Genomic DNA, 235,463 nt, shown 5'->3' with positions numbered 1-235,463 from the left:
TGGGGTTTTAATGCGGTCCCAGGGATTCTTTTGCCCTTCAGGCCTTGCTGTGCCAGGGCTATCTTGGCCATCATTTGCTGCTTTCAGTGAGAAACTTCACATGTCGGGCTGGTTTACTGTTCCTTATAAAGCCCACAGGTGCTTAATACGCAACAGAACAAGCTTATTGATCATACTTAGTTGTGACATTTGGGTAACTCCTCTTGCTCCAGTTCTCACTGGTTTGTGCAAGAAATGGTTCTTCCTCCTTGGCAAATTCTCTTGCTATTTGCTGTGTAGAGTGGTGGAAGAGACCAAGCTCTAGAAGGGCAGGGACCCGGGTTTTATTCATAGCCTGGGTACTGATCAGCTGTACTACTCGAGAGAAAGTGATTTCAACCTTGAATATCAATGCCTCTGGGCTGAGGCATGGAAATCACAGCTTCCCTGTGAGCTCTGGCTGGCACAGTCCTGGATGGTGTTTTATCGAACATGCTGCATAGGTGCAGTTCCGTGTTTCTTTCCCCCTATTTAAATTGGGGTTGAATCTACCCTGTTTCTTTTTCCCACCCATATTATAGTTGTAAATGTTCTCAGCCTCGCTTGTTGTTTACAATACACCTGCCTGGGACTCAGCCCAGTGGGACTTGATGCTGCCTCTGTAATTTACCTCTCCAAGGAGAGCCCAGAAAGCTAACAGGGCAACTGCCTGGAGAAGAGGCTTCTGTTTGTTAGGTGAGGGGAAGATGTGAGCTTGCTGATCCTTGTGGAGACTTATTTCTGTTGCTGAAGGCTCTTGGGAAAGCCCGATGTGTCTCTTTAATCTCTGTACAAAAGGGGAGTACACCAGACATGGAACCTACTTGAGGGGGAATGGCAAGTGCTCCTCTGGGCCCTGATGTCAACTTTGTCATTGTGGACGCACATCTGCGGTAATTTGTGTGACTCAAAGGAGGCCAGGTTTGCTCTGTACAACAAAAGGATTGATTTTAAGATAGACCAGCCCAAAGTGTTAACCCTTGTGTTCCCCAGCTTCCATACACATTGCGGTAGGTTTAGAATTAGGTGTTCTGCAGCCTGGTTTCAGGCAAAAAGGACTCTGAAGCATCATCGCTCATAACAGGAAGACTCTCTCTATGGATTTAAGGGTCAATGTCTTAATGTATCTCTTAAATGGGACTGAAAACAGTCCTGGAAACTTCCTGAGAGTTATTTCAATTTCCCCGCCTCCCAGTTCTGCAAATAATTGATTTCTTTTTTTTAAAGGAGAAGCCTGCTGAAAATTGCAAGTGAGGGAATTTGATCTGTCAAGAACTCCCCAACTTCTCGGTGTGGAATATTCTTTCCTATCCTGAAGAACTGATAACACTTGAAATATTTTGAGGAACCAGAGCTCAGCTGAGGGAAACCCTGCTTCTCTCAACCTAATTCTTGCCCCTGGTGTTTTGAAGGTGTTTTATGACCTGTTTCTAACAAATGTACAGTATGGAATCCTCTTGAGTACGCATTGCTCTCATGTGATCTATATGAATAATTGAAGCTGAATCCAAGGATGTTGGTTTACTGCCTCTACGTTTTTTTCACGCAAGTACAGAATGCTTGTGTGTGATAGCACTTGACAACCTGCACTATGCAAAGCCCAGTCCTGGCTTGGCAGGGGTTCTAAAGGTCAGACTTGGGTGTGTAGGCACACTGAGGAGAAAGTTTTCGTGTTACCTGATTGAGGTGTGCTCTTGCAGCGTAAGGAAGCAACAAGAAAGGACTGGAGAAAATAGAGACCTGATCCAAATTCCAAAGACTTTTTCCTAAGAACTTAATGCAGGTCTGTAGACAGCTTTGGACTGGATGATCATATGGATTGCTGTTGGACCGCTTAAAGCGGTTCCTTAAAGATTGTTTCCTAAGCAGGAAAAATCCTCATTACTTGAAGAGTGTCTGAGCAACCACTCACAAGTGAGACTGCAGCTCTCACTTGCCAAAAAAAAAAAAGACCTTTTATTAAGAGGAGTCTCTTGGAGCCCGTACAGACCACAAATGAACACCCCCATGTGAACACGATGCCCACTATGTAACCTCTATTAAGCCCATTACAGCCCTTAGCAAGCTCAGATGCTTTCACAGCTCCCATCAGTGCCTATCTGCCTCTCTTGCCGTTGGCCTCCAAGCATGCCCATGGCGTTTCTCTGACTTGTCACAAATGCTTGTAAAAGGTGTCCAGACTTGGACCTTTCCAAAGCAAAGGAATGAAGTTAAAAAGTGACTAGAGAAAGGTACTTTAATTTACCTTGTTACGTTAGTGTTGCTACTACAGCTGAAGCAATGATTCCTAAGCCATGGCTCTTGAGTAGTATGTTCAAGACCACGATGATAATGGGGAGATCAAAATAGGGTGTTGCCCCTGGCACTTCTGTTGTTATGGCCTCAAAGGATGCTGTGTGCTGGGGAGTCTTCTGCTAGGAGCTAGGCTGTTGCTTTGACTCTGCAGCTGAGTAGAAGGGATAAGGACTCCTTGTGTGCTTTTCTGCAGGCCATGTGGGTCTTGATGGAAGAAAAGTCACCAGGTAAATGGAGCTGATGTCCCCTCTTTGGTAGCCTGGGGACCTTTGCTCATCACCTGGGAATTGAGAGGGCCTTGGAGCATCTCCAATGCAGAATGACTTGCAAATCAGCTTCTGTCCCACACCTGACCCAATCAAGGTCTATATTTATGGTTTGCTCTTTGGCTTCCTTCATCTGGAAGGTGGAGGTTAAGCCTTTGTAGTATGTCTCTTGACCAGTTATTTTTATCCACTCCTAAAGGAAGGCCAAAAATGACGGGTTTAATGTAGAGTCTGACTATCAGCTGCTGAGTGATAAACTGCCCCTCTGCTGCTGTTGGTGACTTAACTGCTCAGCATAAGGCAGGGTGAGGTTTGGTGTGCAGAGGTGCATTTAAGAAAAGCAGGAAGAGATGAAGAATAGATGATGGAAGAGTGCCCTGAGCAAGCAACTGTGAGTTGAAGCTGTGAGGTCGGCCTGCTTGTAAAAGGACAGCTAATGAGATGAATTGTTTTGGACTGTGCAGTGGCACAAGGGAGAAAGGGATGTTGTCAGCTCAGGGGCTTAACCCTGGAGTGCTATTGCTACTTCCACTTCTCAGCATTGCCTATAAGCCATCATGGGACTGCTACTCAGTCCCTGACATGCTGAACAGTTGATTTTTGTCTTGTCTTTACCCCAGACTTTGTGAGCCCATCAGGGGATTCGAGGTAGACACCTGATTCATTCGTGAAAGTGATTTATTCCTGTGGGATTTTGCATCACACAGCACCCAGGCAAGCAAGATTAAAATATGATGAGGTTTATAGCTGCCTCTTGTTTGTAACAGCTTGAGGAGAGCAAGAGAAGCTTCTGCCTGTCCCCCAAAGCAGGTGAGGGACTCAGATGAGCCATATTTCTGCTTTCCTGCAAGAAGAGGCCGGACATGAAAATAGCCTCACTGAAGCTTGTATTTCTCCTCTTCTATGCTAGGATGGTGCTCCTGCCTCTTCAGGAGGGTGTGGTGTAGAGTCCTTGGGGCTGCCAAGACTGTGGTTGTGCTGCAGCAGAGATCTGAGCTGCTCTTCCTAGTGGGCAGGACCCTTTGAAGGCAGTGAGCCTTCACTGAGTATGAAATGTCTGCAGGGAAGGCCCAGATGGAGTAGTTAAGCTCTTATATTTGGTTTATGAGTATCCCCTTGTTCCTGTGAGTCACCTGGCAGTCAGCCCTGGTGCCTTCCTATGCGGGTTGCTTTCGGTCTCAGCACTAGAGTCTCTGCAGAATGCACCCTTCAGCTTATCTGAGATCTACCCAAAGCACCCAGCAGGTTTGCAGAATCAATCATGCTAAGGCAAAAAATATCTTTGTGCTGGAGCCAAGGTCCTTTTGAGGCAGGAGTCATCATTTGGGAGATTCTAGCAGCAGTGGGTTTGTGAGTAATCTCAGCTGTTTGAATTCACTGGGAGTCCAGCCCCAAATACACAGCGCTCGAAGAAATTAAAAACGCTCCCTTTGGAGCACACTACTTGCTTTCTAGCTTCCAGTGAGTTAAAAGCTGTGCTCCCGGCACTTACACCTCCAGCCACAGGGGGTAGGAAATGGACCTAAGATTGCAACAGCACGGAGCTTGCCAGAGCTGGAGCTGCACTGCTGGTGCTGGGGGAGCTGGATCATATGCTAGGCTTTCTGCCTGATTACCTTCGTGGGCTCCTCCCAGGACTCTTTTCTGGGCTTCTCCATTTCTTTCCCTACTCCCCACATAACTGCTTCCAATAAGAACCAGGCTGTGACCCTGCATGGATAGGGCAGCATTGATGTGCCCTCTTGTGTTGGCACGGAGGCTATCCACGAAGTCCAACTGTTACTACTTTATTGCGCAGCCTCACTCATATTAAAAGCTGGAGAAACTTCTGGGTGTGAGTAAAGGTACTGGAATTTGATTCTTGAGATGATCTGCTTGGTGATATTGATCTGTTTTGCTGGGGAGGAGGGTCAGGGCTCTGCGCAATTTGCTGGGTTTGTTTCCCCTAACAAATGGAAAACATAGCACAGGCTGAAGGGGGAAGCAGCCTGTGTGTGTTACTGTCTGGCATGACATTTCCTTGTATAAAATGAGATGCTTTTAGTTCACCTGTATGAAGAATTAGCACTGGCACTGTTTTCTTCCTGCATAGAGGCTGGGATCTCTGCCATCCTATGCACCAGTCCCGTAGCTTATTTGGCAATAAGATAGCGAGGCCTTGCCTGATACTGGGTATGAATCCACAGTAGGGAGGAATTTTCCCACATGCTGCCAGAGAACAGATTTGTTGCACATATCCACACAAGGTGCTGAATTCACCTTAGTATCTTCTAATGTTCTATTTTAATTGTTCATCTCAGCCAGCTAGTAATAAATCACTGCTAAATTTGCAGTGGGGATGTGGGGGGTAAAGATTGAGTGAGGTTTTATTGATATTATTAAAAAAGATCTTTCCTATCTTTCCTGTGCATATGAATTCTATCTTTTTGGTTGTATTAAGATCTTTCAAAACCAATCTGCTAGCAGCCCTTCCTGCACACTCTGAGCAATCACTGTGCAGACTGCTGCATCCCTAGCCAGCAGAATGCTGTATGCTGGCTGGAGCCCTCAGCTCCACCTGCCTGCACTGAAAATCAGAAAGCAGGGAAGGACGAGAGTCTTTCAGCAGTTGTTTTTTTGTTTCAAACCACCCTATAAAGCTAAACTGTAGTTTCACAACAGTAAGTGCTTATGGGGCAGCATCTGAAGAGTAACAGAAGAACCATATGTAAAGCAGTTATCTTTCTCTTTCAATGCAGGAGCATTTAGCAGGTCATAATCTGAATCTTAAAGTTCATCTATTGAGTTTTGTGAGTTGATTTTTTTTAAATACTACTGAAATCCTATATTCTTCTTTCCTAGTATATAGCACTTCCCAAGAGGGGTGGCACTGGAGCTCCTCGGAGGGGTGGGTGTACCATAATTTGAATGTAACACTGCCATTATAAATAACACGACAGCGGTGCCTAAAGCAAGACTAAGCATAGCTTCTCTTGTGCCATGTGCAAATAAGACTGAGGTACTCTATGCCCCAGTGAGTTTCCAGTCTGAAATAAATGAGACTGCCAAAAGGCAGTGGAAAATTGCTGCTTCTGGCCTATGCTTTTCTGCTTTTGGTGAACTTTCCCTGTATGCTGAGAGCTCCAAGGCTGTACAAGGTAATGGTTGTTTTTAACCCAAGAGACCTGGGAGGTATTTCAACTGGTATGCTTCAGGTCATAACCTCTCTCTGACAAAGAAATTGTTTCCCGATCTTGATTCTTTTTTCCATAGAAATAGCCTTGTAACTGCCTAACTGGGGGGTTGATGGGAAGAAAAAACAGTTCGTGTCTCCTCATTGGAGTTCCTACTTGACTTACTAGGCTAGACTGCCACCAGTCTGGTACAGCATAGCTTTCCTGTGTACATATGCTGTATGCATGTATACAGACTACACATGCATTCTATGATAGGAATACTTGGCAGAACAGTGTAGTAGTCATTGCATTGCTAAATGGCCATGCAAGCAACCAGAAACTGGGCAGCCCACTTGGTGAAGATGCTTATCCAGGATCCCATAGGCTCCTAGCATCTCACTGCGAGCTGTGCATTCTATGCAAAATGCAACTGCACATAAGAATAAGATTTCAAACAGTAAAGTCTCCTCATGTTAGGAGTTTTGTGATGGACACTAATTCAGACCATATGATAAATGCCTAAGGGCCCCTTTGGGAAGAGGTCAGAAATGCTGGGAAACTCCAGATGTTCACTGAACCTATAATGACAGATTCAATGAAGACTGAGCCAATGGCTTCGGAACCCGAGCCTTTGGAGAACCAGTGCATTGCTGTGGCAACCTTGAGCCTATGTGCAGACTGGAAGGTGTCATCCAAGAGTTATTATCAATTTTGCTGTTAACTTTGGTGTGGCAAAAGGCTGCTTACAAGGATCATTGGCTTTTGGTGCTCTCTAGATATGCATGTGCAAGTGAAGTATTAATAGCTTGTTTTAAATGAGGGAAAGGAAGGGAAGACAATATCCAAGCTAGGGAAGCTTTTTATGTAGGAAAAGCCCATACCTGTAAAGGCATGAGCTTCATTCACGGTTCTCAAACTGAACCTGGTTTGGCAGAACAAAGCCTGTGATTCATTAATGTAGCTGTATTTTCTAATCTTAACATTTTTCATTGTTGGCTCTTGCATTTTTCACATGAGCCTACTTAGGTACCAGCAGTAAAACAATGCCAATGAAACCCTGAGTTCTCAATGCTTATCAGGGCCAAGAAAAGTGCAAATTCTCTTCCTAATGGCTCCCTTCCTGGAGCAGTGCTTCAGGTCCCAAACTACTTCCATTCTTTGTGGAAGCTGCGAGGAAAGAGGAGGAAGGAGATCATGACATCCTGTTCTGCTGCAGTAAGCTTTGCAGGTAAATCTGCCTACCTGTGAGTTACCTTTTGTCACCTGAGAAATGGGAATTAGATTGCTCTCCTGAGATCTAAAGTCTCATCATGCTGCACATCTTGACTTGAAGATGAAATACCCGACCACTGTGCGTGAGTGAAATTTAGGGCAGTTTTGGAGAATCCACCAGTGTGCTGCAAAGTCCCCAGCTTTATTCCCCCAGGACCACTGGTTACAATTCAGTAGCCACAGCAATTCTTTTGCCTTTAATTTTTAAAGAAGATTGATCTAGTTTCTCTGCTTGTTCAGTTCCCATTTTGTACAGTGAAAGTTGAGGGCTCTTGAGGGTATCCCAATAGGGATATATGGAGATGTTATGTAGGGGTAAAGCAAGGTGGAGAGCAGAAGTGTGTCATGGAAAGTGAAATGTGAAGTGCACTTCTGGTTGGAAGAGCTAATCACACTTGTGACAGAGCATCCTCTAGTTTCTCTGAGTATGAAGCTGGATATTCACCTCTAGTTATTTTTGTGCAGAAAAAGACTGGAGTGGGAGGAGAGAACGAGTAAAGTGGGATGATGGGAGAGTACTTGGATGCTATCTCTCAAAGATGGAGGCAGATATCAGCTAGGACAGATGGCTGTTAGCTTTGCTGTTGATGCAGTGGTTCATTAAAAGGTAGGTAAAATCACTGCTTTAGCCTCTAGAGGAAGGCAGCAATCCATGAGGGGGGGTTTGCCATCTTAACTAGATACTTATTTTGAGTGTAACCTGGGATTAACTCGAGCCTTAATCTTCCACTAGTTTAATGAACTTTTGAGACAAAGAGAAGCCATTAGGAGCTGGCTGAGCAGCCCTGTCTTATCAGGATGCACAGTAATGGGGACTGTCCTGCTTGGTCAGAGGTTGCAATATGCCCTTTGCAAAAGAAGCTGGAGAATAATGGTCTTGGCTTACCTTGGTGGGAGGCTGGAGGGAATCCCAAAGATGTATTTGTGGCGAGTTCTTACAGCTGACCCTCTACTGTGAGACGCAATATGGTTAAAGAGCAAAATATTGCACAGGCTGGTACTTGTGGGTACTGCTGTTGTCTTTCCATGCAGAAAACTGATGCATGGTGTTTGGTAGTGACTAGAGCGTATTTCCTACAGCGCTTCAGCCAAAAGCGAGAGACAACAGTGATGATTACAAGACCAGAGGTGTTTTGGTGCCTGGTTTCTTGTTTTCAGACATATAGTTTGCTCTTCCACGAGTTCAAAACAGCTAGGAATATTACATTGAGAATATCTCAAAGCCTGCTGCAGGGTACATGCTGAGTTCTTGTTAGATCACCCTTGTATCTTACGAAGAAATTATCAGCAGTAGAGAATAGGGTAAAAATCCTAGGTGGAAATGAACTAAAAACCTTAACTTTCCTGTTATTCTCTCGCCACTTCCAAGGCATAATTTATCTGATGGAAGAAGTCCCAGTGCATTATGTTTGCCATTCTTGGAGCACATGATCCAAGACTGATCTGTTGACTTGTGCCTTGAGAAGAGATTGACTTTAGTATAACCTGTATGTACGTGTACAGATGATATAGAGATCATTCTGTCATAGGAACGCTTGGCAGAACTGTGCTGTAGCAGCATGGCCTAACCAGCCTCGAAACTCTGGTCAGAAGAAACAGGACTGTGCGTGCAATGTGGCTCTGCTGTCCTTGTCACTTTGTTCAGAAGCCTGGTGAAAATAAGTTACAAAAAGGAGTACTGAGATAAAGAAGAGATAATCAGTGCTGACATTTTCATGTAGGGATACTTGAAACATTACAAGGCTCTGCAATCCACGGGGGGAAAGGAGCCTGAAATGACAGGGGTGCGCAGGAGTTGTTCTGAGAGCTGGAGGAAGACACGGAGCTAAAAATAACAAAAACAAGCAAACCCAAAGCAAGGGAAGATGCTGCGTTAACTTAGCCCACTCTCTATTGCTTTTGTATCGGTGTGGGGGAGATGGCAGGCAGCAGCTGGCTGCTTCAGAAAGCCTATTTTTATAAAGTCTTGCAAGTATGCAGAGGAAAAGACAACAATTTCCAAAAGCTGAACCAGTCAATATTAGGTGAAAATCTTTAAGGTATCTGATGGTAGAACATAGATTTTTCTCTCTTTCTCTTCCCTCGCACTTCCTGACCTAATAGGAAATGACCCAAATGGCTTTTCTACAGATTCATTTTTCTGAAGTCCTCTTTGGTTCCCAGTATACAGAGCATGTTGCTGAGCCTCCCCTTCCCCTGGGAGAAGCCAATTAGAGCTCTGACCCTGACTGGGCTCTTAATTGCAGGTTTCAATCTAGTACGGAGGGGACTGCTGTTGTTATTTAACCGGGAAGGGAAGAGCATCAGTATGGGCACCAGCTTGTCAGTTCTTTGCAATGGTGACAGCTAGCATTCCCAGGAAGAGTGGGTGACAGCAAGGCTTTTAATGAGGGGCAGGTGGCTGCTTCCTGTGTGAAAACCCAGCTGCATTGGTTGGGCTGGCTGTAATAGACTGTCTGGGATGCTGCAGATATACTTGTCTTCTGTCCCTGCTAAGGGCTCTGCAGCTCTTAGCTATAATCCCACACCAGTTGTAGGAGGGTGATGCAAAGGGAAGAAAGTGCTTCCTTGTACCCACAGCAGGTTTGTGTCAAGATCTGCTGGAAATAGTTTAAATGAGCTCTCAAAAAAACCCCACTGACAGTTACTAACCGTAGGGACAGGATCAGCTTACTTCCTGGGGAAAATCCATCATGACAGCACCTATTTCTGTGACCCCTATTTTGGGGGGCGGTGGTAGGCAGTTTTACCTTTGCTTATGTTCATCTCTGAAGTGCTCTCAGTCTAGCTAACAGAGCTGTCTTGGTGTTCCCTGTGGTTCAGTAGAGCAGATCACTCAGATTACTTCAGAGTCCTTTAAAGTAGCATGGATTGAACAAGCCCATTGCTTTGCTCCCTCTTAGAGGAAGAGAAGTCCTTGAACCCTTCAGATGCTCCAAAGCACAGTGTTGATGAGGAATTGTATCTAAAAAGACTGGAAAAGATACCCAGGAAGGGAATAATCTATCTCTTGAGGGAGGGATGAGATGTGGGATTCTTTGTCATCAGTCTCTGCCAACATGTCTTACTGTTGCTCTTTAGAGAAGAGATTCAGAGCAGCCCTGCAGAGAAGGACTTGGGGGTGCTGGTCGATGAAAAAATGAACATGAGCGGGCTTCAGTGTGCGCTCGCAGCCCAGAAAGCAATCGTATCCTGGGCTGCATCAAAAGGAGCGTGACCAGCAGGTCAAAGGAGATGATCCTGCCCCTTTACTCTGCTCTTGTGAGACCTCACCTGGAGTATTGTGTGCAGTTCTGGTGTCCTAAGCATAAAAAGGACATGGAACTGTTGGAACAAGTCCAGAGGAGGCCACGAAGATGATCAGGGGACTGGAGCACCTCCTGTATGAAGACAGGCTGAGAAAGTTGGGGCTGTTCAGCCTGGAGAAGAGAAGGCTGCGTGGAGACCTCATAGCAGCCTTCCAGTATCTGAAGGGGGCCTATAGGGATGCTGGGGAGGGACTCTTCATTAGGGACTGTAGTGATAGGACAAGGGGGAATGGGTTTAAACTTAAACAGGAGAAGTTCAGGTTAGATATAAGGAAGAAGTTCTTTACTGTAAGGGTGGTGAGGCACTGGAATGGGTTGCCCAGGGAGGTTGTGAATGCTCCATCCCTGGCAGTGTTCAAGGCCAGGTTGGACAGAGCCTTGGGTGACATGGTTTAGTGTGAGGTGTCCCTGCCCATGGCAGGGGGGCTGGAACTGGATGATCTTAAGGTCCTTTCCAACCCTAACTATTCTATGATTCTGTGATTCTCAATCCTTAAAGTGGGGAGAATTCATTTCTTACATCCATTTAGTATTTGGCCGCTCCCACACATAGCCAAGTAGGTGCCCAAAGCTGGTGATGAATATTTGAGGTGTGAATGTCTTCCCCCTCAGTTGCTCCAGATAATTTTGTCAATTATCAAATGAGCATCAGTGACCTTGGGCAGATTGAAGTGCGTCACAGGCCCCATGACCAACTTCCTTCAACAGTTTTTGGTTTTTTTCCTTTACAGATCACCCCTGTATTACAACTCTATAAAATATCCATCTTGTATTGAGCAAGAGGAATAAAGATGCTAGGATAGTTTCTCTGATGGCTTAAAAGGAGCTGCACAGGTGGTGCTGCAGGTGGGCTATATTGTGGCCTCTGGTGGAGGGATTTGGTGTCTTGGCTCCTTTTCTGTGTCAGAAGCACTATTGAAAACCCCTGTGCTGTGCAGAGCACCAGGGCTGTGTATTTGCTTGTATATAGGTTAGCTGAACCAGCCCAGCTGTCTTTCACTGAGCCAGATCTTAACTTACAGATCATTTGGCATACCAAAGCCAGCTACAAGGCAGTGATATTAAGGTTTGACATCTGTCCTTTTCGGAGGATGAGATTGGTAAAGCTGGAGCTAGCCTGGATCTGAGGCAATCCGAATCCCTGGGCATGGTGGGCCAGTGAGGCTGAGGTTTCCAACCAGCCTGGAGGTTAAATCTTCAAGTTGGCTGAATCTGTTCTTGGATCTAGTTTGGCAGCGGGTCTCAAAGCGTTGGTGTATGTATGTGAAGGTAATTGCTGTCTCCTCTTCTGCACTTATCCAAATTCTGAGGGTCTGCAACTCTCCTATAGAAAGCAAAGTACCAAAAGCTACTCTGATAACACATTCCTGAAGTGGGCTACAAGATGCTTCACCTAAGGCAACTTCATCCAGCTCCAAAGGTGAAACTCAGCAGTGCCTCTTACTATTCACCTGGGCACAGGTAAATCATGAGTTTGGCAGGAGAAACTACCAGGCTACAAGTTCACTTGTCTATCAGCCTTTCTCTTTTGTGTTTTAATAGTTGTATTTGCCCTGTAAAAATACTTAGATACAGTACTTTCTTTCCTTATTTTGCACCCTTACTCATATCTTCCCATGTGTTGCAGCAGCTGTCCTGTAGGGTGGTGAGAAAGTGTGCAGGTAAATATTGATCATCTCTTTGTAGCAATTCAGCAAAGAAATGTTTCTCTACTTTTCAACTGAATTGCAACCCTTCTCTGGAATGAGTTAGTTACTGTGGAGCATCCATGGGAGAGAAATCCTTACACTTGTGAATGAAACAGGCCTTTAAAATAGGTACAGAATTTCTGATAAGTGATCCCCAGAGTCCTACAACCATTTTGCTGACTTCATTAGTGCCTAAATAGCAGGGGATATTGTGTGGGGAAGGAAGAGGAGGTGGGAGGCAGCTGATGAGAGGAGGGGTGTACCCTGCTAACAAAATTGATCTAAATCAATGCAGCCAGGACCTCTGCTTCCTTTCAACTGCCCCGTTCTTGAACAACCGTGTTAAGAGGGAAGAAAAGTATTTAAAGCTCTACTAACCAAAACCCCATAGAAAAACAAGATATGAATGGGAAACCCAAGCAGCACTGGGATCAGCACATCACTGCCGTGTGTTGGCATTGACTTGCTGCAGCCCTGCCTCAGCACACGTGTGCCAGTGCTCTCTTGCACTGTCTTTCCTTGGCTCCAGTGCAGCGTTCTGCAACAGGGACTTGCTTTCTTTTTCTTCTAGTGCTAAAGAAAAGTGCATCTGGAGTAGGACAGCTGGAAGGGGAGGAAGAACTTGCCTTAAACAACAGATATGGGAATACACATGGCATTACTGGAAGAAGCCCCAAAGGATCGCTGCCTGTCCTTAGGGCTTTTCCTATTCTCTCCAGAGAGCAGCACTTGCTCAGGAAGGAGCTAATCCTGTCAGACATCAAAGGCCACCGAGGCACTGATGTGTGAGTGTGTTTTGGGGCCAGCAGCACAGCATTCACCAGAGCCTCAGCCCTCTCTCCCTCCCGTTCCACCCTGTCAAAGTCAAGGCTGCTTCTCCTGCAGCACTGCCCTGCTGGCAACTGTGATTCTCTCCTGCTTGATGTAAGCTAGGGCTATCATCTGAGGATGTAGTAGCTTAATAACAGTCTCTGCCTCTGCAAAACAACTTGGTCCCGCAGGCTACCAGTGGTGCTGATTCTTTCCCCAGGGTCCAAGGGATCAGATGTGATGGCTATATGCGGACAGCAGTGTAAAAGCAACTCCTGTAGTGGTCAACAGGATTCTGTTCAGTTGGAAACTGCCTGGTCCTTCATCAAATGCCAGCACAGGAGAGATGAGTTTTGTAAATCAGGAAAGGTCAGGAGAAACAGAAGGAAACTAACATGAGGAAAAGACTAAGGAACTTTCTGACTGAAAATCAAACAAAATAGGGATACAGTTTTAGCCTGTTGGCTGTTCCCCAAGACAGTGGTTCTTCCTCACCAGGATTTTTCCATCAATCAATTCTCTACTTTAACATTGTCTTCAGGAAGAAGACATCCTCTTCCTGGTGTTAGGGATGGGAGTTTTACTCTTTGCTCTCAGGTGGTGATTTCCCCTGGGGTGGAATACTGGCTTCCCTAAGCCTTTGCCTGCTCCTTGTTTTCTACCCTGCATGCCTGTTTCCATGGTTAAAGTTGGGTTATGCCTCACTCTTGCCATGCCCTGGTGAGGGCTGTCAGAGTCCTTCTCAAACTGCATGCTGATGTGGACTGCAGGCAGTGACTGCTGCTTACATTGGGGTTTTTGTGGGGCTTTCAAGAGCAGAAACTGTTCTGTAAACCCCAGCAGCCCACAGGCTGTACGTAGAAGTAATCCGCATCCTTGATCTTCTCCACTGAGACCCAGCAGCCTGCTTATTTGCATCCAGCTGTAGCAAAAATACAAACCTATGAAGAAAACAAATATGAAAGATCCTTATTTAATGAACTCTGGAAATGAATAATGAATACATCATTTTAAGTGCTTCTTCAGTCTGCTACAGAGTGCTGATATCCTGAGATATGAGAGAGCATGAATCTCGGGTAATGTGAAGGAGGACAGACATTTGATTTCTGAATGAAGGGATCACAGGATGAATGGAAGAGCTAATTGTTTCTTGAGGCAAACTCTGTGGACCTTTGGTATCTAAGAAGAAAACTTGGCAGTGTGCTGAACCTTAATTTTTTAAACACAATGTGGAAGATGGGCTTGAACTGTTGTTGCCTTGAGCTGGTGTCATGCCAATGGTTTCAACAGCGGATTTGCATCAGCCATATCGGCTTCATGCACTTTATTGGAACTACAATGAGAAACAGAAGACTAAGGTTTTGCAGTAAGATCCCAGTTTTCTGGAAGATCCTATGATGAGGAAAAAGAAGAACATATGGCCTACTTGAAGTGATTTCTTACATGCCTTGCATTAAATGTCTTTGCCATATGATGTCCAAGCTTAGGCTTTACTTAAAAACCAAGAAAGTGGGTTGGGTCCTTCACCTGTTAGGAGACTGGCTCACATTTCAAATAAGTCATATAGCATTTCTTCTTAGCCCTGACAGAGTCTTACAGGTCGGTCTTTGATTCTCACAGGTTGGTCTTAAAGTACTGCTTATGTCTCAAGGCTTTTAGGATAGCTATTCCTTTTGGGTTTGGTCTCCGTTGGCATCCTCAGTGGAGAGACTCATGACAGCGGAAGTGCTTTGTAGGTAAATGACTCAAGAAGTATTTTGGTTTTAGAGTGTCTTTAAAATAACTTCCTTCAAATTATGGAATCTAAATGATTCTATAAAAGTGTGGATGTCTATAGGAGTATGAGTGTGAAAATGTATGGATAAAAAAAGGCCAATTTAAAAATTAACAATCCAGGCAAATAAGGTTCTTAGAGTTCCTGTAGCAAAGGTGTGATGGTTTCAGTGCAAGTAGCCGGCAGCTCAGCCTTATCAAGGGGCAATTTATTGTAAAGGCATCTTTCTAATCTGTGACTTAGACTTGTTAGGGGACTGATGTGAAGGTGGGGATGAGAGGTGGAGGTCTAGGAGCCTCAGCGAGGTTTAGAGTGTTGTGTGAGTCTGTATAGCCCTTTCTGCCCTACAATCATGGGTCTATGTCTGACCCCCACGATGTGATGGTGCCTCTGGAGCTTTGATGGGCAGATTCCTACAACTCCTTACTAAGGCTGTTTTCTATTTCCACTCAATAAAGCAGGCATTGGTTAGATGGTGTGGAAGTAGGCATCTCTTGTAGGCTCCCTGCCAAGCTTCTGGGGAGCCAGGTGTTGGTGGCGAGTGAGTTTATCCAAAGTAAGCCCTTTACTGAAGCACATTGCTTTTGCACTTGAGAGCCTATTGCAAACCAGTAAACTCCCTGGTGTAACACATGGTTGCTATTGCCATGTGTGAGACACAGATGTGCCCAATAACTCTCCTTTCACATCAAGGTTTGCATCCAAGTTCAAGTCTGCCTTAAATCATGCCGTTTACCTCTCAGAATGCCCTTTCTGCCAGCCTAAAAATCAAGCGTTAAATTATTGTATTGTTGCATGTAAAGGCAAAGGAATTCAGCTCTTTAAAACATGCCAGACATCTATTTGAAATCAGGAGCTAGGTCCCTAAATATCTCTCAAACTCTGGAGCTGTGCACCACATGGAGAATCAGCATTTAAAGAGTAATTCCAAAGGAAACAGAGCATCTTAGTGAAATTATTTCCTTTGGCAAATTGTTGCACAGCATGAAGAAAGCAGAGCCAGCATCTTGCACAGGGAAATCATGCTTACTCTCCCTCTCTTCAGGCCTCTCTTCCAGTCCTTTTTCTGCTATGGATGCATCCAGTCCACATCATGGTGCTATGTGTGGAATGTACCAAGCTAGGTATCAACTGGTCTCTTTTAGGCACCATGTGGCATAGAATCATAGAATAGTTAGGGTTGGAAAGGACCTTAAGATCATCCAGTTCCAACCCCCCCTGCCATGGGCAGGGACACCTCGCACTAAACCATGTCACCCAAGGTTCTCTCCAACCTGGCCTTGAACACTGCCAGGGATGGAGCATTCACAACCTCCCTGGGCAACCCATTCCAGTGCCTCACCACCCTCACAGGAAAGAATTTCCTCCTTACATCCAATCTAAACTTCCCCTGTTTAAGTTTGAACCCGTTACCCCTTGTCCTGTCACTACACTCCCTAATGAGAAGTCCCTCCCCGGCATCCCTATGTCAGAGTGAACTTTGTGTCCCACAAATGACTGAACCCTTCTTATGTCCTTAAGGGATTTTAATGTAGATGCAGATGTCATAAATACACTGAACAAGAATTATTAGCGAGCAGAATTAGTCTAAGATATCATCAGAAGCTTCTAGAAGACTGTTAATATGGTATATCAGGCTCATGTAACCAGCTGTTGAGCCATGTTACCTATAATGCACCAGAGGTTATGTGCAAATGTAGGAGCTGCAATGGGCTCAATACTCCAGCAAATGGACAGGAAAATCCCATCAGTTACTGATGTCTGAATACCAAAGATCAGTAGTGTGTAGGGAAAACTCAATTCCCGATCATCTTCCAAGGCAATAGTGACACTGCAGATCCTGGTTAATGTGTCAGGAATTGATGCCAGTCTAGAACAAATCTCCAGAGCTTCCTTACCCTGGATGCTGGGGACATGTGTGATGTACAAACATGTTTGCAGTGTCTGGAAGAGGAAGGAAACTTTCTAGACAGGTGGAGCTCATCAGCTTTCAAAAACCAAGCTTCTGTTCTGCGATCAAACAACAGCCATATGGTGCTGTTTTTCCTATAGCACCAACATATTTAGCTCTGCCAGGGTAAATCTGGGGAACTGTTTCTTGGTGGCCATGTAGGATATGGCTAACATTGGAGTAAGCCACCATCAAAGCACGGAACAGCTTTGGAGAAAGAAGCTGAATAGCAAGTACGGGAGGGAGCGATGCTGTGGGTCGCTTGGGGAAGGAGGCACTGCTGAGTTTGACCCTAGTTTTATTTTATGAAAGCTTGACAGCTGCACTGATACAGGTGTTAATATCATAAACCCCTTTATATAACTAAACTCCTCCACCAAGCTCTGAATCAACATCATTTCAGCTTAAAAATAAGTAATTGCATGCTACTGCTCTGATTCTCAGCTCGAAGACCAAATCTTGTTAGGAGCTGCACTAACAGCCCATCTAACTAAGAGTTAAGAAGAGCCTTTTGCTTCCACAGCAATGCTCAAAGTTATCTTTTGAGAAATTAGCTATTAACTGCATGCTGTAGTAATTTCTCTAGTGGTAACTGTGGCATAGTACAGCTGCACTGTAATAAACTTTTCTGGTACCTTAAATTTGTCTTGTTATTGTCTATCAAGTCTTGTTAATGCTCATCTTGTTCCAGTGCTGACTCAGTTGATGAGCATAATTTCATGATGTAGGCAGCCCTAATCATGATCTTCGGGGGTTTCACAGCATCCAGAACCTTCCTCAAAAGCCATTTTGCAAGTGACTAAGGCATGAAAGATCTTTGGGCTTAAGGTAGCTCTATAAATGCAAAGTAACATACATTATTTGGGCATTACAAATGCAGTTGGAATTCTGGCTTTATCCATACTTCATTAATGAAGTGATGCACACAGGCATCATTTGTTACTCTGTGCACTCCTAAGCAGCTTACTGTGTCATGTTGGGAAATGAAAAAAGCAAAGCTTTATAGTATTAAAGCCTGAATGATGCTTTTTCCCCTTTGTCTCCCTTCCCCCTTTCAGGCTTTCTGCTCCAGTAGCTTGTATTGTACCCATACTATGAGCAACTTGAAAGCATCCGTAATGCTGCATCCCTGGCACTGTAAGCAAGTAAACTATTTTTGTGCAGCGATCTGTAAGCTGCACTTCAAGAAACGTTTCCTCATCTGCTGACAGATGCTCGGGAAGGCTCAGTGAGGATTGAGCAAAGAGGGCACTGGCAGAATGAGGAAAACTTGCCTCATCTTCTTTGATGCATTAAATTCAAAGCAGCAGGAGGAGGGGTCTAACAGCAATGCATTTTTGCCTGTCTGGCCATCAGCACTCTAAGAGGGTATGGTTCTGCTGTTGTAGTGAGCCACTGTTATCCATGGTTCATAGTCAGTGTGCGAGCTGCAAAGCAGCGAGGGCAAAAGAGAGGAGGAAGGGAAAGGTACTGGCCTTGCAGGATGGCTGGTGCCTGTGGCAGGCACACTCCAGCACTCCCTGCTGAAGCTCATGGAATGGAGCATCAGGGGATTCCACCTTGAAAAACAACTTGGTGATACAGGCTACCCAAACTCCATTTGTTTTTCTTCCAGTCCTGTTCTAAATCATTTTACAAGTTAGGAGGTAATTCTACCTTAATGCACAAGTTTTGACACAAAGAATACGTTGCTTCCTCTAACTCTAGCATCATCTCTGATGATGAGCAGGATGTATGGAGACCCTCACACTAGCTGAGGGCTGGCGGCACTAAGCTCATCCCCCTGGAGCGTCTTGGCACCACATTTAACTGCACAGAGGATGTTAGGCACCACAAGGTGTAATCAATGGCAGAGTGAGCTCTCACATTAAGCTGGTTTGGTCTGTTCTTAGATCTTTCCCTCCTGGAAAATCACGAGTCCTCCTGGCCTAAAGTCACAGCTGGCATCCAGGAAAGCTGCTTTTCCCTTTATTTTAGTTTCCAAGCAGTTTCCTGTAACTGTCTTGGGATTTAAAGCTGGATGTGTTGAAGTCTTATGCTCTTTCCCTCCCCCTCCCGTATTTCACAGGAACCGTCTCCTCTTTTTCTGCCTTCTGCTAAAGAACAAATTGCTTTGCACCCTTGGAGCTGTGGTTTGCCGTGCTGTCCTTGTACTTGATGCTTTCGGGGACTGGAGGATTGGATCAGACCTTTTGAACACACTCCCCCATGCACCACTTTCAAGGCTCACTTTCTTTTTAGCGAGCCAGAGTTGACACCAGCTTGCTTCAGTGTTGATGGATGATTCTCCCCTACTTCTTGGTCTTTGTGAATGAACTGTTGGCAAGCGTTCCTGACTGCAGCTGCTAAAGCCTTAATCTCTCTCTATATGGCGATACAGAAGTTGCTTTTAGCAAGTCCCCAAAGCCTATTGCTGCAGTGTCAAGAGCTTGGTTCATCACAGGAACAGAGCAAAGTCTGCAGAAGCCAAGTTCACTGAACTGAGGTCAGAACTGGCTTTGATAGGACCCACTGGGAATTGGTACCTGCAGCATCTTGCAGCATAATGTGTGTGTGCAATCAGGGGTCTGGTGTCCCAGTTAGCTCCAGTCAATGTATGAGAATGGTGGTACTGTTATCTAGGATAAACCTACCCTACATCCTATAAAAAAAAGCAGCAGCACCCCCTCAGATGAGGAAAAGCCAAAGAGTTTTAAGCTGGAATCTTTTTAATGCCTGTGTTACACTGCTTGACTGCAGGCTCTTGGAGCTGGTTCGAATGGCAGCCTAGGGAGGAGCCTACAGGAGAGCCACTCTCCCTCCCAGAGTGGTCTGGCCTGGGGTGGAATTAACCTCTTTGCTCAATGCAGAGGAAAAAGAATTCAAAGGAGGCCAGGCTTGACCTACATTTGATCCTTGCAACACGCAAGTTCTGCTTCCTGAGCTTTTCCTTTCAGCGACCTTTTGTTCCTCGGAGGGAGGTTAGAACTGCTTTGAGGCATTGCTGCGTGTCTGGTACAGAAAAACTTCCCTTCCAACAGGAAAGGATGGTTTGAAGGTTGCTATTTCAGGAAAACGTCAGGAAACCCCAAAGTCAAATTAGAAAAAGGAAACTTGTTCTTGCGAAGTCTACAAATATCATAGGGCTAAATCCTTCTTTAGGGTCTGACATTATGGATGGGATGATTGCCACTGATATCTCATATGTGCCGAGTGCTTTGGAATAGGATGTTTTGCCAAAGACTCTTTCACCACCAATTAAATCTCAGTGAGTGGGGAAAGAAACATGGTCTGCTTTGAATCCAACAGAGCGAAGGAAGGCCATGGTGCTAGCATTTGAAATGTCAGGTGTTATGGCTGAGAGGGGGATGGATATTTTCCTCCAGTGTTTTGATCACTGCTTGTGAAAGAGCCGAGAACAGAAACGGGTTATTCAGAGGACAAGGGATTCAGTGCAGCATATGGTAGTCCGAGGCAGAGCTGTGCCAATGCCTTTTTTTCCACTCCCTTCCTTCTGTTTTCTGGAGGAACAAAGGCACGGGTGAGGGAGGACTTGAGGAAAGCTGTCTGGGGTTGAACAGGACATCTGATCTGAAACAAAATACCTGCATTAATTAAATGGGAAGCTGAGGCTTAAATCAGGAGAGCTGTTCACAAGCCTTAAATCGTGAGTTCCCCCCAGCACCTTTCCCACCCTTTCCTTAGCTGCCACGTACCCCCAAGCTGCTTTAAGCCTTTAGTCGATGGGAATAAGGGTCTGAAGAGACCCTTGTTTAAGGGAGCACAGACAGCTACCTGAGGCCTTGGGCCTCTTCCAGCATCACTGCAGTGCTGGTGCTGCTGTGCTAGATTCACTCCAACAGGTGCATGGTGCCTCTTGCATAGCTCATATGAGAGGAGTCACTTGCACGATTGAAGGCCACATTAGGATGCTTCGAGGATGTGATCCACCAAGCAGTGACCAGGCCTCTAGTTGCTCCCCTTCTATGAGTCAGCATGAGAGAAGGGCATGCCAAGTCGCTGTGTAGTTACATGTCAAAGGATGTGTTTTGTTTCACTTTCTCAGTGAAGAAGGGAATGGAGGAGATGCAGGTGAAGATGAGCAGAAAGGGCTGTTCCTAGCAGCGTGCCCGCTGCAAACTCACCTTCTTCTGTGGTGGCACAGTGCATGTGCTCTAGCTGGCACACGGTGTTTGCAAACATTATTTGTCGTAGCTGATGTGCTGTGGAGGGAAGTAAAAACCTTATGTGCAAAACCCAAGATGTCTGCAAGCAGCAGCATCTTCAGAAGGTCCCATCTGTAGCATGAAGCCGAGTTGACCTGTTTTACCTTCCTGGCTCCTGACACAGGCTAAATGTTATCCAGTCACAGGTTAGTTTCACGAGGGCACTCAATGGGTTTTGACTGGGGGTTTTCAGCCTGCTCTTCTTCACTTCTGTACCCAGGTGAGCTCATCTGAGCAGCAGTAAACACCTCAGGGGCAGAGAGCAGCCTGACCTTATTGGTGGATCTGCCCCTTTTATTTGAAGGTTACCAAGTCAAAGGCAGGAGATAGCAAACGGTGTTTGTTGGAGCAAAACATCAGCTCCCACCACGTTGCTCCCCACCGTGAAGTGAAGCAGGGAGCTGTGACTAAGACAAGAGTGCAGCTGTACAGCTCAAGTCTTTGTTATAATGTAAAGAGGGCTGAGTTAAGGTTACCTGAGCAGCCTCACTTCTGGCGCATCCCAGCTTCTGAGAGCTTAACTGTTGGGTTTCCATTTATTTTCTGCGCGTTGCTTTAAAAAATTAATAAAACTGAAGGATGGAACCAGAAATCTAAGTCTCATTGTATGGCATTGCATTTAACACCCACAGGGGCCTAAAGCTTTTCATTAGCTTTACTAGCTTTAATGGACTTGCAGAGCAGTAAACCATTGAATACCTGGGCCAGGCATATGAACGCACAGTCTTTACCACTGCGTTTTGTGCCAGGCTCTGTTTCCATTTCAGGCTCCAATGTGTTCCTGCAGGTTAAAAGGTCTTTCATATCTGATCTGTCTGGGATGAGCTGTGCCTCTGTCTGTTCTAGGACTGCTTCTTTACCCCCTTCCTTTCCTTTCCCCTCTTGCTGCTTGTCCCATCCCAGGCTTTCAGCCCTGCTGGTCTCATGAAGGTGGCCCTGAAGAGATTCCCTTCATTTATGCTCTGTCCCTGTTTGGTTTTCTCTCCTATCCATAACACCTTGTGCTTCTGAGCATCTATGCTTGGATCTTGCACAGTGCCCTCCTGGCGTCCATTTCCTTCTGGATCATGAGCAGTTAGCACAATATATTGGTTGTGAAATATAACTTGTCAGTGGGGTTTTTCTCCTTTAACATGAAAAGGCTGAATCTAACACAGGCAGTGCTGCCACTAAACTTCATGCTATAAACTCTCCCAAGCAGTGATTTGTACTTGCAAAGTGTCTCCCTTTATCCCTCTCTAGTGGCCAGTACATGAGCAGAGATTTATGAACTTCCATCACCAGAACAGTTTGCAGAGTAGCTGGGTTTGCTATCAAATGTTGTGATTGCCCCTTGATGATAATGATCTAATGTGGAATATCAAGTTATGGCTGCAAAGGAATAGCAGGTTGGAGCCTCTGTTGATATCAGTCTCTGCAATCCCACTGAAGGCAACACAGCTACACCATTTCACACCACACATGGTGTGTGCCAGTCTTTATCTGGCATCTATAGCTCTAATAGGAACATACGCTTTGCTAAATTAAGAAGGAATATTTATGTGCTTTAGTACAAGCGCGCTGACAATCCTGGCTTATTTTAAGGATGTGTCTTAAAAGCATTAAAAGGGGCATAAAATAATATTATATGTAATTTACCACTGTGGAGACTGTCGAGAGCTGTCATGCTACTGGCATTGTATTTAACACATGGGCTCCAAAGAGGCATCGCTAATAGAATTTGCATTAATACACACAGGTTCTTTAAAAATTAATTAGCCAAAGTAGAGTGCCATGAGCTGAGACTCTCAAACAGGAGAGAAACATTAAGCAGTAGTGCAATAAGCGGTCTCAAAGCTACTTGGAAAGCCAAGGGAAGCTAGAAATATTGTCCCAGCCGTTCCCCACTGCCCATTGCATCCTGAAGGGGATGCAGACACAAACTGACAGCGTGAAGCATTGCAGTGGAAAAAAATGAAGGCAATCATAGATTTGGACTGGGCCTGGAGGCTGTTGTGCTGGTGCCGAAGGCTGCTGTGTTGCAGCTGTAAGATGGAAAAGCTGCAGAGAAATAGATGGAATCTTTTAAATCTCTAAAAGAAAATGCGATATTTCATACCGTTTTCCTAGAGGCTGGGAGGTGCCAGCGCTCTGCAACTTATGCAACACACAGAAGTGTGGGCATGAGTTGATGTCTGAGCATGCACTGAAGACAAGTATGTTGCCGAAGATTTGCATAGGTCGAAATGTTCAACAGCAGCAGTGAGGCGTTGCAGAGCTCATCAAGGAAAGGTGTCGTAACCCTCACCCCAGAGACAGACCCCTTGGTTTTGCATTCCTTTGTCAGCTTGCAAATGCAATGGCAGATTAATTTGGGATGCTGTTTACTTGACTGGCTTAATACATTAGTAGCAGACATGAAACTTCAGTCTCTAAGTTCAGTTTCTTCATGTGTTGGAAATGGCTGGAGATGCATTTTGGTACTCTATGTGGAGAAGAAAAAGCAAACTTCTACTGGCCATGCGTATTGGATACCTTTTGTCAGAAGCTGAACACAGTTAATGGTATTGGGACCAACACTTTGGCAAGTTGTGGGCTGTTCTTCTTTCTTACTTTAGCCCTATTGGGTTATAAGTCTGAGCTGTGGCATGGCCATGATGGATCTGACATCATTGTCCATCCTTTATACCAGCTGAGTGAGGCGAGACAGGCCCTGGGCTGAGCAATGCTAGCAATGAGTTTCAATTCCCACCTTTACAACTTTCCTACCAAGAACTATATAGATATTTTCCTACCTATAGCAAATGCTCTTTAACTATCTGTTAAAATTATGAATAATTCCCAGCCTTCTCATGTGCTGTCACCTTGAAGACACTTATAAGCTGTGATCCAGGCTGGGAAGGTTGGGGCTGTTCAGCCTGGAGAAGAGAAAGCTGTGTGGAGACCTCATAGCAGCTTTCCAATATCTGAAGGGGGCCTATAAGGATGCTGAGCAGGGACTCTTCATTAGAGATTGTAGTGATAGGACAAGGGGTAATGGGTTAAAACTTAAACAGGGGAAGTTTAGATTGGATATAAGGAAGAAGTTCTTTACTGTGAGGGTGGTGAGGCACTGGAATGGTTCCCCAGGGAAGTTGTGAATGCTCCATCCCTGGCAGTGTTCAAGGCCAGGTTGGACAGAGCAGGGGGCCTGGAACTGGATGATCTTAAGGTCCTTTCCAACCCTAACTATTCTGTGATTCTATCCTGTCACTTTTGAGACAAGGCAATGCCATTGTTTCTATTGCAGTCACACGTATCTCCGTCCAGTTTCAGAGTTCATGACTCAGCAGTGGAAGTTCTGTCTTGGGCTGGAATCTGCAAAGTGGAGTTTCGGACTGGGAGGAGTTAAAAGAAATCAGACAGAGCTATTAACTGTCACACTTACCGAGGAGCAAGGGAGGTGAAGGTTTTGCACCGCAGTCTGGGTGCTTTTGGTAAGTTATTGTAAGTTACATGAGTTTCAAGCAGTGCAACCTTTGTGCTTCTGCTGCAGCCGTTATCCCCTCAGCATCTGCACTGCACAATGCATGTGTGCAGCCTGGGAAGGGGAGCTCATGTTCAGACATTGCAGTAGCCCTGGTAGGCAGCCAGCTCTGGGCTTAGGTTAAAAACTGCAGACCAGAAAGGCTCCCCCTTTTAGGATAAATCCTGTGGTTTCTCTGAGATTTGTATTGGTCAGTACTTGTAGGCTCTTCTGCTCTCCATGGATGGAGAGGAATATTGGGCATAGACTCCAAGACTGGGGTGGTTCTGTATTAAAGGAGTTTGTTACTGTAAGATCTGACTTATTTCATAGAATCACAGAATGGTTTGGGTTGGAAATGACCTTTAGATCATCCAGTTCCGACTCCCTGCCATGTGCAGAGACACCTCATGCTAGACCATGTCACCCAAGGCTCTGTCCAACCTGGCCTTGAACACTGACAGGGATGGAGCATTCACAACCTCCCTGGGCAACCATTCCACTGCCTCAGCACCCTCACAGTAAAGAACTTCCTTACATCTATATTATTATCTGTATTATTTGAGTGCATGTTTTTCTGATTCCTCATTTTGGATCAGTGTTTATTGATACAGTGGTCTGGGTTACCTTCCCTCTCCACTCCCAGGAAATCATGGTATTATTGATAAATGCTGACGCTGCCAGTAGCATCTGAGCATTTACTGCACAGAGTGAGCTCAAGGGACGCGAGTGTCCCCTTAAGAGAGCTGAGGAGGTGGTTGGCAATGAGAAAACACCTACACTCATCTCTGCAGCAAAACGAGATACAAATCAAATGCTTTCTCACCAAATGGAGAAACTCAAAGGGCTTCTTTGCTGACCAGACATGTTGAGTAATGGAAGGGGAAAGCAGAAGCGGAGGAGTATGTCAAGGGATCTATTGATGTGCATACAATGTGTAATGAACTGGTGGCTGGGACGTAAATAAAAGGGATATTGGAGATGGGTTTAGCTGGACTCCAGCTCTCAAAGAGAGGCTGAAAGTGCTGGAGTGGGTGAGGAAAGGAATTAAGCTTTAAATGTAGGAAGGTTTTGCTTTTGCATCAGACTGAAAATAGACACTTTTCCTTTCTTTCTCTGCCTACACTGGTGGGAATGCTGCTCTGGTGACTGCCATGAGGACCTCTCCTCATTATGCCACTTCACCGTTACCCTGCAGCCCTGCTTCCCCAGCCAGCATTGCCCAAGGTAAAAGAAGATGGAGGAGGGCTGGCTCTCCGCTCCAGACATGGGAACTGGGGCTGCAACCAGAGAGTGGGTTTTGCTGCTGCTCCCAGTTTTTGGTGAGAGGACTCCTCTTGGTCATCACTTGGACTGCCCTGTGCATCTCCCAAAGCCAAGATCCAGAAAGTGCAGACAAGGTGCTGCTGACAGCGGCTATTTCTACATAGAGGATGATGCACCAGTCGAGACCTGAGGAAGCAGCATCTTGGAGGACTGCAGGTAAAAGGCATCTGAAAACATCCAGATATGTTGTAAGAGGGTGAAAGAGAGGGCTGAGGCTGAGATGTTGGGAAGGGCAGAATGCTTTCTCTGAGGTTAGACTACTGGGACAGGGTTGCAAACCCTCAGTTGCTCAGTGCAATTCATTGAGGATGAGCAGTGTTTTGGAAAGGGTGTTGTGTGTGAAGCAACTGCTCCGCACTAACATTAAGGGTATTTATCTTGCAGGTACCTCCCCATCTTTCATTTCCCCAGAAAAAAAAAGTTAATCTTTTTCTCACTTTCCTCCTGAAACATAATTATTTGAAGGGATTTGGGAATTGCCTAGTTTAGGAAAAGCTTCCTAGGGAAAGCGGCTTGTAGGGAGCTGGGCATGTCAGCTTCTGTTCGCTAGCGGTGTGCTGCACCCACAACACACCTGGCCTCCCAGCAGCAAGAGAATTGCAAACCCAAAGCAGTGTCCTGGGCAGCAATGTCCCATGCGCATCCATTCGGGATCCAGCAGTGTGATGAGCAGGAGCGAGATGGGGTCAGCGGAGCAGGTTTCTCCTGAATTATAACCTAGTCCTTAGTTCTACCAGGGACAAAGTGGAGGTTGAGCATTTTTATCCTTATCTCTTACTGTTTTCCTCAGGTTTAGTAACGCTCTGCTGCTGCTTCTCATTGAGCTGACTGGGAGCTGCATGACCCTGTTTGTCCCAGGCCCTCTTGCCCTTAGAAGACAGCAGCAAGGCTTTGCGGCTCATATTTAAATCCATGGGCTAGCCGAAGCCCCAGTAACGCTTCTCTTTGAGTCAGTGTCTCTGTGGAAGCGATCTCCAATATAACTTTGGTACTGTAAATACTAGAGATATTTACCTTCTGTTTCAGGGGAGTGAGGGCTTTGGTATTCCATCATGATATTTATTTCCTTAGCTCGGCTTAGCCTTTATTGACTCCGGGTTGTTGGACAGGGGGGAAGGGGAGCATCGATATAGTGGATTTCTGCTTGTTTTCTCTTGTACATGAGGTATAACCCACACAAGCAGATGGGTTTTGGAAGAGACAGCCTCCAAGGAGCACTGCTGACATTGGATGTGGCCAAAGACACAGTGCACAAATATTAGCAGCAAAATCACGTTGCAGATGTCATCCTCAGCTCACCATCAATTTTCTCCCTCCAGAAAGGCCCCTCTGATTAATGCTCGTGGCCTAAGAATGATGGACCATAATATGTGGATATTGTGAGCAGAGAATCTGTTAAATACAAACACTGCCACTGAGGCATATGTTGATCCAGAGGCTTTTGCTGCTGTTTGCAGAGTGATGGTTCACAGATCTCATGGGCCAGCATAGAGCTGGAGGTGGTCAAAGACAGCAGGGGATTATTCCAGCTGACGGTAGGGGCAGAAGGAGGGCCTCTCTCGGGAGTTCTCATGGCCTTTAAAAGTCATTTGTACAAACTATGGCCATCAAAATGTTTCGTTTTCTATAGCAACACCATTTTCAGAGCTCACCAAACAACGTGTGGATCTCTGAAAACTAAACACCTGGGGGGTTGGTTAAAAATTGTACCTTTATCACTTCCACCCCCTCCCTAGTTTCCCATTAGGAATGTAGAATACTTGGAACAGAAACTAAAAATGCCACTATATAAAGTCCATTGTTTGTATCGAAGGATGAGTTTTCACTGTTGTTTAGAAACAGATGCCCAAAGCAAAGCACAAAGTTTAGGCTAGGCCTGGATGTGTTGCCACGCTGATCCTGCATTAGCCCTGAGCATCCATAGCCTATCACCATAGAAGGAGAGCGCAGACTCAGTGCCGCGCTGCAGCGTGTGATGGAGACATGCCTGGATGACACAGACTTTCTCATCCTAACCTGAACATGTCTCCTGAAACACATGGCTGAAGCAGGAAGGGCTGGGATGCTGCACAGACACTGTGTGATTTACCCACTCACACAGGGAGCCAGCGGCAGTGCCAGAAAGTGAGTCAGGTCTCCTCTGCTCCTTAAATTTAGACTTGTCAGCCTTCATCTCCCTCTGCAGCTTTGTGAAGTGTAACAGGATCCAAGGTGGTTACAAAACAATGTCAAAGGTGTTAAAATGATTACCATAAAAATACATCTGTTTCCTGCAGTCATGCCTTGAAATGCTACAGAGCTCTTGGAAATGAGAAGGGTGGCACCCGCCTGCAGGAGCGTGTCTTGTGTGGACGTGAAGCCTCCTGAAACGACAGGATTTTCTTCCCTTTTAGAATCATTATTGCAGTTAGAATGAAGTAATTCTGCTTCCCATGTGATGCAGAACTCAATCTAGCTTCTCAAACTCTCTAACCTGATTAGGGCCTTAAGATTTAAACTAATGAAAAATACAAGGGTTTTTCATATAAATGTCTTACATTAATGTTCCCAGTACAATGAATAAAATTAGGTGCTTAAGTCTTATCTTGAGAATTTCAGATAGCTCAGCCTGTAGGGATCATTCAAACCTACCAAAGGCTTTAAGATATGTATGTATGTAAATATATTTTGTGTATGTATATATATATATATATATATAAAGCCTATATACATATATGTAAATGTAATTTATGTATAGGGCAGTTTACAGCCAATCTTGAGAGGGATTTTCTTTTTACCTTTTTATGATGTGTAGTTGGGCAAACAGACCTTGATCTAAAACAGGCAGTGTTGAGATGTCTGTTGCCTTTGTCATCTTTGGATTGCACCTTTTCCCCTTCAGGGAGGGTGAAGCTCAGACATATGGATGGTGATTGCAGAGACACATCTTCATCTGTGATAACATTTACTTTATAACACATACTGTAAAGGGTGTTAGCACAGAAGAATACAGAGATCCAGGACTCTGATAATGCACATGGCATATATGTCAGTAGAGTCATAGAATGATTTTGGTTGGAAGGAACCTTAAAGCTCATCCAGTTCCAACCACCTGCCATGGGCAAGGACACCTTCTACTAGAGCAGGTTGCTCCAAGCCCTGTCCAACCTGGCCTTGAACACTGCCCGGGATGGGGCTGCCATAGCTTCTCTGGGCAGCCTATGCCTGTGTCTCACCACCCTCATAGTGAATATCTAATATCCTAATTTAGAATTAAATTAGAATTTCCTAATATCTAATCCCAGTCTGCCCTCTGGCAGGTTAAAGCCATCCCCCCTTGTCCTGTCCCTACAGGCCTTGTAAAAAGTCCCTCTCCAGATTTCTTGTAGCCCCCTTAAAGGTATTGAAAGGCCAAAATAAGGTCTCTGGGAGCCTTCTTTTCCAGTTTTCCATTGGAAGGGATAATTGCAATTTCCTGCCAAAATTAATGTGCTTTTGTGGCTTGCCAAGTCCTTGTGTGCAGTTTGCCATACTCAGCTTTCTCAGTGCAACATGGCAAAGGGATATGTCCACACCGGCCTCTCACGGGCATTGTGCTGGCCATGGGGGTCACTGAAGCTCCTAGAGCTGTGTCCTCTCATGGTGGGGATGGAGATAGATCTTGGTAATGACAGCCTAACCTGGCCTGCTTTGAACGCTGGGGAACCACCATTCCCACCATGGAGGGAGTATTGAGCTTTCTTTGAAGTATGGGAGATCATGGACATCTGTACTGATTTCTTCCACTACCCTCCGAGGTAAAGCTTGGGGTTTGGCCTTTGAGTGTGGTGCATCCATAATGTCTGCAGAGCACAGTCAGACACAGAGCAGGAGAGAGGAAGGGAGCTGCCTGGAATGCATGGTTTTGTTGTTCTCCATGCTTTCCCTTCCTCTGCCTCCCAACACGTTGTGGAGCTGTAAAGGTCAGAGCACTTAAACTCACCAAAGGAAATGTGGTGTGTAGTAGTTGAATTCCAGAAATACGGCATGGTGGCAACTGTTAAACCTCCTTCCTCTCACACACCAATAGCCCCTGCAGCGCACCGTGTTAACAGAGTATTTTTAGAAGCAGATGGTGAAGCAGAAAGTAAGCATTGGGGAGCTGAATGCTGCAACCAGAGCATTGTGGGCAGGTCTCTGCAAAGCTCGAGGCGAGCGGCCAGGGCTGTCCTGCAGCCTTGAGGCAGGGCATGTGGATGGGGAATGGGGTGTCCGCACGCAGGGAAGGGAAGGAGGGTGAGAAGGGGGTGACAGCTCTGATGGGGATGTGTCTGCAGGGTCTCTTGTGCTGCCTGTTGCCCCCATACCTGCCTCACCTCCCCAGTAGAGCATTGGCCAACCCAAGCAGCACTCCCTGAAACCAGACCAGGAGGCTGTCAACACGAACCAGTTGCTTTAGGTTGGTGTTGACACAGCCTCCAGGTACATCCTGCTGGAAGCAAACCCAACAGACTCCTTGTTACAGTGGGCAGCACCAGTCAGCCACACATCTGGATTATTTATAGTTGCAGTTACTGGTATGTTTCCAGCTGTCCCACAGTGGTATTTGCATTTTGGCAACACAAATGCAATTGTAGTCCTGTCAATGAGGCAAATCTCAGCATGTGCTCTGGTGCATTCAAAAGTACAAGTTTCTGAGACATTCCTTGTTGCAACTGCGAGATAATCGATCACTTTGGAAGCCACAAGATTCTGGATGATCTGTCTTTTCTGATGGAAAAATATTAGGATATATGGTCTCGGTATGTGCTGGTAGCAATGAAGGAGCTATTGGCAAAAACAGAGAATACTCCTGAGGATGCTTGCTAGCTGGCAGCTGAAAACTTGTCTGCTGAGCTCCCTTTTGAGTAACCAAAGGAGACTGGCTGTTACAGCAGTGGGAATGTGAAACTGTACCCAGGAGCTGCGCTGAGCACTCTTCCTCCAGTGTGGGAATACCAACTGGCTGCCTCATTTAGGGAAAAGAGGGCCAAAAAAAGATGACAACTGTGGGGAGGAAGAGGCAGATGCAAGAGGGAGAAGCATACGGTGCTGGAAGTGATGTAGCGGAAACACTGCTGAGAGCGGAGGAGAAAACCAGGACGGTGCCTTGGGAAGGGAATGGAGGAAGGGAAGAGGGATGGATGCAGCAGAGGTGAAACAGAGCAGGCCTAGTGGGTTTCGGCTGTTGCAATGAAGCAGGAGGGCACGAGGGATAAAGCAACACTAAAGGAAGGATAACAGCAGGTAGCAGAAACCAAGGAAGTCTTTTCTCCATCAAAAACTACAGCAGTAGGAGGTCACTGTGCTTTTACCTTCCAGCTACACTAGGAAATGCAGAAAGACATCCTCATGGATGTCATTTAACAGCCTTCTGGTTGACCTGAAATCTCCAGATTATTCACAAGCATCTTGAAACACCAGTGCTGAGCGTGGGGTGTTGGTTTTGTTAAGGCGCTCTCACTTCTCGCACTGTCTTCACATCTGTGGTACTTGTGGGTAAAAATAATTCAGTACAAATACAGTGGTGTCTGTCTTTAAGAAATCAAAGTTGTGATGCCTGGGGCTATGACAGTGAGAGTTAAGAGAAGTGCAGGCTGGAAACCAGCTCCAGCATCACATTTCCACTCAGCCCCTCTCTGCTGGGCTCGCAGTACATCAGGATGTGCTCCTGACAGCCCCTTCCGATGCATTAACTAGTGCAGCATCCCAACAAGGAATGCAGATAATTGTATTTCAGTGGTGATAAGCTGAGGCTTTCTGACTGTTTGAAGACAGGCTGCCTTGACATCTCCCAGCAGAGCAGCAGTGAGCTCTCAAGAGAGCTGCACCAGCCTACTGCCTTTTATATCTGATCAATAGGCATTAGATGAAATGGATGTTTCTTTGCCAATGTGCTTATTTGAACTTCAGTTACACTGGGCACTAGCTGGGAGCCATAAGATGTTTTGTGCTGGTTTATTAAAGAGGAACTTTAATTACCTTATTAAGAACTGACCGTTCTCTCCCACTATATGAAAATCAAAGTCTGTCAGTGCAGTTCAATGATGATTTCTTGCATCCTGAAGAGCAAAAGGCCCAGCGCTGCTGCTGAGATGTGAACACAAACTCCCATCACAGTGAGGGCATTTTTATGTCCCTTGCTGCAATGTCTTCTTGTCTGCAGTGCCGTCTGTCCCGTGTTGCTTTGTGAATGGGATTTGGAGTAAAAAGTGCTTGAACGAAACCTCAGCTTTGGGGTCTGGAAGCAGAGCACTAAGCCTCTGTTTGGGGTTGGATTGGGGTTTAAAAGCAGCTGTAGGGTAGGATGATGTGTTTGGAGGTGGCTTGCTGGCTCTGCTGGGGTTAGGAAATAGAGGATTCTGTGGTACTGTCTCCCAGCCTAACCAGCTTAATTCAGATATGGGGCACGAGGGAGGTGAAGCACAGGCAGTGATGACCCTGATCCTGTGCTGCCATAGACTGGCAGCTCAGCTGCTTGAAGGGACGCTTGGTTTTGTGACTGTGCCCAAATGACAACTGCATAAACAAAGCAGAAACACTGCTGAGTAGTGTGATGCTTTATCTGAGCTTCCCAAGACCTTTCTCTTCAGTGTCTCAGGCTCTTGTCCTTCACATGCACACATTGCACACAAAGGATGCTCAGGGAATCTGCTTGTAGAATATTTACTTTCTTTTTTTTAAGTATTTGTTATTCTTACCACTAAACCAAATGATAAGAGTTTTAATGAGGGGGAAAAATCGCTTGTTGTTATCCAAGTGATGCAACTTTCCAAAGTCTGGGGGTCAGAAGGTGTATTTTCCAGGTATTAACCTGCCTCCTCACTTAAAATCAAACACCGTAGCCTGAACAAGACATCTCTCTTTGCCCTGCAGCCCAGAAGATTAAAAACCTCCTTCTTAAGGATTAAAATGAAGAAACTCTCCACTGCACAATCCATAAGCTCTTCACTGGGGACCATGGAGGTGAGAAGCACAGGACAGCAGAGCTCAGGAAGGGGCGTTGAACTGGCACAAGTCATACAAGCAACAGGACTGACGAGGAATAACCTGCTTTAGGGGCTATCACCAACCACTGCAGTTCACAGAGCTCATCAGAGAAGGATCTCCATCCTTTTAAGTGTCACAAGAGTTAAATATGGCACTGGTGGTTGTGGCTTTCACTTGTTGCAAGCACTGGTCCATGGGGATTGTACAGAAAGACACAAGCTTCTTTTCAAGCTGTAATTCAGACTGCAAATCCTCTGGTGATTATGGCTGACTCCCCTCTCTCTGTGCAGCTCTGAGCACCAGGGTCCTGCTCCAGAAACACAACGTCCACACTGAAGGGCCGGTGTTAGTTAACCGGTAATAGCGGCAGGAGCCACAGAGTCTGCGAAGCAAAATCAATGGAGCAGGATCTAAAAGCTGTACTAAATAACTCCTCAATAACCATAAATCTTGTTACCAACAGCTCTCAAGCTGCTTCACGGTGGAAGTGATGCCCTCACTTTGTGGAGGTGGAAATTCAGGCATCGAGGAATGAAGCAATTCCTAGAGATGCAGGAGAGGAAAAGGGTCTGGAGTGCTGAGTCGGTGTGTTATTGACAGAGCTGCATTGCCTCCCTCCCATGACCAAGTGAATCGGTGTGGGGAGAGCCTGCTGGCAAGATTTGTCGCTCTGTTGGGTGCTTTAGGGAAGCATTTTCCCTCTGTGCCCTGCTGAGCCGCACTGGGCTGTGGAGACTGGCCAGGATGATGCTGAGTGGCACAGGAGGAGCAGGTTTGACACAGGACTCATGGTCTGCGTCTTCAGCCAGGAGCCTGCCTAATGGGTTCTGTCTCCTCTAAACTGGTCTCTGCACACAGGAGAAGCAGAGCAGTCTATGCCTGGGTTAAAGATCTGTTTTGCAGCAGGTGACAGGGACAGCAGAGCCTGGCAAAAAATGACGCCTGTTATTACACATGCAGCAGTCTGACTGTCCCTGCTCGCTTGTCACAGCATTTATCTCAATTTAAAAGGCAGCTTTTCTCTTAATTGATTTTAAAAGTACATCAGGCAGGAATCAGAGAATATACCCCTCTCCTCAGGGCCCCTGCAACAGGCAGTCTGTTCCCTGGCGTCATTATTTAACCCCAGCTAGCAAGTGAACAGCACCCAGCTGCTTGCTGACTCCCCCTGCATTGGGATGGAGCAGAGATTCAGAAGAGCGAAAGTGAGAAAACTCATGGGTTGAAATCAAGACAGTTTAACAGGTAAAAGGAAAGCTGCGCACACCAGCAAAGCAAAGCAAGGAATTCATTCACCACTTCCCATGGGCAGGCAGGTGTTCAGCCATCCCCAGGACAGCAGGGCTCCATCACAAGTAATGGTGACTTGGGAAGACAAACACCATCACTACCAATGTCCCCCCTCTTCCTTCTCCTTCCCCAGCTCTATGTGCTGACCATGATGCTGTATGGTCTGGGATACCCCTTGGATCAGTTGGTATCAGCTGTCCCAGCTGTGGTCCCCCCCAGCTCCTTGTGCACCCTGAGCCTGCTCACTGGTGGGGTGGGTGAGAGGCAGAAAAGGCCTTGGCTCTGAGCGCTGCTCAGCAGTAACTAAAACATCCCTGTGTTACCAACACTGCTTCCAGCACAGATCCCAAACACAACCCCACACCAAGTACTACAGAGAAAATTAGCTCTATCCCAGCCCAAACCAGCACAAGCGGCTACTGATGAAAAACAGTTTTCTGAGCTCAGTATGGTGCTGCAAGCAAGCAGAGGATGTGCCAGGGCTAAGTTTACCGGAATGACTTCTGATACAGAGAGAAATTCAAGTGAAAAATCCTAAGTGCAGGGACCCAGTTTCAAGCCAAAGCTTTTAACCCTCATCTTACCCTGCTTTTTAATTTTCCAGATTTTTTTTTATACCCAAATCTGCAAATTGATTAAACCAGTATTTACATTATTTACCAGTATTTATCATAGCAGCTTTCCAGTATCTGAAGGGCTGCTATAGGGATGCTGGGGAGGGACTCTTCATTAGGGACTGTAGTGACATGACAAGGGGTAATGGTTAAAACTTAAACAGGAGAAATTCAGGTTAGATATAAGGAAGAAGTTCTTTACTGTAAGGGTGGTGAGGCACTGGAATGGGTTGACCAGGGAGGTTGTGAATGCTCCATCCCTGGCAGTGTTCAAGGCCAGGCTGGACAGAGCCTTGGGTGACATGGTTTAGTGTGAGGTGTCCCTGCTCACGGCAAGGAGTTGGAACTTGATGATCTTAAGGTCCTTTCCAACCCTAACTATTCTATGATTCTATTCTCTGTGATATGAGGTAATAAGGACAAACTAACTCCGTCTAAATCGTTCTGGTATGATTAAACAAGAAATCCTTCCCCGAGTGACATACCTTATTGCTTCAGAGTTTGTGTGGGGACAAGGAAAAGGAACCCACAGACTGTGACAATGCTGATGCTTTGGTGAGGGTGAGCTTCTGCAGCAATAACCGGAGGCTTTAGTTCTCTGCCAGGGCTGTCTGCCTTGGCTTTGAATCAGCAGAGGGCAGCAGAGATTGAAAGAAAATTGCTATTGAAATCCTGCAGCAGGGGCTAGAGAGGGGGAGCAAAATATTCCTCCTGTACATTCGCATGAGCAACGTGCGTGTGCAAGGTGGGAGCAGAGGTGGGTGCATGTCCCCCTGTTCCCTCTCCAGCAGAGAAGCGCCGGTGAGGGCTCACCAAGGGCTCAGCCTTCGCTGCTGATGTGCTTTGAAGGCATGCAAATGTGTTTCTGGCCTGTGCTTTGCACCGGGATCTCCTGTCAGCAGGAGGAAAATACAGTGATTAAATACTTGCAAGGAAGGCAAAAAAGCAGCTTAGAATGACATCTGAGCCCCACGTCTTGCTCTGGGCAGCCAGGAAAGTAAAGCATGCAAAATGCTCGGTCCCTCTTGACCAGCCGAGGCAAAAGCCTCCTGGAGGGACCTTTCCCCTGACTGTGACTTCTGTTCACAGCATGACACAAGCTGCCCCTTTCCCCCTCCTGCTGCAGCCACCACTGTTTCCCCCGGAGCAGACCTTTGCTTCCCTTATGCTAGCACGCTTCTCTTTCCACCTCTGCCATTACCAGTGCCTTTCTCTCCGCACCCCTCACTCTTCCCTCTTTGATTAAAGCCTGTGGGTTATAAAACCAGCACAGGGACCATGTGAGCCCACCATTCACCAGGTTCCTGATGAACCCTGCCCACCTGGGGGTCAACATCAGCAGCAAACACCTGACTGACACAGTGCCAGGAAGATTTATGTGATCTCCTTAGATTCACCTTGGTCAAATTTGCAATTTAAGGCCAAATTTTCACAGCAGGGTTAAACATGTAGTGACAATGAGTGCCAGAGCACATCACCATCACCTCGTTTCTCAGAGAAGCAGACTTTGTATGCTGCTTTCTGGGGCTGTCACCCAGCAAAGCAGTCTGATTCTACAGGGAACCAGATTGAAGGGGCTGGGTAGAGATCATTCCAGCTCCACTCCCCTGCCTGCCACAGACACAGGGATTTCCTATAAAGTAATTCAGTTGTATGGGTGGGAAAGTTACTTACTGGACCATGGCTCCCCAAACCAGGATTGGATCCGATTATCATAGAATCATAGGGGTTGGAAAGGACCTTAAGATCATCCAGTTCCAACTCCCCTGCCGTGGGCAGGGACACCTCACACTAAACCATGTCACCCAAGGCTCTGTCCAACCTGGCCTTGAACACTGCCAGGGATGGAGCATTCACAACCTCCCTGGTCAACCCATTCCAGTGCCTCACCACCCTTAAAGAACTTCTTCCTTATATCCAATCTAATTATGTGTGTTGCATTGTAATTATTACTATTATCTTCAATAATCGTAACTTATTATTAGAAGCTCCAGCAGAAGGGAGGCCCCAACATTTGCTTTTCTATGCGTTGCACCTCTCACTGAAGCAAAGCTGTCTGCTGAGGACTTGCACGTATATGTTTGGTATATATCTGAAGGATTAAACAGTCTAAAATATCCACTGGGCTGCTGACAGCTTTGGCACAGCGTCTTGCCTGTTCAGAGCTTTCAATTGTGCCTTTCACTTGTGCTTTATTTTTTTGGCTTAGTTCCTTGCTTCCAGGCAAATTCCTGACTGTTGTCAGTACCCTAGACAGCAAACCCAGTGAAAAAGTACTGATGTCTCAGCTGCTGTGGCGTTAAGCCTTTTTAAAGTAGAAGGCATTTTGTACTACAAAAGGAAGGAGCAGGGTGTTTCCTGCCTCGCTGCACTGTGATGGTGTATACCAGCATAGCATCCTTCCTCCTCCTTCTCCTGTGCTCACCAGAGGCCTTTGCATTGGGCCTGATCAGACAAGAATGCACTTTATATGGGGAGGGAATAGGCATGAAAGTGTGAAGAAAGTTGGTGATTAGATGTGGTTGCTAATGCACATTGGCATGGTCTAACTCCTTACCTGCATGAATTCCATCTTTTTTTCCTAGTGCCTCTTTAATACAGGATTCACAAGCAGTCTCTAGATACAGATCTCCATAGAAGAAGTGGGCTCAGCACCATCTTTACCACAGTTTCTTACTGTAGCTGAGTTTCGGACTGAAAATGCTGGTGGCTGAAGAAGTACTGAAGACAGGGGTGCTGGAGAGTTTCTGAGGCATGTTCTGTACATGGCACCAAACTGGCCCATAAGGTGCAGAGCATGAGATAAATGACCTGCTCTGCTAGACTGGGAGGCACATGGGGTTGAGTGCTCCTTACTGAGAACTTAGAAAAGTTTCTGAAGATTTGGGGGAGGTTTCTAAATCTAGGTGTGTTGGAACTGGATAATCTTTAAGGTCCCTTCCAACCCAAACCATTCTATGAATCTAGCAAAGATCTTGCTTTACACCTCTTCCAACACATGTAATTGCTGTCACAGTACACCAAGGCTCCCCAGCTAGCACCTGGATCAAACCCAACAGATCTCATCAGTGTGGCATTAAACACAAACCCGCCCTTCTGCCGAGAGCTCAGTCATTGCTTGAAGTGATCTGACCTCTCCAAGCACTTGAGACTGCTGCATGCACTCCTTATAAACAGCCAGTAGTTAACATTCAGCCTTGCGCTGAGGAGTTTGCTGGTGATGGGTCAGATGTGTCATTGTTTGTTTTCCCTGACTGCATAAGCAGATAGAGTCAAGTAAACAGAACTGTCCAAAGCCCACGGACTTCTTGTTGATGTGTTAATGGCAGTTCTGAAAAGTCTGTTAGAAGACAGACAGTAAAGACAGTTTGTTTCCTTTTCCTTTCCTTTCTTTTCCTTTCCTTTCTTCTTTTCCTTCTCGTTTCCTTTTCCTTTCCTTTTCCTTTCTGTTTCCTTTCCTTTTCCTTTCTCTCCTCTCTTTCTCTCTCCTCTCCTCTCCCAACCCTATTGGATTTTGAAGGAAAATGGTCAGTTTTGAAGTTTTGGTTACAAGCTTCATCAAAATTTCATTTAAGAGGAAAATATTTCAACCTTTTTCATCCTTCCCCCAGCACATTTTGCTGTGAATGCTCAAGGCTCATTTCAAAACTGGTTTCTGTAAGCAAAGCAACATGCATCTCTGAGATTCATTTTCACCGAACATCTTTTATATTCAGAAGTCCCCTCCCACAGTTGCTCACTGAAAACACATTGCACGAGGTTAGGAGCAGGTTCGTTTTTAAACTGGTGCAAATCAGTGTGGATGCTGCCTTTCAGTACGCAGAGGTTTGACTGTCAGGAGGTGGATGTTCCTCATATACTGAGAAACTCAAATCTGTTCACCCAGGTAGGCTTCAAGTGTCACACAGAGACTAGAAGGAGCCATGGAAGGACAAAGCTGGTAAGGGAAAACCTGAGTTGTTGGCAACTAACAGCCAATACAAGTCAGCTGGGAGAGGGAGCACCTTTATAAATGTGATACCCTCAGCTGGGGTGGGAGGTAATGGTTGTGGAAGTGAGGGGATGAGTTGTGATGGGAGATTTGCCAGGAGAACTAAGGTACGGTGAAGGGGGACTAAAGGGTACAAGGGAAGGGAAGTCACACTGAAATGATCCTTTAGCTATGTAATGGTTTGATTTCTTCTTTCTGCTTTAGTAGATGCCAAGTTGCTCTGGCCCATCAGATAATTGCTGACAGACATCCAGAATTAATAGGCAATTTGGAGCCACTTTTGCACATGTGGATATTTCTGGTTGTCCCTCTAATGACTGTACAGCTCAGCAGCAGTGTGTGCTTGGTTTCTTTTGCCTCCTTTAGTTACCACATAGGAGCTGAACAGTGCAAAATTAGCAGGTTCCCATTTTTATAGTTTGCTTTTTGTTATTCTATGGTTCTCCCATCTGCTTTTGGGATACCTGGTGCCCATTTCTTCTATTAGCAGCAGGCTGTAGGCTGTAGTGGTTGGGCAGATGTAGCAGCTCCAGTGTCATTCCTGCAAGCTCTGTACTACAGAAGAGCTGTTGGGTTGTACAAGCACTGCTGGTAGTAGCAGAGGACTCAATCACCCCAGTAAGATCACACTTAGCAATACTCTGTTGTTTTATCTTACTATTTCTTTTGTTTCTTTCTGAGGGGGTCTCCAAGGCTTATAATGACATACCGTGGCTTAGCCTTGTCCCAGTCAAGCCCATTTTGAGGGGGAGGAAGTGGAGCCCTTCTTTGGGGATGAGGAAATCTTCCTTCCTCCAGCCCTTTTGAAGCCAATTCTATTATTCTTGCTGGGATTCCCCTGATTTGTTATTACAAATGAAATGTTTCTTGGAGCGATGGCAAGGTGGTTGTAGCAGTAGTAAGGCTAAATTAGATTTTCTGGGCTCAAACAATTGACCAGCTGGGCTATTTGGGAGCCATTTAAAGGCCCCAAGCTGTAACTGTATTTACTATCCCCACTGTGCTTAGAGCAGCTCAAGAATTCCACTTGGTATCATCTGGTTTGCATTAGCACAAGGGTATTGATTGCTGTGACTGGAACAATATTATTTTGCATTTGCCTTCCATAGAAACACCAGTTGTGAATGGGAAATGCATTAAAATGGACCAAAATCCTTCTATTTCAGCCACAAATATGTATGTCACCAAACATATGGTAAAGTGGGGAAAAATACATATGCTGGGAGTAGGAAGCCTGTAAAATAATCGAAGACAGAGGTGGGAGCATGTCTTGTCAAATGTATCTTATTCTGTGGCCTTCACTGAAGCTGTTGTCATGAAAGTGATGGTTTGTTGTACTCTTTGCTTAGCATAAGGTAACTGATCACTTCTCCCTCCTAGATCAACAGTGATAGTAGAGGCAACTGGTGAAACTATATAGGGGCTTACAGAAGCCTCAAGGACAGAGGAAAACTGCACAAAGGGACATGTCGTGCATGTTTGTGTTCTGAGCATAAATGTGTGTACTGCTGTGGTGGGGGTGTGGATGAAATGGGGGCTGAGGTGTGCATGAATCCAGCTGTCCCCATCTGTGAGAAGGAAGGACCCCAATGGTGAAGTGGCTTTTTCTTAATTAAAATACAATTAGTTAAAGAAAGACCTGAAGCAGCTGATAGTCCATTGAGATCTTGTCCATTAAATACCTCTTAGTGAAGTCACTATTGTGTCCTGCAGTATCTGATGAATTTAGTCTGCTGTTCAGCACTGGGTCTTGCTACATAATAAGGAGTCTTTAAAAAACACTCAGGTTAAGGAGCTGGACTGAGCACATAAATGTGTGCTGTAGTGGTATCTACAACAGCAATACTCAGCCCTAACTAATGTCATGTGTTCTGCAAGTGAACTTAAAATAGCACATGTTGAAACTGGGGGATGAGAAATGTAATTGCCTGTGGTCTGCACTGGAGTGGTACCTGAAGCACTTCTAGATGCCAACAGCAGCTAGCCCAAGGTACTTACATGAGTTTGAAACAATACCTGAAGACTTCACAAGTGTCTTGAACTTTAAAGGCAAATCCCAAAGGGTGAGTAAGGTTGAATTACAGCCTGGTTTGAACCAGAGCTAGTATAAAACTCATCTAGTCTGAGCCAGTGTAGATGTGCAGAGTTCATCTTTCCTTCCAGTGCTGCTGCCCCCTCTCCTTAACTGTTCTGCAGTGGTTTCTCCCTTCAATTCATTTTTCACTTGCACTACCTGTCTCAAGAGACTGAGTCACAGTCATAATGTGTTTGAACTCCCACCTGCAAATTTCCATGTTCTTGGCACATTTGCTGACACACAATTGATTCAGCTTTCCCAAAGGCTCTCTCACCTGGGAGAATGGTGCTTTGCTTTCTATTACCAAGGTCTCTCTCTCTGTGTACCCTTTAACACCATCCACCAAATCATCACGAAGCTTTTCCATGACCATTCCATTACCACAGTCTTCCCTTCCAGCTCTTTGCTGAATACCCTTCCTTCTGCTAATGTCAATTTTAAGCTCCAGCATTGTATCCCTTCAATCCCCTTGTGACATCTGCTTTTACATCCCTAAAAACCTCCTACTCTGCTATCACTGCTTCATGCAACACTCTCCTACTCCACTTCTGGTGCACAAGGAGGAGTCTGTAAGCACATCTTCATTGCCACTCTGGAGGAGGACTTTAGTCCAGCCATCCCTCCTGGTTTGCTCTGATGTTTCTATGTCACCAGGACCTGAATGAGTTGGCTGTTCATGCCAAAATGTTTTCTGAGCTCTGGATTTCTAGATTGGTTGTTAGTTACAAAACCACCATTAGTCAGTGTTAGGTACTTACACTCGCTCCTCTGAAAATGTCACAAGTGGTGATGCTTCAAATCACCTCTTCTGTCATTTTTCTCTCATGTCTGCTCCTGCAGAAAGCCAGTTCTGGGCAGAGGACTGGGTGGGAGCTGGGGTGGTAGCCTGAGATGGGTCTGCCAACTCTTTGGGGCAGCCTGCTATGGAGAAGCCCAAAGGAGCACAAATACTCCTTTTTACTCAGCTATTGCACTGTGTACAGAAGATGTGCAGCTGTTTCCTTTCTTTTTTGTGGGACAGTGTGTAAAGACTGAGAGTTTGCAGCCCATGCTGGCTGGGAGGAAGAAGCATGAGGATAGTGCTCACAAGCATTTCCTATGGGAATAGAAAACAGCCCCATCTCAGTGTGCTCTCTTTCAGAGACTACTTGCCAACAAGCTTAATTCTACAGCGTGATCCAAACTGGAGCAGGAGACAGCCCCTTCTGCTGGCCAGGTTAACCTTTTCCCTTTGCATTCAAGTTTTCCATTTGCTTATAGCTTCCCTAATGAACACAGCCAGCAGAAAAGTCTGTACCTTAATGTGCAGTAGTTACCCAAGTGAGGAGCACTTCTGTGGTGCTTCCATAGAGGAGAGCCGAGCAGCTGGTTTTAACAGCAAAGAGTTAATCTCCATGACATAACTGCCTGAAACAGGTTCACCTCATAGGATGAGTTAGGAGTTTGACTGTTCTGCTTGACTATTATTTTGATGGCTACTGTTTAGCAAATTGACCCCATGCCTCCTTCTTTCAGTGATGCAGTTTAATTTACAATTGTTTCTGGGCATCCTGCTCCTTGCCTGCACTGCCTTCTATGACTAGCTTTAACACTATTACTTTTGTTATTGACAGTCATCTGCAGCCAGCAGAAGTTTTATGCTGACAGGCAAAGATGATATGCTGATATTAAGAATTCCAAGGCAGCTGAAATGTGAAATGGTATCTCACTTGCCTGTGAAGTCTGTCTTTATACTGAACTATTAAAATGCTAGACAGATTGGGGTGTTTTCTCATTGTAAGCAACTTGTCATAAACTACTCATGCACAACCATGTTCATATACACAAAATGTTCAGTAGTGGTATTGGAATATAGTATCTCACTAGATATATCTACTTGCTTTGTATCTGTATTGTTTATGCAATAAATATCGCATTTACATTTAGATGTGGAGCTGGAGTCATACATGCAGTGGTGGTGGCTTTGAGAATGTGACTGCACAGGCTTTCCCCAGCAACTTCCCTAGGCAAATCCAGGCAGGAAAATACCACATCACACGCATCAACCAGGGCAAAACTTGGTCTTCCTACAAGAAATTATTATCCAGAAGGAAAGAACCCAGTTTGAAGCTCAGATTCTGGGGAAAAAAAATAAGACTATGTTTGAGAACAAATTCTCTAAAGCAGCTGTACTCCTGAGCCAGACAGCTCTCCCAACATTAAAGTGAGTTTGAACAATGGTACTATCAACCAGAAGCTGATCTAATTTAATTTACAGTGTCTGTCTAGGTCAGTGTCATCCTCTCTTCTGTGAGACATGCACGTCACCACACTGGAGAACTGGGGAGTGAACTGCATTGCTAGAAAACGTTATCATGCATCAACAGTAATTAGCAGAGGTCCTGAACCATGAGGGAGTTTTATATTCCTTATGCATTAGCTAACTAGACTCTTCTCACAATCTATGTAAATAATTAAGTTTCCAAGGGTATTGGGCTAGAGGGCTCCACAGGCTATTTACACACTGTGGAGTATTGAATGTGTGCTGTTTTTTTTATCCTTAGTCTGACTGTTCTTGTATCCCGTGAAAGAACAGACAGGAGGTTTCAGTTCACTTCTCCATGCTTTTTCCTTCTTTAGATGTATTTTATCGCATTCCCTTCCACTTATTTCTTCCCTAAGTTAAAAGTTCCAGTATTTCCAGCCTCTGCTTACTCACAACTTGTACCTTGTGCTTGTACTTGTACCTCCTGTCTTTTTGAAGATCCAAACTGATCTTGGTTTTGTGCTGCCAACTGTTTTGTGGATGAACTTGACAGAATTCAAGACATGCAAAGAGCAAAAGAGTTCTCTCAGCAGAACTGTTGCCCTATCACATGAATCTCTACATTATACACTTTCCCAAATGAACTTTCAGTACCTATTCTACATAATAAATTACTGCTGCCTGATCATTTCATTTCTAAGACACCAATTCCTTCTCAACCTATGAACTCACTAAATAACAAAAGGGACAATATCTGTGGACCTCACTGTTGCGGAGGCAAGTGCTGATTTGGACTGGCTGTGGATGTAGCTGTTAATGTAAGAACCTACATTCATAGAATGGTTTGGGTTGGAAAGAACCTTAAGATCATCCAGTTCCAACCCCTGCCATGGGCAGGGACGCCTCCCACTAGACCATGTCACCCAAGGCTCTGTCCAACTGGTGTGGCCTTAAACACTTCCAGGAATGGAGCACCTACTACCTCTTTGGGCAGCCTGTTCCAGTGCCTCACCACCCTCACAGTAAAAAACTACTTCTTATATCTAATCTGAACTTCCCTGGTTAAATTTAAACCCATCACCCCTTCCTGTCCTATCACTACAGTTCCTGATGAAGAGTTCCTCTTCAGCATCCATTCACAAAATCTCTGCATGTTTTTCAAGTTTGCCACAAAGATCTACAGGTCTGGGTAAAAGCCTTGCAGAGCTTTGAAATACATCTTCAGTGCATAAGGAGAAAGGTTTGTACACTCTTCCAAGTGTATGGGAGAATATGAAAGCAGTACACTAGACTATAGTAGTCCTGGTTGTAAATTCTGTACTTTGTTGTCTCTGCAGACAACAAAGAACATTGTTGTTTTAAATAATTACTGAATGCTATCTTCATCTTTATATTTAACAGCTTTTTAATAGAAAGAGTAATATATCTTCCAGGAATAAGTTTTATGTTGGGGTGAAAAATAGCCTCCTAAAGCCATACCTTTAAAAGGATAAAAAGATAAAGGACGTGTGTGTCCTAACAGCAGCCATTCCATGAAATATGCTGAGCTAGCTCCAAGACTTAGAATGAGGATAAACCTTTTTCCAGACTAAGCCCCTAACAAGAGATGATATGTGAGCAACATAACCTAGAGGAAAAACTTGCTACAACCTTTTTTTTATCGTAACTAAGATGCATTTACTGAGCACTGCATGATTCCTTCCTTGCAGAGGAGTAGCCTTCTTGATATTTACCCCCTCAAATATATGCTGAAGTAGCTTCTTCCAGCTAGTGTGCTTATTCTGCAAATTTTCTATCAAAGGGGGTTGCAGGGCTTTCTGACAAGCCATCAAAAGCAGAGCGCTCACGGAGCCATTCATGCTTCCTTACTAACTCTTCTGTTGCGGCTTCAGGGGCCCAAATCTACAAAATAAAGATATTTGTAGTTATTTTGGACTGCAAGTGAGGTATGAAGATGATACTGTGAGCCAAATAGAGCTGTGTTCTAGCACTCCTTTCCATCCCAAGACATAGAAGAAAAATGGTGCGGCCTCCTGGCGGAAGATACCACAACAATTTGTGTAAGTATAAGCAGAACAGTCTCTAGTTGCTGCCAATCTCTAACATGCCATAGGCTCAGATGAGGGATAATGTAGGAAAGATGATCCAAAGCTAATTGTTCAGAATGACTGACTCGGGCCCAAGATCCTCAGAGTGGAAAACAGTAATTAGTCATACAGTCACTGATGATGTAGCCTTATTCCCCCGAGACCACTGCAGAAACTGGCACAAATCAAGCTTAGGGAAATGGTAAATAACTTCTAAACAAAACTGCTCAGTCAGCAATGGTCGTGTTCTTCTTTTTAAGCAGAGGGGAAAAAAAAAATATTACTTCTGTGGTCATCTTTCTCTGTTTTTTGGTTATTCTTGAATGAGTATTAACAAGTCCCTAATATAAAAATTATATTTTCAGTATTCTAACTCAAGGAGGTAAATATTTAGTGATCCATTCAGATCAGTAAATGTCACTTAAGCAATCATGGGATAACTAATTGAGAAGGCAAGTTAGAAGTTGGTGCTGGTCCCATGCACAAGGACTCCTCTCTTTAAGTGCAGGAATGTAAAAATCCATCCAATGCACATAGTGGCATTTGTAATTTTACTGTGGGTCCAATTTAATCCTATTTTAAAACCTGGTAAGGGCTTGCTTTCCATGATAATTTGTTTTATATAAATATATGTGTATATATATAAAATACACATAAACCTATGCGGACTCTTTAGTTTACTGTTGTTCTAAGGCAATCTCTCTAGCCTGCGTCATGTCATCTACAAGCAGCTAGTTGAATTGTGAAGGTGTTTCATCAGATTATTCTGGGTTTTGATCTACAGCAAGGTCTACCTTTCCATTAACATTGAAAACGTGCTTGTGTTTTGCTACTGTACATACTTTTCTGGGTTTGAATGTGATGTCCTCTTTCTTGGTAGCACCACTGGCTATCAGAGAATTCAGATAAATAACGCTGTCCTTAAAGGGTTGTGTTGCCTTTTCAAGAATGGATGTTTCTTCATCTGCCAGTGGTATCTGTGAAGACTGAAAGAAGTTACCAGTTATACATCATGCCCAGAAGCAAGGCACACATCCTACATCTTCAGATACTTCTTCTGTTTTCTATTTACTGTGGGTTTATTTTTCTTAATCTGTTCAGAATCTGTTTTTCCTAAAGCTGCTATTTATTTTATAACCAAAACTTGTGACTCAAAGAGGATGACTGTCCTTCTTGGACACTAAAACATTAACTGCTCTTCAAGACTTGAGACAACCACCTAGTGCCACTGGTGATCCCTTCCTGTGCCAGGTCATGGCTAAATTAGCATCTACAATTGTCCTCCTCCTGCCTAACAAAGTCCTACACTATCCCTGACATTCAAATTATCTCTGAAAGGGGGAAACCAACATTTGGCTACTGGGAAATGCTTACTACATCATCCAGGGCAGGACTGCTGAAGGACACTTCCAGCAGTGTAGGTACAATTGCATTTTTTCCCTAAATGGCATCCTGGGTTTGACTAACAAGTACCACTGGTAAATCAAGATCTCATCCACCGTAAGATAGCCAGGACGTGGCCACAGAGGCTATATTTGCTTGAACTAGGGCAATGGTAAGGTACTCGAGGCTCCTGGGTATCCTGTAAAAGCATTCAGTAGTACAACAGCCAAACTCAGTGGGGAGTTTAAGAAACAGGGCTCGTGTCAACAGTAAAGAGGAAGGTTAAGAGACAAGATGGGAAATCAGAAGTCAGTGAGCCCAATATTGCCTAAAAGAGTTCTGTTAGCAGAATAAAAAGACCTTTCTACTAATTTGAAGGGCCTTGGTCTTATCTGTGAAGAAACAGGTGCTCCCTTGAAGAAATTAAGCTTACAAGTTGCTTGGTATTTACAACAGAGCTGGATGATCATAAACTTCAGGAGGAGGGGGAAAAGAGGAAATATTTTTCTGTGTCCCATCAGTGATACAGGATACAATTCTTAAGTGGGACTGTGAAAGACATGAAGTTCATATAATTAATATGTCAAAATTTCAACCAATGAACAAGTAATAGTACTGGCAAGAACAAGTTCTGGCTTCTGAAAATACTTGAACAAAACTGCATGATTTATAGCTTTAGAGAGACATGGATGGCAAACAAATGAAAGGAAGCAATGTTCTACCAACTATTAGGAAATCAATCCTTTGTTACTATTTTTCATACCTCTCTTTTTGCGGCTTGTTCCTCTGCAGGCTTTGGTGTAGAAGATGCCTTTTGTTTCACAGCTTTTTCTTTCTTTTCTGGTACTTCTGGCAAATTGTCCAGTTTATTCTGGAGCAGATCAATTATTCTAGAATCTGCAAATACTTTAGCAATATCAAGAGGATTCTTTCCTGTATTTAAAAAAATAAATACTTGCATAAGCCATGAAAATGAACCTCAGTCCTTTGCTATTTCAACTGGATAATGAAAACACAGTCAACTGAATTTAATTAGGCCTCTATTTTATTAACCATTCAGTGTGCCAGCAGCATGCCTGACATCATGTGAAGACTGGCAGGCATCTGCACTGTTTGCCAGAAATAAAGCCTTAGAGAAATGAGCTTTGAAACCAAGTATTGCAGGAATTCTTAGAGTGGTAACTTTGCAGTTACCTGACATTTGCAGCTTAATATACTGGTCCTACAGGTTGCAATTTTGACTTCTGAGAGTATTTAGCACTAGGAGATAGCTAGCACAGTACAAGGTTAGGAATGTAGACCAAGTTATTGTAGGTCTCTACCTCTTCCAGTACTTGCTCTGTGGCTGGCAAGGAGTCAAGGGAAAGCCCCATGGTTTAAATGGGGCTGAAAACCTTCAGGGCTTAATAGAGGACAAACTCTTCCAGATCTTATAAGGTGAGATGCTGTGGGTGTAAAGTAGTTGTGAGCCTAAACTGCTGTGTAAATTGGAACAACACAGAAATAATTCCTTCCACAAGCAGGATTTCACCTAGTAGGCATTTTGGCAAAGAAAATCTCATTATGTAGCAATGTTGCTTCCTCTGGTACAGCAAGAGCTTATAATGTGACAAATGCTGTTTAATTTACTCCAAAAAGAGAGGAAATAACACTGCATGAGGGATCTGCTGTGAGGAGGTAACACTTCAGTATCAATTTGATTTGTTTTTCTCTTAAGTACTTTTTCTCAGAGAGTAATATTTACATGCTAAGCAGCAAGAAATATTTTAACCTGTGCTGCCTGTGCATAAAAACTAAATTATTTAAATGTGTGGCAGAGTATACACTGGCCACAACTGAAATCTAATTTTCCATCAAATAATATTAAAAAGTAGATAGATTTTATTCATTAAAGCCACTTATAACTGTATATATCTTGTGAGGAGCAACAGACTTCTTAATCATGTAATTAATCATGTTACTTTATTTCCTAGAGGCATAAAGCCCAGGAAAGCTGACTACTTACAATAGTGATTCCTCACTGTAGAAAACTAATTGTGCCTCTTACCTTCATCCTGGTACTGACAGTGATCATAAATTCAGAACACTTCTCAAAGCATTCCAAGAACTTAGTTTTGTTTGGGGCTTTTTAATAAAACTTGGATACATGTAAGGAAGTGGGCCTGTTTTGGGGATGTTGATATTCACCATTGCTGTTTGTAGCTTGGACATCTGCACCCTCTTCAAGTAAAAAATAGACAATATCCAGTCTGGAGATCTCAATGGCTCTCATTAGTGGGGTTGCATTGCCCATTGCAGGTGCATCCACTGCTGCTCCAGCCTTCACGATCAGTTTGGCAATATCGAGGTGTCCATTATAGCAAGCATGATGGAGAGGAGTCCACATGAAATTGTCTGTTGCATTTACATCAGCCCTACAAAAGAATATGAGAAGGGGCAGATGAAGCTATCTACTGGATACAGGAATGTCAAAACAAGCAATGTTAACTGCCCCTGCAATGGCATATTCAATGTGAATAAACGTTTTCATATTGCTACTGCTACTCTGAAGCCATTTTAGCATCCAATGTATGGCTTGTCATGGAATATTCATTGTCAGAGTGTGCCTGGGTGGTGATCACATCCCCCTCTTAGCCGACAGTGTCCTTTACATGGAGGTTTTCACAGGTACAGAGGAAAACAGGCATTCAAACACCATAGTCCTTTAAAATGCTGCTTGTGTTTGTGCTTCAGCTTCGCTGATAACGACAAAATACAGACTAAGGACTTCATAAAAGAATGCTTTTGGGCCAAGAGCAGATGGAAAAATTGCCAATTTAGGGAGTTAGAGAAAGTCTCTCAAAATCTGAGCCTTTAGAACTTTTTCAGCCACTCTGTTGCTGGACTACAGATCTGTTTCTGCTCCCAGGCTTAATTGACATGTTCTGGAGGATGCAAGGGCTAGTTTGGATTTGATATTGTTATCTTTCAGTTGCTCAGCCCTTGTGGTTTATTTGTATGCACCATTCAGTGCCTTTGTACTTCTCATTATAATATGAAGTTACTCCACTTTCTCTCCCGACCCATCCTCCATGCCTGTACCAATACTCTGCCCCTGAATCCTTTTCGCTAACTTTATTCTATCAGAAACAAACCAATCAAAGGGAACAGCAACAACATAGCACTGACTTAGTATTTTTTCCTGATGAAGCACTGAATTTGCCTTAAGCCCAAATTTAATTTACTTCTGAGTCTTTCTGGAACAAGACAGAAAGTAGATATCACCAATTTATGTTTAAACCTCAGTGTTTTCCATAGCTCTGGATAAATGTTTTGTTTCTATTCGATATGAATTTGTGATACTGTACTGAAGAGGTTATATTGTAAAAAGTATTTACACTCCCATGTCAAATTGAAAGTACCTGAAAGTCCACACTACTGAAAGATGCAAAGCTAAACACTGTCCTGATAACTTTCCTCTCCATGTTCTGACTTCTGCCAATTTAAAAACCTCAAAATTGATACTATTTTAAAATAGTATTTTAATAATAGTATGTCCTGCTGAACCCAGGACAGACTGTTACATTTCTAGGGCTGTTAAACATGAGGAGATGTGACTTCAGTGTTGTCTTGTGAGGCTTGACAAAAGTAGTGAAGACTAATTTGATAGATTTATTTGCTAACTCTTGCATCTTTATCCAAGATTGCCTTGCTCATTTCAGGTGAGTCACTTGAACCAGATTTCACAAAAACCATTCATCTGATTTTGAGAGTTGAGTTTTGAGGATGCACCATTAGAGACCACAGCTGTGACTGGCACTTTGCCTCTGATCAAAATGCTAACAGCCCAGGCACCCAAAACCTTCAGACCTGGGGAACTTACCTCTTGGCTGTTTCTATTTCCCTGTTAATAATGTGAAAAATAATAAACTAACCCTCTGTGACTCAGGATCCTATGGAACTAACTTTAATATTAAAGTTATATAAATAAAAACCAAACCATGGTCTGTTGTATCCAAATGCTGGAAATTTTTGCTTTTGAAAGCCTCTCCAAAATAGCAATTAAAAAAAAAATATCTCTGAAATGATCTTACCCCTTTTCCAGAAGATACTGCACAAGAACTATGTTCCCACTTGCACATGCAACCATCAAAGGTGTTTTGTAATATTGATCTTTTACGTCTATGTGCACACCCTCCTCAAATGCTTTCTGCAGAGACAGAAAGTCTGCTTTTCTGACAAGGTAGTTAATGTTCATGTACGTTTTTCTTGGCTCATCTATGTACCAGGCACGGTCATCATGCACGGGATGGGCAGATGGGTGGTCTCGGTTAAAATGGGAGATGTCAGCAAGATTTTGGATAGCCTCAACCATGTACACAGGGAAACCATCTTCTCTAAGGGGACATGTGCCCTTCAGCATAACACAAATTGGCACAGGAACAGCAACGCCTTTTTTGCCTCTTCTTTTCTTCCCTTTCTTCCTCTTCTTCCCTTTGGGTCCATAGGATGTGATAAGATAATTTTTTTGCAAGTATTTAGAGCCTTTTAAAAAGTCTTCAATGCTGATTCCATCAGCCTGATGTCCTTCATGCATTTCAGCAATAGCTTCTAGTTGTTCAGCGTCCACAAAGGAACAGTGCTGCTGGATAAGGGCTATAAAACTGTCTTTAGTCACCTTCCCATCTCCTTGGTCGACAGCCTCCAACGCCTTGCGGAGGGCAGCCTGGTGCTCCAAGGACCAGTCGTACAGCCTCACAGCCCACTGGGGGTTTTCCTCCTTATCCTCAGTCTTGGACTGTTTTGCAAAGGCCTTCTCAATTTTACGCAATTCTGATACTGCTGCTTTAAAACCACCATCCTTGGCGATGGCTCTTGGTGTCTTTTTTTCCAAGTTTATCCATGTAGGATCACAGCCTAAAAATATGGACACAATTTTGCTGGTAATGCAGTGGAATTCATAATTATATAGAAAACCTACGATTAATTATGTAATTATGTATATAAGAGACTTGTACTATATATGCAACTAATTGCTACAGGTCTCCAATTTTATACTGTTTTAACTATAAATGGTGACAGAAGATTTGTTTTCCAAAGGGAGGTTCATGGGGCAACACATGCTTTACTTATCCATCCATTCATGATATGTATAGAAAGGCAGAAATTCAGTGGAAACTACATTTTTTAAGTGGTGAGAAAGGTTAAGAAGAAACAAAGATTAAAGTATCACTCAGTGTTCTATACTCCAACCCTGAAATCTGACACTGGCTCACTAGCTAAATGTTCGACTCACAAGAACAGAATGCAGGATTTTGCACGGTCCTTTTGAAGTGCTATGTGATCATCTGCTTAAGTTAGAATATGGTCACAGCTGCTTTGTAGTATGTTTGAATACCCATGGCCTGAAGTTTTCCCTATGACTACAGAGATTCATCTTGTTTAATGATCAGCAAACCAAATATTACATTTCTGTTGGAAGTTTCAATGCAATACAGCTAAACCCAACTAAAAGCAGAACCACTTAAGACAGTCCAGTTCTGACTTATACAAAGCCATGATGTTTCTGCTGCTTCCTTTGAGAAATGTTTTATCTCAGCCACATGTGTATAAATAAATCACAATAGCCTATGTTAGGCACTTCTTAATGAGAATTACGTTTCCCACATGATACCCAAGAGTCAAATCCTTCATAGATGCCCAAATTAAATCTTCCCTTTAGCAAAGAAATAGAATGCACATGATAGTTACAAAGTAACTTATTTTTAATGTACCTCTTTGTCCTATGAACTTGCAGCAATTTGCAAATCCTCCCTCCGCAGCATAATGAAGCGGCGTGTTACCATTCATAGCGATCAGGCCCACGTCTCCATTATAAGCTGAAATAATCCTCAGAATCTAGAAAAACAGACAATACCACCAAAATCTGGTGTGTTCCTTAAGATATGGAAGTGTGAGAATGAGTTACAAATAAATGCAGTATCATATATTCTTAGTTTATTTAGTAAAGGTTTCTCCCGTGCCCAACTAATCAATGCACACGTAACATTCCATGTTTTCTGTAGTACTCTGCTTATTTCACAGAGGAAATAGAAACCTTGTTCTGTTGTAAACATCAAAGACAATCTTCGTTCCTGTCACCTCCCTGCAGGCCACTGTCTTAAAGTAATTCTGATAATGCATGCACAATCAAAACTGCATGATTTTATGTACTTTGAAGACTATTTGGGCAATAAGGAATAAACTGTCTAACTGCAGCCATTTGCATCTGTCCCTCTTGTAATGGTAATGTTTCATCTAAGTTACACAGCAGTGCCATGCTACGTGTTGAGAGAAACAAGGTCTCCAACAGAGCTGTTCACACCAGCCAGCCACACTAGCACACTTGGAGATACCTTTGGCAAAAAAGGCTCTGCAATTATGAAAGAGATTCTATCACTGCTGGATTCCCTTTGATATTTAAAAAGAAGCTGCTTTTGATAGCTTTGATCAGCTCAGATACTGGACTCAAAAAAAACCTAATCCCACCCAACATAAAAAAAAAAAACAAACAAAAAAACCACCTCAGATTTGGTATTGCAGCAATGCTTTACCACCACAAATAGTGATACCTCAAAAAAGCCTCCTTTGGCTGCAAAATGTGCAGCACTTTGTCTTTCAAAGTCAAACAGGTTAACATCAGCTCCTCTCTCAAGCAGACCGCGCACCAGCTCGAGAACACCTTCTCTTGCGGCTTCCATTAAGACCGTGCGACCTGTAGCCTGTAAGGTAGCAAGAAAGCAATTCAGTTTGTTTCCTATGCTAATTCAGGTTGGAGCAACATGATCTGCTTGTTGCAAGGTGGCATAAAACTGAAGGTTTCCTTTTAGGTATGACCATAAAAAGGAGACCAGACTAATAGTTTCCAAGATGCTTGCAGGTAAACTTTAAGAATCTAACCATAATGCTGCTAAAGCATGAGTAGACAAATTCCTGTGACATAGATATATCAGTAGCTTGAGTCTCTTGAATAGTCCTCATGAAAATCAATTCCTTACTTAAGGAATTCTTTGTTCTGCATGTATGTGTAAACATGCTTTCATGCATGTTTACAAAACTTAAAACAAAATCCTATATCATTAAAAAAGCATAAGGAGCTATGGCTGGAGGAGTGCTAGAGGGAAGACAGGGCAACTGCTGGGGAATTTCACTGCTGTTCTGTCAGGAAAAGTTTCCATTCGAATATATTTATATATATTTCTAGATAATAGAGTATGTTTGTGATCAGCAGTACCTATGCTCTTCATAATGGCTGACTTGGGTAGATCTGATGACCTTCCCAAGAACAGAGCACTTCTCAGGTCAGGGATTGCCTGCTATTACCATATTGGCCCAGAGCAACAAAGAATATCTGACTTGCTACTCTACAGAGGGCCAAAGACAGCAGTGAGCCATGGATATTGTCCCACTGAACCATATGCTCTTCCCTGCTACCTGTCTTTCTAGCAAATCATTCCTATTATGTGATCAGATATGTGCCCATCATATTACAAAAATAAAAGCAGGTTTCTCATATTGTAGGTACACTGAGTGCCCGAAGATGTGTGTGAGAGGATGGGAGAAGGATGTCTAAACACTGGGTTTTCCATAGCTACAAGCTAGGAAGTATAACTACAAAACCAGGACCAAAGCAAAAGCCATGGGTGGCTTTAAGGGAAAGCTTAAGCCCTTTGACTCAGTCAACAGCACAGAGCTGCCATCCTTCAGGTCATTGTTAAATTAAGGAAATAAACAAATAAATGACTAGGACATTCAAAAGAATGAAAATAGTTTCTTATGACTCGTTCCTGCCTTGATCCTAAAACAGTTTTTTCATGCTAGACTCACCTTTTAGTGAGCATTATTTCAACTCTGAAAACCTTAGAGCACACGGAGTCAAAGTACAAATCAGCCCTGCACCACTGAAGTGCAGTGAACTGCAGCTCCTAAGAGCTGGCCAAGTTACACTTTATGTTTGTAAAATAACTGCACTCTAATCTACAGAAATCTAACTCAGGATATGTGGTTCAACCAGAAGACTTAAATCCCTGCTCCTGCAAAAAGGGTGATGCAGAAGAAAGGAACAGGCATGGCCACAGAGCTAAGCACTTGTCACTGCTTCATCATTTCAATGTGAACATTTAAGGTTCTATAGTCATCTGGTAACTATTCTACACTTCTCTATATATGTTCTTAGTTACAGAAATATTCATACTGGGTTTCCTGCACTGGGATTTGCTCCTCTTTCCATAAAATTCAGGCATATTTCTTTAATATCATGAGCTTGTTCACAGGCTTGTAGAAATACAGGCTTCCCATCAGTGGTACAGTTGTTAACATCTGCACCAGCATCCAAGGCAATCTGTGTGCAGTGGTAGTGCCGTGTTGTAGGTAAAAGGCAGTAAAACAGAACACCTGCAAAGAAAACCAGCAGGGATTATGGTGCAATACTAAATTAGTAGAAAGGTTACTTAGGCTGGGAGCTTCACCGCTGAACACACAAAATCCTTCAGTAGAGACCCATTCACTTCTCTGAGGGTACATACATGTAAAAAGGACTTCTAGTTTAGGTAGGGCCTTTGAACTTCTAGGAGTAAATCATGATTTAGTATGACAGGTCATGGGAGGAACACAGTCCTCCATCACAAGTTATCTTTCAGATAAGCATTAGAGAGACCTAAAGGCATAGACCTATAGGCATAGACTGCTCAGGGAGAATTATTTCCATCAAAGCTCTTATGGCACAGCTTCTGCTGAGCTGTAAGGATTACCCTCAACCACGGTTCCCCTCCATGGATGCCACACAACATACATAGCAAGTGTGCAACACAGGAAGGGGTCATTTTATGGTATTTCTGGTCTGATAAGGTTCCCTTTTACTTACCTTTCCCTTCATTATCCACAACAGTCATGTCTGCTTTAGCTTTTACTAATATATCCAAAATGAACTCATGGCCTAACTCAGCTGCCTTCATTGCTGCAGTACGTCCCATTTTGTCCTGGACATCTGGATGAGCTCCTTGCTCCAGCAAGAAGCTGCACATATCAATGTCGTTTTTCATGCAGGCCAACTGAAGGGCACTATATCCTTCCATAGGCTCTGTGAAATTAATGAGATTTGGGAATCCATTCTGGACCAGCTTTTCTATTTGCTTCTTGTCTTTTTGGTGAACACACTGAAGAAGTTTGTACACCTGTAAGTTTCGAAGTCTGATATCTACTGGTAACATCCTGGAATAAGATAAAATGGCTTCTTTGAAGGAAGTAATTCCTACATAGAGAAAGAAGAAAAAATGTAAACTCAGAGATGAGATTATAATTACATGCCAGTTAGAACAGGAATCAAACTACATTCAAGGCATGAAAATATCCACTTTAACTTAACAGAGCCCTAAGCTTTGAGTGAATTTCTCTCATTTAGTATACACAGCATATGTAGAGCCTATATAAACACATACAGCACTTTGCAAAATTGTCCTTTCTAATCTTCAAACTGTTATGAAGAAGTCTCACTGAAGGTGAAAACTAAGTTAAGAAACTGTAAGGTAAGTGCTTTTCAGTCAAGGAACTGTTATAATCTGCAATTACTTGGAAGCTTAAGGGGAGGCTGAACATCTGTCATTTTAGTACTACAAAGAGAAAAAAATCACAAGTCACACTGTTCTCTGTACTTGCTTAAACATAAAACTGATACTAGCATCACCTCATCGGTATCTGAGCACCTTCCTTTTTTGGTAGCTGATGCATGAACTTCCTGCTGCACAACGTACATAACAGAGTAAACTGTATTTCTCTGCAGCAAATACTCTTGGGGAAAAGACAAAGATGCAGACAATGGGGCACTGGCCTGGAAAAAGGTTCCCCCAGGTGACAAGCTGACAAGCTTAAATGTTCTCTCATATTCTTCTTATATTTCCCACTACCCCACAGCAGTAAGGAACTTGGGTTTACTTTCAAAACCTGGATCCTTTCTTCCAACTGTTAGTCATTATTTACAGCTGGATATCACACATCACTTTTTTGGGAACTCCTTTAGATTAACACTTGCCTTTTCTTCCCTTCTTTCTCCCCCTCCCTGAAGCTGCAAACACTGAAGAAGTTACATTCTCCATGGAAATAGGCTAGTAATGCTATAGAATGTAAGCAGCATTGCAGCTGGTAAAATATGTCAGCAACATTCGAAGAAGGCACAAATGGAGATAATACTCAACGCACGTGGATTTATTTTATGGATTATCCTTGTGATTCAGAAGAGTGCTAGTGCTACCTCTTGTACAAACATGGCAGTCTCTGAAGTACAAGCACTCAGAATCACGATGTCTAGAGTGCCGTGTTTTCCAGAGGGTGAAATGACACACTTGCAAAACAAAGTGTGAAACCAAAGTGAAATAAGTATGTGATTAGGTATTATTTGTTCCCCACAACCTTCAACTCATTCAGGACGTGAGACTGACAACACACCTTACACTTACTGCATGCTTTCCTTTTTGCTCACAGAGCACTGTATTACACTCCATTACAGCTTTACCGCCAGTTCAGCCAGATCAGTTTTTTCTGGTGCTTCTGAGATGTTTATCATGGTATTACTTTAATACTTCACACACAGTAACAAAATCATTTCCGTATGCATGAGCAAAAATATCTCCATTACAGTGATGGAGTATGTTGTTATCACAATTCAGCCACCAGCAAGATCCTACCCAGTTTAAAGTCTTTGCTTCAAAGCTTTAAGAACCAACAACTTACATGAAAACAACCGTAACATTTTAACTGTGACAGTTAATATGAAAGTGACTGGATCAAGTTTTATTAGAATTTTCTACAGTAACAGAATCCAAATAAAACAGGTGGAATTAGAAAGCTCTACCCAGTCAGGTGAAGTTACAAGCAAGTAAAACAGGCTTCTATAATGAAAATATCACTGCAGCATCTTGCAGATTGTCATTAAGTAAATACTACCAACTGTATATACTTGATAGAGTTTTTATTATTTAACCTGTAACAGATGTTTTAATGAAAAATGAGGGATTCTTAATGTGGCTTTGAGACAGGCATCCTCTGGGGAGGGCTTCATGAAGCTATAATCATAAATCCCAAGCTTGTAGAATCTGCTTAGCAACAATTTTATCTGTTGACAAACATCAGCAGAATCGCTACCTTCATTCTGCCAGCTTGTATCATTGTTTTGGTTGAGAGCAAGAACTCATTTCAAATTCAGATTAATCCTTTTCCTGGTACACCTACTATTAAGAAAATCATTTCAGTCAGATCCTTGTTTTCTCACAAAGCTTTCATCAAGGTATGCTGCTGGAGAGGGAAGGTCTTGTGGCCAGCGCTCTCATTCAGTGACTGTCTAAGCCTGGTGCCTGACTGCTGCTGTTGGAAGCTCTTAGAACTCCTTTTTTAAAAAGTTTTCAACATTTTTCAGTTTAAACATTTCAAGTTGAAAACATTCCTTCAATTATCACTATTCACAAACCAGCAAAGGAAATTTTCATGTGTTTTATCTTCAGTGAGAGAAAATAGCTTAGCACTTTCTAAATTTAATCCATTTGCCTGCTGGCCACAGAGATAAGCATGAGCCTTATGTGCCAGTATAAAAAAAAACAATGTGGTAACAGTGTCATGCTATATTTACAGCTTTATATGAATAATTGCACTGGATTTTTGGCTGTGACTAATGTTTAATAGGAATGATGAAGCAAAATCTTCCTAAAACTGAATTCCAGTTTAATGAATAGCCTATAATGCTGAGTTTTCTCTTGAGCCCTTCCTGGTGTCAACCCTTAAGAAATGCTTTGCCTTGGGCAGAGGTCATAGCTTAGTGCTGAGTGAGAGTAGTTTCCATGGCACCTCCTGTCTGAACTAAGCTGGTTTTGATGTCATGTTGAGATACAGCCCTTTGGAAAACTTGGCCCAGTCCTGATCACTGTAAGGACATTCCTGAGGTTATGGCTGGATACTCAGGATGGATGGATTGATGAGTCGGTGGGTGGATGGGATGTGAATTTGTTTCAGGTTGCCTTGCAACTTCCAGTCATAGAATCGCAGAATCCCAGGCTGGTTTGGGTTGGAAGGGACCTTAAAGCTCATCCGGATTCAACCCCCTTCCACGGGCAGGGACACCTTCTACCAGAGCAGGTTGCTCCAAGCCCCATCCAACCTGGCCTTGAACACTGCCAGGGATGGGGCAGACACAGCTTCTCTGGGCACCCTGTGCCAGCGCCTCAGCACTCTCACAGGGAACAGCTTCTGCCTAATATCTAATCTGTCTCCTCTCTTCCAGACACTTCAGTATTCATCCACACTGGATGTAACAGAGCCCCAGTGGCCAGCAGCAGCAGCAGGCAGCCCTTGGGGCCAGCCAGTACCTGGCAATCAGGTGTCTGAGCAACACCTGCTGGGACAGAGGCTGCTCCACACCAGGCTCTGGGCTGCTGGTGAGAAGGTGCTGCTGTGCCCAGGAGCAAAGAACAGGGTGAGGGACCAGTCCCATGAGCCTGAAGTGCTGAGAACCCCATTAAAGCCAGGTAAGGGATAGATCTGCTGTTAGCTGATTTTTCTTGGGTTGCGACTCAGAGGGATGGGTGGCTTGTGCAGAAGACTGGCTTTAATGGGAGAGAAACTGGTTGAAATGGGCAGAACTAGCATTGACCTGCTCTTTACTTACACGGTAAGGACTTCTTTGTCTGACCATGCAGGAACACAAAGTGAGGTAACTTCCAGCCTGTTCCCCTCTGAGGGAGGCGTCAAGCACAAGGGAGGGTGCTGATGTCTAGCGTGGAGTATTACCTTCGGGAGTCTGAGGCACAGCAGCTCTGTGGTGCCGCTCCTGCCGTACCCTCCTTCTTTAGCTGGGCCTGCATCACCCGCAGTGCCCCGCACTTGCCTTCCTTGCCCAGGCGTGCCGAGAGGCCGAGTTCAACCCTCACAACCCGCCGGCTCTACCCCGGCCCCTCTCGCCCCGCCTCACACGGCCTGCCCCGCACCACCATGCCTGCGGCTGCCCGCCCTCACCGGCCCCTGCGGGCACTCACCTGAAGGCCCGCAGGCCCCAGCGGACGCCCCCCTCCCCTTCGGCTTCCCGCCTCAGCGCCGCGCCGCGGCCGCCATTGCCGCCCGCCGCCGCCTTGGCAACGGGGCGCCGCCGCGCGCCTGACCTGGCAACGGCGGCGGGCGGCCGTGAGGGGAGCGAGGCGGGAAGGGGCCGTGAGGCGGCGGAGCCCCTCAGCGCCCCGGCGGGCTGCGAGGTACGGAGCCGCCCGCCGGGGACGGGTGCAGGGTGGTGGTCAGCGGCGGCGGGGAGGGAGGCAGGGGCCGCGGGGCTTGGTGTGGCGGTGCAGGAGCCTGGCCTGTGCGGTGTCAGCAGCGAGGGGTGTGCGGTCAAGGTTGGACGGGGCTTGGAGCAGCCTGCTCTAGTGGAAGGCGTCCCTGCCCGTGGCATGGGGTTGGAACTGGATGAGCTTAAGGTGGTTTCCAACTTGAGCCATTCTGAGTGGCTGGAAAGATGGTCGGTGGGAAAGGACCTGGGGGTGCTGTTAAAGGGCACTGAACATAAGCCAGCTTGTGCCAGGGCGGCCAAGAAGGCCAGAGGCATCCTGGCCTGTATCAGCACCAGTCTGGCAGCAGGGCAACGGCAGTGATTGTGCCCCTGCACTGGGCACTGGTGAGGCTGCACCTCGAGCTCTGTATTCAGTTCTGGGCCCCTGACTACAAGAGAGACATTGAGGTGCTGGAGTGGGTCCAGAGAAGGGCAATGGAGCTGCTGCAGGGCCTGGAGCCCAACTGTGATGGGGAACGGCTGAGGGACCTGGGGGGACTTAGTCTGGAGAAGAGAAGGTTCAGGGGGGACCTTATCACTCTACAATTGCCTGAAAGGTTGTAGTGAGGTGGGGTCAGTCTCTTCTCCCAAGTAACAAGTGACAGGACAAGACGAAATGGCCTCAAGCTGCACCAGGGGAGGTTTAGACTTGATACTAGGAAAAATTTCTTCACCAAGAGGGTGCTTTGGCATTGGAACAGGCTGCCCAGGGCATGGCTGGCATCACCGTCCCTTGAAGTGGTGTGGATGAGGCCCTCAGTGCCATGGGTTAGTGGTGGCCTTGGCAGTGCTGGGGAACGGGTGGCCTGGATTATCTTAAAGGTCTTTTCCAACCAGGTTGATTCTATGACTTCCTCCTGTTACTTTCAAGGGGGGAAAAGTATTCAGTGTCCTTCTATGGTGCCATGGGGAAGGGGTTGGATGTCATGGCCTTTGATGTTTTCTCACTATTGACTTACTTTTTTGCCAGACTTCCTCTTCCTCCCATATAAATCACCTCTAACTTTTACTAGAATTACTGACTACAAAAACAGAATTACAATATCTGTGTATAACCCAGCTCCGTAGCCATCCCCAGAGGGTTTGTGTAGCACTGTAATATAAATGAGGTGTTTTAGACTTGAACTGAAACATAATTATTCATAAACCTGGCTGAAAGGAGAAACCTATTTATTAACAGGAGAAAAATGTCAATGCCAATGAATGAGGAAAAATACTCAAAACTGTTTAAGCAAGTTGAAGCATAACTCATTCCAGAAGGCAAACACCATTAACATTAACAGGGGGACTTCTCAAGCCCTTGGTATTTACTGTCTAATTCCCACATTCAAGTGCCACAAACCATCTGGCCCTTGGTGCTCCTGTTGGGTCAGTAATCATGTATGGGATAATGGCAGAGGCCAGCTCCTGCAGGGAGACTGTTTGTCTTATACCTAGCCAAGACTGGCTGTTGAACTATTTGCAAAACACCTCTAGTATTAGGAAGTTCAACAGAAAAAATTGGGGTTTGATATGAAATCTCTTCTGCCAGGGAAGTGGCGACACTGAGCTGGATGTGTGTCCAACAGCACGGAAAGACAGGTGACGCAAGATATGGCACTGTGTGGTGAGTAACAACAAGAGATAACATCATTTTAGCATAAATCATTTTATTATTTCCCCTGCAAGGAGTGCCATTTGTACAGTAGATATCTCATGGTAGCACTCTGTAGTGTGAATTGGCTGGACTTAGTCTTGCACTGTTCTGCCTTGGCTGATTGCTTTCCTCTTTGGAAAATACATCATCCAGGCCCTTGTCCTTGCTCACACCAAACAGCTGCTGCAAACATGGCACAGCAGCAGATGTTTTCTTCCTGTTCTCTGTTAGACCTTCTACTTACTCTTACCACAAATAAGGAGACACATGTATCTTGGCCTAAAGGCCTGGGTGAATTCTCCTTTTTCTCAGTCTATAGAGTAGGGCACATTAAATGCACATTAGAAAGGCTAACACATATATTTTGCAATTTAGTCCAAAAATAACTAAAGATCCTGTCTGAAACACCTGCATGAGTTTACTCTGGGAATTATGGAAACTCTGGAGACCGTAACAAGTGTGGCAACTTGGTATTTCACCCCAAGTGTGGGTTTGTGTATAAGTGCATGTGTACTGGGGGGGGGATATTTAGTTTTTTGTGATAATATTTATTTTCTCATGGTGATCATCTTTCTGTGAGCTTTTTGAGAGAGATAATGAGGACTCATGATTCAAGAAGCAAAGCATCCTTTTTCAGCAGCTGAACTGGTGTTTCAAAGCAATGTGGCTTCAAGAGCAGAGCATCTCTGCCTTGCTGGCTGCTGCTCTTGTTAAGGTACTGCAACATCTCCAAAATAAATAGGATCAAAATCCTATTAGAGAAACTCACAGTATTACCTGCCTTTAGTTATCTCCCTTTATTTATCTCTAAGATAAACAAAGCTCACTAGAGAATATTATCCCAAGGTCTGAAGCCTCAAGCTGTTGGGCTCTTTTTGCCTGACAGCTCAGTTTTGGTGGAGTGCCAAGGTAACGCAGGAATACAAGTGGGATGGTGGCAGTAAAAATAGACTGTACTAAGGAAAGAAAGGTGTAAACTGCCCAGAGCTTTGGAAATATCCTAGAGCCTTGTAGCTGGAGATTACAGTTCCCAGAAGCAAACCTGGGAAAAAGAACAGCACAAATCAAGACACAGTTCTCACATGGTTTGGTACAGACTAAGGTGTCTGCACACTACCTGAGTCTTCATCTGAGAGCAATACTGTCCAGAGGTTTAATGTGGTAAAAATTGGGGTGATTTTGCAGCTGCTCTGTGCTGGATGCTGTAAGCATGCACCCTCCCCTCACACAGGGGCATCTCCAGTAGCTCACGGTCAGGAAGGAGCAATGTCTGCTCCTGGGACAATCCCAGAGGTGTTCCACTTCGTGGTTACCTGGATAAATGCCATCCCTGTAAGCCACAGCAGATAGGTTTTGCCCACTGTGGCAGCATTTGAGAATAAGATAATCAATAATAAATAATTTCCTAACCAGGATTATTCCAAAGAACAGTTATTACTGAGGAGCATGTTTGTCTTCCTCTTGTTTTACACACTCTTAAACATTAATCTCAATTGTTCCTACAATATACATACTTTGTTGTGATAGGTAAAGCCCCCATTACCAGTATGTTCACTTTATGGCTCCAAATGGTCTAATTCCACATGAAAAGATTTCACCGCTGAACAGCGGCTTCAAAGTACTTAAGTACAAAGGCTGTGAAGTTTTGTTTGGTGATAGCAGGAGGTGCCAGACTGGCAGCACTACACAGTCCCTGCATGGAACAAGTGGAATAATATAGCTGTCATCCTCACTGTCACTTGCTGTCTTTGTATTGTTCTGGGTTTTATCTGTCAGAGTAAGAGCATGAGGATGTGCCGACCTCTGGAAGGAGACTCTGTACTGTGAGGATTCTGGTGCTGGTTGGCACTGAAGCACTGCTGACATCAGTGGGAGCTGAGCTACATGATAGCTTGACTTCAGCTGGAAGGTGTGCTTGGGGATTGCATGACTTTTACTTAAGCCTTTTACTGTGCAAGTAATTATTGCTGTTACTCATCTCTCTGGATTCTGATGCTACTGCAAAAAATCTGCTGCATGGTGCATTACATCCAAAATCTTGTTCAGATTTGCCAGCTTGGGAGAATGACACAAAGTTACATATTTGGTTAATTCTGAAGGTCATCTGGACTGTTTCTGCTAGGTGTGAGTTAAACTGAGAGAGCATGAGATCAAATCAGGGTGTTAGTATTCCTAAGCATCAAAAATCCTCTCTGCTCACCCCATCCATAACACTGCAGTGGGAGCAAAGTGCTGCTGCTGCAGCTGCTCAGGGTTGGTGTCTGTAAATGGTGGTGATGTCCACAGCAATCCTCACCACAAGTGCAGAGGTATAGGTCTTCTACCCACTGGAACAGCTCACAGCTGGGGCTGGGGAGTTGTCATGGAGGCTTTTCTCAAACTGCACCCTCTCAAGTTAGGGAAGTAGTCTCCGTCTGAAAGGAGCAGTAAGCATCTGGAGATGATCTTTGTTGCAGCACAACCACCTCAAAACTGTGCTCATAGGTAATACCCTGCTATTCCTCACATTAGATGTGTATTTTCTGGGCTCTGCTCTGTTTCTTTTTTGATGACACTGTATGAAGCTGTTAATATTACTCAGATCAATGCACAAGTTACTAAACTGATTTAGCTTGATTTTTTTTTTCCTGTTCCTGATACTCTTTCTATAATTGCTTATTGTTAAAAACAATGATTATTCTTTCTGCCAGTTAATATGCACTCTTAGGAATTAGCCCTTGCATAGAAGAGAAAACCCACGGAATAACTGGTGTAAGTGCTTAGTAAGAAAGCCCCACGATGGCTAGAATTTACCTCCTGACCAAACCTCTGTAAAATCCATGTCCATTCATACAGCTAGAAGAGTGCTCCATAACCCACGGTAGTATCACATCTGCTTCTGTACTTGGTTGAGTCACTTGGTTACTGTGTCCCTGGAGAAAATGTTGGGAAGGAAGCTGTGTCTCTCTTGTGGTGGTTGTTTTCAAGGGAAATTTAAGATTTACCAAGCTGTTAGAAGGGCTTATAAAAGCTGAGCAGTCATAAAAGCTAATGTGTTCTGCCAAGAAGTTCTCTTATTGAATGCTATGCCAGGAGTGTCTGCAGCAGGTTAGCTGGGTATCAGGAGAGAGGAGTATTTCAGAATTAAAGGTTGTGTCAACAGAGTATTGGTTTTTATCTTTTGTTTTTGTCACCTCAAGTTTTCCTAAAACACTGTAACTGTTGCTTGTTTTGGATGTTGTAAGTACAGGCCTCTTGTATGCATCTGCACTTTAACTTGACTTGAGTGATTTTGGTGTTACTGGGTGAGACAGCACTTCTCATCCAACAATGTGGCAAAGTAGCAAAAGGGATGGTGGGGAGTACAGCAACTCTGTACTTTCCAGGACATGCTTCCAGGTACTGCATGGCCAGAATGAGGGCTGGGATCCGTAGAGTCGGGTGAGCTCTGCAGTGACACATGGGTGGGCAGGAGTTTGGCTGAAGAGCCAACAGCTCTGGGGGTCCTTGGAGTTTGTTACTGACTCTGTTAGCAATGTTTGTTCAATAAAAGCTTCTGTTACTAACCCCACAACTTCTGCACCCTACAAGACATGTGGAGGAGGGAGTGCTGAACCCCTCTCATCACCATTTCTCTGAGGGTCTCTTTCCTACTAAGCTCAGGAGCTCTGAAATCATTCCCTCTCCTTTTTTTTGCGTGTGCTTGTCTAACACTGTGCCTTGGAACACATAGAATTCAGTGGGAGGATTCCAGATGACTTTCAGTGGGAGGCATCAGGCCTGTTAATAACTGAAGATCTGACTCTCTCTTGATCAGTTCTTTATATGCAGATCATAATATTAAAAAAGATGAAGGGGAAGAAGAAAGATGATAATTTTATGGCTGTTTTTCACCTTCCATGCTGACAGGTGAGACAGCAATGAAAACACAAACTGCCTTCATTTGTCCCATTTGTTCTCATCTGGCTTGTCACTGTACCCTGGGTGAGAAACTACACACTGCAAGTTCTTAGTTTTCAGGATGAAGGAATAAATGTTCTGGAGCATTGATCATCTGATGTTACAAGAGGCTACTGAAGCACTGGTCATCTGCTTCACCACATGCACAGCAAATAAAGGAGGAATTTTCAGCCTGAATTTAGTCCACACTGTCGGTATCTGGGATGGAAATCTTTTGGTGGTGCTGGCTCTCAGCAACAACTTATTGCAGTAGGTTTTAGAAATGCAAAGAGAAGGGAAACCATGTAATGGAAAGCAACATTATCTTTGAGGCATAGAGAAGCACACACATTCTGGGCCTGATGGGGAAACATCTGGCTTTCAAAGCTGCTTGTTGAGTTCAGTGCTACTTACTGTAAGGAAGGGTAATCCACACAAAGAGCATGAAAGCAACTTTTCCAAAGCAGTGTAAGCCTGCTGAAATCTGTAAGGTCAAGCAGGGGGAATTCCTATACAAGAAATCAATTGCTTTAGTTGGAATAAGCCTTGTTCCTATTCCCTTGCTTGGCCTTTCTCAGCTGTGGTTAAATGAGGAGAGTGGATGATAATCATCTGATTATCTTGTTGTTGATGGGCTGTGGGGCAGGTGGGAGCCCTGACTTGTCCTCTTGCCAATGCTCCGGGGATGGTTCCAGCATTTGGAATGAGATGTTCCACAATCTAAACCAAGCGCAGTAAGATGGCAGTTCCACTGCTGAGTGTATCAGGAAAGGACCTGGAATAGTCATGTTTGCTCATCTCACCTATGTTCCTGACTCAGACTGTCCCTCACAAGAGAAAGGAATTTTTCTCAGTCGTTAATTAGATGTATTAGGAAAGACTTCCTGGGAATAGGATGTGATTTCTGGTTCAGACCAAAAAATCAACTAGGTCGGCTTACAACAGGGTCTTCGATTTGATATGGGAGACCTGGCTTGGGGGAGGCTGATGCTCCATGCTGCTGCCCTGTATCTACCAGTGTCACCACAGCTTATCCCAGCTATTCTGGGATCTTTTGGCCTCAGAGTTCTTGGATTATATGCCATGCCACAACCAAGGCCAATTTAAAACTGTGTATGTGTAATCCAGCAACGAATATGATCTTTCTAAGCTACAGGTTCACCTTGGTGTTTAGCTCTCTACTACACTTTAGGTTAAAGCATTGATTAATCCAGACATCAGATAAAAGGTAAGAGTTTATTTAGGATTGAAGATTCATTTGTAAATTGAATATGCTACTTATTTTCCAAAGCCCATGACATACTGGCTTTGTTACATATTTATCCAGAACACCTGAAGAAGTACTGAACTGTAGTTAGCAAAGACACTGTTCCCATATTACTTTATTACTTGACATTTCCTAACTTTCTACAGCCACTTAACTCCATTAAAAGTATTTCAAGGTCTCTATCTCATTCCTAACTTTTCCATTAACCTCTTCTCATCAGCCCTAATAAATTACTACTCAGTATCCTACTGATAAGGTATTTTCATGTCTGCTGTAATGATCTCAGATGTTCAGTTGTCATGTCGGAAATGTTTCATTTTGTCTCCCTCATGTCTGTAGCACAGTAACCTGGTATTGTGTTAGGAAAAGCAGCATTACATTTTCTAGGCAATACCTAAAGCAGCATAAGTGGTTGCGTTGGGTTTTTTTTTCACATGGGAGAAATAAAGTCACCTAAACAAATATATGAATTTTGTGTGGGTTCCTGTATGCTTTTCCCAGTGAATAACTGACAGTTCTGACTAGGGAGACCCTCCAAAGTTTGCATCAGTTAATTGGTGTCATTACATTGATTTCAGGGGCATTAATTTCAGTCCTGGCTTTCACATCTTTAAATGTTCATATCTGCCTGAGTCACTGAATAGTACCAAGTTTTACTTTACTCAGAGCGTAAGACAAAACAGAATCCATCACAACAGTTGGGAATAAAGCACACACAAACACCAGTGCTTTCTCCTTCAGCTTGGCTACCATGTAACGTGCCTTGGGTGCAGGAGACATTAAAGCATCTACCATAGCATCCACAACTTCATTGCCCTTAGTGCTTCCTTCGCTCAGAATGCTGTTGAAAAAATTTGCCCGCTCTTGAACATACTCCTTATTGTAAACTGTCTTTTCCTCTTCACTGAGTTCATTCCAGATCTCTTCGGCACTGAGTGGTGGCTGGATCTTTGTGAACCGTGCATAATTTCCTGGCTGAATAACACAGACCTAAAAGCAACATGTAAAACTTATCAAGATGCAATCAGGCATTCTGAATCCAATTAAATACTACAGTCAGGAAAACAGATCAAAAGCTTTCTGCAGATGTATTTCTTCCAGCTTTATTGAAACTTTAAGCTTGAAAACTTGACTGAAATCAAATATATTCCTGTGAAATGTTTAAGATTGCAGAGGTGCTTTATTCTAACTTCCTCGTTTCGCGCTGATTTAATGTTCTTGTTGTGACTACTCAGCATATCTTCACCAAATACTGTTGTGCATCTTTGATTTTTATAGAATGCTTAATGGTGTAAATGTTTTGACAATACTGATACAAAGCATTTCAGTATGACTTTGATGTCTCCCAAGTGGAATATTTAGGGGGTTTTCACTCACTGGTGGATCTTGCAATTGGTAATTTCTTACCCGACTTCAGGACAAAAGGAGATGTCAAAGAAAATTAGAAGGTCCTGGGAAAGAAGTGCTGTTTTGCCCATGTATGTCTAGTTAAAAGTAAAATAGGTCTTGTCAGCCAAGCACAAAGGGGACAAAAGGTACTGGTCTGACTCTTACTGAAATCATTAGCTCATTTCCATAGCTTTCTGTGCATGTGGATTTAAATGGAAAGCACACACATCCTTTGCTGCTCTGCCTGTTTTCTTTGTGTGTATTGCTACTGATGCTCTGCTAACTTTTGAAGCTTCTGAGGGGTATCAGAGCACACTGAGCACTCACAGTGTGCATGCCTGTCCTCAGCAGCGGGCTTGTTCAAACTATTTGTAGCTATGCAACATTAAAAACTCCATGGCATTTAGCTGACCTGATTTCTAAAGACTACAACACAAGGTGAGGAGGAATGGTGCTGAGCCATGTAAGATACTTGGGGGCTTGACAGGCATCCTCTGGGAAGTCTGCGGAACTACAGAACCTTTATGTCTCTCATCTGCCACCCAGCCCATCTACTGGAAGCTACAGTGTGTGTTGGTTATGGGATATGCCTGTCTCAGCCTGCACAGCAGTTGGTGTGCTGCATACCAGAAGAGTTCAGGTGTGGGAGCAGGAAGGGATGTGAATCAGCTCCAGCAGAAACAGTGGGCATAGCTGGGGCATCTTATACATCAAGTTTGTCACAGGACATCTTTGGGAGCCACCCCTTGCTGTTAGCTAAATTAATGCCAATAATAAACTTCCCACATTTATTTTAGACAAAGGGGTTTGGAAAACTTCGTATTTTGGAGTTTTTTTTGGAGTTGGCTTGGAGATAAGAAGAGATAGTACTTGTTTTGCCTTCCTTGGTTTTCTGTAGCCTTTCTAATGGAAGATATGCTTTCCTGCAGGCAGCCAGCTTGCCTGGCCAGAGTGCAGTGGGACAGAGCCGTAACTGTTCCTTGCCACCTTTGGTTGACTTTCTATGGAAAGGACAAAGGGAACAACAGAGCAGGGGAGGGAAGCACAGGGAAGAGGGACCCTCCATTCTGCAGGCTCTCTGCAGAGTAGGTGTTTAGGCGAATGCCAGCCAGTGTCTTGCATACAATGAGAAATAGAATCATGGATACTCTGGAATGTTTGTCAGCCTGGCTCGCTGCATTGTGTGCTGGGGCTATTCCTGAGCTGGGGAACTGTAAAATCCTAAATGACCAGAGTAGCTTACCTGTTAAACTAAGCTCTTCCATGCATTTGAGATTATCCTCAGCTAATCGGTTGGAATCCTCATCATGCTGTGTGGTATTAGGATATGTAAAATCATTTTATAGCATTTCATATTTATCCAAGAGGGGTAGTTAACAGATGCATAGCTGTAATTTCTTCCAACACAAATCTTATGAACAGTGTTGTAAATCTGTGTACATAAAGAGTACACCAATGTAAATCCTCCAGGGAAGAGTTTTAGTGTTTGAGAAGAGCATTTCAGCAGTGGAGTGACTCCAAGGAAAGAGCCTAACAAAGCTACTTGGTGATCTAAGCTTCAGGTTTGACTATCGGCATTGCTTAGACAGGGCACTAAGAGCACTATTAGAGCCTCTTAGGCTAAGAGAATAAAAACATAATTACTCTGCATGATACTGCCTTTTGCAGTGCTGCTGTTCCCACAAAAAGGAAGGCTCTTTTAAGCGCTAATGTTGTGAGAGAAGAAAGAAGCCCTCTGGTAGGTGACAAGTCTTCCTTCTCACTGCACACAGCTCAATGTCTGTCTGGGCTCTCTGCTCCCAGAGCCACCCCAGAGAAAGTTTCATTACTTGGACTGTTAGGAGCTCTTCACAGGCCGTGGCACTGCTCAGGCAGGCCTGTCTCAGAAGGTTTCTCCACTGTAGAGGATGTGGAGGAAGGGTGGAAGTGGCAGTGTTGCCACAAAGAGAAGACATGCTACTCCACAGCTTCTCAGAACTGCAAACATCACCCAGGTGTGCTTTTCTCAGTGATTTCCAACCAACTGATCAGCCACAGAGGAACCACCTTCTTCCAAGGGGAAGCTGCATCCACAGATTCAACTCCAATTTTATCTTTGTCGGTTACTTTGCACAAGATTAGATGTTATTTTGCATATGCTGCTTCTTGTTTCCATGGCTAAAGTTTCCACCCTGGGCTGGTCTTGGCTGGGATAAAGTTAATATTCTTCACAGTAGCTGGTACATGGCTGTGTTTGGGATTTGTGCTGGAAGCAGTGTTGGTAACACAGGGATGTTTTAGTTACTGCTGAGCAGCGCTTACACAGAGCCAAGGCCTTTCCTGCCTCTCACCCACCCCCACCAGTGAGCAGGCTGAGGGTGCACAAGGAGTTGGGAGGGGACACAGATGGGACAGCTGATCCCAACTGACCCAAGGGATGTTCCAGACTATACGGCATCATGATCAGCACATAGAGCTGAGGAACTGGAAGGAAGTGGGGGGCATTGGTAGTGATGGTGTTTGTCTTCCCAAGTCACCGTTACTTGTGATGGAGCCCTGCTGTCCTGGGGATGGGTGCACACCTGCCTGCCCATGGAAGTGGTGAATGAATTCCTTGCTTTGCTTTGCTGGTGTGTGCAGCTTTCCTTTTACCTGTTAAACTGTCTTGATCTCAACCCATGAGTTTTCTTACTTTTACTCTTCTGGTTCTCTCCCCCATAGTGCTGGGGAGGGGGGGGAATGTGTGAGCATCTGGGTGATACTTAGTTGCTGTATGGGGTTAAATCACAACACACCCTCACATCATTGTCTGGTGTTCTTCATGCAAGTTGCCTCCTTTCCCCATAAAAAGATGTGTTTTAGCTCTCTAGAAAATTTCAGGAGTAAAACATCTCTCTTTCTCATATGAAAATCAATGTTAGAAAGAGCAGGGAGTTTCACACAACAGCTACTCACTACATCACTTACCTGGACACCAAACTTCTTCATTTCCAGTCTTAGAGCATCACAAAATTTTTCAATAGCTGCCTTGGTCATAGAATAAATGCCATTTCCCAGAGTAAAATAGGCATTAATGCTGGACATGAAAACAATACGTCCTGGAAAGAAAACAGGGCAAATAACTTCACTCTCAGTCTCTAACATAGAATTATTGCTCTAACCTGAGTCTTCTGAGCTGCCGATAATGTGGTATTTAGCATGATGGTCCTTTCCAGACCTAACTATTCTATGATTCTATGCTGGTTTACTACATAATAGGCCAAAGCTGAGCCATATAAGTGTGCAGTGCCCGCACAAAAATGCAGTCAGCTCTGTTAAGCAAAGAACTTCACACAAAAATCTTTCTTCCATCTCGTGAAAGATGTTGGACTGGATAAAGCATAACACATCCCCTATGTGCTGCTTATTCCTTCTCAGTCTGAGAAAGGATGAAAATGATGGAAAAAAACAGTTCCCTAAAAGCTGTAGACTGAAAAATAGTAATAAAAGTCTATGCTAGTGATAGACTGCAGAGGGGAGGAGCAGATGGTTTTTCCTACAGTGGATATATGACTGTTAACACAATTTTCTGCACTAATGATATCTGCACTGAGACCTGTCTTACAACTGTGCGTAGAAAGTCAAAATCACACTGTATAGGGATAAGCTTCACCAGAGAAAGGTGACTTTACAAAATCTGTGCAGCCTTACACTGCCTTGATATAATTTCACTGATCTGTGCTGCTTTTTCCTCCTTTATAACTCTTGCCAAGTACAGGCATGCCCTAAATGTCAGGGATTTCTGATTTGAGGCACTGGGTTGTGGTTCTTTTCTACTGTTTGCTTGTAAACTTATATCAGTCATACTACGGAGTGAGAAATGGGTGAATGTGGATATATCAATACCAGAGGTGAGAGAGGAGACGGCCTCATCGTCAGCAATACAAAGAACATAGTTGCAGTCCTATTGCTGCCACAAATCTAAGCAAGTGGTTTAGGCTTGTGGGGTATCAAAAGAGTATCATGGGAATGCAGTGAAATCTGTCATTCTGAATTAGGTTCCCTGCCTTCCTACTCAGTGTCTGGGATATATCTTGTATACAATAACAGGGGAACAATAACCAGCTTGCTGATCAAGATGCTACATCAGCTGGCCTGGCCAGCTGGAAAAGTTGTGGAAATGGTGCTCCTTTCAGAGTAGGATGCTCAAGTTCTGTGCTGGAGGGTAACACCTCCCTTTACAAGTAATAATCTGGAAGTTTTTCTGGAAGCAGGTGCTCATCCTAAAATGGCAGTAAACCCTTCCTTCAGAACTCATCCTGTCCTTCAGAGGCCCTCGGGTAGGATGACCTCTGCCTCCTTTATCCAGTATCTAAGTGATTTGGTACATGCACTCTGGATGTGGGACACATTTAACTTCTCTCTTTGCCTAAGGTTACTGAAACCCAGCTTTTCCAGAAGATTACTTTAACATCCATAATTCAAGCTTTTAATTCGGAGAGGTCACTTGCTGCCCCCCCAAACATGAGCTTTAGCTGTCCTGGCTGTTCCTGCAAGGAAGGAGACAGGAAACCTAGAATTCTTCCTAGAAGTGTCCTGGCCTCCTCTCCTACATAGATGAGACTTGAAAATGGGCAGTTAATTTTCTGGGCAGTTAATAAAGGCAGCATCGACAGCCAGGAGTGAGATCCAGAGTGCTCCTTTGAGCTAAGGTACTATGTATGTGCAGCCATCCAGACCCAAATCTAAAAGTTTATGCATGTGCTTAACATCAAACACACATTTAGTCCCTTTCACTTCAAAGTAACTCCTTGCAATTCATGAAGTCAGACAAATGCCTCTGGTGGATTAGCACTACAGAGTTTTAGCAGTAAGTAGGACATCACAGAAAGAAAAGTAGCATGTTTCCATGTAATAGGCACATAACACACACACTGAGTACATGCAATAGCACATTCTTTTAAAAAAACAAATCCAGCTTGCAATATTTAAAGGTTTCTTTTTTCTTGCATCAGAATATTATAGACCAAAGGCAACCAAGCAGAAAGAAGCAGAGAAGACAGGGGATGCTTTTATCTTACCAGCATTTTGTGTAACAGTGGCATGTGGGGCTTCCAGGTGCAACATAGCCCTTACTTTAGTTGATGCTGTATATACACAGAACAGATCCTCACCTTAAAGAGCTTACAGCTTAAATAGACAAGCTTAGCAAAAGGGGGAGAAAGGAAGAGGGTATCTTTCTTTCCCAAATACAGACAGGGACAAGTAGGAAACAAACTGCAAAGTAATTGAGACATGCTGCAATGCTGTAAAGGGCTGTTTGAGCCATTTCTTCTCAGAAGAAAGGATAAAGCCCACACATACGAGGTACCATGCAAATGCAGTTATCCCATTGGATACCCACGTGGCTCTGTACTTGAAGTTTCCTGCCCAAGGTCATAAAGAGGATTTTGCTAGGCCTGGAACTGGAGACTGGATGTCATCTTTCTTCTCCTAATTGCCAAACAGTAAAATAGTAAAGCCTAAATAACAAAGTTGAGCAGGAGTTTATGGGTTCTTTGTGTTTTCTGACTGTCAGTGCTTACAAAGTCTTGCCTGAGCTTAATGATTTATTGTAAGCACTTTTTCCTCTCTTCTTTTAGTCAAACACTGAGGTAATTCACTATTAGTAAGTATTTTTCTATGTATTCTAAAGACAGGCTCTTTAAGGGTACTTTTTCCCCCTTACAACTTGACCCTCTTTTCAGGACCAAGGATCAGGATTTCCTTTTCAGGCCACACAGAAGGAGCCTGTCATTTCAGTTCAATGAGAGACAATTAAAGCTTTTTTAATAGATGCTACATTTACCCTGATTATAGTAAGCTAATTATTCTACAACTCTAAATAACAGTGGATTAGCGTTACCCTTGTATTTCCTTAGAAGGGGAAGAAACTCCAGGGTTGTCCTGATGCTCCCCAGGAGATTCACATCTGCAACTCTTTCATACTTCTCCATAGGCAGCCACCCAGTCTCACCAAATGTTGAGATTCCTGCATTGTTGACCAGCCCCCAGAAACCTATGGAAAAGAAAAGGCTCAACAAGCATCTTTCGCTGCAAAATAACCATCATTTGGTGACAAAACAGAGATTTGGACCCATGGAAATAACTTTTTAGTTGTGTTATCTTTTCATCTTTTCTATTCCTAAGTGCAGGCATGTTTTATTTCATGAGGGAATGCAACTGTGGTCATTATCTAGACTATATATAAGCCTCAGTGCTATTTAATAATCACTCACTTTTAGTCGTCTTAAGTTATTTATGAATAACATGATCTGGGAGACTACATCTTACTGCCAATGCAATGTACCATGATATTTTAATTACTTTAATCCCACTGTGTGCTATGAGAAGCTTTGTGGAAATTATATTAAGCAGTATAAAGGTTAAGGGGTAGTATTTTCAAAGTGCCTGACTAATTTAGGAGCCTAAGTCTGGGATCCTTTTCCAGGATTTGAGCTTTGATTCCTTCTGGAATCAGCCACAGGCAGGTACATGGGTGCAGCACCGAGTAAAGGAGCCAAATAAGGCCGGGGGCTATGGTATTTTCTTCTTATTTTGTACTCTTGGACAACATTATTCCTCGTACAAGAATGGGTTTTGGTGCTAAGGAGCCCGGATCCCTGAAATGCAGTCGGATTCCAGTGTTTACAAGCAGAAATTTATTGGCAGCAAAGCTTGTTGTGGCACAGGTCTCTGACACAAAGTACAAGCCCTTTAGCCCACAGGCACAGAACGTTTCACATGAGCACTGCTCAGTGCTAATAACCTTCACTGCTTTCTTGTTGAAGTGTTGGGTACATGTCAGTTTGGAGCTGACATGCTGACTTCATGCTCATGAAGCCAGGCTGATTTGTCCTTGCCCTCACAGCACACATCTGTAGATGTACAGTAAAGCAGTGAGGGACATGGTGCTTTTGAAAACACTTCTGTTTCTGCCCTCAAATCCTGACTGCTACTATTTGTAGGGTGACCAGTGGTGTAACTAAGAAGTACACAGGGTAGCCTGACTGGCATGAAATAGCTGTTTGCAGCCTGGTTCTGCCAGTCTTGACAATTGTGCTTATGCTCTTTTTTCAAGAATTGATGAATGTATCTGAGGCAAATTACTGCTTTCTCATACCTTCCTTCATACCTACCTACAGGGGAGATTTAGGTTGGATATAAGGAAGAAATTCTTGATTGTGAGGGTGGTGAGGCACTGGAATAGGCTGCCCAAGGAAGCTCTGAATGCTACATCCCTTGCAGTGTTCAAGGCCAGGTTGGACAGGGCTTGGAGCAACCTGGTCTAGTGGATAGTGTACCTGCCTGTGGCAGGGGGCTGGAACTGCATATCTTAAGGTGATTTCCAACCCAAAACATTCTGTGATTCTACAGGATCTACTCTGCCTCTCCAGAAACCCAGGTTTCCTTCCTTCTTTCCCTCCTTCCTTCCTCTGGACACAGAGTCTGGGGCATGGGTGTGATACCAACCCAACTGTATACTCCTGTGCGTCTGTAGCAAAGTAATTCACAGAAGACCTTTGGTCACCCTGGTGAAGGTGCTGCAGAAACCCTTGGGCTGAACTCTTCTTTCTGTGACAAAGCTACTGGGATGATTTCATGGTATCTTGTCCTTCCAGAGCCCTGCCAAGAACTGCAAACACTGGATTTCATTCACAACAGTTAAAGCTCCAACAGGCAATTTTTTGAATTAGTTTGCAAAGCAGAGCTTTGTAGGCTTTCCTAACATATACACACTACTTATGAGGTTGGTGATTAAACAGAGAAAGAAACAGTTCTTCCAGTGAATGTCTCATATGCAGAGAAGAACACTCAAGATCAGGAATTTAACACAGAACTTGGATAACTCTGTCCTCCAAAGAGAATAAATCATTATTCAGTGGTCTGTCACACAGCAATCCTTGACACTGCACCTCTCTTATAACTTCAGGTTGACCACTGTCCTAGCAATGCAGGAGTTTCTTATGTTCTCACCTCTTTTCCACTGTCCCAGGTATTAGCAGACAGAGGAGAGGAAATGGACCAAAAAATTGGCCACTGGAATTGGGCATGCTGGATTTTCTTCTTCCCCCTGCTATTGCCCTGTTTTTCCAGGCCTTTCCATGTTTTCTGACTTTATTTCTCCTTCTTAAAGTGGAACCAGCCCAGTGGGACTGACCTTCCAGGAAAAAAAGATCAATGGATTAGAGAGTCCTCTGGGAAAGCTAATATCAGTACTTGCACATGATCTGATCTGTAAATGAACTGAGAACTGTACCCCATCCATTTCTACTTAAGGCTGGAGGTCTCTGTACTGAGGTTCATTTTTACCTAAGCTAGCTAACACAACACAAACTAAAGCCTGGCACCACTGTCAAAGCTGTTCCCTCACCTTCTCAGCTTCACCTTTGCTAATAAAAAGTCATTTTGCTTCTGCCATTACATCCTACAGGGCACAGCGAGAACGCTTGCTCCACACATCCCTGAATTCATTAGGGCTCCGGAAATCCAGCCGTTAAACTTCAGACAATTGATTTTCTTCTTCTTTTTCTAAACTGTGGAACAGAGAATTGAGCTTGCAAGGCTTAAGTTTGCTTTCCAGGCATTCGCCTCATGCACTTCAAAGGCTCCATGTGGTTAGTGGTGAGGGCAACATGTGTGTATAAAAAGGCAGAGTTCACAGACTAATTGCTCCTTCTTTCTTTGCAGTGGCTAAATCAAAAGTCAGGAGGAGCGAAAGTGGCTTGAGTTAAATAGGAACAGGCATTTCTGAGGAGAAGATTAAGTAAAACATAAGAAAAGAGATTTTGCTCAGGGTCAGCTCAAAACCTGATTGCTCTCAAGCAAAACCTGTTGTTTCTTAGAACATTTTGGCATTCCCGAATGGGAAATGTTCTGATACTTTCAAAATATTTTCCTGCAGTTTTGATTAGTTGAATCAATTTGCAGATTTCTACCCAAATAACAAACAAAATTATTCCTTTATGCCACTTTTCTGGCAAACTTCCTTCATCCTGAGAAACAACCTGCCCAGATGTGTACTCAGGGTTCTTGAACCTGCTTTGGTCTTCCTTTGTGGTAAAACTTGATGCTATAAATGTGCATACAAAAAACATCATGCATTCACTTAAAACAGTTCAGGTAACCTAGGAAGCACAGTCCTTAGATGGAAATCAAGAAGGACAAGGCACAAGTAAGAATCAGACAGCTGAAGGAGAAAAACATTACATTTCCTCAGTGCCCATGCACAGACACATGAAGATAAAGCAGCTGACGTTTGATCTGGAAGGTCAAGCACAGTTTAGGAAGAGGGATGTTAAGACTATGCCACATCAGGCAGGGGATAAATAAACTGGAAAGCAGAACTGGATGTCAAAGAGATTTTCACTGATCTCTGTCCTGGGAAAATGGATCCTGAGGACAAAGATTAAAAGATATAGCCAGGGATCTAAAGAATCACTTTAAGAGTCCTAATTTAAGATTAGCAAGGCTTTCAGGAGACCACTAGCTCTCACATAACCTCCTAGATAATTTCTATTTCAAGACATGTTGACCAAAAGGCACATATTCAAAGCCCTTATTTAGGCAAAAAAACGATGCCTGTTTTTTTTCCAGAAACTCTTAAAAGTCCTCTTCCTATGCAAGTCAATCAAGCTGTGTGCTTGCAAAGCCTTTTGGAATCAGGCCTTTTCTGTGTAGGTGTCTATACACAGATAGTACCTGAATTTGGCCAGATTTCCTGAACTCTAACATGTATTCTTGGTATCACTGATCTTTGGAGTTTCTTGTCTAAATCTGAGCCCATGCAAAAATGACAAGCTCTTGCCTGAAAGATCGCAATCCAATACTAAAGAAAGTAGCCAAAGGAAGGAGAGTGTGATTTGCCACATTCCTACTGAAGAATGAAGAGACGGAGCAGAACAGTCTGTCTGTGGCAATGCAGGGTGTCCATGGTAGCAGGCCAGCTGAGACTCCCAGATTTGAGATACATACATTCATGACTCACCATCCTTTGCCTGGAATGTTTTGCTGTGGTTGTCTTCATTGCAGGGATGAGTCTATTTGTATAGGAAGTTTGGGCTAAAATATGGCAGCATGTGCCTCCTGGGTGGATTCTGTCAATAGGAAATCCTAAGTGGAGGAGAGTACTTAATAGCCTTGGAGTAGGAGGTAGGACTATAACTAACAGCCCTCCCTTGCAGCTAGCTCCATGTCACCCATTCACAACAGGCAAGAAAAGGAAGAAAAATTCATGTTTTAAACAAGAAAAAGAAAAGAAGAAAGAATAAATTTCTTCTTTCTAAGCAAGAAAGGACTCTAAATATTTTAGAAAGTTGTCTTATGGGCATCATCTTATGGCACACAAGCCATAAGAACAAATAAAGGCGTCAGAGCCAGGAGATTTTCATGGAGGAACAGTTAGTTAGCTCTAGAGCGAGATACCTGTCATGGAAATTGATTTGCTCTTCTTTTCAGATTGATGTAATTTCACAGTCTAGAATAGGACAAATACTTCCAAGGAAACTACCTATAGAGTGGCAGAATATCCAGCTAGGTGTGCTACCAGTAGTTTGGATTTCTACTCTTGCATAACAGAGAAAGAAAACAAGGTAGAGCTTGGGTGTTATCTCATGGTTATGGCATAACTAGAAGGTGAATATACGTGTCCAGTGGAGTCCACAGTTAGGTGGTTGGGTTCTTCATCAGATTCTAGGCAAAAAATACAAGCTTTACAGTGCAGAACTGCAGTGTCTTCAACTTTGGTCTCTGAAGTAACTAAAGTCTGCTGAAAAATAAGATTCATGAGGGATTTGAGCTCTCTGCACCTCTGTTCATTGTCAGCTGCTTGTCTGGAGAGCGCTGGGTTGTGGATGGAACACTTTTCAGGATGGAGACTCTCTTACTTTATCCATATATGAGGTCTAGAACAAGAGTATGTGATGCTGACAATAGGGATCAAGATGCTTTATGGAAATAAAAGCAGAAACAAAAGCATTCTGCAAGTTTGAAAGGAGGAATATAGTGTATACAGACATAACAAATGTGAGAAAACATGCTTTTTTCATCAACTACAAGAAAAGATTTCAGATAAAAGATGTTATTTTGGCTTATCAGTCAGATTGAGATGACTTGGAAGAAAAAGCCATGCTTGTCTGAGATGCACAGACCATGGTAAGGATGATACTGTGATAGTAAAGAACACCAATTTAATCTCTCCCAGGGTTTACTCTGAGCTATTTAAACACAGTATGTGAAAGTAAGCATTGTTTAACTGCTTCCTCTCTGTTTTGGTACATCTTCTGAGGTTGAATTTGGAATCCATAGCCTTTGCACCGTTACCATTAAACCTGGAAATTGCTGAAGTGGTTTCCTGGTTTCCTTGTTACTATTTTGAGAACCATACGGAAGTGTTTTAGTGACCTGAATCTGTAAGTCCAGCACATGATGGTACCTGAATGAAACTCTCACTGTGGAGAGTTCTTTAACTGGTGGGGACATCAAGGCACCTCTCTGCTGCCCACCCTTTGGGAACCTCTGGGTAGCACATCAGATGTTCTGTGCAGTCACGTAATTATCTCATAGCTACTTTAAGAACATAAATGCAATTACAAACGATTCTGAATTCTCTTTCATTTATATTTCATTTAAAAGAATCTTCATCTGAAATGTAAAACACCCACAATTCCTGTCTTTAAAAACTGAACTGGTTAATATGAGAGCTAACCTTCAGCTGGATCATGAAATTGAAACTGGTTTATAAAGTTAAAATACCAAAGCAAACACCTCATCTATTTTCAGAGGTGCCAAGAAGGAACACTCCTACTGAAGTCTTTTGCTTAAAGACTGTACATAAGTGGAGTATCCTCACAGTCTCTTCACATTTAAGATAAAAATATTTATGCCCCTATATTTTATAAATTATGAAGAAGACTTGTGCCATTTACTCCATTAATATCTGACATTAAAATAACTGCTTTGTTCCTTTCTGCTTAATAAGCTTAGGAGGAAGATTACTTCATAGAATCCTAAAATGGTTTGGGTTGGAAGGGACCTTAAAGCTCATCCAGCTCCAATCCCTGCAGTGGGCAGGGACACCTTCCACTGGAGCAGGTTGCTCCAAGCCCCATCCTACCTGGCCTTGAACACTGCCAGGGATGGGGCAGCCACAGCTTCTCTGGGCACCCTGTGCCAGCGCCTCAGCAGCCTCACAGAGAAGAGCTTCTACCTAAGAACTCATCTCAATCTCCCCTCTGGCAGGTTAAAGCCATTCCCCCTTGTTCTGTCCCTACAGGCCCTTATAAAAAGCCCCTCTCCAGATTTCCTGTAGGCCCCCTTCAGGTATTGGGAGACTGCTCTAAGGTCTCCCTGGCACCTTCTCTTCTCCAGGCTGAACAAGAAAAACTCTCTCAGCCTGTCTCTAGAGCAGATGCGCTCCAGCCTTTGGAGCATATCCATGGCCCCTCTGGACTCGCTCGAGCACGTACACGTCCCTTGTGTTAGAGGCCGCAGAGCTGAAGGTAGGGTCTCATGAGAGCAGAGTAGAGGCGAAGAATCACCTTCCTCAGCCTGCTGGTCACACTCCTTTTGATGCAGCCCAGCATATGGTTGGCTTTCTGGGCTGCAAGTGCACACTGCCAGCTCATGTTGAACTTTTCATCGACCAACACCCCCAAGACCTTCTGTTATTACTTGATAATTGGGAGTTGACCCAAACGGCAAATATACTGTCTGGATCTGTAAAATTTGGTTTTCTTTTCTGCCTTTGCAGAGTGCGCTCACAATGCTGCAGCTTAAGTACTGACCAACAGTGGGAAAAGGTTTCATACAGTGTGTGCTCTGCCTGCACAGGCTCAGCCCTGCAGCAGGGGCTGACAGTCCAGGGAAACCACCCTGCATGCATTGTGTCCATGCAGTGTTTCAGACCCAGTTGTGCTCAAGTGTCTTTTCTGGACATTCTAAGCAGGCTCTTATGTCCCCAGTGTGATTTGTCTTGGTCTGTAGGTGTGTCCACATGCCTATAGGCAGCAAGGGCTACCAGTAGGTCAGTACTGAACATGAGCATTACATACTTTCAGAATTACAGGATAAATCATCTGTAATCCAGAATTTCAGGTGACTTGGTCCCCATTGAGCCTCTAAGAGCTTTTATGAGCCATCTGCATTGTCTCTGCACTTGGGAAAGAGCCCAAAGACACTGCCTCTTAATCAGATAAGATCAAAATCAACCATAAATACATGTACTTGATGAGCAGCACCAAGGCTTTTTCATACTTCTTGTTTCATCCCCTTCCCAACATGCTGATGAGCGAAGCAGGCAGAGGTCTTGCATTTCATTATTGTTCCACATGCTTTATTCTCTTCTTGTTTTCCCTGTGTCTATACAGAAACTGTATTTCTGAAGGAACCTTACTTCCAAGCCTGATTAAGTGTTCTCTATTCCAAGTGTATTCTCCAGCATCACAGTGAGTGACTCTTGCCCTGCAGTCAAAGGGGAAAAGGAGGTACCTGTGGCCCATGTCCTGCTGTGTCTCATGTGTTCTGGGTGGATAAGCCAAGATTTCAGTTGTCTGCAGTTATTTTGCAAGTTAAAGTCTATCCCCTCCCCTGGGTGTATACTCTCTATAGGGTGTATAATGAGACAGGTTTCCTTTTAAGTGATCCCTTGAGGGACCAGCTTGACAAACTCCAGTTGTACCAATAGCAGCTGGTTTGGTGTGGCACAACAGCTTCCTTCTCTGCATTTCCTTGATTATTCACAAATCATGCCCTGCAATACATCACCTTCCCACCGCCTCCAGTTAGTGCTCTTTGCTTTGCCTGCCGTTTCCTCCTGTCGGATCCCTGTAGAGGGCTTCAGGGACCCCGCACTCGGGCATTTCCTCATTCATTACCATTGTAAGCAACTATGGATGGACCCCAGTTTGTGCCACTCAGCCGAGCACTAGCGCGGGTTTAACTGTAAACCACTGTAGTTTCCGACATCGGGAGCTGCCGTTAGCCCCGTCCGTGTTGGCGCTCGCTGGCCACAAGCCGTGGCGGCCCAGCGGACCCTCCCTGTCCGCCGCCCCTCCAGCCCCGGCCGCCCCGAGGGGCGGGTTTCGGGGCTCCGCGCCGCCGGTGCTCACCTCTCGCGGGCAGGTGGCTGAGCACCAGCTCCTTGGCGGCCAGCACATCGCGGGCGCTGGTGACATCGAGCTGCAGGACGTGCAGGCGGCCGCTGCCGCCGGCCTCCCGCTGCAGCCGCTGCGCCCCGTCACCGCCGGGGCAGAGGCAGCCGGCGAACACGGTGAAGCCGAGGCGGTGGAGGCGGAGCGCCAGGAAGTGCCCGAAGCCGCTGTCGCAGCCGGTGATGAGCACGGCCCGGCCGGGCGGCTCCAGGGGCACCGCTCCGCGCCGCCACAACCGCGGCAGCAGCAGCAGGAGGAGGAAGAGGAAGAGGAAGACGAACGGGACCGCGGCGCACATGCCGCCCGCGCCGCTGCTGCCCTGTGTGGCGGGAGGGAGCCCGCGGGGGCAACCCGGCATCCTAACATCCCAACACCCCCTCCCCGGGTAGCGGCGGCCGCACGCACCGCCCTCGCCCCGCCCGCCGCGGGCTGCGAGTGCCGGCCGGTCCCCAACCCCGCCGAGCGGCCGCGGTGGAGGGCGCTCCTCACTGCATCGCTGCGGCTCCACGGTCAGCCTTGTTCTCACGGGTACCTTGTCTTAAATACCTCCTGTATCTGGTCGTGACAGGGGGGTTTCAGAGCTGGTGGTGCTCTGCTGTCCATGGCTCTCTAGAAATAGCAGTGGTCCCTGCAGTCAGCTAGGTTTTAATGTTTGTGTGGGGATGTTTTTGCACTGACAGAGGGTGTTTTGAACAACATTCTAAGGAGAAAGGGAATAATTACTGTTTAAATCTCTTTTCCATGTGTCTTTATTGGCTGCTCCTCTGTCTAGATTTACTTTAGCTTTAAATCAGTGAGTTCTCTCTCTTCTGCACTGTCAGGACTCCTGCAGGCATTGTGTAATAGGACTTAAAACCTCAAGTGACTTGAAAAAGGAGGTTATGCTTTGCTGCTGGGAAACAAAGTAGGAAGGGGAATGGTTAAACGCCAAAGAAGATCTCCAGATACTTCTCCTCAGTAGGATTTCTTTGGTCATGCTCCATCACACTGGGAGATGCTGCCCTTTTTTAGCCTTCAGAGATCAGTCTTCTGCAACTATATGAGTCACAAAGATTTGTCTTTGCATTTAAAAAATATTATGCAACCCTCCAGATTATGAGAGTTGATAAGAGCCTGTCCTCCAGCCAGCTTCCCTGTCTGGTTCCCTCTGGCATAGAAAGATAGGGAGGGATTCCAGGCTCACCTTCTCTATACCTCCCACCCACCTCTCCCCTGCATCTGCTATTCTCTATTCTCTGAGCCTCAGTGTTCCATTAACAACACGAAGATCACAGGCAGTGACAAAACCATTCTCACAAAGGGTAAAAGGTGACCCAAGTAACCTCTGGCTCTTACTATGTCTCAATTCCAAGTACATTTCAAAAGGTATTAAAATGTGGCACACAAATGTTGCATCTGAAGACAGGAGCAGTGTGTTGTTGTCAGAGCAACAGAATAATTTAGGTGGAAAGGTATGGATTAGAACTGTATCCTTCACAGAAATGACTTCATGACTGTCTAGTCCAGTAAATGAGGCCACTTAGGTCTGCAGTGCAGAGGATTTGCAGTAAAATACCTCCATTTGTTGGAATGGTTTTCCTCTGGTTTATATCATTCTGTTCCTAACTCAAATATATACATACATGTGTACACACACACACACGCATACATGTTAACAGTCATATTGGATTTATGACTGAGTTTTTTGTAGTTTCTGAAATCCCTTTCCTATCTCAAGAACTCATTTTAAGTAAAAACCCTCTAAGTTTTTATCTCTATCTTGTACCTCATGTAATTCAAGGCAATTGTGGTTTACATGTTGCAAGTTTAAGCAGAGGTCTGGATTTTGAGGGAGTACATGAGGAAGTGGAAGATGCTTAGAGGCTGGCACTGATTGAAGATCTGGACAAGTCTGCACCTAGAACGTGCCCAGGGATCTTCCACTCTTCCTGGGAGCCTTTCTGGGAACAGCAACCTGTGAAGTTTATGCTTAAAGCTTCCCTCCAAGTCACCCAGTGAGTTTCACAGTGTGAAATACCAAGTTCCTACAGTTAAAAGGCTGGAGAACAAGCTTCCCAAAGGCATTGTCAGCTCTTCTTAGGGGGTGAGATAAGCAGATATTCAGAAGTGCTGCATACCTGAGGACCGCAGTGGCTGCAGTTCTTCCACACCTTGGAAAATAGGGCCATTTTCAGAAGTGCCAAGCTATGAATTTAAGGCATATAATATTAGGTTCCTCTTGGGAAAAATACTGCTCAGATCTTACCAGCTGTGTGTTACTGCTCTGAAGCAAATTAGATAGAAAAAGTGGTGCTACAACTTTTTTGTTGAGCAGGGAATTGTTGCCGTGTTGTCCCTACCCTCTAAAACACACAGTGCCTTTCTAAGGGACTATCAGTTTGTACTCAATGGCTGGAAAGTACCACAATAAAGAAGAGCTGGGATGGGCTGTGCTCATCCAATGCAGACCAGCACTTCCAGCTTGACTTCAGGAAAGAAAGATCTGCTTTTTACCTAGTTCCTAAGCAGAAGGTTAGTAGCTGTGAGGAGCAGAGCTTGCTATGGGGCATTTAAATAATATGCACAGATCTTTGTCCAGCATAGCTACAATACAAATCAAGATACAAGGGAGGGGAGGAGGCAGTGTAGCTTTTCTCTGTCCTTAATCTCCTTCTGATCTTTCTGTCTCTTGTCCTGTCTACCCACCTCTGTTATTTTACCTGTTCTCTCATTCCTGTTCCCTCAGCTCCCATGCCACTGTGGCAGTTGTATGACAAATTGGAGCCATCTCAAAATCTGTGTCATGCTCAGTGGTACCCACTGTCAGTAGTGGGTAGGAGGGGTAATAGTTGATGTCTTTATAACAGCCTCAATTCTCCAGCATTATCTGGAAGTCATTATTCTTTTTATTTCCTGAAGCAAAGATGAGACTTTGATGTCTTTTCAGGTAACTGCAGAGCCTCCCTTGGCTTCACAGGAGGCACTTCTGGTGCAAAGTGTCTCTTTGTCAACGCTTCAGGAAAGTGCTGAGAAAGTGGCAAAGTGCCTCCTCAGAGCTCCAAATAACCAAGCCAACCTAGGAAATGATAAACACAGAGCTGTCTTATTTAACCTTCTTACACTTTGGAAGACAGTTTCATGATGGGGTACAGGATCTGGATTTCTGAACCATAGGAGCTGGCTGTGTTACAAACAACTTGCTATGAACGTGACTCTTCTTGCCATCATAGACTCATAGAACCGTAGAATGGTTTGGGTTGGAAAGGACCTAAAGATCATCCAGTTCCAACCCCCTGCCATGGGCAGGGACGCCTCACACTAGACCAAGATTCCATCCAACCTGGCCTTGAGCACTGCCAGGGATGGAGCATTCATCACTTCTTTAGGCAACCTGTTCCAGACCACAGACCATTAGCTTGCCTCTTGTCATTGGACAATGAATGCTGCTGACCTTAGCTGAGACTTTTTGATAGCGTTACAGTGAAAATGATGCTTATCTAACAGAAGGAAACATAAAACTCACCTTGACCAGCCAGTCTGGATAGAAGTTTAGCAAAATACATTCCTGCCTCCTGATGCTAACATGCAAATGACACTGCTTGCTGCAACTATCCAGAAGCAGAAATGGAATCTGCTTCTGCACGCAAGGCGTCAGGACTGGGAAAACTAGCTTTCCAGGGAGAAAATGAAGAGTGTATTTGACAGCCAAAGACATCCTGAACAGAAACGCTTGCAGGTTTTAAGAGCTGTGTGTCCTAGTTCAGATTCAGCCAGTGAACGCTCTGCTGGGGTGTCAAAGGAAGGGAGCCAGCTGAAGGTTGTCATTGCAGGTAATTAGACAGGAGCAGTTGCATGTGGGCTGTGCATGGGGAGTATCAAGCCTTTGAAGCCTAAGCAGGGTGTCTGGTTCTGGATAATGTGATGAGCTGTATTAAAATCTTACTGGATGTTTTTAAAACCCCTGGGCTCAGTCGACAAAACAGACTTTGGATGTCACTTGTATTGCTCAGTGTGTCAGAAAAGGGAGATGGTTTCCTTCTAAAGGGCAAGGCTGGAGTACAGCTCCCCGGGAAATGTTGTCAGATACCGCGTACAATATCCAGTCTATTCCAGAGATGAAGTCTTCTGTTTGTCAGAAGTTATTTTATTAAGTCCCTAGGATTTAAGTCCTTTCTGGCAGTAGTGGAGTAGTAGCAAAACAAGGAATGGGAGAAGGGAGGGAAATTCTCTTAGAAGCAGGAAAATCCACCTTCTCCTCTAACCTGAAGTGACTGATCCTCTTTAAACTGGAACAGCACTGGCTCAGGGACAGATATATCATGCTTCAGCTGGCGTATCCTTGTGCATGGGCAGTGTGGAAGTGAAAAGACACCCTGTACCTTCCAATTCTTACATTCCAGAAAAAAAACTTACACTGTGTGTTTCTCATTTCTAACTTGCAAGACAAAGTTGGATGACTTGAAAATTCTACTTCAAAATGACCCAAAGAGTGAGACAATACCAGCACCTTCCCTCCTTTCTGAGGGTTTAGCTTACTGCTGGAAGGACAGAGTGCTCATCAAAGCACCAGGGTCCATTAGCAGTTTTTAAGCTCTGCATGTCTCACATCTGAATTGGAGCCTCTTAAATCAGTACACAGATTTCTGTTACTTTTGGCTGCCTGATTGCACTGCACTGGTACAGTGACAGAACAGCAGTACCTGGAGCTCATACGGTGGCATGGGCAGTGAGGTTTTAGCTGGTGTGTAAAATGTGTGCTGAGCTTGCTGTTTCTGACCTCAGTATTCTACACTGGCACCTATAAATTTGCCTGTTAAAGCTCTTACTTTTATAGAAAATGTTATAAGCGGAACAGCTCCATCATCTCTGCTCCTCTGTAACCTTCCAAAGCCAGGGACCTGAAGGTTTGTAGTTTGCTTTAGCAGAGCAGAATAGTGACAGCACCGCGTTACTTGCACTTGGGAGTTGTTATTTCCAGGGAATGCATGTGCGAGACGATGCCCACGAGATGGCAGCCTATGCAGTGGGAAAACGGGTCCTGCTTCTACTTGCGGCAAAAGAGGATTTCCCTGTGCGTGTGCCACCTTCCCTCTGCAGGCAAAAGTGGCCTCTGCTTTGCTCTGCTCCCCAGCACGCTCTGCAGCAGGTTTCAGTGTTCAGATTATGTCGTACAGATGTGCCAGCTCTCACCTGCACCACAGGATCAGGTGGATGGGGAGCAGTGAGACACACTGACAAGCATGGGAATGCCACAGAGAGACCAGACAAGCTGGGATGTTTTAAAGGTATATCCCAGAAAACACAGAATCTGGAGGGGAATGCAATGAAAGAGGCAGATAGGCAAAAAATACTTCGTGCTGATTAGTGACAAAAGAGCTCTGAGTCAGCAGTGCAGTAAATACACATGGGCACAGGAGGGTACTGGTCTTTCTCTGTCTCAGCATAAGCAGTAATGTCTCGCCTCTGCTCCTTTGTGCCATCAACTTACAGGTTTCAGAAGGACGTGTTCATTCATCCTGGACATAAACCTGGGTGAGGCTAACAAGTGGCTAATCCCAGATGACTGCATCCTTCTGGGGTACAGTAACATTCACATGAAGGGCAGATTTTGCCTTTAGGTGATGAACAGACACAGCCATCAGTCTGCTGGAGAAGCAGCCAGGTCTGTCAGCCTGCAAACTGGTGTCCTAAGGACTTAATGCTGGTTCAGGTGAAAGTGTGGACAATTTTGTATTGAGTATCATTTTCTTCTCCTTAGCAGTGTGCCAGCTGGTAGTGAGGGCACAGGGGTGGGTAAGGAAGAGGGAGAGAAGTGGCCAAAGGGCACAGAACAAATCAGAGACCAAATGTGACATAGAAGCCTGGTTTCCTTCCTTAAAAGTCTGAGTTGCCCCATGTGCAGGACAAGCTTAATAGCTTCCCCCCACCAAAAAGGGAAAAGCCCAGAGGGTGAAAATACAGGAAGGTTTGCATTTTTTAAAGCAGAAGTCAAAAGTCAACTCCATGGTAGAGTTTTGGAGGGTGCAGGAGAAGGAGAGGCTTTCTGCTGCTAAGCCCACTCATGTGGTGTGAACCCCGCAGAGAATGATTCAAGAGACAGCAGCTACTCCTCACCCACCTCACCTGGTCCCAAACCTCACTTACATTATACAGAAGGAACTGATCAATAGGTCTGGTTTCCTCCTGGAATGTAAAAGTCCACAGAAAAGAAGGTTTGTCTTCTCTGATGCCGTTCAGTCTCCAGCTGTGAGAAGTGCTGTCAAGCACTGGTGTCTCTGAGCAGCTGCACGGGGTTACCATCTTGGCCTTTGGGTAAGTGAGAGCACCTAAAGCCAGTTTCTGGGCTCAGAGGGGGTGTACACCATTGGCAGGACCAGGTTTTGGTAGATAACAGGATGCAAATGTTATTCTTCAGGGCACTTTCTCTTTTCCCTATAGCCCTACTTATATGGGAAAGTACAGGACCCATTTTCCAGAAGCTGTGTTTAACCATACACCTCAGCTGAGCAGTTTCCCTGGGTCAGGATCTTTGCTTCCTCTAATGGCTGCATCACTGGCAAGGAATTGTAACTGCACTATTACAGAGATATGGGGGCTCATTTTTCCAGCCTCGGCAGTGCATAGGATATCATTTGGACTGTCACCCTCCAAGGCATAATGTACTGAAATGTCATTCTGCTCCTGGGTGAAGCTTGGATTCTTCCTAACTTGTTCTCTCCTTTGGCCAGCAGCATCTCTGCATCTTGACCTCATCTCTTAGCATGCGGATGCCCAAAGGTGTAAAAGAAAGTGCTCATTAATGCTGGGGAAGTGAAAACAGATGCATTTTAAATTCTAAGGGGCTGGGGTTTGCTTAGCTCCTTCTGATTTGTTCTTGCCATCATGAAAGTGCACACCTTTTGAATGGGAGATGCTCTGGGATGTTCAAGGCCTACCGATAGGACTCCAGCTGCTCAGAGTCGTGCTAAACTGGGTCATTTTTAATACTCCTCAGAGGAGGCTCAGAGCTTAACTTTAAACACTTGGATTTGGAAGTTTGGATTTAAGGTTTTAATGATAAACTCTGCATGTGGATTTTGGCCATTGGCTACCTCTGGTGTTTGTTCTTCTTACTTTTGGCAGATTTCCAGGTGAACAGGGAGCAGGAATTTGACTGAAATTCAGACAACATGTCACAGAGCAGCTCAGCGATGATGTTTCTACCGCTGAGACCTTTCTGTCAGTGCACAGGGATGTCCACACAGCCCTGTTTCAGAGCAGTGAGAATCAAAGCCCGGTCAGCAATGAGGGTGTTTCGAAGCTGAGCTCTTATCATCTGTATTGCTAAAGAATATCTGAAAGCTGTATGTCGCATAGAGGCTGTTAAATAATGAATGCCATATTCATTATTGCATATCTAAGTGTTGACATACAAAAGAAGGTGTCTTCTAAGCAGCAGCTTCTCTGCCTGGCAGTAGCAGAGGGACACAGTTTACCTAAATTTGCTTTTTTACTTTAAGTCAATAGTAGCTTTTTCTTGTTTTTCATTAAACAGCTTCTGATAAGACTTTCTTTTCCTAAGGGAAATAGGAAGGATTTGAACGTTTCTGAATAAGAAATAAAACCTACCATGAACTGTAATTGTGTGTTCCACTTTCCAAAGCATTTCCCCTCCTGAACTGTCATTTGACATCTAAAGGAAAGGGGCTGGCAAAACCTGATTTAAACCAGGCTCAGGTCAGGGCAGCACAGCCTCAAACCAACATTCCTCCCTAGTCCTGCAGGGGTTTTATCCTAGACATAAAAGAAATCTAAAGCAATTCTTTACCCTGTTGTGCCTGTACTACACAAGAAGAGCAGAGACTTGGCAGAGGTGGACAGAGACCCAAATGCAGCTTCTTGAACTGGCTTTGAGCAGCCTTCCCCTGACTAAAAACAGCAGGGAGCGGCTTTAAGTTACACCACAGTCTTGTCAGTACAGACATGGGCAAAGCGGTGCCACTCTGTGCTCAACCTGCTCTCCCTGTTCTCTCCTAACAAGCCTTTATCTCACTTGCTCTGTTGTGTGATTCTAATGAAAGTGGTTCTGGCTCTTCTGGAGACTGCCTATGCCTCACCAGGCAATTCACAAGGCAGAGCTGAAGAATATTCGATGGTGTCCCTAAGTAGACTGGATTTTATAGAGGAGCACAGAGGAATTAAGCACCAGCATAGAAGTGTCTCTGCTTAAATAAAAATACAGGTAAATTTAAACGTGCTAACTTTTGGAAGTCAAAAGGCATTCATAGAATAGAATCATAGAATAGTTATGAGTTGGAAAGGGCCTTAAGATCATCTAGTTCCAACCCTCTTTATGGGCAGGGATGCCTCACGCTAGACCATGTCGCCCAAGGCTCTTTCTAATCTGGCCTTGAACACTACCAGGGATGGAGCATTTACCACTTCTTTGGTATTCTTAATATTCATGAAGTGATTCCTGTGTCATGCACTTTGGTGCACAGGGAGCCAAAGAGGGAAAAAAATGTATTAATATTGCACAACAGGGGTTGGGGTTTCAGATTGGCTGGTCTCAATTCCAATTTCAGTTTGTTGTTCCATCAAATCATGTGTTAGCAATAAGATTTATACCAGATACTTGGAGTCTCTTACTGCCAGCTCCTTTGTTCTTTTTTTTTTTTTTGAAGAGGTGAATTTATATATACAAATATAGCCATTTGTAAGCAACCAATATATTCAATATGATTTTCCTCTGTGGTACATTTATGCTCGAAATCCAGCAATGAGAAACTCTGAAATGCTACACTCCTTAGAATGCTGTCTCCATTTGATTTCCGCCTAGCCTGAATTTTCATAACAGTTACATTTGGCTTTCAGTTATACTGGTTGATGAATATTAAACAAGGTCTACATACACTTCTTGGGCTTGCTTTTACAGACTGTGCTTGTACAGAGAGATGTTTTCCAGTGGTGCCCTTCTTGGTGCCCTCTATTCCATTCTTTTATTGTTCCCAAGTTGTTCTAAGAGGCAAGTGACAGTGCAAGACAGGAGGAGAATGATCATATTTTGCAGGGAAATTAGAGTACAAAATCAGTAGTTAGATGCTCCTTGGGACTGCATAAAACTTCTTTGAAGAATAATTAGCTTGCAAGAGAGCTCTGTTAGCTGGAATTCCTTTTCAATTCTGTGTGCAGAAGATAAATGTAGTCTGGGAGAAGCGGTGTCCTTTGAGGTCTCCTTGCTGATCTGGGGGAATAATGTTTGTGGAAAGAATGAAGGAATTAGCTAGAAAAGAAGTGGAAGGAAGCCTGGCTGGCCACAGCTATCCTGGGTTCAAAGCAAGCAACAAGCAGTGACACAACCAGGGAAAACCTAGCAGAGAGAATCAGATGAGTGGTGGGTGCTGGAGCTCAGCACCTGATCATCCAGGTGACTCTGTTCAGATAGCAATTGGGACTTGCAGTCCCATGGAATAGCATTAAGTGACCATCAGTGTGGAGAATCAAGCCCACAGGCAGCTCAACATGTGTAAATGGTGTACCTGATAAATCAGCATCACTCAGACCTAAGGTTGTGTTTAAGTTAAATGCTTGATGTGGAGATCAAGAAACGTTCCCTGGAGTTTGAGGAGAGGATGGAGAATAACAGAGGATTCCTGTTGGGCCCCATCACTGTGTGCTGACTCCATTGTATATTTGATCAGTTTCAATGTGCTGCTTCCTTCTAAGATATTGCTCCAGGTAATCCTAAAGTTGGGAGATGGAGTATGGGGTTTAATGGTGGTGTTGGTGTGAACTGATCTGGGCAGACTTGAGTGAGGAGGGAGATGAGTCTTGCTCTCCAGAGCTGTCAGTACTCTGTGTTTCAGACACATAAAAATACACCTGAGATGCACAGAAAGCTGCTATGAGAGGGGTCTGTAGCAGTTCATGACAGAGAAGTGACATCTAATCCATTAGTTCTCTAGATGAAAGGACTTGTAAGGCTGAAAAGCTTGCTAGAAGTATAATGTAACAGGCATTAAGGTACAGGAGATTTGAGAAAGAGCTAACAAAGCTAGGTAATGAAGCAGCACAATAGCAAAAGAAGTCATTATAGTGGAGATGACCACAGGGTAACAGAATGATCCCTGCTCTTCACTCATCAGTGGAGATCAGTGTTTAGTATTTGTTGGCATTTGCGTTCTTAACATCATAAGCACTGTATAAAAACACACCTTTGTTCTGCTCATGTTTGATGTCTTGGCTTTTGTTGGTTTGTTGCTTTTTTGGTGTTTTTTACTGTACCCATTCTTAGAAGTAGAAAAACATCCAAGGACATGCATAGCATTAAGCATGTGACTCATCCCCTCTACAGCCACAGATGTTTCTCCCTCTTGCAATTAAATACGTGCTAAAGTGGTCTGTTGGAGCAGAGCCCAGGAGTCCTGTGTGCAGGTTTGAGCTCATGGGTACAAAAGTGGTGCTAACAAACAGGACTAGAATTATAGACCTGTCAGTTCAGCTTCAGTTCCTGGAAAAACACTGGAACAAATAACCAAACCAACTATTTGTGAGCACCCAGAAGAGCAAGAGGGGATGAGCAACAGGTAGTGTGGAGCTTTTTGGGATGCAAGAGACACAAACCAATCTAATTTCCCACTCCACTAGGATAACCCATTGAGACTGGTTTGTGTTTTGGAGCAGTTTCGCATGCATCCTTATGAGGATGGCATGGATGAAAATACCTGGGTGCAAAACTGGTTGGAACACTGACAGAAGGAAGCTTTTGAGGGAGGTTCTGAGGGGGCTGTTTTGTGTGCATGTCTCTTGTTTCCATATATGATCTGATGGAAGAACGAGTATACAGTTCAGAATTGCAGCTGACACTATACTGGCAAAGGCTGTGAGCACAGTGGGCAGGATTAGAATTCAGTATGATCTTTGCAGGCTGGGGATGCAGTAAAAACCCTAACCCAGCTTGCCATTCAGCTGAGATAGAGCATCATCCCTGTGCTGAAGATGGATTGATCTATTGCAATAAATGTAATATAGGTTATTATATAGTTATAACAGGTTGGGGAACAACAACTACATGTGTAGTTGATCCATCAATAAGAATGAAAGATTTTGATGGCTCACAAGCTGATGGTGAATAAGCAAGGCCATGCTGTTGGAGAAAAAGCACATCAAATGTATAAGCAGGACTGTTGCCACTATGGCAAGTGCCATGATCCTTGCAGTCAGCTCTGTGCTTATAAACAGGAGCACAGTGTTTGCTTTTGGCAGGTATGGTTCAGGACAAGTGTGCTGGTTTAAGCCCAGCAGCTAAGTACCTCACAGCTACTTGCTCACTGCCCCACTCCCAGTGGGATGGGGAGGAGGAGTGGGAAAAAGAAAAGGTAAAAAAGGCATGGGTTGAGATAAGAGCAGTTTAATAACTGAAATAAGGTAAAATATAATAATGATAGGAAATAAAAACAGGAAGGAATAAATCCTGGCCACCAAAAACTCCCTTGATGCACAATACAATTGTTCACCACCCACTGACTGATGCCCAGCCCATCCCCGAACAGTGATTGGCACCTCTTGGCCAACTTACCCCAGTTTCTATACTGGGCATGATGTGCTATGGCATGGAATATCGCTTTGGCTAGTTTGGGTTAGGTGTCCTGGTCTCCTGTATCTGCTCCCTCCGAGCTTCTTGTCCCCCTCCTCACTGGCAGAGCATGAGACTGAAAAGTCTTTGATCAGGGTAAGTGCTAGTGAGCAGCAACTAAACCATCGGTGTGTTATCAGCATTGTTCTCAGACTAAAGCCAAAACACAGCACTGCATCAGCTACTAGGAAGAAAATGAACTCTATCCCAGCCAAAACCAAGACACAGAGCTGGAGAATGGTTGAGTATGAAAATGAAAGCAGTAAGACTGATCAAAAAACTGAGTCTACCAGGGACAATTGAGGGGGGTTTGTCCTCAGGAGAGGGAGACTAAATCTCTTCCAAAACATTGTCAGCTGCTGCAAAACAAGAAGAGAATGCTTTGGTCTTCCTGACCCTTGCAGTTAGGACAAGAAGCTATGGGCTAAACTGCTTTGAGGGGAAATCAGGGTGCTTTATTTTCAGGAATTAATCTGAGGCTAAGGGAATGTGAAGGACTGGAACAGATTCCCTCAGAGAGGTGAGTCTGACACTGAGAACAAGCTAGACCTCTCTGTGTTAGGAATGACCTATGCAATGTCTCCTTTACACATGTGGATGGACTAAATGACCTCTGGAAATCCCTTCTAGACCTCTGGTTCTGCTAGGGTTAATTTACACTTCTCTACCAGCATAAATCAGGTGAATTTAACTAAGTCATTGCCAATAACTTTGTGTTGATGGTAAGGGAATCTTGTCTTCTAGGCAGTACAGCTGTAGATATCCAGGGGTTTTCCACTTTTGGACTGAGAAGTATTGAATGTGTAAGCACAGGGAGGAACAGGGTAGGTGAGTGCACAAAGCAATGAGTAAATCACAATATCTAACTTAAAACTCACTCATCAATCAGTGCGTTAACTAAGAGTTGGGGATTTCATCCCATTTTGCCTTAGCCTTAGATGTTGGTGTTTTCAATGGCTGATAGAGAGCAGTAATGCAGAGCAGGCTTCTTACAGCTCCCCAAACAGCAGATGACACCTTATATACTGCAGACAAGTTGATGATACTGATATTTTCAGCCACCAAATGCTATTAGTTTTGCCAGCATTTGGGCTCTTCCTTTCATCCACAACTCTTCATAGAGTCTGCTTAATGTTTTGCATTTTTATTTTGTATTTTTTTCCCTGTACCTAATTTCTGGACCCTCAGTCTCCCTTTTTAGTCTTAATCAAAGGTAATTTCTTCCTTAGAGCTGTCTGCACATAACATCTCCATTATATGTGCAAGTAGGATCCCAGTACGTGATGTTTCACTTCACGTGTGACACTGTAATCATTGTGATGGTGTTTTCTTTGAAAGCTCCATTCCTGATACTTGAAGAGAATTCCCAATTTCTGCATCTAGATACTTGTTGATTTCTAAGGAAAGACACATTAAAACCTACCAGGGCATTTTAAGTTGGCTACTTCTTGCTTCATTTATTTATCCATCACAGAGCTCTTATTAGGCTTTCAACTAAGAAAATGCATTCTTGCATCCAAATAGAGGAATACTACAACCATGAAGGAGCAAAGACTTATGCTCAGCTTTTGAGTTCTCTTTGTGGACAAATCCCCAAGAAAGCAGTTCTATGGAATTCTCCTGATTAGGAGAACTGACTAATTGGTGAAATAACCCACGTCTGATTGGCTTCCCCTCAGTTTCCTAAATCCAGACTCTTGAAAAGGTTCAGGTTTGCATGTAAGCCTTGACGGAACTGTCCAAGTTCAAATATTGTGAGGCGATGGGTCAGCAGAGTTACCCAAAGCTTGTCTGGCACATAAATGGCTCCCAGAATGATGGATTAGGACTCCAGACCCCTCAGCTTTCTCTTTTCCCTGTGTGACACTGTAACGCTTCCATCACTTTAGCTGTGCTGTCTGTACAGGGGGGCAGGTTCTTGCAGCCATTGGAAAAGGGGCCAAAGGGGTTGAAGCCCTCTACTACTACCGCAGAGGTTCAGCATAGCAGTGGGTCTGAGGTTTGTTGCTCTGGTGTGACTGTAGGCAAGATAGAACTGTTCTTATTCTAGTTAGAAGCATGCAACTATTCCTGTAGTGCTGAGTCATCAGTATTTGTGTCTGTTTGCATATGTTTGCGTGGTGACAATCTGGAAGCTCCAAAGGGAGATGGTATTTCAGGCTTTGCCTTGGGCATGAGCTGACCTGTGACACTGTGCAGTGCAAAGTGCAGCCAAGTGACACAAGGGAAAGTTGTGGCTTGTTTCTTATTTAAATGGATTTATTTTTTAATTATATTTAATTATATTTTAAATTTTTATTTTATTTTATTTTTAATTATATTTTAAATATCATTTAAATGAATTTAATGAATTTAAATGATATTTAAAAAGTCCCAGAAAACCCTCCCACCCAAAAGACATGTTTCTTGCAGTTGTACTTGTCCATTCTGATACAACAGCACTGCCCATGATTGGGTTTTGCTATTTTCTTTTGTCCCTAGGAAATGTCAAAATAAATTAGACTTATAGCAAGCTAATCTTGTGACTATGTGTTTCAGAGTTCCTGTGTTCTGGAGTGTGGTATCTGTGCTCCTTGGATGCTGCCAGTGGCATTGGCTGTTCCAGCTATGTCTGGTCTCAGAGTGGCAGCTATAAATGGTACAATTTGCCCTGTGTGAGGCCATGGGGACATGCTTCTGTGGGGGGGAAATGCCCCCCCCCCCCCCCCCCCAAGCCCTGCAATGGTGAGCAATGTTCTGCAGGGAAATTTGCATTTAGTAGATCCCCCCACCCCTTGCAGTTGTCAGTTTGGAGATTCTTTCAGCTTATTGCAAAGCCAGTTACAAGCTTTTTAAATTAGCTTTATACTCATACATCAATAGGATGTTTTACATGCTTTTAACACTATAGAGAAATGAAAACAAAACTTAAGGCAAGCTTTCTCTTTCTCTGCCTAAATTAAAGCTAAAGAATAAGGGTGTAAGAAAAAGCCTGTGGCTCCTTAGAACATATGCTGCATCCTGTGGTATGATACGAGTAATATATCATAAATGTCATGGTATGAAATAGCAACTACAACTGCAAAGTCAGTGCAGCACCCCCAGCCTCACCACAGTGACCTCTGGGACTGGTGCTGTCCACCCTGCTACCAGTTGTGCCTTCTCCCTTCCTATATCCCTCCTTTCATACCTTTTATGGTCTTCAGTATCTAGTGGATGAACTGTCAAACCAGTAGCTTCTACTACATCATCCCTTCAAGGAAAGGCTGTGTGAGAAGTGCAGGATCCAACTGTGTGTGATCTGCAAAGCTTTAGAGGCGCTGGGCTGTCTCCAGTGCATGTGACAAGCGTATGTGCCTCCACTTGCGAGTGGTGCAAGTGGTGCCTTAGAGCATGGCTCTTATGCAATTGACTTGCTCATATCCTGAGACCCCATCATCTCTGTGTGTCTGTAGTGTCAGCACAAAGAGGACACATACTGTAGCGTGTGGCTGAGGAAGTCACTTGTGCATGGCTGGGATTTTAAGTGTAGAAAATCCAAATCCTGGCTTTTTTTTCTGCAGAAGTAAGCAGGGAGTAGAGATGCAGATGATGCTAACCATGGCTTATGAGTGTTAAGCTAAATATAAAGCAACCTGATCATGGCAAGGACATAAGAGGGTTCAGTAAATGTTTGTATTGATTAAACTATTAACAAGAATAGCAAATCCCATTACACTAATCAGTATTATATTGCTCTCCTGCCCCCTCCTCCCACTTTCTCCTCCACGGAATGTTTTTCCTAGAATACAGCAGACACATACAGGGCCACCTCAGAGCCCTGGCTGTCTGAAACACCACCCCAGCATTCACTGTGGAGATGGATGGTGTCTGCACGCTGGGCTCTGGCTTCAGTGGAGCTCTGTGTGGTGATGTCTACTCAGGAGAGGAAAGCCTGGAGAAAAGTGGAGAGAGACTGCTAGTAAGAGAATGAGAATGCTGAAGAGTATTTAACCCAGAGGAGGCATACAGGCATCCAGGAAAGATTAGCGTTGGCTCCTAGATCAGTTACTAACATGTTTTCAAATGATGAAAGGATGCGTTCATGTAACCAGCTTCCCTCTGCTTCTCTATTGCCAGGCAAAACTGTTGTATTTGAAATCCAAGTCTGTGCTTGCTTAAAAAGAGTAAAGAGATGGAAGTATTACAGTTGGGAATGGGGAGAAAGAACAGGACTTGGGTGATCAGTTATTTCTGCTCTGAGTTGTAGGATAGAGGGTTTGGTGGTAAAGTTTGTTTTCTTTAAATAGACTTATAGACTTATGTTAAATGGATCAAAGTGATCTATTGAAAAGCATTTGTTTGGATCGTTTTTTTTTTTTAAAAGTTCATCAAAACTTGGAATGTTTTCAGGGATTTCTGAAAATCTCTAATTTTAATGCAGTATGGTTGAGGGGGATGTGTCCCAACAGATGTTGACGAAACCTTTTAGCCAGGTTTGTAGCATTTAAGAGCAAGTTACTTCAATTCTTTTTGTTATGCATCAATAATAAAATGTTCAAGACTACTTCAGGAATTCAAATCCCTCATTCCCAGTCAAATTAAAAGCAAGGGGGCATTCAGGTCCCTTACTCAGCTTCAGCAGCCTAGAACTTCAGTGTTAGCTTGCAACAGCTAATATGTATTAAACACACTTTCAAGTGCAGTTTTATTATCATTTATCTCGTGGTAGTATTGCCTCACAGTCATAATTTTTTGCTTCTATGCAGTAGTTCTCTGTATCCCAAAGGACAGGAAAGCTTTATAAACAAATGTAGGCCATTCTCAAGTCCTCGGGCAAGCAAAACTTCCACGGAAGTCTCCAGGAGCTTTGCTCACATAATGTGTCTAGCTTCATGCCATGAACACTGCTGTGTATACAAGCAGATGTTCTCCTTTGAGTGAAAGTGACTTTGGGGGAATAGTAGTAGTCATGTAGCAGCCCACACGCATCCCCTGCAATGGTCTGGAGGAGAAAATAATGGTTATCAACTCAAACTACAGAAGGTTATGTGCACAGAATGGGATTATGCATGGAGGGAGTTGATGACTGACTCAGAATGGGGTTCTGGCTAAAGGAAACCTTTTCTAGGACATTCTGCAGAACATATGGGTTTGGCTTCCTTCACAGAACAGGTTATTTGCCAAATATGTAAAGACTAAAACTGCAAGCTTTTCATTTGGGAAGTTTCTGCTTTAGCATGTTCTCTGCCAGTGCTTTGATATGCTGGAATTAAAATGTTTGGTTTTCACTCTGGCTTGATATTAAGCTGGTTTAATATCTTACAGAAGCTGTTTTGAAAGCTTTCCTTTTCCTCTCTAGATCCGTCTCCCTGGATGGGTGACATCTCTTATCATCAGTCAGGCAGTTCTGAGTTGTGCCTTTAGATAATGAAAACCAAGACCTTGCATATTTCTCCCCAGCAGAGTTCTTCCTCTGTTTCCTTTCACCTCAGATGTTTGGGTTTTTTCTGTGTATATACCAGTATTTCAGTCTCAGTGTTCTTTTCTCATATATTAGACTCGCAAAGGAATCGGAGACCTGTCTCATGGTTCAGGAGGTGCTTCTTGTCTTCATCCAGTTTCTTGTCTTGCAATTGAAGTCACCACCTGTAATCCTCCCCTGCCTGGAGTTTGTCACTTCTGATCCCAGCTATGCTCCTTCCCATAGCATTTCTTCATTGTGGCATGACAGGATTACCGTGTAGCGCTCCATGGGTTTCCTTCTTGGCTGAAAGGCATCAGGAGAGGTCTGGCTCTTCAGTGCTGTTCATTCACTTCAACTGACTTCATTCATGCTGCCCTTTTACTGCATCCCCTCCCTCATCACACTTGCCCTGTATGGCTGCAGCCACTGGCACACACATTGCAGAGGGAGGAACAGATTATTTCATAAATGGTGAAGGTTGGAAAACAGCTGAAGCTCATCCAGTTCCAACCCTCTGCCATGGACAGGGATGTCTCATGCTAGACTAGGTTTCTCCAAGCCCTGTCTGACCTGGCCTTAAACACTGCCAGGGATGGGGCATTTACCACTTCATCAGTCACTCTGTTCCAGTGCCTCACCACCCTCACAGTAAAGAACTTCTTCCTTATATCTAACCTGAACCTCCCGTGTTTCAGTTTAAACCCATCACCCCTTGTCTTATCGCTACAGTTCCTGATGAAGAGTCCCTCTCCAGCATCCTTGTAGGCCCCCTTCAGATACCCACCTGTATGTTCAACATGGCATCTGCACCATGCTTGATGGCCCTGATCCTGTACTCAGAAAGGTCAGTGCAAAGATACTACTGAGATATAAACACCTGAAGGCAGTGTTAGATGGAAAACCAGGGACCTCCTCCCCTTTAGCATGAAAAGATTAGACCAACAAGTGGGGACACCTGGAGATCCATCTCATTTGCTGTCTTTTAGGGGATTTTTCCTGTCCTAAAGCCTGGATCAGTGAATCACAACAGGCTCTGGGTGCTTTGGTTCAGGCAGGGATGCTTGGGAATATACCATTTCACTTCTCCTAGCCGTGTGCTGGAGCAAATGTAATTCCAAAGCCATCACATCCTGCAGCAGTGAGACCACAGGAATGAAGGAGAAATGATCCAGCAATGAAGAAGCTACAGGGTATATTTGGGTTTGCCCTTTAAAAGCAACTACTGCACCTCTTAAATCTAAATGAGATGCTGGAGAGCAGCTAATGCTCTGCCTCAGTGTTGGAGATGGAGCTGGCTGGTCTTGCTTTTGTGACTGATCTACATCTGCTGCAGGTCTGGCTGCGAACTCAGCGGAGGATCTGCTTGTGTAGCAGCAGGCTCTGAAGCACCTCCCATGTTCCCTTGCTGTGAGAGCCTGTTGTCCCTTTGCACTCCCAGTGATTTTGGTGGCAGTGCTTGCAGGGCAGAACTGAGCTCTGGGTAAACACCCACCAACGACAGACCCTGAAAAAGGGTTTGTGTCTGTAATTTTTAGTTATTTAATGCACATTTGGGTCACATCACTTGATATATGTGAGATTGCTACATATGTGAATGTGCACCAGTGTTGACAAGCTGTGGTTTTACAGCTGTTTCAGATAGTATAGGACAGCATTTACCAGTTAAGGCAACGCAAGCCAAATCTGGTTTGACTTTGCCCATCGGGCAGCTGGTTGCATGTTGCTGTGCCCCAGGTGGGACTCTGTGGGGCTGGATTGGTGCAGTAAGGCGGCATCCGTCAGGTGTTAGAATGCCGGAGGGGACAGGAGCCTGTTCCAAGGATGCTTTCCCAGCCCTCTTGCTGATGGGTGGGTCATCCTTCCTGGTCCCAGCAGAGGTAAAAGCTGCCATTACAGTGGATGCTGCTTAGTTCTGAAGTGCATGTAACTGAGCTGTGAGCATGTTTCCTCACCTCTCAGTTTTTGGACTCCAGTGGAGGCACAAGGAGCTGCAGGCTTCTCTTCAGGAAAGTCAAGGCACAGTTCACTAGGCAAGAGAGGACTGTGACACAGAGGGCTGCAAAGAGAAAAGTGCTGCTGTTTCAGCCACTCACTCCACAGCAAAAGAACATTATCGTGTCCACTAAATAAATAAAAGCATCTTCAATAATATGATTATATAATGGTCTATTTATATATAGATAAAAAATATATAAAAATAAATAAATGTCATCACGGGCCTTGGATTCCCAGAGCAAACAACACAGCGGAACTGCTCCCTGGTCCCACTCCTATCAGTGCCCTTTGCACTGGGGACAGGAGGAAGGTTTGGGTGGGGAAGAGGCTGCTCACAAGCGGAGCTCCCTCCACACTATGCAAGAGAGCACTGCATCCCTCAAATGAGCACTAAGTAATGGCAGCCAGCAGCAGGGTGGCCACAAGCACTGGGCCCACCAGTGCTGGCTAGAATTGAGAGCAGGGGCTTGAGGAGGGTCATGGTAGAGGTGGTGATTCAGGGATTTGGGTGACAGGTTTCTTGGTTATTTACCCCATCTGTTTCTGTGATATGCTCCACATCTAATGAGCATCACTTGGGAAAGGAGGGCAAGATGCTTTCTTTTTCTGCTATGTCATGAAGAACAATTTAGCTGCCTCCTCTTAACAGCTTTTATTGCCATTCCTCTCTTCATCTTTGGTAAGAAAGCAAAGTGCTTTCCTGGGAATCTACAGCCAGTCTGCCTTCAGTGCTGAGGCTCTTGCAAGCCTGAAGAACACCTTCAAATGGTGACAAGTCTTGCAGAGGAGACTTGGCATGCAACTAAACTACATAATATAATCTGTAATGCAAACATTTATAGAGCAAATAAATAACTCTCAATGAATGTGCCTTATAAATAAACTCACACTTTACATTAGCAGGCTATTTCTAAGTCTTCCTTCCTATAAACAGCTAGCACTGGTAACAAACCTCTTCCAGTGAACACTGAGGCAGTAGTATCTTCTGTGTGAAGAACTAACCAGGAGGAGAACTTCTGCCATCTGATAAAGGCCCAGTGCTGCCAGCTACTGAATTGTGTTTTGGTGATGGGAGCTGTGGGGGTTTATTTCTTTTCTATGCCAAAGGAGGGAGCTCAGGTGGTCCCCGGGACAGTGGGGGGTTTGCAGAGCTGATGCTGCACATGTTGGCTCTGTCCTATCCAGGTACTCTTAGTTATAAGCCCAGCTTTACCTTTAACACGTTTTAAGCTGTCAGTGACCAACCCTGGTGAGGAGTGGCCACAAACAAGGACTTTGGTTTTGAAAACCATGTTAAGGGAAAAAACCTTAATGGCTACAACATTTTAAAGACATTTCCCCCCTCATCTAGACTTCATTAGAGAAATGCAATATGTTCAATTGCACTTGACTGCAATAAGTGGTTCCTACCTGGAGCCTTGAAAACCTTCTTCCATTTAGAGGAGGTTTTTCTCTCAGGTAAGCTGTGTGTGTCTGGTTCCATTTCTTCCCATATCAGGATGGACGGCTTCTTCATCAGCCCGTACATGCCTGCCAAATTAACAGGGTATCAGCTGCATTAACTCATTCAGCTCTCTCTTGAACTACATTGTTATGTTTCTCCAGATGAAATATTGCCCCTTGCAACTATTTCTGATTAAAAAGCTGAACATAATAAGCTCTATACTATTCACACTGGGGAGGAGGGAGGCCACAGTTTGCAAGACTTAGAGTGTAAAAGTAATGCTGCTCCAAAGACAGTTATTCCTTCGCAGATCCATTGAAATTTGTTATTACATGTTCCATTGGAATTTCAAATCTTTTTTTTTTTATCAGTTGCTTGAAGTTATTTTTAGGAAAGCTTTGGAAGCATTTCCATCATTTATGTGAAGAGGCCATACCGAATAAACAGGAGAAAGCCCTGTTGTCTGAACAACCTAATGCACTTCAAAAGGCTCAGCTACACACCGTGGTGTCAGGTTATTTGCAGAAGGTCAGATCAATTTTGTCATCAGGCAAACATTAGCACATTACTTTTCTTAGAAGCAAAGCAAGTCAAGTTTTTTCCAAGAAATACATTTGAGGAAAAATCAAATGGCATTTGTTAGAAACCATCACTCACTGGGGCTTGTTCTCTTTAAGGCACTTACTCCCTTATTACCTTTGTAACGGTAAGCCATTGCATCCAAATGTCATACAGGGGCAAATCTGGGTTTAAAAGTTTCCTACTCTGTAGGGCAAATGAATCAGAACTGGGGCCTGTGTGTCTGTGGTGAAGTGAATAATCTTTGAGAGGGGATTTTTATCTGTTTGCTTACTTAACTTCAAAAGAGGGTTCTGGCCCATTAAATGCAGTGTCTACTCAAAGGACCATGTCCTTTAAACCTGGTGGCTGCTGGAAGTTGTCTCCAGACAGTGGATGTAAAGGAGAGGGGGAAGGATGGCTGCTGGTTGAGGGAATGGTGACTTCCTGTGTAAGGAAAGAAGTGCCCTGCTTTGCTTTAAGGAAAGAGAGTGGAGTAAGGTTTGAAGGAAAGTATTTCCTTAGTGTTGATGCAGGAGTCCAAGGAAAGCTCTGGGTGAATTCTTCTGGCCAAGAACTGTCTGTGTCTATGCCATGTTTGCTGAAAGCTGTAACGAAAGACATGTTGGGTGGTGGTTGGCTCCTGTTATCTGTCCATACCTGTAATGCTGGCCCTGAGAAAGGAGACTTGGACTGAAGCCCTGATTCACATCAATCCTGGATGCAACAGTCTGTCACATGGTTTAACTCCCTGTGTTGTTCTCATATATCAGATATCGATCATGCATCTCACTTGTCAGATATGATTATTAAAGTGCAGTGCCACATGTATTGTAACCATGGTCTGCGGCACGTCCCTCAGGGAGGCAGCAGCAAGACTTGCCTTGTCCCCAGTCCTCTCTGCTTCTCAGAAAATAGTGTTAAGACTTAAGGTCCTCATTCATCTGCTCCCGTGTTTAGGTTGCAGAGTCAGTGCATCACCCTGTTTTGCATCAGACGGTGTGAATCCACATGACTGACACATAGACATGACCTGTGCTCTGGAGCTGGTGGCATGCATAACAAATCTGCTAGAGAGTTCTAAAGAGAGATGCAAAGAGCAAATGGATGACAGCAGCATTCCTCTTGCCACCACTCTTTCCAGCATCCAGACATTTGGGGATATTGTTTCTGCTGGATTATAGACTTTTATTGTTAAAGGCTGTAATTTGTTCTCCTGTTTCTGCCTGTATTTTTATTTTCTGGACCTTATCCAAACAACACTGAAGTCTGCTGTTTCTGAGTGGATGGATGGATAAGAAGGGCACAGTCCCTCTCTTTATGGTTTGTATGGTTATGGGAACTGATCAGGAATTTTCCATCAGTGTGTTTACTCATTGGAAAACGTGGTCTCCACAAATTGAAAGCCGGATGGAAATCTGAATCTCTGATGAGGACTAAAAGCTTTCCTGGTGCTGCACGAGTCTTGGGGAGTAAGAAGGAGAGAAAATGCATTTTTAATACATGTAAATATGAAACCACAAAGGTGGCGAGAGGGAAGGAGTGGAAGGCAAGAAACCTGAATGGATTTTTAGTTTCATATTGACAACATCTCAATTAATTTAATGATGGGAGTGGGGAAAACAAGGCTCTAATGGGGGACAGACACTTGGGCTTTTACAGGGAAAGGAAGTTCAAATACAAAATGGGTTTTCAGGAGCTGGAAAAATCATGACTTTCTGGGTCATTTGGCACAGCTACAAGGTTTAAATGGGCTTGAGGTCTTTATGTTGTGATTCCACCTTTGGGACAAGGCAGAATGGAACTGAACTACATTAAGACCTATAGGGAAAAGCCTCTGGGAAAGGGGGAAAGCAGTTAGGGGTAGTGCCAGGTAAACATATAGACATAAGTGTCTGGTTTATCCACTGGGAATGATTCTTTGATGGCAATGTCTTTACAGAAGGAATTACTATTACTATTCATTATTGAAAATAACTGTTTCTTCTTTACCAGTTTGTTGTTTTAAAGTTAACTCCATTTAGTCTGGGGTTAGAAATCAATGCTACCTGGCATGGCTGTTTGGCAGGATAATTTTGTATCAGACAGCTTATAGGTTTCAAACTGTTTGACCAAACCATAAGAATAATAAATGTACTTCCAGAAAGCAGGGGAAACCACCCAAGAACAGAAGGAAGGCTCTGGTTTTTGGACAATATCTCCATAGCAAATCATTTGACTGTAACAGAGCATCAATTCTAAGAGGTTTTCACCAAGTGTGTTTATAATCCATAGACCTGCAAACCAGGTTGATTTTTAAACCTCTGGTGGCAGACTGTTGCTTGCTCTAAACCGGTGCATGTAAGACAAGATTCCTAAGTCAGCCTACATGGGGTGGAATTGGGCTCTGTGCTGGGATTTTTAAGAGGATTTACCACCACAGGCTGTACCTGCCAGGCATTTCCTCCTGGAGCCTCCCAAGGGAGCTGGAGGAACAACCTAGTGCCAAAGCAAAGCTCCTTGGGCTGAGCTGACCACAGCCAGGCCAAGCCCAGTGTCCTGCAAGGAAAGCTCAGTTTGTTCTTGCCTACTTCCTCCTACTGGAAATGCCACAGTCATTCCTCTGTGTTACCTAGGGGTCGGCAGCATAAGTGTTGGGAAAAGAGTTTCAGTTGGATGGGAAACGTCAAGAGAGTAGATTTGAAGTAAATGAATACTCAGAAGTTCAGTAACAAATACTGAGTAACATTTGTTTGGTGGAAGCTGTCCCACTCTGGTTAAAGACACGCAAAGTTTCTAAACTGGTACAGAGTTAAGCTCTTGTTTGGGACATGTTTAAATTAGCATCAAGGTTAAGTAACATCTGTGAATATTTCCAGTGCTCACAGAGCCAGAAATCAGTTTTGCATCATGCACAAGTGGTAAATAAAGAGTTTCCCAGAGACTTTTGCTTTTCTGTTACCTTGCATCTAATCCTGCCACTGCAATTGCATGGAAATGTGTTGATCATTTGTTTCAGGAACATGTCACAAATATCCCTGTCTTGTGTGGTTTAATGATGGATGAAGCTTGGAAATGGAACTTGTCTGGGGTTTGTTGTAAGGTAAATTTAGAGCATGTGAGTAAAATTCATATGAGCTAAGTGTAATGTCAGTATCCAGCTACCTGGGCGTTGTTTGGTTTCTATGTAAGAAATGATCCATTTCTGTTCATGTTGACTGCAAACATAAGATTTAGGAGAAAGCTGAAGAAGGTCACAGCAGCATATGGCTCTTTCACCTCCTCTTTCCACAATATTACATGGCAACATGTGCTGAATGCATGCAAATAAAATAACCCACTTCTTCACACATGGCAGACCAATATGGATTTTGGTTATTGCTTAAAGATCTTGGTGTGCAAACAGAAATCCTCCAGCCAGCAGCAAACAGATAAACAAGGACAAGAGGTAGCGGCCTCGAGCTGTGCCGGGGGAGGTTTAGACTGGATAATAGGAGCAATGTCTTCACCAGAAGGGTGCTCAGGTGTTGGAACAGGGCAGTGCTGGAATCACCATCCCTGGAAGTGTTCAGACCTGTGTAGACGAGGCCCTCAGTGCCATGGGTTAGTGGTGGCCTTGCCAGTGCTGGGGAATGGTTGGACTGGATGGACTTGACTTTCCAACCTGGTTGATTCTATGATTGTATGAAAGTGCTGATGTGCACGTCAGGGCTCTGGGTACCTGCTGGATCCTACCACAACCCAGACTCACTGTTCACAGCCCAGCTCCTGCTTTCTGTGCCTGGGTATTCCCGCACAGCTGCCTGCCGGGCTTATGCTTTGGAAATCATGAAGTTCTCTGGCCTATAAAATACAGCTGACAGGACTGATCCTGCCAGGATTAACACCCAGAGTCCTGAGGGCTCTGCACAGATCTGAGCTGCCAGCCCCTTCCTGCACACAGCCTTCCCACTCAGTCCAGTGCAGCAGCAGTGTGATTCGGGGGATGGAGGTTTGGAGCTGGCAATGAGCAAGGGAGAAGAAGTGTTGATGCAGCCTTCCTGGATTGTGTAACTCTTGGATTGTGTGGGTTGGTGTGTACATCCAGGGTGCTTGGCTCCTGGCGGAGACATTGTCTGATGAAATAAGAGACTTGCAAAAGCGCTTCAGGGAAGTGAAAACTGCCCTCCCATCAGATGTCCGGTGTTGACACATAGCTGCTTGTGGAGACAGAAAAAAGCACATCCACTGCAGATGATTCACAGGTTCTTAGCTTAAAACAAAAGAAGCTTTGAATGGGCATTTCCTGTTATCCTAAAATAAATAGCTCTTCCCAACCTATAGTTTCAGAACAGGATCTGGGTTGTTTCATAGCCCTGATGGCTGCTGTATCAAAGTGCTTCTCTAGTTTTGATAAATCCCCAGAAGACAGAAAGGCAATATAGCTCCAAGCCAGTTCATCTAAGACTTCTGGATAACCCATATTAGAGGCATAAAAGCATAGCTACAGAGATTCATCATTTGATGCACAACTCCAAGCATGGTCATTTGCAGCCTGGAGAATGGCCTGATTTATCCAAGGTGGCCTGCAGTTGTTGTAGCTGGGTGAAGTTAAATAATGCAGTACTGTTTAAAATTGCATGAGTTTATGGTTTCATTTCCTCTGTTCATTCATAATTCCTACTCCCTCGTAGATTACTGCAGTCAGTGATTATCCCATCTGTCCAATCCGTCTCTGAAGTGAGCGGGAATGGCAGGCTGTTGTGACTCTTCCTTGCTCATGCACTAAGCTATACTTTGGCAAAGGAAAGATGAACTTGCCCTCTATGGTGAGGTTTAGGAAAGATGAAGGGCCTAGCCTCTCATCTTAAGGAAGATGTAGCATGGAAACGATAATGAGGAAGGGCTACTTTCTAATAAATCAATTTGATCGACTGCATTGACAAAAGAATTTCTACAGCGTGCCCACCACACAAGGGAGCAGTTCAAATGTCTGTCCCACCACAAGGATCTGTCTTGCTGTATCTCTGTCACAAGAGAGCCTCCATGGACTAAACTGTGTGACTGACTGAAGTGGATGCTGAAGGAGAGACGCAAGGCAAGTGCCAGTACCAGGAGAGCATCTCCCGCTGCTACCAAAGGCAGAACAGAACTGCCAAACCAGCTCGACCTTTAGAAGAGGTGGAAGCTGTCTGAGAAGCCATGGGGCTGCTCGGAAGAAGCCTTGATTGTTCAGTGCTCTCTATAGTTCTGCCAGGACCTCAGTACCCAGCCCTGAGCAAGCAACCGCAGCTCTGGACACCTCACCCTGGCCAGGATTAGCTCTACTTGCACTGCTGGTGTTGCTGCCCTCACAGCTCTCTTCAATGAAGAGCGTGCCTGTGTGTCCCATGATGTATAGAAGATGGGTTAACTAAACCTGCCTATTTAAATAGATCAGATGATCCAGGTGATCTTGCTTGGACTAACTTCAGAAGAGAGCAAGTCTGACTGCAGCACTGTGGGTATGAGAAGAGATGGCTGAGGATGACAGCCTATTACCTCCCGCTGGTCTAGGTGTCTGCATGGGCCTTTGGAGAACAACATTCAGAAACAAGCACTTCCCATTGCTTTGGAGCACCGAGGTGAAGTGCAGGGTGAGAAAGTCTTCCAAATATGGGGCCTAAGATTATTTAGGAATTAATGTTATTAACTTGCATCAGTTATTTCCCTGCTCATGGAAAACGTATTGCCCTTCCTATTTAACAGGTAGGGACAGAGGGAAGCTGTTAAATGTACCAAAGAATGCAGCAGTGGTCATGTCTTAGCTGAGATTCAGGTACAAGAAATAAAATCCTGACCCCATGAAGATCAGCAGGACTCTTGTGAGCAACTTTATCTGCATGAACAGCGAGAGGCTGTGCTGTGCAGCCAGGGGCATTGCTCACACCAGTGTGTCATCTCCCCTGCAGAAACATGAGGCATTACAGAGGAATGGAAAAAAAAACAAGGAAAGAGTAGGTGGAAACAACTGGGATGAGTGATGAATACTATGAGGAGTGGGAGAGAAAAGTGACAAGGAAGTGGGAAACCACCTTTGGTCCCTGGAGTGAGAGAAAGAAAGGGTGGCAGATCCCCCAGGTGCTTTGCCACTGTCATTGCTCTGTGCACTTCACTGGTGGTCTACAGACCCACAGATGTTATGAAGTTTGTCAGAGCTCAGCCTGCTGTGCAGAAAGACTTGAGGGACATTAAAGACACCAAAAGGAGAAGACAGGATCTCTCAAGACACTGGAAGTGTTTTGAGTGCAGCTAAAGAAGAAACACAGTTTGAATAATGTCTGAATCATGAGAAAGGCTGAGACTAGATGTGAAACATCCACTTTCTCCATCCTGCTTGTCCTGGCAGTTTAATTCAGGAAACTGAACTCTGTGCAGGCTGGCAGGGTCACTTGTCAGCTTGTTGGGGCTTGCTGCTCTTGGCAAAGCCAGAGACAGCCAGTCTTTGGGCACAGTGCAGTAAACACTGATTTCACTTAGCCCTGTGTCTGTTGAACCTGTGTCTGTGATGAGGTGAACCCCATGGTACTGTGGCAGCAGAGCCTGCAGCAGTTAGTCAGCCCAGCACTCTGGTTGCCTGAACCCTGCCCGAGTCAGGTCAGGGTGCTGCTGTCTGTTGGGTCTTGCCCATCTCCCCTTTTTTCTGTCTCCTTGTCCTGCCCCACCCTCCCTGCAGTCAATCCTGAAAATCCTGGAGCAGTTGCCAGCATTTCCAGGCAAGGTGCCCAAAGAGCAACACAGCAGTTTCTCAAGCAGCACTTGGACACGGAGCCAAGAGCTCTTGCAGGGTTTGATAATACAAGCTCAAGGTGAGCAATTAAGAGTCCTTCTCTCCTCTTTTTCCTCCTGTCTCTTTGGCCTCCTGGTCACAGAGAACATTTAAACATCTGATCTGAACACACCACAAGTTAAAAGCTGGAAGAACACAAGACTTTTATGAACTAAGTTAAGCATATTGTGGCTTTGGAAGGTGGCTGACTTGCATTTCTCTGTATCTTTGCATTACAATCTCTTTAAACATAATAGCACCTTATTAATTTGTACTGCCAGCACAAAACAAAGGCATTGGCCTACCTGAAAATTTGGGCCTCTGGGCCTCTACTAGAATAAAAAATTAATGATTTTAGCTGTCATCAGTTTTTTAATTCTAGAAGGAACCATGACTAGGGAGTTCTGACTCCTCTCTGTTACTTTGAAAGGAATTTAGGATGCATTTCAAAAGCTGTGTTTATATCAAACAAGTCTTTTTTCTTATAGTAACAAAGATATAATGGTAAAAATTTGCTATGGGGGCAAGTTATTAAAAATCTTCATAAAAAAACAGCACAAAAATTGCTTTCTTTGGAAACAAAAAATTGTATATGCATAAAGTGTGTAAGAGAGATTCTAAATGGAGAAAGCTGTATAATGTCTGGTTCCTATATGCTGTGCCGTGTCGGCTCCTACAGCACCAACTCTCTTCTCTCCTTGTCCAGAACCTGCTTACCAAACTGCATGTTGCAAGTGGGGAACCTACCAGTGTGGTCTATTGATTTGCTTTAAATCATTCTGTTATCAATCAGCTGGTGGCAGGTGATCGTGCTCACCCTTGCCAAAAGTATTACAGCAAATCCTGCAGAATAAATGCCAGCACTCACATGAAACTGTTAACAGAGCAATGCAAGAAAACTGGGAGGTTTCTTTTCTCCCCCCTACCCACACACAGTGCTTTGATCTGCCATGCAATTGGGTCAGCACTTGGGAAATGCATTTCAATATCCCCATCTGTGATTTGAATACTATGCAGGAGACCCTAAATGTAAAACCTCACAGATCCTACAGTAGAGTACCCTGTCAGGCCAGGCTGGACAGGGCTTGGAGCAACCTGATCTGGTGGAAGGTGTCCCTGCCTGTGGCAGGGTGTTGGAACTGGATGAGCTTTAAACTCCCTTCCAACCCAAACCATTGTATGATTCTGTTAAAAACCCTTAACTAGCACAGGTATTCAAAAGGAAAAAAAAAGGCAGATATCACTGGGATAGATCCTCATTTAATTACAACAGCAAAGGCCTGTGGAAATCAGCAGCTCCCACAGAGCACTGTTGGTTAAGAAAGTCTGCGTTGTTCATTTCTGGAGCAGGAATATGCTGGCTCACAGCTTTGTGAGCTTTTAGGTCTTGTCTTTACCAGGGTAATTGTACTAGTGCAAATCAGCCTAAATGCTGATGGAGGCAATGGAGCGTTTGATCTGTACCCCTCTGTCACTGTGCAGGGCACCCGTTCCTGGAGCCTCTGGGCTGCTAGTGAATAGAAGGGCTGTATCCTGGGCCATGCAGAGTCCCACAGGAGCTGACCACAGGTACTTCTTGTCTTTTGGATGCTTCTGAGGGGAAAAGCAATGTGAGATAACCTGTGCCATGAGGTCCTGAATAGCTGCAGCTAGCAGCAGGTATTGGCTGGGGTTCCCTACCACCCCTCTGAAGGCTATCCGCAGTAGTGGAGGCTTCGTGGTGCATGATCTGACTTCCAAAATGTCCTTCCTCTGCAGATCCTGGCAGCACAAAGAAAAGCCTTCAGTGCTGGGCAGCAATGCCAAGGGGCTTATCTGTCGTGGTGAGGTGTGGATGCTCTCAGAGATCTCAGCTCAGTGGGAGCAATCAGAAGCTTCCCTGGGGAGACCTCAAAGGGAGCCTCAGTGAAACCACAGAGAGAAGAACAAGGAGGAGAGGGATGGAGAAGCTGGAGAAGGAAGGTGGCAGCGTGGTGAAGCAGTGAGAGAGCTTTGCTGCTCAGACATGCCTTAGGTAGGTTCACAGTGGAGGAGAGGGTTCTTGCAGCCCTGCAGGCAGTGAACTTACAGCCCAGATGGCTGAGGCTGACTCTTCTGTCACTCCAAATAGGTGTAAAGTTATGGCTGTGAGGATAAAGACTCCTGGATAGCAGAGCTAATTCAGCTGGGGTGTAAACCAGCCTGCCCATTGGCGCCCCTCATCTCACAGCACTGGAGAGACTCCCCAGCAGCAGTGCTTGCAGTCATCCCCTTTAAGACATCACTTGCCTTGTGCTGTCCCAGGTGAGCTGCAGGTTGTGTTCAGTCCCATGTCCCCACAGTGTGGTCCAGGGACCCTGTCCCAACCTGCCAGCCAAAGCTCCAACCTGACTGCTCTTAGGAATCCCACAGCAGGCAAGAAGACAAGAGGGAGCTCAGGTATTTTAATCCAGAAGAAGTTAAAATCAGACACATTCTTTCCTCTCAGGTCACTGTCCAAGTGTCCACTCCCCCTTGTTCATCTCTGTTTTATCCCCAGGTGCCTTGGTGGGACCTTCTCCCCCTAATTCCTTGACCTATCTTGCCTTGCTCCAGAGACTGGGGTCTACTTGGGCCTTGCACAGCCACCAGAGCAAGCTCTTCCCCCTGGAAAAAGCACCATTTTTTGTTTGACACTAAGAAAAGCAATGCAGTTAGAGTGTTATAACCCATTTTCTAAAGCATTTGCTGATGAACTACAACCACATCACAGTCTTGTGCATTTTGATATCTACCATAGGCAAAATCCATAAGTTTGCCCTAAAAATTACCTTTCAGGGATAAGTGGCTTTCTATGAAGGTTTTCATTGTCTTCTGATACTCATCTTCAGTCATGTGGAGCTGGGCTACCTCAATGCTTGAGGAGCACTCTTCTTCTGTAGCTGTACCCTTCTCTCGAGGAGGCCAGTGTGCAGCAGACACCCTGAAACCTGCTTTATTCAGGTTCCTTGCAAACATCCTCCCAATGGAGCTGTTGGACACGAGAATGACAATTGCTCTCCCTTTCACATCAGTATTCCTCTCCACAACGCCAAAGGAGAAGAGGATAATGAAGCAGGCCAAAGATGCGATAGAAATGCATACGAAGCCATAGAAGAGGCAGGAAAGGGTCGTCGCGAGCAGTAAGTCTGTGGCCCTCAAGAAGAGATGCTGCAGGAGGATAATCATGGTGAGGAAGATGAGCTGCTGCCTCCTCACTCAAAGGCAAGCAGAGAAACCAGTGAGGAGCCACCACTGCAACCAGGCTGTTATAAAGCCAGGCAGCGTTGCGAAACATGCGTAGGCAAGTCCAGATCCCGTGGGGAGGGTGAATCACTTTCTGGGATAGGCCAACAACGGGGATTTTCATACCATGTTCCTTTCCAGGAGAGAGCAGTGCTGTGTTTGGCTTGGCTTGGCTGTGCACTTGGATGCTTTCCTGGGCTGAAATGTGAGGATCTGTTTGGTAAGGGCATTTCATCATGTGTCATCTTTAGGGCCAGTGATGGATATAGTTTATTTTGAAGCAGCCTTTTTTTCACGGGTTTCTTAAAGCGGTGTGTGCATGGCATTGGGAAGCCATGGAGCAGAAATAACCCTGTATCTGCTTGGCATGCTGCAGCTCTTAAGTTTAGCACTCTCAGTACTGCCACAAAGCAGGCAGATTGAGTAAGGCTGGGAAAGGTCCCAAGCAGGCACAGAACTGGAAATGCTGCCCCATGCAGCCAGCTCTTGTTCTGGTGTAAAACATGCCATGCCAGGGGCAGTGTGCTGGTTGGACTGCATCACTCCAGGAGTTCAGTCACATCTGAGGTGGGAGAAATGAGCTGGAGAGAGGGTTTCTGATTGAAAACAGGGATTGCAGGGAAGGTCTTGCTATTTCTCAGGGTGGCAGGCAGAGCAGTGCGTCCATCCCTGACTGCAGCAATGCCCTCTGCACATGGAGCACAGCAGCGCTCCGTGCTACAGCTGCAGCCTTTGCAGAGCTGGGAAGAGCCTGGTAGATGTAGAACCAACACTGGCAAAGGTAAATAAATGTTGGAGCATTTACTCAGGTCACCTCCAGTGGTGGTGGGTCAGGAGGAAGCTCTCACATCAGCCTGCAACTTCCCCACTGACAGCTCTTTTGCTGCTTTCTCTTTCATAGGAGCATGTCTCTTATGAAGACAGGCTGGGAGAGCTGGGCTTGTTCAGCCTGGAGAAGAGAAGGTGCCAGGGAGACCCTAGAGCAGCTTCCAGTGCCTAAAGGGGCTACAAGAAACCTGGAGAGGGGCTTTGGACAAGGGCCTGTAGGGACAGAACAAGGGGGAATGGCTTTAACCTGACAGAAGGGAGACTGAGATGGGACATTAGGAATAAGCTGTCCCCTGTGAGGGTGCTGAAGCGCTGGCACAGGGTGCCCAGAGAAGCTGTGGCTGCCCCATCCCTGGAAGTGTTCAAGGCCAGGTTAGACGGGGCTTGGAGCAGCCTGCTCCAGTGGAAGGTGTCCCTGCCCATGGCAGGGGGTTGGAACTGGATGAGCTTTAAGGTCCCTTTGAACCCAAACCATTCCAGGTTTCTGTGATTCTGTGAAGCATACACTGAGGTTGGTGGCAAGACCTTTCCCTTCATGTCAGAGTAGAGGTGCTGCTGATCACCACTAAAACCTCAATGTCAGAAACTCCTCTTGCAATAGTATCTTCCTTTTTTTTTTTTAGTTTCTATTTTAATGTGGATCCATATAAAGCCCCCCCCCCCCCCAGATGTGTGCTGTGGGTGTCTTGTGTTGCAGGTGGGTGTCGTGTTTATTCCCCACTCTCACTGGGAACATACTGGGAGCATGGGACAGGCTGTCAGCATGACCCACACATGATTTACTGGTCTGTCTTGTTCGTCCTCCGTGCGAACACACAGGTCCCAGCTCACAGATCAGTAGGAGTGTGCTATCACAGCAATCCAGCTCCAGGCACTTCTGGGATGGAGTTGCTGATAGCTGCACCCCAAAACCACCCTGAACACCACACCCAGCATGTGTGCAAACACACAGAGCTTTATTTGAAGTGGATGAAGGGATGCAAGCATCCAGTATGCCTCTCTACAGCTACCTGAAAGGAGGATGGAGAGACAAGGTGGCCGATCTCTTCTCCCAAGCAACAAGCTGTAGGACAAGTGGAAACAGCCTTAAGATGCACCAGGGGAGGTTTAGACTGGAGATAAGGAGCAATTCCTTCCCCAAAGGGTGCTCAGGCATTGGAACAGGCTGCCCAGGCCAGGGCTGGAGTCACCGTCCCTGCAAGTGTTCAAACACTGAGTAGATGAAGCCCTCAGTGACATGGGTTAGTGGTGGTAGTGCTGAGGAACAGCTGGACTTGCCACCAGTGGGTCAGCAGGCACGGGTGGCCCTGGCCAAGCTGGTGTGCACCTCGCCAGTTTGAGGGATGAGCATGGCATGCTCCTGTCTGCAGCGTGGTGGGGCAGTACCCCCCACCTCTGCCTTGAGCTGGCACCCGAGCCTCCTGTATCCACATGGTCCTGGCCAGAAAATGTTTATGGTCGTTTGTGCTGCAGTAAAGAGAAAAAACCCAAATGTTGCTCCTGCAAAAAATGCGCTTAAAGCCCCTTTGTGCTGGGTGTACTGACTGAGGGGAACAGCTTGCACGCTCCTCTCAGTATTGGAGCCTTAAGGTCAGCCTGAAAGGCAGGATGGGGAGCTCTGCGCTGCTGGGGGCCGGGCTTTAATCGTTCTTTGGTGGCTCTTGAGTATTCTAAGGTTCGGTCGGTGATGCCCGTTTGGGGGTTCCTCACTGTGCCTCAAGAGTGATGGACTTGGGGAAGTGCAGGTCTGGGTTGATGCTCCCAAAGCAGAGCTGTCACAGGCAGCGAGGATCAGCTTTAGAGCTGGGCAAACCGTGCTGTGCCTCACCGGATCTTGATTCCGAGTGCTTCTCGGAGGAGGGAACGGGAAAGCCTCACAGTATCCTGCGGGATGCGGGTCCGGTGCCGGCCCTGCCCGCTCCCTGTAGCGGGGTTGGGAGCGGGGTGTCTCGGTCCCGCCCCGCGCAGCACCGCCCGCGGCGCAATGGCGCCACCTGTCGGCCGCGCACGGCGCCGCCCGGCTCTCGAGCACCCGCTGGCGCCGCTCTCCAGGGCTGGGGATTGTGGCTGGAAAAATGGTCGTTGGAAAAGCACCTGGGAGTGCTGGTTGGCAGCTGAACACGAGCAGCGTGGGCCCAGGCAGCCAAGAAGCCAACAGCATCCTGGCCTGTATCGGCACCAGTGTGGCAGCAGGGCCAGGGCAGTGATTGTGCCCCTGCACTGGGCACTGGTGAGGCTGCACCTCGAATCCTGTGCTCAGTTCTGGGCCCCTCATTACAAGAAAGACATTGAGGTGCTGGAGTGGGGCCAGAGAAGGGCAACACAGCTGGTAAAGAACCTGGAACCCAATTGTGATGGGGAATAGCTGAGGGACGTGGGGGTTTCAGACTGGAGAAGGGAAGGCTCAGGGGGGACCTTATCACTCTCTGCAGCTGCCTGACAGAAGGATGGAGCCAGGAGCGGGCTGGTCCCTTCCACCAAGTAACAAGTGATGGGACAAGAGGCAACGGCCTCAAGCTGCTTCAGGGGAGGTTAAGACTGGAGATTAGAAACCATTTCTTCCCCAGAGGGTGCTCAGGCTTTGGAACAGGCTGCCCAGGGCAGTGCTGGAGTCACCGTCCCTGGAATTGTTCACACACCATGTAGACAAGGCCCTCAGTGCCATGGGTTAGTGGTGGCCTTGGCAGTGCTGGGGCAAAGGTTGGACTTGATGATCTTGAAGGTCTTTTCCAACCAAGTTGATGCTATGATTCTATGACTCTCTTGGCAGTGCCCCCAGCTCTGGTTTCGGGGTACCCACAGACCTGGGGGTCCCACTGGACCCAGTGATGGACAGAGGCAGCTCAAAGGCTGCTCCCACCTCCAGATCAGCACCAGCAGCTCTTGAGATGGGGGTCACAGTATTTCTGTCCTTCTTCTAGGTTAGCCCACCCTATCCTCCCCAGAAGTGAAGTTTGAAAGAGGCAAACCACCAGCTACCCAGAACCACTGCAAAAATCTCTTTTCTTGAAGGCAGGATTTCTCTGTTCAGTGCTTCTTCTCAGTCAATGAATAAACATTAAAAGCAGAGGCTCTAGTGTGGGTCAAGAAAACACTTCAGAAGTAGTGGTTTATTATTATTTTTTATTTCCCACTGCTATAATGTCAGGGAACAGTCAGGACCTCAGGCCTGCCCTGGGTTTTATCTTACCATATTCATAAGCAGAAAGACATTTTGCCTGTAGGTGACCCATGGGGCAGCAGTGACATGTCCGCTAGCTGCACTGCTGGCTGTCACCCAGCTTGGGTTTTACACTATAATTATTAAGCTAAGTCCTCCAAGGGTTTCCACTGCATCCCTTCCTAAATGGCATTAACCCTTGGGATGCTACAGCCATGCCAATTGTATGCTGGGCTGCATCAGATGAAGTGTGACCAGCAGGTCAAAGAGGGGATGCTGCTCCTCTGCTCTCGTGAGACCCCACCTGCAGTACTGTGTTCAGCTCTGGGTCCCTCAGCACAAGTGGAGGTCATGGAGATGTTCTGAGGGCTGGAGCAGCTCTGCTCTGGAGCCAGGCTGAGAGAGCTGGGCTGGTTCAGCCTGGAGGAGAGAAGGTTCCTTAAGGGGAGACCCTGGAGCAGCTGTCTGGGGAGCTGGACACCAGAAAAGTTGTTGCTTGACTTGGCCATGTGGTTCAGAATGCCTGTTAGAGGGAGCTGTGTGTCTTTAAAATTCTTGAGAGCATGGTTAAACTCTGTGCAATTAGAGACTTACCTTGAACCTCTTTGAAGCAGATCCTAAAGCTCTGCTTGTTTTCTCATCAATACCACCACTGCATTCATGATGCTACCAACCACGCAATGAAAAGTGATGTTTTTCCTGAAAACTGTATCCTGAAGTCAGATCTCCAGAAGGCTCGGAAGCTTTACAGGGGCACATTTTAATTGTATAAATGAAATCATTTCAATGCCATTACATCTTATATCAGCTTTCCAACGGTTCCCCTACATTTTGGGCTGTACTGGCGAGTTCAGTCCATTTGGGCTGGACTGTACTCAGGAGAGTTCCAGAGAGCTAAAAGCTAAGTGCAGTGAGAGCAGTCAGAGGCCCTTTGGTGGTCAGCAGCTCTTTGCAGGCACTCCAGCAGCCTTTGGGAGCTGTCAGGGAACATCTCTTATTGAAGCTGCTGCTTGTCTCTTTTGCCTCCTGTCTGATTGAAATCCTCACTGCACAGCATTGTACCTGCTTGAAAGATAACCAGGAAGTTCAGTTTTCAACAGATGAAAATTGAATTCAGTTCCTCGCTGAGTGAAAATTGATGTTTAAAGCCACAAAGCGTTGTTTTGTTCCCAAGTGTTTTATAGAAGAGAGGAATAGAGTTTAAGTTTTGCCTTATTCCCTTCGTGTTTTCCTTTTTTCTCTCTTTCCCAGTAGCAGTATGAAAAGAGGAAAAATTAGATGTAAAAAGGGAAAAATGATGGGAAGTATGAGGGCGGAGGGAAAGAATTAAAGTTCCTGTTTCTTCCAGTTCCATTCTGGTTTGATCGCAGAACTTGTATGCTAAGTAATGAACTTAAACACTGATATTTGTATCTCTTGCAGTGCTCTGATGTGATTTTTACCCCATCCTTCAGACTTACTAAAGCGAAAGCAGTAACTATCAAATGCATTTTCTTGTGCAGTTTGGTGCCAGCAGCAATAGTTGATGGTAGTGACATACTTCCGTTAGTTATGTGGCAGATCAGTCTTACCTGACTCCTCAGAAAGGCCCCAAATGCTTATTAATGGAGGCATCCAAATGTCCTGTGATGTTTGACATCACTTTGTTATCGTGGTCATGAATCCAAAGAAGACTATCAGCTTGGGCAGATACCAATATCCTAGATGCTCCACTGCAATTCAGTACAATACTGACCCATTTATTTCTGTACCTCATTAGATGCTCTAGTATTTTCCCCATTTTTCTTTTCTAAAGGCATTTGCATTCCTGTCATTTACTTGAGGCTTCTTGCTCACTGTTAAATGTCGTTCAGTCATTACAGAGCTGAGAAGGAGCAGAGAGGGGAAAACGAAAAAGGCAGCTAGTAATGGGTGGTGCAGTAGGAAGCTGTAATGCATGGACAGCACACACCGCTGCTCTAAGAGAAGTTTAAGGACACATAGCCCTCAGTGTCTGAAAACCAGTGTGTGAGCATGTAATTATAGGGCACACATATCATAGGGTCACACTTATATTCCACAGACAATATTAAATTACTGATTTGTAACTTGTAAGCATTGACCTTCGCAGTTTGGGGTCCTCAAGTTAAACCAAAGTCCTTGATCCTTGGGATCCTCAAAGTTAAACCAAGTTACTTCATTTGACTAATAGATTGTCAGCAATAGAGAAACTTTGTCTTCTCTCAGATTTTGGCACTGCGTTTCCAAGCCACTGATGACTTGTAGTCATGTGTTAATGGTAGATCTTGTGCGTTGGTGCCTTTCCTTCGATGTTTCTCTGAATCGGATCTCACATCTTTTAACAGGTCAGCTACTTCTGAAGCACAATTGACCCAGTGTTTCAAGTGTTCCTTTATACCTGTGAATGCCCTTTTGAGGCAGAAGACATCTTGCCAGAATTGTGATCCCATCTGTCTTGGTATTGTAAAGTTATTTGGGTTGGAAGGACCCTTTGGTGGGCATCTAGTCCCATCTCCTGCTCACAGCTGGTCCAGTTAGCAATTTTGCAATGAACATAGTGCAGTGGCAATGCTATGGGTGTCAGAAGCCCTCCATCTGTACAGACATTCACAACCCAACTGGACACAGACCTGGGCAACCTGCTCTGGCTGACCATGCTTGACCAGGTGGGTTGAACTAGTAAGTCCTTTCCAACCTCAGCTGTCCTTTGATTCTTTAAGGATCATGTTCATGGCTATCAAGTATTTTCTGCATGTGAGTGAAAGAGCTCAGTTTTGATTACTGGAAATAATCCAATGGGAGACTATTTGGGAAAATTAAACAGTGCTGGAAAATAGGCTTTCCAGTGCTCTCTGTAAAGCATCTGACTGGGATGGCCGGTCAGGACCTCCCCTGGGGCAGTCAGCTCAGGTTTATCTACAGCCCTCATGTGCTTCATGGAGGCCACTAGAGCTCCCACCTACTGAAGAACCTCGAATCAGTCTCAGGGCATTGAACGGGCATTAAAAACTGAAAACTCTGAAGAACAGAGACCCCCAGTGGAGATCTATGGAGTTTCACTTGACGTGAAAACATTAATGATGCTCTCTAGAAAACCAGAACATACAGATAAAGTATGATTCAAAGTACAGAATAATTCATCAGAACAGCTATTCGCCATTGAAAGGCAAGCACTGCTTTCCCTCTCTTGGGAAAAAGCAAGCTCCTAATGCAAGAGATCCAGGTTGGATGGGGCTTGGAGCAACCTGGTCTAGTGGAAGGTTTCTAGTGGAAGGTGATTGGAACTGGATGAGCTTTAAGGTCCTTTCCAACCCAAGTCTGTGAGTCAATGATCCTATGTTTCTCTGCTGCCACGCACACTGGGCCTTTAACTACAACCAGCATCTCAAAGTCATGTTTCATAAGATAAAATAAATCCTTTTCTCATTATAAATCCTACATGAGTCAGGATTATCCCACTTCTGCAGCCCAGAAAATTAGGTCAGACAGGAGAAATGACTTGATGGAGGCCACCAGGGAACTCTGTGACAATTAGGGTGGAGGAGCCCTGGGATAATCTGTCAGGTCCCAGTGTTTGCTACATCCTTCCCACACTGGAAAAAGCCAGTAGCATCACTTCTTTTGTCCTTTGAAACTGCTGGATGATCACAGTAATGGGTTATCTCTTGGGCTAAGCACACCTTTAAATGCATTTCTTAACACTGTCAAATAGTCCAGCTCCCAGATTCCTTTCCTGTTCAGCATTAATATTAATGCATATTTTCTGACTTAAACACCTGGGCTTTTCTTGAGGGTGCAGACACCAAATTGACTTAAGCTGGAGGAAAAACCTTATTTGGGAAACCCTGAAAATCATCTTTAATCAGAAGCTCATTAAATGCAGAGCAGAAAATGCAAACAGTTCATTTTGAAAAGGGCCACGCTCTGGGTTTTGGCTTCCCATCCTTTTCCCCAGCACAATGACAGATGTGCTCTGTGCTCACCACAGCCAAGCTTCACTCGAAGGTCAGGGGATACGGATTTAGAAATGAAACCTGACTGAAATGAAATTGCTTTTGCCTGTCAACGCATCCTCTCGTTATAGGTACATCAGAGATATTTAGTGGTCTCTTCCAGAGGCTTGTCTGTGCAGGAGAACAAAGGAAGCACCCTGCAGTGAGCTGAGCAGGTGAAATAAACACTCTGCTTTGGGCAAGCTGTTGCAGAGGATTCTTCCATACAAAATCCCTTTGTAATAATAACAGCCAAGCGTGTGTGTGTGTGTGTGTGTGCGCAGTGTCATTTTCACCTACAATGATCCAGTGTTTTACCTGAATTAATTCCATGTCTTGTCTCTCCTTTTGAAGTGTTACAGGCAAGTTACTGAACAGCACCCAAGGTGTCATTTTTGGTGACCAGTCTGGCAGTACCAGGTCAGGGGTAGGTGAAGATGATGGTTTTGAAGGCTTGGTTGTAGTTTAAATCCTATTCCTCAGTATCCCAAGGATGGAGATTCCCCCATCTCCGTGGGCTACTGCATCAGTGTAGCAGGTTGGTGCCCCATCCTGGTGGCCTTCTGCTGGTGTCACTCCAGCCTGTCAATGTCCTTCCTCCTCCAGAAGGTATCAGAGCACTGTGTGTTTTCACATATACTTGTCTGGACTTAATTATTTCACTTGGAAAATCCTAATTGCTCCTGTGTGGATGAATTGTGATCTTCCAGCAGTGTTTTCCTAAGTGCTGAGTTTTCTGGCCCAGCTCCCAGCCAGGCTTTGGTGCCTTCGGAGGGACTCAGCCAAGCTGCCTTCCTGAATCTGTAAGATACAGCCCATAGCCTCAGATAAGTTACAAACACTGCTGTATTTTAATTCTGTTTTCATACTTTCTGTCTAAAAACATACTGATCCATTGCCTCCTTCTTGCAGGGAGCACAAATCCCACTCCTGCCTGGCATGCATCTCCTGAGCTGCTGCAAAGCCAAGCTCTCAGGAGCCTTTGTCAGGAATAAGGCTCCTTTATCTGCCTTCCTCTGTATCCATTTGAGAGAGGGGGTGAAGTGCAAAGCAGAACATGCTGAAAAGCCTTTAATCACACTGACGCCACCATCCTTTGCTCCTCTGTGGGTCTGCTCCCTGCTGAAGCTGTCTCTATCTGTCCTTCATGCTTGTGTAAGGATGCAGCTCTCATCAGCCTTTTATCTGCTCCTTTCCTCCTCTGGAAGTGTTTTCAGAGTTCACATCACTGCCTGGGAAGGTGCAGTGTTCAGCACACTCCCAGGGGCAAATCTGCTCCCCACGGTGTACGGCCAAGGGGCTTTATTCAGCTCTGCCTAATGCTGTAGCTGTCTCCAGGCTGGGGCTGTCAGGGGCTCTGCAGCACCCCTATCACCTCCACCCATCCTGGTTATCAGCTGTGCTGCTTCGCTTTCTTAACCCCCCTAGCACACAGTGTGAGAGGGCTGATAGTGTTTTCAATAAATAACAGTCTTGGTAGCAGTAGGAATGGAAAATATTCTCTTCAAAGGAGAGACAGGCACAGAAGAGTCCTTCCATCTGTGCTGTGAGGCTCTAACACGTTGAGTTGCAGGGCATCGGGTTTGGACTTTTGTACCTTATGCCCAAGGGAGACTGACCTGGGTAGTTCTCAGAACGTCTTTTGTTACTCTACAGCTAAAATGAGATAGAGTTTTCTCTTTTTTACCTTCAAATTGACTTCTTGTTGTCTTTCCTTCAAATAGGAGAAGAGAAAGCTCGGAGGAAACCTTGTAACAGCCTTCCAATACCTAAGCAGGGCCTATAGGAGATCTGGAGAGGGACTTTTTAGAAAGGCAGGTAGAGACAGGACAAGGAGGAATGACTTTAAACAGAGGCGAGATTGAGATGAGACATTAGAGGAAATTCTTCCCTGTGAGGGTGCTGAGGCTCTGGCACAGGGCGCCCAGAGAAGCTGTGGCTGCCCCATCCCTCGCAGTGTTCAAGGCCAGGTTGGACGGGGCTTGGAGCAGCCTGGTCTAGTGGAAGGTGTCCCTGGAGCTGGATGAGCTTTAAGGTCCCTTTGAACCCAGACCATTCTGTGATTCCATGAATCTAAACCTTCTCTGCCTATTCAGATGGTGTATGATATTATGCCACAATCTTACGCTGTTAACTGCAAACCACAATTGCTGTGTCAGTGCTTCGTGATTCAGACCTTCACTGCTGCAGACACGTGGCTGTGCTACAGCGTAGGTGGGCATCTTCCATGCCTCCAGAATCTACCATGAGCTTTGCTTTTCATAGGAAAGCGTGCCATTCACAGCAGAATGATGCTAAAATATGTCCCTGTGTCCCTTCCCAGATTACAAGAGCTAACACAGCACTGCCTTTAGATAGGAGAGTTTGGGCATTGATATCTTTAGCTGCCTTGCAGCCCAAATTGGAGGGCATGTTGTGGAACATCACACAAGATAGCAGACAGGATTATGGCGCGTGTATTTCTGTTTCTGGATCCCTTTAGCACTGCATATTTAAGCAAGGTCAGTTATAATACAGCTTGAAGCAGGAAGATGAAGATGAAAGAGCTGCAATTAACATGATCAAGCCCATATTTTCTTACGAACAGCGAATACAAATGCTAACGCAGAGGAGCAGACAAAGACCTCTCCCAACCCATGTATGTGCTGAAAATTCAGCTCGCACATCAATAAACTGTTCATGGAGAGACTCTTCAATATCTTTGTATTTTAGCCTTGTCATCAGCAACTTTTCAGGATAATTATGTTGTGTGAAATCATTACTACAGAATGAAAGAGCAAGCTCCGGGGTAGTTTGTCTCTGTGGCAGTTCATTTCTCAGTGATATGAGTGATGGTTTTAATCAACAGGTCTGTGCAATGGAATAAGTTCCACTGTCTCATCATTGCTTTGGGGTGTGGGCTGTTTGCACCAATAACTGGGTTTTATAATCAGAAATAGCTCCTGCTACATCCCAGCAAAGAAAAGGACACATAACTGTGCGTGAGTATATTATGCTTTACAGCTGACATTTCCAAAGCTGGATGCCCATATCCCATTTGTGTTAATGAGCACAGAATACTGAAGCCCATAGTTGCCCTGAGTGTAAAATCTATGTATGCAATGCTTAATTTGGAGGATGTAGAAGTCAGCGATAGGCTCCTGTTGGTATCAAAATCTGTTAGACTTGACTTCGAGGATTCCAGAGGAGACACGATCCACTTCACCTCCAGCAGAGGGGCTCTGGAGTAACTAGCTGGCTTGGTGCTGTGGGCTTATAGTAGCATAAGCTGCAGCAGCAGTGTCAGGGTAGGGATGGACACCAGGGCATCCACAGCTGATGGCATGACAGAGCCAGAAGAACCTGAGTCTTTCTCTCACCCTCCTGTTTATCCCACCTGGCAGCAAAGCTCTGCTTTAGCAATGTGGAATGGCCTGAACCAGGCTGTGTTTGTGCTTTGTAACACTACAGAGGTGACAGCAAGGTAAGCTGTTCTGTGAGCCAATGTATCTTGGTCCTTAATGGCCTTAAGTCATAGCATGGAAAGGCAAAGTGAATCCAGATGCTGTCCCCAGTTAATTCTTGGTCACTCTTCTGGAGACGCACCTCAAAGCCCTTGTTTTACTGAGTACTGAGCTGTTAATTTGTGTCTTTCCTATGTATCTCAGTGTGCTGGTTTGGGCTGGGATAGAGCTAATTTTCTCTGTAGTACTTGGTGTGGGGTTGTGCTTGGGATCTGTGCTGGAAGCAGTGTTGGTAACACAGGGATGTTTTAGTTACTGCTGAGCAGCGCTTACACAGAGCCAAGGCCTTTTCTGCCTCTCACCCACCCCACCAGTGAGCAGGCTCAGGGTGCACAAGGAGCTGAGGGGGACCACAGCTGGGACTGCTGATACCAACTGATCCAAGGGGTATCCCAGACCATACAGCATTATGATCAGCACATAGAGCTGGGGAAGAAGAAGGAAGAGGGAGGACATTGGTAATGATGGTGTTTGTCTTCCCAAGTCACCATTACTTGTGATGGAGCCCTGCTGTCCTGGGGATGGGTGAACACCTGCCTGCCCATGGGAAGTGGTGAATGAATTCCTTGCTTTCCTTTGCTGGTGTGTGCAGCTTTTGCTTTACCTGCTAAACTGTCTTGATCTCAGCTTATGTCCATCTGTAATCAAATATAGCCTCTAAATATTAGGACATACCAGATGCATGTAAGCAATTAGAGCTGAATATGTATTTATTCATATTGACTTTCATTGTCTGATGCTGTAAGATTTACTTGCTTTGGGTGTTTCAGTTTTATTTTGTTTTCCTGGCAACTTGAATCAAATAGCTCTTGGGTAGAAACAAGAATGCAGTTAAACATGCAAAGAAACTTAGTTGAATGAAATAATATTAAGTGTTTGATACATAAGCAAAAGCCAGGCTTATCAGAGCATGTCTTACACTCAGTGCTGGTTCATCAAGTAAAGGAAATGTTACCTGAGGCTAGCAGAATGAGCTGTTTTATTGTTTCCATGTTCTTCTGATTTTATAACCAGCAGCTCTCGGCCTCGTCTTTCATCTTATTTATTAGAAATAAATGCCCTGTTTTTCCAGCTCCAGATTCACTTGTTCATTCAAAGCTAAACCAGCAAAGTAAGAAGTTCTGTCTGCTGCAAGCTCCTTGTACTTCAGCAAGCTCTGGTACTAGAGGCTTATCAGATTCCCCTTTATGTTTTCCTCCTTGAGGCAGGATTCTTAAAGGCTGGCTTTATAAAGGCAGAAATCAGATATATCCAGTAAAGGTTAACCATTCACAGTGCATTGTATGTAATGGCCTTGGAATGGGAACCAGGGAAATTCCTGTTGACTTTCTGTGGTGCATTAAGTGTTCTTGAAAACCTTTGTCTTTGGTCTTCCTGAGAGCTCCCCCTCTTGCTTACAGCATCTTAATGACTTTTCAAAGGGTGAATTACAGTTCTTTAGGAAAGTAAATCTGAGGAGCCGGGTGGAAAAAGAACAGGTCTAAAACTGAGACCTGTGCACCTGGGAAACAGACACACACCCCCCCCCTTGTATTTAGCATGCACTACACACCTCACTGGATTTACTGAATTAGCACTGAAACACAAGAGGAACACGCCATTTCCCAAAGCAGATAAAACCAGGAAGTCTTTAAATGATTTCTGGGATATTAAATACATAGAGACTAAGCCACGTTGCAGCAGCCTAATTATTTTACAATACTGTGAGTAAATCAGTGGGCATGCACTTAATTTTTAACAGTAGGGAGCCTCTATTACTTCTGCTGTGTGGGGCTCTCATTTGCAGTTACTGAGCTCTTACTACAGGCAATAATTCTGTATGAAATGGGCAGCATTTCAGCAGGTGTTTGGTGCTACAGATCGTGACAGAAAACAAGCCAAGAGCAGAACATGTGGCTCGTCCTTCCCCACTGTTGGCATAGAAGTGGCATTGCAAGGATCTCCACAATGAAAAGCAGACACAGCAGCCTGCCCGCTAAAGAAGAGGACAGGTTATTTTTGAGTGGTCTTTTGAGGACTTTTGGGGTCTATACTGGGGCATGTGAGCTGTTGCCATCCAAAACCAATGCAGCACCTGTGGCAAACGATGGCTTTTCATACAGCATTTGTTACCTTGGCTCTTACCTGCTGACTGCTGGGCTTGAGCAGTGCTGGGAATGGGGGATCCTGCTACAGCTAAAAGCTGGTGGCCAGGGAAAATTGACTATCGTTGCTAAGAAGACTGTATAGGGGAAGAAGATTCCTCTTCCTTTGTGTTCTCCATGGGGCTTATTTGGAGCTGGCCATGGTAGACTTTAAATTGTGACTGACTCCATGTAACATTTGGTATTGCCAGGGGTATTTGTGTATTTTCAAGCACTAATAGTATTTTCCAGGCTGAACACTGGTGTAGCATTTGCTCCCAACTTGCTTCTAGGTCCTTGTCTGGCTTCCTCATGAAAATGACCCAAATTCTGAGCTGGAAATTCCCAAGAGCAAGGATTTCTGTCTGTGCTTTCTCTTCATGATCACTTTCTTCTGCATGAGCTCCTCAAGGACTCCTACCACTGTAAATCAACAGAACTGCACCCCTGTCACCCTGTGCTTTGAAGAGGCAAGTCCTCCAGGTACTGAAGCACTAATAGGTACTTCCAGCAGCATCCTTAAGAGATGCACTTCAGGGTTCTCTTGAGCATTGCTTGGGGACAGCTGGTGATTCAAACTCCTCTGTAAAGCTTTTTACACTCCCATCTCAGGATTATCAAGGTCCAGGTTTCTCTGATGAATGCTACGTGTGACAGAGGGGAGAAGCACTTGCTGCAGAAGGTGATAGTCATGTTTGCTTGCTTATTGTCATCACAGCAGGCAGAAAAACATCCTAGCAAATGGCCTTTTGTTCTTAGTGGTCAGAAATGTTTGAGCTTTCCAGAATTTCCCCTTTGTAGAACTGAATCTGTGCAGCCTGCAACCCCAACAAGAGACTTTCTGTACAGGCAAGCCAGGGCACTGCAACAGGCTGCTCAAGGAAGCTGTAGCTGCCCCATCCCTGACAGTGTGCAAGGCCAGGTTGAACAGGGCTTGGAGCACCCTGCCCTAGTGGAAAATGTCCCTGCCCATGGCAGGGGGCTGGAACTGGATGAGCTTTGCAGTCCTTTCCAACCCAAACCATTCTGTGATTCTATATATTGACCCTGCCTTGGTTCTCCACTGTTGACTGGAAAAGGAAATGTGTCAGTTTTCTGGCACTGCTAATACATCCTAGCACAGAGTTTACAAGTGATGCAGCAGCACTGTACTTGGGCAGCATGGGCTAGACAAAAATGTAATTCAGAGATAAATGTTATCATTCCAAGTAATTCTTTAAAGGCAGCAGGTATTAGCTGGGATTATCCAAAGGTGTAACTGCCATCATCCCCCCGCTTTGCTAGGTACTGATATCAGAGCTAGCAAAGCTTCAGCCATCGCCATCTCTTTGGGTCTGTGGTACACTGGAGACATCCTGCCCTAGAGATGCTCCTTTGGAAATGTGCCTGTCCTGTTGCTCCCATCTGCCTGGCACCCCAGGTTGCCACATACCTGTTCTCAGCAGGGCTGAATCCCTTGGGATAAGCCACATCGTGCATCACCTCTCCAGCAGTGGTACCCTTATAAGAAGGGGATCACTCGTTGCCATGACAATGAGCCTGTTGGGATGAACATTTCCTTTTGCGAACAGCAATTCAAAGCTTAAAGCAAAGCTGCTGCCTCCCAATGCTGATTAGTGCCACGTGCAAACAGAGCTGGGCAAAGCCTCTGGAAAATAAAGGGAAAAGGGGAGGGAAAAGTCATCTGGAGCTGTGGTCCCTTCCCCACCTGGGCTTTGAGCAGTGGGGAAGAGCAATTGCTTTCTGCCTCTTTGTTCCTGACTCCAGCACAAATCAAATCAAAGCTCCCTTCCCCCAGCAAAGCTCGTGCTAAGCTGGAGCACCCAGGGCAAAACCGGATTAGAAACAAAAATCATCCTTGTGGCAGCAGATGAAGAGGGTATAAATTGGAGAGATGGAGGGTGCTGTGCCCCAGGGCTGTGCTCGCGCTGCGAAGCAGGGGCCCAAATCACTATGAGCAGGGGGACCCGGGGTACCCACTGAGCCCTCCCCTGCCCTCTGCACCTGAAACACCATCGGGTTGAGAAGGGCAGTGGCCAAACCTGCTGCGGGTGTGAGTCCAGGAGAGCTGGTTGAGCTGGAGCTGCCTCTTGCCACACTGGAGGGAGCTCCTGAGACAGCAAAAGTGCTGTGTCGTGTCCAGCCTGCACGAGTCTGACCCAAAATGATGAAATCGGGTTATATTTCAGAATGCTTTTAAAGCTGATGTTGGAACAAAGGTTGTTTCTCTTGAGGTTTTGGATCTATGAAGTGTTAGGGTTTTTCCCCTGCATACATAAGTCTTTGTTAGGTTGTAAACAGTCTTGAACTTTATTTGTTAACTTCTTACGTACAGAATCTGACTTTCTCGGAGCCAAGTGACCCTGGGAGCTGGGGGTGGGGGAATTCCCAGCTTAAGGATGATGAACTCTTGATTATCCTTTCCTCCATCAGCTGTCCCAACAAACCAAAAATGGAGTGAAAAGTTGGGATGAATGAGGAAGGGCCTGTGGATGAGCCAAGGTGGGGACTGGGGACCACAATGTGCTGCTCATGTGGATGATGCTCAAAGTGTGGCTAGTGTCAGGGCACACAGGTCACCCAGAAAAGGATCCACAGTAAGAAGGAGGTTCTTGCAAGCAGGCATGGAAAAGCAGCGGGGCACTGGATGACTGGTAGGGAAGGTTACAAATACAGAAACAATCACCCTTGTTTGGGGCAGGATTTGGCAGCCATTGAGATATGGATTAATGTGGTGAAAACTTCTGAGAGGTGGATGGGGAATAAGGACAAGTAAGACCATATCTTTCATGTGCCGGTTATGGATTAACTGTGTTTTGGCACTTTTCCTTCATTCTTCTCTATTTGCTTCAACCACTGAGTGCTGGGTGATGATGATTAGCCAAAAGGCTTCATCCTTTGTGGAGGGGATGTCCCCAGAGCACCCTGAAAGTGAGGCTAAGAAGGTCTATAGTGCTTGTACCTTGGGTGGAGACCAAAAATAACCCTGTGACAGCACTGAGTGAAGGATAAAAGGGGTTTGACTCTAAGTGTGATGTGTAACCAAAGTCTGATGTGGTGCTGAAAGGCTCTCAAGCCGTGAACAGCTGGATGTGGTGTTTGCAAAAGGCCTTGAAACACAAAGAGCCAGGACCATGCTCCCATGAAAACGCTGGGTTTTCCCTGGTGGTGGTGTGCCAGCAGGAGTGGATTAAGGAAGGATTCCCTCGTTTGGGAAGGGGGGGACTCCTTAATCCCCAAAGACTGGATTTAAAGATCCTGGAGAGAGTAATCACAGCCAAATGGATTAGCATCAGCTGGGGAGCCAGAGCTTGGGCCTCACCCTTGTTTGCAGCTCCTTTTCTCTTGCAGGCCTGTGTCTTGCATGTACTCAGGCACTTGAAAACACAAAATCCACACAAAGAACAGTGTTAAAAAGAGCATTTCCACACTGGAGTCAGGGGTGGTTCCCAGTGAGGAATGTGTCAAACGTGGCTGGGGCAGGTGACAGATAGTGGGAGAGGGTTGTTTGGTTTTTAAAGTGCCTTTAATATTACTCCTGCCATAACAAACTGAGCCATCCTTTAGCTTGAAGTAGGAGATACTCATCAGTTGACAGGAGCCAGTTGGTATAGCACCATGCCTGTGCTGCCCAGAAGGCACTGTGTTCAGCCTTGTGAGGAAACCCATGGATACTGCCTTGGTTGTGTAGGAAGCCTTGTATCCTGGTTTGGGCTGGGATAGAGTTGATTTTCTTCCTAGTGGCTGGTACAGTGCTGTGTTTTGTATTTAATATGAGAATGATGTTGATGACAACTTTGGTTTAGTTGTTGCTCAGTGGTGTTTATACTAAATCAAGGACTTTGCAGCTTCTCACGCCCCACTGTAAGCAGTTTGGGGGTGCAAAAGGAGTTGGGAGGGGACACAGCTGGGACATCTGACTCCAACTGACCCAAGGGATATTCCAGACCATAGGATGTCATGCTCAGTATATAAACTGGGGCCAAGGGGCTCCTTGGGAACTGGCTGAGTGTCAGTTGGTGAGTGGTGAGCAATTGCATTGTGCATCACTTGGTTTGGATATTCTGTTGTCGTTGTCATCTTCTTCCTTTTGTGTCCCATTAAACTGTCTTTATCTCAACCCATGAATTGAGATTCTCACTTTTCTGATTCTCTCCCCCATCTTGCAGCACGAGTGTCTGGGTGGTGCTTAGTTGGCAGATGGGGAGGTGGCCGGTCTCTTCTCCCAATTAACAAGTGATAGCACAAGAGGTAACAGCCTCAAGCTGCACCATGGGAGGTTTAGATGGAGGTGAGGAGCAATTCCTTCCCCAAAGGGTGCTCAGGCATTGGAACAGGCTGCCCAGGGCAGTGCTGGAGTCACTGTCCTTGCAAGTGTTCACACACTGTAGACGAGGCCCTCAGTGCCATGGGTTAGTGGTGGCTGTGGCAGTGCTGGGGAACGGTTGGACTGGATGAGCTTAAAGCTCTTTTCCACCCAAGTTGACTCTGATTCTACAACACCTTGAAATCGGAGGCTTTGGCAGTGTGACCCTCACTTTTACTTACTGTGATGCGTGCTGTTAAGGAGCAGGACCGTGCTCTGCATCTCCCTGACTATGCCAAACATAGCCTGTTCAGCAAGGTGTGACTTCCTTCTTGTTTGTTTATTTGAAACCCAGTCTCTAAACCAGGGGGATTTGCACAGATTTAGTACAAGTGAAGCGTTTATCCCAGCTCAGGCATATTTTACCTGGGAGATCCTGGAGGAGAAGTAGACCGTAACAGGGCTCAGGTATTGCTGCAGCAGCACATGAACTTGGTGGTGTGTGTGCATTTATCTGGGAGGTGGTAGTTGCCTCAAACCCAGTGAGGATCAGCTCCCCACCATTTCAAATTTAAAGCTGCATTGTTTATTCAGACAGGATTTTATGGCAGCAAACTCTGCATCCTTTTTTGTATCCTCCATAGGCAAGAGGAAGGACAGTGCCATGCTCGGTGCTCCCGAGAGCAGCCAGGCTGGGTGCTGAGCTCAGCAGAGATGGGCAAGCACTAGCCAACCCGCCTTGGGCTTGGGAACTGGAGCTTTGAACCCTGCTGCACATTGCCCTCTTGGCTGCATTCTTTATAAGTTCCCTTTGGGCAGTATTGAACCACCTCTCTGCATGCTGCCCTGTGACAGGGCTGGCACTGCTCTACTCCAGCCTTGCAAGCGTGGCTAAGCAGTCACCTTGGCTTTCAAGTCCTATGTGATCATCTCCTGCAGTCAAATCTGACCTCTTTCAGCCTTTGTTTTCAGTTTTCAGAGCCCCTGCATCCTCCTCTTGCAGGTCTTTGCCCTCCCCATGATGCTGTCTCCTGACTGGGGATGGTTCAATTTGAAGCCCTCTCCTGCTTCTGTATGAATCCATACTCTGAGAGTGAGTTCACTGATGAAGTACATATAAGCAGCACAGTGGAAAGGAAAGCTGTGGAATATCAGCACTGCCAAGAGCATGGTGCCCTTTTGCTTATGCCACCAAAAGAGCCTGCAGGAGGTAGGGAGTTATCCTGATTTTTCTAGTAATTTCCAGTGTGACTTTGCACTGGGCAGTGTTTCATCCCGGATCCTTAAAGGCATTCACTGCCTGATTCCAAAGGGAGTTACATACATTTCTGTCAAGATCTGATCCTTGAATTCTCCCTTTGCCATTCCATGCTGAGCTGAGGGGTGATGTTTTCTCATCTCCCTCCATTGCACCTGCTCAGCCACCCTGATGCAGAGGGTGATTTCTGTTAGTGTGCCATCAATGCCCAGTCTCAGGGGACTCCTAAACAGTGTGGATACATCTACCCCTGGAGCACTGCCAAGGAACATCCCAGGCACCCTCTGGCAGAAAATGCCCCATCAGCAGGACACACACTCCCATGCTTGGATGCTGGCCCAAGGTGCCCCATGCTCAAAGTGGACAGACCTGGGGGCTGAGGGAAATGTTGGCCTGTTTCCCCTCCCTCCTGGTCCATGTTGATTGAATGGGATTTGGATAGTGGCTGGGCTGCCTGCTCCTACAATTTATCCTTCCATTTTAAATGCTGCCAAGGAGCCATATTAACCTAAGCCTCTTGAAGGGTGAAAATCCTTTCTGTTGTTAAAAACTGACTGTATGGAAGACTCTAAGGATGAGCACTGGTTTGTACCACATACCAGATAGGAGCAGTGGTCTCAGACTGGTTTCTAAATCAGGTCGGCTGACGTTAGCAAGTCAAGAACAGCCCACATCCTGGTGCTGTGCTCCATCTGTGCTCAGAGGAGACCCAGGATGGTACCAGCAGAAGGGCTGCAGAGAGAGTACAAGGTGTCTTGGCAAACCTGTGCCTATGTAGAAAATAGCCAAGAGAAAGCCCTGTTTGCAGCAGGTTGTTTTCTATCTCTTGCATGTGGTCATTGTAGCATAGGGTGTCCAGAAGAGATAATCCCCGAGAATAACAGCTAATGGGGAAGAGTGGTAGAGGAGATGAACAACTTTTAATGCTGTCATGTGCTTTAAATCCCTTCATCTCTCCTGCTATAGTCGTAGTGAGGAATTTTTTTACATGGGGAATTTTAGTGCTGCTTTAGAAGAGCCAGATTAGCATTGCCAAGGAAGTAACTGCCTGCCTGTCTCTGGGATGTGTTCCTGCACTCCTGATCTCACCAGTGCACCGTGCCGACTGCAGGCACCTTCCTGCCTTTTCCATCTTGATCAAATCAGTGCTCTTCCCAGAGAGTGGACAATCCTTTGTTTAGAAAACAGACCACCAAGACAAACCTAAGAGTTGTTCTTCACATCCCAGTGGGTGCCTGGCCTACTGGAGAGCATCCCACTTGAGGGGAGGAGATGGATCACAGCCCGCATGGAGGGTCTGTTTGAACCTGCCATACTGGTTTGAGCATCCTGCAGTCCCCCTGCCCCACTCAGCATACGCTGAAGCTGAGTTTTAGCTATGGGGAAGGAGGGAAGGGCAGTGCTGGCAAAGCTGCCATGCTGTTTGCTCTGATCGCTAAAGGTCACCAGGTGGCTCTGTCTGACAGGAAGGAAATGAGCGCTGGTGTCTTCAGCAAAGTCAGGCTTGTACCAATTCCCCTTTTGTTTAATTTAATCACCTTCTGTGTCTGATTCTACAAACACAGCTTTGTTCTGCTAAACCTCTGCTGCATATTAGCAGAGAGGCAGCTGGAATTTGAATTTGAGTTTTTACTATCGTGAGGAACCTTATATTTAGCACTTGGCAAATCTCTGGAATGCAGGAGCACATCAGTATATAAATGCAGGTTGCTTTGATCAGTGTAATTTTGGAAGCTTAAGTATATGAGAGAGAGAATATAGGCCAGGTACTAATACTTGTAAAGGAGCTATAGAAAAAATACTCTAGTAGGTGATTGCATTACATTCCAATATCAGCCTACCTAGAATCTGATGCAAAGAATTGTTCGTAGTTGACAAATGCTTTGGGTTACAAAGCACTTATAATGCAGTCTCTGGTAGCCTGCAGTATAATGGTCAGATACAGAAATGTTCTCTCGGATAAAGGGACTGGTGAGAGCAAAGAATGGCAAGAGGTGGACTAATCCAGGGGCATGATGGTGGCCAGGAAAGGCAGACAAGCCAAAAGGCAGTGGGGAGAACAGCCTGCTTTCACCCCTCTTCATTGGGCAGAACTCCTGCTGGCTGCTTTGCTGCGTAGGATGCCAAACTAATAGTCACTCTTGGCATTAAAACATGTGTAGGACTCAGGATTTGGCCATATGCTCTAACAAAAGCAAGTCCTTTAGTTTGCAGTTTGGGGCTGGAGCTGGAGGCGTTCCCGGCGATGGCCTTTTCTGACAGCTCATGTCCCTTTGTAATGCCCAGTGGCTGACCCTGATGACTTTGCAGCAGCTCCCGCAGATGTATGAGCCCGACTGTGCTGCTGTATGTTCTGGGTCACTCTCTGGACATCCCTGGGGATTTTTTGGAGCTGCTGTTACAGAGAGGAGTACTTGGTACCTGCTGGGTGGGGAGCAGGGGCTTATGGCAGCTGGGAGGCTCACCGTGGCTATGTAAAGGAATACTGTTCAGCCTGGAGAAGAGACCTCAGAGCAGCCTCCAGTGTCTGAAGGGGGCTACAAGGATGCTGGGGAGAGACTCTTCATCAGGGACTGTAGTGACAGGACAAGGGGTGCTGGGTTCAAACTGAAACAGGGGAAGTTTAGATTGGATATAAGGAAGAAGTTCTTTACTGTGAGGGTGGTGAGGCACAGGTTGCCCAAAAAAGTGATAAATGCTCCATTCCTGGCAGTGTCCAAGGCCAGGTTGGACAGAGCTTTGGGTAACATGGTTTAGTGTGAGGTGTCCCTGGCCATGGCAGGGGTTTTGGAATTGGATGATCTTAAGGTCCTTTCCAATTCAAATCATTCTCCGATTCTGTGATATTGAGAGAGAAGGTTCCCTTTACATAGCAAAAGCAGTCAGTGCCAGAACTTAGGAGTTACGTATATGGTTTTGAGCAGCTCAGGTTCTGCTTTCAGCAGAAAGAGATAAAACCAAGGCCATAACAGTGACTTTGCTCTTCAAATATGCAGGGGCAGAACAGAAAATGGAGCTTGGATGGGAATGTTATCATCAGCATTGTGGGCATGATAACTGAGTGTTCACTACCTCTGGAAAAGCAGTAAGATAAAGAGGCGACTCTTCCTTCCCATCACCTTGGTTGGCTTCTGGCTTCCAAGAAATACCTCCAGCACTTTGATTTATTGGCATGCTGGGAAAAGGCAGTGAAGTTTTACGGTCAACCAACCCTGATCTTCTGAAACAGAAATGAAAATGGAGCCTCCTCATCTCATGTGTGTGGGGAAGGACCAGTATTTTCAAAGCTCTGTTGCATGATGGTGCTCTGGGACTTGGGATCTGACAGTTGCTTATTCTCTGCTTTGGGGTTGTGGCTGCCTCTACCCAAAGGGCTGGAGCAGTTGTAACTCCTCAGGGGGCTTCACCTGGAGATCTCCACAGTCACAGGGTTCAGTCCCTGTTAGTCCCCAAACCCACCATCCTCAGGCCTAGCCCAGAGGACCCAGCTTGGAAGGCTTGAGCCCTCATCTGCAGCCATTGTGTGGAGGCAATTGCATGCTACCAGAGGCTGCAGCGCCACCACCAGTGAGTGACGCTTGTTTGAGGAGGCCACGAGGATGATCAGGGGACTGGAGCACCTCCTGCATGAAGACAGGCTGAGAAAGTTGGGGCTGTTCAGCCTGGAGAAGAGAAGGCTGCATGGAGACCTCATAGCAGCCTTCCAGTATCTGAAGGGGGCCTGAGGGACGGTTAATTAGGGACTGTAGTGATAGGACAAGGGGTGATGGATTCACACCTAAACAGGGGAAGTTTAGATTGGATATAAGGAGGAAGTTCTTTACTGTAAGGGTGGTGAGGCACTGGGATGGGTTGCCCAGGGAGGTTGTGAATGCTCCATCCCTGGTGGTGTTCAAGGCCAGGTTGGACAGAACCTTGGGTGACATGGTTTAGTGTGAGGTGTCCCTGCCCATGGCAGGGGGGTTGGAACTGGATGGTCTTAAGGTCCTTTCCAACCCTAACTTTTCTATGATTCTATGCTTCAGCAGTTGTTTTTGCACCATGGCTACAGAGTGAGAGCACATGGGCTTTGGTGCCTTGCAGGTTTTTGCTCTCTGGGCCCATAGATCAGCAGGAGATGATTTGTCTCATGGTGAGGAGCTCAGTGCAGGCCAGTTGGCAGCCCCTGCGCTGGGAGGCCTGTGCTAATAGCAGAGTTGGGGTTGATGCATGGCGTCGCTGAAGCGGATTGACAGATTTGCAGAGAGCAACTTTCATGCATCCCATATGTTGCTTGGCTTCCTCTGGCTGACTTAAAAGGAGGCAAAAGAATCTTCTGCTGGAGTACACTATTTGTATAGTTGGCTGTTTTCAAGCATCTCTTTTTTTGTTCCCCCTCAAGCTTAACCTGATGTAGTCAAAAAAGAGAAAGGGTCTCGATGAATCATTTTAGAAGTGTGCGCAGTGTAAAGTAAGTAGTTTCCTGCAGCCCTAATAGCAGGAACAGCAAAGTTTCTGTAAGAATTGAGAAGTTCTGCTCTCTAAGATCTAAGCCCTGACTTATATTGTCAAAGGGGTAAAACTGCGAAACAGCATGGAAACTGCTGGGGCACTCTGACTGACTCCTGACCAATTTGGCTTCTTATCTATAGCAGAACTTCCCAGCAAATATGAAATTTCACCTTGAGGTCAAACAAGAACTTTTCAGATCAATGCTCTTTCTGCTTCTCTCTGTTTCATTTAAGCAAACACGTGCAGTACAGACCATCCTGATGAAGTGCCATGGTTTAATACTGAAAAAATGCACATTTCATCTCGTTTGTATTTCCTAAACTCTGTGTTATTGATTTGACAATATATTTTTCCTCACAAAAAGGAATATCTGCAGTTATTTATTCATTCTTGCCCCTTGGAGAGCTCGCTACCATCTGTTTTTCTTGGCTTTGTATCACCTTCTTTTATTTTTTCACTTGTTCTTCTCCCACTGTGCCCCACTGAAGGACTACACTATACATTATCTCATAGCCAAATTATGCAGGGTATTGTAAACATGTTGTAAACTTTGCCAGCTGCAAAGTCAAGGGCTATGGGAGATCCTGCTAAGCACTGGAAATGCTCTTTGAAGATAGAAGGCAGTCTTTTGGAAGCAGATTTGCAGGGCAGCGTGACACAAAGGTGTGATACTGCTCTTGCAAATTGTTGGGGGAAGAAAAGGGGCAAAGAAAACTATTCTTGGGACTTCAGATCGGATGATCTGTAGTTTATTATCGGGGCCAAGAAGTTCCTGAAAGTCTCTGCTCAGCACCCACTGACAAGACACAGTAGGGCTTCTGTTTGCAGATGCTGAGACCTGAGGGCTCTGTGCCCCAGTGGGTGGTAACAGGGATTGGAGCCTGATATAGCCCCAGAATCATCCTCATTTTGGTCAGGACAGGACCATGCTCAGGACATGTTGCAGTACTGAAGCCCCTGAACATTCCAGGGCTTGTCCCAGTGATACCCTGCAACCAGCATCCTGGGAGGATGCGACCACGGAGCATCTCATGCTCTGCATTGCAGGGTGAGGGCCCACTGCTGTCCTCAAAGGGAAGCAGTTATGGGTATGTGAGGATAAGTGTGTGTAAATCTACAAGAAATGTCACTAGTTATAGATCTGTAAGATTATAGATCTGTATCTTTTGATCATTGAACAATAAGGATATTGGCAGAAACAATACCAGGCATAACAGAAATCATGCCTCAAAAGCATACAGTAACTTTAAAACTGCCTTTATATGGTTTAGTACCTGTTCCCTCTGTCTGTTTTTGAGTGATTGATCTTAGTGCAGTGAAGGTCAGCCTTCAGGTTTTCATCCCACGTTACGCTTCCAGAAAGGGCAGAAATCTATCTGGGAGACACACAACTTGAGCCCAGGAGCTGGGACTGCAGCAGGAGCACCAGGCAGCATGGAAATAGAGGTTAGTGCCACATTTGCAAACAGAGAGGCCATGAGGTTGTACTGATGCACTCTGCCAGGAGCAATCCCAAATTCCCTGAAGTCAAGAGGAGTGAGAAGCCAAGTGGATTATGTGACCGCATACATTGCTTATGTGTTTGTATTTATCAACCTTCACTTTCTGGCCTGTAGAACTTGTTTCAGTGGATGCTGGCCATTTAAATACCTGAATACATGTACAACTCTCAGTGAAATGCAGTTTTCTACATTTGTTATAAATTCATTAAGAGTGCTTTTGTGCTTGGATTTTGACTGATAGGGAAGACAAAGACATCTTCCGTTTAGAGATCTGAGGTGCAATTATGAGAGTAACTGCTCTGGTACCAGAGATGTTGCCCTTAAACAGCATTTTGGAAAGAATCCAGGGTCTGCACAGGAACACCATGGTGCTTGGGGTAGCATGCAGCATCCTTCAGCCATCCTGGACCTCCAACAGCTCGCAGCCCTCAAAAGGGAGATGCACAGCAGGACAAGACATTCATCTGCAATATTTAGGGAATTCAAGCCCATCTTTTAAATTATTCCAGCAATACTTCATCTTCCTCTCCAACAGTGAGCAAAAAGAATCACAAGTTCAGTTGTATGCTCATAATGCAGCTGTGAATATTCTATGACTTACTGCCCTATTCCTGATAGTTCTACAGGGTTAAGAGCTTAGAGGAGGAAAATTGCTTAGTTTGGCAAGATGTATTCCTTTTTTCCAAAGCAAGGATGATGTTCTTCCAGCCCTGGAAGTATTCTTGTGAAAGCTGTTCATTCTGTGAAGTCTTATTGCTTTTATAGGCTTATGTTCATAGGCTTGCACTCGCATTAAGGGGCACTGATTCAAATGGGTGGCTTTAATAAACAACTCTCATCATGATTTAAATCAGCTAGCAAGAAACACAAAACTGATTATTGAAATTAACCTTGTTCTTCATTTGTAGTTTTGAATTATTTTCCTCAGGAACAGCTGATGCTTCCTTGCTGGAGCCTACTGCTCTTTTTTCACTTGTGAGCAGGATATGCCATTACCATATCTGTGTAAGAATTTGCATGCCAAGATGAAAGTTACTTAACGTTTTTCATTTCATGTGCCAAGCTGATGACTGGCACCTCTGCTACATGACTAATTTTAAGGTTAATTTGTGTCAAGGTGCACTGCAGAGCGGAGTAAGAAATATACATTCATTACTGTGCTCTAATTTAAATCACATGGTAATCTTAAACCTGATGGACAGGTGGGGCAAAGGGAAGAATACAGTTGTCAAAACTCAGTCTGCATTTGAAAAGGACATTTTGAGCATGGGAAATATTATCTGTTGACAGCAGGCTGGGCTGTTTGTAATCATAGAATCACAGAATGGTCTGGATTGGAAGGGACCTTAAAGCTCATCCAGTTCCAGCCTCCTGCAGTGGGCAGGGACACCTTCCACTAGAGCAGGTTGCTCCAAGCCCCTGTGTCCAACCTGGCTGTGAACGCTGCCAGGGATGGGGCAGCCACAGCTTCTCTGGGCACCCTGTGCCAGCGCCTCAGCACCCTCACAGGGAAGGGCTTCTGCTAAGAGCTCATCTCAGTCTCCCCTCTGGCAGGTTAAAGCCATTCCCTGTTGTCCTATCTCTAAATGCCCCTGTAAAAAGACCCTCTCCAGATGTCTTGTAGTCTCCTTTCACCAAATCCTCATAAAGACCCAGATGGTGGAAAGGCGATTGCCTGTTCTCTCTTTGTTTTCAGTCCCTGATGGGTTTCTCAGATTTGAGTGAACTGAAAGGAAGAACATCTTCATGTGCATCCCAATGAGAGATAGGTCTGTATGTAATGGACTCAGTGTCCCAAGAACCTCCTTACCCAGCTGGTTCAGCAAATACTTCAGTCACTGCCGTGGCCTGACTTCACCTAAAATTGATAGGGTTTTGTTTTCTATTTCTTAAAATATTACAGCCACCATGTTCAGTGCCACCAATTCAGTTTTATTAAAAATCATCGCATTTTAAGCTATTAATATAGATCAAAAATAATAATTCAATGCTCTGCTTTTTCTGGGAAAAGGACATTTTGCATTTCTACCCTCCTTTCATTTGCATCAACGCTAGCTCAGTACAGCCGCAGTGAGCTGAGGGACTGAGTTTCTGATTCATCCTGTTGTGTGCAAGAATAAGGCAAAGTCAAAATGAACCTTTTTTTGTAAAGCTTTGGGGTATATGTATGGATACACATATCCATTTTTCACATTGAAGGGATTACACAACCAAGTTCATGCTTCAGGTAGTTCAGTTGATTTAACTGGAGAGGCTCCTATCCGAGTTACAGATCTGATTTCTTGTTGGCTTCAATGTCATGGCAGAGTGTGGAGCTCTCTGGGAATGCACAGGATGGGATTTTCCAGTGCTGATGGATGCATCCACGTGCGTTCAGTGTGAGTCTCAGCAAGGTCACATTACTGAGCTGCTCTGCCACCTCCTTTCATATTATCTGAGGGGGAGAAGCCGTAGATCATAGCTGCCTCCCTCCCTCGACACTCCCCGTGGTACAGTGCCTCTTGTCTCTCCTCAGCCCATTTTGACAGTTCATTGGGACAGCTTCCTCCAAATCACACCTGAGACTAAGGACAGAACAGCAAAGGCTTGATTTCTTTTTTTAACCCTGCCAGAAGCCATGTGTGCCATGCCAAGATGTGATGTGCAACACCTCATGTTACAGACACATGTCATTTATTCATGCTGACTCAGAGCAGGGAAACCTGCACCACCTCGTCCCACGTTATTTCTCATTTGAGGCACCAGGGAAAAGCTTCAGCTCTGTGGTGAGATCTTTTTGCTCAGGTTAAAGTTTTAGCCTGGACTGGGGGTTTGGGGAGCTGGTTTGCTTGTTTGTTTCCAGAAGCGTGAACATCTTTCAGTGGCCACAGACCTCAAATACTGCTTCTGGCCACAAATCCTACTGCAAACCAATAACAACAGAGCGACTTCAGCCCTGGGACCACTTTGGGAGGCCCTATCAGTCTGCATCTGAATTCCACATTGAGGGGTTGGAATTATGGTCCAGAGGTTCTGAACAGCTTTATGCTGTATTTTTGACTGTGTCTGTCCCTGCTCAGCCCCCTTCCAGCAAGGAGAGTGCTCAGCTTCTCATACTGGTGCTGCCCACCACCACCACGTCTGGGTTTGGAGACTGAAGCAGGCACTTTGCTGTCCCAGCCAACACTAAACACTGGGTGCTGTCTGACCAAAGGGAGGTGATCTCATCTCCCAGCGTTAGGTAGAGCAAGGATTAAGGGGAAAATGAAGAAGGTATAAGCAAACATTATGAGTAATGGGAAAGTACATTTCATAGAATCACAGAATGGTTCGGGTTGGAAGGAGCCTTAAAGCTCATCTAGTTCCAACCCCCTGCCATGGGCAGGGACACCTTCCACTAGAGCAGGTTGCTCCAAGCCCTGTCCAACCTGGCTGTGAACACTGCCGGGGATGGGGCAGTCACAGCTTCTCTGGACACCCTGTGCCAGCGCCTCAGCATCCTCAAAGCGAACAATTTCTTTCTTGTATCTAACCTGAGTCTATCGTCTTTCAGCTTAAAGCCATTCCCTGTTGTCCTATCTCTAAATACCCTTGTAAAAAGTCCCTCTCCAGATTTCCTAGTCTCCTTTCACCAAATCCTCACAAAGACCCATTCGGGGGGAAAAGCAATTGCCTGTTCTCTCTTTGTTTTCAGTCCCTGATGGGTTTCTCAGATTTGAGTGAACTGAAGGGAAGAACATCTTCCTGTGCATCCCAAGGAGAAATGGGACTGTATGTAATGGACTTAGAACTGTATCAACCCATCCAGCTTCAAGTTTTTTCTTCCTGGGGATCTTCACCTGCAGGTGCCCCCAAACAGCTCTTCGCTGTCCATGCTCCATGTTTCCTGGTAGGGGTGATTTATGGTCATCCATCAGCACACACACTGCCACCTCCCTCCTGATTTCGCTGTGGAAGGGCCAATATGTACCTTTATCATACGGTTGTCTGTATAAAATACATATATAATGACTGTGGTCCAAGTGCAGAAGGAAGTGGGTGGATGGATGGGTGTATATATGGGTGAGTATATGGGGGGGCTGGTTGCTGAGTTGGGATGTGGATAGGAGAGTGGATTGGTGCATGGGTGGGTGATGTGTTGAGAAATGGGTGCATAAATTGGGGTGCTTGTGGCTGGATATATGGGAGATGGGTTGGTGCAAGCATGGGTGGGCAGTATGTGGCTGCAGGAGTGCAGGGTTGGTGCACAAGCTGGTGCATGCATTTGGGTTAGTACACGCATTTGTGCATGGGTGGGTTGGTGCATGCATGGATAGATGGATTGGTGTGTGCATGGATGGGTAGGATTGGCACCTGCATAGGTGAGGGCACAAGCTGGAGTGTGTGTGCATTGGTTGTTGCATGAATGGATGGATGGATTGGTTTGCGCATGGGTGGATGGATTGATGCAAGCATGGGTGAGTGCACAAGTTGGCTCATTTGTGGGTGGCTGCATGGATGGATGGGTGGGTGCACACAGGGTTGGGTGGGTTGGTGCATGGTTGGGTGTGTTGGTTGATGCATGGATGGATGGATTGGCTGGTGCATGGATGGATGGGTGGGTTGGTGCACACAGGGTTGGATGTGTTGGCTGGTGCATGGATAGATGGATTGGCTGGTGCATGGATGAATGGATTGGCTGGTGCATGGATGGATGGATTGGCTAGTGCACGGATGGATGGATTGGCTGGTGCACGGATGGATGGATTGGCTGGTGCACGGATGGATGGATGGATTGGCTGGTGCACGGATGGATGGATGGATTGGCTGGTGCATGGATGGATGGAATGGCTGGTGCATGGATAGATGGATTGGCTGGTGCATGGATGTATGGGTGGCTTGATGCACACAGGGTTGGATGTGTTGGCTGGTGCATGGATGAATGGATTGGCTGGTGCATGGATGGATGGGTGGGTTGGTGCACACAGGGTTGGGCATGTTGGTTGGTGCATGGATGGATGGATTGGGTGGTGCACTAATGGATAGATGGGTTGATGTGCAAATGGGTGGATGGATGGGTTGGTGCATGCAGGTTTGGGTGTGTTGGTTGGTGCATGGATGGCTGGATTGGCTGGTGCATGGATGGATTGGTTGGTGCATGGATGGCTGGATTGGCTGGTGCATGGATGGATGGATGGGTTGGTGCACACCGGGTTGGGTGTGTTGGCTGGGGCATGGATGGATGGATGGGTTGGTGCATCCAGGGTTGGGTGTGTTGGTTGGTGCATGGATGGATGGATGGGTTGGTGCACACCGGGTTGGGTGTGTTGGCTGGGGCATGGATGGCTGGATTGGCTGGTGTATGGATGGATGGATGGGTTGGTGCACGCAGGGTTGGGTGTGTTGGTTGGTGCATGGATGGCTGGATTGGCTGGTGCATGGATGGATGGATGGATGGGTTGGTGCACACCGGGTTGGGTGTGTTGGTTGGTGCATGGATGGCTGGATTGGCTGGTGGATGGATGGATGGATGGATGGATGGATGGATGGATGGATGGATGGATGGATGGGTTGGTGCACACCGGGTTGGGTGTGTTGGTTGATGCATGGATGGCTGGATTGGCTGGTGGGTGGATGGATGGATGGATGGGTTGGTGCATCCAGGGTTGGGTGTGTTGGCTGGGGCATGGATGGATGGATGGGTGTGTTGGTGGCCGCAGCGGTGTGTGTGTGTGTGTGTCACCGCTGCCCGGTCGTAGGCCCCCCCCCCCCAGATGTTAGGGCAGATGTTGGGGGGGGGGAGCTCGCGACCCCGCAGCGCTCGCTCCGCGCGCGCAGGCACGCGCTGGGCGGGGCGCTGTTCCCGCGCAGGGGGCGGAGCCTCGCCCCGCCCCGGGCTCAGCGCGCGCGGGGGGCGGGCGACGGCGGCACCTGCGGGTCGGGACGGGCCGTGCCGCGCGGAGCCGAGCGGAGCCGAGCGGCGGCCGCGGCCCGGATGTAGCCGGCGCGGGAACATGGCGCTGGGGGCGGCGTGACGGCGGCGGCCGAGGTAGGGGCGGCGGGGCCGGGATCCGCGCAAGGGGGAGGCTCGACCTTGCGGGGCCGCGGTGCTGGCAGCCGGTGCTTGGAGACAAAGGCGCGTCCCGGGCATCCCCTCGCCCACCTGAGCGGGGCGGGCCGAGGCGCGGAGGGCTGGCGCCGGGCGAGCGGGGCTGCCCGAGGGTCGGCGGCGCTGGCTGCGCCTTGAGCACCTCGGCGGGGCTGTTGGCCGCAACAATGGCTTTTGTTGTAAGAGAGGCGTTTTGGTTTGTGCCCGTGTATTGCCTGAAGTTGCTCCCAACTTTCCGTGCATGCCGTGTGCCGCTGGGTCTCGCCCGAGCGCTCCACACGCACCCGTGTACCTCTGACCGCTGGTGGGTTTGCGTGTAGAGGGTTAGAAACGCCTGCGGTCGGCTCCGTTCGTGTGTCTGTGTGCGTTAAGCCTCAGAGCATCGTAGCTGGATAAACCGAGCTGCAGAGGGACTGCCGTGCTGGAATACCGCTCCAGCACCAGCCCAGGTCTGGGTATCGATCAGACCTAGAGGATTTCTTACAGCGCGCAGGCTGCCCGCCTCCCCCTTTGTTACACACCAGCCCTCTGTTAGCGTAAAGAAACAATAGGCATTTTTATTTCTTCCCCAATAGTCAGTGTCAGACCGAATGTGCTGTCATTGCCCTTAGGATACAATTCCCACCAACTCGAGAGGGGCCAGCAGCGAGACCACCCCGCTGGCAGCATTTCCCTTCATTGTAGGATTTGCTTTCATACGCTTTAGCATCTGCAAAATGAAGGCAGAGAGTTGGTACCTGTGGTGGGATAGGGCTGTGTGGTCCTTGCTGCACACACAGCACTTAGGGAATCATCGCTCCGGATTTATTGCCCTTATTGTGCCGGGAAACTTTAAATACCACTGCTGAGGACTGGAGTAGGAGCCACGCTCCTCTGCCCTGTGCTGAAGGTGTTGGTACAGTGCTGTGAGCATTGTACATCTCTTGTTGTGTGCAGAATGCATTGGAGCTCTGGTGAGCCACTCTGGATGTCTGCTGAGGGTGATGCTTCTGACACAGAGAGTGGGTTCGGTGTTACCTGTGGGGCTTCCTGGCTGTCTGCACCCCCATAGTCGGCTTGAGCAGAAGCTGTGGAAGCTTTTCTGTTTCCATTTGAGGTTCACAAAATGGCCCTTTGCATTTCTGCTTTCTTCCTGCTGAAGTGTTGCTGCACGGTGGTTACTGACTCGTCGATTCCCCCTATGGTGAGCAGATGCTCGCCTGTTTGTAGGTGGGGATGGAGGGACCTGTGGGGCAGAGCACTGGTGTCAGAGGTGCTGCTGCTGCAGCAGCAGGTACAGCTTCGGGAGTTACTCACTGTGGTTTGCCTTACTGGCTGTGGGCTAGTCAGGGTTTTGTTTGTAGCTCCTCTTAGGTTGATGGAAGGTCTTTGTTCAGTGTGTGATTATGGTTTTGTGCTGTGATTTGGGATGAACTGAGTGAAAACATGGCTTGAATCAAGGGAAAGACTTGCTTTCATGTTGAGCGTGCTGAAGCTGGACTTTCTGCTCCTTCAAATGTGTTCATAAATGGGTTTGATCCAGGTGAAACTGCTCCTTCAAGCAGAGATTAATTTCATCAGGAGGTGTTAGACCAGTCTGCCCTAGTCCTGCCTTCCCTTGGTGCAGAAGCTCCAAGTGCTGTTACTCACTTTTGCAGTCTTTTAACCTTATTCTATGGAAATGAGGGATTACCAGTGACTGTGTGTTGCTCAGCTGAGGCAGCTGTTCATCCTCTTAATAGCGGGGCTCAGAGTGGTCGTTTCTGCACAGAGAAGTGATGTTGTGAAGAACCCCCCTTACAAGTCATCAGTGAATCCCCTTGGCAACACGCTCACAGAGCCAGACCCAGTAAATCCCATGGCTCATTCCATGCCCTTGTTACTTTGGCCACCCCTGTTTGCTTCTCAAGGGCTTTATTTTCCCTCTTCCCTGAACATCTTCATCAATCACAGATACTCACAGTAGGTCAATATCTGACTTTCAGTGAAGTCTGAGCACCCCAATGGCTGATTCTAAAACGGAATTGCATAATGAGCAAGGTTCTTGGAAGGCGTTTTATTTCCCAACTGCTATTTGCCAAAGTAACAGTTATTTGGGCACCTAATTACTTGGAAAAATTATAATTAAGAAATAAAATGACCCCAGATTTGCTGCTGAAATAAAGGGGGCAAACTGTTCTCTTTGACGTTAGTTGGGGCATGGAGTTTGGGTTTAAAACTGAGTTGAAGGAGACTCCAGCTCACGTGGCTGAAGCCCAGGAGGTGATGCTGGCACAGATCTGTCAGGGTGCTGCACTCCGTCGGGGAGGTATGGAAAACAAAAGAGGAACAGGAGCGGAAGAACGCCTGCATCTCTGCTCCTCCTGTCTGATCACACTCGACACTTAAATCCAGTTATTGCTTTGAAGCTGCTCCAGTTAAGGATCTGAAGTGTTTGGCATCCTCTTGTTCCAATACATAAACTCGCTCCGGTCCTACCGGTTTGCTCTGCAGAAGCTACAAACAGAAGTGTACCGCATGGCACGCGTTGGAGCTGCTAACAGGTGTCTGTGGGTAAAGCAGCTGAGCTGTGCATCAAATATGCATAAAGCTCAAACAACAACCTGCTGGTAAAACACCTCCTCAGGATCCCTGCTCCTGGTGTCAGTGTTTGTGGCTCCCGGTGCTCTTTGACACCACTGGAGTGGTGCTGGAGGTGTTTCTGGGGCTGTTTGCTTTGCTTCTCGCTGATCTCAGTGGAGTTGGTCTGTGGGGTCTGCTGTGGCGTTGGGCCAGGTTTCCCAAGGTGAAACCAAGTGAACCTTCTGTCATTATGGGAAGGGATGGGTGGTGACTGCAGATGGGTAAACCCAGAAACACCAAGATGGAAACTGCATGTGGTTTATTATGGAATCCCAGAATGGTTTGGGTTGGAAGGAGCCTTAAAGCTCATCCAGTTCCAACCCCTGCCACGGGCAGGGACACCTTCGCTAGAACACGTTGCTACAAGCCCCTGTGTCCAACCTGGCCTTGAACACTGCCAGGGATGGGGCAGCCACAGCTTCTCTGGGCACCCTGTGCCAGCGCCTCAGCACCCTCACAATAAAGAACTTCTTCCTCATACCTAATCTCATGTCAGTTTAAAGCCCTTCCCCCTTGTCCTGTTGCTGCATGTCCTTTCATCCTTCACACCTGGAGGACATACGCTTTTTACCATTTTCCAATTATACTCTTATGATTTTCCATCAATTCTAATCTATTGAACATTTCCATACAATCTTGCTATTCTCAACTGCAGTTTGAAGTATGAAAGGTGTTTTTACACAACTGTCTGCTCGAAAGCCATGTCATGACCAACAGAGCCTCCGTCCAACCTTGCACCTTCTCCAGTGTCTGATACGGGTTTGTCCCTTCCTCAGTAGGAGCTTCGTAAGGTACCTGCCTTCTCTGTAAATACAAAGGTTGATATTTTGAGATGATTTCCCCCATTAAATCCAGCTTTGGTTAGTGTTGAGCTGCACCAGGGTGCTGCCTGATGCACAACTGCGCTGGCTTCATTAGCAGGGGAAAAGAGCTGAAAACTGGAATGTCTCAAAAACGCCAACGACAGTGCAAAAACCCCAGTTAGTTATGAGGCCATCTAACAGGCAACTCCCCCCCCCCCTGCAGAGCAAGTTTCAACGCTCGCTAATGATATTTAATGTTCAGGTAACTCTAATTAAGCCTTTAATCCATCAGGCCACAGAGATTCACTGGAGATGTGCTGTTAGTGCTGGTGTGTCAGCTGCCTGTACCAAGCGCAGCAGTGCTCAGTGTTGTGCTCGGAGGGCTGGCCCCACAACCGACACAACAGAGTATTTTCTATCTAAATGAATGTTTAACTGCTTTTTCCTTTCTTTTCCTGAGAGAAGCATCTCCAAGGGCAGGACTGCTGTTGGGGCTTCAGGGCTGAGACCTGCTGTAGAGTGTGGTTCTTGCGTGGTTCAGCCATGCCTGTTGAGAGCAGCCCCAGCACAGAAGTCAGTGTTGAGCCGTGTCTTGTGCCTTAAAGGTTCAAGGAGTATCCCTTTCCAAGCAGTGCCTGTGAGAGCAGTGATGGGAGAGGCACGTGCTCCCATTGCATCCTGCAGAGCCAGCCATGACATACCAAGTCTGCTGGTTTGCCTCTTTCCCAACTATTTTTTCCTTTTCCTGAGCCGCGTACAAGTGCTGCCACTTGTGGAAGGAGCATCTGGTGGATGTACAAAGGTTTCATTGCAGACAGAGCTTGGATGTCTTAAAATCAAGCCAGTGAAACAAAACTCTGTGAATCAAGTTGTTAACTTCTGCAGGCTGGGCTGTAGCTTCCTATTTCTGACCTTTCTAAGCAGCACTTTTATTAAAACATGAGCTGTATATACAAATTAATGTTTATGTCTTGCAGACCACCTAACTTATGGTCCTTGTGGGCTGTAAGGACATGTAGTGAGCCCTGTTTTCACCCTGCCACAAGGTGCACTCTGTGCATTGCAGTGTGCTGGTATTAGGATAGCCAAAGCATGGAGAAGAGTGGCGTGACTCACCCAGGGGCATGCAGTGATGGAGAGCACAAGTGAAACCGCAGCTCCCATCGTTTTCCTTGTGGGCTGTCCTGTCTTCGCTCTGTTGTGGCTCTGCTGTGGATCTCGCCGGTGGCATGTGTCACTGCCTGCAGCAGGACACGCTGCTCCGGTGTCACAGGGGTGAGGGGTTTGATTTTGCTGAACAAAGATGCTTGTCCAGAAATAGGTTAAGCCAAGGAACGTGGGTGCCAAAAATAGCGATAGAGATTTTCCTTTCTCCAAGTGTGTGTTAGATGTATTGTTCCCTGCTGGAGGCAGCTGGAAGAGTAGGAGAGGTACTGCAGCTATACGGAATAGTGGAAGGAGGCATGCATGGTCACCTCTTATGGAGGAAAACCCTGTGTTAGATATCACTGTTACTTTGCATTACTGTGTGTTTCTACAATGTTAATAAATACGCAGTGTCACTAAACCGCTCCGTTAGCAAAAGTTCTGCTGTTTGCCTAGCAGTGAAGGTACCCCAGAAAGGGAATGATGGAGAGATCCCTGGTGACAAAGGAGAGGACAAAAGAAATGCCAACACACTGAAACTGGAACAAATAAATGGTACAGGAATGATCCTGGTGATAGCCCCTATAAACCTTTTATTGTGACATGCTCTGCTGCCTCTGAATGACTGACTCTTCCCAAACTGGAGGCAGTAAAAACTGCACAGTGGCTTTCCCCTCTGCCTTCAGCCAGGTCAGTTGGGCAGTAGTTATTAAGATTTATTTCCTGGCATTCTCCACAGGCATTTTCGTAGCATTAAGTTGAACTCCAGCTTCCCCATTCCCTGAGTTGGATGCATGCAGAGAGGACAGAGCTAATTCCTTGCACTGCAGCTATTTAAGGCGCTGGGCTGAGCATGGAGTCAGGAGGCATGGTGGCTCTAATCTGGGCTGAGCTGCTGGCTGAGCACCTCAAGAGGTTATTTAACCTCAGTGTGCCACTGCTTCCCGCTGGGGAACAGGAGGGATTGTGGCAATTGCCTTTGGAAAGCACTTTCAGGTGTTTCGCTTTAGTCCTTTTTCCATAGATGCAGAACTATCCGGTCCAGGCTGTCCATCCCAGGAGGTTTTTAGTACTTTACAGGATTATAACAACAATGGTTAATGCCTTGTTGGGTTATTTGGGCCACATAAATATGTTTAAAAGATTTATCATGACTCTCCCAGCCACTACTCACAGAAGGGCTCTTAAGGTACACCTGAAGGACATAGAAATGACACATGGTTCTGACCAGTTACTGACCTCTTCATAACATGCAAGTAAAACGTAACAATGCTTAAATGGTTGCATTCTTAACCAAATCATACCTTTGCCACAGAAACCTGGGTTTGCATCTGTTGAGCTTGTCCCTTCCTTCAATGTAAAGACCCCAAAAGCAACAGATTTGCTGCTTTTCTCATAGGCTTTGGAGGGTATTTGGGTTTGTGCTTTGCAGAAGGGGGTGTGAGGTGTCCCTGCCTATGGCAGGGGGGTGGAACTGGGTGATCTCAAGGTCCTTTCCAGCCCAAACGATTCTATGATTGCCTAGACTGAAGAAGGAGGAAGGTTTTCCTGACAGCAAGGTGAGCACAAAGTAAATGCTCCCCGAGCTGTGCCTCTGTCCCAGACTTTGAAGCATACAGGAAGGAATAATGGTCCATGACTTTATCTCTGTTGCACACACTCAACTCCTCTCTTCCAAATAGCAAAACTTCTTCCTATTTATGCTTTGTGTCACAGGGTAAAAATAATGAAAGGGCAGAAAACCCCTTTGCTGAACTGCAGCCGAAACCAGTGCATGGATGGAAAAGGATCTGTGGAGCACAGTGCTGTTAGTGGGGAGGCACCATCCACACCATGGGATGTGCTGGCAGGGTATGGGGAAGCTGTATTATTACCAGGCATTTTTTGTTGGAAACATAAAGTTTAGTGTGCTACTGGGAAGTGCTCCAGTGCCAAGGCAGTGGCTGTAATCTAAGCCACTGCCTGCTGTAGGAAACCTCCGGGTGCTCCCATGTTTTATGCAGGAGCTCAAAATGATGCATCCTAAAGCCAGGGAGTCTATTGCATCTTCCCAGCACGAGGGATATGGGCTCTGTAAGCATGTGTTGAGAGGCCTGGCTGCCAAAATAGTTCAGTGTTGCTATGGTGGTTGCAGGTGGTGATTGCCTTTTAAGTTCTTGCTCTCTGTTCTGACGTTTTTAGGGCAGTCAATGAAGGATGGGAAGTAGAAAAGCAAACAAATGGGAAAAATCCCGTGTCTAGATGTCTGTAATTGCATCTGTGTGGCTCGATGGAGAGAGCCCCATCCTACTGGAAGTTAGGGAGGGATTGGCAGTGAATGAAAGTAGTTATTGGCAATAGCTCTTGTGCCAAGACTGAGTTCTGATGATAGGGCTCAGCTTAAAGCAGATGGTGTAATACATACCCTGAAAACTGTTTTGGGGAAACGTGCAAACCCACGTGCCTTGCGTGCCATAGAGGGTTTACTCCTAGGGGTGAGACAGGAAGAACCCTCACTTGAATGGAGGTGAGAGTGGACACCTGGTACTGGGAAGCAAGAGAAATGCTCTTTTGAGGCAAGGCTCTTATCAGGGGCACAAGTGTGTCCTCAGTTTTCATTCTAATAGAGATAATGTACCAAAATTGCCAGAAATGGAGCATTCATCCCACATCTGTGCTTTCCCTACCCAATCTCTTTGAGGACCAGCTCTTAGCACTGTCAGGATTCACAGGAAGAGTAAGTAGGACTTTCCAAGTACTTAAGAAGTACAAGGCCTGAGGTAAATAATTTAAACGCTGATGCAGAGCATTGCCAGCTGAAAAGTGACTTCTCATCTCTTAACAGGCTGACAATAAGGGTTTTTTTTCCTCTTTTTGGGAAAAGGAGCATGGAATGTGTCACCCATCAGCAGGGCTGCTTCCTTCCAAGAGAAAGGTTTGCTCTAACAAGCTTAAGTTAAAGCCTTTAAAGGGCTTCTTCTTGGGCAATCCAGTCTGAATTTGGGCATCACCAGTGCAACAGCCCCCTGGGATTGTTGTAAGGTGGGAAACCAATACCCCTGTGGCTCATGTTTCTTATAAACTCCTGTTTGAAGAAGCGTTTTGACTGTTTCCTCAGTATCTGGTAGGACTTGGTCCATAGCATTTTGTTGCTGCTTTTTTTTGTGCAGCAACCTGATGCTGCTGTTTGTGAGGAACCTTTAACTGAGGGCTAAAGGGTTTTTGGGTGGTTTTGTTCTATTACTCTTGCCATTTTTATTCTAATACAATTTATCTTCCTGTTTACTTTGCTCTTTGGTGTCTCTCTTGTACTGATGTAACAGCATCTTGCTATTGCTCCTCAGTTTCCAATTGTGTAAAAAATAGGAAAACAGTCAACTCTTCTGATTTAGCTAGAAATTAAATTGCAACTGTTGTTTTTTTTCCCATGGGCTTAATGGGAAAATTGGTGATAATTGCTAACCAGTGCTTTTAGAAGACTTTTTTTTTCCAAATGGGTGAAAGACTGTCAAGCTATCAGTCAAGACAAAGATTGGATAATGCTCCATTCCCCTGACAAGTTTCCTTTATTATATTAAGCATCTGCTTTGCTCTGTAAATCTGAGCTGCTCAAAATTTGCCCTTTAATGTTTACTTTCCCCATCCTTTCTCAGTATTACTTAAGTAGTTTTGGTATAGCTGTACAGCGTAGTCAAATACGTGTAATAATCTAAGAAGAAAATAACTTGAAGGTGTAACTTAATATCATGGTGGTCTTGAACATTTTTCCATTCCCTTTCCTTGTCACTCTGTGATGCTCCCACCAGCACTTGCTGAAGCCAGTGACCAGCCTTAGGTCAGGCTTTATGGTGTATTAAAGCCAGCGTGGTGCTTTGAGTTACACGAACATTTGTGGTCCTTATGGACTTTGCTTAGAACACAGGGCATTTAATTTTCTCTTTCCTTCCTTTTAAAGCAAATTTGGAGAGCAAATTGGAGATTTTCTTGCAATCCCCTGATTCCAGAGGCATGGGGTTTTCACAGAAACTGTTAAAAGAGCGAGATTTATAATAAAAGCAGATCCTGGGCCATGCTGAGTAGTGTTTCTCCACAGTACTGCCTGCTCTTTTCATGGGTCTGGGTATAAAGCAGCATGAAACAGAATTTATCTCTACTCCAGGCACTGCTGGCATTGCATAAAAAGCATCATGAATGTACAGAGCTGGTGCAAAGCAGAACAGTCTTCCTTCCCCAACCATTCCTCCACCTCCAACAGGATTTGCGTGTTGAAAACCATTGCTTCCCACCAAGAAGGTGTGGAGTTAGCATGTCTGTAACAGTATCCACTACTCAGGCTGGGCAGAGGATGGAAAACCACTCCAGCAATGTTCCCATCCTGCTGGGAGAGGAAATACCAGTGCCAGTGCTGTGCAAGGACCAAGTGTGGTATTGGTTTTGTCATCAGTAACACTAAGAATTGCCATGATGTCACAGCAGAGCATTGCAATCGTCATGGCAAATGCTGAGGAAAAATAAGAATGTAGAAATAACATCTCCCTTGGCCTGCAGATAAATCAAAGCTTTAGCCCTTGATCTCCCATTGCTCACTAGCCTGGAACATAAATCCAAGGGTTTATCATTAAGCTTAACGGGTCATAAAATCTGGGCTATTTTGGTGGTAGTTGCAGAGATTTGCAGTCCAGGCAGAAAGCGGGCTCTAAGCCGCTGGCTCTTGTGTAACTGGGTAAATAGCAAGCTTCAAATAATACTATAAAGCTATCAAATGTAATAACTAATGCAGTCAGGCAGGAGTTCAGGGAGGGAGCCTCCCTCATGACAAGCTTGCCCCGATGACCATAAGAGGCCCCGCTTCAGAAAGACCTTTTAATACCAACATTAAGCCCATTTGCTTTCCTGTAAGTCAGGTATGTGCTTCCAGTTTGGTTCGCGTGTAGCACTTTGTCTTCTGCCCAGCACGACTTTCTTCAGTGTGGGCCCAAGGGAGCAAGGAGCGAAAAACCAGGAACAGGGAAGCAAAAATGACTCCCTTACTTTGTCATCACAGTTTAAATATTTATTACAGCACTTCACGGTGAGCTGGTAAATACATGATAGTATATTATGTAATAGTAATAGAGTTCTACACGTAGGAGCCTTCACTGCTGCCCATTTGTAGTAAATCTTCAGTGCCATCCAGAGCAAGGCCATGTAAAAGCCATGCCTCTTCTTTCCCCCTCTGTTATTCTGTGTAAAGTGGGAATTAGCTGTTTATTGGTGGTTGTAATCACGTGGGGTTTAGAATTGCTCTTCATCTCTTAAGCAAGATTTTGGCTAAGAGTCCTGTAAAAGTTGATGGCTCTGAACTTGTGAGTGAGCAGCAGATCTGGTGTGTGCAGGGGAAGGGATTTGGACCATCTGTTGGGTTACTTAACAGTTCAAAGTAGCTTTTGTAAGAGTTGTAGAGTATTAGAGTATGTAGAGTATCCCATTTGTACTGTGCTGCTTCAGAGGAGGGGAGTCAGTTGTGCCTTGACTGAGGATATCCGAGTTGGACTGAAGTTTGGGATGGGGGCATAGCTTCCTTGAGACTTTACTGCTAAATGCTGACAATAAAGACAGAAATCTGTAGAGTTGACTTTGGGATAAGTAAGAGGGTAGCCCTGTGTAGGAAACCTTATGTGTTTGGCTGTTGCCATAATTTGGGTGACATGCCGTGGCAGGACAAGGCAAATCCCTCCCCTGACCATGACAGCCTGTGGTGATCCGTGCTGCCCACAGCTAATGCTGTCCAAGAGAGGTCTGTGGCTTGAACAGCAGGGGAATGTGGAGGTTTCCAATTGTATGGTCCCAGATTTCAGTCCAAGGATCAGTTCCTTGAGTTATTTTAGCATAAATACTCGAATTAAACTGGAGTTATGCTCTTAAACAGAGGTGTGTGCATTGGTGCCTTAATGAATCAAGGAGAGATTCCCTTCACTCCCCTAACTCTTAAAGACAGACACTGGGGACCTGTGGTTAGTTATAGTTCAAAATTGCAGAAAAAACCCTTAGAGTTAAGGGACAAGTAAGTTAGAGATGATTTGTGCTTGGCATGTGAGTGCTACATTATGCCATGGTGCCTTTCCTAGTAGTACTGTATGTGCTCGGGAAGACACTTTGGGGGTCTGTGCCAATAAAACCCAGCCTTGGAAGAACATTGTGTGAGTGGATGAGAAAACAAGCCACCAGCATGAGCACTGAACCAACGGGTATCAGGATCACGGGTGGGTGGGATGCAGGTCCACATGCAGGGATTGAGCGTGTGCAGGACTTGGGTAAGTTCTTTGCATGGTCACAGGGAGATGAAGTGTACGGCAGGTACTGGATTATGTGAAGTACACCCATGTGTGTTTACAAGAAACAGTTGCTGGATGATCACAACTATTATCTTAGTCTTTACCAAAGACATCATAAGGATGCCAGGTGGGGAAGCGAGACCTGCCAAAATCAAGCAGCAGCAGTAGAAGTTGCTGACTTTATTTTGAGCCTTTGCATATGCAGGCAGCTCTAATTGTGTGTGCTGTTTCATACACAAGATTGAGCACGGTGCAGCAGTTGTTTCTTCATTTATTGTCTCTCAGTACCCACTGGTGGAAACTTCCAGTGCTTTGGCTGAGCAAGGCACAAGTGTCCCGACCCACAGAGCAGCATGGGTTCTTAAAGGATGAGACACAGACAGGGTCCATCAGCTCCCACAGTTCAGTCTTTCCCTAATGCCACATTGCTGGAGGCTGGAAAGTCTGTGCTGAAGATCTGGTGATGTTTTAGTTCATTTGGTGCAGTTTGGAAAGCAGAAGCCATAGTGGGGCATGTGGCTTTGCTTGGAGATGTTACCTTGCTTTGACCATGGTGCCTCTGCCCAGTAAAGCTTTGATCTTGCTGCAGTGATTCTGCAAACACTCTACTTGGATTCCAGACCTCAGGAGGCCATAAGAGTCCTGCCCTTTGTGGGATCTGGACCTGAAAATTTCCTTGTACATATGGAAGGGTGGTGGGATGGGTGTACCTTGGGTTTGAGTTTGGTCCGTGGGACGAGCTGGGTCTCACCTCCCTTTTATATTGTATCTGTCAGCTTCAAAATCCCCCCGACTTTGCTCTCTCTCTCCTTTCCTAAGAAAACACTGACTGCTTCTGAATCCTGCTGCTTTATATAGGCTCCTTTTCCTCCCCCTCTCACCACACGCTGCCTCTTCTCCCCCACCCCAGTTACTAAAATCTCCTCTCCCCGATGCATCATCTTCGTCGCAGCTCTCTCATCATCTGCAGGCTGAAAGCAGAGCACGGTCGAGGGAGAAGGAATGACCCTGAACCCCCCCTTAAGTTTTCAAGTGGTTGAAAGTTGTCTGATCAAAGGCTGTGTGCGGGAGCCTCTCCTGCTCTTTGCTTCCTCCATCCTTTATCTGGTTGTGCTTTCTCCTCACTCCCAGCTTTGCCTTTCCAGATAAGAGGCACTGCCAAGTACACCGGTGTATAAATACAGATTGCAGAATTCCTGCAGTCAGGGTGGTTGGTGCCTTCAGGAATGTGGGAAGCGCTTTGGCAGGGAGAAAAGAAACAGGAGAGTGAGGAATTTTGGAAAGATGGGTAAAACAGAGAGGGAAAATGCAAAATGACAAAGCTCAGCTGAGTCGGCTGGTGAGAAATAGTTATCTTGATTGCTGCAGTAATCGAGTCGTGATTGAGGAATTCCAGAGGAGGCCATGAAGATGCTCTGAGGGCTGGAACAGCTCTGCTCTGGAGCCAGGTTGAGAGAGCTGGGCTGGTTCAGCCTGGAGAAGAGAAGGTGCCAGGGAGACCTTGTAATGGACTTCCAGTACCTAAAGGGAGCCCACAAGAAATCTGAAGAGGGGCTTTAGACAAGGGCCTGTAGGGACAGGACAAGGGGCAATGGTTTTAACCTGCCAGAAGGGAAATTGAGATGAGACATTAGGAATAAGTTCTCCCCTGTGAGGGTGCTGAGGTGCTGGCACAGGGTGCCCAGAGAAGCTGTGGCTGCCCCATCCCTGGCAGTGTTCAAGGCCAGGCTGGAAGGGGCTTGGAGCACCCTGCTCTAGTGGAAGGTGTCCCTGCCCTTGGCAGGGGCTGGAACTGGATGAGCTTTAAGGTCCCTTCCCTTAAGGGGCACGGATCTCCTCCAGCCAGGGTAAGTCTGACACATTGGTCAGTGTTTGGAGAGAGGATAAAACCAGGCAAAGTATTTGGGTCAGTGCCCAATAGAAGTATTAGGAGTGACATGGCAAGTTTGTTTTGATGTAATCTGGGCTTAATCACTGGTGTTGACTGTATTGAAGGCTTCCAGGTCCAACAAGGGGGTTGATCTAGATAAATGTATTATTTTCATGTTTTTCATTTCCTGTGGATGTACATACTGGTGTAGCTTAACAGCACATAAGAAGGAAGAAACAAAAGGAAGAGGACAAATTAAGTGACTGCTGCCAAATTAATTATTCCATCATGTTTCAACTCGTATTTTTAAACCTACAACTTTGAATGGGGACATTCAAATTTATCATTGCAACGACCATCTTCCCATCTAATTTAAAGTCATTCAGCTTTACAAGCAGCAATTATACTCCATGCTAACAAATGAAAAGACATGGCAACATCAGAAAAACTGATTATTCAAGCAGTCTTTCTTACATAAAATAGCTAACTAATCTCCCAGCATCAGTCCTTGAGTGCTAGTGCAAATACCCTCCTGTGAGATAACTTCATTCTCTGTATGTTGGCAGCCTGCTTCTCATCCCTGATTGCTCTCTCTGTTGTCACAGTGATAGTTTGGGGGTTAAGAAATGATTTTCTCTTTTGTCTCTGTAGCTCTTCTTGCAGTCAGTGCTGGTTTTATCCCCTTCTTCTGTGACCAATGAAAGTAATGGGGGGTGTGTCCTGCTCAGGAGAATAAGGGCATCTTCAGACTTACTGCTGTTCTGCTACTCCGACCATCATCTTTGAGGCCATCAAGTCTGAGGTTCTGGGGGAACCTAAATGTCAGTGGGCTTTGCTGCCAGAGAGGGGTATCTATTTGAAGGTGTCCTGGTTTATTGGCATGGAGGTGTTTGATGTGTCCTGGTCCAAAAGGGGGGATCTGCCAAAATATAGGAACTTTAAAGACATATGATCAAAACCCCAAACTCTTAACACCAAACCTGATTCTCAGAGTTTAAATGTTCTTTTTAAGCATGCCAGTCGCTGTAATCAGTGCAGCGTTGCACTTGAAATCTTGTTATGAGCAATAGGAAGCGCATCTTATTTGCAAAGCCAAGAATGTATTGTTAGTGTAAATGAAATCTTAACCCCGTAAAGAAACAGTTATTGTTAGTCCAACCCTACTTATTACAGGAAAAGAAAAGGAAAATAAGAAATCCAACTGCAGAAGTAGTCCCAATAATAAGTTAAATGTTACTAAACACCATCTGTGCCTTTCTCTGCTCAGCCTTCTACTGCCCCTGGGAAAAAGTAAGGTGCCACAGGGGTAAATTTTTGGTTCTCCTCTTCCTGGCTCCCCTGCAGGCATGTCTGGCTTCTTGTATGGTGCATCAAAGCCTGCCCAGAAACTGAGATGGAACCAGCAGAAGTTCAATTCTAATTCGACCAAACAGACCAATTTTGCACGTGGAAATTGCTGTCTTGTAGAGGTTTTTTATCCCCCTTTAGCCTTACCAACCCTTGTGTGCATTCAGAATGCCTCTTCTCCAGTAGAGCATTTCTGCTTCTAGCCCCGACTGCTCTTCATTTCAAAGGCAACAACGACAAAAAGGCAGCAAGTACTCAGTGTCCCGCGCTGCTTCCAGGAGGAGCATGAGGCTGATGTTGGCATTCATTCTTCCTTGCTGGGAGAAGCAGGAGGTGGAGGTTGGTGGTTTCTTCCTCTGGTCTCTAGGATCCACTTGGGGTAATAAATGTATTTATGTTTTCCTGCATGCTTTTGCATGCTCTTTCTTAGTCTGCATCCTCATGTTTTATCCATTTTTACTGCATGAAGAGTGTCTCAAACCCATCAAATCCTTGTTCCTTATTCTCTCTGCTACCCGTAAAACTCATTTTGTTGAGATCTGCATTTTTTGGCTGTTGGTGAAATATTTATGGGGCTCATGCAACATTGCCTGTGGTGAGTCCAGTAGCATCCTGTGCGCCCTCTCCAATCTTCCCATGCCTGCCCCCTTCTGCATGGCATCCTGTGCCCCTGCTTGGCAGCCCATAGCTATTTCATACTGTGCTGCTATTCCACTACACCACCTGATGGTGCTGGGATCATCAATGTTTCATGCTCCACAGAATACCTGCCTGTTACAGCTCTGTACAAGCATTATGGCTATGTACAAGGGTAAGCCCCTGGTCAATAGAAGAATTGCTGGTACAGTTGAACAAGCTGCAGCAAAACCCCAGGCAGACGGAGGCAGAACCTGACCCTCAGCAGAGTCAGTGCCTCAACACACACTGATCCATCAGGTTATTTGCCGGTTTTATTCCCTCCCTCTGCCACATAACAGCTCTTGACTTGATATTTTCATTTTAATTATTGCAGAACATTAGGCTGATGTCTATAGGGGATTATTTGTAAGGCTTTCAAGGTTTCTTTCCTGATCTTAAAGTGGAGAGGCTGTTGCTGTGCCTGCAAAGTGAAGGTCGCTGCCCCTGCCCTGTGACTTGCTTTGTGTTTCCCAGCGTTGAATTGAACTTGACATATTAGAAGTATTTTTGACTGAGAAGCTGTCGCTTCTGATGTCAGGAGGTTCAGTCTGTACAGCCACTGGCCATCACCGTGAGTGCCCGGTCAACACTGAAGTCACTGGGATTTTCCACTTCCCTGTGAGAGTGCTGAGGCGCTGGCACAGGGTGCCCAGAGAAGCTGTGGCTGCCCCATCCCTGGCAGTGTTCAAGGCTAGGTTGGATGGGGCTTGGAGCAACCTGCTCTAGTGGAAGGTGTCCCTGCCCATGGCAGAGGGTTGGAACTGGATGAGCTTTAAGGTCCCTTCCAACACAACCCATTCTATGGTTCTATTCTTGTTGCCTGTGAAGGAAGAGCAGAAGAGCCAGAGGTTCAGATCACAGCCGCACTGACACATCTCTGCCATGCTGCTGGGAACTGGGCATGGCATTGCAACTGACTGGGGATGTGCTCATACCATTAGCTCACTTTCTCCTGGATCTTTGAGCTTTCTTGGACATTCAGCACTGTCCCTGCTCTGTCATTCCTGTGTAATCTGCACTGTATTGTTAGCCTTTTCCCTAAATTGTTGTGCAGTACCTATCTATCCATAGCTTGTTGTAGCAGTGAGCTGCTTTGAAACGTTCCTGATCATCACTTGGGTTTTGGGTGGTCTACCATTTGTCTAAAAATAAGCATCTCTTCAACCCTTGGCTGCTTTACTGTTTTTATGTACATACCCCTCTTCAGTGGGATTTGCTAAGCACTGTTTGTCTCTTCCTTTGCAGGTGTTACCAAGTTCTGACCTTCTTTGATTTCTAGGGAATTTTATGATCTTAAGGTCTTTTCCAGCCCTAACCGTTCTATGGTTCTATGGCATCTACTCCTGGAGGAGGTGTTACCCTGAGATGTGCTTTTCATTCCTGCTCTTAACAATTCCCTGTAATTGTTTCAGTTTTCCAAGCCAGAAGCTTGACACCAGTTTGCTTAGGGGATGCTGCCCTTCCTCAGCAAGGCTTGACCTGCTCCAAGAGTCTGCTCGAGTCCCCATGGCTTCTAGAGCTGTTCGTTCATCCATGCTTTGAGCGCTTCAGAGGATTTTACTGGGGTGCTTCAGCCAGCAACATGGAAAACATCCCAAATTGCACAGCAGCCCTAAATTCTGCCTGCAGAGTCCTCTCCCCCTTTATACTGCTGATACCAGCATGGACCGCAGCTACCAAGTCCCTCCATGGCATTGCCCAAATGCAATGTATCCCAAAGGGTGCAGAAGATTGTCCAAGATTAAGGTTGTGGTATTCAGAAGCTCATCTGCTCAGGATATGTCGAGGGAAATGGAGTAGTCATAATTCCAGCTAAAATCAAGGGGGGAGGAGGGAGTGGTTCCACATTTTGAATGCAAACATTTAAAACAGATGCAGCCTGCTGGGAAGCATCCCATTAAATTGCATGACTTTTAAAAGGGAAAGAACATCCATTTCACTGAAGTCCACAATATGAACGATGAGGAGTCAAGAGACATTTTTTGCCCACTTTGAGAGTAAATGTACTTTAAATCTAATTCTTCTGTGCAGCTGCTGCTTTCTCTCTGGAAAGCCTTTTTCATGCTTTGAGCGATGCAGAGATGTGGGCTGGGTGCTAATCCAGTTTAAGGTGCCAAACTTCCTTGCCACTCATGGAAGGTTTCACCACCACCACCACCTTTGAGATAAATGTAGGACTGTCTTTTACTGTAACCCACCACTGGTTTGGGGAGATCTGTTGAAGATTCATTACTTGTGGAGGAAAAAGTGAAGGTTTCATGTTATTTTGGTGTCGATACACCAATGTAAGATGGTGTGGAATCAGCTGGTTTGGGTTTTTCTCCTTCTATATAAGTATTTAGTAGTGTCTGCATTTAAAAGAATAAGCCAAAACAAACCAGGACCTGTGAAAGAGGCTCATGGCACTGAAGGTGCTGCTGGAGCACCCTGGGTGGTGTTGATGGGCAAACCAGGAGCTGTGGTGGGGTGCTCCTGTTAGCTGCTCTTCATGGGTAGGTGTTTGTTGGAGTTACTGCTGCAGCTACCACTTATTTGGGGCTGGAAGATCATCCTGCAGTAGGGGTTAATTTGAAGATGCTGGTAAATCAGGTATGCCAAAATGCTGTGGAGGCTGGAGTTTCCTGAGCTTTGTTACCACCCATTTGACTGATTTCTGATAGCATGCAACACCAAATATCAGTACTGAGGGAGTTTGGCTGGAATAGCAGCAGGATTTTGCTGTCTCCTTCCCCCTGCTTTCCTTATCCAATCTGCCCCAGAGACTTCCTTCTCCCAATTCTTGCTCCTTTCCTTTGGGAAAGATACCTATTTGAGGAAAGCCCCGGGCAGAGCTTCCTCCTTTCCTATTCCTCTGCTCTCTCTTCCTGAGAGTGTATTTTGGAGATGGAGCTTGCTGATCTTGAGCTCATTAATGCTGTCATACCATTCTGAATACATCAGCTGTGCCCATAATATGCAGTCTGAAGCCATTATTCTCTATTCTCTAGAAGTGATCTTCCTTTTTTAATTACTATTATTTTTATACATGCGCTGCAGTCTGAGCGGTTTTCCAATAGTAACTCATATTCAGCGACTTATTAAGGTTTATCCAAGTCACAGATTCCCAGTGGATGTTCTGAGCTTGCTTCTTAGTTAAAAACATCATCTAAATTCAAATCAGGAATTAGCACAGTTCTGCAAATGACATTCACCCCTCTGCAGAAGGACCAGTGTTAATCCTATGCATTGCAGCAACAGTATTTCAGGCCTTGTTTGAGGGCTTTAGTGGGGCTTAAACGAGCCTTAGGCAAAGCACAGAGCACTGCAGTAGTGTGGGACTAGCTGCTTACTTTGGGCACTGAGCTAAAACATGTGTCAGAGGGGCTGTATTAGGATGTGGGTTCCCTTTATAGCCAGGGCAGAAGACGAGGTGCTCCACAAAGACTTCTTGTGTCATCTGGTACTGAAGTTAGTAGCTGCGGACAACATCTTCCTGTGATCCTGTTCCTAAACCATTGCCTCACTGCTGGAATCCCTGCCTTTGCTGGGAGAGGGATCAGGCCCCTGCTTCACAGAACTAAGGGAACTGATGTGGTGCTGGCAGAAACAGCAGGATCTTCAGTCTGGGACTTTGAGCTCCTAATGGAATTCAGGTCAGGTTGATCTGGTTCCTGTAGGGCTTTCTGGAAATGCCCACCTTAATATATTACTTTTGTGCCTCCTTACTGGTTGTCACCAGCAGTCTGTGGTGTTTGCATTGCTGGAGTTCCACTAAACTCATTGTGCTGAGTGTATTGAGTGGGTTAAAGAGCATCATCCATCCATCCATCCATCCATCCATCCATCCATCCATCCATCCATCCATCCATCCATCCCTGTCTCTCCAGGGTAGAGCATGTCCTTGGCATAGAAATGGTGAAGTGATGCTCACAGTAGAAGAGGAAGCTGATATACTCCCTTCTCCAACACCCTGCTGCTTGGAAAAAGACAAACCCAAAACAGATGTGTCATTAAATCATCTTGAATCATTGCAAACATTGCAGGGGCTCAGCGCAAACATCCATAGCTTTAAACCACCTCCACAAAGTGCTCTGTGTCTCTGTCATGAAATTTGGATGAGCTACACTGGATAAACTGTTTTTACTGTTACCTGATAGCCACCTACCTTTTAAAGTGGAGATTTACAGGGGAAAGATAACAATGCATTTCAGTGCACTGTGAGAGCTTACCAGAAGGGTGATGGGATTTCTTGGTCCTCATAAAGCTGCTGCCCAGCATGGGGAAATCTCTCCCTCTAGTTTGGCGAGCAGGCAGAGGAAGCTGTCTAGTGTCTGAGATTAAAGTATATGATAATTTAATCACCAGTTAGTTAGTGATAATGAGCAAGTATTTTGCCAAATGAGCTCTTAAAGTGAATCTCTAAACACGGATCCTGGTGCTGCCCTGCTTAAATTGAGTGCAAGGTGCAGCCCTATGAAAGGCTCACGCATTGGTGTTCAGCTTCAGCCTGTGTTGGTGGCAAACCTGCTGGCCAAATGACCGAGCAACACGTGTACCCATGTCAGGGATAGGATGTAGCTCCAAGGGCTTCTTAACTCATAACTGATGAGCTCAGCTTCACTGAGCTTTTCCAGCATGGATATGTTCCTACTTAATTGTTGGACTTCTGAGAAGCGTGACAGCAGAGCAGCCAAACAGTCTTGTTTTCTTTTTTTAGCTATCTTTATTTTACCTGGATCATTACCCAGCATCAAAGAGTGCTGCTGTTGCTTGAAATAAACATGTTTAAACATTAATAAGTAGCATAAGAGATGCTCTTTTTGATGCCGTGTGGGAAAACATCGGCTGGTACATAGAGGAGAGGAAAGGTAGCATGGATGGGTTTTAGCTGGTGTGTTTTAATGTCCCTCAGTAATTACTTTGCAAGTAGTAATGCAAACAAGGGAAATTGCTGCAATCAGGGGCCCATAACACTGCCTTGAGACAAGCCCAACTGAGCCAACAACGCGCAAGCTGGTTCCCAGCAGCAGCAAAGAGGTTGGTGAGGGTGAACTTGGGTCTGTCTTGTGTCTGCCCAAAGGTACATGGAAGGTTGCTGGGAGCCTGGTGACACTGAAAGCAGTGCCCTGGACCTCTCCAGCGGTGGTTAGCCCTGTGTTAGGGCAATTTAAGAGGATACAGAATCACAGAATGGTTTTGGTCGGAAAAGACCTTAAGGTCATCCAGTTCCAACCCCCTGCCATGGGCAGGGACACCTTCCACTAGATCAGGTTGCTTCAAGCCCTGTCCAGCCTGGCCTTGAGCACTGTCAGGGATGGGGCAGCCACAGCTTCTCTGTGTGGCACCCTATGCCAGTGCCTCAGCACCCTCACAGTAGAGAACCTTTTACTTATATCTGACCTGAACTTCCCCTGTTTCAGTTTGAACCCATCACCCCTTGTCCTGTCACTACAGTCCCTCTCCAGCATCCCTATAGGCCCCCTTCAGATACTGGAAGGCTGCTATGAGGTCTTCACGCAGCCTTCTCTTCTCCAGGCTGAACAGCCCCAACTTTCCCAGCCTATCTTCATACGGGAGGTGCTCCAGTCCCCTGATTATCCCTGTGGCCTCCTCTGGACTTGTTCCAACAGTTCCGTGTCCTTTTTAGGCTGAGGACACCAGAACTGCACACAATACTCCAGGTGAGGTCTCCCAAGAGCAGAGTACAGGGGCAGGATCACCTCCTTCAACGTGCTGGTCACGCTTCTCTTGATGCAGCCCAGGATACTTATTACAGTTCCTTATTACATACATATTACAATTTCAACTATGTTGAAAGCCTCAAAATTTGAACACAGTGATGCTGCCCCTATTGCCAGATTTCTTAGAAACTGACTTTCAAAAGGAAGATTTATTCCATTTTCATATGGCTGAGCATGCTGGTGAGGGACTCTTCATTAGGGACTGTAGTGATAGGACAAGGGGTAACGGGTTAAAACTTAAACAGGGGAAGTTTAGATTGGATATAAGGTGGAAATTCTTTCCTGTTAGGGTGGTGAGGCACTGGAATGGGTTGCCCAGGGAGGTTGTGAATGCTCCATCCCTGGTGGTGTTCAAGACTAGGTTGGATGAGGCCTTGGGTTGATATGGTTTAGCGTGAGGTGTCCCTGCCCATGGCGGGGGGGTTGGAACTGGATGATCTTAAGGTCCTTTCCAACCCTAACAATTCTGTGATTCTATGTTACAGTGCGTACCATGCTGCTCCCTGTCAGCGTGAGATGCTGAGCTGGCTTTGTCACGAAGACTCAGAAGGTCAATCCAGAAGGGACTGTTGAGTCATCTTTGTCCTTGCTCCAGCATTTCAGGAGCTGCTGTGTTTCCACCTGCTCATCTCAGCACAGGGCACGCTGTGTCTGACCACTCTTTTCCTGTGCAGGAACATGTCCAAGCTTCACGTGGCATCTCCAAGAAATTAACATGTTTACTGCTCTGTTTGATAGCCTGTTGGAGAGATTAATGATTCATAGGATAAAAATACTTTCCTTGTTGGCTCTTTCTTGCCTTCAGCTTCCAGCCAGTGATTCCTTTTATTCCCTATTTCAGAGATACAAAGCCCTTCTTTTGCACTGTGTTTTCCTTTGTGAAGGAAGTTTTATGCTATAATCAAGTTGCCTCTCGGTCTGCTTTAGACAACCTGAACAGATCAAGCTCCCCATTTCTCATTATAAGATGTTTTTCTCCCATCTAGTGATTTTTACGGCTGTCTCCTGTATCCTTTCCAGCGTTTCAACATCATCTTGCCAAGGTTAACCCCACAGCTGTTCCAGGATCCAGCTCATCAAGCTGCAGTGTCTGAGGCAGGGGGTTACATTGCCTCCTGGTTTGCATGCATTGCATTTCCATTTGACATGGGCATGGCTTAAGTGGGATATCCCACATGGGGAGGTTGTGCTCAGGTCCCCTGAGTATTGTCACAGAGGTGTTTTGTTCCATATTGTGGTCCCAGTAGTTTTCTCTTTCCATTGCTTTTTCAGTGGTTAAAAGAAGAAAACAGTTAGTGCAGAGCTGTTGCTGGGGAAAGATGAGTTACTCACTTCATAAAGCAGGTATTCCCAATGCTTCCTTGTTTTTTGGTTTGGCAGCTAAGCTAAAGATCAATTAAATGTCTCCAGCCTTGCTGCAGGGAAGGCTGGGGAACCATTTGTTGTTTTAAATCTCTTTACTTTTCAATTGTCCAATTCAGTTATGGGTGAGCTTATACTTTCACTGGGAAAGGGCAGCAGCTATAGAAGACCCAAGGACCTGGGCTGTTCAGGATCTGATGAGGAATTGCATGTTTTCAGTGCACCTTCAGAGGTTTTGCCAGTAAATGCAAATAGGTATTTGCTTTATCTTAACATATGGAGAGTTACATGTGTGTGTGTTTGTGCTTTGCAGCCCAAAGACAGAGCTCAGCAGCATCCACCCGAGCAGTGCTGGAAACCTGATTTTAGTCAGTTTGCACAGACTGTTCCTTGCCTCAAAGCCATTGAAAGCAAAAGGGAGGTTTCCAGGGAGCCCAAAAACATATGTGAGGTTTTGAGGTTGCTTTTGTTTGTTTTAATTTCACTACATCCCAGAAACAGCACTTCTTCAAAATCTCATTTGTGGTTATTTTTCTGTCTGTTAGAGGGAGGAAAAGGGGCTTGTTGTGCATTCATACATCAAAGCACATCGTACATAAAGGTTATGGGGTGCTTTAGTTCCAGGGGTCCCATGAAAGTACAGTGTAGTCAGGGGCTTTGTCAGTCACTGATGTAAAACCAAGTAACAAATGTTGCTTGAATTCATCCAAAGCCACTTCCTAAGCAGAGACTTGAGCATCTGTGCCCTGTACCTGGCTTCACTGAAGGAGAACTCCTGCATAACACACTGTTCTCAGGCTGTCAGGATTTTCTGCTGTATAACCTGCTTAGGTTTCTTTACAGCCCTTTGCAGTAAACTTTGAGCTCTTCACTAGTCTGAGAGCAGATGCTCTTTCTCACTTGCCATCTTCATCCTCTCTTCCCCTCCAGCTAATGGTGAGAAGTATTTTTAAGTACCATTGCACATAGATCTGGGAGGCTGAATGACTTAGGAGCCAGCTGGGAGGATGAATGTGTCATTCCTGGAGTAAAACATAGATCTGGGGAGTGTTCATGGTTGGGTTTTTTTCCAGCGTTGCCATTTCAGGTGGCCCAGCAGATGGAACTGCCCACGAATCCATGTTTATCCCTGCAAAACCAGCTGCTGCAGAAGGCTGGGGCGAGGGTTCTGTGGACTCCTGTGCTTTGGAGAGCTTGTTACGATGATATTAATGCCCCTCTGTTTGGCTTAGCAGTGTTCTCCAAATTGGTGTTCGTTCTGGAAGTTGTGTATAATTCCCAATTTGTTTGTTTAGGCCACGTTAATTGGGTAAGGTACTGGAAGATCGTATTTGTTCCTCTGAAGGAGACAAAAGGATCAGAGCAATTTGGGGGTGATGACATCTCGCCAGAGGATATCTGGTGGCATCCACTGGCATTCCGGGGATTAAAGATGTTCCCTATTGGTGTGGATGTGGTGCCGTACCCTGGATTCCCCATAAAAGCATGAACGTAGTCATTGAAGTGAGTGGCAATAGTCCTTTAGGCATTAGTCCTTGGAGCACCTCTCCTGTGAAGACTGGCTGGGAGAGCTGGACTGGTTCATCCTTGGAGAAGAGGGGGCTCCAGGAAGACCTTATAATAGATTCCCAGTACCTAAAGGGGCTGACAAGAAATCTGGAAGAGGGGTTTTGGACAAGGGCCAGTAGGGACAGGCCACAGGGAATGGCTTTAACCTGACAGAGAGGAGATTGAGTTGAGCTCTTAGGCAGAAGCTCTTCCCTGTGAGGGTGCTGAGGCGCTGGCACAGGGTGCCCAGAGAAGCTGTGGCTGCCCCATCCCTGGCAGTGTTCAAGGCCAGGTTGGACACCGGGGCTTGGAGCAACCTGCTCTAGTGGAAGGTGGCCCTGCCCATTGCAGGGGTTGGAACTGGGTAAGCTTTAAGGTCAACCAACCCAAACCATTCTGTGATTATGTGATCTGTCACTGCTCCTGAGAGGTCATGGAAAGGCATCAGCAGCCATTGCAACAAGCAGGAGCACCCAGGGCAGCAGCAAGCAGGCACTGGGCTGCACAGGGATTCTGTAAATCCTGTGCCTGCTGGGAAACCCTTTGGAAATGAATATTTAATAGAGAAATAAAATGATTATATGTACGTGTAAATGCTGTATTTATCTCCCTGCAGGCCTATAAACTGGTAGCTGTCAGCCCAGAAGGGCTATAATAATTACGGCTTCACTAAGTTGGCTAATAACATATCAATTCCATTGGGATGATCTTGTGCTTTCCTTAATGGGAGGTGTGGGAAGCATTAGTCCCATTTCCTACAAGCCACCTACAAGGAAGAGGGACTTGTCCTGTGTCCAGCTTTCCCCAAAACTGAAAACTTACGAAGATGCTGTTTTTACCGAAGCTCCAGCTCTCCATGTGGGAGCCGATACTTGGGGCTGAACCCCGTAACAACTGAAGTCTTCAGTAAATGCTCTTACATCAACTTTCTCTATTACTCGGGGTTGTGTTGTCTTGTTTCCTAGTGGCAATATATAATTTGTTCACTAATAGACTGTTCCATTTAGACAAATTAGACCTTTTAACACCATTCTTATTAATTGGTTTTGACTGCACTGCAGTAATTACAGCAGGGATTGGGACATTGTAGTTGCAGAGGATTGTTGAGACAACGCTTGGCACGGTTTCCATGCGAGTTTGTTATCTCTCTATTTAAACATGGTACTTGAAGCACTACCATGATCTTGGAGTGGCTGTAATTACATGGACAAACCGGTGGGAAGGAGTCATAATGTGGCATCGAAATAGCACCAGGGAGTGCAAACTTGGTTTCACAGATAACATAAAGAAAGTGATGGAGGTGGGATGCCAATGCTGCTGCATCCTGGGGCTCGCATGAATGGTTATTGTGGCTTATATTGAGTAGAGGTGGGGAGTGGATATTGGCATTTCCAAGCATAGTCAAGCATTCCCCATCCTTCCAGGGGGAATTTGAGGTTTACTGCCTGTTTAAAGTGGCTGGGAATTCATTGAAGGCTTCGAGCAACACCCACCATTGCCTCTGGGATGCATCGCCCACGTTGCAGCATTGGTTGCAGCAGGAGCAGCCTTCCTCCCCATCAAGATCCTCCATTTATCTTCATTTAATTCCATTGCTCCCATTTCTTTCCCACCATGCTGATGGTAGAGAGCCTTCTCACAGCCCTCTGCTGAAGCTGAGAAGTCCCGGACCTGTTGGAGAGGGAGTGAGCCCTTGCAGTGCACCTGGTACTGAGCCCGATGGAAAGACTTTGCTGCCCATGTCCACATGGACTGCAGTAAGCAGTGCACACCCGGACACTGGTTTCCCAGAGCTTGTCTGTAGTATTCTGTGTTCTGGTGCTAGTAAATCACTATCTGTACAATGCTGCAGGGGTGCAGCAGGCTGAGAGAGTTGGGCTTGTTCATCTTGGAGAAGGCTAAAGGGAGACCTTAGAGCAGCTTCCAGTGCCTAAAGGGTCCTACAGGAGATCTGCAGAGGGACATTTTACAAGGGCCTGTAGTGACGGAACAAGGGGGAATGGCTTTAACCTGACAGAAGGGAGATTTAAATTAGATATTAGGAAGGATTTCTTCACTATGGGGGTGGTGAGATACGTAGTACAAAGGGTTCGTTCGTTGCTGCCCAAACAGAGCCAGTGATCCCCTTACCGCCCTGTGCCTGTGCTTGAAACCATCTTAATGCACTGTATCATGGCACGTTAGAAAGTCAAATCTCCTTTTAGCCCAGCTTCCTAAGGAGGATTATGTGCTCATGCTGTTTATATCTTCATCCCTCCATCAAGAACTTTTGACCCTGTGGGCCCAGATCAACCACATTTATCAGCTGAAGGTGTTGATGGTAGTAGGCCACAGGAGGGGTTGGAGCCAGATAAAGTGGTGACACTGAAGGAAAGTGCTTCTGTGTCAGCTCACTGATCAGGCATGAGGTCCATGGGAGAGGCTCACAGGCACCCAGACACGGGAATTGCCTTTTTGCTGAGCCCCACTGTATGTCCTGAGGCAGAGGTGCCTCAGCAGCACTGGGGCTCACAGGGCTGCCCCATTGCTGCTCCCATGGGTCTTGGCCATGCAAGAGGCAGTTGGGCTGTAAATAGCAAGCTTCAGTAAACAGGTTTTCTGCAGCATTACCAAACATGGCAACATCTGGGACAAGCAGAGGAAAACCTGAGTTCAGATTTTGCATTGGAAGCATTGAGGCTTTCCAAAGCTTTGTGTCTTTAGACAAAGTGATGGGGATCTCAGGGTTTGGATTTTCACCTTGATTTTCCTGCACTTCTGATGCCTGGGAAGATGTTAAATGAAGCCAAGTCCACAGGTTCAGGCATAGGGAAACTGATGAGAGCTGCATCTGGTCATGCACGTGTGTGTATACATGCATGTGTGTGCATTTATATGGACATATGTGTGTGTATATATATCTGTGTGTATATATATCTGTGTCTATATATATCTGTGTTTATATATGTGTGTGTCTATATATATGTATATCTCTATACATAGGCACGTGTTATGCAGTGCTGTATATTCTCAGCCATTCTAATAGCAGACTGAGATTGAGTATTTTTAATCTCAAGCTTGAAAATACAGTGCTAAGAGAAAAATCCAGTGGGGTCTCATGCTGGGGGGCAGTCCAGGTGAGTTCGGGCTACCCTGACAGCTGAACTAGACCTTGCTGTGCCCCCAAACACATGAGCTCGCTCAGGTTTTGCACCTTTTTCCTGTGGACACAGGAATGATTCCCTGTGGTCTCACCTGACCTGAGTAAAATAAACCCCATTTGCAGCGCTGTGTGCAGTTCTGGTGTCGTCAAAGTAAGAAGGACATGGAGCTGTTGGAACAAGTCCAGAGGAGGCCACGAGGATGATCAGGGGACTGGAGCACCTCCCGTATGAAGACAGGCTGAGGAAGTTGGGGCTGTTCAGCCTGGAGAAGAGAAGGCTGCGTGGAGACCTCATAGCAGCCTTCCAGTATCTGAAGGGGGCCTATAGGGATGCTGGGCAGGGACTCTTCATTAGGGACTGTAGTGACAGGACAAGGGGTAACGGGTTCAAACTGAAACAGGGAAAGTTTAGATTGGATATAAGGAGGAAATTCTTTCCTCTTCAGGTGGTGAGGCACTGGAATGGGTTGCCCAGGGAGGTTGTGAATGCTTCATCCCTGACAGTGTTCAAGACCAGGTTGGACAGCGTTGGGTGATATAGTTTAGTGTGAGGTGTCCCTGGCCATGGCAGGGGGGTTGGAACTGGATGATCTTAAGGTCCTTTCCAACCCTACCTATTCTATGATTCTGTGACTGTAGTGACCGGACGAGGGGTAACAGGTTAAAACTTAAACAGGGGAAGTTTAGATTGGATATAAGGAAGAAGTTCTTTACTGTAAGGGTGGTGAGGCACTGGAATGGGTTGCCCAAAGAAGTAATAAATGCTCCATCCCTGTAGTGTTCAAGGCCAGGTTGGACGGGGCTTGGAGCAACCTGCTCTAGTGGAAGGTGTCCCTGCCCATGGCAGAGGAGTTAGAATTAGATGATCTTAACGTCCTTTCCCACTGAAGCTATTCCATGATTCTATGAAGTGCACACCCACTGGGTTGTACCTCACAAGCAGAAAGCCTGCATATACTGAAGTCTCTCAGCAACAACCTCAATGAACTAAATCCTTCTCGGGGAGCAAGAGATAATCATACAAAGAGGCTCAGTTTTCCCCCCGCTGTGCATCTGTCAGTCAGCGCCCGCAGAGAGGGTGGAAATCTGCTGTGCTGCCCATGGGGAGAGATGGGACCAGATGGGTGTGGGATTACATCTGTGATAGCAAGAGGGGAATTGGGAACGCTGTGCTGACGGCTCTGTCTGCAGGTATGGGGAGGTACCCCCCACTGCAGCTGCTTTGATTCAGTCCTGGGGCCGCATCCAGCCCTCCTGCACAGAGGTTTGAGGCACGCACAGTTGTTTGTGTTGGTTGTGCTGTGGGCTGCTGAGGATGCTAATCCATTTCTACTCTAAAAATGATTGCATTTGGGACTGGAAGGTGGAATTGAACGTGGTTATCCACTAATCTGTAATAGCTTTTTTCTTTTCTTTAACTTTTAATCTTAGATTTAAAGCCGTGTCTTGCGGTTTTGATGGGAATAAGCTCTGTTTCTGTTTCAAATCAGTGTTTGTCGTGACAAAGATTGTCTGATACCAGTGTGTAATTGTGAAGTTAGCACAAGAAAAGAATGTCAATTAACCTTTAGTAAGTAGGGCTGTAACTTCTTGTTCCTAATTTCTGGGACATGGCTCTGAGCCCGCTGTAAACACAGTATTTTCTGGCCATTTGAATCACTGCTTTCCTCAGGAATAATTAAAACACCCTAAAAGAAATGGCATGTAACATCAGCAAAAAGGCAGCGAGCAAAACTCTCAAGTGCCTCTGTTCTTCTTAATCTCCTCTTATTTTTAGCCTCTTTGGTATCTTCTGGGATCTTAAAGCTAAGTTCCTTCCGTGTGCTTCTTGCATACATTTTGACGAAGCTCTCATTGCAATATTCATCAGGGATATGTTGCATGACTCGTCCAAATGTCATTTCGGAGGAAGACTGCAGGAAAGGTTCTTCAACAAAGTCTGTATCATCTCTCTTTTTTGCCTGTAGGTATTGCCACATCATCTTGTATCCTTGGCTTCCGAAGCATTTTCTTCCTTGCTGCATGAATCTTATTTTCAACCTTTACTCTTCAGCCTTCATGAAACCAATTACAGATCTCCAAAGTTAGGTGGTTTTCTGTCTTTGAAGCTAAAGTTTCTGCAGCCTTCGTTTTCCTGCTGTTTACCTGATAGCCTTTTGCTTGAATGGACGTGGGTCTTCAAGTACTCTGTTTTCCTACCAGCACATATGCCAGATGTCAGTACTTTAATAACCATATTACTGACTCTGGGACCTTTGGACTGGCTTTCTCATTCATCTCTTGTGATTTATTACTTGTGGCCTATTAACTCTGATAGGTGGTTAAATTTAATTATATGCAGTTGACCTTGATTATTTAATGTTAATTAAACCACTCTGGGTCTCCATTCTTTGAATCTCTTGAGAAAGAATTGCAATAATCCCTTTCCAGTATAACCTACATTAGCAGCATCCATTAAAACTTCTTAATACTGAGATCTACCTCAGAGATACTGAAGTAGGTCTCATTGGTTTCTTGAGGTGAACATGATTAAAGCCTGATGGTCGAGTTTGATGTGGTGGAGATGTTCCCCATCTTAAATATTGGGCAGTGCTTCACCATAATAAAAGCTTGTAAATAGGACTTTATTTCTTAGGGATTTTCCTCTTCCTTTTAAGAACAACCTTCCTGGTTATGAATCGAAGAGTCTGCTTATATCTCATCCAAGAGATACAAGTCTGCTTATATCTCATCTCACACCAAGTGTGTGAGACCTGTTCCACAAGTGTGGTATAAATCACAAATGAGGTAGTATGGGCTGCCTAATTTAAACTTACAGCCTGTCTTATTTTAACCAGGGGCCTCAGAGCTGGCTGTTAATAAATACCAACCCAGATATAGAAGCAGTTATAAAAAAATGAGTTATAAAACAGTTAGGGTTGGAAAGGGCCTTAAGATATATTTAATTAAGCATAAAATATAATGTTGTCCTAGATTGATTTGGGAAGGGTTGAGCAGTTATGATGCTTAGGTGTTCATCTATTTTCTGTCTATGTGCCTTCCTATGTGGCATATTGTAGACAGTTCTTATGAGATTCTTCAACTCTTTACTACTTTGATTTAATTACTTCAAGTGAATGATCTATCTTTATTGTGTGGAAGGTGCAGCAATTAATCTACCTCAATGAAAGAATTAATCAGTGAATAAAGCTACAGGGCTTGGGCGTTTGGAGGCCTTTGGTGTTTGTTCAAAGAGGAAAGTAGATCTAGATCTAGAAACTAGAGCCACGTAGACCTGCAGCCCCTGGACCTGGTCTGGGAAAGCTTTCTGTTACGCTGGTGAAGGCTTTTGCACTTCTTCCATTCCCAGCCAGCAGGATCAGGCATCCTCCCACCTGCAGTGCTGCAAAATACAGCTTATCCAGAGAAAAAGCTGGGCACCGGCTGACTGGCTTTCTAGGATGCTCTGAAGCAGGTTTATCCATAGCTATGTACAGCTCGAGCTTTCTCAGTTCTGTTTCTGGTACCAGTTCTTGAGCTTATTCTGAGTGTTTCCCCGGTGTCTTCACTAATACTTGCATGAAATGTACTGCTTTTCACATATTCTCAGGCTCACGTATCCCAAGGAAACAAATACAAAGATTAATTAGAGCATTTTGTACCTGGAGAGATGCTACAGAAATCCTCCCCTGCTCTGCCTCAGCCTGATCCCTGCCTCACATAGGAGGGAAATTGGAGATTTACAACAGATTTGCAAATGAATGTATCCCATGGCTAAGTGATCACACTGGATTTATGTTAGCCTTGGGGTGCCTGCTAGAGAGCTATGTTTTGCCTGACTTGCAGCATACATACGTTGTTCTTAAAGTAGCCCATCGCTTATAAGGTAATGAGGAAGCGATGTAAAATGTATGACCGGTTGGTTTGCCAGTCGAATAAGAAATAGTTTCTGGAGGCCATGGATTATGCGCTGAGTTATTTTTAATATTCATTTTATTGGTGCTTTTTCAAGTGGCTCCAGCAGTGGCATTTTGAGAAGATTCTAAATAGAACCTACGGCAAAGAGCAGCTCTGAGAAGGTGATTACCTCCCTGAGAAGACCAGTGGCAAATTAGGCTACTTTGTGCCTCAGAGGAGAAAATCAGACTTAGGTCCCTGTGAGCTTGGATACTTGTTTTGCTTTGAGCACAGGAATGGTCTTATTAACCCTTGTAGGACCAAACAGCAGGAATAAAGCGTGTGTAGGATGAAGGTTTAAACCCCCCTCAGCTTCAGACTTGAAGCTTGTGGTTTCCCAGGGAAATACTCACACAAGGAGAGGTGGGCTTAAAGGTTTAAAATCAAACCCAGCCTCCGGGCATAACATAGACAAATAACCATGTGGTCAAATGGGGCTTGTCCCACTAGGTTTTTCTCTGCTCTGCCCTTCCCATGTAGTCAGCAAGCCCTCCCTGCATTGTATGTGCAGCAGATGCAGCTCTCACCTGGTACCCACAGTCGTTATAGTAACAGGGATGAGTTTGGCTCTTTGACATCAAGTTCAGCCAAAGCCCCTCAGAAGAGTTAAATCAATGTAATTCCTTGGCAGAGGTGGGGATGTTGGTGCTGTCTGGTTTAGAATTGTGTTTTGCAAGCACATAACCAAGTAAGAGGTTTTCTGGGCCAGATTTTGCAGTTACTTGAGCTTCAGTGATGTGCAAAGCCTCATGTCAGCTCAAGATCTCTTCCCTGTCTGCACTGGTGGTGTTTTTAACAAGCGTTCCTGTTTTTTAACCTGTGTGTGGAAATACCATTGTTCATTGAATGTACTGTTGCTGTTGAGGGATTGAGTCATCTGTGTACCTCCCTAAGGCAGGATGCCAAGGTGTAATCAATGGGGCCTCATCCTGTGGTGTGCAGAGGGCTCCTGGTACCCAGCGCAGCAGTGGCTCATGCTGGCGGATGGGTCTTGAGCCTCCTATTGGTGAATGGCATAAGACCTGTTGGGTTTGATCCTGCCAGAGGTACTTAGTCTTCCTGTTGGCTTTGGCAGCTGTGAAGTTTGCTTCACCGTTCCTGAGTTTGGGATTGTGAGCAGCAAATCTGGGAAGGATGGACGCATTCTTGGCAGAGAAGGAAAGAAAAACCTGAGCTGTACCGCTGGCGGGTGGCTGACCCAGGGCCCAGCCTCAGTGTTTTGAGGAGAAACTGGGAGTCCCCATTACCAGAGAGTTTATAGATGACGGTAAGGAAACTCCTTCTGAAGATCCTCTGTTAAATCCCTGCTTTGTGAATAAGAACTTGAAGAGCTCTGGACCAGCTTCTGCCACCCCAGCTGAGCTGTGTAGCTGCATAGCCTTTTGGCATAGGAGCAGTGTTGTCTGGTTTTCTTCCTTAGCAGCTGTTTCATGAGCAATCCCTACATTTCTGGTGAAGACGAGAGATGAATCAGTGCACTGAATTCAGCCCAAGTCCATAAGTAAGTTCAGATCCTCCGAAACAGTATTTATTGACAAATAGGCCATGTCCATTAAAAGTAGTTCTTTCAGTTTTCATGTGACACATGGCTGATGTTTCTTTTGGTCTCAACATCTTTTCCATACCTGTTTTAATCATTACCAGCAGGATGCTTTCCCTTCCCAGCTGGATCGAGTGATTGCCCTCAGAAGATGTTTCTTCAGCCTGCAGTAGCCATGAGCCCCAGCACATGTGGGTCCCATGGGTCTCAATATCACAGGATGAGACCTATTCAGCTCAGCCCCGAGGTGGGTCCATGCTCAGCCTTTCTTTCCTTCATGAGCTCCCCAGGGCCTTTGTGTTGTTTCTCCTCCTTCACCAGCTTTCCTTGCTTGAAGGCACCCTGCAGATGCCAGACCAGCCTCTGATTGCTGGGTATCTGCTGCTGTAGGTGTTGAAAGGGAAAATATTTAGCAGCCAGCAGAACACTTGCTGGTGGGAAAGCTACAGCATCTGCAGTCCCTGGTTGTGTTTATGTTAGCAATTTCAGCATCTTTGCCATAATAACAGTAATTTAAACAGGTGCTGTTGACTGAAGGACAATTAGGGATTGTTGAATTTTGCATTTCCCTAATATTCAACCACAAACATTCACCAGCCCCATTCTGCTGGTATTTATAGTACTACGACCGAGCAGCTCCTTTGCTGTCTATGGCAGTAAATCCATGTGTAACCAGAGGAGCACTGGGACTGGCACCGTGATGCTGTAGGAGGTCACAGCACTCCTCCTCCTCCTGCAGAGATTCCTACACAGCTGCTCTCCCCAGCAGCCTGATTTGTGCTCTGGGATTTATGGAGCTGAACAGATGATGATAGAAGATCTGTGTGGTTTATTACACTTGGACCAATTTTCCCAAGCCAGAGGGCGAATCCCCCATCTCTACCTGTGCTCCTGTTTTGCAGCTGCTGTGCATCCTGTTTGGTACTCTGAAAGCTGCAGATTATGGGATTCAGAGGCTCAAAGGAGTAATTCATCCTCCTTTGGAAGCTGGGCCCAGGAATGGAGTAGGTGTTGCTGCAGTTTGCTACCACCCTTAGAATCATAGAATCAGCTCGGTTGGAAGTCCAGCCGTTACCCCAGCACTCATCTACATGGGTTTTGAACACTTCCAGGGATGGTGACTCTACCACTTCCCATGCAGCCTGTCCCAATGCCTTACCACTGTGACCTTGCTGAGGGATGCAGCAGGGTGCAGGGGGGCAGAGCCAGCAGAACACAAGTGGAAACAAGCTTTTCAAAGTGAAAATTGCAGGGAGTTTTAAAAATTTCATTTACATTTACTGGATGCTTGGTCTCAGAGCTCATTACAGGAGGGAAACTGAACACTTACCTTCATCTCCATTCGCTGCTCCAGTAGCCCAGGAACTGCATTAACACAGCCAGAGTTAACCAAGTGTGCAAGTTAAAAGCTTTGTCTGGTCCCTTCACTTCCTCAAGCATCCCTGAGGCCTCCCTCGGCTCATTCCTCAGCAGCTGGCTTGCACAGATGTGGCCAGATGTGGGATCTGACTCACTGAAGCTTCACTGGTGGTGCCTAGCAAACCAGAGGTGATCTGGCTGGGCTCTGGGATCCCGGCCTGAGGTTTCAGCATTCAGAATCAAGAAACACAGAGATCCATGTCTGATTTGAGCCCAGTGAGCCTGGAGCTTCGCCAGCACCACGGAGTTGCTGTTTCCATGGAGGCAGCTGTGCAAGCAGATTGTTCCTTTTAAAGAAAGGCAGAGCATGGGACAAACCGCATGTACTCTGAACGGGTGGAAGTTCTTCCCCAAACCCTGCAGAAACGCACTGGTACTGATAAATCTGTGCAGAAACAAGTCCCCTTTAGCTGCTCCTACATAAATTAATAATCTAGAAGCCAGTTGCAAGCATGCTTTTGCAGAGAGCTAAGGGTTACTCACGTGTGCTGAGTGATTTCTGACGTTCCTGGGGCCATGGATGGAGATGGGGTGTTACTGGTCTCTGAAAGTCCTGCTTGCAAAGGGCCAAGCCCAAAGGAGTTTTAGGGATTTATGAAGCCCTCCTGTTGGGGGAATGGAGCTGTCGGGGCTGGGTCTGTCTCTGATTAACTCAGTGCTGAGCAATCAGGGTGCTGGGAGAAGTACACAGTAGAGGGGACTTGCAGCCATGTAACATCAAGCTGATGGTACTACCATCACTGTATCCTGTGTAGAGCATGGCTGGTCCAGTCTTCCTCCCTGTCCTCTAAGAGCCACTCAACTGGCTTTCCCCTTCCATTCTGGATCAAGTCAAAGCCACCCAATTAACTCAGCTCCTTCTCACCTCACTTCTCCTCCCTTACTCTATTTTCTACTGCATCTTCCCCCTCCAGCTCAGCCTCCCTCTCTACCAGCCACTCGCATTGATACCTCTGTGCCGATCCCACCTTCCTGGAGAAACCCAATGGGATTTCAATATTCATGCCCTCATCACTCCTGCATTTCCCATTCCAGACCCCTCTCTTCCCTGTCAACCTGTTGCCACGTGCATGGTTTCCCTATAGGAATTGTCCTTGTGTCCTTGCTACAGGTACAAGGGCTTTCTCTTACATGGTGGGAGCATCTTTTAATGCAATCAGTGTCATGGCAAATACATGTGAAGTGATGCTTTTGCTGGCTGGGGGTTGTCACAGTGTGGTGGTGGCTCCTCAACTTCCCCATGAGCATGCTGAAAACTTCCTGCAGCTTCTTCTAGCGTTTTGTGTTGGGGAAAAGACCTTGGTGCCAGGAGGCACTGAAGAAAACTCTACAGGGATGGCCCTGGCAATGGATAATGCTGCTCTCCCTGTTCTCTGATTCAGCAGGATAAGCCTTTAACAGACAGAAAACCTTGCCACAAATATCACGTACACTGCCGAGCGGATGCAACACGGGGCGAGGAGGAAGGTGTCAGTGGGAAGCAGATGGTCAGCACTGTATGTGGTTTGCCTGGCATTTGTTGCTTTGCTATAGGAAGCTCAGAGATGAGTTACAGTGGGACCAAAGAGAGAGGAAAAAACCATTGAATCCTGTCAACATTCAGAAGAACAGAAGAAACAAATATATTGGCCTAAATGACCACTGGTGACTCAAAAGCTTGAGGGCAATAAATGGTGATGGTGCCATTAGGAAAAGGGAGAAGGGGCTGTGAGGGCAGAGGTGGACAGCTGCTGACTCCTGGAGGAAAATGGAAATAGGTTCTTTGAGGGTCCACACAGTTCTGCCCTGACCGCAGGGACTCTTTCCAAACCAGCCTTGTAAGTTAAAGTATTAACTTCTACCAAAAGCACTGCTACCTTCCTCAGAGGAGAGTGTTTCTTTGGGATTATTTGGGGAATAATTGGGTCTGAATCATCTCCACGTGATTCATCCATATGAATTGCAGACTGATTGCAGTTTCTGCCTGTGCCTCTCCCAGCTGAAAGCAAGCTGACCTGCGGGTTTCTGCTCTGGTGCATCCATAGGAGAATTTTGCTTTGCTGGCCTAGCATCATCTTTCCCTCATTCCAGACTTTTTTAGATAAGCAGAAGAGATTAGTGTGAGTGGAAGGCTTGATTGACCTCTTTCAAACAAATCTCTTCTCTGGAGAAGCTTGAATTAAACCCCCACTTCTATTCCTGCAATTTAACTGACTGGTGGTATCTCATCTGTGAAACAACCTACTCTGATTTATTGAAGTCTTACACTTTCAAAAGCTGATTTTGTAGTGATAGAGAATGTGTAACACCGCTCCTGAAACCTGCCTTCTTAATCATTTATCAATGTTCTGTCCTGGTTTTAGGCATCTGGTTGTGTCTTTTACATTTGTTTTTGCTTTTACTCTTGTGTCCTTGTAACCGTAATTTGGATGTATTTCCCATCTGGTCCTTGCAGTGCCCAAGTTTGCCTCTGTTTTGCCTTGTTGTGTGTTTATTAATTTCAGTGAATGATGATTTTAAGGAAACCCCTTTTTATCTGCCATGGTGAGAGGCTCTTCTGCCAAAGTTCCTTGGTCTCATGTTATTTTGCAGTAAACAGCAAGAGTTGAAAAGAGAGAGTGGAGTAACTTTGCTCTCAATAACCCGAGGTGACAGTCAGGGTAGGGATGGAGGAATGGTTGGTGATGAAGTTGGGTTTGAGATGGAAGTTTGTAAGACTATTTTGTGTACATAGGTAACAGAGGACTGGTGCAGGCAAGGACAGATAGGAGCTGGTCCTTTGCCCTGGCTTGGCACAGGGAGCAGGAGCACAACAAAACTGAGAGCCCAGGAGAAACGGGTGGCATGGATGAACTGCAGGGAGTCCTGGCTTTGCTTGGGAAGTGGAAATGCAGGAAGCTACTACTGAGTCCCTTTTGTGCACTCTTCAGATTTAAGTATGCCTGTAGCCAAGAGACAAAAAAAAACATAGTTCTTCCTCCCCCCGATCCATAATTTCCTTGCTCTGATTATTACCAAGTGTGGAAGCATTTGCCTCTGCACATGTGATGGATGCCAGCGGCACTGGAAAGCTGTCAGCGGCGGGGAAAGAAGAGAAAAGTCTTCTCTTCTGTTTCCTGGAGTGGAGTTCAGTGGAGCATTTCAGATGCTCACATTCAGATTATTGCTCTTCTGCTTTGCCTTTTCCTCTGAATTAGAAAAGTGCCTATTAAAAACATGATAGGCGAGTAGTTGCATGTTAAATAGCAGGGTTGCTTCATCACAGTGGGACCAAAAAAGACATATATTGGTAATGAAATTAGACTTTATTTATAAATGTTGGCTTGGAGATTTTCCAGGTTGGAAATTTCTGCCTTTCCTTTCCTGATGAGCATAAACTTTGCTGGATTCAGAGAAGATAATGTGGAGGGCAGCTCGTGTCCAGCTTTAGGACAGAAAACATTGATGAAGGGGAACAGTGTAAGTTGCTGAGCTTTGGTTTCCATTGGAGATAGTGGCAGCAAAAGGGAGGGAAGGAAACATCATCTCCTGTAGCCTGTGTTACAAGGAAAAGGGAATAGAAGATAAACTTTCTCAAAGTCAGCCATGCTCCCCCTCTCCCTCCTTTTAAATGTGCTGTCACCATGTAGGGTTATTTTTCTCATCCTGTTATCAGCAGAGGGAAATAGAGAAGAAAGTGGCTATTTCTAGGGTCAGAGACCTCCCACTGAAGCTGACAACAGTTGAATGGGGACCCAGATGATGCTCCAGAAAGCCCAAGACTGTGATGATACAGCTGTACACCAGGCAAAAGATAAATGACATTTGAAGATGACTTTTAGTGAGGTACCAAACATGCTGCAGTGGGTACACAGCTTTGCTCTCATCATGTACAGAGCAAGATTAGCCCTAACAGATCTGATAGTGGCCCTTAGGATGAAGTCTGAAGTCTGAATTTTAGAGTTTCCTTTAAGTTTTGAAGCTCCTTTCCAATAAATCAAGCTCTGTTAAAGAAACAGTCACACACCCTGGTATATATGTATATATTTTTCATTTCTCTGTGAAAACCAAATGCATATTTGTCACTTAAACAACTGAATCAGGATATACTGAATGAACTGGTGTTGTTAAATGGCACCAAGGGTAGTTAAAGACTGTGTGGCAGCTGCTCTGCAGATACAGCTTTTCCAGCCTGAGCCCCCGCTAGCGAGAGAGAAGCAGCTCACATGGACTTGGCACTGATTTATTCATATCACATCTCCATGTGGGCGAGCTGAGCCTTCAGCGTTTGGCGTCCTGAGCGTTGGGTACTTTCAAGGACACGCCACAAGTAAGAAACACAGAGGGGCAAGATGATGTTATTTCCATTTAAAACATCAGCCTATATGTAATAAGGAGAAAGAATAGTTCTAATAACACGGTTGATTACTGTCAGAGTACTAAAAGGGAGGTGTATTGGAAAAGGTATTATACAGCCCACTGTGCTTTGCATAATCATTTTAAAAGCTGTTCAAGATATCTTCCTGCCCTTATCCAGAAGAAGCTGGAAATCATGTGGAAAGCCAGGGTTGTCAGGACTGCTGACCTCAAGACTGGGCACAGCACACGATTACACACACAGGTGGGTGCCCAGGGTGCAGCCACAGGCTGAGTCAGTAGCATGTATGGAGTGCAGAGACTAACTCACAGGGATGTGTTGTGAAGATGCTCCTGTCATTTGTTCGTGATGTCTCCCATAATTTGAGTATACTGGCTGCCTTAAAAACATCTTTCTAAAACCTTTCTGTTGCCCCATGAAGCACTCAGAAAGTGATCTCTGATGCCCAGCCAGAGCACAGACAATTTTCACATCAGCTAAAATCAAAAATATTAGGGAATTTATTGAATTGTATGCCCAAAAATTTGAGGAAAAACCTAAGTTACCATTTTGGGGACTCTTATCTTAAACAGCTTTTGAGGTTTAAATAGCTTTTGAGGTTAAGCTTTTGAGTATTTAAGAACAAAAGGAAAATGGTGAAAGTGAAAGATTTCATAGGACAAGGTATTTCATTTGACCAGAAACAATAACTTTGTTCTGGTTAGAAACTGTTTCCATTAGGATCTGAACTCCTTTTGCTCACTTAATTCTTATCTCAGCCAGCAAACTTTGCAATCCTAAGTGCTAACTCCAGCTCCCACCACGTGGCATTACCCGCATGGGTTTCCTTAATGCATTTTTTTGCAGTCATTTTCCCAGCTCATCTTTGATTTCCCAGTTGTATCCAGCAGCTTTGCTGCAGTCATTCCAGAACAAAGTGGGTAATCAAAGAGAAACGAATCTCTCTGCCTCTGGAAACAGCGGTGGATGCAACCAGAGTCAGCAGAGATGTCCCTTTTAATTATGAGCTTCTAACTGATGGTGCATTTTTGCTGCAGAGGCTTCAAGAAGGACCTGCAAATCCTTTCATCCCAGATGCAGATATGCTAAATATGTGTTTCCCTGGGACATGAACAGAGGACTCATGGCCTGCTGGGCCCCTGGCACCATTTCACCAAGCAGGATGGGAGCCAAGTTCTTCACCTCTGCGTAGGTTCAGCATCTCCCCCTCTGCAGTAAATAAGGTTTCTCATAATGTACATGGAGAGGATCCTGCCTTCTCTCACAAACTCCCTGTTATGATGGTGTTTCCTTGATGAAACAGCCTCCTTCAGAGCTGCTTGCGGAATCAGTTGGTCTGGGCTGCGGGCTGGGGAGGGATGGTGGGTGGGTGCCTTGTTGTTTGTGTAGGAGCATTTCTGCTGTGAGAGAGGAGATTTATGTTGGCATAATTGTCTAAGAGTTTGGAAACTGAACCAGCTTATAGACAGGGTCATGGGGCAGCTTCTCTTGGTGTTTCCAGACCAGTATTTCTGGGAGTCATCCTAGCTGGTCACTTGGCAGTCTCCTTCCCTTGTCCTTTGGGCCATTTCAGATGAACCACCTCATCCTGGAGAGGCAAAACGGCATGTGAATGGGCCCTGCACAGTACCGCGACTCACATTTGTGCATCCAAAGGAAGGAATTGGAGCTTCTTTCTATTGCAGCATCAATCCTTGGGAGGTGGCAGTGGTGGCCATCCGAGATGCAGTAATTCCTCTTGTTGCTCAAAACCTTCCTGCAGTCAAAACCTGTCTCTATTTTTGTCGTTAAAAAGATGGAAAACAATATAAAAATCACAGTAACATTCATCTTTCTAGATTTGCACTGATTACCCAGACATTAAACTGTGTGGGTTTTTTTCATTCAGTTTACATTATATTACAGTCTTGGTTTGCTTTTCTGTGGCTGCTTTCAAGTCTTTCATGAGTTTCACATATACAGCACAAAGGGCCTCCATTTCTCCCCTATAACTTTTATAGAAGATATCTTATATCGTATATAAGTAGAGATCAGGTGAAACCCATCTCTTCCAAACTGGTGTTTGGAGGTGGCAAAATGCAGTCTGCATGGCAAGGTCGCTCAGCTCTGAAAAACTCAATGTTGAGGAATTACTCAGTTGCAATAATTGGTCATTAGGGGTGATCCAAAGGCAGACATCACTTTATACACATTCAATGTTCTGTATAAAGAGCTTATGGTAAACTTTTTGAAGGTGGTAATAAATAGTAAGCTCCAGCAATCCCTTCAAGGGATCAGTTCTCATTTTTAATGTGGAAACAGAGAATGACATGACAGCAACTCAGTAGGATAAGAATTGACTTTCAAACCAGTTTTTCAGTGCAATGCAGAGTGAGGAAAAAGACCAGGAAATATGTAAGTAAAAATTTCAAGTAAAATCTATGCATTTGTGATTTATTGCAGACTATGGAAATGTTTTCCCTTCACTTATATGTTAGTGATAGAGAGCAAAACCAGACACTAAGGTAAGAAACGCACAGTGATAATAGCAGGCGGGATTTGCATCTTCCAGGCATTTGCTGTGGGTACATTAATCTATGGGCATGTTTGTATTTTAAAGTTATTTTGACATATCAGATAATCTGATTTGGTTCCATTTTTGGTATGCACAGGTCAGAAGATGTGTTGCATCCTAAATAATATTCTGATCAGAGGCTTGCCATTAATAATGCATTAAGAAGCGTTTGTTTCTGTTGATCATTCACTGGAAAGCAATCTTTATTACAGATGTTATGGTAATAGAGCAATTCCTGAGAGCCAGTGCAGCCTGTACTGGTTTATAAGTAAAATAAACCCAGTTAATATTATTGTAGAAGAAAAAAATCAGTGTATAGAATGCAACCATTGCAGTGAGGATTTATGGCAGGAGGTTGGCTCTAGAGCCCCCTCCTCATTCATGTGTCTCAGCACCACATGATGCTGTCACAGACACATGTCCCCATCTGGTCCTGTTCCTGCTCATCACTGCCTGCCTCGTGGCACTCACTGGGTGCTGTAAAACAACCTGTGCTGGGGCAGGCACCTCCTTGATGCCATTTTGGTGTGTTCATGGATGCAGCCAACACAGGATAAACTGGTTCTGAGACCTAGAAAGCATTTTGCATCCTTTTTTTAAAGTAAAAGCTGTTTTTTCTACAAATTATAACAATACATCAGTAGTAAATACAGGGCACCTGGGATGAACAGTGTGGTCTTGTGATTAGTCTGAAGAGCCTAACACACATTGGTCTTTGGTATGTTTGTAATGCTGCCTTTACTACTACCATCAGGCAGTGGGAAGGAAACTCCATTTCAGAGGGTTAAAACTAAAGCTTTACATGCCAAACCAAAACAAGACACTTCACGTCCCCTTCACTGTGCTAGAAGTTGATGCCAATCCAACTTTGCTGAGGGTTTGCCAGCAGAGCACTGAGGACGCAGCCCAAAATGCAACAAGGTGTATGTAACCTGGTGCTTTTCAAGCACTTTGTTCAGTCCTTTCTCTTGACAGATGTGGGATTTCATATCCTTGCACTCCTTATCCTACAGCTACCCCAACCTATAGGAATAATACTCAGAATTAAGGAATATTGTGTCATAATGCTGGGTTTGGTATTTTCTGCAGGCTTTCCTGTCTTCTCTACTGATACATCATCACTTTCATTCTTGATAGTATTTCTTTTTATTGCTTATTTTTTTCTAACTCAAAGCATACATACAGAGCATCTACATCCTTTATAACATTTAACTCTATTTTAAAATAATAATAATATCAACTCAGAAGAATACTGTAACTGCTTTGAAGTTTCAGGTTTGCGGTGTCTCATTTAATGGGTGACTTATTTAATACCCCCTCCCTATGGGTGTCCAGCATTTCCTGCAGAGTCAGTGCCACTAATTATCCCAGAGGACTGTTTGCTTCTGCAAATCTGGAATCCTTTCAGGCACTAAGGATAGAAATTATTTGTGTTACCTCCAGGGGCTGGTGGGGTTTGGGTTGGCTTTTTTCCCTCTTTCATCTGCCCAGAGCTGTTGCAGACTGATTCCTCTGTCTGTACATTGCTCTATATATGTGCTTGTGTGTAAAATAATAGAGAGTGACTGACTACAATGCATGCATTTAAGCTACTCGGCTGAAAATTACTGAGCATTAAAATCCACTGGGAATCACAAGACTTCTAAATTAGGAAAGCACATGTCAGTCAGTGTGTGGAAATGAGTCCTCGTACAAGAGTAGCTTTCAATAGGAAGAATGAGTATTGTTCCCTGGAGTACATCAGTCCTAGTTTGGCCACTCGGTACCAGCTTTTACTATTTCTCTGGAAGCATTCATTGCCTTTTGCTATTATTTTTTCCCTGTCTTTTGTTCCACTGTGCATTTCTATTAGATATGTCTCACGGGCCAGCTATCAAGAGACACCCTGCTGTGCTGTGACGAATGAAGGCATTTTCAACCATAAACAAGGTATTGTGGGATTGAAAAGAAGCACGGACAATGACAAGTCCTGGACAGCTTGTAATTGTTTAACTGTATTTTTATTAGATTGGGCAGTGACACAGGAACACTGAAAAATGGGCTGATCTGCCCCAAGGTTGAAATGACCAGAATGCTGTTGGGTAAATGGGGGACTTTGGGAACGATGGCACTTTTGTATGTGTCAGGTGTTGTCCAATCCATCAGTATATATTTTTCCATGATAAAAGAGTGTATTTTTACAGTGTTTAAATGACTTACAAGTCTGTCCCATCTCAAAAATAGAAAGCACCTAGAAAATCTGTGGGGATGAGCTGAATCCTATTGACCATCAAGCTTTTTTATTCTCACGTGGGCATGCATTGAAAATGGTAGTTCTATACTTTCTTTGAATTAAAAATGGTACAGAATTTATCTGGAAAATCTGTTTGGCCACAGGGGATTAGTTCATCATCAGTGACACTGTTTATGTCTGGAAGAGCTTAGCAGGGTGGTAGAAGACTCTCAGTATTTGGGCTGTGTGGGCTGACTTAGTTCATTCCGCATTTGTAGATCCTTTTTGTTGCTGCTAGAGAGTCAATGTTTAAAGTCATCATCTTGATTCATTAGTAAGGTATGCAAGAATGTTATCTAAGGGTTTATTTTATCATTCTCAAGTTGAAATGCTCCAATCACAGTGGGTAAAGGCAGAGGGCTAAGCAGGGATCATGGGAAATGGGGTCTCCAGTTGGATGAATCAACCTGGTATTCCCCTTGCACAAGGTGTTTGTCCGTTGACATGACGAAACAGTATCCTTCTACAAGGTCTGAAACTACCTTGTATCTAAAGTACTAATGAGATGTCTGTCTATGTAAGACCAGTAAATGAATTAATAAATGCAAGGCATGACCACAGGACCCACCTACTTGCGTTTTGAGTGTGCTCTGTAGGCAGCTGCCCCTAGTTCCATTCATCTCCATCCTGTATATCCAGAAAGATCCTGTGGGAATTAGGGAAGTATTGAGGAGTATCTTATCTGGGAAATCAAATAGAATATCTCTTCTGTTCCAGAATCACTTTGGTGTGTCAGGCTTACCTGAAACCAGTGAGGTTTTTAAGAGCCTTTCCATTAACTTTATGGAAATGGCTTTTCATTTAGTCTGCTCTGCTTTTCCAGGTATTGCTTCTTGATTCATTTCCTGGAAAACAGAGTAGCGTTCTCTGTATTTTCAGTTAAAAATAGAAGAACAGAGGTAAGTTCTTTTTAAAATGTATGCCTGCAATCAAGACATGGGGGTTTTTGTCTTTGCAAGGGAAACTCATGCTCTGATTGCGGCCAGCAGCAAATGGTCCCCACTGAGAAGCTTAGAACCATCCTTAAAGCAAACAAAAAGGAAATCCAAACCTAAACTATTGTTGTTGCTATCCCATAAATAAATAAATAAGCATTTTCCTCCTTTTTATAGCTATGGACATACACAGATATATGTTGGTCTCCCTCCATTTGGCTCAGCAGCAAGGACATAACACCAGTGCGGGCTCAAGAAGAACCAGCGTCATTTTTACGTCTCACACCCTATTTCTTTGCAATTTATGCTGCCGTCAGTCCCTACCAGACATTTGCTTTCGCCTGGAGATGGAGTATCAGCCCAGCTCCCATTTATCTGGAGCGCTGGCTACGCAGGCTGGCTCGACACGTTAATTCAATTTGTGCTTCTCAATTCATACTCTTTCATTTACGATCAAATATCAGGAAAGGTTACAATTAATCAGAGCACGGGAACAGAAGCTGGCGAAGCTAATGATGTATTGCTGTGCGTTGCTGGCTCTGGAGGGGAGTAATTGAGGTCCTTGTGCTACAGAAGACTGTTATTAGTAAGTAAAAATTATCAAAGGAAAGCATCCTGCACCCATCTCCCATTCTGCACTCTGAATTTTCTTTAAAGTTCTTAAAAATGAAGCATTTTATTGGCACTCCTGGCTGTAACCGGTTGTTTTGGCTGGGTGGTGGGATGAAGGTTTGCAGATGATACTCAGTGTTCATGAAGGCAGTTTTTAGATGCTAATAGCATGCTGTCCCTGTGGGAAAAGGGCTCTGCTGCTGGTTTGCTCAGCAGAGAAACCACAGGGAATCCCTGCAGAAAAAGTACAGGCTGGTGGACTTAACACAGTGTGCGCCTCCTAATTGAAAATGAACTAATTGCTGGTTGTTTCAAAAGCAAACATGTTGCTGGGCTGAGTGAGACAATGAGCTCCGAGTTCTCCCCAGGGAATATCCATAGCCCAGCTACGTGCTCAAGCAGCAGCAAGGTGTGCATAAGAAATACTTGCAGGCTTCCCAGGATTATGCAGCTGCTGGACGCAGATGATCTCCTTGAGTTAATGGGACACAGCATCTGGCTGCTGGAATTCTGTAATTAAAAAGTATAGGGCTTATGTAGCTATGCTAAACAATCCTTAAAAGGTTGGTTTTCAGTTAAAAACACCCATCTCACTGTTATTCTAGATACAAACTTTATATAGTAATTGTATGGTTTTATGTATGGCTGAATATCACCATGCTTTGCTCAGTGTTAGTCTGTGAGATGGCAAGTTGAAGTGTTGTTGTTGTCAGTGCTTAGTGGATGCATTTGGGACTTTGGCAGGTTTCAAGATTGCAGCCAAAATAAGCCTTTCCAACTTTCCTAGTTGGAAATCTAAATTCCCCTTAACCTAAAATAGCTACTGGGAGGGGAAGAAAAAAGTGGCTCTGACTTTCTCATCGGGAGCAGAGTCTGGCACTAAGGCAGAGTTGAATAGACTCTTATTTGCTGGCTTGACTGGATTGCTCTTATTTAGGATATGATAAAAGATACAGAATACAATTAATTTTAGGATTGAAGGCATCGTTTTTCCCTTTTATTCCAGCTGCTACCCTCTTGCTCCAGGATAAGGCTGTAGGATACTTTTTTTCTGGAAAGATACCTTCATTTGTGGCTGGGATGCAGCATGATGGTAATGCAGTAGCTGGCAGAGTGGATTTACTTTGCTGGTTCGTGTCCCACACCTTGCACAGGCAATGTCTTGGACACAGGGAATTATCTCTGCATGTGGGGACCTGATCTGTCATTGAAAGTCATGCATGAAATTTGGACCAGTGTGGGAGTCCGTGACTCTGTGCATAGGAAGGAGTGAAATGAAAGGGAGCCGAGTCTGGGATAGATCTAACAGGCAAGGTGTGCTGATTAGCATGTAATTAGGTTTGTTAGGCACTACAGTAAACAGTGTTAAATGCAAAATGCAGCAATTGCTCCTGAGAGCACCCTTTCAGCATTGCCTCGTTCCTGCAGCAGCTGGATGGAGCTGTGTTAGAACTGTTCGGCAGGCACCAGCAGAGCCGGCGGTGCTCCTTTCTTGGGCAGAAGCTGGAATAGCACCAATATCACCATTATAAAAAGGTTTTGAGTAGCTGTATCTGCAGAGCATGGCTCACACATTTCTCCTGCTATCCCTACTCCTTTCACATTCCCCAACGGCACAGCTGGGACCAGCACTGCTGTGGGTTGCGCAGCTAACGTCAGCAGGAGAGGTGGTGAGACAGTCTGATTTTCCCCACCAGTATTGGATTTTCTTCCAGTAAACTTCCATATTTTTCCTCCGTAATGGCTTTGGTAAAGCAAGTCCCTTGTGCCACAGTTGGACTGTGGGTCGGAGGAGCCCCTCAGCATCACAACCCTGAGCTGAAAACAGACTTATCTCCTGGCTCTCCCACAGACTTGCTTTGGTCTCATGCTGTTGCATTTATTAAACTTTGCTGTGACTGAAGGACTTCCCCCTTCAAACCCCCAGCTTACAAACAGAAGGATTGTGCTGCATCATTTCAGTGTAAGAGTTGGTAAAGTCTTTCTGTAGAAAAACCCCATTGAAGCCTTGTAATGATGAGTCCTGGTTTTGATTCCCCTTGAAGCTAGCTCAAGCCCACTGTCATCAACAGTCGCTGTAGTTAGAACAGGCTCTCCCAGCCTCCTTGTGTTGACTGTCACCTTGTACCGCATATGTGGTGTTGAAGTGGGCCAGAGCATTCATTGGCAAAGCACTTGCACAGGACAGACATCCTGGTTGTGCTCATCCCCACAAAAATAGCAACACGCCATGAGTAGGATACCTCTAATTTCCTCTCGTTCTGTGGGGGTGAGCACAGGAGGTGCTGGACGGAGGGATGGCATTTGCTGAGAGATGTGGCACAACCAGCAGTACCTTGGAGGCTGTCAGGAGGAATTAGTTAAGGATGAGTACTCTGGTGTGGGGAGGATGGGGTAAGGATGGCACGTGTGCTTCCCTTTGCCTCTGCTCAATACAGGCAATTGCCCTGTTGTCTGTAGGATGTTTTCCTAACTAATCCCATTATGAAATTAGGGTTTCTTAACAACTGTGAGAGGATTGCTGGTTTTTGACAGAGAGTTGAATGGATAGGTGCCTGAATGAACGTTAAGTTCATAACATTTTGCGCTCTTGATAGTAATCTCATAGCACTTTTGTTGCACACATGTTATCTGGCATCCTGGAAAGGTTCATCATTTTTCTACAAAGCACTTGGGTACCTCTTATTCCTGAAAGTATCTGATAAGCCTTAGAGAACTTCCTTGTTTATTCACTTGCCCAGGATGTTTCCTGCTTCCACACCTGGTTAAGTGAGTAAATGCTTCATTTTTTGTATTGCAGCAATAAAGCTATGGCAAAATTAAGTCATCTCTCCTTTTTGGAGGCCTGAGGACTAAGCACGCTAGTGGGGACTGAATCAGAGCTCTCACAGGCTTGGCTGCCCCAAATGCACATCCTCACACAGCTAAGGAAAACAAGGAGCATCGTTTCCATTCTTTGGGGAAGGCAAATGAACTTCCCTTGCAATTGCTGTGTATATTAAAGTTATTTAGAGGGACCACGGTAAAGAGAGATCAGCTTTGCTTTGCAGTGGAATGGAGTGACCTTGCTGGCCGATGGAGCAGTGCACATCATTTAATATTGATACCCTTCAGAGCTGGTCAAGGCTCTGCTCCTTCTGGTAGGACTAAGCAGCTGTTTGCTTGAGAGGAGCCCAGGAGGGCTCCTGCTCTGCTCCTGTGGGTCTGGGGCTGCTATTGCCAGGTTTCCTGGTCACCTTCCACAGGCACAGCCCCACAGGAGATGCTCTCCAGCCACTGAGATGCATAGCATGTGTGCATTTGCCCCCCTCACTGTGCGAGGTGCCAGTATCCCTGTCTCTCCTGCTACAGCTTCATGGTCAATTTAAGCTGATCTAAGCATGAGCTGCAGTCAGAGGAGGGCAGGTCCCACTGCCCAGACCTCAGACAACATCCCAGGGCAAAAGTATGGCCTTGGCATCAGGTTTTAGACTGGAATATTCTCCTGAGAAAGTAAAGGTCTTGCTGGGCCAAATTTCACATTTGGTATTGAAACAAGAGTGTACAATGCATCCAAGCAGTTTAGAAACAGGAGTAATATCTTACTGAGTGAATTGTTGCATGTTTTTAAAAGGCAATACACAGTGTGCCAACCGATGTGCTTTTACTTACCTGATGTTGTCTGGGGCTCTGGAGGACTTCAAGCGTCCAACACCTGCATTAGGTTGCAAGTCCAGTGGGAAACACTGTGAGTACTGGCATCGATCAGATGAAGAAGTACATGTCTGGAGCTGATGGTTTAAAATGTGACTCCAATAGTTCTCATAGATTCACATCCCACAGGGTGAATGAAATCAATCCAGTGCCACTGATCTGCAGCCGGCTGTGGTTTGTGGAGCCCCATGGGTAAGCAGTGAATTCAGCAAAGTACTGACTGAACTGAGTGAACTGCTGGCTGCTTCTGTTTGAGCTTGAAAATAAATAGTCTTTGGACAGAGACCAATTGTGGTGGCTTTGGGTTGGGCTGGAGGGTATCCGACATGCCACCAACAAGGCAAATAGATGATGATGCTGGAAGTGGAAAAAGGGCCGCATACCCAGGTGATGCTAAGAGGTTTCAGGAGGGGAAGGTGAGAAAGATATGCAAGTTAACAGAGATAGAGACTGTCAAAAGGGCAGGAGATTTTAAGGGAGTTCAGAGAAGGGGATAAAGCAGAGGAAGGTGTAGAAGATGAGACCCAAGAAGAAAGGCCAATGGAGCAAGTCTGCTCCGTGTAAAGACAGTATGCACAAGGGGACTTTCAAACAGCCAGCAGTTAATTCTCAAATAATGGACTTGATCTTTAAATAAACCAGTAAAAGGTAATGAGGGTGGAATAAACACCTGAGTTATCATCCCACCTTCTGCAGCAGCAACACAACTGTATTTTCTTTCACGAGCTTCTCCTCTCCACCTCCAGAAACATAAAGTCAGGGCAGCACTTTTAGAGCTGGGTCTCTGCTGTGATACAAGAGGTATTACAGAGCTGCTGCCTCTTCACTTAGCTGCTGTCTCAGACAGATGCTGCTCAAGGACTTGTGAAGTTCTGCTTGAAATGACCACGAGATCAAGGTGGAGAACTGTCCTGAGGCAGCAGGCAGCAGGCAGGGGGCTTTTCCAGGACAGGATGGTATTCTGTTGCAAAGCAACAGGACCTCTCTGTGGTTCCCTGGCACCAGGAATTTCTCTGTGCCTGATGCAGCAGGTTTCTGGAGTCCTTCAGAAAGTCAGTTCTGAATTTGCTTTAATATAATCATTAGGCTCCACTTGTTAAGGTCAGGACCAACAAACCCAAGGATTAATTCAGATTGTGAGTGTATTGGCTATTTCCAGTGCCAACAGAGTGAGCAAATACCTTTATCCCTTTCAGTTTGCCTCTGAAACCTCTCTTGCCTTGCCTGTCAGCCTGTGTTCCCTGTGTGTCCTGCAAACCCTCCTGCTGCCTTCCTCAGGAGGAGGTAAAGCAGACTGGAGGAAGGCAAACAAACCCACTCTTGCCAGGAAATAACAGCTAAAGGGTTGACCACAACACTTACTTTGTGTAGAGTAAGTGCTGTAATGATTAGCTTTACCAGGCAGCCAGTTCAACCCAGGTCTCTCCCAGTGGTGCACAAGCTGCTCCCATTTCCTCCAGCAGCCTCCGGTTCCTTGCTTGTACAGCTTTGGAGGGACTCCTCCACATTGCCTGCACAAAGACCAAAGGAGCTGACCCTTCCTTCTGGACCTTACAAGGAGTGAGGCTGTTGCCAGCGAGCTGTACCCACCCAGGCATAAACCCAGGCACTTCAGGCATGGGGCTCTCACAGCAAATCATTTCTCTCCCGAAGAAGTCATGCCATGTAAATGTGATGATGATAGCAGCTGATACATGGTATTGTTTTTAAGCGGGACCCTTTATGAATGAAGATAAAGGCCATTTGACCAGGTTGGAATGAGATCTGAGCTCTCTGTCTGTCTGCATCTCTGAAATAGCACAGGAATAATCCCCCTTTCACTGCTGTTGGAGGAGATCTAGATATGAACATAGCGGGGCCAGGCTTTCATCTGTATGGATTGCCCTTTTTCCAAGACCTGGTGTATAGATTTAAGATGGAAAGCTGGGTGTGCATTTGCTCTTGTGGTGTGTCAGAGTACACTCACCACTTACACCGTGTGCTGTCCTCCAAGCAAAGCCATGCATTGCTGCTAGTATTGCTGTGAGCTTTCATAGAACACAACTCCAAGTATGAGCAGATAGCTCAGAGAGGAGTAGAAAGCAGGACCTGGGGCTTTCTCTCCTTGGAGTAGAGTCATTTCCTTGCTCCATAAGGTATTTTGAGCATGTTTAGAGAATGGATTAATATCTCAAAATCTCAGATCCTGTGAGGGGAGGTCAGATATGTGCTTTCCTTGCATAGATCTCAAAGCCAGTGTGCGTGGGGTAAAGTTCATGTGGGTATTTGGCTAATGACATCTACTGAAATTTTCTATGCAGTTGAGAGTGGCTCCGGGTTGCAACAAAGCATAAAGATGTATTTTTCTTTCCTCTTTCCCCGTGACTTCTCCAGATCTTTCCACCATGTTCGGGAAGAAGAAGAAAAGGCTGGAAATTTCCGGGCCCTCCAACTTCGAGCACCGGGTTCACACTGGCTTCGACCACCGGGAGCAGAAGTTCACGGGACTACCTCAGCAGTGGCACAGCTTGCTGGCAGACACGGCCAACAGGCCAAAGCCTATGGTGGATCCCTCATGCATCACTCCCATCCAGCTCGCTCCTATGAAGGTATTGTGCAAAGTCACTCTTGAACTTCCTAACCTCCCTTTAATTGTATGTAACCTTAATGAAGCAACACAAATAGCGACTGTCCTGGGAGACAAGCATGGCTGGGGGGTGTGCAAGTACAGCAAGAGCTGTAAATCCAAATATTTAATAGTAGAGCTGCAAGGAAAAGGAGTTTTATATATATAGAACTTGAATGAATGTCCCAGAAGACTGTGAGTCACGGTCTTGCAGGGCTTCATGCTGCTGGGCTGCAGAAGGAAAAGCCACAAGCCCTGGTGGAGGCCCAAAACGATGCAGCATAAAGTTCCTTGATAATTAATTTAGGAATGGTGCTTTAGGCAAAGGCAGTTTTGGAGCAAGGGAGAGAGGGAAAAGTACACCAAAGAAATGAAATTGCTCATTCAGCCGGGCAAGGAGCTCAGGGAGGGATCTCATTGCCACCCACTTCTGCCTCGAGCAGTGATGGTGCTGAGCTTCTCAGTAGGCAGTAAAAGGAGGAGAAACAGCCCTAGGTTGTGGCTTGGGAGGTTCAGGCTGGACAGCTGGGAAAGAGAACTGGGCTTGGAGGACAGAGAAGCACTGGGCAGGCCACTAGTGTGGCTCTGGGATCCCCATCCTTAGAGGCTCAGGATTCCAGTAGACAGATTTGCCCCAATTTAGCAGTGTTTCTGGGATTGCGCATCCTAACATCCCACTAAATCACACCTCTGTGATGGTGGTAGCCTACATCTCACTGTCATGCAGCTGCGAAAGAAATCTAGGATTTCATTTTCATGTGGGTTTTTCTGCAGCAATGGAAAATCACATAATCCTGAGAATGCAGATCCTGTACTTATATTTGATAGTGCTCTTTGCTAAATTTACATTTACAACCTCTCCTGAAGGACACATCACTTCCTGATCAGGACTGCTGGGTGTTGCTACAGGACAAAGGGATAAAACCAAAGTCTTGATTTTTTGCTGTAAGAAAATGTCTTACTCTATAATAGAGGCCCACAATACTGAAGAAAAAAAAGTAGGCATACCTTTTCCTGCTAGGGGAGGAGAGTGACTTTGTTCCACAGCCCTTCTTAGCACCAGAAATATCCCTGGATGTCTTTTCCTCAGTTCTAAAGCCACAAATCCATAAGCTTCAAAGGTTTTAAAACTTTATCAGCACCATATAGGCAATACAACTGTGGGTCTAAGCCTACAAAATCACATGTAGAGTCCCATTGAAGCACTGCACACTGCAGAGTATGAGGGATCAAGCCCTAAATGAGTAATTGCCACATTTTGAAGTGGAGAAAATCACTGTCAGTTGTTTCCAAGAAATTGTCAGTTCTTGCTTTTCTGTCTGTATATCAGAGGTTTACATACGTCTGTATACTGGGGTCTATATATGTGCATATTCCAGGGATGCGCTTCTGAACTAATACATCCTGTGCCAGGAAAGGGCTGGGGCCAGGAGCCAGAATGCATCTTGCACGCTGAGCTTATTCTTCCAGTGTGGCCTTCAGCCATGGTGGTCCTTGATGCAGCTGTGCATCCTATGACATCTTCCCAGGATGCCTGTGCTGGGGACAGGATTCCTGCAGCCTGGTACCCATCTCAGCAGTGGCCATGTGGCTGAGCACAGATGAGCCCATCTGCAGAGGCACCAACAGGGAGGATGTTCTGCATAGATGGAAGGTGGGAATTTGGAAGCAGATCACCCAAATTGCAGTTAATTGCATGCCACTACTCCAAAGATATAGTTAGGCAAGGAAATGGAGTTAAAACTGAAGGATTCAAGAAAATGTGCTTTCACCCTCCAGTTACTTTCCCTATCTGAGTCTCAATTACAGCCTATTGAAATGGGCCTCCATAATCGTGTGAGAAAAGACAGGTTAGTTTTAATAGCAACTGAGAGGCATTGAATGTCATCTGAGAACTTGCTTTTAACTCCATTGCAGGATACTGTTTTCCTGTATATTTAATAAGAATTGACATGCCTTGTTTTGATATAACTTATGGAGAGAAACTCAGTTGCAGCCCCTTCAAAACTGAGAACATCTAATGTCGCTAAACTAGTTCAGCACAATCATTTGATTTAGATGGAATTCTTTATGTGTGTTTTCAGCTTTTCTCTTTTCCACCCAACAGTTGATAGTTTAATTAACCCACTTGTGAATGCACTGAGGTGGAGCAGAAGAAGATTTGTAATCACATCCTGAGTCACAGTATTAAGGCAGGCTGAGGCATTTGGCCAGAGTTAGTTCGTGCTGTGGTTTCAGGTCATACAACAGCTCTGTAACTCCCCTGTTCTGCACTCCTGAGTTATCCTCTATTCAATTACTTCAGTATTGACTACCTGTATGGTGTGAGGCAGCAGTGTTCCTGCTAACAGATGCTCCTCCGTGACTGAGGAGTAGCACAGCTGATAGAGGTGGACTTTGAGAGCACGAATCTTGGTTTTGAGGCAGAACTGGTGTTTGCTTGCTTTGGGCTTCACCCAGAGCTGAAGCAGGGGAAGGGAAAGACTCTCTTCTGTAGGTTTTGCATCTTTCGTGGTAAGTGGTGTCTGGTTCTCAGTCTGCAAAGCAGATAGGAGCTGATGGTACACAGTGAATCCCTTTGGGTAAAACCAATAAATGATAAGTATTCTCACTGCTCCATCTGTATTTGAAGGCAGCAGCAGTTATGATGAAGAGGCAGTGCCCTGGCCTCCTGGATATCCTGGGGAAGTCATTGCCATGCCTCTGCATTCACTGGGATGAAAGACTTGTAGTGCTTTTGCATGTGGTAGGCGGTAGCTTGTCATGGTAATACCAGCGTTTGAATCCAAGCCTGAGCTGACTGGACAAATCCATTCATTTCAAATACTAGCAGAGACAATAATGGGATTCCCCTGCTCAGTGTGGGTGACCCAGATACCAGCAGGCTATTGTGTATTGGAGATTCTAACCCGAGTCAGTAAAACACAGCAGAAAACTTCATGAGAAATGGAAAGCAGCAGTGATCCTCATAGGTTTGGGCTATGGAGGCAGGGAGGCTTGAAAAAAGGCTGATTTGTCACTGAAATAACTACGGGGAAAATGTGAACTGTGTCTTCCTATACTTAAAACAGGCTTCATGAAGCCTGACATCCTGATAGCAGGCCTTTCAGTCCTCTTGATTTTAGTACATTGTACTTGTCCCATGTATCTGGAGCTCGTGGTTTGTATGTTTGCCCTCTGCACACAATATGCTTGGCCTGTCATCACTGTGACTCTATGCAGGAGCTTCAGTTTGTTGCCACCCTTTGATTTTTGGAAAGCTTCAGAATCAATAACTAAGCAAATGCATGGTCCTTAGGAAGCAAAACTTCATGGTTTCTCCACTCTGCTCAAAATATTAGGAAAGCAAACACCAGAACCCTTACTTTGGGGATTTTTGCCAAAAGAGCTTAGCATTGGCTTTGTAAAGATGCTCCGCTAAGATGCTTAAATATCTGCTGCTGCCAGTGGGAGCAGGACTGCACTGAAGATGTGTTAAAATCCCTTCTCATGTTCCCAGGGCAGTGAGCAGCTGAGTGTCCTCACTCCTGCCAAGTTACTGGAGGAAGAAATGCCATTTTCTTCTGTAAACACACCGTGCTGGGGTTATTCTTCAGATGGGGCACACTGAGCATCTGCAGAGAGCCATGTACAGTGGTGCCAAGTGGCCAAAGACCTCAAAGAGAGGAGGTGAAGATCCCTTGTCTGGGCTTGAGCAGTCAGAGATGTCCAGCTGTCATTAGATAACCCCCAGCTCTCTCATCCCATGTGGAATTGCAGAGGGGAAATGCCTAACCAGGAAAAGGAGGGTTTAGGGATAAAGAGTTGCTCAAAGGCTTTGCCTGCTGCTTGGTGTAGATGGACAAGTGGTGGTTGTCCTGAGCTCTCTTCCTCACCCTCCCAAATTATTACTTCTCCTTCTTGATAGCTTCTTCTTTTTACTGGTTCTTCCATGGTACTCTGTCTTCCATGGTACTGATTCTTTTCGTGGTACAGTCCCAGTCTGTAGGTGGGACTGTCTGAAGTTGTTGCTTGAAGGAGGTTGGCTCCCATCTCATCCCACAGCATTGCTCTTTCATGGACAGGACCTGGAAGACTGCTGACATCTCGTGGGCCTTCCTTGTAACCACATCATGAAAATTCATGCTTAAGAGCTCACATTTCCTAATTACACCCTTTGCAGTCACACATTGGGCCTGGTGCATGCTCAGCAGGGAGAAGGTGGAGGGGGTGCCTACAGACAGAGCAAGAGCCAACGCATTGTAGCATTGGAAATCCTGGGTGGAAGGAAAATGTTTTGCCAGCAAGCATGGTTGAGCAGTAGGACAGCAGCCTGCAGGGACTGAGGGATCTCAGACTTTCATAGAATCGTAGAATCATCCAGGTTGGATAAGGCCTTCAAGATCATCAAGTCCAACCGTTCCCCAGCACTGCCAAGGCCACCACTAACCCCTGGCACTGAGGGCCTCGTCTCCACAGTGTGTGAACACTTGCAGGGACGGTGACTCCAGCACTGCCCTGGGCAGCCTGTTCTAATGCCTGAGCACCCTCTGGGGAAGGAATTGTTCCTAATATCCATCTAAACCTCCCCTCACGCAGCTTGAGGCTGTTTCCTCTTGTCCTATCACTTGTTACCTGGGAGAAGAGACCGGCCACCTCCTGGCTCCATCCTCCTGTCAGGTAGTTGTAGAGAGGGGGCAAAACTTGAGCAGTGCCCTTAGCAGCATGACTGGACTTTGACTAGCCCTGCTCTGAACAGGAGGTTGGACTGGATGACTCCAGAGGTCCCTTCCAGCCTAAGCTCTTCTGTGATTATCTTCTCTGCAAGTGGTTATGGTCAGATTTGCAATTATTTGCAGTTCTCTACTGTGAGGGTGGTGAGGCCCTGGAACAGGCTGCCCAAAGAAGTGATAAATGCCCCATCTCTGGCAAGCGTTCATGGGCAGGTTGGACAGAGCCTTGGGCAACATGGTCCTAGGGTGAGGCGTCCCTGCCCATGGCAGGGGGTTGGAACTGAATGATCTTGAGGTCCTTTCCAACCCAATCCATTCTGTGATTCTATGATTCTGTTCTGCAAGGCAGCCCCACTTTCAGTTAATTTTGATCACTAAACAGGAACGCGTTTGTTGCTACATGGAGCCAGAAGAAGCTACCAGAACATATTTAAGTAGTTTTTTTTTTTCCAAAGGGATAGTGCTTCACTTTTGAGAGCTGTTTGATTTACCAGGTTTTTACGTGACAATACTACTGCAGTTAATATCCAGACTCCCTTGTACAGACACAATACAAATATGCCACCTAGTGTCCATGAATGCAACTTACTGTGACTCACTGTGTGAGAAGAGCCAAGCTGCCAATACTGTATAATCTTGCAGAACATCTGTCACTGTACAAGTAAGAAAACCAGCCACAGTATAAATAAATAGCAGAAGTAGACAGCTTAGAAGTTTTGTATCACTTACATCACTAGGTTAATATGTTCTCATGCGTATTAGATTGTGCAGAGGGAACTTTTGGTGTTATTTCTTATTGATTTCATAAAATTACAGGTTTTTAAGTCCTTTAGAAGAATATTGGTGCTGCCTGTAAAGTTGATTTTAACAAGAGAGAAAATGCCTGAATAAGAGAATAGGAAGACATTTTTCAGATTAGTAGTTCGTTTTATGGGAAGTGCAGTTTCACTCTAAGGAGTGTCAGTTAGAAGAGATGCATTTTGGAGATCAGAAATTGTCTATATCAGGTTTTTCTACCAAAACACTGCCCCAGGAAGCAGCCCTTCTACAGCAGCTTCTCTTTTGGTACCATGGCAGGAGCTACCAATGGACCCTGGGCCAGAGGACAGAAGTTAAGGGATAGGAGTGCTATTTCTCCACTAATAGTAGTTTCTCCTTTCCTTGAACTCTCCTTAGGTCTTCTCCTTACCCATGTCACGTACATGCAGTGACATTAATACACCTTCATCTCTGTCAAAAGTACATTAAGTGGTGTATGGAGTTTTTTACTACAGGGTCACATTGCCATCATAAAATGAAGCCAAGTCTGTCTGTGCTTAAGAAGCGTTTGGACCATGCCCTTAATAAAATGCTTCAACTTGGTCAGCCCTGAATTGCTCAGGCAGTTGGAGTGAATGATCACTGTAGGTCCCTTGTAACTGAAATAGTCTACTCTGTTCTATTCTAAGGAAGCATCTCTTCCCATAGTGCTTTTAACTGATGCATTCTCAGTTCTTCTTTACAGTTTTGAGTTCCAGGCTTTCTGAACAGCAAAGTTCCTGATCAGCTTTCTAGCAGCAGCTCTTTCATTTTCATACCTTTGTGTTTCACGGTATTGAAGCACTTGATCCAGCCTGACTGGAAATTGTTTTTCTAGAGCCTCATTTGGAGAAGAAAAAAACCATGATCTTACCATTTCAGCTTGACTCAAAACACAAAATAATCCTCAGTTTTTCAGTTCAACTAATGAACCAGAAAATCAACTATTCCCATGATGTTTCTGACCAAGATTCTTGTTTGGAGGGTCTGTCTGCAGCTGAACTGTAGACACAGCATTCAAGCAGGACCTGGCAATCCTAGAGAAACACTGAAGTTGCCAGTAAAAAATCTCACCTGGCACACAGAATAAATACTGTAAGTGGCAAAAAAGATGTTTTTCACATTCCATTTCATTTCTGCCCTTTAAATGTGCTCAGATGACCCAGGGGTAATGTCTGCAGAAATGTGGCTTTCAGAGGTCGTCCCTCTAGCTAGCACAGATAGTACTGGGTACAGAACGATGCTCCGGTCCATGTTGGACTGTGTAGTCAAGTTCAGCACCGAACTAAGGCTTTAAGTGCATCATTTTGCCCCACTGTCCTGGAGGGGTGATTATCTGTTACCTGCTGATCATGTCCCTCGTTTAAAAGGTCCTTGACGTCCTCAAAGGAGTTTGTGCTACTGATACCCTCCTCCTGTTGACACTTGGAGGTAGGCTTGCACCTGCACCTGCACAGTCCACCTAAGCTCATTGTGCTCATCCCTGGAGCAGTGTCAGAGTTTGCTGTCTGCAGAGTGCAGATCTAAGGGTGTTGTTCAGAATTCCTTTATTATCTGGGTTCATGAAACAGTTGGCATTGATTTGAATTTGCTCACACGAGAAAAGATTTGCTTTGTAGCAGACAATAACACAGATTACAGATTTCAGTGAGTAAAAGTAGTTTTCTCCAATATGGTTAGAAAAGAATGTTTTTAAACACTGTTTGCATGAGCACATTGGGATTTTAAGTAATATTAGTGTTGGAGGCATCTTGCAAGAGCAAGAATTAATGAAAGCTTATGTGGGTGCACAGAACTTTGCAGTACTCCGAGTAAAGATTAACAGTAAATACAGAGTTCGCAGTGTACATCTCCTCAGGTGGACAAGCCTGCTCAAAAACCACGTTAACCTGTAGGTCTATACATAAAAGGGGCAAACTCAATATCAGCATTTCAGAAATTGAATCTGGTCTCTTCTGGGAATACCAGACTGGGAATACTGTCCAGGTAGCACTCTATAACCTGAAATGAGCCAGGACCCTGAGCAAGGACGCTCATAATCAGGTTCTTTTTTTAACGTGGAAGTTGGTCCCTGAAGACAGAGCTATAGGAGACTGTTCCAGTAACTCCTCTCACTGGCTTGCCTGCCCTGAGAGATGAGCCATGCTCCCAGCTTCCTGTCTGGAGGTGGCTCTGGCCCCATTGCTGCTAATATGGATGTTGTTTCCTTTTCCTTTGTTTAGCCAAGCTTTTTGCCTCCAGAACTTTCCCCACACTGACTCAGAAGATGTCTGGGGTGAGAAGAGGGTTTGGACACATGAAGGACCAGGCAGGTGGAGGTGATGCTTCAGGGTGATTGCTGAGGCAGTAGGATCCTTCTGGTGTCTGTCCCATGGCAATGACCCCCTGAGCAAAGCATGGAAAATGAATGGTTAAATAAAGTAATGCTGCTGCAGTGAAACACCCATGGAGCATGGGAGGTTTCTTACTCCATGGGCTGGCTGAACCTCCAGTAGTGTTGCTGAAGTCATTCAGATGCACCAAGTTGTGTTGATGTTAGGAATCTCTTGTCACTCTGTCGATGGGTAACACTAGGTGGCAGCAAGAAATCTCTGGAAGTTCATGTCCCTGCGTGTCAAAAGCAGACCCAGACAGCAGAAGCAATGAGAAATCTGCTTGGGCATCCCAGTGGCATTTGTTCAAGGCAGAGATTTTAGCCCGCTTCAGAACGGGTCTGTGGAGGGGATTTCCATGCAAAATTGATCATGCAGCATTTGCACTTTACAGCAGCACTAGGGCAGTGTTTGCAACTTCCATTTCCATTTAACATGCAATGGCAATAATCATTCGGTAACCACACGTTCTGCATGATATATTTGCCTGCTAATAAACTTGTTGTGGTCTGTTGTAGTCCAAAACAGAAACCATTCTGGTTTTAGCCCCATTAAGTTACATTCCATATTATAACCAAACAACCAAATTTATTCAATCCCATCAGAGTTTAGCTCAAGAGTAGTAGGATCAGGGGAAATAGCGTTGCCAAGCAGCTCACTTGCCTGTGGAGCCAAAGCTCCAGGAGTAAATGTGTTTCTTCCATCTCCTGCTCTGACATGATTAGATCTGGGCTTTGGTGGCTCTCTAGGATTTGAAAGTGCTTTGCTGCTCACCCTTTCTTGTCTTCCCCTTCATGCAGGATCCAATTACACAAGACAAGTGCTGTGTATTATGGGGAACAACACTGCCTTGCCTGCAGAGACTTTTAAATGCCTTTTCTGTTGTCTGTGGGATGAACTGCGTGGGCCAGGAAAAAAAAAAGATACAGGTCTTTGGAGAGAGAAAAGTGAATAGAAGTATTTAGGATGAGCATTTCTGCTTTTTAATTGCCAGGATCAGATCCAGCAAGCTTTAGTTAGTTACCAGGATCACACAGTTAAAAGCAAAGCAAGGGACTGTGAATGTTACTGAATTTTACATTTCTGTAGAACAAAGCAGTAGTTGCTATCTGTGTCCTAGTTTGCATTTAGTAATTCCCATCAAGCACAGCGCAAGAGAAGAGCCTCACTGCTAAGACTTAAGCTTCCATATGAAGTAGTATTTTCCAGGAGCACTGGGATATATAGGCATAAAAAAACTGGTTAAACACACTGGCTTATATGCAGCACCCTGGGAAAACACTGTGGGGCAGGAAATCGGGTCTGACTCCCATCCCACACCCTGGGTCAGGGGGAGCAGCCCCATTTCTCTGTTATCAGGATGGCCCTTCTCCTTCTTCCCGACTTCCCATGCCGTCTGGGAGGCTGGAGGAAGGGGAGGGAGCAGCACTTTGTCAGGCAGATTAATTTATTAAGCATGTCAGGCCCAACCTGCCACTGGGGACAGAGTGCACTTGGCGGCAGCACGGCCCAGCAAATCGAATCAAATCGAGATTACCCTCCAATGTTTCTCCTAAATGAGGTATTGCGGTGCTGTGCTGAGCATCGCCCCTCTGAGCTCTGCTGCTCTGAGCTCAGAGCATCCTCTGAAGTCTTCTGGTTTGTCCCCATGGAGAAGGTGTTTGATTTGCACTTCTTGTTTCCAAGAGGGGGTAATTAAACCATCAGCTCAGTAAGTGTCTCCTGCCTTTGCTGTCACCTGCCTTGTAAATTTGACCTAATGGTTAGATTTCTGCTCAGGAGCACTGTTTGCTCAATGTCCGTATTTGCAGGTGAAGATTGCTCAGTGGGAGTTAGTACCACTTACTTGGGGCATTCCTGTTGCTACATTTCCCATTTAATAGCTGTCCTTGAAAAGGAAAACTACTATACTTCCTTGGAAGAAAGAATACTGCAATTCAGTATGCATATGAAATTATGTAGTGTTTTTATTTTGCTAATGCAAAGAGTGAGCTTTCAGGAGAAGATGAAGGAGACCATAATACTCAGATTAAAGTCAGGTTAAAAAGCACACCTTGCATGTACATGTGGCCAAGAACGCACAGTTTTAGTGATGAAGTACCTTGAAACTTCCTCACTGTTTTTAAGACCGTGGCTCTAAGGCATTTTTTGGCAGGGCACTGGCTGCAGGGTGATCTCTCCTGCTGTACGTCGATGGCTCCTATTCTGCCAGCATGGCCAGCACATCATCCCACCCTTTCTGGTGTGCTAATCCCAGACACAGGGCTGTGATTGCAGTGACTGTCTGACCTGAGCTGTACTTGGCTGGGCTCGTGAGAGATGAGCCCCATCGATCTGCAGAGCACAGTGCTTGGGACTGAGGCACTCATCAACATCTCCTTCCGCTCGCTGCCTCTGCCTGATGATTTATGAAGTGGGAAGGTAATTCACAACCCAGCACCACGGCTGGCAGAGCACAAGGAGATCCTGGAGCTGGCCTCTGTACACTGAAACAGGAATGTTGACTTTATCTTTAAGCATCTGCTGTATAGAAAGCCTTTTTCACTGTGGTAAATCATTGCAAAAGGTAATACAGTTTAAATGGTTTCTTCTAAATTATCACACTGTCAAAATCCTCATTTTAATTAAAAGCAGGGAGATGACTGCGACCACAGTGAAGTGACCCAAGAGCTCCTGCCCTCCTAAGCAGGTTCCCCACTGCCAGAGCTGTCAGATGAAGGCAGTTACTTCGCTAGCGTAAGATTTTATCACATTGGAATTTACTTAGGTATTTCAGAAAGCTCAGTCAAACCTCAGCCAGAGATCTTTCACTGAGGGAAAAGCAATGGGATCATTAATTGGGTTAATGTTCCATCAGCCTTGCATTTGTTAATGGGCATGTTAGGGGCACAAGGGGAACCTCATCCCGGGAAATGTCATCGGAGCTACAAAGACGATTTATGCTGTGATGTGACTTCAGGGATTACTGTCCCTGTCTGCAGGCTCTTTGAATTGGTGGTGTTGGTTGAGAGCAGACTGCATTCTCCACAGTGACAGTACCCTTGTGCTGCTGTGGTCATTACAATAAATGATAGTGAGCTTGGTGGTGAGCATGGTGTGCAGGACTAAAATGATGGGGCACTCTTTTATACCACCCACACTACTTTGGGGCTCCTCTCCCCATGAAAATCCCATGCCAACACCTTGCTGCCCCCTAGAATAAAATTTGCAAGTATAAAGACTTCTTAATGCGTATCAGCCCTGGAAAGACTCACACAATGTTGAGTGCCACCAGTTCCCAGTGCTAATCACATGTAGGTATATAATACTGACTGCCATAGGAGCAGTGTCAGCTGACTCCTCAATGTTAGCACTGTGTGGGAGACCCATGTGAACTGTAGAGGTGGGTTATCAGAGCTGAAGTATTTGGGGAGGAGGTGGTTGAGTGTTTGTTTAATTCTTGCAGTTTCTTGGGCTTTTGTAGAGAAAAGTGGGGTTTGTTTTCCTCACACCTCCCCCACATAAAAACCTGGGAAAATAGCAGTCTAAGCTGCAAATATTAGCTGAGGGACAACTAAGCTGCAAATATTAGCTGAGGGACAACCGGGTGATACAAGATTAAGGTTGATGATGATTGTCTTGGACTTCAGAACACTCTACAACCACTTAGGTTTGTCCCAAGCCCCTTTGGGTCCTCTGTTATCTCACCACCCTGCTGTTCCTCTGCTGATGTGAGTGAGTTCAAGGCGATGGGCAGCAGAGTCAGTTCACACCTGGTTTAAGGTGCATTTTTGCAATGTGTTTCACTTAGAAGGGGGTGATGCCAGAACTGAAAGAGGCACCAGGATGGCCACCACCCCTTGCTTCATCTCCTGTTCCCTGTGTCTGCATCATGGCTGAGGATGAAGAGCTGTACATAATACTTAAGGTGTCATTCCCACATCTCACCTGTAGCGCAGTAATCTAGGCACAAACCACTTCCCAAGCCCAGATTTCTGAGGAACAGGTTAGAGACACTGGAGCTTCATTGCTTTATATTAACTGCCCTTAATTCTTTCAGTTTTATTTGGACAATAAACCCGTTCAAGTGACACACAGCCCTGCCTGCAGCAAACGTTGGTCCTGGAGCTGTGACATGTCACAAGTTTCCAATTGGCTCCTGTCTTGATGTTACAGAACTAAAAATCAGAACTGTGTTTCTTAGTTCCCTTGGAAAATACAAAGAAAATCCCTCTAACACAGAGACACTGGCAGATGACATGAGAATAAGTCATGCTTAAGTCAATGGTCCTGCTGGTGTTATCAGTGGGGCTGGCCACAGGCTTTCCAAGTCAGTGATCTTCTTTTCCTGCCAGAAAATATGAATTGACAAAATAAGGAAGTTTGACATTGATGGACAGATTTTATCTGGAATGTGGACCAAAAAATACCATCTTTGGTGTGGTTTGATACAGCTTTTTGGCTTAGCGGGTCTACTTTGTGCATCGTTATGCTGAAACGATTGCCATCAGCCTTAAGAAAATACAGCAGCATTAAGAGTGCAGTTAACTGCAGTTAATGTTTTTGAGGAATTTCATCTTGTGGGACATTTTACTTTTTCATTCCATCTTGAGAGAAGAGAGAATTTGACGTGTCCTAAGTCCTATGAAATAGAAATTCCATGGGTTTGAGATTTCTCCGTTCCTCTCCCTGTGAAGTGCTTGTATAACTCATCAATAGTAGGTACACTAACTTTCTCACTCAAACTGAAACTTTCTGTGTCACATTTCACTCTCATTGTTGTGTGTCTGAGAGATCTGTGTACACATACTGCACGCAAAACTGCACATACCTCCTATTTTAAGCAGACCCAGAATGATTATTTTTGACATTTAATATTCTCTAATAGCATTTCAGATGACACCTAACAACCGTGTTCATGTATTTAAAAAAGACAAGAAGGAGAAGTTACAAGAATATGGGTATTTCAGTGGAATTTTTAAATTAAATGTTTTGTTAAAGTTACTGTATTTTAAAATGACAAAAGAATTGCTGGTGAATGTGATTATAATGAAATGTTGCTCTTGTTGGTATGGCAACTAACTTAAAACTGCTGCGAGGGTGACAAATTACACAGTGCTGTTTTAGTTAGTCTTTTTTTATAGTTTTCCATTATTTGGCTTTTGAAGAATTTTAAACAGCTGGCACTGTGTTGCTGTTAAGCATATTACACCTCTCGCAAACCTTTAGCTGAACCTGTATTTTGATCCATAGGGTAATATATGTTTTTCATTTCTACATCATCAATGTAGATCATCATCATCATCATGGAACAGGGTGCCCAGAGAAGCTGTGGCTGCCCCATCCCTGGCAGTGTTCAAGGTCAGGTTAGACAGGGCTTGGAGCCACCTGCTCTAGTGGAGGGTGTCCCTGCCTGTGGCAGGGGGTTGGAACTGGGTGAGCTTTAAGGTCCTTTCCAACCCAAGCCATTCTATGATCATCAGCTGTATCTTTCAGTAGTTAACATGTGGCCATGCCAATGTTCTCCCAGCTTCATTCCCATCCTGTGCTGTTGGCAGTAAATGAACGTGACAGTGTTGGTTGTACATTAGATGAAAGCTGCAGGTTACCAAGCTGAGCTCTCTGCTCTTCAGTGACTTTACTGTGCAGCAGTGCACTCAGAAATGTGGCTGCAGTGTAGACAGGCATATTTCAGAGGTCTCAGTGTAGCTGGTTGGCATCAGCAGGAACCTGATGACAGCAGCTCATCTGACCTGGTTAGTCCAGCCCCTATGGACAAGCCCTGTGAAAACAGTCAACCCGAGGCAGCTGCATCACTTTGTCAGGTAACACTTGCAGAAGCAAGAGGGAGACACTTTTGTACAGGTGGATTAATAGGAAGGAGCCTCTAGGACCCATCCTTTCTCCAAAGGAGAAGTTGTGAGAATGATTTATTCTTTTACTCTATTGAATTTAGTAAAGAGACGAGGGCACAGTCCTGGAATAATAGAGCCATCAGATAGCCTGGCATTATGCTTCCCAGGCTCAGCATCTCTAATCTGATACTAAGGAAAGCAGAATGGTTGGGGGACATCATGCAGAAAAGGTAAAACAGCCTCTCTGAGGGAGGTATTTCTGAACTGATGTTACTTGCAGTGACCTTCTCCCCTTGGAAAGCACAGTGTTGCCTGTGGTGAGGTGTTGATGCGAGTATCAGTAGCCTCTTCTGTCATAACACTAAACGGAAACTGTATGCTCTGCTGCTGTTAGCATCTGTCAGGAGGTGGAAAACTTGTCAAAGGGTAGTGGGTGGACAGAGCAAAGCCTGGTTTTTCATATGCAGTGATGTTTGAGTCGGCTCTGGTGATGAGCGCATCCCAGTCATGGCACATCCTGCAGCACCCCTGGGCTCATGTCTGGTTGCTTCTGCCTTCCTGCGTAGCAAAATCAGAGGTGGACTTGGTGGAGTTTTACTCTGGGGGGTTTCATTTGTATTTCTTTTCTCCTGTGAGTGGGAACAGTTCTAAGAGCTGTCCCAGACAGGAATTTCTGCATCTCCCAGAGAGGGGTTAGAGAAATTCATGATATAGGATTGTGGCTCATGTGCTCAGACACTTCAAGAGAGGGGGCAGGTGACATGGTTTCATGTTCCTCATTTTGCTGGGTGATTCTGTGATTAAAGTGCATGTTTGGTCCAGGGAGCAGAGACCCACACCTCCTCACTCAGCTGAGGTGTCCAACACTGGTGGAATTTGCAGGCCTCCTTCCCTGAGGGAGAAACTGTGCAATGCCAGAAACAGTTAATGGTTTATTATTATTATTATTTCTATGGGAGAATGAGAATGTATAGCGTTGGGAAGGAATTCCTAACAGAAATTATATAAACTCTGAGGCTTCCACTTATAAACCAAGCTCTAAATTACAGGCTTCAGGAAGAAATGTTCTGACATACTTTCCTGTGTTGTATATTCCTTGTGACTAACTCTGAGTAATAGCCATTTTGTAGCCAGATCAAAACTGGAGCAGATCCCATAGGACACTACTGGAGAATGCAGAGTGATAAATGACATCTCTTTCCATCCAGCACCCTTTCTCACCACGTATCTGATGAGTTCCTCTTGCAAAGGGCATGTTTCCAGGGTAGTGCTGGATGACCCAAGCACCCTGAACTTCCCACTTAGATTAATGTTTTATATTATTTACAGAATTATTATTATCTTTACAGTCTGAGGAAGTTGGGGCTGTTCAGCCTGGAGAAGAGAAACTGCATGGAGACCTCAGAGCAGCTTCCAGTATCTGAAGGGGGCCTACAAGGATGCTGGAGAGAGACTCTTCATCAGGGACTGGAGTGATAGGACAAGGGGTGATGGGTTCAAACAGAGGAGATTCAGGTTAGATATAAGGAAGACATTCTTCCCTGTGAGGGTGCTGAGGCGCTGGCACAGGGTGCCCAGAGAAGCTGTGGCTGCCCCATCCCTGGCAGTGTTCAAGGAGAGGGATGTGACTTCAGCACAGACCCAATCCTTAATTCTGTCTCCAAGACCCTTTTGTCCCAGAAATATAGACAGGACTCATGCATTTTCTTTTAAACATGGTCTTTTACCTAATGTCCAAGGTTGATGCACAAGCTCATCTGCAGATGGCAATGAAACACTGGTTGTGTGCATCTACCATGAGCATGGGAAGTACAACGTGCCATGATGCCATCATCAGGTGGAGGAAAGAGGGGATGGAGATACAGAAATATTTGTTAGTCCTTTCTCATTAATTGCACCCATTTGCATGCAATGGAGCATTCACTGGAGCACAGTAAGATCACAAGGATGACTCTGACGCCATCACTTGGAAAGGCGATTTTGAGGTTAGAACTTGTCCTCAAGTGAATATTCAGTGAAGAAAAGCCTTAGATGAAACAGTGGGCACACTTACTTGGAAACAGCCATCCTGCATCCCAGCTGAGCTTCCCAGCTGATGGGTTTTCAGCTGCCATGCTTTTTCTCCTTCATCTGTCATCCATTTGAGACCATGGGCAGGTCTTTCTCTTCATCTCCTATCTTTCCCTTTCAGCCTGGTCCTTGTGTCAGCCCTCAAGACGCAGCTCAGACTTCAGATTTAGCCCCACAAACAAGGGGAAAGGAGCACCTCATACCGGCCCTTGGCTGCAGGGGTTTTGCTGCACGTGTGGCCATCTGCAGGGGTTTTTAGGGTCTCCAGCTACTTTGAGGTCCTCTAAGGACTGTGCTTGGTCTGAGATCTCACAGCCTCTTGTCAGGTGAGAGCAGATCAAATGCAGACCCCTGACACCTCTTACACCCTTGGCAGCAGCTGTAAGACTGCTATTTACAGGGGAAGCTGGAATTTTCCTTCTGATATGATGACAAGGATCAGTTTTTCTCCCTAAGGTAGTTCTGTTCGCATTTGCTTACGCTGAGGAGTAAAATGTGGTGTCATGAGCTCAGTTTCAAATACTTTGAATGTCTTGCAACATAAGAAGATAAATTACTGACACATCCATCACTTACACTTAGATTACTTTCACCTGCTATGCTTTATCCACCTTTTCTTGAAAAAAAAATTGATTTTCAGGTATGCATAGGCTATGCTTTTTAAGTTTATGTATACTGCAGACGAGGGAAGAAGCGAGCTAGAAACAAAATCAGTTTAGGTCGACTGTTTATAAGGGTGGTATTTCCTATAAAAACCTTTCTTTTTCACCCTGCACATCACTGAGATTTAAAATCCTCATTGACTTCTAAAAGCACAGCTCAGAGAGGACAAAGGATGATATATTCTTAACGAGTGTGTGAAGTATAGTAGTTCTAAAGACAATAAATGCAAGGTCATATTAGGGCAAAACAGTTAATTACCCACTTCATTATTGTCAAGGTTAATACAGCATTTGAGTGCAGAAGCTGTTTTTCATCTCCTTTTGGAAACAAGGCAAGACAGCATTTCTTACAGACAGATCCATTATAGCTTATCACCGGAGGACAGACCGCTGCAGAAACGGCATGAAGGACGTCTACTGTCACCGGGCTCCAGAGCAAACGCCTTATGTGTCCAGAGAGCAATGGAAATGAGAGCTACAGCCTCAGAGTACTGTTCTTTAAAGCACAGAGATTGTGCCCTGTTGATTTTAATGTATGATGGAAACGGTAGCATAAAATTCCCTGCACTCCTTCATCTGTTCTAACATTGATCCCTCCTAAACTGCACAGCGCACTGAGAAACATCCTTTAATGAACATGAGGTATCGACTGTGGCAAATCCCATCTGTTTGTAGTGAACCCAGTGAAAGCTGCATCTTTGTGGAGCGGTAGGACCATGTTGTTCATGTGTGCTGGGGGTGTGGTGCAGGTTGCCATTACTTGGTCTCAGTAGTCAGAAACTAAAAGCTCATTAAGCTTAACCCATCAGCCTTTGTGAATAATACTTTGCTTTTAGCTGTTTCACCTGCAGCAACTATGAAAATCTCACATTTAAACATTTGGAGACCAGTCAGTCATTAAAAAATCAGTAAAAAAAATCTATATAAATAGATAGAGTATATCTATAAAAATAGAATTCCCTCCTTATACCAAAAGACATTATTCTTTTCATTTTATAAAGCCTTTAGAATCGCAAACCTTAGTCTAGTTCTATGAAAGAAACTACTAGAATAACTGTGTTTATGTCACTTTTGATGTAGCCTATTTCTGTTGCATTTTCTTTTAAGGTTTTTGTTTGCTTAAGTTGGAGCTACAGTTTCCCATCTGTAATTCATGCTGTTGTATTTCAGTCCCAGGAGGTTTTACTTCTGCTCACCAGTGCAGCACATAGCCTGGTGGTGCAGTAACCGAAGTCTGTATTCCCAAACCGAGACCCCAGCATCAACAATTCGTTCCTTCCACCTTTGAACCTCCTGGCCTTGGTGCTAACATCAGGTTTGGGAATGTGGGCCATGGTTATGGCAGTTCTCAATCTCTGGCTCCTTTCTGCCAGTACTGTGCTTCCCAGGAAAGCTGCGGGTGCTGGCAAGCCCCCAGCACACACTTTCTCTGTAGGAAATGACTTCAGGACAGGTTGACATGGTATAACGTGTTTCATCCTTCATAACATCATCTTTGATTTTATCATTTAATTTTTAATGCTCTGTGGACATCCTTACGAAGCAATTACTCTTGCTGTTACAGAATGATGCCCACTTTGGGATATTAATTTGGTTTTTAAGCCTAGTAAATTGTTCTGCCCACAAGGAAGGCACCCACTGTATTCCAGATTTGTGTATAAACTTCTTAGGTTCTATTCAGATAGAAAAATACCTGACAATATCACATATTTCATGGACTGTCAGTGGAACACTTCCTAAATTATCTGCTCTGTGGACACTAGTGATCTTTTAATAGGAATAACACTAGATGCTTCCTTGGGAAAAATCAAGCTTGTATAGGCTGTCCTCCCAGCCAGAGAGGCATCTCACCAGGTGTATGTCCTTTCATATAAGAGAAGTGCTTAAGGAGAAGCCAAAGTAAATACAAATACTGTTTTTATTGTTAATAATAAATTATTACCATAACTGATAGTATTGATAATTGTCAGTAATAAACCACTGACTATTCTGTAGGAAACATGACTCTGGAATAGGTAACTTTTATCCTCCCTTTGCACTGGCCCTTTTAGTTTACTCTTAGAGAGGAGCCTGAAGCAAATGGGAATGACAGTGTTGCAAGTCAGTGGTCATCCTGAAAGTGCTGGGAGAAAAGAGAAGGATTTTAGTTCTTAATCCCCTTAACTTCACCAGTGGGGATGAGGCAGCACTGAGGTCCCAGCACTAACCAAGGCTGCATCATCAGACTGGGACTTTAGTGGCAAATGCTTTTTCTGGAAAATCAGTGTTTCTTATAACAGCATTTTACTATTAATAGGTTTTTTAAACCATCCTAATCCCAAGCACGCACCTGACTGCAGAAAATCCTTAAAGTGCACGGCTTTGTCATCAGTGAATTCCCTGACCCATAAACCCTCAACTGCATTCTTCTAATACCTGAAAATCTTCCTTCTGGAGAGCATCTGCTTGAAGGAGCAGAGGGAAAACTCCTGTATCCAAAGAGGCTGCTCTGCTCTGGCTCTAAAGTCCTTTTGTGCAGGCACAACGGAGACTGCTGCATGAAACCTCTCCTTTGTGAAGGCCTGTCCCACAGAGAGTATTAAATTGGTGTTTTACTCCTTTGCATGCATTTGCTCAGGGGAAGCGGGGTGGCAGTTGGGTATTTCAATCTTGTTTTCAGTTATAAGCATTTCATTGTCAAACGTTGCTGGTTTATTATGTGATAATTAAATATGAATGATCGTGCAGTCATGCTGCCAAGGAGGCTGCAGCCAGATGAAACCAATTCCTCTTGTCTCGCTGAATGGCTTCAGAGGCGAAAGGAGTGATCTATTTGCTGTCCCTTATTTTTGCTGTCCAATTGTTTCAGTATCAGTAGCTTCAAAATAGCAAACTAGGCAAGCAATTAAGGACATAAATCAGAGCAGGGATCAGTGTGAGGTCAGGACTGCTTTGCTTATAGCGTGTTTTTTCTCAGCTGCTTTTTGCTAAATAACAGGGAAGTAAATTAGTGTTGATTTTGTGAAAAAGTGGTTTTCTTAGTGGTGAAATGCATATTTTGACAACATTTGAGCCTTTCAATCAGGAATTGAGCAGCGGAGGAGGGCAGAGCAACTCCTTTGTTGGTGTTACAATGTAGGGCCAGTGGCCAGGCTGGACTCCACAGGCAGCATCCAATATGCCATGGTTGGTGTGTGATAGGCCAGTCAGCATCTGATAGACCATGGTTGGCATCTAATATACCACAGCTGGCAAGCAACATAGGGAGGCTGCAGCTTACAGAGGCAACGTGGTCTAGTGTGAGGCATCCCTGCCCATGGCAGGGGGTTTGACCTAGATGATCTTAAGGTCCTTTCCGACTCAAACCAGTCTGTGATTCAATGACATCTCCTTGGGCTGACCACAGTGACTTTGTTTAAAAACTCATCAAGTAAGGTACAGCTGTAGATATTTAGCTGAAGTGACTCAGTAGAGTAAATTTGTTTTCAGTAGGGCTGCGCTGATTGATGACTCTGGCCCTTAATCTGTACATCTTATTCTTCAGAGGTGTTTATAAATGTGAAGCAGTGCTCAGTGGGAGTCAACTGCTGAAAACTGGATGCAACCACGTGTTACAGCCTTCTGATGGTACTAGCTAAAAACAGTCAGTCTTTCTTGAAGGAGAGGTGTAACCAAGCACTGCTCGCCTTCCATCCTACCCGGAGCACCAGTGTTTTGAACAGAAAGGAGTCGGGGTGGGCAGGGGGTTGTGGGCAATCAATGGAAACAACTTCCTATCTGCAGTGCTTGTCATCCATGGCTGGAGGATCTATAGAAGACTTTGCAATATTGGGATGCAAACAAGGACACCAGCACTGCCACCACATGGCATCTGTAATGTGGATGTCCCAAAGCCATGGTTATGCAGAAAGGTTTGCTGGAAGCTGTATATTGTAAGAAGGAGGTGTAGTTAGGTATTTTCCCATCTTTCCCAAGTGTCTTACGCCAAGTTACCTAAGAAGCAATCCCCAGTGGTAATTCTGCTACATGAACATATTCTTTTGTGGAAATCAACCAAACTCAGTGCCTACTCTCCTGCATGCTGCTTTTCAATCCAACAGTTTGTAAAGATAACATATAGAAGTGACCACTGAATGATTTTCTTTCAGCTTGTCCATACCCTGACAGATTCAGCCCACCAGTCTGGCTTGATGTAGACAACTGAATGATAACAAATATAAAGAAATAGTGTTTTTAAACATCTCTGCTGTTGGCTGCTGAACACCCACCTCTTAAACTGGGCTTTTTTTAGAGTGTCTTGGGGTTGCATGCCAAATCTCAGCTTATGATGTACACCGAATTTAAACCCTCTCTGTTTATTCCTTTCTACGTGTCCTGTTCTAAGTATTTACCGAGATACTCTTTTTTGGCAATGGATTTTCTAAGGTATGGGACTGAAGAGCATAACACATCCCTATGGGTATTTTGGGGGGAATCTCAGACTTTCTTTTTGCTGGTTTTCTTGGTCAGATATGAATGGAAAATCAGTATTTAATCAAAGCAATTTTTTATTCCCAGACTATTGTTCGAGGGAATAAGCCTCGAAAGGATACTTCAATCAACGGCCTGCTGGAAGAGTTTGACAATATCTCAGTAACACGATCCAATTCCCTGCGGAAGGAAAGCCCTCCCACCCACCACCAAGGAAACGCAAACCATGTGCCAAGGCACCAGGAGGAGAATGGTTATATCACGTATTCCCAGTACTCCAGTGAGTCAGACACTACAACAGACTATGTCGTGGAAAGGTATCGAGACAAGACTGTTTACGGGGAAGAGCTAGACAGGTACTACAAAGGGAGCTATGCTGCCAAGCAGAACGGGCACATGATGAAGGTGACGTCCCGGGATGTCTATTACTCAGAAATGACACCCCTGCAGTCAGACCTCTCTAGGTTCCTTCCAGATTACCATGCACACCTGGAGACAAAGCCCAAACCACTGGAATATGGCGGCCTAAAGCTGGAGTATCAGAGGATCCCCAGTGGATCCTCCCTGGACTATAGAGATCCCTTTCCTTACACCCCATCCCGAGCGTCAGTGCAGAGCGAGTGCCCCAAGGAGAGGCTGGAGTACAGCGACAGCGACTGGGGACATGGCCTGGGCAAGGATGACTACGACAAGAGACCAAAGTCATCCTATGTGGATCCAGCGAGCCCTCAGCCAACGATGAGGCAGAGGTCCAGATCGGGCTCTGGTCTGCAGGAGCCAGCCATGCCCTATGGAGCAAGCGCCTTTAAAGCACACCAGCAAGGACATTCCTACAGCTCCTACACCTACCCCCGCTTGTCGGAAACCGCAGCAGGCATTCCCAAGGTAACATGACATCCCCAGCTGCCGGGGGTTATACTTGGGATTCCCAATAATCCCAACTTCTTTGGCAGTTTTTATAGCATTAGGAGTTCAGACGCCTGTGCAGATCTCATTGGGAGCTGAGAAGCTGGTCTGGTTTGTATATCAGATACTTTTGTGTTTCAGTTGTGACTGTGCAAGGCCAAAACCTCTGTGTTTTAATACTTACATTGTCTTTATGCTATATTTATATTGCAAGGTTTAGTAACCCTTTGCTGCTAATAACAGTAGGGGTTTACCCCTCTCTGCTTTGTTTTTCAGCAGTGAAATTAAATCGAAAGAGCTTTAGGAGTGAAATTAAATCAAGGGAGACATTTTAGATGTAGTTTAAAAAAACGGGCTAAGGTGCATAATAACGTTTCAACCATGATATGTACAAGCAGCTCCTCTGCCCAAATCTGTGGCCTGCTTTGCCTTTTCTAAGTCACATATTACCCACACAAGCTGCCCTGCCCTACTTGCAACAGTTTGCTGTAACTGTTGGTTCAGTGAATAACGCTTTTCTTACACATCTAGTCACATAGCTACAATGATGACCTGTTTAAACATCTAATACTCTGCGAGAGATGTTTTTCTTCAGTGTAGATTGCATTGAACATCACTGAGTTCCCCTAGCAACGGGCACCAAGATCATAGCTCATTTTTGCAGGGCTGAAACAGTGTTGGGTTGCTGTGACTTACAAAGGGGCTAAAGTAGGTAGCTTGTTAGGTATGAGATCCACTGTGCTGTTTGATGATGATGTGAGTGGTACATTTTCTTACTGACTCTGTGCACTTAGAATGTGGTCCTGTCCAGCTGCAGACCCAGAAGAAGTCCCAGGTCTCTGCAAATCCACTATAGCCATATGCCTTGCTCAGGCTTTGGCTGCTTTAGTGATCCTGGGGTGCAGTTATCATTGGTGCCCCTTGGTAAAGCGAGAGCAATGCATTTTTATTGCACATTGCATTAAGCACAGAGCTAGGCTTTGGATGTCGAGGGTAAATCATGGGGGGAGTGGGAAAGCTACCAGGTATCTTTGTGCCTTTCCTGAGCTCAGGGAGTGGTGGGAAAGATGCATGTGCATAGTAAAGTGTGTGCCAAAGTGTGGCATTAAATATGGATTCTGGAAGTTGTGCAAAAAGCCTGGGATGCACTGCCATTTCCTTCATTGAGAGCAATCATTTTGTCAGAGTTTAGAAAAGAGGACAAATGCAGTAATTCATGGGCTCTCTTGTGCCTGCTCCTGCCAGCTTCACAGCATTCAGCAGGGCTGAAGACAGAGGTGTATTTTACAGGACTCAAAGCACTCCAGACACTTAGAAAAATATCCCATTAAAAGGCACTAACAACTTCCATAAAAAAACAAGAAGATGCCTCCGTGCAAGATTCACTGTGAGCTGTTCCTCTCCTGAGAGCATCAAAAACACTCCCACAGCCTTGGTGTACTGAAACTTGATGATTCACTGTTAAATGCAGCAGTTTCAATTCCCAAACCCATCCACAGCTCCTGGAAGCGAATAGCAGTTTCTTGTCTTGGATGATTGCTGAAGGATTTTCTTTACAAGGAGACATTAGTAAGATAATGGTTCACCAAATGGGCTTACTAAATGAGAATCAGGTCTCAGATCAGATATTTTACAGGTGAGATTGGCTCTAAAGTATAATTAAAAGAGGGGAAAAAGTAAGCAGTGAAAAAGTCTGCAGGCACAAATGTGTGACTTCAGAATGCGTGTAATGTTCGGTTTGGCTGGTAGCTGTGAAGAGCAGACTTCAGTGGCATTAGCAGGTGAGAAATGTCAGATAAATCAGATGTATGCTCTGTTTCATCATCAGCGATTTTAGAGGCTTAACATCAGAAGACTTCCATTGTGCTGGGCTTGGCCACTGCTGTGCAGTGGGACCATGGAGGGGCAGGAAGCTGGAGCCTCAGATTTGGTTCCCTCCAGTCCCACCCTATGTTACCCACCTACTCTCCTATTCCTGCAGGCTAACTTCAGTAATGCTTGCACGGGGTCACAGCATCTGCTGTGTTACCCTCATGATAGAGAGAGAACTCAACATCATCACGCCATTTCAAACTCATCCCACCAGACCTGCTTATTTTTGGACGCTTTGTACCTCATGTTTCTTGTTACCTTCCTCTTCATCACAGGCAGCCCTCTTGACTTTTTGCACTGGCTCCTATTAATTCAAAGCTCCTTTGCCTGTCATTTTTCAGTAACAGCATTCCGTGACACTGTCCTATCCCTCCTCCAAGCAGATGTGATTTCTGCTCTCTCTTTCACTGCCTTGTGCTGCTGTAACATAGCTGGCACTGTGTGTTCTGCAGACACTTTGAGCCAGGAGGGCAGTTCCAGCCTGGTGAAGGCAGAGCCAAGCCCTTACTATCAGAAACCCTCTCCTGTTTTCCCTGTTTTCTCATTCACATGTCAATAGATTTCCGTGAATGCTTGGAACAGGGAGTCTTGGAGATTTTCACAAGTGAAACAGAGAGTAGCCATTCTGTTTGCAACCTCCATGTGATTTACAAACCATCCCTCCAACATATTTTAATTGGGCAAAGTGAAACCTCATCAAACAGAAATCTATTTTATGTTTACTGAAGGGTGAGCCCATGTCACCAAGGGGCTTGCACTCCCCTCGGGGGGTATTAGCTGTGCCTGCAGGGCTGTGGCTGCGGTTTCTGCCGCAGTCCCACTGCAGAGTCCATGGGGACACACGCGTGGATGAAAGGCTGCTTGAGGAGAAGGTACCCCTTGAGAACAAGCAGTTGTGTTTCTTCCACATGCAGAACAAAGCAGGCATCGCTGTCATCGCAGTGGAAACCAAAATGAGTTTAAACATGGTGTTACATCCACCTTTTAACAACAAAAAGACCCAGCTGCCGACGCAGCAAGCCAGCAGCAGCAGGGTATTGCCTTGCACCCGCGGCACTGTGATGGATGTCGTGTCAGAGCTTCAGCTGCTCCTTTGACCTGATCTTGAATGAGCACAGGGCTGGTTTCTTCTTTCCTTTGTAGTATTTAAAGAATTCCCTTTCAATAGGTAACTGCATTCGGTAGCAGAAATAGAATTAACAGTGGGATAAAGCATGTTTGATTTTGCCGTGATGTGAAGCACTGCGCCAGGACACAGCCTCAGAGGAGAGGTTCAGATGGTTTACTCATTACAGCTCCTGGTTTGTTTGTAGGACTTCAGGGGGTTGTGAATGGGCTTACATTGCACAGCAATGCCAACCCCAACAATTCTTAGCCAGCACACCAAACCCCTGAATTTTCACTTTAAAATTTCACTGCAGAATCCACTTTTGCCAATGCATTAGGCTCAGAAATATAAAACATGGATAAAAACTCAAATAATTCATTAGTGTGGATTAATCCAGCTTGAATTTCTGGACAGGGCTTTCCCCATCTCAGTAGTTAAAAGAAAATGGTGTGTTTACAGCCAGAGCAATAATTTATGTATCCCTATATGCACAGATATATAGGACAGGGCTAGACTGAGTTCCCCTCCCTCCACCGAACCATCTGAGCACTTTTCCATGTTAATTAGCTTGGCAGATGTAATGTCCTTCATGAAATCCATGATGTCTCTGACCCTCTTCTATTTTATGGCTACCCCTGCCTGACTAGTGGAATTATGGCTGTAATCATGGATTTTTGCTTAAATAAAGCCAGCATCCTAGGAAGTGGCTGTACAACACTGGTACGTGCTCGCTGGATGCTCCATATAGCTGGTAGCTGTCAGTGTGCGAGTCTCAGACGGAAGCAGACTCCAGCTTCCTGTCTCCAAGGGAAATCTCTGAGCAGCCCCTCTGGAGAGGCATTCCCTTTTCCCTGCTAAACCTCACGTGGAATGAAGAGACAGGCATGCCTGGCTCATGCGTGAGGTAGGAATAATACTGCGCTCGGAGGCAACTCCAGCTCGAAACTCCTCCTCGCTGTGCAGCAGCCTACAGTGATAAATTGATGCTGCGGCAGATTTTTGTTCTCTTTTTTTTTCTGCAGTCTTAGCACAAAATGGTCAAACGATGTTCCACCGCAGAATTCAATTTCACAGTTCACTTGGGTCCTTGATTACACTGCCAAATTCAGATTAATGTGCATTTAACTAACATGGATCAGGGACTCCTGGCCGGCGCCCAGCAGCAATAGTAGCGACCGTGAGCTGAGTAGAGTTTGCTGCTCTGTCCACCCCTGTGCTCCACCACCAAAATTGATTGATTAAATGAACTCATTGCCATAATTATTTGTAATTGTGCTACATCATGAGCCTGTGTCAAACCACCCCCTGCCCTGAGGTGCTCCACTCCGCGGCAGGAGTCACATGTGTTGTATTATAAATGGGGGGATGCTTTTTTGCAGGGGGAAAAGGAATGTGTTTTGGTTTTGGATGCGGATTTTGGTCTTACATCCTGTTTTATTCTCTTGTTTTTTAATTTGGAGAGAAGCAAACTTACATCTGTGAATGTGAAGTATTCATTTTCTTTCGGTCTAAGAGGCTTAGAAAAGCTTGGAAAATAAAAAGGAAGAAAGGAACCTACAAATTAAAAAGGCCTCCCATTGGGATAATTTCCTCTGCAATTGTCTCTGATTTCGGCTGAAAATTAGTGGTTTTGTGACACTGCAGTTAAGTAGCGTGTCACTGTGGAAAGTGATTTAAGGAATGGTAAATTGAATTAGGCTCCTCGTCATACTCATGTATGCAGTCACTCAGGCAGCAGCCGGTAGCAGGGCAAGGCAGGAGATGATGGGCTTTCAGGGTAGAAAGAAGAGGCTGGGTCATCCCTGAATTGCTGGAGGAAAGCATAAGGAAAGGAGCAGGGCTGAGACTCAAAATGCAGGAATTGGTATTTGAAAGGAAGGACACAAATTGATCTCCCTGTCCCCTTAATGCTTGCTTCTGTTGGGTGCTGTTTGGCGACTGCAAGGAAGGTACATGTTCATGCAAGACTGCCCCTTGTCATACAGCTTCTGGGGGTAACAAAAGGGTAGATTTAGGTTAGATATAAGGCAGAAGTTCTTCCCTTTGAGGGTGCTGAGGCGCTGGCACAGGGTGCCCAGAGAAGCTGTGGCTTCCCCATCCCTGGCAGTGTTCAAGGCCAGGCTGGATGGGGCTTGGAGCAACCTGCTCTAGTGGAAGGTGTCCCTGCCCATGGCAGGGGTTGGAACTGGGTGATCTTAAGGTTCCTTCCAACCCAAACCATTCTAGGATTCTGTGAGACTGGAATTTGCCAGAAGGCTGCTGGTTGTGAAAGGGTTGAATCCTTGGATGAAATGGCCCGGGGAGCTTGCAGGGCACTGCAGATATGGAGCAAATACACTTTTTGAAGCTTACTCTTTAATTAAACAAAGATTATTGTATCTACAAACAGCTACCTGGGCAGAAGAATGGAACTGAGATGCACCGAAGATCTTGAAGTTTTTCCTGGCCTCATTTTAGTTCTGATGGAAACACAGCAGCCCAATTGTCTAAAAGTTTCTTTTCAGATACAGGGCAGCAGTGTCATGCTGAGAACAGGTACATGTGCCAACATCACTGAGGACCTCTGGAAATGCCGAAAGTGAGCTGAGATGGACAACAAGCAGATGTGTGTTTCACCCGTGTTCACTTGTCTGCTTTTGCATTGCAGGTGGATTATGATCGAGCTCAGCTTGTCGTTAGCCCAACGCTCTCCGGATCAGACACCTACCCCAGGGGCCCAGTGAAGCTACCTCAAAGTCAGAGCAAAGTCAGCTATTCAAGCAGCAGCTACCAGTACCCTCTGGTCTACCACAAAGCATCCCACTATCACCAGCCACCTCTCCAGCCCAGCTCTCCCTATATTTCCACCGCCTCCTACCCCAGCTCCCCAAGTATCACGTCAAGTGCTTATCCTCCACCCAGCTGGGGATCCTCCTCAGACCAGCAGCCCTCCAGGGTGTCCCACGAACAGTTCAGAGCTGCCCTGCAGCTCGTGGTCAGCCCCGGCGACCCCAGAGAGTACCTGGACAACTTCATCAAGATCGGGGAGGGCTCCACGGGCATCGTCTGCATCGCCACCGAGAAGCACACGGGGAAGCAGGTCGCTGTGAAGAAGATGGATCTCAGGAAGCAGCAGAGGAGGGAGCTGCTCTTCAATGAGGTGCGTTGTTCTGGGTGCTGGGGTGGCTTTTGTAGGTTCAACAGGAGATGTGGTTCAAATGGCAACCTCAGGAGCAGCATTAGTACCTTTCTAACAGAGGTGGTGAGCCTCACGTCTGTGCTGTGTAAATGCTGTAGAACCAGACCAGTTTTAAATGAGCTGCATCTCCTCCTGGCTTTAAACCATAATGCAGTGGGAGGTCACAGGAAACAGCTAAGAAATCTGTCAGCTGCTCCACACAGCTTCTCAGGTCCTGCCCTTTCCTCACCTTTTGCTGATAGAGTCTTCCAAGATGGAAGATCCAAACTAACCAGGCTATTCGAGAAGCCTGTGCACTGCATTCTGGCATATACATGCTTTCTGTTTCCTTCCTCTCCTAACCATTAGCAGTCCCTTTGCTTTCTTGATGGTTCCTAAGCAAAGAGCTGACAGCCCCTTTTTCATGGAATCATCAGTGTTAATTCCCACATCTTCCCTGGGTGGCTGCAGCCACTTCAGTGCCCCCAGCTGCTTATGGAAGATTGTTTTCCCCATGTATGTAATTTTAAACTTAAAACACTGGTTTTCAGTGGCCATTTTTTCATCCAGTTTTTTGGTGCTGAGAGGTCCTTCTGCAACTCAAGGAACTTCTCTTTTTTTTTTACTGCTTACTCCATTAAGGAAGCTAATGGTGTGTGTTCTCTGCTCCCTTTTTGAGAGCACTTGTGAATATGCTGATCAACACCAAAACCACTGCAGGGCCTCAGGGAAACCTCTTGTGAGAACTGACCTTTTGGTTCTATCATTTGTTTCCTGTATTTCAGCTATAAGAGGATCTTCCTTCCCTCAGCACAGGACAGAGTTTTCTTTAAAACCCTTAAAAACTTAGCAATTTCTAATAAAAATACTGGGTTTTAACAAACTTCAGGCAGTTCTGCACACAGTCCGTGACTGTTCTGGGTATTTTGGCTTGGCTTTGCCTCTGCTGGAAGACTGCTCTGGATTGCCCTGAGGTAGCTCTAACCAAGCATCTCTTGAATGGTAACATCTTGAAGCAGGTCCTACATGCTGTGCAGGACCAGGCTGTTTCCCTGACACGCTCCAGTCACTCGTGTCATCTGAAATCCCTCTGCCTGTAATGGAGCCTTCCCTGGCTGGTGTTTTCTCTGCTGATCACGTTTCTGACGCCCCTCAGTACAACATGGTCATGGTCACCACCTTGGCTGGGCTGCCATTACTAATTTTGTACAGTCCCTTTTAGATGTGGGATTGGAGCATCTTATGGATGTATTACCAGCATTGTGTTAATATTCTGTGCCATGTACGGTTTGATTCATGATGGGGTGAACAATTAATCAGGTAAAATGTATCTGTTGTACTGAAAGCAGCTGGCAATAAAAAACAATGAAATAAACAGTCCTGCCCCTGCAGTCTGAAAAAAGCAACCCAGTTATCTACTGCTCACACTGCAGCAGCTAAAGATTCTTCCTCTTCCTAATGCATTTACAATGGCTGTTTGTTAGTTTTATGTAAATATATTGATTTTGTTTATGCGTTGGAACAAGGATTAGGAAGGATGTGATTCATAGCAGCACCTTTACTAAGCACAAAGAGGAAAGCACAGTGAAAAAGAAGGTCAGAACAAGTGTCAGATCATGCTTGTAGCGACTCACATAGCTTGTCTTTCTTCCTCACAGGTTGTAATCATGAGAGATTACCATCATGAGAACGTGGTTGACATGTACAACAGTTACCTTGTTGGCGATGAGCTGTGGGTTGTCATGGAGTTTCTGGAGGGCGGCGCTTTGACAGACATAGTGACTCACACGAGGTGGGTTGGGTAGGGTAAAACCCACAGCAGGAGCCAGGCAGGAGAGAGATCCTGTGGTTTCCTTCATGGATGCCTCCAGACTGTTCTCTCCAGGCTCACCTCCTGGTGAGGGAAGCTGGGTACCTCCTGGCTCTATATATGTGGTTTCATGCATGTATCTATTATTTTTGTATATACATACACAATGCATATATACAAACATAAAAGTATATACAATACACATGCTTGAAAAATACATGTACATAAATACACATATATAATATCTGTATAGCTGTATGTGCATGTATGTGTATTTAGAATCATAGAATGGTTTGAGTTGGAAAGGACCTTAAGATCATCTAGTTCCAACACCCCTCCTTCCACTAGAGCAGGTTAGTTCAAGCCCTGTCCAGCCTGGCCTTGCATGCTGCCAGGGATGGGGCGGCCGCAGCTTCTCTGGGCACCCTGTGCCAGCACCTCAGCACCCTCACAGGGAAGAACTTCTGCCTTATATCCAATCTAAACTTCCCCTGTTTAAGTCTGAACCTATCACCCCTTGTCCTGTCACTACAGTCCCTGATGAAGAGTCTCTCTTCAGCATCCTTGTAGGCCCCCTTCAGATACTGGAAGGATGCTATGAGGTCTTCACACAGCCACTGCCTTCTTAGAGCAGCCTTCTTCTTACATATATATTATACACATCCTGTGTTATGCTCACTTTACCAGCATAAATCAGCCAGTGCAGATGAATTCCTGTCAGTACCAGCCTTGATTAAATAGAAAGGAAAGAAATGTCTGACAGGGCTTGCTGTTAGATGGGGATTTGCTTGCTCTTCAGGAGGTAATTTAGCAGCAACACAACTTACATCCATTATTACTTCCTAAAATGGCAAAAAAAAAATCTTCCTGACCCTGTTTGGAGATCTGTATTGCTGGTTTTGCTGTCACAGCTATGTCGGTTCTAAGGGTGATGTCTCACCATACCATGTAACCACACTGTCAGAAACATTAACAGCAAACCAAGCCTAAAATATAATGGGAAAAGTATTTTTCTGTCTGAACATTTGTGCTTATGGTAGAGCTCATTCCCATATTTCAGTTAATAGCATACCTTTAAAGAAGGTGATTTGCCAGCACAAAAGCTGTACTGTCTGAAACCATCCTTCCTCTTCTGAGTGGAGACATTAGATTCTACAGCCCACTTTGCATCTGCTCTTCACTCATCTTTTCCTGCTATGTAGGATAAAATGAGATGGGAAAGAGGGATTCTTTGTTTCATTTCTTCCTCTTGAATAAAAAAAAGATTTCCATACCAAACCAGTGGGAGAGTACTGTGGGGAGAGAGGAGAAAAGCAGGGAATAGTACATTAGAAAACCTGCCTTCTCTCGTAGCTTAATGATACCTTTAGATCCTAGCAAAAGTGGAGCTGTAACATGGAGGTTTATTTTTTAGCCTTGCCTTAGCTGATGTGCTGAAACAAATCACAATATTGCAAGTCATTTGTTAACTCCTGCTCCCTGAAACATTCAGAGGTCTATCTTAGATACTTGTGACAGGAGTTTAACTGCAAACAGATGTTCCCAGGACACCACTTCCTGAGAGCTGTCATCTCTTTTTTAACTCAGATACACTCTTTCCTTAATCTTCTGGGCTTTTTTTTACATTGCATGACCTTCCCACAAAGATTTTGCTGAAATACTGCAAATGGCACACAGTGCTCTTCTCCATGGGTGTTTTTCTGCTGGAGACATCCAGCTGTGCCAAGGGCAGGTTTAGATGGAGATGAGGAACAATTTCTTCCCCAGAGGGTGCTCAGGCATTGGAACAGGCTGCCCAGGGCAGGGCTGCAGTCACCATCCCTGCGTTCACACACCGTGTAGACGAGGCCCTCAGTGCCATGGGTTAGTGGTGGCCTTGGCAGTGCTGGGGAACGGTTGGACTTGATAATCTTAAAGCTCTTTTCTAACCTCATTGATTCTATGATTCTGTGATCCAGAGATGGGGCAGTGGTACTGGAGTGCACAACCCATCCCAGCCATCAACATCATGCTGCAGCACACAGCTTCTTCCAGGATGGGGTTTTGCACCCATGCACAGAAATGAGGACTCTTGCTGTTTATTCTTCTGCTGAAATACCCGGAATGCTTTTATAGAAGGCATAAAAGCAAAGAAGTGCTCTCAAAGAGCTACACCCAGGCCTGGTGTTTTGCCTGCACAATTAAGAGTGTTTTTTCTCATATTTACTCCATGCCTGTTCCCGTCCTAGCAGTGATTTGCCCTCCTTGGCAAGCAGTGAGTTTACTGTAAATAAGGCATTTTGATTATTTCCCAGAGGAAGCAGGCTCACTGTAACAGGCTGCATCATGCAGTATTCTGTGCTTTTCTAATGCTGCAGGGAGACTTACCCACACCTTGCTGCAGAGCTGTTCCTCACCTCCCATCTCCCCTTTCTGGACAGAAACAGGACCAAAGGATCACCCCGCAGAGCCATTGATCTCCTGGCTGGCTGTGAAGGGACCATTATGCCTGTTCCTGCCAGCTCCACCTTCCCACTGTCTTCCTTAACACTCAGCTCATTTTTCCACCTTGCCATTCCAGGATGAACGAGGAGCAGATAGCCACGGTCTGCCTGTCTGTCCTGAGAGCCCTGTCCTACCTGCACAACCAAGGCGTCATCCACCGCGACATCAAAAGCGACTCCATCCTCCTCACAAGCGATGGAAGGGTGAGTGCTCAAAGTTTCCCCTGCCATCTCTTGGGGCTGGCATGAAAAAGCTGTGCACGTGTGTGAAACCAAGGGATACGACCTGTGAGTGACTTGTTAGAGAGCTGAACCAGCCTTCTGGTGATGGACATCCACGCTAGTGCCTGTGGGGGATCAGAGCCATCAAAAGGCAGTGACAGAAGAAACTGCCACATGGGTGATGGTTGGGTGACAGGAGATCTTTTATGCTGCACCACTTCTCCTCTGATCCCTTTCTAAAGTGTTTTCTGTTTACTACATTTAGTTATCCTTTAGTTAGCAAGCTTCTGTATATTTGCTCTGCTTTCCCAAGCTAGTTAGGAGGCTAACATCAATCTATATGAATAGAAAATAAGCTGCATTACTGCTGAAACACTCCCCTGATGGTGAGATTAGCTTTTACCATATACCATACTTACAAGATGCTTGGTAATACCTGTGCCATGCTTCCATTTCCTTGGATGGGATGCTGCTGTCAGTGAATTGGTTTTTCTTTGTGGTATTGAGTGGGCAGCGAGGGAGAGAAAAAGCTGCCTGTGACCTACTCAATAAGCAATATAAAGTTTGCACACAAAAAAGATTCACTGCTTCAGCAGTGTTTGGTCCCAAGGAAATTACTATTTCCTTACAAAGAGAAAAGTGGGTTTGAGCAGTGGTGTTGCTGGGTGCACACAAGCATAAAACCTGAGGCACCTAAAACTTGGGGCACCGAAAGGCTCAGGTGGAGGAAGGCAAATCACTCTTAAATAGAAGACCCTAATTTCTCCTGGAGTCAGGCACCACTTTGCATCTCACCTTGTGGCCCCACTGGGATAATTGCAGTACAAACAAGTGCACTCGTGACCAGTGAGTCCCATAAGATGGGCTGTCAGGATTGCTCTACTGGCCTTACACACCTGTGTGAAGCAAGGCTTGGTGGGTTCAGCTGAGCCCAAGAGCTCACAGTGAGCCTGGAACCAGAGCTGGACCTTCTCCTTCAGCAGGTAAAGCTCTTGGCTTCCAGGCCTGGTCAGATTCCCTATCAAAGCCTTGTCTATGTAACTCAATTCCCACTTCACCAAGGGAGAGGGATTTTCTTCCTGCTAATCCTTTTGGGGGAAGAAAACTCCACATGTGTAGGAGTTGTTCAGTTGCGGTTTCAATCCATGTTGCTGAATTAGCATCTGATCTGCTCTCGGGATCTGCATACAGTGCCTCATTACCCTCATTACTCCAGTCCTGATTATCTGCATTGCAGATTTCTTCATGGCTGTGTGGTGCAATTACCTTTTCTTAGAAAATCCTCTTCTTTTGTGTACTCGAATGAGCAATAGATATGCAAACCCTCTTGTGCTCCTACAAAAGCAGATTAGGCTCTGCTTCCAAAATATGCATCATTTTTGCCATTCTTCATCCTGTAAACTGAAAAATATGTTTAGCATGGAGAGCTTGGCTATTATTGGCTTTGTTTTAGAAATACCAACAATCATTTTAACACAGTTCTGCTCAAAATAATACCCATTGCTTTATGAAAAGCAGCGTCTGCACTGAATCTAAAAGAAAACAAATCAGTGCTGATAATGAAATGCTGGTCCACACAACACAGGGATTTATGCAGCTTCTCATTTGTCCTGGGGCTGTTTGGGCTCACAGCATATCCCCAGGCATCAATTACATGATCAGACACATGGCTTAGGGTCACTGTTGGATAGCTGAGGGTGCTGGGGGTTAGGCTCATGGCCACAAAAACCCTTACAAAGGCTTCTAGGCCTCTGAATAAATACTTGGCATGAAAACCCACAGTACTTCAGGAACCAGCTGTTTCTGGAAGAGGGTGATGGCACTGGCACTCAGCTGGTTTGGGCTGGCGCTGGAGGAGGTTTCACCTTGGTGTTGTGCAGCGACAGGGACAGGGAGGTGAGCATTTTCCATGCTTTTTGTTGTAAGGCAAAAAAAGCTGGCATAGAAGCGTGAGCAGGCACATGATGCAGCGGGAGCTGCTCTCCGGAGTGCTCCTGTATCCCGGTATTGCTCTTTCAGGTCACTGCCACAGCTACTCAAGGACAGAACCGCCCTTAATTCCCACATTCCCAACCAAAGGGAGCAGGTGCCTTTATCATCTCCTACAACCATTTTGGAAGAGTCTTGTAGTTCCCTGCCCTCCCTCCCCAAATTAGCTCCCTTGCTCCGTACAGAAGATGGTTTCTTTAGTGATAGTGCACAGCGTGAGGTCCTGGTCCTGAAAACACATTGGCAGGGGCATTGCTTTCTGCGAGTGGTGGATCCTGCTGTCTGTGGTAAAGGAAAATGGGGTGAACACCACTTGTTCAGTCTGGTTTCTGGCCTAGCCATGGATCATGCACTTGATGCAAATAATAGGAGTGGGGTGTATTGCTTCAAATATGTGTGTTATTGCATATAGTGCATATACCTAAACTACACAAATTATATATAAAAATGCAATACTAGATTCATTATGAAACACTGTGACTTCAGGATTTTTTGCTTTCCTTCTGTTTTTTAAACATTATAAGCCATTTATCACCTCTACATCTTCTGCTGGTGGAGAGGCAATGAGCTATGGCAGGTGATCTTAGCAACAAGCTGCTCTCTCTTACGTCTTTCCCTGGCCTTCATTTGAATGAGCTGCATGTTCTTGGGCTCTGTTGCCATCTCCAGCCACACTTCCAGAGCCACGCTGCTGTCCTCTCCCAGGGAAACATGGCAGCTCCGTCCCTGTCCCCACAGCTGCACCTGGAGATGTCTCTCAGAGGATTTGCCTAGTTATTCTAAAGGGGCTTTTTTCTCCTTTACTTCCCAGATAAAATTGTCCGACTTTGGGTTCTGTGCCCAAGTGTCAAAGGAGGTCCCCAGGAGGAAGTCACTGGTTGGGACACCGTACTGGATGGCACCGGAGGTGATATCCCGCCTGCCCTACGGCACTGAGGTGAGCACCGCACGGACCCAGGGCGGTTGTTTTCCCTCCGTATGGTGCCTTGGCCAGCCCCACTGAGCCTGCCAGAGCAGTTCAGCTCTGCTCAACAGCAGCAGTTACATTTGCCCCAGAGTGCTACATCAGCCTTGCTTTAAAGTATTTCTCCAAAACCAAGTTGTTCAATAACAGCTCCATTTAGTGCACTAAACAAAGTAATGCCTTTACAGATCTCAGCTTGGGGTGCTGTATTAAAGGAAACTGGCATCATTTTCACATCATCAAAGACCCTTTGATGATCTTTAGTATTAAGCTGGAGCAGTTACAGGTCTCTACACGTGGATGTGCCAAACCAATAGGCAAATCACATGCCTGTACCACACAGTCAGATCACATCACAGACCTGCAGGCAGAGATCCTCTCTGCTTCCACCCAGCTGCAGCCTTGAAAGCCCCTTCCTCCAGAGAGGTGCTAGCAAAGGCATGGGCTTCCTGTAGGATCCCAAATACAGGAGCCAGACGGGTGGGTTGGATCGCCACCCTCTGTTGCAGCATTACCTTGGCTCATTCCTTGCAGTCATTGCTCTTATTAGTTGAGAGACAGAAGGGAGGAAAAGCCGATCTGTGGGAGCTATTTTAAGCACTGCCAAATGGTCTGACAAAGGCAAGAGTATTGGAGCCCTGCAGGTGAGAGCAGCGAGGAGGGAGCCGGCAGCACTGCAGTGCCGTACCCCATCCGTTAGGAAGCTCTGAGTCACAGCACTCGTGCACTGCCAGCCTGGGAAGAGCAATCCCCAATCCTGTGCTCAGCCGTGACAGTGACTCAGGGCTCCCAGCCAGAGGCACGGCTGCGTTTGCCTCCTCTGCGTGACGAGGGGAGTCATCTGCTCCAGAGTGCCTGTAGTAGCAGCTGCAGAGAGCAAACCTGCCAGGCAAGTACAGACATAGATTTACACACAGGCACACACACATACATACACGTACATATACACACACATATGTACACATACATATACACACATACATACACATACATATACACACACATATGTACACATACACACATACATACACATACATATACACACACATATATACACATACATATACACACACATATGTACACATACATATACACACATACATATACACACATATGTACACATACATATACACACATATATACACATACATATACACACACATACATACACATACATATACACACACATACATACACATACATATACACACATATGTACACATACATACACATACATATACATATACACACACATACATACACATACATATACACACATACATACACATACATATACACACATATGTACACATACATACACATACATATACATATACACACACATACATACACATACATATACACACATACACATACATATACACACATATGTACACATACATACACATACATATACATATACACACACATACATATACACACATACATACACATACATATACACACACATATGTACACATACATACACATATACACACACATACATACACATACATATACACACACATACATACACATACATATACACACATACGTACACATACATATACACACACATATGTACACATACATACACATACATATACATATACACACACATACATACACATACATATACACACACATATATACACATACACACACATATGTACACGTACATATACACACATACACACATACATATACACACATACACATATAGAGGGGGAAGTGAGGCAAGGCCTGAGACAGGAGACGCTGCACTGCTGCTTACCCAGGACATGTGGTGTTGTAGAAGACATTTCAGGGATAATAACTATTATTAGCCCATTAATAGCACTGAAGGGATTAGGAAGTGGCAGAATTTAAGGCTGTGATAGCTTTCCCCACCAGAAAGGAAAGGCAAATAATAAAAGGAGTATTTAAGGTGAAGGGGATAGTGTTGGCAAAAGAGCAAAAGCTGCATGAACTGGCCTTGGCGCTGTTTGGGCTGGCAAATGGCAGGAATTACAGTTATCAGAGGATTGGGATTCTGGAGCAGGATGAAAGCGAAGGAAAAGGTGTGGGGGTTTTTAAGCTGGAGCTGAATCCCTTTCCAAAGGGATTTCATAAGGATTCACCTGTGCTGCCTGGAACCAGGCCTGGGTGTATCAAGTACTTGTGCTTCTCTGGGGCTCTCAAATCCTGTTGCCTTCAGGATGCAAGGGACACAGGGTCACTGATTTCACAGCAGCTGAACTATTCTCTTCTCACCCAGTGGCTGCACCTTTCTGCAGCACTGCAGAGCCACCCTGGGGTACCTACTCAGTGGGTCCAAAGCAGTGCAGCTGGGATGCAGAGCAGCAGGTTACAGCCAGTCTCTCACTGCATACCTTAGCAGTGCTTCCAGTGGGCATCACCTGAACCAGCTCTGTATTCAGGTTTCTAACTTATTTCTTCAATTTATTTACTGCTCAGAAGAGAGAAACTGGTGTCAGCTGGTTTAGAAAGGCAAGATTTATGGTGATGGCTCACCAGGCTGCTGGCTTAGGGTGGTAGGCAGGACAGCATGAGCCAACTCAGAGGGTGGCATGACCCCAAAGCGTGGAGCCTGTAGCCCCCTCTCTGCACTATCAGTGGTGTTTAGGGACGGATGGTGTGTTGCAGGTGGATATCTGGTCCCTGGGCATCATGGTGATAGAGATGATAGATGGTGAACCCCCCTACTTCAACGAGCCGCCGCTGCAGGCCATGCGCCGGATCCGGGATAACTTACCTCCACGGGTGAAGGACATGCACAAGGTCAGACTTCCCATAGGTGTTGAGGTTTAGTGAAACTACACAGTGCACGCCCATTGCATCTGTAAGGTACCACCGTGAGCAGTGGGTCCTACATAGGACTCATTGGGAAGGTGCGAGGCAAAAGCCATCAACAAACCATGGCCACCTATGCCCAGCCCTGGCTTTGCTTTGGCAGTGAGGGACAGTGAAGGGAGCTGGGCAGAGCCTTGTGCTCCCAGTGCTTCCCACCCTGCCTGAAAGTCAGGACACCAGCCCTGCTGCAGATGGGTTGGTACATCCATGCCCAGTGCCAGAGCCTGTGGGTACCTCCCATTTTGGATGTGCTGCTAAAGTCAGACCTGAGCCCTTCAGTGTTAATGCTTCCCTCATGCAAAGCTGTGCGGCGTGCACTGTTCTGCACCCCACTGATGCCCAGATACCACATTAACAGCACACAGAAGACTCGTGGCCCTTCAGCTCGGTCCATCTGTTGCCATAGGAAATTCAGGGTGTCCCTTGTCTTCCCACAAGACCCAGCTTAGGCTGGACATGGCTGTCTTTGCCCACCCTAACTCCAGTGTGGTGTTGCAGGTCTCCTCGGTCCTCCGGGGCTTCTTGGACTCGATGCTGGTGCGGGAGCCCTCGCAAAGAGCCACGGCACAGGAACTGTTGAGACACCCCTTCCTCAAACTGGCTGGGCCCCCTTCGTGCATCGTGCCCCTCATGAGGCAGCACCGGCATCGCTGAAGCAGCGACTTTCCGGGAGGAGCTCGGTGTCTGGCTATCGGCCGCGCAGGAATTCCAGCCGGCAGGAACTGCGGGCAGGGACCAGCGAAACCTTGTGGAGGAAAACCTGCCCCACAGAACCACCATGGTGTAAAACCCCAGGAGCTGCTCCCTGGGGCTGCGAGGGACCGGGGTGGACACGCTCCCCAGCGCTGTTGTCTTCTCGGCCGTCCATGAAGGCAGAAGGCACCAAGCAAGGTTGGGAGGGTGATTGGTGGGGGATAGCACAACCAGAGCGGAACACCTGGGTGTCATTGCAGGCTACGGCACTTCTGTTTGGGAAGAACACTTTTCTGACACAAACAAAAAGCACTTTTTTTCTCTCGGTCATGGCAGCGCAATGTATTTTGCAATGAATTTGTAACTTTCTGTACAGAGCGTTTTGATAACTTGCAGTACTTTGTCACGTACCCTTGTGTTAGTTGAAGTAATGAGTGTAACTTAGCAAGGATTTGAGACGTTTCCTACTTTTATAACCCTTTTGAAAACAGGAACAAAGAAATCCCAAACCCCACCTTTAGGTGGTTGGAAGGTTTTGCAGAGTCTCCATGGGGGTGAGGTGAGCGCTCATCCCACCGTTGAGGAGCCGGTGCTCACTGATGCTCGTGGGAGCACTGGCTGAGTGGCTTTGGGCACTGCCAGCGCTGCTGCTGCACATCAGCCATCGTTGGGGTCTCCCTCCCTGTTCTCCATGGTGGGAGCCCACGGAGCCGATGGACCTTTGCTCCAGGGTGATTTCCTGGCACCGTGGCGGTCCCTTCATTACGCACCACCGCAAGGCCAGTTTTGGTACCACATCATCTGCATTGCTTCTGTCCCGCTCTGGACGTGGGGAGGGATGGCCAGAGCCCGCCCTCCATCCTCCAGAGCCCCGACAGCCCCTTGTGATGCGTGACATTTGCCATATAGAAGAAGTTGTGCTGCTGTCTAGACCTTTTTGAATGTTGATGCAACAGTTGACTACTGCGGTACAGTTTGTGTTCTTTGTTGGATGACTTTGCATGTTAACTGTTAGGCCTGAATAGCTTTGCCTTTAACATTTTTAGAAGTGCTTCATAATTATTTCAATGAGAAATGAGTTTTATTTATTAACAATTCTTTTTAATTCTGTATAATACAAAAGCCATGTTTTGCAAGGGTTTTGGGTTTTTTTCCTCCTTACTGACCTCATTTTGCGGTATCACTAAGAACCACGAAGCCAGTTTTGTGGGAACACAAGCTCGTTTCTTTCTTATTATGGAATTTGGTAGGGAATAAATTAATTGTTATTTATTGCAGTAAATGATAACCAAACAAACAGCTGAACCCGGCAGGAGCTGGTTCTTAAAGACAAAAGAGTTGCCAATAGTAAAGAAGCTCCTTTAGTACTGCCCTTAAAAGGTAAAGAGTATTTGAAGGGAGAGAAATGATTGAGGATTGAGGAGAGGGGATGAATCTGAGCTGGAAATGGAACCCATGTTCTTACATCTGTGTCTTACTCCTCGCTGCTTCCTCTTCTTAACCCTGTTTGCACATTGGAAAAAGACACTAAAGAAACCACGTTTGGCTCCTGCTCCCCGCACCCAGCACCCACCACAAAGCAGCACCCACCACAGAGCAGCACCCACCACAGAGCAGCACCCACCACGCTCCGGGTGTTTCTGTTTCGTAGTCTTGACAACTCAGGAAAAGAGGCTGCAGCAGGCAGGGCAGTGCCGTGCTCGAGCAGAGCCACTGAGGTCAGCTTTTTTAACCATCTTTGAATACAACGGGGTGGGGGGGGGGTTCTTCAGTATTCAGCACATTTTAGGCTGTGCAAGGGAAGAATTTTCTGCAACTTTCTTACCATGAGGTACTTTCAGCGGTGTCCCTGGAGTTTACTGGGAGTTTTGTTGATTTCAAAGGGGTTTTTTGGGAACACCAGTGACTGGTGAGACAAATGCACACGCAAGTTCAATAAATG

The 235,463-nt window shown here is 45.4% G+C and overlaps 4 protein-coding genes and 1 long non-coding RNA gene across 18 annotated transcripts; 2 read left to right on the top strand and 3 right to left on the bottom strand.

The window, feature by feature from the left end:
- Window positions 1–44,398: 44,398 nt before the first annotated feature.
- On the bottom strand, window positions 44,399–56,196 carry ANKEF1 (ankyrin repeat and EF-hand domain containing 1). 4 transcript variants are annotated; one of them, XM_062610451.1, is made up of 9 exons: window positions 55,108–56,196; window positions 54,439–54,638; window positions 52,817–52,966; window positions 51,980–52,103; window positions 50,300–51,122; window positions 48,414–48,640; window positions 46,990–47,159; window positions 45,686–45,829; window positions 44,399–44,658 (listed from the first exon to the last, which is right to left on the bottom strand). In XM_062610451.1, exons 1-9 carry the CDS (start codon window positions 55,451–55,453, stop codon window positions 44,533–44,535), a joined length of 2,310 nt encoding a protein of 769 aa, XP_062466435.1. In that variant the 5' UTR covers window positions 55,454–56,196; the 3' UTR covers window positions 44,399–44,532. The 4 variants fall into 4 exon arrangements, with proteins under 4 accessions (XP_062466435.1, XP_062466446.1, XP_062466466.1 ...); XM_062610462.1 differs by having other exon boundaries at window positions 44,401–44,658; window positions 52,913–52,966; window positions 55,108–56,192; XM_062610482.1 differs by having other exon boundaries at window positions 44,401–44,658; window positions 52,913–52,966; window positions 54,516–54,638; window positions 55,108–55,253.
- Window positions 56,197–59,397: 3,201 nt separating this feature from the next.
- On the top strand, window positions 59,398–234,613 carry PAK5 (p21 (RAC1) activated kinase 5). Of its 5 annotated transcripts, XM_062610506.1 has the most exons (11): window positions 143,972–144,095; window positions 165,886–165,957; window positions 186,303–186,379; window positions 194,336–194,550; window positions 215,552–216,349; window positions 221,998–222,489; window positions 224,166–224,299; window positions 226,878–227,004; window positions 229,823–229,948; window positions 232,622–232,756; window positions 233,327–234,613. In XM_062610506.1, exons 4-11 carry the CDS (start codon window positions 194,347–194,349, stop codon window positions 233,480–233,482), a joined length of 2,172 nt encoding a protein of 723 aa, XP_062466490.1. In that variant the 5' UTR covers window positions 143,972–144,095; window positions 165,886–165,957; window positions 186,303–186,379; window positions 194,336–194,346; the 3' UTR covers window positions 233,483–234,613. The 5 variants fall into 5 exon arrangements, with proteins under 5 accessions (XP_062466478.1, XP_062466501.1, XP_062466509.1 ...); XM_062610494.1 differs by lacking the exons at window positions 143,972–144,095; window positions 165,886–165,957; window positions 186,303–186,379 and adding exons at window positions 59,398–59,473; window positions 61,076–61,150; XM_062610517.1 differs by lacking the exons at window positions 143,972–144,095; window positions 165,886–165,957 and adding an exon at window positions 61,132–61,150.
- LOC134159515 (D-beta-hydroxybutyrate dehydrogenase, mitochondrial-like) lies at window positions 66,321–82,347 on the bottom strand. Its single transcript, XM_062610538.1, has 4 exons — window positions 81,860–82,347; window positions 73,618–73,770; window positions 70,701–70,831; window positions 66,321–67,355 (listed from the first exon to the last, which is right to left on the bottom strand). The coding sequence occupies exons 1-4, from the start codon at window positions 82,257–82,259 to the stop codon at window positions 66,999–67,001; spliced, it is 1,041 nt and encodes a 346-aa protein (XP_062466522.1). The 5' UTR covers window positions 82,260–82,347; the 3' UTR covers window positions 66,321–66,998.
- Window positions 97,319–112,950, bottom strand: LOC134159447 (uncharacterized). 7 transcript variants are annotated; one of them, XM_062610392.1, is made up of 3 exons: window positions 112,472–112,944; window positions 102,325–102,444; window positions 97,319–99,222 (listed from the first exon to the last, which is right to left on the bottom strand). In XM_062610392.1, the coding sequence occupies exons 1-3, from the start codon at window positions 112,866–112,868 to the stop codon at window positions 99,170–99,172; spliced, it is 570 nt and encodes a 189-aa protein (XP_062466376.1). In that variant the 5' UTR covers window positions 112,869–112,944; the 3' UTR covers window positions 97,319–99,169. The 7 variants fall into 7 exon arrangements, with proteins under 7 accessions (XP_062466376.1, XP_062466368.1, XP_062466414.1 ...); XM_062610384.1 differs by lacking the exon at window positions 97,319–99,222 and adding an exon at window positions 100,435–100,975 and having other exon boundaries at window positions 112,472–112,943; XM_062610430.1 differs by lacking the exons at window positions 97,319–99,222; window positions 112,472–112,944 and adding exons at window positions 100,435–100,975; window positions 108,653–109,384.
- Window positions 100,685–101,070, top strand: LOC134159472 (uncharacterized). The gene is made up of 2 exons (XR_009963159.1): window positions 100,685–100,796; window positions 100,893–101,070. It is a non-coding gene; the product is annotated as an uncharacterized LOC134159472 (long non-coding RNA).
- Window positions 234,614–235,463: the final 850 nt, after the last annotated feature.

This window comes from Pezoporus occidentalis, unplaced genomic scaffold, assembly GCF_034315485.1.
Source record: "Pezoporus occidentalis ecotype Australia unplaced genomic scaffold, CSIRO_AGI_Poc_V1 ctg10, whole genome shotgun sequence".
In the NCBI taxonomy this organism is placed as follows: domain Eukaryota; kingdom Metazoa; phylum Chordata; class Aves; order Psittaciformes; family Psittacidae; genus Pezoporus; species Pezoporus occidentalis.
This window is presented reverse-complemented; position numbering and strand designations above follow the sequence as displayed.

Coding starts and splice junctions, on each gene's coding strand:
- ANKEF1 (XM_062610451.1), bottom strand. CDS start 55,453: ATGTTACCAGTAGATATCAGACTTCGAAACTTACAGGTGTACAAACTT. Junction 52,967..54,438: donor ATCCCAGTGCAGGAAACCCA/GTATGAATATTT, acceptor GCTACCTTACAG/GCTACAGGTCGCACGGTCTT. Junction 52,104..52,816: donor CCAAAGGAGGCTTTTTTGAG/GTATCACTATTT, acceptor CTGTTTTTCTAG/ATTCTGAGGATTATTTCAGC.
- PAK5 (XM_062610494.1), top strand. Junction 194,551..215,551: donor TCCAGCTCGCTCCTATGAAG/GTATTGTGCAAA, acceptor TTTTATTCCCAG/ACTATTGTTCGAGGGAATAA. Junction 224,300..226,877: donor GACATAGTGACTCACACGAG/GTGGGTTGGGTA, acceptor TTGCCATTCCAG/GATGAACGAGGAGCAGATAG.
- LOC134159515 (XM_062610538.1), bottom strand. CDS start 82,259: ATGCCGGGTTGCCCCCGCGGGCTCCCTCCCGCCACACAGGGCAGCAGC. Junction 73,771..81,859: donor CAGCCACCTGCCCGCGAGAG/GTGAGCACCGGC, acceptor TCTTTTCCATAG/GTTTCTGGGGGCTGGTCAAC. Junction 67,356..70,700: donor TGAAGAAGTTTGGTGTCCAG/GTAAGTGATGTA, acceptor TGTTGCTTTTAG/GTCTGTGTTATTCAGCCAGG.
- LOC134159447 (XM_062610374.1), bottom strand. CDS start 112,868: ATGATTATCCTCCTGCAGCATCTCTTCTTGAGGGCCACAGACTTACTG. Junction 111,444..112,471: donor AAGCCACTTATCCCTGAAAG/GTAATTTTTAGG, acceptor TTGTGCTGCCAG/GATCTGCAGAGGAAGGACAT.